The 288,358-nt window shown below is 35.8% G+C and overlaps 2 protein-coding genes across 8 annotated transcripts; both read right to left on the bottom strand.

Annotated features, from left to right (window-relative positions):
• Positions 1–7,264: 7,264 nt before the first annotated feature.
• On the bottom strand, positions 7,265–63,299 carry LOC149779783 (uncharacterized). 2 transcript variants are annotated; one of them, XM_089938681.1, is made up of 11 exons: positions 63,232–63,299; positions 53,740–54,057; positions 51,266–51,503; positions 45,312–45,400; positions 43,577–43,685; positions 33,843–34,029; positions 27,899–28,094; positions 21,772–21,908; positions 17,169–17,238; positions 15,260–15,384; positions 7,265–8,388 (listed from the first exon to the last, which is right to left on the bottom strand). In XM_089938681.1, the coding sequence occupies exons 2-10, from the start codon at positions 54,041–54,043 to the stop codon at positions 15,260–15,262; spliced, it is 1,455 nt and encodes a 484-aa protein (XP_089794807.1). In that variant the 5' UTR covers positions 54,044–54,057; positions 63,232–63,299; the 3' UTR covers positions 7,265–8,388. The 2 variants fall into 2 exon arrangements, with proteins under 2 accessions (XP_089794807.1, XP_089794808.1); XM_089938682.1 differs by lacking the exon at positions 63,232–63,299 and adding an exon at positions 63,097–63,221.
• Positions 63,300–166,671: 103,372 nt separating this feature from the next.
• On the bottom strand, positions 166,672–274,991 carry LOC149779782 (uncharacterized). 6 transcript variants are annotated; one of them, XM_089940642.1, is made up of 15 exons: positions 274,532–274,991; positions 269,571–269,871; positions 266,034–266,136; positions 249,414–249,456; positions 221,473–221,821; positions 211,453–211,599; positions 204,149–204,251; positions 198,303–198,474; positions 192,066–192,255; positions 183,587–183,705; positions 176,451–176,520; positions 170,382–170,516; positions 168,711–169,225; positions 167,314–168,653; positions 166,672–167,240 (listed from the first exon to the last, which is right to left on the bottom strand). In XM_089940642.1, the coding sequence occupies exons 2-12, from the start codon at positions 269,866–269,868 to the stop codon at positions 170,392–170,394; spliced, it is 1,719 nt and encodes a 572-aa protein (XP_089796768.1). In that variant the 5' UTR covers positions 269,869–269,871; positions 274,532–274,991; the 3' UTR covers positions 166,672–167,240; positions 167,314–168,653; positions 168,711–169,225; positions 170,382–170,391. The 6 variants fall into 6 exon arrangements, with proteins under 6 accessions (XP_089796768.1, XP_089796767.1, XP_089796769.1 ...); XM_089940641.1 differs by having other exon boundaries at positions 167,314–169,225; XM_089940643.1 differs by having other exon boundaries at positions 167,314–169,225; positions 221,521–221,821.
• Positions 274,992–288,358: the final 13,367 nt, after the last annotated feature.

Genomic DNA, 288,358 nt, shown 5'->3' with positions numbered 1-288,358 from the left:
CGTGCGCACAATTGTGAATGTGCCACTTTTTTCTGACTGCACCGCAGCCTGCTAGTTGTTCCTGGGGAAGGGAATGGTGCCACCTCCCCATGGCTTTTATCGGTTCAAGGAACCCTGATAGTTTGGCCTCAATCTGTGGGTCCATAAAGGTCCCTTACAGTTGAATGGTTGACTGTCATTAGTGGGAAGGAGAGCTTGGGAACGGTCCTGGTTGCTTCACATCGCTGGTTTCTTGTTGCATTTGCCTGGTGTTTCTTGGGGTTTCTTTTAGTTTTTTTTTAAATGTTCTAAAAAGGGTGTGTGTGTTCTATGCTGTTTATAGAGGTTGTTAGTAGAAATCATGTATGAAGAGAGATTTTCAAGGTTATTATGGTATTCCTAGTCGAGGTGTTTAGGGTGTGCTTCCTACGTTATGTTATTTATAAGTAAGTAGATATTGCCTCTTTAAGTTATTTATTTATTAATGTTTTTAGAGATTGAATGTTATTTATACTTTATTTAGCAAGAGACTGGAGTCCTAGCCGATTACAAGGTTCGTTAAGGACATGTAGGACTGGAGTCCTAGCTGATTACTCGGTTCGTTAAGGACATCTAGGACATCTGATTTTGCGGTTTCCTTAGTGTTTGATAGGTGCTTCGTAAGTGAATTATTTATTAATGTTTTTATAAAATTGAATGATATGTTATGGGTTTTTATGTGGTGGCTTCTAAATTTATTTAGCTAGTTAGTGGGTCTTTTGGTTTTGTGGGGATAGTAATTATATTTGTTCCTAAGTCCTGCTGAGTCTATGAATTTATTTATATTTTTATATGCTGATTGTTTATTTTTTATTAGAGTCCAATAGTAACTTTGGGTATGTGTGTGGTGATCCAATCTCTTTTTGGTTTTTGATAAATATTTTCCTAGCAGGTTGATATTTTGGGCATATATTGAATATGTGGTGTAGATCTTTGGTGGTGTGGTAGTTAAAGCAGTTAATGGTTGCTGGTTTGGGTCCTATAAACCTTCCAAAACTGCTTGCTAGTTTAGTTTTTCCAGTTATTATCCTGTTTATGGTTTTCTGTTCTAAATAGGTACCCTTAGGTATATGTATGTTCCTATCTACGTTTTTTGGGGTTTCATGGTGCTTTTTACCTTTTGTGGAGGAGTTCCAAAAATCTTGACATCTTTGGTCTATATATGTTTGTGCGAAGCTTAGTGCTTCTGTAGAGCTATAGTTAAGATAGATAGAGTTTTGATCTCCTAGTTTGGTTTGTGCAGCTTTGTCTGCTGTTTCATTGCCAGAGATTCCAATGTGCAACAGTATCCACATGAGCTGACTAATTGATGTGCTGTGGTGATATCGTCAATTAACTGATGTGCCTAAAGTCTCGAATATGCAAACTTGCCAGTGTCCTGTAGTATGGTGATATGCTAACAGTCTTTTGATGTATCACAATAATATAATCCAAAAATGTTTTTGTCTTAAATCACTGTAATTCATAATGTGTGTGTGTGTGTGTGTGAGATTTGGATTTTTAATTCAGCTTTAACAATTTTTCTGTCATCTCACTATGATGTCTGCAGTGAGGCAGTTTATAGTGATATCTAGCACTGGGGCATCATGCTGCAGACATGTAGCATCATGTTCCATCCAGTCACATTATCCTAACACTAGGCTGACCAGTTCTAATGCTAACCTCTTAATGCAGCTGCTAGTACCATTTTTATTAGTCTCTAGTATGAGTCGACCGAGTCTTGAACCCGCAACGTTCCACATAGGAGGTGTACGTTCTAACCACTTAGGCCACTGGAGCGGTTGATAATTAATGTTCCAGTCCAAGAATATTATAGATGAGCACTTTGTAATTCCAGTGAACAATAATTTGAATAAATAATTCTACCCAAATTAAAATACTGAACACATCAATAAGACTGATTCTGCTTCAGATGTTAGATGCAAGAATGAAAAAATTCTCAAGTAAACAACATTATATAAAAATCTAAGACACAAATGTTGAACCAAGATGAGGGTCAAAAGTTCATTTCTAGAAAATTCTAAGTTGCCAACAAGATAAAATCTCTTAGTAAAATTTAATAAAAACATGGGAAACATAAAAAACAACAGGTTCTTCCATGTGGGGGGGGGGGGGAATTCCAGTGTCCTAGACCCAGACCCAAACAAATATAATGACCTCAACTGATAATGATCCTATTATTTAACCCACACTCATATTAACTTTGTATTATTTGTTTACAAAATAAAACTTACTGGTCAGGTACACAGTGAACTTGATTTTGGTCAAGGTCAAGACCAAAGTACAATTATACATTAACATATAATCATGAAGAAAAATATGAACACATACAAATTAAATATACATAATTGGCATGAAATTTGACCTAAATTCAACCTAAAGTGTAATTGGTCCTAAATGAAAATGGTGCTGCTTTGACATTGCTGCCACCTTGAACATTTTTTTTTATTGCTAATTCTAATGAACAATCCCAATGACATGAGGTTTTCATCACAAGACTTTATAGTTGCCGCTAAATGAAAATCTTGGACTGTTTTCTTATCACTACACCACCTGAATGAACACATTGCTAATCTGACATGTAATATGTCCACCATAGCAGCCATATTTCATTTCATTTCATCACTGCTCCTCCTAAATGGAAAGTCATCATGTTTTAAATGATGATGCTGCTTTATGGCCACAACAACAGCCATCTTGAAAATTTTGCTATGGCAGCTTTTATGAATGGAAAATCAACAGAGAATTTTTCATCAAAGACTTCTTATTGTGTCTTGATTGTATTAAATGAAATTTTGCTGATCTGACAGTCAATATAGCCACCATATTGGTAATCTTGAAGATTTTGTTATTGCTATTTCTCCTAGTTGGAAAGTCATTTCAACATTGCATTTCACAAGAAGACTTCTTAAAGTGTCTTGTATCGAAATGGTATGATATTTACAGCCAGTATAGGCCACCCAGGCAGCCATGTTGAAAATCTTGTCATTGCTACTCCTCCTAAACAAAGTCTCGTCAACATGGAGGTGTCACCAGAAAATTAATTATGATATCTAGTTTGTCTTAAATGAAAATGGTACTGATTTGATGTCAAATATGGATGTCATGGCAGCCATCTTGAAAATTTTCTCATCACTACTCCTCCTTAATGGGAAGTCATTTTTACAGTGGGTCTCACCAGAATTCTTCTTATGTTAACTATTTGGTACTAGTGAAAATGATGATGATCTGACATCCACAGTATGCCAAAGTTGTTGAAATCTTGATGCACTTTCAAATATTTGATGGTCATATGAACATAAGGTTTTCACAAAAAAGGTTTCTCATAATATCTAATTGGTCCTAAATGTAATGGTACCAAAGTTTAATAGACATGAAACTCCTCTGGCTGGTAATTTAGGGATCAGTAAGACTTATCACAAGATCTTGACTCACTTTTATTGGCCAACTATTAAATTTATAAATACTGCAGATCTTGTCACACAGGTAAAATGGTAGATAAATCCAATCAAAAGATATCTAAAGCTTATCTGCAACATATTCCTGGATTTGATGAACCATTTAGCAGATGTGTCGGTCCCTTACTTAAGACTGAGTCAGTTAACCAATACTTGTTGACCATAAAGCCTTTTACTCAGTTTGGCCTTCCCAAATCTGTCAAATCTGATCAAGGGTCAAATTTTATGTCGGGAATTTTCCAGCAAATTATGTATGAATTAGGCATCCAGCAATTCAAGTTTTCTGCCTATCACCATTAAAGCCAAGGGACTTTAGAAAGATTTCATCAAACTTTGAAAAATATAATTCAATTGTTTTGATACTGGAAAAGATTGGGATGAAGGTGTTTGTTTGCTGTTAGGGAATCAGTTCAAGAATCTTTAGGATTTAGTCCTTTTGAACTAGTTTTTGGACACACTGTCCACAGACCATTTAAGTTGTTAAAGATACAGAAATTAATCTTCTCAATTCTAATTTTAAACGTCAAATTTAAATGTCTAATTTTTAAATGTCAAAGGCTTGTGAAGCTGCAAGAACTAATCTTCACTCTATTCAGTCAAAAATGAAACTAAGGTATGATAAATACAAAGGAAAGGAGTTTTCAGCCTGGTGATAGATGTTTAGGTCTCTTTCCGATACCTCAAGGTCCTCAACAGGCTAAGGGCTATGGACTATTGTCCTTACACAGTTGAAAAGACAGACACACATAGACCTTTAATTTAAAATTTTATCATTTACATTTTTATCATGTGAATTACAAGGGATGGGCAATATTTTCATTAAGTTATTAAGTACTAATTAAAAATAATATTTTGCTTTTAAAATACCCTTGATGCAAGTAATGCAGGGTCTATTGTAGGATGCAAGTAATACAGGGTCTATTGAGGATGCAAGCAATACAGGGTTTATTGAGGATGCAAGAAATGCAGGGTCTATTGAGGATGCAAGAAATGCAAAGTCTATTGAGGATTCAAGTATTGCAGGGTCTATTGAGAATGCAAGTAATACAGGGTCTATTGAGGATGCAAGTAATACAGGGTCTATTGTAGGATGTAAGTATTACAGGATCTTTTGAGGATTCAAGTAATGCAGGTCTATTCAGGATGCAAGTAATACAGGGTCTATTGTAGGATGCAAGTAAATAAGGGCCTATTGAGGATGCAAGAAATGCAAGGTCTATTGAGGATTCAAGTAATACAGGGTCTATTGAGGATTCAAGTAATTGTATGATGCAAGTAATACAGGTCCTGGATCTTTCAAGGATTCAAGTAATCCAGGGTCTACTGAGGATGCACATATAACAGGGTCTATTGTAGGATGTACGTATTACAGGATCTTTTGAGGATTCAAGTAATGCAGGGTCTTTTGAGAATGCAAGTAATGCAGGGTCTATTGAGGATGCAAGTAATACAGGATCTGTTGACGATGCAAGTAAAACAGGGTCTATTGTAGGATGCAAGAAATGCAAGGTCTATTGAGGATTCAAGTATTGCAGGGTCTACTGAGGATGCAAGTAATACAGGGTCTATTGAGGATGCAAGAAATGCAGGGTCTATGGAGGATTCAAGTAATACAGGGTCTATTGAGGATGCAAGAAATGCAGGGTCTATTGAGGATTCAAGTAATACAGGGTCTATCGAGGATTCAAGTAATTGTATGATGCAAGTAATACAGGTCCTGGATCTTTTGAGGATTCAAGTAATGCAGGGTCTACTGAGGATGCAAGTAATACAGGGTCTATTGTAGGATGTAAGTATTACAGGATCTTTTGAGGATTCAAGTAGTGCAGGGTCTATTGAGGATGCAAGTAATACAGGGTCTGTTGACAATTCAAGTAAAACATGGTCTATTGTAGGATGCAAGAAATGCAAGGTCTATTGAGGATTCAAGTATTGCAGGGTCTATTGAGGATGCAAGAAATACAGAGTCTATTGAGGATTCAAGTAATACAGGGTCTATTGAGGATTCAAGTAATTGTATGATGCAAATAATACAGGTCCTGGATCTTTTGAGGATTCAAGTAATGCAGGGTCTATTGAGGATGCAATAAATGAAGGGTCTATTGAGGATGCAAGTAATACAGGGTCTGTTGTAGGATGTAACTATTACAGGACCTTTTGAGGATTCAAGTAATGCAGGGTCTATTGAGGATTCAAGTATTGCAGGGTCTATTTGTAGGATGCAAGTAATGCAGGGTCTATTGAGGCTGCAAGTAATACAGGGTCTGTTGACGATGCAAGTAAAACATGGTCTATTGAGGATTCAAGTAATGCAGGGTCTATTGAGGATTCAAGTAATACAGGGTCTATAGAGGATGTAAGTAATATGGGGTTTATTGTACGATACAAGTAATACAGGGTTTATTAAGGAAGCAAGTAATACAAAGTTTATTGAAGGCTGCAAGTAATACAAAGTTTATTGTAGGCTGCAAGTAATACAAAGTTTATTGAAGGCTGCAAGCAATATGGGGTCTTTTCTATGATGCATGACTGTGGGATTCATGCCAATTTCTAAAAACATCATGCCAACAAAATCAACTTAATGTGTAAAAACCAGACATTGTTTTTTCAAGTCCCACATTTATTTCTTCATTAAATCCATCCTATATTTATAAAAAATTCCCTTTTTACAAATCAAGAGGGAATTCCACCACCACTGACCATACCATATATGGGGAAATACTTTGTGTCTTGTCCAATTTGAACTGATTCTAGATTTTGAAAAATCTTTGTATTAAATTTTTTGTTTAAAATCTAAGAATAAGAATGATCTTCTATGATTTTTTTTTTCTTTCTATGGAGTCAATGTATTTTTATATGACCAGTTCATGAATATATCAATATATATAGTGATATATTTGACTCTATGGAGACAATGTATTTTTATATATGACCAGTTCATGAATATATCAATATATATAGTGATATATTTGACTCTATGGAGTCAATGTATTTTTATATATGACCAGTTCATGAATGTATCAATATATATAGTGATATATTTGACTCTATGGAGTCAGTGTATTTTTTTATATGACCAGTTCACGAATATATCAATATATATAGTGATATATTTGACTCTATGGAGTCAGTGTATTTTTTTTATATATGACCAGTTCATGAATATATCAATATATATAGTGATATATCTGACTCTATGGAGCCAATGTATTTTTATATATGACCAGTTCATGAATATATCAATATATATAGTGATATATTTGACTCTATGGAGTCAATGTATTTTTATATATGACCAGTTCATGAATATATCAATATATATAGTGATATATTTGACTCTACGGAGTCAATGTATTTCTATATGACCAATTCATGAATATATCAATATATATAGTGATATATTTGACTCTACAGAGTCAATGTATTTTTTTATATATGACCAGTTCATGAATATATCAATATATATAGTAATATATTGGACTCTATGGAGTCAATGTATTTTTATATGACCAGTTAATGAATATATCAATATATATAGTGATATATTTGACTCTATGGAGTCAATGTATTTTTATATATGACCAGTTCATGAATATATCAATATATATAGTGATATATTTGACTCTATGGAGTCAATGTATTTTTATATATGACCAGTTCATGAATATATCAATATATACAGTGATATATTTGACTCTATGGAGTCAATGTATTTTTATATATGACCAGTTCATGAATCTATCAATATATACAGTGATATATTTGACTATGGAGTCAATGTATTTTTATATGACCAGTTCATGAATGTATCAATATATATAGTGATATATTTGACTCTATGGAGTCAATGTATTTTTATATATGACCAGTTCATGAATGTATCAATATATATAGTGATATATTTGACTCTATGGAGTCAATGTATTTTTATATATGACCAGTTCATGAATGTATCAATATATATAGTGATATATTTGACTCTGTGGAGTCAATGTATTTTTATATATGACCAGTTCATGAATGTATCAATATATATAGTGATATATTTGACTCTGTGGAGTCAATGTATTTTTATATATGACCAGTTCATGAATGTATCAATATATATAGTGATATATTTGACTCTGTGGAGTCAATGTATTTTTTTATATGACCAGTTCATGAATGTATCAATATATATAGTGATATATTTGACTCTATGGAGTCAATGTATTTTTTTATATGACCAGTTCATGAATGTATCAATATATATAGTGATATATTTGACTCTATGGAGTCAATGTATTTTTTTATATGACCAGTTCATGAATGTATCAATATATATAGTGATATATTTGACTCTATGGAGTCAATGTATTTTTATATGACCAGTTCATGAATGTATCAATATATATATAGTGATATATTTGACTCTATGGAGTCAATGTATTTTTATATGACCAGTTCATGAATGTATCAATATATATAGTGATATATCTGACTCTATGGAGTCAGTGTATTTTTATATGACCAGTTCATGAATGTATCAATATATATAGTGATATATCTGACTCTATGGAGTCAGTGTATTTTTATATGACCAGTTCATGAATGTCAGGTCAATCATAAGTAAATCTGATGCACATACGGTATATGAGTTACAACAGAGAAATGAGAGAAAGATATCACAAAATAATAACAGATCATAATATGCTTATTGTTTTTCTTTTAAAGATAAAATACGTCACACAGAACATGCTGTAAACATATTAAAAATTCTATTTTAAATATACAATCCAATTTATTTTTTTATGCAAAATTATGTTCGACACTTCACTGATAATCCATTTCTATGTGTCAGCTGTTTTCATCACTTCATTCTTCTGCCAAATTTTGACCAAATGTGCACATCACTTGAAAAAACTCTTTCCTCCTGTGAAAAGAAAATCAATGAAAGGGAATATTAACAGTATTAGAGTTTAATAATAATAATAATAATAATAATAATAAAAATATAATGTAATAATAATAATAATAGTAATAATAATAAAAAGAGTTCCTCAGAAGGAATCATGCTCTACTGGCTAAAGTTCTTTTCCAGGAATCAAGATAAGACTACCATTATGTTCCTTTTAGAGTTGAAACCATCTCTGTAATACTTGATCAATAACATGATTGTTAAGATGGCCACTATGGTGGCCATATTGGATCCAAGTCCTACATGATGTTCATGTATGACCAACTTGACATCAGTCTTTTGGTGATAACTCCATTTAAATATTATCATTCATTCCATTTAGGAGAAACAGTGATAACATTTTCAAGATGGCTGCCAAAGTGTTCATACTAGATGTAAGATCAACACTAATTTCTTTTTGGACCAAATATATATAATAAAATGTCCTTTAGTGAAAACCCCATGTTAACAGAACTTTCAGTTCTGGAAAGGTAATGCTAACAAGATTTTCAAGATGGTTGTCATGGCAACATTTTCATTTACAACCAACAAAATATCATAAAATGTCTATACTTTTAAGTCAATTTAGTGAAAACCCAAGTTGACATTGTCATACATTAAGATGCAGTAGCAATAAGAAGTCTTTGAAGCTGGCCACTATGATAGCTATACTGGATATCCAGGCAGCACCATTTTCATTTAAGAATGACTAGAATGACCTTGACCCTGAAGATAGGATCCTCAGTGCAGTATGTGACACACCTTCTAATGCTATCTAAGAACAGGAGTAAAGGACTGAGAAAAAGCAATAATTGCATAAGTAGTTTGTAAATGCAACCTGATCATCTGCATATGCATACAGAGCTATCTGCAACAGGTACATACCAAAATGGTCCCCAATATTTAGTCAAACTGAAATTAAACAGAGTTAACTTACATTGTGGAAAGAAAAGTGGATGCATCTTGCAATCAAGGGCTAAGTGTGAACCAGATGAGGGCAGGAGAGAGCATAAATTTATGGTTGCTTTAAATAAAGCTTTCTATTCAACTAATTCACTCCAATCACTTGCTAAGTGATAACATAATAAACCTGTGAACATCACCTGGTGGTCTGAGTAATTATTTTTTCAGTTAGAGTAATTGTTTTTTTTTGCTGCTGTAGTTCTTGATGAAGATGGCACTCATAAGTCATATTGGGAATAGGGTCTGAAAAGGGAGATTCCAAGTACACTGGTGATTTAAAGACCTTTTCATTGAAATGAACTTATTTTTTGTTGGACACATCAATTTGTTTCATTTGAGTCCTGCATTTTTTCTTTTGTTTCACAGAAAAGTGCCAAATATTCAAGATAAGAAAACCTGGTACTTTTCAAATGAACATAAACAATACATGTATATCTGATCCATCTGAGTAATATATGTCAAACTACAAAGTGAGTCTGCACATGACACAACATGAACTCAGTTGTACGGCCAATTTTGTCTTTAAAAACTCATCAGAGAGAAAGAGAGAGTGATACGAAAAAGACTATATGAAAAATTCACAGTATTCAAAGTAGCTCTAAGATCCTTGCTTTATGTATTTAGTACATTTTGTGTAGTCAACACAGTTAGTTATAACAATATGGAAAAATGTCAATTTATGGGAAATTAAAGAAAATGATTTTAATATCAACAAATATTGGTATGTGTGATTTCAGTATAATAATGCCATTAAAGTTGAGCAATTAATTATTGGTGAGAGAAAAAAGTTGTACTTTTACGCTGTCTATAAAAGAGCAATATATCCTTGCATGTTATGACTTGTACATAATGAAGCAATTTAGTCTGTTTAACTGTATCAATGGATAATCAAAAAACAAATAAATAAACTAATGCTGACAATATGGGATTTCCAAACAAAACATCACTGTATTCTTTACAGCAACATTCATGGGTCTGAGAATTCAGCTAGTTTGATGTCCATGGGAAAAAAACATGACACTTATGAAATGGTGGTTACTAATTTCTATAACCTTATCTTAGAAACCTTTTTCAGCAACTGATGGGGAAGTCATTGGCATTTGTACTACATGCACTGCAATCATTTCATCACGTAAGTTAGCAAGAATCAAATTTAAGCAAATTTAGTTTGCAAATAGTTAACTTCACCAAAATAGTTTTTTACTGTAAACATTTTATATACTTTCACAAACAGACCAATAAGTGGGTCAGAATGATGTGCAGGAAGTAGATATGAACCTAACACCTGCGTGTCAGGACTGAGCCCAAACTGTACGAGTAGTTTGCCAGAATTTTGTGCCAAAAGACTGCCAGAACAGTATGAAGAAATCTTGCCGCAGATAGTTACAAGAAAACTATGTGCATATAAAAAACATTATGTTGTGGCAAATACTTGCCATAAGGTTAGAGCAAATAAAGCTCAAGTTTACCAGAACAGTGTGCAGGAGACACGATAGCCAGGTACCTGGCCCACTGCACTACTATTAATAGGGCCAGATAACTGGCCCACTGCACTACTGTTAATAGGGCCAGGTACCTGGCCCACTGCACTACTATCAATAGGGCCAGGTACCTGGCCCACTGCACTACTGTTAATAGGGCCAGGTAAATAAGTCATTTCTGTCTCTCCTCTTTCTAATGATAAGCCCAAAGTGCCTAAAATAAAAATGCGACAAGAAGGTGGACTTATAATCTGAGAAATACAATGTATTGACTCACTATGCATGGCACTGTCCTTTGTCCTGGTGTTAAAAGAGCATTACATGATCTGTTGGTTACCTAGTCCTTTTGACAACAGTCCAGGAATCAGAGTATCAGGCTAATAATTAAACTCATGGGAGACAATGGTTATATAAAGCTGCATTTTAATATGGAAATAACCTAAAAAGTTTTTGTTATACTACAGAAACAAATATTTAGATATCAGGTAATCAGAGGCCACAAAAACTCCACTGATTAATGACTGAATGCTGGCAATCAAACTCATTCTAGGTCTTGCGATTATCTTGTTGTTGTTGTTGTAGGGTTTAACGTCATTTTTCAGCACAAGACAGGCTACACATGGCGGTCAGTATCAATGGTGGAGGAAGAACCCAGGAAAACCCTGGAAAGAACCACCAACCCACGAGAAGCTACTGGCAAGCTTTCTCACATACCCACATCAGCCCAACCTGAGACTCGAACCCATGCAGACAGACTTGCAATTATGAAGCTGCATATAAAAGTTTTGCAGAAATCAAATCCAATGATCCTTAGAGGAGTTCTTTGTGAAAACAAACTCTTGAAAAGGCATGCAATCTGAGCCTATAACTCCACTATGTGATGACATAGTTTGTTTATAACTGAATTTGTCAGATATATTATCTATAAAGAGCAGTGTATTAAATTTGGTTTACATCCTACAACCCTTTGTAAAGTAATGCTCCTGAAATCCATGTTTCAAATGGCAGAAAACATGGGCTATAATTTCATGAAATGACCAAGGGTCCTGAAAATGAAACATCTGACATTTTACTTATATAAAGCTGCATACCAAATTTCACTGAAATCTAGCTATTCTTGGTTACAGTTATACCCCTGAAAATAAAATTGTGGATGGACAATGTAATTAGTATAAAGCCCTGCTAGACTTCACTGAGCAGGACCCTAGCAAATATGTCTCCTCTATTTCGTTTTCCAAAATAACTGTGCACAAGGTTTTATCATACATTTCAAAGCAAGATATTGAAATATATCAAGGAAAACAAATGATATAGCCATAGTGGCAATACCCCTTTTGGAAATACTGTTTCCAAATTAGGAAATATATCTGCCTTTATGTATGCTTTTCAAACCTGTATTTCCATATTTAGGCCTATTTCATTTTTCTTCTTCTGATCATTCTCCCTTTCCCTCCCTCCCTCCCTCTCTTGCTCACCACATAAGGATGTTGACTCCAAAGTGTAGATTTATGTAAACATAAATGTGTTACAAATAACAAGTAGAAGAGTTTCAACCCTTAAAGTGTGTTTACCAAATATTTGATACTGTGTGCATAAAATTGGCAGTACATTTCATTTTTACACCCAACAAGGTATATAAGAAAAATATAATTTTCAAGGCATACTTCTGCTGCTCTAAAGATATGCCCTTTGGGAACCACTGCCTTAAAGGCACATGTTCTATTGGTGTACAAATCGGACTGAATTACTGAAGTTTTCTCAACTAGTTACAAGATTCTTCCATTGTTTACAATGCTTACAGTGTGATAGTAATTCACAAGGTCTATAACTCTGTTCAAAATGAAGTAGAGGAAACAAAATACTATAGGCAAATATATATCTTGAAAGCAGTGCGCAAATCAGTTGAATGGCTCCTGATCTATGCTGGTTACAAGTAACTTCCAAAGTGAAGACAAAGTCCATAACTGTCAAAATTAAACTTGAGCCATTATGTCAAAACCATTTCACTTCTTTGAGTAACAGTGACCTTGAAGTTCTAAATTTTAACACAAAACTTATCATAATCTTCCTTAACTCAAGCGCAGGTCATCCACAATCTTTTGTGGCCGTAAAAGATTTTTTTATGTATATCTAATTTATTTTGCGTGTTTGACCTTTTTCCATGATTGAGGATAGAGTCTTGGTTCATACCTGCTCTTTGTCTTGTTAGTAAACTATAAATTGGTTGTTTACTTGGGTTTGAGTGTAAGATCAGCCTTGATTACGACCTTAGAAGAGTTTGGAATTTAATTTATTTACTGTTGGAGGTAACTTTCCATTACAATGATCAAGGTTTTCAAGAAAAGGAAATTGTGACATAGGTTTATTGGAGATGTATATAAGTTTGAGATAAGCAATATTATTTATTCCTTCTTTAATTTCAGTCTGCAGAAGTATTTACTGTTGTGTTAAAGATATAATTTGAGAGGAAAATTTATTTAAATCATTCATTGGAATTAAAAAAAATTCACTGACACTTTTGGACTAAAACACTTTTGGGATTATTGTGAATTCATTCATAGACATTGTGGATTATATCATTGTGATACATCAATACTGTTGGCACATCAGTTCATTCAAGGCTATTAGTATGTCAGCCCATTCAGGGGGCGCTCACCAATTACTATGTACTTTAGAGAGAGTGACGTATGTAAGGTGAAGTAGTTTGCATTTAAAACATGCACAATGGAGAGAATGTTGGCATACCTATATGCTACAGTAATATAATGTGGATGATATTTCTTTGGATATTGTACTTTTGGAAATTTTACATGATTTAAGCACAGTGCTAACTAAAATGACTGCTCCCTTGTGTTAAAAAATCAGACTGAATTAGTCTCAAGTACACTATACATAGCAGCTATTAAAATAGGGAAAATGAATTTTGCCAGACTAGACAATACCAGCTTCTGAAAGTGCAATGAATGAATTACCAAATATGTAAAATGTAAAAAAAGATATCAGCTCTTTTTTTTTACAATTTACCTCTGAAGTTCAGGAAGTGAAAATGACCAAGCAAAGCTAGCACTTTTTTGAAAGGTTCACATTTGAAGTAAGGCCAAGCTGTATACTCTATAATCCATAGTACACCCATCAATCATACATCAAAATAAAGGGAATTAAAGGTTCTTTTAATTATACCTAAGATATACAAGGTCTTTTTTAAATAGCCAGTATAACCAGTGAGGAAAGCCAGGGAAATTCTTTTTCTTTAAAATCTTAACCCTATGCAAAATGCGAAACTGTATAGCGCCACCTCAAGACCTGTTATTCAATTGGAATACTCTGTACTTTTGGTAGAACTGTTAAGTTTTTAAATTTTGACTTTGTATTCTAAGAAATAAATTATTTGTTGAATTTTAAACAACTTGTTGGTTTCGCTTTTTCTGTTATTTAGTTTAAAACCATAGAGTCATGACAATGATTGAAAACTAAAGTAATCATAAGAACACCATTTTTCTTCTTTCAGTTACAATGACCTTAACCTTAGACCTTTACACACTGAAAGGCATCCACAAGGTTCATAACTGTAGATCATAGAAGCCTTTGTTATTCAGAAACTGGTAACAGAAGGACAGAGAGAATGCATAACAAACTACACTCCACCTAAAAGCAGGCATATTAAAAGGAGGTGGCAACACTAGGTGTATGTGTGATTTGGAGTTTTAATGTAGCTTTAACAATTTTTTCAGTCATATTGCTATGACATGTGCAGTGTGGAATTTTACAGTGATGTCTAGCATTGGGGAATCATGCCACAGACATGTAGCATCATGTCCCTCCAGACACATTATCCTGACATCAGGCGTACCAGTCCTAACAATAATCTCTTAATGCTGAGCATCAAGCGAGCTAGCTGCTTGTACTATTTTTATAAGTCTCTGGTATGACTTAGCCAGGGTTTAAACTCACGACCTCCAACATCCAAGGTGGATGTTTTAACCACTTAGGCCACCAGCGTGGTCAGGTGACAACACCAAAGCTTTTTAAAAGGCACATATCTATGTGTAAGGCAGCTCAAATGTCTAATGAAAATGAATTCTGTCCAGAGTGTTGCTGATGGAAAGCATAATTACTTATGTCGGGCTTACAAATCTTGTTGCAGGGCATTAATCAAACAAAGTAAAAATGAATTAACCCGACTGAAAATCTAATCATATGCTCATCAAATTTAATGTATCAAACTCATCGTTTTTTTTGCAATCACGCTAAAATGGATTCAGGACAGGTGGACTGTTGTATGGACAACAACAAATAAACAATGTATGTTACTGAAGTGTGAAATGCAGCATTCAGTGTATATTTTTAAACATTTCATGCAAATGTGAATACGATGCAACAACATAGAAAACATTTGCACATACTTATCTTAAACTAGTAAATTCCATCTGCTTTCCTTTACTGATGAACCAAAGATGAAGTTCCTCAGCTTTTGGAATAGTGGGGTCAACAAACATCTGACCATTTCGACCCTTTGTCAGTGACTGACCTGCCCACAGAAATGATAATTATAATATAACATAACTAATAATTTGGATAGTGTTTATATTATTCATAAAATTAAGTTTGTCAAATGATTTTCTAACCGTTCAACTCATTAGGCTAATGTATAGTTTGGGTTAATCTATGTTCTCACTCAGCATACAAAATTACTAAAACCACACAGAATCATTTAGTGTAACAATGACTGAGAAAAAATACAGCTTTGGATGGAGGTTATAGCCTCTAGTTAAGTTCTGCGCTACCTCACTCTCAATTTTACCAAAAAGATCTTGTGTCAAGAACATTAATGATTTTATTCACCAAATGGAGATTAATCTTTCATTAGTTTTGATCCTGTGCATACCATCTTCAAAGTGCTTACTCAAGTAAAAATGACTGCTTTCATTAAAGTATAATAATAGAAATAATGGTCCCTGAATGTGGATTAGAAATACCATTAAGGTCTGTAAAGAAAAAGATTTCACATGGTTGCTGCTGGGATTAGCCACTCAGTGGTATAAAGATTGTAATAAAAGGGACAAAGAGAAAAAGAAAATGACAAAATCGTGTCACTAAAGACCATGTAGGAAACAAAAGTATTATTTTCATAAATTAATTGAAAATTACTGGAACTATCATTGTTCACCTCATCTATAATGATAAAAACAAATTAAAAACTCAACATTCATTTCAAGAAAACAAAATTTCTATGTGAATTCACACACACAAACACACATTAACCTGGCAAGTAAAAATGGGTGAGTAAAAAGTTAGCACTTTCAATCCACACAAAAAACCTATGTGCAGTTGATTTCTCTCCCTTTCCTTTCCTTAACATGCCACTGCAAATTCAGTTAATATCTGTTCCATGCCTATGACAGTGAGGACACTGAAATTTACAATAATGAAACATGACTATGCCCTTTACGAAAGAGCTGTTAACGTTATTAATCAGACAAAGTAACCAAGTTTCCTTGCCTTATTTTAAAGAGCACTGGAGTGAAAGTGCAGTAAAGGGGTGAACAAATGACTTTGACCTTCAAGATAAAACTTTATCAGGTGAAGACAATACCATCACACTAAGAAGCAAAGGCATACCATGGTTCATTTCTGAACCTCATTCAACTTGCATGACATACTGTACAGATAAAGCAGAAACCAAAGAAACCTAAAAATATTTACGTGTGACATTGACCATGAAGATAAGATTTCAAATGTGCAATATAATACATCATCTATGGACAGTATATAAGCATAGCAAGCTCCATCCATTTATCTAAAATAGCAGTGGTAAGAAACAAAAAAGAAACAACAAATTGAATGAAACCTAAAATATTGTCATGTGACCATGGCCTTGAAGATAGCGCTGTATACCTGATAAGGTGGGCAAAGTGAGAAGCCATCTTGATGGTCAGGCCTTATGAAAATTTGAATGTGTTAGATAGGGCTATCCTATGACCCTAAAGGTAGAAAGGAGGCCTTATTAGATGGTAGATCAGTTTGTTCACACTTTGGTAGGCCTTGATGTAATGTTTCTTGTAAAATTTGGTGGAGAAGCGGACAGAGAAGTGTTATGGATAATGCCTGACACTAGACCATTCCATAAGCTCACAGTCTCCAAGCCTGACACAAGACCATTCCATAAGCTCACAGTCTCCAAGCCTGGTGAGCACCCAACAAAGTTAATATAATGAATACGAACTTCAACCTTTCAGTGAAAAGAAAATGCCACTTTAATCCAAACAAAAGGTTTGTAGCTGGAGCACTGAATAAGAATTACAGAACACCTACCTGCCCATTCTGATACCTTGACTCCTTTCAATGCTAAGACTGGATTCCCTCTGCCTGAAAACCTTTCAGCCTGTAATAAAACAAACAGATTTATGTCAGTATCCGCTATAATGAAATAACTTTGAATTTTGCATAGTTAAAACACAAACAAAGAAGAAATATAACTCCAAGCTAAATGCATTATCAACCTCATGCAAGATTTTGACTATATACCTCTATATTTGAAGCTTGATCCCAAAAAATAATTTTAAAAAAAAAGAAATTATTTAAATTATATGACTTCAAGAATGGTAAAATTTGATTTAAAATTAGGGCTACAAGAATGGTAACATCAGCAAATCAGAAGAAAGATCATCTCATTACTATGCATGAGTGTTGCTCATAAATGAACTCATCCCAAATCATAGTGTAATGCTTACATACCAATCTAATAAAATTCTGATCATATATGACATCGAGAGTGTTCATAAGCTCAGTTATTGAGATGCATCATTGTCTCATCAAAATGTCACTCACAACTAACTTCTCCAAAGTCTTGATGTAATCTTACACATGAATACTAATCAAAATATGATTATAAATATGGCTTCTAGTAAGTTTACAAGATCAGCAAAGCCAATCTGAAGTAAGATCACATACTTCATATACACATAATCAGACTCGTCTAAGATCAGGATGACAACTCAGCTTAAATACCTCATATGATCAATCAAAAATGTTACTATATAATTAACATTCAGTTATCAAAGTTATGAATTGTACATATACACAACCAATGATATATATATAGTATATGCATATGTTTGTGTGTGTGTGTGTGTGTGTGTGATTTGTATTTTTAATGTAGCTTTAACAATTTTTCAGTCATATCGCTAAGATGTCTGTAGTGTGGCAGTTTATAGTGATGTCTAGCACTGGGTCATCATGCCACAGACATGTAGCACGATGTCCCACCCAATGACATTATCCTGAAACCAGCACTAACCTCTTAATGCTGAGTGCCAAGCGAGGCTGCTGTTAGTACCATTTTTTAAAGTCTTTGGTAAAACTTGGCCAGAGATCGAACCCATGACCTCCAGCATCCAAGGCGGATGCTCTAACCACTAGGCCACTGGTGCAGTCTACGATATATACAGTATAAATTAAATGGTTCAGTGTGTCCACTGTTCCAGTATTTCTACACACAGACGCACACACATTCCATAACAAGATGGCTTGTTTTTCATGAAATGTTCAGGATCAAGGGTGCAGTATATAGTGTTTGGTTACTCCTGAGACAACAAATTTGTTTCAGCCTCTACAGTCTCATTTTCCTTTGACACTTCCTTTTGAACATTTATGCTGGTGAATTGTAGTTTATATTGATTGTTACCTAATTGGCTGTACAGGTCTTCAACAAATGCCTGTTTCAATCTGGAGACGTTGAGGTTTTTGGGCACTTCTTTTGCCTTGTGATCATCTGCTAGGCTCAATCTAGATATTGAGGTGGAAGATTATAAGCCTGTGGTCAGTGCAGCATTCTGCACTTCTCATGTCCTGCCTGTCTCTTCTCCTGATGATGCAGTCAGTAAGATGACAGTGGTCGGAGCATGGGTGCATCAAACATATCTTGTTGCAGTTTGGTACAAGACTGTGTTGGAGATGAGAAGGTCATATTCAGCACATTTCCTTCATTGGAATTGTCTGCTGCTGTTGCATTTGCCAAAATCATTTTTGCCAGTGACACGTGACCATGTCTGGCTATTTGTGCCAATTCTAGCATTGATGATGAGCTTGCCTGCCTTTGGTACTACTGCAATAACGGACTCTATGTCTTCATAACATTTGCCCTTGATCTCATCTGGGTTGGTCATGGTAGGTGCAAAGATGCTACTGAAAGTTGCGTTTTTCCAGACAGTGGTAGTCTCATTTGCATGACTTCATTCATGCCCTTTAGGAGATTTGTGAGCTTCATAACTAACTGTAATTTGATGGCAAACCCAACACCAGCTTCACGCTGCTCTCTAGAAGGTGCAGTCAGTTCCTACTTCAGTGAGTTGTCCTTTCCCAGCTAGGCGAGCTTCAATCAGGGGTGCTATCTGGGTGTTGAATCTAGCCTGTTCTCTAACAACTACAGCTGTTCTTCTCTTCAGTCTATCTCCTGATGTTCTGTTCATTAGTGTGCATATATTCCAGGCACTGATGGTGAATTTTATCACCTTTGTCTTCTTGTTAGGTTTTTGACTGTTAATGTGCGATCCCCATCTTCTGCAGTATGCTAATCAGGATTAAGGTGAAGCAGGCAATGTCTTGGAGGCCTTTTCTAGCCCCTTCTTAATGCTACAGAGATGAGCAGTGTGATCCTAAATAGGGCTGGCAGGGATGGTCCTGGCTTTTAAAAAGCTGTCGCCAAAAAAATCGCCAACCTCAATATTTTGTCGCCAATTTTCAAAAAGTGTCGCCAGAACAAGTAGTGTACATTTTTTGAAGTGTTAATATAGTCTATTAATGTAACAGGCAATGAAAATTACAAAAGATGGGTTAGTTAATACTCTAATTACAATAAGCATTAACAAAATGTTACAAAGTGTTATATGAAGATCAGTCACGATTTTAGGGCTGCCAACTTGTTGAATGCAGTTTCAAAGTCTAATTTTTCACATCTGTACATGCTGATTCTCATTAAATTCTCTCGAGATGAAATGCAGAGTTTATTTCTGATGTCAGTTTTTATGAGGTTCATCTTACTGAATCCACGTTCACAGTCTACAGTGCTGACAGGTGACACCAGTAGTCTCTTGGCAGCCCCCACCCCCTCTCCCCCTTATGGCTAGCTTCACAAAGCTTGAAGTGAATTGATTCCTAAATCCCAAGAATGATCACTGAATGCTGTATAAATTTTCTCAACAAGCAAACTAGGATCTCCATTCCCACGAATGAAACTAACATGAGTCAACACCTGGCAATATTGGACCGTATATATAAGCATAAATTCACACCCAATTTAGGGATTCTTTCACTCCTGTATTTTGTTAAATAATTATTATTAATTATGCAAAACTGTTTTTTTTTTTTGCTATTTCTTGTTGCGGAGTTTAAGTCTCTGCAGCCATAACACGGATTGATGGCAAAAGGAAAAGATCAATGAGTAAAATGCTGCACTGGCGACAGATATAATTGTGATTGAGATTTTTTCCATTTGCTTTGTATTTATACGCAATAGTCGGTACTTCAAAGGTTATCAGTTTTCTATGAAGGTTCAGCAAAACTAATGCATTGGTAAAAAAAACAACAACAGAAGGGTTAGCCATTCAATTAATTGTATCTGTTCTATTCGCGTCTTCAGAAGTCGGTCAGTTGTAGGTATAGTTCGGTAGCATGATTGACTGTATCACAGCATACAGTACTCAGCCCAGATGTCAGCATAAGCAGATTATGATGTAACAATGCACTCTAAAGATGGGGTTGTCAATACGAACAAAGGATCGTTTGTGTAACAGATTGATTCCAATGCATTGCTTAGTCAAGTTTGTGGCTTCCTTTCATTCTCCTTTTAATTTATCCAGTCAAAATCCATGATTGTATATACAAATTAAATAACCAAAAAGTCTGTCGCCCAAAAAATCGCCAGATGGGATATTTGTGTCGCCAATAAGGAAAAAAAATCGCAATTTGCGACATTGGCGAAGCCCAGGACGATCCCTGGGGCTGGTCAGTTTACCAAGGAGCTCCAGAGTTCCACTGCTGAAAAGTGACCCTATGCCCTGAGCTGCAAATATGCAGTTCTGCAGCTAGAGCTCCCAGTGTATCCACACCTAGTGTTGTGCTGCTCACCCATTGCCACACATCTTGAAGGTATCTGGTGGGGGGTAGGGGAGTAATGTAAAGATTTGCATGTGAGTTGTATTTAAGTGAGGGAAAGTTGCACAGTCTTCCTCACTCTCTTGTCCAGGCCTGACTGAATCCAGTGGCACAATAATGTTAAGACATCAGAGACAAGTTCAGATGCAGTGGATGGCCATCAGTTCCTACTGCATCTGTGCTATCCACACAGCTCTAAACATTTGCCTTCACAGCCTAGGGATGTGTATCTGCTCAGCCACCTGATCCACCAAGAAGGACTTTCCTGACATCAAAAGGATGGACTTACAAGCATGCAGGCATATGGACTTAGACATGCATGGACAGATAGCAGCAAAAGAGTATGCCCCTTTATCATACTGCAGTGCAGGTAAAAAAAAATACAACCATTGTGTAAATTTGCTGACTAAATTAAACATAAAAGATCTTAAAATCTGAGCCCCAACACACTTCTAAAACAAATTACATAACATCAGATAGCATCAGAATGGATATATAGATGTACTAAGTAACAAAGTATATTCTGTATCTCTTCCCACCCCACTGAAAAAGAGGGATAAAATTTGATTGGTGTAATTTATCATAAAAAATCACGAGCAATTTGCTAACAAATGCTGAAAATGATAAATGCTGAGAAAATGTTTTAATTAAAGAGCATACAACCTATAATCAGGCAATCAAGAGTCTAGCAATAGCTCTCAAACTCTGACAAGATATAAAAGACAAATTGTATATTCCATACCAGTCTCAACAGTTTACTTACATCACTTCCCCAAATGGTCAAACCAACTTGCATTCCAGACTGATCAACAAGCTGAATCTCTCGCTTCACTGTATTTTTTCCTTTCTTGGTCTTCACAGTCTCAGACTGTCCACATTCTTTTACAACAGCTATTATATCTAAATAAATAAAATTATACAAACTTAAGTAAAGCATAGTTTACTGAGACAATTAATAAAGTGGATTAGCTGTATAATATATAATAATTAAGTGAAACTAGAAAGAATCACAAAGGACACATGATGCGGCTAAATGTACAGGCCAAAATTCTAAGTCATCAGCTGGTGGGACAACTCTGCAGAACTTTGTCAGAAAATAGTAAAGAATTAAAGCTGATCTAGGTTATCTTATGGTAAATCCTCACACCAAATTTATTACATCAATTAAGTCTTTCAAAAGTTACTCATCTATTCTGATGCAACCATAAGGCCAGAGACAATCAGGAACCACAACACCATTTAATTCTATAAGAAACAGAGAAAAGCAAATTTCACCCACTAGTAAGTCTTCTTAATATAAAGTTGTATGCCTAATTTGATCCTTTAAGTCTTTGAAATATTAATATCTATTCTGTGGAAGAAAAATTCTGATGCAATTGAAGGGCCAAGTTCTTATTCAGGCTGGGACCACAACTCTATTAAATTTAATTGGAAAATAGTGAAAAGTCAACTTGACCAAGATCTTCTTAATGTAAAGCATGATATTAATTTTGCTTTATGAACCAGTGTCGCACCTCTGTTCCCCTACCATGGTCAAGACATATAAATCTGTCAAATTTTGGGGGACACTGGCAGTTTGGGGTACAAAAATTGGTTCAGAGTGCAACACTGAATGAAATGAAAATCATGACAAACAAGAAGTTATGCGATATAATGGGATTGGCAATATTCTAAGGTAAAACTACAGTGATATTAATAACTCTGTCAATAAGGTTGGAACAAGGAATATATTCTTCAACAATCAGCTAAAGAGTCTATTACTAGAAAGTTGAAAAGTCACAAATATAATCAGGTTATCTACATATGCACAATGTTTTATACAGATCATGCAGGTCAGCTTGAGACATATCAGGGGATTTGCAATATTTGGCCCGAGTTTTACTTCAAAAGAGTGAGGATTTTCATTGACCTGATTTTAGCATGTAAATGGAAAAGAAATCATAACTGCTGAACAATTTCTAATTTTTTTAAAATATTAAATGTGCATCTCATCATATCCATCCTTTCACAGTAACTTGTTGCCATCCATATTCTCCTTATAAGTACCAAAGCAATTTTAGCATCTCTTGGGAGATCCTTGTCACGATTGTACTGGTGGCAGTCCTCAGCATTGTTGATCTTAACACTTAGGAGATGATGTATTGTTACTTGATCCATGTTTCCAGTGGAGTCAACCTGAATTTTCCACAGACTGGTTGATTTCATATCCTTGTGTGTAAAATTGCTGGGATGAATCGGAAGTCTTCAATATTGCTAAATTTTGTTTCAGATCCACTTAGATACCAATAGGTGAGATTTGGGGGGGTGGGGCTGGGGTTGGGTGCAATTGCTAGAGCATTATTACAATATAAAACACATGTTTTAAAGTGGTATCAGTAGTCTGACTTGATTTTTTAAATTAATTTCTGGAAAATGTAATGAGGAATGAAAGTTGAATTTTATTAAATACTTAATTGTGTAATACTGAGACTTACTGGGGAAATAATTTTCATATTTTGTATCATTCCTATTTTTTCTCATGTGAAAAATATATCCTTATATGTGAAAATATAAGATTTTCCATCATGCCATGCAATACTACATTGTGTGTGTCTACAACAGTTGTACCTGCAGCAATGAAAATGAGTAATTTGTGAGCTAGTGCCAATAAATCGAAAGTGTATTACATTTCAGATATGGAAATTAATCTTTGATAAGGAAATTTGACCAGATGCTGTTCACGTCTCTCTAAAGCTATTTCCCTTTATTTCCTTGACAATAAAGACAAACATACTGTGAAGTATTGCTGAATCAGACTTGCACTGTATTCAGATAGGGTCAAAATTTAATAAAATAACAAGTATTTAATTTACAGTAGTAGGTTCGGACAATCCAACCCTGCCACTTGCTTAAGTCACATTTACTTATATGATCAGGCTATGAAAGTCAGGTGAATTCAGGAAAAGAGGGGTGAGTGTGTTGAGCCCAAGAGTGAGATTCATCTTCTAAACTTCAATATAGGAGCAAGTACAAAAAAAGAAAATTTTCTTTCCCTACATTATTACCAGATATATTTCATCTTGTGGTTCTCAAAACAATATATTTCTTCTCATGGCTTTTCCACTTGTTAAAATATCATGTTTTTGGTATCACACAATGAAATATATCCCATATTAACATAGGAACAGAATTCATTTTTCTTTTTGTCTATCCACATAAGAAAAGAAGTGATTTTTATCTTCCAATTTTAACTGGTTTGAAAATGTAAATACAATTTTTTCCTTAATTTATATCTGAATTATTTCTCCAGCAATGAATAACTAGTCTGCAATTGGTATGTATTACATGATAAATTAAGTGGTGATATTTTAGCTCTTTGACATTGATTGAATGAATAAACTAAAAAATGACAAACATGCTGATAAACTGTTCTAATTGGAAAGGAATATGTATTTTATTAGATATTCCGTCAGGATTTGAAGATAAACACTCTCTTGACTCTTGGAAAACTTGTCCTTAGCAATCCACTTTATTAAGATTCCGGTAGTTTTGAACCTTTTTGTACATGCAATAATAATTTGATGTTACATTTTTCCACTGACTGTGAAAGGTCATTCTTTGTAATAAACAGAATCAAGAGCGTGTTAAAGGACAGGTTAAAAGAAGTTGCTGAATTACCTTATGGCAATTAACAATTAAGGACTTTGTCTAAAAGATTTAAATTTTAATATCACAATCAAAATATATGGGGAGGTAAAGAAATGCAGGATATAATGTATTTAAACTCAAAGACAAACGAGGCTGACATTATTTAAATCATGTTAAAACTAAGGGAAATAAAGAATACTATTTTTATATTTCAATAATATTAATTTTTTCACTTTTATGACAACATATTTTAAAAAACATTTCATGATGCCAACCTGTACTTACTTTCAAGCTATCAAACATTTCTAAAATCACTAAAATAATGCATGGATCGAGAGGATACTCTCTCAATTAAAATGGAAAATTGTAATAATTTGCAAAAAAGTGTATTTAAACATGTAAATGAAGGCAAATTTCTGAAAACACACAACTTGTCTGGGGAAAAAGTAGATCTCCTATATGAGCTGATGATGTGGTAGTTAGACTGGTTCTTGGTTTACTGTTCTGGATTTCTAGAATGTACCATTTAATGCGATGTTGGAATTATAAGCTCAGATCAGAGGGCTCTTGTCCTGGAAGATGTAAGCAAGGTAATAGTGACACTTTATTTATTACTGCTTTCAAATTAAAATTATCATTTAAAAACCAATCTTATTCTTGACTTTTGACCAAAAAACTGATAGGCTTATTTCTTACTCAACATGTAAGTCATCCAAAATCTTTGGTGAAGACACATGGTCATAAAGAAAATATTTGTGCAGAAACAATTTTACTCTTTTCAGATGGTGACCTGAACCTTTGACCACCAAATCGAATGGTTTCTTCCTTACTCCATGTGCAAGACAACCACAAAGTCAAGTCAATTCTTGTAGTGTATCATGTGGAAGTAACTGTTCTTCTTTCACTCATTGTGACATTGAACTTTGACCTACTAACCATGTAATCATTACACTTCTTCATCCAAAGTGCTGGTCATTGAACTTTGACCTACTAACCATGAAATCATTATGCTTCTTCATCCAAAGTGCTGGTCATTCAAAAAGTTTGATAAGGCAGATGGTGGAAAAGCAAATTTTTAAGTGTTTGTTTTTCTTAATGATTATATGTTATGTTCATCTGGATTTTGTGCTTAAATTTATCTAAAATTAAGTTAATGGTGTACCTGACCAGTAAAATTTATTTTGTAAACAACATAATACATAACTAATATTTCTCTATGAGTGTGGGTTAGACATTCAGATTAATGGTAAACATGTTTATAGTCTTGATTCTGACCTTAGAAACTTCTAGAATGGAATTTTCCATTAAGTTGACAGAGTATTTCCAGAAAATGGTAACTGTGACCTAGGTCAACCAGAGGGTATATCATTTTGTTTACCTCAGAATTACTCATTTTTGCATTAACATATGAAACAGAATCATTCTTATTGTTGTGTTCAATTTTTGATTTTGGTGATTTTTTTTTTTAAATAATATTCACTGGAATTACAAAGTGCTCAATAATATTCTTGGACTGGAACATTAATTTGGAATTATAGTGAATTGAGACAAGAACATTTTGGATTATATTATTGTCATACATCAAACGACTGTTAGCACATCTTCACACTCCATGTTACTGGCATATTCAAGACTTTAAGCACATAAGAACATTCAATATTGAATTTAATTGAAATACAACTGGGATTCAGTTCAAACTTCATACATTTAATTTGATTTGGGTTTTAATTAACAATACTGTAAGTTCTTTTTAAATTTTCACTTAAATAATCATTTTTGAATTTTTCACTAAACTTCTTGGTTTTCACTCTTTTCTATTACTTAAAGACAATGGATTTGTATCAACACGGCCATGGCACTTTACATGTTTATGACAGATATGATGATTTTCTCTGGTTACATCTGATGGTAACATTTTTTGTTGGGTCAAGACGATGCCTGAATTCTACACAAAGCCTGGTTGAGTCAAGACGACACCTGAATTCTACACAAAGCCTGGTTGGGTCAAGACGACGCCTGAATTCTACACAAAGCCTGGTTGGGTCAAGACGACGCCTGAATTCTACACAAGGCCTGGTTGGGTCAAGACAACACCTGAATTCTACACAAAGCCTGGTTGGGTCAAGATGATCACTGAATTTTGACACCAATAATGGCATGGATTATTGGGAGGTATCACATACAAAGCAGACAGTACGGAAGTGAAGCTTAAAAACCAGTGACATTTGGTATCAGCAGGGAAAGGCATAGGGCCTATATGACATAGACATTAACGATGAATTTTAGTCTTTGTAGAAGGCTGGATTTGGGAGGTAGGTGCATTATATCCCTAACATTAATGTGATGGGGGAATGTATTTTAAATAGAAACTTGGTTATCATGCAAAAATAAAAACACTACTTTGAAGGGACTTTTGTTTTTCTGGTTGGAAACAATTTCCCGGAATTCACAACAGGGCCAGCTCTTCTTTATAACTACTCAGTGTTAAAACCATCTCTAATATTTTTTAACAACAACAAGATTTTCAAAATAGCAGCTGTGGTGGTTGTAATGGATGTAAGATAGGAACCATCTTCATTTAGGGCCAACAAGACATCACAAGAAATTTTCCAGTGGAAACCCCATACTGATATGACTTTCCATTTCGCAGGCATAAAGATTTTCAACATGTCTTTAAAAAGTATGCTGGTGAAACCCTTGTGTCATTCAGGAGTAGTGATAACAAGATTTTTAAGATTGCTACTGTGGGAGCCATATTGGATGTTGAATTGGCGCCATTTCTAGACATCATAAGAAGTTTTCTGGTGAAAACTCAATGTCAATATGAATTTCTGTTTCCGAGGAGAAGCGATAATATAATTTTAAAGATGGCTGCTGTGGCAGATATATTGTACATCCGATTGGCATCATTTTCATCTAGGATCAACTAGGAAGAATGTGTATCTAAAGTATCATGGCAATACTCTTAAGTTGAGGATCAGTGATAACATGCTGGTACCAATGGAAGGATAGAGGGTGGATAATAGACAACAAACCATCCCATAAGCTCTTCTGTTCTTTGACCATTAGAGCTAAAAAGGGAACATATGGATGGACACCATAACATAATACAATCTGGTCTTATGTTAGGTGAATAAAAAGTGGACTACTTCTTAATCGCATGCTCTCACCCATCCCTGCCGCTGGTCCTGCAAAAGTGACTTTACCCAAGAAACAACTAAATAGTAAATGTTTCTCTAAATTACATGGCCTTGTTCATTTACCAACTAGTTCTCCCTGTCTTGAATCTTTAAGTTTGTCAATTGTTGTAAAATCAAATTCCCCATATGGAGAAATATCTCCTGTATCCTGGCATGGCTTAATGCATGCATCCTTATTTAGTACAACATGATAGTCATGCATTGTTGAGTTGTACATCTTATTGGCTTCCTCAAGAGTTGCTCCACTTATGCAATACACCTGCAAAAGAAAAATATGTCAAGGTTTAATTGCAATGGTATGGACAGAAATTGAACAAGGTTAGTGGTTGAACTGTGTCAATCACAAAGTTGTAACAAAAGCTCACTACATGTATTCTAACAGAGAATAGATAATACTGTGCATGCAGACAATTTTTTGGGATTTGTGGGGAAAACATTCTGAATCTTAATATTTCTGTATCTTCATTATTTTAATGAGAGTGGTCATCATACCCAAATCATTAAAAAAATTACAAGTTTTGATCAACTACTTATCAGTGTATGCAGCATTTCTATGAAGTTATTAGTGTAAAAAAAAAAAAACCCAGACCAATCATGAGAGCTTGTAAATATAAAGTGATAAACAAAATTATGTTACAATAACATGGAATGAAAAAAGCTAAGACAGAAAACATGATATTCAAATTACCGATGACAGAATCCTAATAAATATAGTAACATGGATGAGTCTGCATATTATCCAGATTCATATAAGGCTTGGGAAAAGAGACCACATTCCTTACTTGATGAAAGACACCACATTCCTTACTTGATGAAAGACACCACATTCCTTACTTGATAAAAGACACCACATTCTTTACTTGATAAAAGACACCACATTCCTTACTTGATAAAAGACACCACATTCTTTACTTGACAAAACTATAATCAATGTTGGAAAAGAAAATAAGTGTTCATTCCAGAAATGAAAAACAACAACATGGGGCCCAAAAGCACTACTAGGTCAAAAAGTGGGGTCATTTAGAAAAAGAAATAAACAGGGGTTGCAAATATCTTTGCCTGTCTCTTGTTCATTCAGGAAATTCAAACATACATGCATATTATTATCACAGGTACTCATATCATGAATTTATTAATTTTGGCAAAAAAGTATTCACTTTTCTAGCACTATATGGTTTGACACATCTGATATTGTAGTCAATCCAAAGATTTCTATTGTTCAGGAAATAGTTATTTTAGTGGATAAGGCAATTGTAGCAACTAGTATTACAGTCCAACGTGACAATGACAGATTCAAAATACATAATGCTAGAAAATCTATTATTGATTGCAGAAATTAATAAATCCATTACCCAAGTGCCTGTAATGGCCCTCCCCTATCATAAATCCATTACCCGAGTGCCTGTAATGGCTTCCCTCCCCTATCATAAATCCATTACCCAAGTGCCTGTAATGGCTTCCCTCCCCTATCATAAATCCATTACCCAAGTGCCTGTAATGGCTTCCCTCCCCTATCATAAGCCTTCTATACTTGAATTTTATGTACTCATACTTGAGTTACCATTCTGGCCTGGAATGTATTTTGGACATTTGAATCTACATTTTTCCTCAATGTACGCTACTCTTGAAATAAATGCAGCAATGTTTATGCTAAAGATATCATCTGCTCTTCTCTACATTTTCTATCAGTGATCATTGACCATGTGCTCTCTAATGGTGTCCAACTTATTGAAATTCAGTTAGAGATTTCTGTCAACCAATAAAATTGATTGTATTATTCTTCTTTGGCAACCACTGTACTCTTTTCAGTAAGCTTGGGATTCAGTCAGTTTAAAATCAAGTGTAACAATCTTTCTCTGTAATTTTCTTCAGTCCTTTTTACATACCATACTGAATTTTTCCATTTTATTTTACACTTTGGTTCCAGTGCAGTATATCTACAAAAAAAAACTGCCGGTGATCACATGACTGTGAACTGGCTTAAATAGGGTAAGACAATGTAGTTGCTAATTTCACCCTTTGATCCTGTCGGCATGGTCGGCTGGCTTCATTGTTGAGGTGGATTAAACTTTGTGTGAGAAGAAATAATCCTGATTTGATTAAAGATGTTAATTGTTTATGGTTGGGTTGCTAAATAGCTCAATTAGCATAACTGTTGTTGTTGTTGTTGTAGGGTTTAACGCCATTTTTCAGCACACGATAGGCTATACATGGCAGCCAGTATTAATGGTCGAGGAAGAACCCAGGAAAACCCCGGAAAGAACCACCAACCCACGAGAAGCTACTGGCAAGCTTTCTCACATACCCAAATTGGCTGAATCCGAGACTCGAACCCACGCCGACAGAGGTGAGATGGCAGTGATCTGTAACGGAAAGCGCTTTAGACCACTCGGCCACTCAGGGCCCCCTCAATTAGCATAAAACAATAGACATAACTTTTATTCTCTCTGCACAGGTATGTTCTGCTTCAGTGCTTAAAGTTGTCAAGATGGTTTAGAGTCTACTATATATGATCAAAAATCATTAAAGATTGCAACTTATTATGGCTGGATTACTCAGAGGAAACTTGAACTAAACATACTCTCATGTTTCTCGTAGCAAAGCATCCAGTTAAAATAATGTCTCTGGCTCAAAAATATGCAAAAGTTCTCATGCAAATGGACAAAAAGTACTCCCATAGTGACTATTTGATAAGATATCATAATCTTAATTTATTATAAAACATAATGTTGGGAGTGACCATCTGCAGAACACAACCAATGACCACGATGTTTTATTTGGCAAAATATGAGGTTAACACTTCAGTATGAATGACTATCACAAAAACTGATATAAACAACTTTGACCTTGAAACAATCCTTTGTAAACATGAATGTAAACCAAACTAACTGCCATTGTAGTCTGTAATACCTAGGATGAATGGGGTCTTTTCATTTGTCTATAATACTAGTAAGTGATAAAATCAATTTCCAGATTTGATTTTCCTTATTAAAGAGTGTTGATAGTGATGATAACTGTGACAACAAAGGTACCTTCAAATTAAAATTAGGATTAAAGTCACAAAGGTCATGATGGTATAATGTATGTGTTTGCGCTTCATGTGAAGAATCTTACTGACATTAAAGCAACATCGGACTCACACAGTACCAATCAGGAGCACTCCTGGCAGTCAGTCAGCAATCTGAATCTACTAACATGCAGGAAATAATTTAAACCATTTGATGGACTGAGCAGAGTTGTTGACAACATTGCCACATTCCAATGCAGTCACTAAGAAAGACATTTTCAATTCTGAGAAAACTTCTAGTTGACTCCAGAGGAAACCCAAACCCAGTAAAATAAACATCATTTCTTAAGTGTTAATATCAACAATGATGAGGACTGCCACCAACATAATTAAGCAGTGGTAGATATACCAAGAGTATGAATGGCAATAAATTATTGTGAAAGGACTGTTTTTATGAGACGATGTGCATATTTTAATATTTAAAAAATGTAAATTTCTTCAACAGTTGTAATTGTTGCCCATTTGCATGCTAAAATCAGGTCAAAGAAAATCCTCCCTTTTGAGGTAAAAACTCATTTTATACCAATTTTTTTAAAAAATCTGATCTGTCCTGACCATACCTGTCTTTTCTGTCAAATGCATTTTCATTCCTAAATCTCAAATGGCCTCAAAGTTATGGAGTGGAAACAAAAGCATGACAGTCAGAAGGAGGAAGAATGAAAACGTAAATACAATATCAAACGCCTTTTGCAAAAGAGAACAAAAATGTGCCACACTCTAAATGTCTAACTAGTATATCCTGTGTAACCGTTATGCTGTAAATGACGTGTTTAGGTACAGAGAGTACATTCAAATTATGCATCAAATAATTTCCAAATACACAGCTACGTGCTAGTTGGCAATGTGTTTGATCTCTTTCCCTCACCGTAAGCATTATACTTTCAAGACAGATCATAGCCCACAGAACACTAGAGTTAGTCTGGTCTGCAAAAAAAAGGACAAATGAACACCATAAGTCATCAATACCTTGTATCTTTGAAATGCTGCTTATGCAGATATACCAGTATGTTTGTCTATCTTCTGTCAATGTGTCACTCAGATCACTTTGCAACCTGGATTGTGGGAGGGTGATCCTATTTGATATGATGCATCAACAGGATGAGTAGATGACAAAGTCTGGATCTTCAATGTGGCCCCCAAGGGGAGTCCCGGGACCATAAAAAAATCACATTTTCAAAAGTAATATCGACTATTCAAGACAATAATGAAAGCTTTTTGATCTTGGATGGAGTTACAAGAAGAAGAAGAGACAGTTTTAAAAACAACATTGAATATTCTTTGTAATGTGAACCCAAGACTTTCTGATCAGTGGAGTAGCATTAACTAGATTTTCAAGATGGCAGTCAAAACTGACATCAGATCAGGACCAATTTCATTTAGGACCAACTAGACACTATAGGAAGTAATAAGCCTTTGGTCTAGACATTATAGGAAGAAATATGCCTTTGGTCTAGACACTATAGGAAGTAATGAACCTTTAGTCTAGACACTATAGGAAGTAATATGCCTTTGGTCTAGACACTATAGGAAGTAATAAACCTTTGGCTTAGACACTATAGGAAGTCATATGCCTTTGGTCTAGACACTATAGGAAGTCATATGCCTTTGGTCTAGACACTATAGGAAGTCATATGCCTTTGGTCTAGACACTATAGGAAGTCATATGCCTTTGGTCTAGGCACTATAGGAAGTCATATGCCTTTGGTCTAGGCACTATAGGAAGTCATATGCCTTTGGTCTAGGCACTATAGGAAGTCATATGTCAAAACTTCAGGTTGATTTGATTTTCCATTCAGAAGGTGCAGCAATAACAAGAATTACAAAATGGCTGCCAGATGGTCATCATGGATATCAGATCAGCATGATTTTCAGTTAAGGACCAATTAGATATCATAAGAAGTCTTTCAGTGAAAAACATGTTAATATGACCATTCACTCAGGATGAGTAAGAATAATTAGATTTTCAAGATGGCAACTTTGGTCCAAGCAGAACCAGTTTTATTTAGGACCAACTAGACTCTCAGATGAATGTGTGGAAAGTTTGATGGCAATCCTCGAGAAGGTATAGCAATAACAAACTTGTGTAACAGATGGACATACAATGGACATCAGACAATGAACAAGACACCATCTTATAGCTCTTCTGGTCTATAACCAGTAAAGTTAAAAAATTGGTCAGATAAAAAAAGAAAAAGTGTTGTTTGAAAATTTCAGGTAAAGATGGTATGTTTCATTAAGATAACCGAAACAGCTCAGGAGATGTGAATGGCATTTGAAAATGTGGTGGAGTAAACAGAGTTTTTTAAAATGGGAGACATCTATGAAAGTATACGACATTGCTAGTCATGACACATCAAGTTCAATAATGAAATCTATAAGGTGAAAAAGACCTAGGCATCACACACGTGTGACAGATGGATGAAATCTATAAGGTGAAAAAGACCTAGGCATCACACACGTGTGACAGATGGATGAAATATATAAGGTAAAAAAGACATGGTCATCACACATATGTGACAGATGGATGAAATCTATAAGGTGAAAAAGACCTGGGCATCACACATATGTGACAGATGGATGAAATCTATAAGGTGAAAAAGACCTGGGCATCACACATATGTGACAGATGGATGAAATCTATAAGGTGAAAAAGACCTGGGCATCACACATATGTGACAGATGGATGAAATCTATAAGGTGAAAAAGACCTGGGCATCACAAACGTGTGACAGATGGACGAAATCTATAAGGTGAAAAAGACCTGAGCATCACACATGTGTGACAGATGGATAGATAGAAAGATTGATGGATGGAAAGACTCCAGCATACCAAGCACAAAATTTGGAAGTGAGGATGGTGGGTGTTCGTGTGGGGTTTTAAAAGAATGTCTAATCAGATGGATATAATATAAAAGGATTCTAGATGTATTTAAATACTTACTTTGCCCATTTTTAAAATATTGTAGAACTTGTCTGCTGCATCATTGAATGCAACTCCTTCAATCTCTCCACTTTCATCAGCTACTTTGAAATGGAAATATTTTGTTGTATTATATCTTCCTGCATTATTTTTTTTCCTTTTAGTTGCTTTTTCACTCTTCATGGTAACACGTGCCTGTAATTTCCAACTGAAATAGTGCAAATGAACAAGTTGTTAACCATGAATGTAGTCTGATAAATCAGCCTCAAAATCAAATAATTATTCTGTTTTATGAATAGGTGAGATCACATCCCAAACCACACAAATTACCAATACAAGTTTGGGGGCCGATTTGTCAGACTACAGTGAATATTATGTAAATGACAAAACCGGCATATCTGAATTATATTTTTTTAAGAAGCAAGAGGCTTAGGAGGTCCTAATATGGCTCACCTGGCTCAAGATACTGCAGTGGACCATGGAACAAGTAATTTGTGACAGAAAAATACTTTCTGGCAAATTAAGTCATATTCTCTTGAGTGGCTGTAGTGAAGTCGGTTAAAAGTATTTATACACACCATATTTCACTGAATTAGCATTGCTTTTACAATATTAAATGGCCCTGATGCCAGAATGCTGCTGCAGATGAACTATTAAACTGAACTTGATTCTTTGAAAGTATGAATGGCAAACTTGTCAGCCTATTTCACGGAACTCAAAATCCAATTATTCAGATTGCTAATGCAGTTTCAACAGTGTTGAAATTACCTGCACTTTCACATCAAATTGCTGATGCCACTCCAATAGGACATTTCTTTAACAAGTTAATTTCAACAAATAATCATTAGAAAATCACTGAAACAATATTTGATGGTGCATATATTATTGGTGGAAAACATTTAAAAACAACTGGACGACAAATATATAGCTGCATTAAGTCAATCTGTTCATTTTGCTTTTGGTAATTGCTACATGTTTTATAGAATCTTGCTGAATGGTGTTTTATATCACAGTATGAAGTATAATAGCTATTCAAGGAATTCACGCACAATTGCTTGTAAGGTACATGATATTTATTATTGTGGACAAATTATGTTCTATGTGAAATTAGATCCAATTTGTCGTTTTGAAGTAACTGCGTGCAAATGCGCTGCTGTATTTCTTGCTGTTGTACAGAAAATTAGACAAGATAAGAAATGTGCATTTTTAGAAGACAACACAGATTTGGTGTATGCAAAGCTAGCACACATTTATACAGGCACAATAACAGATGAATATATGGCAGTTTCAACAGAAGACATAATTGGGCTGGGAATATGTGTAAGCATTTCTGATGAAAAATGTGTATCTCACTTAGGCCAAATACTGTAGAAAGTGACTGAACAACTTAATTGAAGTTGTAGATGAATACGAAATATGCAAACTAACAATTAATGTACAAGTAAACACAGTTTGTGCATTTATTCTGAAACTTTGAAATATAGCTAACACACGCTTGCCCAGTCGTAGTACCATGATATTAAATAATGTATTGACAGTGAAACTTGTTCAATAACTGAAATTAATTTTGTTTTTATTAATGCCATGAGTTGTGGGCAGATTTCATAAAATTTATCAGTTTTATTGTTATTATAAAAGTGATCAATTGCATTACAATGCAAACAAAAACCATACTAAATTCTAACATTGTCATGATACGTTTTTGTTCACTTCAATGTTTTTATTCAAATTATACGAATCTGATGTCAGAATGTTTTGTTAACTTTATAAATGCAACATTTCCAAACATAACTGTAAGGCAAAGGTTAATAGTAATATCTGAATGAATCTATTTATTCTTGGTGTCGTGAGATTATAAACTTATTTTTGTACTGGTGTGAATAAATTTAACATCTACAAACTAGTTTATTCATTTTCTTATTGTAATACAGTTGTGATACTGTTATGTATTGTATATAAATATATTTCTGTGTACATGTTTTGTATAATAAAGTCTTTCAGAAAATTTTATACGTCTTTTTTGTGGAATAACAAAGTTAAATTAAGACTTACTAATGCTGAGAAGGATAAATGTTCCTTGACCTACCTGCATATTTAATGATTAAATAATGTAATCTTATAGTTGCAATGCAGTGGAAAACAAATCTGTTCAGCCAAAACATTAAATTTAATTCCATTGTTGAAGTTTATTCATTCACTGCAAGCTTACCCAAGGTTGCAGAAGCTTTATGTGTTCCCATAGGAGCAAGCGTGTGCATGATAGTTGGATACATGATCTCAAATTTTCACAAGCAATGGATATATATATATATATGAAGAAACTTGTTGCAAGCTAGTTTAAATTTACTTTCTGAAACATACAAGAAAGCTAGTTTTACTTCCCAAAACATAACAGAAAGCTAGTTTTACTTTCTGAAGCAAACAAGAAAGCTTGTGCAAGGTTGCGGTTATATCCAGCTATCTTGCCTAAGCCTGCACTTGCTTGTACAAGCTTGCGCCAGCATCCATGTTAGCTTATAAACATCAAACTAGCTTATCGTAAGCTTACCGCAAGCTTGCCACAAGCTTTTGGCAAGGATGCATTTTGGTTTGAGAATGTCTGGTTCATATGTTTTCTTCACTTATTAAGACAAATGGTAGGTGACATAATACTAATGGAAAAATTCCAGTACTTTTATTCTCAATTTTTTTATTAATGAATGGAAAATTTAGAAAAAAGGGAACTCCCAATTCCCTGAAAATTCACAAACCTTTCAACAAAAGGTCACTTTTCCTTAACTTTCATGACCACGAAACAGCCACCTGAAATTTCACAAACTTTCATGGTCTCTGCAGACCCTGTTAAAAGGTCTCCGTGTCAATATGCTTTCTGTATAATTCAGTAAAAACTCAACACCAATAACATGAACCTTATGGAATCTGATTATCACGAAAGAAAGATCGAAGCTGAGTCAATCTATTCCACCAAGAAATTGTGGCTACTGAGATATCAGAAAAACCCTTGTATGGGATAAAAAAAATTAGTTTCTGACCATTCCTTTCACCTTTAAGCTGATTCTTAAGCCATAGAGTCTGACTGGCACAAAACAGAGATAGCAAACTGTAGTTGCCATTGAAAACAAAGGCAACTCTTTTTCACCAAGAAGACAAGAATTTCACTCCAACTCTATGACAATGAGAAATGGAAGACCATATTTAACATAAGAGTCTTGAAAGAAGCCTTACTCAAGAGTTTCATAATTTTTTTTAAAGATTTAAACCAAAGAACACAAGAAAGGTTTCACCCAGGCATTAATGTGAAACAGGTCTCTGTTGCTCAAACTACTGGACAACTTTTGAGAGATGCGGGAAAATCCAATGGAGAAGCCCAACAAAAACTTCTAAATATTAGAAAGGGTCACTCTAGCCCTTATTGGTGAAAACTGAGCAATCTTTATCTTTGAAAAAAATGGGGAAGAAAATTTGTAATCGCAGTCAAAAGGGGGCAGATCAGACCATTGCTCAGCCCACCTGCAACAATTATAGAAGACCCTCAGCTTGGTGTCATAAACTTTGGAGGTCAACTGCCTCCTAACCAGAGTGATGTTCTCTGCAACCTTGCTTGAAAATTGATCATGGCAGATAGAATGTTTGCTATGTGTCTGGTGTGATGGTGGAGCATCCACTGATTATTGTCCAGGATAGACAATGCTGCAAGATCAGACCCCTTATTACTACTAAATACAGGAGTCACCAAACTCTTAGTCAGTCTAGTCATGGAAAACAAGAAGTTCAAGCAATGCACCTGAACCCCCCACTTATTAAAATCAACAACATAGTTAAAGACAGATCTCTTCTCATACGATCATCAATAATCAAAGGAGTAAGAACAAGAGGGTTATATAAAACTGACATAAAAACTCATAGAGGTGCAACTATTAACACTATTAGAGACAAAATATTGGAAATGGATATGTCACCATATCATACTGTAATTCTTCTCATTGGTGGCAATGATTTCAGTAATGGCCAATCTTTGAAGGGCACTGAGGATGATTATGAAAGCTTGTTGTATGCCATCAGGTCCAAAAATGCAGAGTGTAAAATAATCATCTCAGGTCTACCGCCAAGAAGGGATGCACTTATGAACATTCTCATGTGTCCACTACATGTGGTCATGGTACAACAGATGGATCTTGTATGTTATCTTCTTCATGTGTTTATGTAAATAATGAAGGCAATGTAAAGAAATCTGTCAAGTCTAAAAACAATACATTGCATACTGCCTTGTCTGAAAATCAAATCTCTGATCAAAATTGTCATGTATTTGGCCTCCTCAAAAGAGGTCTGCAAGTAATCAACCTAAATATTCAACACATCCTCCCTAAACTGAATGAGATGAAGTTAATATTATAGCAAACTAGATCAGTCAATATTCTAGGTCTATGTTAAACCTTTCTTTCCAATGATACTGATGATTTGGCTCTCCAAATATAGGTGTTCAACTTTGAAAGAAAAGATAGAGAATCCATGGGGGGTGAGGGTATTCTTCTCTATGTAGACAGTTCCATTAGTTATAACAGACGTGTTGATCTAGAGACTATTGGGGTAGAGAGTATCTGGATCGAAGTAACCCTTGCCCAATCAAAGCCAATACTCTTATGTTCGGTTTACAGGCCACCTAGTTCCACAGCTGATTGGATTGATAGATTTGAGGTTCAAATTCAAAAAGCATTACTTAAGGAAGATTTAGAAATTATCATATTAGGTGATTTTAACATTGACTATATGAAAACTCCACCATTAACATGGATAAGTAGCTTTGAAACTTACAACTTTACTCAATTAATTAACACCCCAACTAGAGTAACGGATAAAAGTGCTACTATCATTGATCATATCTATACTAATAAACCTGAAAATGTAAGTGAAATGGTTCACAATATACAACAGGATAGATTTTCACAAGGCAGTTCTTTTATATAAATGTCTACATGGAACTGCACCAGCGTATCTTCAGGACTTATTCAACACAATACCAGTTGAGATCAATATCACATGGAAACCTTCTAATACCAAAACCAAGAACAGAGCAATTTAAAAAGAGTTTTCAATACTCTGGTACAGTTCTGTGGAATAAGCTTCCACTACATGTAAAATCTGCTGAAAATATTAGAGTATTTAAGAAGAGATATCATGAGCATGTATGTGCTTGTAATAGATAATGGAATTTAGTATTTTAATACTGAACATGTTAAAATAAACACTAATTATTGCTATCTCATATAATGTGCATTGTCTCACTGTCCTTAAGAGGGCTTCAAGGGAGAATAGTCCTTGACTAATGAGTCACCCTCTATAAATAAAGCATTATTATTATTACTATTAAATGCATCTTCCTGGGGATGTCAGCCTCACTGAATTCACCTAGACTAATAACAAAACTCTCTGTGATTGATTAGTACAGAAACCATTCTGTGAGGACTATATGTCTCTGCCTTGATAGGCTGTTCACAAAAGTGTTTCTCATGCCTGGAATGCATTGGACTCTGACAGTACTGTACAACTTTCTTGTACAGGAAAGTGCCATAGATCTCTCCCGAGATCAGCTTGACAGTGATTTTCTCATACTGTGAAATGCCCCTCAGAGGTCTCGCTAGGATTTTAAAACTAGGAGTCCAGGACTCCCATTTGGTAAAAATAGGAGTCCCACCAATCAAAAGTTGCAGTCCCTTTCCTTCTAAATCAACACAGATGTAAGTGCATCTATTTTTAGATGAGAGGTTTTTGTAATGTAATCACTCACTATAATATACCTTCATTACAACAGTAAACAGCCAAAGCAACAAAATTCTGGATCAAAATTGTTACTTGTAACAGGTTATATCTACACTAACACAGTACCCACATGGGGATAAATTTTTGGTAGCACTGCTTATCTATCAAGTGCTCAACATAAGATACAAATTCAACAAACAGACAAATGGGGACATGATAAAATAAATTAAATGATATTAGGTATATTTAATTTGCATTATTTGTTAGTTGTTTTTTATATTAAGTTTTTTTATTTCATTTTATGCCATGGGTAATGAAACAGTATATCAAGTGGCTGACCTTGTTCAAAATCAGTGACAGTTTTGGCAAACAACTTTTTTCTTTCTTCTCACTAGTGAGAATTATTATATTAAGCTGAATCAAGGATACTGTATTTTTTATAGCCAGACTACTGATAACTGTCATAAGTTTATGGTGTTTTTGGTGAGGGATTTTCTACCTATAACAAAGATTTTATTTTGTAAATACAGAGAAGTTTCTAGAAGTTTATTTTCCATTAGGTAATGAAGTTTTATTTTTAGAAAATGTTAATTGTGACAAGGGACAAATATAAGACTAATAATACTGTTAATTAATTAATTATTAATTAATTATTCATTCCTGCTGGCAGAGTCAAATTGTATCATTGTTGCAGTGTTTTGATTTGGGAAAAGTTAATTCAAAATATTCTTCCCTGGAAATATAAAGTGCTGAAAACTAATATTATTGGACAGAGAGTCTTGGATTTATAGTGAAATACAAACAAAAGGATGTATTCTATGATTGTATTATTGTGATCCAAAAGAAGGCTGTTGGCACATCATCATTATGCAAGCTATCACAGACACATCAACGGTTTCAGTGTTGGACTTAAACTAGATTACTACTGAAGTTTATTCAGAACTTTAAATTATTAGGACATGTGTTTTGTAATTCTAGGATTATTTTGGGATTTAATTTGCAATACTAAAAGTTCTTTTTTTCCATTTTCACTTTGTATTCTAGGGAAATAAATTATTTGTTGAATTTTACAAAGCTTGCTTCTTTGCACTCTTTTCTGTTACTTATTTTAAGAGCATAGGCTCGTACCAATGCAAGGATTGGTTATAAAATTCAACTAACATTTAAAACTGGATACAATTAAACCTCACATAAATAAAATAATGCAAAAAAATCATTGGACTGGTGACAATCTTGAGCACACAAATACATGTTTTGCCACATGAATCCACTAAAATGATGGGTATTCAGAATGAATAAATTGGATCTGGGTCAGTGTTATTTTTGTGTACATCCAATTACTAACTGAAGGAGAAACTTTTCAAACGGAGTGTAATAGTAACATGTGTTACTGCTATAGAAATTATGTTTATCTTATGGCAAATCAGCATCATTCATATTTAGGCCTGAATCTGAAGTTCTTGAAAAGCCATTTCTTTTCTTTAGTCAAGACTACCATATTTTACATTAGATAACAGAATTTTCTTGAGTAATTAGAATGGGGCCTGAGGATCCATCATTTTGGGAACACTTTGATCAATTATAAATAAAACTTTTCAGGAGTAAATATATCACATTGTATTTGGGGCCCATTTACATGACGATCAAGCCTCACAAGTGAGGGTTAGTTGCTTTCCATCAAAGACCCATAAAAGTCTGCATTCTCTTTGCCAAGTCTTTCAACAACTGTTGATGGACAGACACTACACACAGGATGATATCATACCCTCATTTGGCCTTACTAAAAAATAGCAAAAACTAGAAAACAAAACCCATAAAAGATAGGCAAAGTTTATCTGTAACATCTCAGAGAGCCGGAAAAAAAATCTCTCTTAACTTTTGGCAGTTTGTTTCACTTGTCATGAATGATTTTAAAATGAAAAGAGTTTCCTAATGCTAAAGATTTCTTAACAAAAGACTAGTAAATTTATAGTATTCATGTCCGTGCTTACCATTATAAAGATCATCAACTTACCTGTAACAAAAGCTATAAACTTTATGTACAAGCGAAGCACAGGACCTATGAATGAGGAGCACAGTTCCTGGATTACATATAATTAGCACTGATTTGGTTTTAATGAATACTCTGCTGACCCTTGCTCATGCTTTTACTGTGCTGACCCTTGCTCATGCTTTTACTGTGCTGACCCTTGCTCATGCTTATACTGTGCTGACCCTTGCTCATGCTTATACTATGCTGACCCTTGCTCATGCTTTTACTGCTGTGATGTAACAATGGTTAAATATATTGATCAGTATACAGTGTGCAGAAATCAGTCCAGGTCATCCATATATGGAACAAGGAGAAATTAAATATGATAATGCTTTGGTAAATTCGATGTTGGCAATGAACATAAAATACGAAGCATTGAGGAAAGAAAAGGGACATTTCAACCTTCATGAAAAGAGACTCATAAATGGGGCTGTTACGATAAGAGTCGTTATAATGTTTTGTTTGAACTTTGAGACTTTGAGAACAAAATGTGATTGTCATGGGAACTGATAGATTAGGTAGACCCAGTCAAGTCACAGTGGTATTACTTATATAAGAGCCAAATACAGATCCAGTTTTTCATGAAACTTGAGGTATAGGCTGATATCAAGATTTTGGATGGGTTCGATAAGTGGTGAAATTTATGGATACTAAGAAGGTGATCTTGCATCTGATTAGGTACCTCGTTAGCGTAATGGAGGCAATAATTTTGATCTATGATTCCTTTTTATTGATGGAAGTATAGATGGCTCATTCATCTTCTTAAGACTTTAAATCAGTTATATGGACCAATCTGTCTTCACTGCTATCATGCTTGTATCTAATGTACATTCAGCTCATTCAGAGACACATCTGTGCTGTTGTAAGCAATAACAGTTATGGATTTATTGTTATTACCTTTCTTTCTTGCCATTACAAATTCTTGCATCCATGCTGCCAGTAAATTCATTTGCCATTTTATCATTATTTTTCTCCATATTCAAGCAATTTAATTCCTGCAGTCTGTTCAGTGAAACTAGATTCTTCTTCTTTCTTTTCCTACTTTTTTCCTTACTTATTTGTCAGACTCTGTTTTTACCTACATTTCCAAAATAGCCTTACTATTCCAACTTTTTGTCAATTTTATGTTGACCTCTGATAAAAATTACCTTTTTCTAACCATACATTGAAAAGCTTCTATTTTGCCTTTTATGATATCAAAACTAATTTGCCCACACAAAATATAGTAACATTGTTTTAATAAAAACAACAATGATAAGCTAAAATGTGAATATATGACAATGATGTTGTTGTTTTTATGGTTTAATGCCATTTTTCAGCATACGATAGGCTATACATGGCAGCCAGTATTAATGGTGGAAGAAGAACCCGGGAAAACCCTGGAAAGAACCACCAACCCACGAGAAGCTACTGAATATATGACAATGATGCCCCAACAAAAATGGTGCAAGTGAAGATAAGAGACAGCTTTTATGTGAGTTACATTTTTTTTAAACGTTAGGAATAATGTTGGGAAATATATAGTTTATTTAGAAAAATATAGTATGAAATTTATATAAACTACTGAAAAAAAATACAAACTTCACTTGACTTAACCTGAAAAGAGAAACTCCTCCAAGCTGCTCTAATGTTGATTACTGATTCAAAAATTCTTGAAGATGGTTTATGAGGTTTATGAGAAAGTTTGCTAATTACAAGATTGGAAGTAGTTTTTGAAGTATTCATGGGATTTGGCATCAGTCTCTTGTATCAAGTGGAGATCAGCCTGTCTGACAGCCACTAATGAGGGCAAACAACTTTTAGCCATCTGAACTAAAACTTTTAGCTTTGGAGTGCTGGATTTGTGAGGTAGTTGTAGTACTCCTTAGGTATTATGATTGGGTAAGTATTTGAAGAAGACAATAATAAATGTCCCTTATGAACAGCTACATGAAGTTGGCCGTTAATGCATGTTTGCTGGGATTACCTTGTTAGGCTGGGTGTGAGACTTGCAATTTTTTGGTATGTTTCCTTCTGCTGTACCTTTGGGGGTGACAGAGACTTGGAGACAGAGGTAACTTTGGTGTCACAACTATCTGTAATTTTCGAAAAAAAAGCAACAACTTGAAATGATAATGTCTGAATGCCAGACTAGGGTACTGCAGTCATGTCCTATCTGGAAAAATGTAAAACAGGGAGGCTGTATAGCAAAACTGTATTGTGCTTTGTTTCATGGGGGGAAATCTAACATGATCTCTCCTTTATGTAACTGTGCTCCATGACAAAGTTGTTTGTTTCTGCCAACTTGAAACAAAACATAAAGTTCTGTGTATAGGGTGTACAAGAATTTCTGCTAAATCAACAGATAAAGCTACATTCATTTCACAGAATCTGCTGCTGCTGCCACTCCCAATGCAAAAGATACCATGGTCTCTCCATCAAAGGCTAGAAAAGAAAACTATAAATAAAATGTTGGGGCAAAAAAGTCATTGTGATCTAAATTTGTCCATAAGGCCTAGTACTCCTTAAGGAATGAATGAGCTCATCAGATGCAATAATAGTGTCAGAGTGTTCTCCGCAAACCAAAAAACCATACTTGTGCAAACTGTTGATATTGATGTGGTATGCATGTATATGCCAACCCCAAGAGAGGCATAAGCACAGTTTTTGCCATGTGACACAAAAGTGTAATCTGAGCATAAAAACTGTGTTCTATACATTACTAGTACTAGTACCTCTACTTCACTGAGGCTACAACATCGTAGCTAATATATTACATGTCATAATTACAGTATACTATAAGAAACATTTACATTTATTTCCGCTACCAACCTGGATCTGCAGGTCAAAATACTCTGCAAAAATGAGCAAAATCAATATGGATTATAACCAGAATACAAACATAAAGCATACTAAAAAATTATTTATATTTGACACTCACTTTAACTAGTCTACATATGTCCAACTTTTGCAGAATCAATGTGAAGTCTACAAATTATGCATGACAAAGTGTTCAAACCAGGTGATGTATTGTATCGTTCTCATATTCTTTTGTACAAATTTGTAAAGAGGTGTTGATATGTCCTTTTAAAAAGACTCATCTGCTCTAAGAAGTTTCTGCCACAAGTCAAACCACAAAAGCCCCTTCATTTAACATCTGACACCATTTTCTTTAAAAGCACAGACTTGTCCACTACCTAGCTTGAATATCAAGATAATGATTCTGCAAGACATAGTTCCAGATTAAAGAAACCCATCTATTTTCTTGGAAATGGGTCATTTACAGTTGCTATATATAGAAAATTAGGAAATTACATGTAGGTCTATGCTTGACAAATTAGCTCTTACACTATTCTCATGCAGCAGTCTTTCTTTCCAGAATATTCTCAGAAGTAAAAATGAGTGGAATTAAAAAGATGTTAACTTAAATGACAAATACAAAAAATATTGCATTATTTTTATTTTTATTGTACTAGAAAAGCACAATTCATACACAGCAAGCATAAGACATAATTTGGTGAAGAAAAGTGTAATAATTAGGCCAAAAGCATAATGGTTGGCATTATGTAAATGGATGGTGTACTATCACAAAGTACTAAACCAAAAGCCCAGATGGTCTTATGTTAAGGTGAATTAATAATAACAAAAGTGACAATAATAATAACAATGTTATGGTTTGCCATATCTAGTTTTTGTTTGTGCTTTTGTTTAATTTCACATACCTTGTTTAGTATTAACTTCCAGTGATGGCAACTGTACAGTTGTCTCTTCATTTTTTCTCTGTATTCCAAGAATGTATTTAGCCACTGAACTGAAATTTCGGAAAAATACATGAAATGAACTCAGATTTTGAAAAACATTTAACTTTACCACATAGAAAGAGAATCTGGCATATGTCTAGATGACAATACCCATCATATATGGCTTAAATGTAATATAGATGGGGGTGGGGACAAACAATTATGTAATATCTGCTATTACTGCAAAGCTTTATCTCACCCAGGTGCTGGTCCCCAGTCCAAGGATATTTTATCCTCATCCACTTAGTAACTGAAGGTAGAATAAAAGACAATCTGATAACTTTGTCCACTTTATACAATTTGCAATGTTTCCCTTCTTAAAATTGGACTAAAACTGAAGGGCATCTGAGCTGGAATGTAGGAGAGAATTGTGCAATTCTTGCATAAATATTGCATAAAATTAGAATTATTTCTACACACCGAAAGCTACATTTCAATAGCAGTAAAACATGAACTGCTATAATTGCATTACAGAATATTCTAGCCCAAAGGGAGGCTGATGTCTTACCATTTTTCTACAGCTTCTCATACGAGAGTTCTTTGATATTCTTTCCCTGGAGAAAGGGAATGGCAAGAGTGGTAGTTCACCTCCACTTCCCTCAACAGTAAGAATGGTGGAGACCGAGAAAATCTAGGGTATACCCTGTCAACCCAGACAGCAAAATTAGGAAAAGTCTATGCCAGTTTTGTCACACCTACACAGATGGATGTTTAGCTAGGAGAATGATCAGCCAAGCTGTCGGATGTGCAGAGGTCGAACTGGGCAGCTTCCGCACCAGTAATGCTGGATGAATGGATGGATTTCCCACTGTTGTCTGCCTGTGTAACCACAACCTTGACTATCTTAACAGATCTTGCACTAAGATTCCCATCCTTTAAAATATACGCAGACATATGTCTGGCAAAGTGGTTGATCTATCACTAAGATCCCCCCAAAACAGTATGAATTGAGATGACTGGGCCACCTAGATTTACAGTACAGCTCCAGGTACTACATGCTGGATCCACTGAATCCTAAAAATACCCCATTTGTCCGGTCTTACAGCCAAAGGCATAGCTTAATGTACATGCAGAGGGGGACTTGCATCCACTGATCTGCCTAAAATGGGGGGAACATTCCCCCACTGTATCCACATTATCTGCCAAAGATAGAGAGGTCAGATTCAGCCTACAGTCACGAACTGTGTCACCATCTGATGTACCAGTCAATGTACATGTATCCAACTAAAACTGCAACATATCTGCATTCATCTCCTCCAAATCTGCTGATGTCATAGTGCTGGAATTTAGGTGGGGGGGGACAAAATAGCCTCCCCCATAAGGCTCACGAATTATTATACAGATGTATTCTTAGTATATCCATACTTTTATTTGCCTTTTGTTCAGTTTAGCAGCACAGCCACCCCTGCATTTTAATGAGTAGTCCAATACCGTTACATGATCTTCCTGCATCATGACAGCTAAATGCCAAACATCACCAATCTCGTGAGCAACACATAATTATTATACACAAAGGTTTAAATGAATCTTGCCAACAATGTCAGACAACATACAAAAGACAGGAAGATCTCAGAAAATATGAGAACAAACATCACAGTTCAATGGATGTCTTCTCTTGAACCCCAAAATCAAATTGCTGGGGATACAGATACAGTTTGTGATCCATTCTGATTACTTCATACTGTGTCTAATATTTCAGACACTATGGAAATTAACTTTCATGAAGGACTTATATGCTAGGAAGTGCTGAAAATTCCCCCCTCAAAAATGTCCCTTTAGTGGAATCAGGCAACTTCTCTACATCAAGAAGTGCTGTCCCTGAAACATGGAAATTTCTCTACACCAGGAAGTGCTATAGTCCTTATTGGGAACAGAGGACTCCTCTTGAGGAGAAGAGGAAGAAGCATCATTCTTCTTTCTGGCCTATAGGCCTAGCAACCTTTATCAAGTCCCAAGCCTCATTACAAACAACATAAGGAGCAATGAGTAAACATGTAGTGTGATTATATCATGCTGCCATTTTATGACCACATTTGCCAGTACCTGAAGGCATAATTCAATGATGAAAAAATACACAGTATCAGACTGAGATCATGTGACATTAATTCTTGACCTCATATTACCAACTGAAGGGAATAATATCCTTAGCTAAGGACTGGCACAAGGAAGTGATATAGCAATGGAATAATAGGTAATTTATTACTTCTATTAAATTAAAAAATTTAGTTCAAGAGTCTACCCAGCCATGACTCAATGAAATTTTGAGAGGAGAAAGTTGAAAAGCAATTTTGACTGAGGTTAGATTGATAACAATATTTAAACCTAAGCTTGTTGAGTTTGATGCAGTTCTTCTAAATTAATACCACTAAAATACCAACAGGAAAATTGTCGATCAAACTTTACATCAATCTTCTTGATCAGCCTGCCTCCATTAAATTTTTGGTTTCAACTGATGTCATTAGAGACAGAGCATAAAGAATATTCATGCAGTAAAAAAATTTTTTCAAGCCAACTGGTGGCCATTTTTTCAACCACATTCTGACAATAATGTTAAAGGTCATTGTGACTTTATGCTTAACTTTTTACTACCTACAATTTTTGCACCTACAGAAAGAGAAAAAAAATAACTTGAAAAATCTATTTCTACTTAATGCTTTTATTTGACAAGTTAATTCAATTACAAAGGATAGTCAATCTAATAAAATCTACAACCAGCCCTCCTACAAAAAAAGCATCCTATTAGAGATTTTACCTAAATAGGGTTCATAGTAGACTAAATATTTGGGAGTAGAGAGTTCTCTCCTCCACATGACTCAGGTCAAGTGAAATTTTTAAAATATATAATGTTTACAAGGGTCACTAAATCTTTAAGTCACATGATATAAAAACATGGAAATACTGATCAAGTTATTTGACAATATCAAATTAGTTTCATTCTGAAGAACTGATACATAACTTTGTTATTGCAAAATATTGTCAAAAATAAGTCATTGTCAAAATCAGGTGAATATCATGGTACATTACTATTTTACTTTTACGAGGTGTAATACAAAATGAATTTGTTTACTTTTACTAGTGAACCTCCACAATGCTCATTAAACAGAAGAAAGACACAAGAGTTCATATTTTATGTAGACAAGTATCAATGGCCTGAACAAAGGTAGAGGAAAAAAAGGCCAAATCATCATGGCTTTTTCCATGAATTTAAATAAATTGACCAGCACTGAAATGGTAAGGCAAAAACTGAGGTATCCAGCTTCCCACTGACAATATAATAGTTGTACCCTAGTCCACACTGTGTGTTAACAGTCAGTACATGTATGTATAATGGATTAATCTACATGCTAAACAGCATGTCTCACAATGAAGGAATACTCTGCACTTTGTAATCATGCAGGTAATTTTAGTAGTAAATTTAACAAGTTTTACAAAAGATTTGCTGTGTACAGTTTTTATCACTGATATGACAAATTTAGCACTCACAGAACCTGAAATCACACTTTGCAAGTATACAAGTATTACATTCAAGCTCTGTAGTGTATGATTATAATTATTTAGTTATTGGTCTGATGTATTAATTCCCCATTTGTATTGGGTAAAAAGATTATAAATGTTAAATTGGGTCTCCATATTTTCTTATCTTCAGTCAAACTTGCACCTCCTGTACTTCTAATCAACAAATTGACGTACAGCTGTATCAATGAAAGCCTGAATGTTCTGTAGCTAAATTACAATAAGTTTTATTCTTGATTCTTTTTTATTGTCACAATTCTTTTCAACATGAGAGCTCACTTTTTGCACCATTTTCTTTTTGGTACTGACTCATTAGATTTCATCAAAAGTTTCTTCTAGACAAGATTTCCTGAATGAAATATCTGAAATAGCATTTCAATATCAAGTACAAAAGTGGGGTAATTTAGAAAATAAAAAAATCACTTCCCTGGCTTGCATAACTTAACAGTTGACAATTTCAATAAAATAGCTTGTGTAGTAGTGTCAATAAACTTATGATCTCCTAAACTTTACATCATGTTCATTTTATTTACTTTACTATAATCTGATAAAAATTCTTTCTAAAGATGAAGGTATAAATGATATACAATATTTTGCTCATAAATGAATTTGCATGAGATCTTGATATAGAAAATGGCTCCAAGAGGCTCAGTCAATCAGAAGCAAGATCACTTCTTAATATGCATCAATCTCACTCATTAATAGTCTATAACAGTCTATCCTGATGACAGAAGCATATTTTCCAACTTCAATTAAAATCAGGTTGCAAATATGGCTTTGAAGGTGGTAGAAGGATCAGCCAATCAGATGCAAGATTACATCATTAATATGCACAGGTTTCATTAATATCAAACCCATCCATGATTCTGATGTTATGAGATTATATTTCAAATTTGATCACAACTGGACCAAAGTGGTAACAATCTGATGCAAGATCAACTCATTAATATGTGTGTATCTCATTCTTTATCAAACTTGTACAAGATTTTAATGATACAAGCAAATATTCCAAATGTGATCAAAGATCAAAGTCAGATCAGAAATATGACCTCTAGATCGGCAACAAGCTTGACAAATCAGATGCTAAATATCACATCATTAATATATGCATGGATCTCACTCATTATCAAATGCATCAAAGATCTTGATGATATATTAAGCCATAAATTACAAGTTTGATGAAAATCAGATCAGAAATCTGGCCTCTTACGTGGTTACAAGATCTGTCATCAATCAAAGCAAGATAATGGTGGAGTGGAAATAAGCTCAACCTATCATATGTTCAATATATTATGTGTGGATCTCACTCGTTATCAATCCCAACCAAGATTTTGACAATATAAGTTTGTGTTTCACGTTTGATCGAAACAGAATTAGAAACATGTCTACCAAAGAGGTAACATGGTTAGCCAATCAAAGATCAATTCATTTTTATGTTTGGATCTCACACAGTACTGAACTTGTCTAAGATCTTAACAATATAACAATATATTCCACATCTGATCAGAAATAGGGGTAACAAGCTCTGCCAAATGTAAGTAAGGTTATCTCGTTAATATATGTGGCTGATGCTCAATCCATCCAAGATCTTCATGATATAAATCCATATACCCAGCCAATCAAATCCATATACAGAGCCAATCAAATTATTATACCAAGCCAATCACATGCAAGATCTTGATGATATAAATCCATGTACCCAGCCAATCAAATGCAATCAAATCCGTATACCCAGCCAATCCAATGGAAGATCTTGCTGATATAAATCCATATACCCAGCCAATCAAATGTAAGATCTTCGAGATATAAATACATTTACCCAGCCAATCAAATGCAATCAAATCCATATACCCAGCCAATCAAATGCAATCAAATCCATGTATCCAGCCAATCAAATGCAATCAAATCCATAAACCCAGCCAATCAAATGCAATATCAACTCATTTGTATGCATGCATCTCACTCAATATCAATCTTGTACAACATTTTGATAACATAAGTAGTATATGTTCAGTGTAAACAATCTGAATGTAGAGTCAAATCTGGATAATGAGTTTAATCAGTCATGATGTTGAGTTTAATCTTGATACAGAGTCTAATCAGTCTTGATTCTGAGACAAATTAATTTACTTAAGCAAAATACTGATTTTGCAAACGTGAACATGTCATTTTACATGTGCAAAAGTGACAAAACTATTGTACATGCAAGAGCTTCTGAGAAATGCAAAAACTATTAATGTTAACATTTACTGGAATAATGACAATTAGAAAGCCATCTGAGTCTTGAAAAGTGATACTTATCTCTTGGTTATGCTCTGCAGACAAGGCGAAATTACGGGGGGAGAAAAAAAATGACCTCATACCATGATTTACTTCCACTTGGCATTTCTTTTAATTGGGAGGATGGAAAAACCTGCTTGACAATATTCTCCAATGATGTCATCATAATTACATCATAACCAAAGTACTCTCCATGAGCTTTAAATGAAATCTGAACCGCATTGACGAGTTTTTCAAAATGAACTTGTCCTCCAGACTTTGCTTCAAAATTTTCTTCCAGAGCCTCTTTAATGAGCTGCTGCATGGTGGCAGATGTACTGCCTGCAAAGAAAATAGTGATATTTTTCATAGCAATTTAATTTATTCATTTTACATTAATTGTACACTTGGTCACAATCTGTGACAAATGACCCATCATGTGTCTATAGATAACAACATAATTTACCCAGACTGGCAAAGCTACTTTTTGGGTACTTAGACAATGGAAATCCAGTACTGAAAACAGTGGCCTCTATTCTGAAAAACAAAATAAACAGTGACTTTTATCTCTAGTTTCTTAAACTTTATGCACTGGTGTTTTCATGCTATGTTAAATAATAAAAGTGGTAATCATAAACCATTATGAAAGGTTGAGAACTGAATTCCACAATTTTGCTGTGATGTTTCCCAGGAAAATATCAATTAACTTTTTAATTTTGCAGGACATTCTGTTAGCCTAGTTCTGGGTCTTGTAAAGATTTAAACATTTTTTTTAATGGAGTAGCAGGTGGCAGGAGAAGTAGTTCAGGTAATCTATCTGAAGCAGGAATATTCTTTTCATGTTGAGCAGGTGTGCTCATGTCTCAAGAAAATCAAGCTGCATGCATGTACTTGATGACTATGCAGATAGTAAAAATATATCTAATTCTTTTTTAAATAAATTTTCTATGTACATGTATATGGTAGAGTGGTAACAACATTTATCATTAAAATAAAGAAACAGAGCAAAGTCTAACATATGGCATGCATAAATGGGATAAAAATGCATGTCACCAAGTCTGCTGGCTGGGGAACATTTGAATTGAAAATGTGTGGGCTTCTAAAGAGGTTGCAGTATTTCTTTCACTAGCTTTGAAATAGTTTTGGTTTCAAGATTAATGCTGCCTCAGATCATTGGCAAGGTTGACTGACACTTTGTGCCAGAAAAATGTTGGTTGGTTTCTAACGGCACTTTCAGCGCTTGATATGGCCATATCATGCTAGGATAATGGTAGCGTAAGGACACACCAAAGCTGTTAACACAGGCTGGCCTCGGCAAGTATCAAATCCAAAACTCTTGACACGCAAGTCATGCTCAACCTGACAAGCCAATGCAGCTCCCAGTAAAAGAGATTGTGCAGTTGTCAGCAAGTGAAGCACAACTCAAGTTATGTATTATTGCAGCTTATTGCTGAAAGGTACTTCAGATCCTATTTTCTTTATTGCATCATATTTTTTCTGACACAACTACAATATTTCTTGTTCACCATCTAGGCATGTTATATGTAGTTTTTAAACAAACTTCTGGCACATTTAGAGTAAATAGGTTGCTCTTTTAATATGTGGTAAATTGAACCGAAAGTTTATTTTGAAAATATGTGTAAATATATTTTATTGTAGATAAGACATTAATATTTAACTCCAAGAATTTAATTTGCAGATAATTCTGCTTCAAAAAGACATAGGTGTTGGTAAGAAATTTGATTATGCCTTTTTAAATTTATTTATATTTTTATATAGCAACTATGTAAAAAAAAAAATCCCCAGCCAGTATCCAGTACTTTTCATATAGTTTTTGCAGAACAGTTATTATGAAAACTGTCTTTAGCAACTGTGAGCACAGCTGTAAATTGTTTTAATATCAAATGAATTCAGTATTTCTGTGTATTTAATTTTTTATTAGATGTACAGCTGAGAATAAAATCATGAGCTGTTTATCTTACACTTTCACTGAATTAAGACCACATGCACTCACTCCTTTAACACCCAAAGTTCAATAAACTTAATTAATTCATGACAACCATACAAAAACTAATGTAATAATGACATCGTTACAGTTAATTATGGGGAGAAGAAGAATTGCTGATTTGTTCAGTTTTTGTTACTGATAAATCAGTCAGACAAACAGTGATACTTATGGTTGCCATTTCTCAGCTTCTGATCTGCAAAGAACATTAGTGATCAGTGACTATAAATGATTTACTAATCAATATTATACATTTATTACACATGATGTGTGACATCTATTCTATATAGTTTAAAATTGTTAGTACATTTTGCTGGGTTTTCCCCTAAATTCAGATTAATCAAACTGCAAATTTATTAGTACAATTCGCTGGTTTTTAACGTAAAAATGTAACAGTTCAGATTAACGAAACAATTATTTTAAATTCTGATTGTGAGAAATAAGTTTCAATGCATGCTAAAAATATAACATTTTTCACAATAACTTTCCACATCTAAATTTCAAAAGGATTAGAATTTTAAGAGATTTTAATGTATTCAACATTAATTACAGTTTTTTGGCACTAAAACTCACCAAGTTCTAAAGAGTCCTGTGGGACCTCTGCTTCTCTAATGGCATCTGCAATTTTTCCATATTCATTCTCATTCGCATCCAAAGCAGCCAGAAAATTGTTATAATGCTGGTCATCTTTATACTTCAAAATTTCAAGGAGTCTCCTTGCCTTCTTACTTTCAGTCTCTTGTTTTGATATGGCTTCATATTCATCAAAATTTATCACCAATTTTCCCATCAGACTGTCAAGAACAGTGGAAACATGGACGTCACTGATAATAGTGCTCCACTGGGATTGAATTTTCAACCACAGATGTGACTTCATTTTCTGAAAATATTCTGAAAACAAAAAATATGTCAAGAATGTAATGACGAAACATACAGCTAGTCTCTAATACCGGTAATTATTAAGCAGATTCCAGCAGCCATTGTAAACGAGACTATAAAAAAGCCAACTATATTGACCTATTACAAAAGGTCCAAAAATGTAGGCACTCAATCAATTTCTGTCACCAAGAATTAAAACTTTTTAAAATTGTGACTTTTGAGTCTGTATGAAATGTGCAAGGATTTGATAGAGCTCAATGTATTCTAATAAAAACTATCATTTGTAAAATAAAATGTTCTGAAAGGTAAACCTCATCATAACAAGTGCATGCCAAAGATATCATAAACAAAGTCTGTATAGGTTAGCTAGAACTCTTTATAAGTTTTTGGAGTACTCCAATTTGGAGGTGCATTTTCTCTTCCAATATTATCACTCTGCAAAAGCACGTGTGAGGCCTAGTTGTGAGACTAATGTGACCAACAAAATGATGCAAAATAATAAGACACTGGTCTTACACAGGTTTTAGATCACAGACAAACCAATAATTTACAAGCTACTGTATGGAACCAGCTCATATGTGGTGGGATATTAAATGCTGTAATAAAAAGAATAAATGCTCTGATTTGGCTCAAAAGAATTACTGAAAAAATGTGCAATTTTTTAATTTAATTATGAGTAAATTTTAATCTAAACCCATTTTTCCCCTCATATATGCATTGCTGCTAGCATGCAGCTACTACCAGACATAAATAAAGACGTCACCAGACTGGATTTTGATAGTGATCAAGAACCTACAGTACTCAAAGTTTTATAACATCATAAATCAAAAATATGGTCTCCAGAGTGATTAAAAGCTCAGGCAAATAGATGTAAGAATATCTCATTAATATGCACAACTTTAACTCATTAAAACTCTTCTGAGATACTGATGATAAAAACCATTACTCCATCATTGTTAGATAGAAAAAAAAACAACCCCCAGAGCAGCAAGAAACAAATGTTGACAGAAAAATGTTGGGTTCAGGACCATGTCATAAGCTCACCTGGCCCTATGTCAAGGCAAGTTAAACCGCTGCAAAAAATATTTTGTGGCATGCGTGCATTTATGCGCAATGCATCATTTAGTACAACTCAACCCAAAAACTCCAGCTTATCCCAAAATGCTGTTTGTTTACATTTTTTGAACTTAAATAGTTTTTGGAGTGTTAGGATTGGCAAGTGTGGGTGGAAAAACCTTCCAGTAGGTTCCTGTGGGTTGGAGGCTCTTATCAGAGTTTTAACCAGGTTCTTCTTCCACCACTTATAATGGCTGCCATTTATAGTCTGTCTTGTGCTGAGAAATGGCATTAAACCCAAAACAATATACTGGCAAAATTACATAAAACTCAAACTGAAAACTCATCATCATTAGTCTCATGACCTAGTGTGGTCGTTCAGGCACCGTGCTGCTGAACATCTGACCAGTTCCCTCCACTTGTCTCGATCATGTGCCAATGCCTGTGTCTCCGCAAAACATTTCCTTGTCCATTCTGTGATGTTGTCAGTCCACTTTTTTCTCTGTCTACCTCTCCTTTTGCCACCCTGGACGCTGCTCTGCAGGACTGTTGTGGATAGACTGTTGGCTCTAGTGACATGGCCATACCATTTCAGCTCTCTCTTTTTGATGGTGGTGAGGAGGTCCTCATATTGGCCTATTTCGCGCCTGATGGTGTTACACACTTCTTCATTTGTGATGTGGTCCATGTAAGAGATGCCAAGGATGGTTCTGAAGCATCTCATTCCAAGTGACTGGATTCTTCATTGTAATTCTGCTGTCAGGGTCCATGCCTCACATGAGTACAAAAAGACTGAGATGACTAGAGCTCGCAATAGTCTGATTTTAGTTTTCAGACAGATATTCTTGTCTCTCCAGATGGGTCTTAGCTTTGACATAGCTGCCATTGTTTGTGCTGCTCTTGACAAAATTTCTGCTCTTGATCCCTCTTCAGTGATTATGGAACCAAGATATTTGAACTGGCTCACTGTTTCCAGTTCATGTTCTCTGACTTTAATCTTGGCTGAGGTTTGTTTGCCACTATTTGTCATCAATTTTGTCTTCTCAGCACTTATATCCATGTAAAATCTGGAAGATGTTTCATCCAGGTTCTTCACTAAGTTGGCAAGCTCATCTTCACTGTCTGCCAGCCCATCAATGTCATCTGCAAAGCGGAGGTTGGTGATGTTATGCCCTCCAATGCTGACTGTCCCACAGTGGTCTTCCAGGGCTAAGCTCATGATGCGCTCTAAGTAGATGTTGAAAAGCGTGGGTGACAGGAGACAGCCTTGACGCACTCCCACTGTTGTCTGGAACCAGTCCACCACAGCACCCTGGGCAATTATTGCACTGGTAGCCTTGGCATACAGCTGCTTGATGGTATTGGTTAACTTTTGACCCATGCTATACTTCTTCATTGTGGCCCACAATGCCTCATGCCACACTCTGCCAAAGGCCTTTTTGAAATCTATGAACACATGATAGATGTCTTGTTGGTGTTGCGAGTACTTTTCGCACAGAACCCTGAGATTGAATATTTGTTCTGTTGTGCTTCTTCCACTCCGAAACCTGGCCTGTTCTTCAGCCATTATTTCTTCTGGTTGTGGTTTCAGTCTGTTCAAGATAATCTTCAGCATTACCTTACTAGCATGGCTGATCAAACTGATAGTTCTGTAATTTTGGCACAGCTGGAGATTGCCTTTTTTGGGAAGTGTTATAATCAGTGACTGGGTCCATTGTGCTGGCCATTCACCTGTCTGCCAGATCTTGTTGCAAATTTTTGTTAGTAGCTCTTTCACTAATTCTCCCCCATTCTTGATAAGTTCAGCTGGGATGTTGTCTACTCCAGCTGCCTTCCCATTCTTCAGTACTCTTATTGCTGACTCCACCTCTTCTTTGAGAATGGGGAAGTCATCATCATTTGAGGAGTTTGGAACTTCAAGCACCTCTGGGTCTCCTGTGGGCTGATGGTTGTAGAATTCTTTGCAATATTCAGTCCATCTTTCTGCAATGTCACTCGCTTCTGTGAGGCATTTTCCATTTTTGTCTTGAATGGTACTGACTCTTGGTTGTTTCTGTCTGGTGAGGTCTTTTGCAATTTGGAATGTCTTTTTGCTGTTATTCTTTATCAGACTTTTCTCCATTTCTGTGCACTTTTGTCCAATCCAATTTTCTTTTGTTTGCTCAAGTTTTTTCTGATATTCTTGTTTATTTCTCGGTACTTCAATGCCCCTGTTGTGTGTCTGGTGTTTTTTAGTTCTCTTCGGGCATCACACAACTTCGAAATCTCTTCTGTAACCCAGGGTTTTTTCTTCGGGCGATGGAGGTCAATGATGTCCTTGGCAGCTGCTGTCATGACTGTTCTGAAGGTGTCTGTCATCTCGTTGACATCACCATCCATCACAAGGAGTGGAGCAAATTTTCCTCCAATTGTGGGTTGGAATGACTTGCAGATGTTAGGGTCCTTCAGTTGTTCAAGGTTGAATTTGAGCCTGATGTTATTTGGCTTGTTAATTTTCTTCAGCCTCACTCGGAAGTTCATAATCACAAGGTCGTGATCACTCCCAACATCAGTACCTGGGAATGTCCTTGTTTTTGCTCTATTGATGCCAGATCGGTAACAGTTTTGAACCAGTATGTAGTCGATCTGGTTGTGATGGGTTCCATTTGCTGAGTGCCATGTCCAGCATCGTGAAGCTTTATGTTGTCCCAGGTTGTTGGCTAGTACCAAGTTGTTGTAGCTTGCGAACTCGAGCAGCCGTCTCTCTCTCTCATTGGTAAGCTCATTGCTAGAAGGTCCACAATGTACTTCCCAGTCTTTTAGAGCATCTTTGCCAACTTTGGCATTCCAGTCTCCTTGGACGATGAGGATATCTTTCTTACTGACCATGTTTAAAATACCCTGTAATTTGTTGTAAAACTCCTCTATTTCTTCATCATCATGATCGGTAGTTGGAGCATAGACTTGGATAATTGTGATGTTAAAGGGAGATGCTTTCAGACGAATGGAAATGATTTTGCTAGATATGGGGCAGCATTCAAGCACAGATCCCTTGATGGCTTTGTTTACAAGGAAACCTACTCCATTTATGGACTTGTCACACTCTCCACTATAGTATAATATATGCCCATCTTCGGTTTGGTGTTCTCCTAGGGATTTCCATCTAACTTCACAGAGTCCCAGAATGTGCCATGTGTAGTGTTCCAGCTCATGTGTCAACTCTTGGAGTCTTCCAATCTGCGCCAGAGTTCTATTGTTCCAGGTGGCGATGGCAATGTTGTCTCTCACTCTGATTGTATGCATAGTACCAGTAGCACACTTGTCACCTGAAAACTACTGTTCTCCTAAAGAAAGTTCAGATTATTTGCAGTCTTTAAAAGAAATACACTTACTGAACATATTAACATATCCTAGGAAATCACTAAACGATGAAGTTTCTTAAAAATTATTTTTTTTCTCCAAAAGTTGGATTTGGCCCGAATATCTACCATACAAATATAAAACCATATTCCATTGGTGTAAGCTTCCATAATTTGGAACGTATAGTCATTATTACATGATTTTGCTGTTAAATTGTTGAGGGAATAAATTTAAACAAATTTTGACGATTTGTGTCAGCTTAAATGTAAAATCCAAGAAATTTGTAGTATCTGTAAATAATGACAAACAAGAAAACCACATTCTTCTTTATTTTAAATGATAGACACATCCTAAATAAGAGTTATGGGGGACTGCAACAGTTTTTCAGTTATGTAAAACTGATCAGGCATAAAAAAATGCTTTTATTTAACAAAGTTGTATAACAAAAATAACACAATAAAAAAATAAAAATATTTTTATCAGGTTAAAGTATGCATGTCAATAAAAGAGATTACTCCTGTACATTTAATAACATTTTGAACTCTTGAGCAAAGATATTACTACATGTAACTGTATAAAAAACAAAAATTCAAATTTGGTCTAAGTAACCAGTTATAACTGCTTATCAGCTGGTTAAGTGTAACTGATTATCAATTGTGAAATTCTCACCAACTCCATCACTAAATGAATGATTCAGGCACGTTTCAAATGTATTTAATCCTCAAAGACATGTCAACAATGTTGATAATGAATATGACTGATATATATATATATATATATATATATATATATATATATATATATATATATATATATATATATATATATATATTGTAACTCCTGGTACATAGTTTTATCCAATTGTTGTCTTTTTTATTCATGATTGTAAATTGTAGTAATTTCTCATTATCTTTTTTTTAGATTTTGCCTACATGGCTAGGTTTGTTAAGAGCATAACATTACACAGGAACTATAAATAGATGTTTACGATGATAATTCCTAATAATAATGTTACTAAAAAGAATTATGATTTTGGGTTAATTTCTCATTAATTAGCTGTTAGGGTTTAAACGGTTGTAGAAGAAGTCAGTAACTTCCCAGTGGTCGGGTTAGGTCACATGAATGGGCTATTTCGAGATAAATTATTGAGTAGTAAGGTCCGTCACATGGAGTATGTTGTGAAATAGTCGTAACAGAAGGTGTATATAAAGAGAGAACTGAGCAATCAGATTCATTCCTATTTTGGAGTCATTCTTATTTCTTATGTGCCAATTGTAAGTCTGTAGATGTGTTTTATGTTGTACTGTACTTTGATATTATTTGAGAGGAAAAAACATTTGTTTGGACTGTTCAGTGGAAATAGAAAGTGCTCATTATCGGACTATAATATTATTCTGGAACTATTGCGAATTATTCAAAATAGTTATGGACAATGTCATCTTGGCAACGCCATGATTCTTGGTGGACCAGTACATTTCCGGTTTTTAAATGTATACAGAATGCTTCGTTCTTTTGGACTTTCATAGAACTTTGTCAAGATTATTTTGAATTCACTTCATAATACTTTAAGTTCCTCTCAAAGTTTCATTTATAACTTTGATAATTAAATTATTTGTTAAGTATTACAAAACTTGTTGATTTTGCTTTCTTCTATTACTTAGTTCATGACCATAGAGTCATAACAATGGCACTCATGATATAGTTGCATATCAACTTGTTGAACCTATCACTAAAAAAGAACTGATAATTTAAAAGAAGGTAAATCACCAGGAATAGCTGATTCCAGATGAATTTTTAAGAGATAATTTTATAAAATACTTACTGCTGTGTTTAACATTATATTTGAAACAGATTATTTCATGCCGACCAGTCCTAACACTAACCTGTTAATGCTGAGCACCAAGTGAGGCAGCTGTTAGTACCATTTTTTAAATTCTTTGGTATGACTCAACCGGGGATCTAACCCATGACCTCCCGCATTTGAGGCAGACGCAGCAGTTAGTAACATCTATTCACTTATTAAGCTGTAGTGCACAATTTTTATTTTGTTTTGGTGTGGATTAAAACCTTATGATTGCGTATATCATTCCTGTGTTTCCTCTTAGATCCACTATACATCATTTAAAGTTAATTGAACAAATGGTGTTGAAAGTTACAATTTCTTTAATTTTCTTTTAAATGGAGAATTAATAAGGCATAACATTCACTAACATTTGACAGTTCACAGTAAAATCCTAATCACTGTTCAGGTCCTATTGTGTGCTTCTAATAGGTTTTCATTTTATTTCCAAGTTAATGTATTATAGGAAGAGATGATGGTGTGATTTTATTGTAGTGTGAATTCAGAAAACCACATGCTTTTTTAATACATGCCAGTACTGTACATGATGCTACTCAACCTTTCCAGTGGCCTAGTGGTTTAGTGTCCACTTCAGATGCGGGACGTCACGGGTTTAAAGCTTGGCCAAATCATACCAAAGACTTATAAAAATGGTACTAACAGCTGCCTCACTAGGCATTCAGCATTAAGAGATAAGTGTTAGGACTGGTCGGCCTGGTGTCAGGATATTGTGACTGGTGGGACATGATGCCACATGCGTGTGGCATGATGCTCCAATGCTAGACATCACTATAATCTGCCACACTGCAGACATCATAGTGATATTACTGAAAAATTGTTAAAGCTATGTTAAAAATCCAAATCACACACACACACACCATGCTACATCAACACAATGCCTTCTCTAACAGGTGACTTACTTGTTATTCAATAACTATAGAGATAGAATGGTGAATATTTCTAGAGCATATGATGAATGAGGAAATCTACATTGTATATTAACCAAAACACTGATAAGTTTGAATGTGTCCAAGGAGACCCAATCCCATTTTGCAGTGTAATGCCAGGTGTTTATTCATGTTAGTTTCTTGATGGGAATGGAGATGGTTTTCCACTTGCAGTAAATACTACTGGATTTTCTAAGAGATCATTTTTGGAACTGAACTTATTGTTGATTATATCATATTGTGCTTTATTTTTTGTTGTTTGTGTTCTTAATGTAGGGGTAAATATGTTTCTAATAAATTTAAATGTACTGTACAATATCTAAGCTTTTTCAACATTTGATTCCCTGAAAAATATTTTCATTTCAGTGCGATATGGCTAGGAATTCAATAAAGACGTAATAAAGTATTGAATATCTGCTTTTTCATTTTCTTTTCTATCCTTTTGAATGCAAGGGACTTCCGAGTGAAAGCTATTGACTCTCAGAAACATGCTGGGGACTCATGAGTTTCAAGAGTGAAGAGTTCAGGACTCCTCATCCTGAAACTCTATCGAGGGCCCTGGAGTGTTTTGTTTGTTTGTAACATGTGCCTAGTAAATACAAATAGCAAGTACCATGCCATTTAAATTTGTTAGACCTAGTGTTAAACAGCCAGTGTTCATTTGAGAAATGGGAAAAGTGGGTACCAATGGCCCCTATCAGATCAAAATGTGAATCAATTTCGGAAAAACTGGGGCGGCAGATATACTCACCTCTATCTTGGTTATTCAACAAAGTCATGTATATATCATTATGACTGGCACTCACATTTCACATTTTTTATTAATCTTATTTTCCTGCACTGCATCTTTCCATTAAGTCAGACATGGTTTATACAATTTCCTTGTCAGCTAAAATAAACATTTCCACTTTCTGTTCATGGTTATTCTAGGGAAAGACTATTAATGTATTATTGTTTGTATGAATCAGAGTAAGAATAGTTTTTCAAGCTATTTAAAGCCCTGAATGTTTTATTTTTTTCCAACCCCCGCCTCCTCATTTCCCGCCCCCAAGAATTTAAGGGTTGGTCCCTTCGACTAGTTAATGTACTTGCCGAGAACAGGTTCTTGCACAGGCACTTTATTCAGGGGAACTGCTATGATAACACACTTCCCAATGAATTAATTGACTTTGAACAGGGGTCTCAAACTCAAACCGTCCTGAGTGCCGCATGTCGGCATTTTCGATGGCCCAAGGCCCGGGCCGCATCATCTTTGTTACCTGTCATGACACCTTGTGACGCCAATCATATTGTGGGCCACATGATACGGCTTGGCGGGCCGCATGCGGCCCGCGTGTTTCACACCCCTGACTTAGAAGGTAAAAAACCCTTTTCGCGAAAAGGAGTCCATTTTGTATGGTATATCCACCAGTCATACGTGTATTATATAATACTTTTTAAATAGGCCGCGCGAGAAGAGAGATGTGTTATCTCTCGTATTTTTATATAGTTCATGTATGACAGTTAAATGGTATGCAACGATACGAGCCCCTGTGGGACTAATTGGGCGTGGAAGAGTGTTATCATCAGTTTTTTTCCTTAGTACTACAGTATCAAAAGTATCATAATATCATGTGATACGTCTTACGTTGTAGGGCTAAGTTTTCCGGCAGAGTCAAGGGCACAATGTGGGTTCGTGCAACACGTCCAGTTGTCCTCAATGGGGTAATATCTCTCGAACAGACGCCGATTTTTACGTTATGCTTACTTTTAAATGCTCATTTTGTGATATAGTTGTACAGGTATGCATAACAAGTAATTACGAACTCTACTCAATACAGTACTGTACTGTAATATACTGAAATCTTAAGTTAACATACATTACTTTACCTGCTACCAAATAACTTTTGATTGCTTGCAATTAAATTTCTTGAATTACTCGCTTGCATTATTTTTCCAACAGAGCAGAACAGATTTTTACTTATTACAATTATTGATATTGTCAAATGGTGATATAACACTCACAAAATGGAGACATAAATTACTCCTCAACTTCCCGTATTCCGTTTAATACATCTTAAAAAGAGCGCCGCATTACGTCATTATATCCGGTTCTCCAACGTAATATTAAATAACCACAATAACTGAACCAATTGGAACCACGGGTCCCGGTAAACGAAGAAGCACAAAGAGGCTCTACGTGCTAACATTAGGCATCAAGAACATAGTGAAGCATTAAAATACCCCCAAAACATAAATGGCACTTAAATAAATCGACAAAAGTGTGGTCGCAACAGACAGACGAAACTGGATGATTCGGACCATGGCTGATTCACAGCACTGGGGCTCGTATCGTTGCTTATAATTGACCTGTCATACATATCTGACCTTAATCAACGCTACTCTAGGTAGAGACAGATACAGTAGATATGTAGACATAGACATATATAACACATAGAAATAGATTGATGAACATCAATCTATCACACCTAAAATATAAAATCCACTAAAAAAATTTTTAGTCGAGACAGTATATGTTTTTGGAGGCAAAGATAAAATATAAAATATAAAATCGATTAAAACTATTTTTTAGTCAAGAAAGCAAATATTTTCGAGGCAATGGAGTGGCCCTGAAAAAAGCCTTTGGTATTTTTGTTAACATCATTCCATTAACATAGAGGGCACCGTATAGGTCTTCTTCTCTTCCTCAAACGTTTTCTGACTTCTGGACCGTAGATGAGGACTCTCTTCAGACAGCCTTGTCTCTCCACATAGATCCTTCTTTTCCAAACGCTCGTATCGGTGATCTCGATTATTGTCCATGATGATTTGACATACATGGTTAAGTCCGTGCGGAACAACATCGACGGTACGAGGGTAGATGATTCAACGTTAGTCCAGATCTTGTGACGAGAACAGGTGAAGGGAATGAAGTGAAGCATGGTTGTTTATAGTGGAAGATCGAAACGGACTGAGTTTTTTTTTTTTTTTTTTTTTTTCACCAATCCTAACGCGTTACAAAATTCAGTCACAGTAGTAGTGAATGGGGTGAGGTTAGCGACAATGGGAATTAGCATTAAAAACACCCCCTGGGTAAGATTAGCGACAATGGAAATTTAACATTAACCACCCTGGGTAAGATTAGCGACAATGGAAATTTAACATGGGCAAAAATCCCTGGGTAAGATTAGCGACAATGGAATTTAACATTGGAGAAAGGAAAAAAAAAGGAAATATCCATTCTAGCGACAAAGGCATTCGAACAATGGAAAAAAAATATCGATTCTAGGGACAAAGGCAATTGAACATGGAGAATAGAGTTTGGGTCTGTCTAGGGACAAGGGGAATTGAACATGGGAATAGAGTTTGGGTTTGTCTAGGGACAAAGGGGAATTGAACATGTTAGAAAAAAAAACTACTTTAGGGACAAGGGGAATTGAACATGGGATTTTAAAAAAAAAAAAAAAATTAAAAAAGGGGTAGGCAATGGAAAGTCAGTCTCTTTTCGAGAAATGTGGGTGGCCCTGAAAAGGGCCTTTGGTTTTATGTTAATATTAACATAGACGGCATCTGTCACATCTTCTTTTTCTTAAACTCCTTCTAACTGCAGGTCCATACACAAGTACCCTCTTGAGGCATCCTTGTCTTTCTATGTAAACTCTTCTCATCCATAGACTAGTATCTGTCCTATCGACAACAGTCCACTTGGATCGGACATACATGGGTATGTCCGTCCTGAACATCATTGTTGACACAAGGGTGGAAGATTGAACGTCGGTCCACATCTTGAGGCTCCGAGAACAGGTGAGTGATTGCACTGAACTGCGTTTATTTATAGGGAGAGGAAGGATTGAAACGGATTGAGTTCATTGACCAATCCAAACACGCGTGACAAAATTCAGTCAGCCCGCATCCAATCCGAAGAGAGCAGTCTGTGACGTCACGTGGTCTATATAGATTCGCTAGCGCCTGTGTGCAGTCAATCGATGCGAGACAGTGATTCAACATGACGGAAACTCAGAAAACGATTCACTGGGGTGCACCAGCAGTGGAGACCGCCCAAGGAAACCCGGACTTACTTTCAGAAGAGGTACATTGGGATTTTGTGGATTTTCTTACCTCGCAAGAATTTGTTCCGGAACCTTCGTCTCATTCTTCATTACCGCAAGTGGAGAATTTTAGACAGAGACAGAAAGAAGAATTGGAGAAATTTATGCAACGACAAAAGGAAGCGGAACAAGCTTTTCTCCTACAGCAACAGCAACAGCAACAAGAAGAGGTAAGAAAAAAACAACAAGAAGAAGAAGTAGCAGCAAAGAAACAAGAGGGTGAAAATCAAACGGCCACGGTACTGTTAGACATTTTAGCGGAGTTAAGAAGTCTGAAACAAATGTATCAGACTTCTTTATCACGACCGAAGAGAATATGACCTTCCCGAGCTAAACACGCCAACCCTGTGACTAAGCCTATCGTACCACCCTTAGTGATTTCAACCCAATCATCATCAGAAGTAGGCCTCGGCCGTGGCAAAGGCTTAAGGCAGTTAAAGTTGATTGCTTAAACTCACCCCTACACCAAAAAGGCCCTTTTCAGGGCCACCCACTTCTCTCGAAAAGAGATAGCCTTTCAATTTGCCAATAACTCAAAAATCAACAAAAAAAAAAAAATTTACCCTTATAGTACGTGTCTGTGTATGAGTGCTTGAGTGTAGCTTCTTATTTAAAATCAAAACTCAAAGACACTTACCTTATATAATTAATGTATTCTTTTCTCCATAGTTACAATCCAATTCACAATTCACAACAGAACACTTTATAAGTTACATTCACTTCTTCTGTTTCTTTTTTTTTTACTCTCTCTTTTTTTCAATTTCTTCACCGTCACAGTCTTTCCCTCCTCTTCCTCCTCACTTTCTTCCCTTCTTCTTTTCTTCTCCTGTTTCTTTTTCTTCACCTGGCTGCTTTCTTCCTCTGAAGAATCTCTCTCTTCTTCTGAAGAATCCCTCTTTTCTTCTGACTCCTCTTGTTTCTTTTTTGGGCAATCTGGAGACCAATGTCCTTTTTCTTGACAATAATAACAGGTATCTTGACTTTTGTCTTTTCTAGCCCCTGTTTTTTTTTTTCTTTTTTGACGGTCTGGACACTCTGAAGACCAATGCCCTTTCTTCTGACAGATATAGCAAGTATCTTGACCTTTATCTTGAAAGGAAGGAGAGTAGTTCGTCGGCTGGTCTGAAGAGAATTTTCTAATGACCCCTCGCAAAGCTCTGATGAAACGTTCCATCTGGGTAGTCTCTTCCATCGTTGTGCTCGGTCTGAGAGTGAAATGAATAGTGAAAGGACAAGACACACACCCTTTTATATACGCTGGTTTGCCATGACTATAAATTAGTCTATGGTGTTTAAACTTTAGTCATTTGACGTTTTGCACTCAAAATGAAACGATCCTATTCATTCGAGAAGAAAGAAGAAGAAAGTAAGAGGCAGAAACGTGATCTATCGCCTCGTACCAGAGCTGAAGTCTTGGCACAAATTCATGCCAGTGATTTTGAAGAGGACATGAGTGAACCAGAATCCGAACCCTCTAAACAAAGTTCACCACCCTTAGTCAACCCTGAAAAGTACTATTCCATTCGAGAGACGGAAAAGCGCTCCTCTAGAAAATTTAGAACCACGGCTTACACCTACACAGTGAAGTTTAAAGATTTCAAGTCCGACATACCATTGGAGAAAGCAGAAGGGTTTATCACCGAGATGTGGGATTATTTGCTCACCGCACTCAAGCGACAATGTCAACTCAAAGAAGACGATCGCTTGACACTATCCATAGATCACGACAGCTTGAAATCCCCTGTTTGGATCGAGTTTAGCAGACCCGCAGAACTAACCCCTTCCAAAGTCATGGACAAGATTCAACACGTACAACAATCTAATGACCAGTTTGACATCACCGATGGTAAAGCCACACTGAAAATGGCCCACGTCTCTCTTCCTCAAGGGACCGGACAACGCAATAAGGTGTTATTGGTGAACGACCTTCACAACACCAAAAAGTGTCTCATCCAAATTCACAATTCTCAAGACCAGATGTGTTTAGCCCGAGCCATCGTTGTGGGACGAACCTATGCCAACAAGAACGACACGGTAGAATGGAAAAGAGTCTGGAAAACTATTCAACGATCCGACCGAGCCAAACAACGAAACGAAGCAGAACTCCTGTTACAACAAGCCGGACTGTCCAAAGACACACCCTGTGACATTCCTGAGATGCAGAAATTGCAAGATGTCCTAGCTCCACTCTACACATTGAAAGTGCACCCTCAAGAAATGCGCGGACCTCTGTTGTTTCGAGGGAAAGACTTTAAGGACGGAAAATACATTCATGTCTATTATCATGATGACCATTTCGATACCATTACCACTGTCACTGGATTCCTGGGATACAGTTATTAGTGTGAGAAATGTGACTATGGCTATAACAATCGAGAGCAACACAAACATTGCAGATGGAAATGCCCAGGATGTTTGGCCTCTCCACCCTGTCTGAGCGAAGGACAAGAAAGAGTACATTGTCCTGCTTGTCTGCGCACGTTTGTCAGCCCTGCCTGTTACCAACAACATCTGAAGACGCAAGGTTCACAGCAGAAATGTGCTTGTCAACTGCTGAGATTGTGCCCTACGTGTCGACAAGGCCTACGTACCAACAGTACCAAGACACACGTATGTTCAGGAAAAAAAAATGTCACATTTGTCACCACATCGTGGACCTGCAACACGAATGCTACGTGCAAAAATACCAACCCCCACCAGAGAAAGAGGACGGTCACAAGAAGAAAGGCAATTTCATCTTTTTCGATTTTGAATGCATGCAAGAGACTGGCATTCACATTCCTAATTTCTGCGTGGCTCATCGAGCGTGCGAGAAGTGCATTCAAGAACCTATCTTCAGTCATTGCCCTCACTGCAGCAAAATTCCCGAAGGGCGTGAAAAAATCTTTCGGGGACCGAACACGCTAGCCGATTTTGCCCAATGGGTCTTAGATCCCATCGACAAGACGTGGAGCCAAGAGGACATCGAACGTTGTGGAGATTGTCATCGTCATGCCACAGTGACGGCTCACAATTTCTCCGAATACGATGGACAGTTTCTTCTCAGATAATATACGGAACAAGGCACCGAACGTCCTAAAGTCACTTTGAACGGAGCCAAAATCATTTTCATGCAAGTGGGACAAGTGCAGTTTAAAGATTCGATGAGCTATTTGGCCATGCCTTTGAGTCGAATGCCTAAAACGTTTGGAATGACAGAAATGGCTAAAGGGTACTTTCCACACTTTTTCAATACGGAAGCCAATCAACACGCCGTTCTACCCCATTTGCCTGAGGCTCACTATTACGACCCCGACAACATGCGTACCGAACAACGAGAAGCTTTCTACGCTTGGTACCAGACTCACGCCTCGGACCCTTTCGACTTTCAGGAAGAAATGCTAAAGTATTGTCGTTCCGACGTGGACATTTTACGGCGTTGCTGTGGAAAATTTCGAGAACTGTTCATGGAACACGGAGGGGTCGATCCTTTGAAAGAAGCTTGCACCATTGCCAAAGCGTGTTCCTTAGTGTATCGACAACGATTCATGCCTGAAAAGACCGTAGCTGTCATCAGTCCTCAAACGACCCACTATGTCAAACGTCAATAATCGGTCAAAGCCCTACGTTGGTTACATTACTTGTGCGACAAGGAAGACAAAAGGATTCAGCATGCCCCCAACGGAGGAGGCGAAAAGACCATCGGAACGCATTCGATCGATGGCTGGGACTTAGAAAACCCCAAGATCGTGTACGAGTTTAACGGTTGCTTATTTCACGGATGTCCCGTCTGTTACCCTGATCGTAGCACTAAAAATCAGTTTTTACAACGAACCATGGAAGACTTGTACCAGGACACTTGTCAGCGACGCCTAAAGTTAGAACAGCAAGGATACCAAGTGGTGGAAATGTGGGAACACGAGTGCGATCACCGTATGAAAACCGATCCCGAGTTTAAACGTGCCGTGGAAAGTTACAAGCTGATGGACCCCCTAAACCCGAGGGATAGTTTGTACGGAGGAAGGACCAATGCCACCTGTTTGCTGTACCAAGCCGACGAAGAGAAAGGAGAAGAAATCAAATACTTGGACGTGTGTTCGCTGTATCCCTACGTGTGCAAATATTGTCGCTTTCCTGTAGGGCATCCGCAATTGCTGACGGAACACATCGACCTGAAAAACATTCGACAATACGAAGGCTTGATCAAGTGTAAAGTTTTGCCTCCCACGAACCTATACCATCCCGTCTTACCTCACCATTGCCAAGGCAAACTGATGTTTCCTTTGTGCCGTACTTGTGCCGAAACGTGCAACCAAGACCAACCTTGTCAGCACACCCAGGAAGAACGGGCCTTGACGGGAACCTGGGTCAGCGTAGAATTGTTCAAAGCTCTGGACATGGGATACCAACTGTTAGAAGTGTACGAAATTTGCCACTTTCCCAAGACACAACAATACCACAAGGGTGACCCCAGTCAGAAAGGCATTTTCGCCGACTACGTGGATGCCTTTTTGAAACTAAAGCAAGAAGCCAGCGGCTATCCTTCCTGGTGTCACACTTCCGAAGACGAAAAGGCATTCAAAGAGAAATACTATGAACAAGAAGGCATCTCTTTAGGCCACATCGAGAAAAACGAAGGCAGGCGATCGTTTGCCAAAGTGATGTTAAATTGCTTGTGGGGTAAAATGGCACAACGACCGTGTTTACCCAAGACGGAATATTTGACAGAACCTTCCCGCTACTTTCAGATGATTCACGACAAAACCAAATACATGAAACACGTGGACGTCGTTCGCGAGGATTTGATCTTCGTCAATTACGAAGAAGATCTGGACTTTGTACAAGACGACCCCTTTGGAAATGTCATCATTGCGGCTTACGTGACAGCTCATGCTCCCTTAAAATTGTATGAAGCTTTAGAACTGTTAGGGGAACGTGTCCTGTACTTTGACACGGACAGTTGCATTTGCATCCATCACCCGAGTCAACAGCACCCTGACATCGAAGGAGACCGTTTAGGAGCCTGGACAGACGAACATCCCGACGACAAGATTCTAAGTTTCGTCAGTGGTGGTCCCAAAAATTACGGCTACGAATACCGGGACCCACAAGGAGAATTGCACACGACGTGTAAAGTGAAAGGATTGACTCTGAATTATCGTACCAGTCGTGTGGTGAACTTTGGGGTATTGAAAGAAGCCTTGCAATCGGGAGAGGATGGAAACTTTAAAGTGACCACCTATCAACCGAACAAGATTGTACGTTTACCCACTCACCACATCGTCAGTCGACCCTTGGAAAAAGTCTATCAAATCGTGTACCAGAAGCGAGTGCGACTTTCCAATCATTTCACCTTACCGTATGGACACGTCGGTATTGGTCTGTATATAAAAAAGAACCCTAGGCAAGATCAATAGTTCATTGTGACTACCAAGACCGAGCGAACAAGATGAATACTTTCAGAGAAACACAAAACAAGTTTAGACAGGCACAATTCAAGTGTGGGGCTTCTGAAGTGGAATGCGATTGTGAGCCTTGCGACTTTTCAACCTGTGTTAGTGACGGTGCCAGAAGAACCCGTCATCCAGGACAGGACAGTCGTGGACAGGCCTGAAAGACCCTTTCGGGAGGACACTTGTGTGACCTTACCCCCTATAGAACTGGTCAGAACATTACCAAAAACATGTTGTACAGACTCTTGTGTTTATTCCACGTTGATGGTTATCATGTGCCTTTTATCCTTGTACTTAAGCCTTTGGCTTTTATGTATTTTTTTGTCTTTCGTATTCATGTTTGAAACATTCAATAAACGTGTTCTGAAAAAAGTATATAAACTCTCGTCTTGTTTGTTTTCGTGTCACAAGTGACATTCCAGACACTATGGCTACCTCTGCTGTCTCTGCTCCCTCTTCCTCTACTGTCAAAGTCATCGACGAACACTTAGATCGTGCCAGTTGGGAGGCTTTGTATCTTCGCCGTCCCTTTAACATGCTCATTGCAGGACCTAGCGGTTCAGGCAAAACCGAATTCGTCAAACGTTTGATCGAACATAAACATCATTTCATCGATCGACCTCCTCAGCGGATCGTGTGGTGTTACAAAGAGTGGCAATCGGCGTACAGCCTCTTGCGAGAAAGTCAAGGCGATTCCATCGTGTTTGTGGAAGGCATTCCTAAAGAGGACGACGGCATCGTCTCTGACTCCCGTCAAATCCATTTGGTCATTTTTGACGACATGTTAGGAGAAGACGAAGAAGAAATTAAACTGTGGTTCACGCGCAAAGGGCATCACCGTAATGCCAGTGTCGTTTACATCACCCAAAATTTGTTTCAACAAAGTAAAGCCCATCGCACCATCAGTCTCAATGCGCATTACGTGGTCATGTTTAAAAGCCCTCGAGATAAATCGCAAGTGCAAGTCTTAGCCAAACAGTTAGGGACACCTTGGCTGACTCAGGCGTACGACGATGCCACTCAAACTCCACAAGCCTATTTACTCGTCGATTTGAAACCTACGACCCCCGAGGATTTGCGATTTCGTACCCACTTGTTTCACCACTGGTGCCAAGACGGAGGGCCTGTCCTGTACACGTCTCCGTCCTCGACTTGATTTCACTCCACAAAAAAATCTATAAAGACATCAGACCCTTTTCGTCTGTCTCACACACATTTTGAACATGACGTCCCTTCAGTCGCATCTTCCCGTCAAATTGATTCGTGCCTTGTATAGCATCAGTCGAGAAAAAATCCACAAACACGAGCTTGTGTCTTAGAAGCTAGTCTCAAAGAAGTCTTACGATGGTTCACGGTGACGGCACGTAAATTACTCCAAGGAATCATTCAGATTCCTCATCAAACCAAACGCTTTTTTGATCGAAACAAAGTCGCTTTGACCCAACTGGCCGATCCCCGCATCGACACTCAAACCAAAAAACAAATCATTTTGAAACCTGGAGGGAGCGGTACTCTAGGAGGGGTCATCATTCGCTCTCTCTTAAGATGGGATCCTAATGCCCCCAAACTTCTCCCCAAGAAAAAAGTCAAACGACGCTCCAAGAAGAAGAAAAAGATCAGGTCCCCAAGGAGAACTTCTACAGTGGCGGGACCCTCCTCTTACCAGACGCCACCCCGGAAAAAGAAAAGAAGCCCCCAGAAAAAGAAAAGTCCACAGAAGAAAACTAGTCGCAAGAGAGGCACTTCGGCCAGGACGCAACTTTACACTCGCAAACCACGACCTGCCACGGTTGTGACTGCGTCTCCGGCAGCCTCACGTTCATCCACTTCTCCGTTGATGACACCAAGAACTGAAGAGTACTTGGAGACGTTGATCACACCAAGAACATCTCCGTTGATGACCCCAAAAAGAACTTCCCCAGTGAAAGGACCCTCCAATTTAGTGGCAGTGGCTGCTGCTCACAAAGTACCTTCTCCCAAAATCAAAGTCCAAGAAAGATCGGGTATGTTACAAAGTTTACTGGATTTGTCCAAGCAAGAACTGGTTCGATTTAGTCCGTTACGTACCCCTGCACGACGTGTCATGCCTGTCCTCAAACTGATACGACGTAAAGACAATCAGTGGCGACGCGTTCCAGTATAAAAAAGGTCTGTGACCAAGTAGGGGTATCAGTGTATTTGGTGCTGAAGACTCAAAGATGTCACCCTCCAGAAAACATCCCTCTTCTAAACAGCCCCAAGGAAAGAAAAGAAAAGGTCTGCCTCCTCGTTTAGTTAAACATGGGGACATGTTATCTGTCCTGTCCAAAGCTTCTCCACCCCTACAAAAAAAAACTCATTCAATCGGCCTCCAAAGAGGTCATCGATACCGTGTGCGAATGCTGTTTGAACGTCTTGAAAGGCACGATCCCTTTGTCCAAACACCAGAAACAATGCTTAGGTAAACATCGTCACGTTCTTTGCCAAATGGTTCAAAAGAAAATTCCCATTCGTCAAAAGAAGAAGATGTTGGTCCAACGTGGAGGCATTTTACCCCTCTTGTTAGGTCCCTTACTGAAAGGAGTCTTGGGAACCATGTTGGGAGGACTGGTGGGAGCAAGATAAAAAGGCCCTCGGAAGTCCCAAGATCTCAGAATTGACCCCTGACAACCCCATGGAAGGACGAAAACTAGCTTTAGTGCCTTACAAACGATGGATGGAATACCATCGTTGGCAAGAACAACGCACCCCACATATACCTCCCAATCCCAATTTGAGCGAGATGTCCCAGTTACAACACGAATTGCAGTCCTTGATGGATCGCCAAGATATGTCCGAAACAGAAAAATCGCAAAAGTACGGTCAATTCTTGCAACGACTGCAACTCTTTAACCAGAAAGCTTTAGACGAAACAGCTCTACCCACTCTGAAAGATTTTAAGACCTTGATGAAAAATCCAGCACCATCACCAGTACCAGTACCAGTACCACCACTACCAGTGACCAAGACAGAAAAAGGAGAAGAAGAAGAAGGGTTTCAAACTCCACCAGAAAAAGTACGCAAGTTAACAACACCACCTACCTCCAGAATTGGATGGATTAAAAAGATGATGGCCACCCCTTCTTCATCACAAGAGAAAAAGAAAGTGAAGACAGAAGTGAAGACAGAAGTGAAACAAGAACCGATATCCCCCGCTCAGACATCCTCCTCTCCAACACCTATTGCCGGTCGCACACGCAAAGTATTGCAATCCAAGAAAGTACCCCAAGAGAAAAAGAGTAGCATCCTCCAAGAGTGGGTGTCTTATTAACACAGAAACACACAAAAAAAATGGAAAAAGTCTTAGCCAGCATTTACTACGATCCCTCCCATTCTGCAGGTTACGCAGGAGTTCAAAAATTGTATCGTGCTGCCAAAACTCGATTGAAAAGTCTCCGTTTACCTCAAGTGCAACGATGGTTACAAGAACAAGCTACCTACATTTTACACAAACCCATTCGACGCAAGTTTGCCAGAAGTCGCACCCGAGTGGAAGGCATCGATCATCAATGGCAAGCCGATTTAGCCGATGTCTCTCATTTGGCCAGCTACAATCGTGGCTACAAATATTTGTTTTGTGTCATCTACATCTTTTCCAAATTTGCCTGGGTCGTGCCCTTGACTTCCAAATCGAGCAGGGAGTTAGTGCAAGCCCTGCAACGAGTGTTGAAACAAAGCGGTCGTCACCCTCTTCGATGGCAAACGGACAAATGTACCGAATTTCTGAACCAAGCTTTCCAAAAAGAATTAAAGAAACGTGACATTCATTTTTTTACCACCGAGAATCCCGAAACCAAAGCCAGCATCGTGGAACGTTTTCAACGCACTTTGAAAGAACGCATGTGGAAATATTTTACGCATCACCACACTCTGAAGTACATCGACATCTTACCGCACCTGGTGCAAGCGTACAACCAATCTTACCATCGAAGCATTGGACGTGCCCCGCAAGAAGTGACTCCCGACAACGAAGTGTTGGTGTTTGAGCGCCTGTTTGGTACGTCCCCGACGAGGGCTGTCCCCAAGAAAAGTGGAGAGTTGGCCGTAGGAGATTGGGTGCGCATTGGCAAAACCAAATGCACTTTCGACAAAGGTTACTTACCTAACTGGACGACCGAATTGTTTCGTGTCACTGGACGAGTGCATGGTCGTCATCCTGCCGTCTATAAATTGCAAGACATGAACGGAGAAGTGCTCAAAGGAACGTTTTATTTGCCCGAGTTACAACGTGTCACCAAAAAAGAAGACGACGTGTACGACATCGAACGCATTCTCGAACGCAGAACCCGTAAAGTAGGCAAACGACGTGTCAAAGAAGTCAAAGTACGTTGGAAAGGATATCCACCCAGTTTTGATTCTTGGATCGACGCTTCGCAAGTCATCGACTATAAAAAGAAGTGATCATCATGCCCTTTCACACAGACGCAGCTACGTCGACCACTCCTTCACCCAGTTTTTCTGTGCAAGATTTACAAAAACAACCCTTGTGGGTGTGGTGCGGAGAACGACTGCCTAAAACGCAAATCGTCTTTTTCTGCCAAATCTTCGTGGTGTATTGTGTCATCGGGGCAGCCATTGCCAATTTGAGTTTGCAACAAGGAGACAAACAATTGTGGACCATTTTATTGAGCAGTTGCATTGGTTACCTGCTTCCTAATCCCTCCCTGAAATTCTCTTCGAACGGGAACCACGGGAACCTTGTGTCCAGTGCCAGTGCCAGTCACCACTCCAACAACAACCACAACCAGAACCCCATTTTGGGCGGAGACACGCCTCTGACGTCCAGTAACCCCTCGGACAGCCACAGAACTCTGGAATTATGAGTCACCCAAACCAATTTTACTTAACCTTACCCAGTGACAGTTCCATGGAGGTGTTTCCCAAGAACACGTTGTGCTGTTACACGGCCAAATTACCTCAGACCATCCCTATAGATCACGAAGCCCATTGGGAAGTGGCTTTAGTAGAAATCATTCACCCGACCCAAGTCCTCAATGTCCTTCCCAATCAAAATTTTTTTGATGTAGAAGTTCATGACGAACAATTGCAACAGTACTTGGATACCTATGGCATATATGACAAGAAAACCCTTGGCACAAAAAAATCAAAAGTACACCACCTATCACTTGTTCATTCCTCCAGGCTATTATTTTAGTGGTCAACATTTGGTGAGCACCATAGCCTCCAGATTTAATGTCATGTTTCTGAAAGCTTTGGAGAGTGTAAAAAAAAGTGTCACCATGGAATACCACAAAGCAACTCCTCGCTTCTTGATGAAATTTGACGGGAGTAAAATCCTGTCCATTTTATTTTGTCCTGAATTGTTTGACATGTTGGGCGGAGACATGGACATGAGAATGGCCATGCTCAAGAAAAACGAATTACCAATCGTTTACGACAACGAGTCTTTTAGCAAGTTATTTCGTGCCCCGGTAGAACTGAACCAAGGACTGAATTTGATGTTTGTGTACTCCAACGTGGTGGGACACACCTCCGCACCCTTACTGCGTGTCATTCCTTTCAAAGTGGATTCTGCCACGGTCACTGACGAGGAAGGTGGAAACACTTATCACGTTCACCGCGAATTTGTCCATCCTCACTATTTGCCTGTCAGCAAGTCGTATTTGGACACGGTCAACATTGCTATAAAAGGAGATCTGGGACAAAATATTCCATTCACCAAAGAAAAAGTCACGGTGAAACTCCATTTTCGAAAACGGTTCTATCACGACTCGTAAGTCATGTATCCAGTGTACCGAGGGGTTGCTCGACAGCGAGGACACGGTTTAGGAGATATGTTAAAATCGGCCTTTCGTTCGGTGGCCCCGGTGTTGAAACCGATGGTGACACGCGGATTGCACGCCTTGAAAGATGCGGCACTGACACAAGGCAAAGAATTTCTCCAAAATGTCATCATCGACAAACAAAACCCTAAAGAAGCCTTCATGAGGGCAGGCAAAAATGTCTTGCTGCAAATGGGCAAAGACCTTTTGGACCGACGCGAAACACATATAAATGCCGTGCACGCTACCGAGTCAAGCATTCAGCAAGGACAAGGCAGAAAGAGACGACGAAGAAAACACCCTTTCACCAGACTTCACACGACTAAAGCGAGAAAGACAAAGAAAAGAAGAACCGTTCGAGACTTAGATTTTTTCGATTATTGAGACACAGAACAAAATGATGCACCGAGAGTCTTGTGCTTGTTCCAAGTCGGAACTGGATCTCTTTGCCATGCCCCCTACCATGATGACGATGCAAGAATCCCAATGTGTGGAATTTCATCCCGTCTCCTCTTTGACGGATTCCGCTCCCATCGAGTTTGAAATCAAAGGACAACCCGAAGATTACATCGATCTGAATAGCAGTGACCTGTATTTGAAAGTGAAAGTGATCAAAACGGACAACACCAATCCAGGAGGCGATGCTAGAGTAGCTCCTGTCAACAATTTCATGCATTCCTTGTTCAGCGAAGTGGACTTGTACTTGAATAACAAACTGGTCAGCAGCAGCAAGGATACTTACCCATATCGTGCCTACTTGGAAAATCTCTTGACGTACGGAAAAGAAGCCAAGAATACTCATCTGGATGCTTGCGTAGTATGGAAACCTGACACGGCAGGTGTAGGCACGTTTAGCGACACAGTCCTGACAGAAGATGACAATCCTCACAATGTGGGGTTTAACGACCGTCGTAAGAAAATTCTGCAAGGGCGAAGTTTAGAACTGATGGATCGTTTGCATTTGGACATGTGGTTACAAGAAAAGTATTTGCTGAACGGGGTGGATATCCGTCTGAGACTGAATCGTAGCAGTGCCGCTTTCCATTTGATGGCCCATGCCAACGAATACAAAACTATCATTCAGGAAGCCCGACTTTACGTGCGTCGTGTGGAAGTGTTACCTAAAGTGGGAAACGATGTCAGTCAGACGTTGAGCAGAACGACCGCCAAGTATCCGATACGACGCGTAGAAGTGAAAACGTTCACCATTCCCGCTGGACAGCGATCTATGATCGAAGATCATCTGTTCCAAGGACAGTTACCCAAGCGTTTGATTGTTGGTATCGTCAGGAATTCAGCCTTCAACGGAACCCACGATCAAAATCCTTTTGAGTTTCAACATTACAATGTGTCCAAGATCGAAGTCAGTCGCGACGACAAGACTTTGTGTACCCGACCCTTTGAGCCCAACTTTGGTGTCGCAAAGAATTATTTGAGATCGTACTTGTCCCTGTACGAAGCCACGGGACAGTTAGGAACCAACACCAGTCACGGTATTTCGTACGACGATTATGCAGGAGGCTATGCTTTGTGGGGTTTTGATTTCACTCCAGACCAAGGCAGCGACGAGGGACATTTCCACCGTATAAAATCGGGCCAGATTCGTGTGGAACTTCAGTTTGCAAATCCACCTCCAGATCATACAGTGAACGTCCTCCCGTATGCAGAATTCGACAATACCATAGAAATCAACAGTTTGAGAGAAGTCATTCTAGACTATTAGAAGCCATGGAAAACTGTTATCCCTCTTTGCCTAGTGGAGAAACTTTAGACATGAAATGTGAGGAGACCGTGGAAGGAGAATCCCAAGACAAAGACGAAAAGGACATCATGATCAAGTCGAGATGTCCAGAACAAGAACAGTAATTGGTCTCCTACTGTGCTACATACCTGGCAGACACAGTTAAGATATGGATGAAGCATGATTACTATGAATGACAAAACATCAGTCAAGAAGAAAAATTCAACGAATATCTGGACGAAGCTTGGAGTCTGTTTAAAAAAGACGTGTTACGTTGGTGGTATAAAGACTTGCGTGAACATTTCTGTCCTCCATTAACGACTCAAGAAATCCATTACATCAAAGCCCTCTTTGACAAATTCAAAGAGAAAGTCGAGATCGAAATTGATCACTTATTATCAGCAAAAGAACATTAAGTGATTTATTTTGATCATAATTTTTCTAGAAACGATGAGAAAGTAAATCGTTGATTTTGTGACTAGTATGCTTATTTTGTTGTCTTCAGCTAGGAAATGTAGTGTCCATCCATGACTCAATGACTTGCAACAGTGGAAATCACAATTTCATTCACAACGTTGCCAACCCTGTTTAAAGTAGAGTGTAAATTGAAAAAAATGTTTGTCATTTGAAAAAAATGTTTGATGTTATATTGTTGGATTATTGTTAAAAAATGTTAGAGTTCTTGGTTAATGTTAAGTGATTTTGAATAAAAAATGTTGTGTTTTGAAAAAAATGCCTTTGTCTTTTGTTTGGCTATAAGAATGTTGATTCATGCTCTTTGACTTCTTACTATCCCTCTCATGACACTGATTGAACGTTGCGGCTCGAAAACCGTGGAGGGATGTTTTCCTTCACGTCCGCGCTTTGACTTTAAGAACCGGGGGGAGTTTCCAGTCTAACCATCCATTGTCGACTCATCCTCCTACGAAGATGTGCTCCAAACTAGCTAAGCTAAACGAAGCCTACGTGAATTTGCATAGGGTCAGATACAGTCTGATACAGAAGCCAGAAGAGATAGAGAATGTGAGAATGCTAAAAGTCACTGAAGACTTGATAGAAGAGCTCTTCAGAGAAGAAGTGAACAGGGAGAAAGAAGAATGGACAGAGAAGTACAGACTTCAGAGACAGCAGCAACAACAACAACAACAGCAGCAGGAACCTGAACCTGAGAGAGGCTTTGTCGATTGTCGTATCGACACCAAAGAGTTCTTCTTCTCTTTCCGAAGAAGCAGACCTATCGTCAGAAAGTCTATCCTCAGAGGACGTCGCATTCTTAGAAACTAAAAGATTTCGATAGCAAACAAAAAAAAAACAAAAAAAAAACAGCCCTTTTCAGGGCTACCCCAATACTCTAGAAAAGAAATGACAATCGATTTGCCAATGTGTGTAGGTAGAGTAGTGTGAATATAAACACTGACTCTTTTTTATAGTGTGAGGGTATGTGTTTGTGTATAGGATTGTGCGTTTGTATATGCTCACGTACGTTGGTGTGGATAGTAGATTAAGATCATGTTTTTTGGGCTGTTTGACGTGTGGGGAGAGTAGATTTGGGGTTTGATTGCTTTGCGTATGTGGATAGTATATTGAAGTGATTAATGAAAAATTTTTTTAGAATAGAAATGGGTAGTATAAAAAGGTGAGTGAGTGTTTCTTTTAGGTCCGCGCGTTGTTTGGTCATGATCTAGGTAAGATCAATTATATGTTTTTAGGGGAATGTTTTCCTTCACGTCCACGCTTTCACTAAAAATTGAAACTCGCTGGACAGTCTAGCTACCCTTGTTGATTGATCAACAATAAAAATGAGTAGCAGACTTGAAAAACTTTTTGAACTCCAGATGCACCTGGAATATGCCAGATGCCTCCTGAACGAGCTGGCTGCGGCGGCCCTTGTGGAAGAAGCCAGGATAGAACAGGAGGAGGGAGAGAGAAAAATGAAAGAAGAGGAGGAAAGAAAGAGAGAGATCAGGTGTCACCCTATGATGAACCCTGTGTGCAAGGTGACACCTAAGGCAAGAACATCTCCCCAACCTGTAGCTACACCACATTTACAACAGGAGGTAAGGATGCCAATTCATCCTAGAATAAGAAATAGAAGAAGAGAAAGGAAAGCCTTCACTATTCCAGAGACAGAAGATTGGAATAGTGAAGCCACTCAACCCGCCTCTGCGCTTACAGCAACAAGGGTGAATTGGCAAGGAGACTGGAGTCGAAGATGTGTGTGTGGTGCCACACCAGGAAGGTGCCAGCATTAGATAGGTGCATCTGGAGTTAAAAAACAGCCCTTTTCAGGGCTACCCCAATCTCTAGAAAAGATATAACAATCGATTTGCCAATGTGTGTAGGTAGAGTAGTGTGAATATAAACACTGACTCTTTTTTTTTCTTGTGTGTGTGTGTGTGTGTGTGTGTGTGTGTTTGTTTGTAAGCGCTCACATATGTTTGTGTGGATAGTAGATTTGGGTTTGTTTATTGTTTCTTAGCGTATGTGGAGAGTATAGTTTGGGTTTTGTAACCGCTCACATACGATTGTGTGGATAGTAGATTATGGATTTTGTTTATTGTTTCTTAGCGTATGTGGAGAGTATAGTTTGGGTTTTGTAACCGCTCACGTACGATTGTGTGGATAGTAGATTATGGATTTTGTTTTAATGATTTGCGTGTGTAAATAGTAGATTTGGGGTTTGTTTATTGTTTCTTAGCGTATGTGGAGAGTATAGTTTGGGTTTTGTAACCGCTCACGTACGATTGTGTGGATAGTAGATTTGGGTTTAGTTTATTGCTGATTCACTTATGTCAATAGTATATTATATGAAATGAGAAAGTAGGGGGATGTTTTCCTTCACGTCCGCGCTTTCACTATAAGAACCCACAGTATTCGTCGTTCAAACCATTCTACAAAGAATAAAAAAAGAAGATGGCTTCGAACCAGGTCGATAAAATGAAAACATTGCAAGACGTCCTGGACAATTTAGGTATGATGGAGCAAATGTTAGTGAGGTTAAACGAGGATCACTATTCTTATAGCCCACATAGAGTGAAGATGTAGATTAACAACTTAAGAAAAGTAAAGGAAATGATAAGTGCTGTGATGAAAGAAATAAAGGAGGAGAAGAAGGATGAAGAGGAAAGGAGAAGGATGAGAGTATGGAACGAGAAAATTGAAAAGGAAGAAGAAAATGAGAAGAGGAAGAAAGAAGAGGAGGAGAAGCAGAAAGAAGAGAAAAAGAAAGAAGAAAAGAAAGAAAAGAAGAGAAAGAGTGTAGGAGAGAAAATAAGAAGTTGGTGGAGAAATAGAAGAAATTAGAAAAAGAAGAAACCCAAAGGCCCTTTTCAGGGCCACCCACATTTCTCGAAAAGAGACTGACTTTCCATTGCCTACCCCTTTTTTAATTTTTTTTAAAAAAAAATCCCATGTTCAATTCCCCTTGTCCCTAAAGTAGTTTTTTTTTCTAACATGTTCAATTCCCCTTTGTCCCTAGACAAATCCAAACTCTATTCCCATGTTCAATTCCCCTTGTCCCTAGACAGACCCAAACTCTATTCCCCATGTTCAATTGACTTTGTCCCTAGAATCGATATTTTTTTTCCATTGTTCGAATGCCTTTGTCGCTAGAATGGATATTTCCTTTTTTTTCCTTTCTCCAATGTTAAATTCCATTGTCGCTAATCTTATCCAGGGTTTTTTGCCCATGTTAAATTTCCATTGTCGCCAATCTTACCCAGGGTGGTTAATGTTAAATTTCCATTGTCGCTAATCTTACCCAGGGGGTGTTTTTAATGCTAATTCCCATTGTCGCTAATCTCACCCCATTCACTACTCACAGTGCGGAGTCTGTCTTCCAATCCGAAGAGACCTACCTGTGACGCCACATTCCCTATATAGGTGCGCTAGCGTCTGTGCGCAGTGAATCAATGCAACAGAGTTTTCAAACATAACGGAAACTAAGAAGACGATGAATTGGATGCACCGGCCGTGGAGACGAGAAGCGATGACATAGCAGCGGATACCAACGTCAACACAGTCCTACTTCCAGAAGAGACCGATTTTAATTGGGATTTAGTGGATTTTCTCTCTTCTTCGCAAGAATTTGTTCCGGTATCAGCACCTTCGCCATCTTCTCCTTCCTTACCACACATCGAGGATTTTAAACAGAGACAGCAAGAAGAATTGGAGAAATTTTTACAGCAGCAGAAAGAAACAGAACATATTTTTTCCCTTCAAAAGCAACAGCCAGAAGAAGAATAGGCAAGAAGAAAGAAACGACAGGAAGAAGAAGCAGCAGAGAAGAAACAAGGTCTAGGAGAGAAGGAGGACAGTGAAAGTCAAACATTGACGATACTATTAAAGATTTTGGCAGAGTTAAGGAGTCTGAAACAAATGTCTCAGACTTTTTTAATACGACCCAAGAGAAAAAGAACTTCCCGAGCCAACCAGCCCAACCCTGTTATTACGCCTGAGATACCCACCCTAGTGATTTCTACCAAATCAACGAGAGGAGCAAGTCCAGAAGTAGGCCTTTGCCGTAGCAAAGGCATATGGTCGTTAAAGGTGACTACGTCCTGTTCCTGTGTTATTTTTTTAAAGAAAAAAACAAACACCCAAACGGTCCTTTTCAGGGCCACCCACTTCTCTCGAAAAGAGATAGTATTTCAATTGCCAGAATAAATTAAAACTCAAAATCCCTTTTTTCTTTTGCCCCATGATGAACTTGTGTGACTGTATGAGTGTAGGTCCTTATTCTAAAAAATCAAAACCAAGAGACACTTACTTTTTCTATCTGGTCTATTATAATACAAATTTTACAATCCAATTCAAAACACAACACTTTAAAAAGTTCATAGACTTATTCTTTACTTTTTGTTCACCCTCTCTGTTTTATTAATGTCTTCACTTTCACAGATTTTTCCTCCTCTTCTTCCTCAGTTTCGTCTCGTCTTCCTTTCTTCTCTTTCTGGACCTTTCTGGGTTCTTCCTATTCAGAGGGTACCTCTTCTTCCTGTTCGCAACCCCTCTCTTCCACTTGCTCCTGCTGTTTCTTAGCGCATTCTGAAGACCAATGTCATTTCTCTTGAAAATGTCTCTTCTGACACATGTCTTGCGATTTTGTCGGTCTGTACATTCTGCAGCCAAATGCCCTTTCTTCTGAAAGATAAACAAGTATCTTGACTTTTATATCGAAAAAAAGGTAAATATTCCGTAGGCTTGTGTGAAGAAAACTTTCGTATGACACCTCGCAAAGCTCTGTTCAGAAGTTCGATATGTGTGGGCTCTTCCATTTTTTTCCTGTCGGTTTGAGAGTGAAACGGATACTGGGAGCGAAAACACTGACCCTTTATATAGGGAAGACACTGGCCTCACATTGATATAGGGACCCATAGCATTCAAAATGTAGTCATTCGACTTTCTGCGGTCAAGATGAAACGATCGCATCATTTCGTGGACAAGAAAGTAAGAGGAAGAAACTTGACCTATCCCCTCACACAGTCATGCCAGCGATTTTGAAGATGACATGAAACAGCCAGAATTCAGACCCAAAAAGTCTACAACAAACCAAAGTTCACCACCACTAGTAAACCCTAAAATGTACTACTACATTCGAGAGACGGAAAAGCGCTTCTCTAGAAAATTTAGAACTATGGCTTACACTTACTCAATGAAGTTTAAAGATTTCAAGTCCGACGTACCGCTGGAGAAAGCAGAGTGATTCATCACCAATGTATGGGATTCTTTGTTAACCACACTGAAACGACAATTTGAAGCGAAAGAAGATGATCGCTTGAGACTTTCCATCCATCACGACAGTTTGAAGTCACCTGTTTGGATTGAATTTAGCAGCCGGCAGAATCGACACCTTCCAAAGTCATTGATAGGATTTAACACGTGCAACAATTCATCGATAACTTTCACATCACCGATAGAAAACCGACACTGTTCATGACCCACGTTGTTCTTCCCAAAGGGACCGGACGAGGCAGAAAAGTGATTTTGGTGGACGACCTTCGTAGCACCAAGCATAGCGTCGTCTATATTAACAATCCTCAAGACCAGATGTGCTTAGTCAGTTCAATCGTGGTGGGACGAACGTATGCCGACAAGAATGACACGGCAGAATGGAAAAGAGCCTGGCAAACTATTCGACAATCGGACCTAGCCAAACAACGATGAGAAAACGAAGTCATGCTACAGCAGGCGGGGATATCCAAAGCCACACCCTGTGGCACTCCTGAAATGCAAAAATTGCAAGACCTTTTGGCTCATCCCTATATGTTGAAAGTGCACAACAAGAAGTGCGTGGTGAACTGTTGTTTCGAGGTACATAACTCAAAGACAGAAAATACATTCACGTCTATCATCACGATGAACATTTCGATGCCTTTACCAGTATCAACGCATTCCTGAGATACGATTATTATTGTGAGAAATGTGACTATGGCTTTAACAATCGAGAGCAACACAAGTATTGTGGATCATAATGTGAGAGATGTTTGGCCACTAAACCCCGCCTGGACGAAGGACAAGAACAAGTGCATTGCCCTGCTTGCCAGCGCACTTATGTCAGCCCTACTTGTTACGAACATCTGAAGACGCAAGGTTCACAGCAGAAAAGCTCTTGTGATCTCCTGAGATTGTGCTCTACTTGTGGACAAGGCATACGTACCAATAATGCCATGGCACACGCATGTTCAGGAACAAAGCGATGTCACATTTGTCACCAAATCGTGGACTTGGAACACCAATGCTACATTCAAAAGTACCATTCCAAACATGAAGGGGAAGATGACCAGAAGAAAGGCAATTTGTTTTTGTTTTTTTATTATTTCGAATGCATGCACCTGTGTGACTGTGCCCATTATAGAGACTATAAGAGCATTACACACTGTTCCTAGGACACATTTGTTACCAAAAACATGTTGTACAGTCACTTGTTTATATTCCACTTTGATTGATGTGATGTGTATTTTATCGCTGTACTTAACCATTTGACTCTTATGCATTTTCGTCTTTCGTGTTGCTCCATTTTAAAAAAAATCAATAAAAGTATCCTGAAAACGTCTTGTCTTGTCTGTGTTCGTGTCAAAATTGACATACTACTACGCTACTATGGCTAGCTCAGCACTCTCTTCCTCCACTTTCAAAGTCACCGACCAAAAACTTAGGTCATCCCAGTTGAGAGGCCTTGTATCTTCGTCATCCCTTGAACAGTAATTGCTGGACCCAGCGGTTCAGAAAAAACTGAATTTGTCAAACGTTTGATCGAACATAAACATCATTTGATCGATCGTCCACCGAAATGATCGTGACGTGTTACAAACAGTGGCAATCAGCGTACAGTCTCTTGCGAGAAAGTCAATGCGATTCCATTGTGTTTGTGGAAGGCATTGCTGGCAAAGAAGACGGGATCGTGTCTGACACCAGTCAAACCCATCTGGTTATCTTCGACAACATGTTCGGTGAAGACGAAGAAAAAATAAAACAGTGGTTTACGAGCAAAGGGCATCATCGTAATGCCATTGCCATTTACATCGCTCGAAATTTGTTTCAACAAAGTAAAGCCGATCGCACCATCAGTCTCAATGCTCAATACGTGGTCTTGTTTCAAAGCCCTAGAGATAAATCGCAAGTGCAAGTCTTAGCCAAACAGTTAGGAACGCCTTGGCTGACTCATGCGTACGACGATACCACTCAAACCCCACACACCTATTTATTCGTGGATTTAAAACCCATCCACCCCGAATTGTTGCGATTTCGTACCCATCTGTTTCATGCATGGGTTCGAGTCTCGGATTCGGCCAATGTGGGTATGTGAGAAAGCTTGCCAGTAGCTTCTCGAGGGTCGGTGGTTCTTTCTGGGGATTTCTCGGGTTATTCCTCCACCATTAATACTGGCCGCCATGTATAGTCTATCGTGTGCTGAAAATGGCGCTAAACGCTACAGCAACAACAACAACCCATCTGTTTCACCAATGGTGCCAAGACGGAGGGCCTTTCGTGTACACGTCCCCGTCGTCGACTTATCAACAGCAACAAAAAATTTTATAAAACCTCGATCACTTTGGGTCTGTCTCACACAGCGTCAGCATGAAGTCCCTTCAGTCTCATTTTCCCATCAAATTGATTCGTGCATTGTATGGCAACAGTCACAAAAATATCAACAGATACGTAATCGTGTCTTAGAAGCTAGTCTCAAAGAAGTCTTACGATGGTTTATGGTGACAGCACGTCAATTACTGCAAGGCATCATTCACATTCCACATCAAACCAAACGCTTTTTCGACAGAAACAAAGTAGCCTTGACGCAACTGGCCAATCCTCTCATCGACACTTAAACCAAATAGCAAATAATTTTTAAACCTGGAGGTAGAGGTTATCTAGGGGGTGTGACCATTCATTCCCTCTTAAAATGGGATCCCAGCGCCTTCATAGTTCTCCCCATGAAAAAAGCCACTTCCAAAAAGAGCCAAACGTACCCAGAAGAAAGCGAGCAGTGGTGTCAACACCAGGTTACAGTAAAATAAAAAGAAAATCCCTAAGAAAAAAAAAACAAAAGCCCCCAAAAGACCCCACAAAACAGCTTCTTACAACAAGAGGCTACGACCTTCTCCAGCGGTGACCGCGTTTCTAGTAGCCTCAGGTTCTTCCACTACTCCGTTGCTGGTGATGCCAACCAAGCCCAATTTGACACCCGTTCTTCCTCATTTGATGAAACAATGGAAACGCGCGTCTCCAAGAACTTCTCCTTCAGCAATCACACCCTCCTCCTCTTTAACTACAGTATCAGCTGCTTACAAAGTACCTGCCCCCAAAATCAAAGTCCAAGAGAGATCCGGGATGTTACAGAGTTTACAGGATTTGTCCATCGAAAGAACTGTCTCGATTTAGTCCGTTGCGAATCCCTCCATGACGTGTAATGCCTGTCACCAAGTTGATACGATGTAAAGACAATCAGTGGCGACGCATTCCATTATAAAAAAGACCTGTGGTAAAGGATGGGTCAGGCATCTCTGCTTCCCTGATGCCACAGCAAGGACAAGGTAGAAAGAGGCACTCTTCCAGAGGACTTCACACACACAGAGCTAGAAAAACTAAGTAAAGAAAAACTGTCCGAGACTTAGACGTTTTTGATTATTTTAAAAAATCACAGAGAGAATGAAAGAGAGAAAATGATGCACTGAGAGTATTGCGCCTGTTCCAAGTCGGTACTGGATCTGTTTACCATGTCACCCACTATGATGACGATGCAAGAATCCCAATGGGTGGAAATTATTTCATCCCATCTCCTCTTTGACGGCCTCAGCCCCCACTGAGTTTGAAATTAAAGGATAGATAACATCGATCTGAACAGCAGTTACTTGTACCTGAAAGTCAAAGTGAACGAAACGGATGGTAGCGATCTAGATACCAGTGAGACAGTAGCCCCCGTCAATAATTTCATGCATCCTTTGTTCAACAAGGTAGATTTGTACTTGAATAACAGACCGATCAGCAGCAGCATTAATACTTACCCTTATTGAACTTAACCTGGAAGATCTCTTGACGTACGGAAAAGAAGCCAGAAACACCCATCTGGATGCCTGCGTGGTATGGAAACCTGACACAGCGGGCAAGTTCGGTGAAGTGGCAAATAAATATTGCACCAATAAGAGATTCGACCAACGTCAAAAGAATATTCCTGGAAACTGAAATTTAGAACTGATGGACCGCTTGCATTTGTACATGTGATTACAAGAGAAGTATTTGCTGAACGGTGTGGATTTTTGCTTGAGACTGAATCTCAAGCAGTACCGTTTTCCATTTGATGGATGGTGCTGTCGATTACAAAACCATCATCAGGGAAGCCAGACTCTACGTTTGACGCGTGGAAGTGTTACCTAAAGTGGAAAACGACATCATTCACACTTTGAGTAGAACGATACGACACGTGGAAGTGAAAACCTTCACCACTGACATTGGACTCTGATCCAAGATCGAAGATCATCTGTTCCAAGGACAGTTACCTAAGCGATTAATCATTGGCATCGCTAGCAATGCAGCCTTTAACAGAGCCCCCAATAAAAATCCTTTCGAGTTTCTGCACTACAACGTGTCTAAGATGGAAGTCAGTCGCGTTGGTAAGACCTTGTGTACCAGACCCTTCGATCCTGATTTTAGTTTCAAGATGAATTACTTGAGGTTGTACTTATCCCTGTACGAAGCCACTGGATAGCCAAGGCATCACGTACGTAGATTATTCAGCAGGCTACACGTTGTGGGCTTTTGATTTCATTACAGACGAAGTCATCGATGAGGAACATTTCCACCCTATAAAATCCTGCCAGATTCGTGTGGATCTTCAGTTTTCTAAAGCTTTACCTGTATGCCGTATTTGATAATAAGATAGACTATTGTAAGCAATTAAAGAATATAATCACTCTTTGAATAATGGAGAATATTTTGAATCAGATTGGGAGGAAGAATCTCAAGATAAAGACGAAAAGTACGTAGTGATGATGTCCAGAACAAGAACAACATGTAGTACCCTGCGGATACAATTACGCATTTGATCAAGAAAGATTGCTATGGATGTCAAAATGATCATCCCAGTCAAATTCAACTCGAAAAATATTTGATGCTGAGTCGAGAAAAAAGTTTGCACTAGTATCTGGACGACGATTGGAGTCTCATATCAGACGAAGCAGTGTTGCATCAGTGGTATAAAGACTTGCGTGATCATTGCTTTCCTCCACTGACTGCTCTAAAGATCCCTCACATCGAAGCTCTCTTAGCTCAGAGTGCGGAGACGAACGAAGAAACGGTTACTTGTCAGAGATTTTTAAGTAAAAAGTTCGAATTGAATTGATGATTTATCTTTACATGTGAAAATAAAAGCAAGAAAAAAAACCCACAAAAAATGGATACCTGGGAATTTTATTACATTTTGAACAATTCGTATACCTCTTCTTGGCATCCTGACGCGTGTGCTAAATATGTACTGCCTCGTCGCATACCTCAAGACTATCAAGCTTATTTCATCAACATGGACGACAGTCATCTCCCAGGAACCCACTGGGTAGACGTCTACTTTTCCCATGATGGTTGTGTGGAGTATTTTGATTCTATTCGATTGCCAACTTTGGAAGAAGACATCATCGACTGTTACAGAAGAAATTCCCAGACGACACGATACAATAATGTGAAATTACAAGGCACAGATTCCATGGTGTGTTGACAATATTGTGTGTATTTTCTTCATCAACGCAGTCTTGGATATTCTTTAGAACATTTAGTGACTTATTTTGATAACTATGACAAAGTAGATTGATTGTATTGAATGGCGATCTATTGTCTTTAGCTAGAAAACGTAGAGTACATCATATGGCCCAATGACTTCTATCAGTAGAAGTCTAGCTTGACGTCACAACGTTGTTAACCTTGTCAAAAATAATTTGTTTGTTTTATTGTTTATTGATCGTTGTTTGTTGTTTGAATAAAAATGTTGCCTATGAAAAAAACGTGTCTGTCGTTTGTTTTCAAATTTTATTAATATGCATGCTCTTTGACTTCTCTATATCCCTCACCCTGAAATAAACTATCATAGCGTTCCGACCGAACAAAAATCGTAGGGATGTTTTCTATCGCGTCCGTACTTGAATAATATAAAGCGAATCAGTCTCCTGTCTGACCATTCATTGTCGACTCGTCAACCTATTAAGATGCTTTCTAATTTAGCTAAACTAAACAAAACTACGTGCATTTACATCGTGTCCGGCAAAGCCTGATACCCAAGCCTGAAGATATAGAGAATGTCAGAATGTTGAAAGTGGCCAAAGACCCGATAGAAGAGGTCTTCAGAGAGGAAATCAAGAAGTAAACAGAAGAATGGACGGAGAAGTACAGGTTTCAGAAGAAGAAGAAGAAGAAGAAGAAGAAGAAGAAGAGAGAGAGAGAGAGAGAGAGAACAGCAGCAGCAGCAGTAACAACAGCAGGAACCAGACAGAGGTGTTTGTCGACTGCCGTGTAGAAGCAGAAGAAGCAGGCCCAATCATGAGGGAAAGCGTGCCACCAGACGGGGATGCAATCTTAGACCATAAAATATTACCATAACTCCCCGTCCAAAAACTCTAGAAAAGAGATACTAATCCAGTTGCCAAAATTTGTATATTTGTATTTGTTTGTACGTTAAAAAATATAAGTGGGTTTATGAGCACTTCGTTTCCGTAGCTTTTCAAATGTGTGTTTTTGTTTGTAGTTAGTGATTGTAGGTAAAAAGTGAATGCTTCTTTTAGAACCGCGCGTTCCATGTCTTTTTGTGATAATATGGGTCTTGTGAGTTTTGGTATAAGGGGGATATTTTCATTCACGTCCACACTTCACACATAAAAAGGGAAGCGTTCGTCAGTCTGGCTACCCATCGTTGATTCATCAACTTGAAGAAAAAATAGCAGAACTGCAAAATTGATAGAACTTCAGATGCACATTGATTATGCCAGGCGGCTCCTGGATGAGCTGGCCATGGAGGCAATACGAGAGGAAGCCAAGCACAAGGAAGAGGAAGAGAAGAGAAAGAAGATAGAGAAGGAAGAAAGGATTCTACTTCACCTCATGCTTAGACCTCTGTGTGAGGTCACGCCTGAGGTGAGGACGCCTCCACAACTATTAGCACCACCACAGCAACGTCAGCCACAGCCGCAGCCACAACAACCAGTACAGCATCCAAAGGAGGCAAGGAGACAGAGGGAACAACAACAAGTGTTCACTATACCTGAAACGGAGGAGTGTGACAGTGAAGCAGATCAACTTCCCTCTGCGCTCACAACCAGAATTAAGCTGGTGCATCTGGAGTTATAAAAACGTCTTTTTGGGGGGCTAACCAGATCTCTTGAAAAGAGACTATTCAAATTGCCAATTGGTCTATTTGTGGAGTAGTGTTATTATAAACACTCACTCCTTACCTGACGTGTGTTGTATGCGCGCGCGTACGTTATGTGTGTGGATAGTATATCTTGGGTTTGTTTTGTCTTCTTCCCTCGTATGGATAGTATATTTGGGGTTTGTATGCATGCGCGTACGTTGTGCGGATGGTAAATTTTGTGGTTTTTTATTCCCCTTCCCTTCTGTGTGGATAGTAGATAATATGTGAAATCACTGTAAGGGATGTTTTCGTTCACGTCTATGCTTGACAAATATAAACTCGAGCATTAGTAATTCGCGGTATTCAACATTTAATAATCAAAAACGGCAACTAACCACATTAAAAAGATGCAGAAGTTGCAAGATGTTCTCGACAATTTGGGAATGATAAAGGAAATGTTAATAAAACTGGATGATGATTATTTCGACTGCAAGAACAAACTTAAAGACCTAATAATGTTTCCTACCTTATATATTTTCAGCATGTTTTTTGTTTTCTAATTTCATGGTGTTTTTGTTTGTAATCATATCATTATATATGTTTTTATCTTATCAGTGTTGTCTAATGTTGTAAAGGGCTTAGAGCTTCTAAAGATTAGGCGCTATACAAAGTCCTTATTATTATTATTATTATTATTAGTACAGTCCCGGTCGAGTTAAGATGGAGATAAAGAAAACTTGAAGTGTAAGGCTCGGCGAAGACATCTTCTTAAAGAAGAAAAGGAGGAGAAGGAGGATGAAGAAGACAAAAAAGAGGATGAGAAAATAGAATATGAAAATGGAAGCGAAAGAAGAAAATGAAAGGAAGAAAAAGGAAGTGGGGAAAGGAAAACAAGAGGATGACGAATATGAAAAAAGGAAGAAAACGACGATAACAGAACTAAGAAGATGGTGGAGGAAAAGAAGAATCTAGAAGAAGAAGAAGAAGTAGAAACCCAAAGACCCTTTTCAGGGCCACTCCGTTGCCTCGAAAAGATCTTCTTTCTTGCTTAAAATTTATTTTAGTCGATTTTATATTTTATATTTTATCTTTGCCTCCAAAAATATTTACTCTTTTGCCTAAACATTTTTAGTCGATTTTATATTTTAAGATTGATGTTCAACAATCTGTGTCTATATGTTATATATATGTATATGTCTATATCTATACTGTATTTGTCTCTACCAAGAGTAGCGTGTATTCATTTCAGACCCTTGCAACATTGTTGCCAAAGTCCAGTACCGTGACGTCACCCACCTGTTCCATTCCTCCTGTCCCTATACAAAACCCAACCTTTTCCCATTGAGGCTGTATCGTCCCAGGGTGTGCTTAAAAGGTTGAGGCTATATAGTCCGGGTGGGGTGGGTGTGTCTGTAATATATTTTCCAATTGAGGAATTTTTGTCCCCCTTCATTACTTCAATTACCCCGCATCATTTGCCAGATACAAATTGTTCATCAACAAGTCTACTATTTAACAACACATGCAAGAAGAAAATGGAGACTTCATTTTCTTTAAAATATATAAATATAAATTATTTACTTGATGTTTCAAGAGATACTAAGAAGCACTAAAAGGTATAATTTGGTACTATTAACGTTTTAAAACAAAACACTTTAGTGAACTTAATAGCATGCGTAGTAATTGCAATTAATGATTAACTACTGTTGTCAGACTTTTGAATGTAACACTATAACGGTTTCACGATATAGCATAATATTAATTTCAGCAGCTGCAAAACCATGAATCATTTCCCGTGCCTTGAAAACCGAGTTCTTGTTGTTTCATCATATACATGTACTTGTAATGATTGTTTCGGGCCTGAGGTGACAGTCGTTTCCTACTTAAAAGGATGGTCGTTAAAAACCCGTTTATACATATGATCCAATATACTACACTGTCTCTCAAGTAAGTTGTGGTTCCTGTATTTCTTAAAAAATAAGTTGTTCCCCTGAGTTACACCAGGACTTTTTCAAGGACAAGGGGCAAGTTGCAAGCTTTGACAAAGATAAAAATAAACCACGCCTCCTGCAAGCTATTTTTGGCTTTCCAGGTGTTGTTAAAGTCATCATAATGTTCTAAAACACATAATAAAAAGAAAGCTCCATAGCCGAGCGGTTAGCGTTTCTGATTTTCACTCTCAACGATTGGAAATTAGCGTTCCAATCCCGTGACTGACAAATTTGTCGACGGTTGCAATAAATCGCATTTAATAATTGGGGGCTCCAGCCCAAAGCTTGAAATTCAACAGAAAAATGTAATGATGGCTAAAACTTTATGTACACCTCCCCACCATGTTAAACAACGTGATGGGTGCTGCTTTTGCCCTCCCTGGGGTTGATTTGTGGCGCGGTGTGCACATATTTAAAAAAGTTATCCGCATAAATCTGTAGAACGTAGACCAGCTGAAGAATTAGTTGGAATGTATAGAACACAGATTGTTCCGCCATGAAGTGGAAAAACAGAAGCTCACCACCTCATGGTAACAACAGAGTGAATGTTAAATACCCTGGCTATAGCCAGTACCAACATTGACACAAAATAAACATGGAGCAGTGGCACTGTTCTGACAGTGAGTGGCTAATTGACAAAGTCAAGGGGTGTTAAATGCCAGAGGGGTAAACTCAATGAAAGAAAATAAACCACATGAAGCAGTGGCACTGTTCTGAAAATGATTGGCTAATGAGAAATTTTGCACTGTAAGTGAGTGTTCCCTGACATAAACATAGACATAGTTCTGGTGTAAAACACCTGGAATTGCATTCCCGCAAAACTTAAGGAATGTTAGAATTAAGTATATGTATTGTGCCATCCATACATTCCCACAAAAAATAAATTAAGACAGAATTAAGTATGTGCATTGTGCCGTCCACGCATTCCCACAGAAATTAAATTAAGATAGAATTAAGTATGTGTATTGTGCCAGCCATACATTCCCGCAAAAATTAGGAATGCAAATATTTTCTTAAATATTAAAAAGATATTTACTATATACTTTATTCTGAAAATATTAATGTGATTATCCTTGAGTTTAAAAAATTACGTGACCCAACCTCCGCCGGTGGTAAGGGTATACAACTTTCTGTTCAACTTGATTATATCAGGGACAATTGTTGGCGGCGTCTACAGTATTTTTTTGGGTCGGAAAATCTTTTTTTTTTGGTTGGGTAGTTACCCCGACGAGTTTTAATTTTCGGACAACCCATAAAGTATTTCCTGTAACCAGGACCGTTTAAGGCAAGAATGTGCGTAATTCAGAATTTTATCCCTATCACATACAGCTGTAAGTGTTCCTGCGTTAAAAAAATTCTCATTGCCATAATCATCAACTCTGAAATGTTCTATGTGGTGAAGTGTCAAGATGGTTTTGACATCATTTTCGAGTTCCGCTTTGATGTATACAAAAACTCTCATGTGTTGGTATATTATATAATACAAAACAAAATAACAAAATAATTTATTTTTTCATTATATTTGTAAGGTTCCATGGGCTAATGAAACCTTAGTCCGATTTTGGCATTGACGAAGAACCCGGGAAAACCCCCGGAAAGAACCACCGACCCATGAGAAGCTAAATATAGCAGGATACTTTTTATTCCTTGACTCTGTTAAGGCACACTAGTCTCCCTGACTATTGTCAGGATCTCAAATACAAAGATACATCTCATACCTCAAGAAGGTGTTCGTACTGGTCATTAAGTCAGAAATGTATCCGTGACAACATCGAAGTATGACACCGCAGATGAACTGGATTAACAGGTACTGACTGTCACAATTAAATATCCAAGTTGAACTTCAGGAGTAAATGAGTATATGATATATCCCCGCTGTGCCTGCCTAGATCTTTCAAGATACCTTGGTAGATGCCACAATATCAGCACACACCAGATTGACTGCAATCGTTGATGCGATAATGACAACACCTGGCGATATGTGACTACCACCACCGTCTGGATCATTGTCATGTTTGAGAATACTCAGAGGAGGGGGATATAGCTTTCCATGCTTCAGTGATCTTAGGAAAATATTCATCGATGATGTCGCTAACGTTTTTCTTCATTTCGTCGGCATTAGATCCGGGAAGTTTAAACGTTGGCAGATCTGCCTCAGTGATCGAATATTCTTTCAGGAAGACTTGTTAATATGAATGCATAGTGCCATTATGCGTAGTACTTTTACCTCTGGCATAATACTTTGATGAGCAGTTTCAACGTCCGATGCAACGTAGTTCAGACGCCATATTTGCCTGATGATTTCCTCCCTTCCGTTCATAGAGGGGGGATACTCGTTTATATAGTGGGGGAATGACAGGCGTAGTTTGTCGCTCATTCGTCTGTGATCGTGACTAATTTCATGGAATAATACTTCAATATCATCTTTGATATATAGCGTATCAGAGTAATGATTTATCACTCAAGAAACACTGAATATACCAGCAATAACGAAGCGTTTGGTTTCTATTGATATCCACAGATGAGACATCTGATAATCTGGAGTACTTCCCCAATATTCTTGCTTGTCTGAGACATAATCAGATCGTTAATGGTGCGGTGATGCTGGTGGTGGCACTTCTATCGATCCTAACACAGTTCGGACAGACGACTGATATATATCGACGCTGTAATCAGGCGTAGATATTTCTAACGCGGCAGATAACGTTGCCTCATGAACCATGATCACAATCTTGGATTCTTTTCCTGTCATAGATTTGATTATGTACTGGAACTCATTGTTGATCTGTTCGATTTAATAATGTCCGTAGGTATGCCCACAACATTCCAGTCTGGTGTTCCATCAGGTTTATTTTTTATATGCAAATACCAGTGAAGTATTTGCTTGCAACCCGCCGAATGACTTTGCCCTAATATTTTTCCAGCTGTAATATTCTTGCATTTGTGCTAGAGCTAGTTCCTTGGTTGGAATTGACGTTGTAAAACTAACATCAGAATCAGGTTTGGGTGACTTTGCTGATATCATCGTAATTGTTGGTGGTGTATTAGCGACGATTTGTTCTAGTAATCGCTCTCGTGTCATCAGGGATTAATCGTGCAACATTATTATTTAAATCAGGGATCTAAATACCTGTCTTTGTCGGAGACGACGGCGTCTGCCCCTGAGATTATAAATCGTTGACAGTGTACTTGGCTTTAGACAAAGGGGATTGGTTTCCAGTTTCTTCATAGTAAACCATAATTATTTCTGCGCATTCCAGATCTGATATCATTTCATCATTGAGACCTGATGATATCAGCGATGATAACTTGGCGTGTGCTTGTGATACCACTGACAGCAACGTTGCATATTCGTGTAATTTATCAGGGCGCATGTGGATAGCATTTTTGCGATGATATTAAAATTACTAGCGACACCGGTTACAACTGCAGCACCTATTCCTATTACTGGTGAAATTATGTACGTGGCTGATAATGCTCCGATTATAGTTACTGTTTGCTACGGCGGATGTAGAGTATACTGTTATGTCAGTAACAACGATACGTCTGCGGTATTTTTTTTACTGTACGAGCATCAATGATATTTTTCAGTTGTGTATGCCACGAACACGTTTGCTTGTAATTGAAACGTTGAACGTCAGTTGGGGTGATTGGTAATTTGTTCATTATATAGACTGCTAACATTGTAAAAAGGTGGTATATTGGCGATGAATTCAACACACCAATGGTACATGTCGAAGCCTTTTATTTCTGGTTCCACCACGAAAGTTTCCTCGAGCTTAATGTGAACTGCTATTTGATTCCCCAAAAATTTATGAATGGCTCTATTTATGTTTCTACGAAAATTTGTAAACGCGGCTACATGACTAGTATATTCAGATCAAAACTAGATCAGTTCATCATTGATTGTAATTAACGAGGTCATCGTTGGAAGGTTGCTACTGTCCACGTATTTCTTCGTTGCAGCGTCATCGTTTGATTCTGGTTCTCTCAAATTAACAATGCTATTTCCGCTCATGTCGAGATCGCCAGTCATTGTATCACCGGCTTTAGCAACATATTAACTGATCTCAGTTCTGATCGTGGCGTCATTGCTGTCCACGTATTTTTTCATTGCCACATCGTTCTCTGATTTTGTTTCTGTCACATTGGTAATTATATTTCTGCTCATGTTGAGGTCGCCATACATAATGTCTCCAATTTTTCTGATGCGCCCAGTAATCTCTCCCATGAGTGTTATAATTGATCTTTTGGAGTTTTTAATGTTACCGTTTTCAGCAAACTCCACTAAGTTATCTTCAGTCGCACACGGAACCCGCAGAATAATATCTGTAAATGGGATATTGTTCGTTTTTATCCCTCCTTGCTTATCCTGGAAAACAACAACTTCATTTTGATCCATATCTGCGAGACGCAAGAAATTAGCGAGCTCATCCTTGATGACGTCAAGGGTTGCATATTTGGATAAGTCACCTTGTGGCTTGCCATTAGCAGATCTCCCGTAAATATATACCATTGTAAATTACACTAATGCCTGTTTAAAACGTTGGACGATGATGTCGTCTGATGGTATACCCGTGCATGACTTTATGAGGCTGTACCCCTGACGATGTCCTCGATGAAATCGAGGACCTTGACACAGCGTCGAGCACAGCGGGTACTTCACGGTCACATATTGGCGGATCAGTTATTTTCTGTGTTGGTAATGTTGAATACCAGATCGGAGTCCGCCGATATATTTATAAAAATTCTTTTGGTGGCGCCAACCCGTACGAATTAAAATAAACAGCTCCACGTGGGTCAACCACATATGCAACCCAATGAGTACCTGGACCAGAACTTCTATCGAGATTATTGATGCCAGTTTCAATACGGTTTGATTGTTTTGGTAATTGATCATGCATAAAAACACAGCTGACGTTTTTTTATGTTTAATCTCTTAGCAGCATCAAGTAAATCGAAATTAGAAATGGGAAGCTCGAAACGCGTTGTGTTAAGCGAAGTGTCCGGGCAGCCTCAGACTTCGATCGTACTATGAATAAGGGGGTTCCTGGCGTTCTCAGACCCCGACCTTCTTTTGGAAGTCTTTAGTCCGTGATCTGTTGATTTCCTTAAAGCCATCCTAACGGCAATTCTAAGAGCACTAAGTGAAACTGCTTTTCAACAGCTGTGGATGCAGAATGATCAAGTCTAACACCGGTCTTTAATTGTTTGGCGTCATTGATATTCTTGAGTTGACGTTATGTCAGGGATACTTTATTTGGAGCTTGCAACGCTGCTGATTTCAGCAATATTTTTATTCCAGAATTTGTGTTAATGCTAATTGTACCTTTTTAATCTGACCAGGAGTCAGAGTATCATTAACGCGATGATATTACATTATAATATCATGGGCATTGTAATTACTGAACGTGCACTTAGGATCGCAGGCGATCCAATTATATGTTTTCCACTGGGGCATCAATGACTCTCATTCGTCCACCAACAACTTCAAGGAGCACCGTTTTGTCTGAGAGAATAACAGCGATTACAATAACAGCAGTGCACCTATTAGAGCTCGAAAATGTGTGTCAACAACTGACTGTCTACACAAATTTAGGTGTCTCAGCGAGTAGTAGATCGGTTACAAAGTTGAGAAATCCCGCTGAGATATTTGCAAACCAGAACCCACATTCAGAGCATGCCCCAGGAATGTCATCAAGCGATGATAAGCATGTGCAACGTGATTATTTTCAAAATCCAGCAACATTTCTTCAGACGGTTCTTTATGTCCATTTATCCTCAAAGAAACATCACTAACCGCAAGTTGGTCAAACACCATATGATTTCGTATTTGAAAATTCTGTCGTCGGATATCCGGAAGAGCTATAAATATATGTCGTAGTGCTGAAAATTCCTGTTGTGATGCGATCTGTCATGCAAGTGTGCCAGGAGTTGCGCTCGTAATTGAGTCTGCATTCATCGTCAGCCATATAGCGTTGATTTGCCGCTGTCCATATAAGACAGCAGCCTCTTGTTCTTCAGCGAGTGATGGTGACATTGCTGGCATCCACAACGAAAGCTTTGTCAGCGTCACGTTTCCATGAAGTGCGCGGTTGTAGCTGGATCAACTCCTTGAGCGTTACAGATAGCATCGTCGTCCGTGTCCTTTCAAACGAGAGCAACTGTGTGTTTTGCCTCGAAGACAACTTTTCTAACATTTATGCATAAACGAAAGACATGTGACAGTGGTATTGCACAGCTAAATTTCCAATGAGAATCAATTAATTTTTATGTGCTGCGATCAACATTATCATTTGTAAAGATCATCGACTTACCAGCGGACCGTGCATAATCATCGCTGTATCGGGAAAGCCACAATATCGTCGTAGCAACATCATCGTCTTGGAGGCATGCTTCGATTTCTTTACCATCAATAATATATCGTGCACTGTTAAATAATGCAATAATTCCATTATAAACAAATCAACCCTACGCATCACCATAATGATTACCATCGGTGTTTACAAGTCCACCCTGAACTTCAATGAATGCCTCGACTGGCAAGAAATACCTTGATGTATCCTGAACTAAATGTAGTTCGATTCATCTTCCACGTTAATTTGATTCTCGTGCTTCATGAGAATAATATTGATAGTTACGCACCGACTCATACTTGAGTACTGGCGAATCCATGTCAAATGCTGGATCAGATACATGCTTGAATATTATATTTATATTTGCTGCTGCCTAAAATAATGCACCATTGACGTGTAAGATTGGCAACGACGAGATAACCCACAACCCGCTACCAGATTTGCAGTTATATTCCTATCTTTTTCACCTGCGAAGTCCTTCAACCGCTTATTTGCAGCTTGGTTTATTATTTTACTAACATTTGCAGGCATACCTTTGGTGATGAGCAAATTTATTGGCTGAGGTTTTCGTCGTATTAATCGTGCTAGTATATCCTTGATTGGTGAGAATGCTTTACTAGCAACGTCACAAACAGTACCAATACCTTTATCACGAACGACGTCTATAGCTTTCATTCCCAGTTACTTTGCAATAGGTATTGCTTTTGGGGCTATCCTCCTGAATAGACCCTGAGCAACATCGCCGAGTCCATCTCCGTAGATCGCTTTATATGTTGGTAATCGCGAATGTTTCACCCTTACCATTACAGGTCCACGTTGAGCATTATGTATGATAATATTATTTTCTTGTCACTGATCTAATTGCAACCTGGTCATTGTCGGGATTAGTCGCTGTGATAATCATCGGTGATTTCGTTGATGAGGCCCCAATACACAATAATATTAATGATACCACCTGTGGATAATCGCTGACAAATAGCTACTGCTTCACTGACGATTTCTGGGAAATTATTGCTGGCTCATCTTCCACCAATGAGAATTTCTAGTTTATCAACATCTTTAAGGATGTTATTGGGACAAAGTTTATCAAGGCCACTTCCTCGAGTGACCCAATCACTGGCGCTGGGCAAACCACTTCCAATAGTTTCGTCTGTTTTTTCCTCCCTGCTCTTGAGGCTGATTCCCTTTCTGCTCTTTTTTTAAAGTTGCAACTTCATTTCTTATTCTTTTTGTTTCCTTTCCTTTTTAGATATTTTTTAAGTTACAACTTCATTTCTTCATCTTATAATTTCCTTTCTTGTTTGGCTTGTTCAATATACTCATCTACTACCTGGTTAAAAATGTTAAACTTATTAACATCTTTATCAAATCTGATCTGTGGAGTATCAGTAACTATGCGATATACATCATTAACCCAATCGACATTTTCATTGGTTTAACATATTTGGGTTTTATATACCTATCTGCATCACTATATCCAAACGCAGCAATATGAATTAATTGGCTTGAGGTCTTGATAGCGGCAATACCTTCCAGCGTAAACTTATTATAATGTTAATTCTAATTCTTGGCAGAGGTTGTGGCTAATCTTCAGGTTGTGGTTGAGGGGTTGCAAGGGTGGTGGTCGTGTTGCTTGAAGACGGCCACCAATATCAACAGGTAATGTCTCAAGAGCTTTTTGTGCTGCCCCAGTTGCAGTAACAAATGTTTTGGCTGGTTCGACAGTTGGTTTGAATATCTGTTCTGCACCTTCTGTAAATTCCACTTGAGGTTCCAGATGCGCTTGTAGTTGTTGCTTGACAGAATCACGGACGGGGAGATATTTTTTAATTGTCACTGTCGAGCTAGTTTAGCTGCGTGAGATTCCATGGTTAGCGTAGGAGTTGCGTATAAATGGTGTCAGTATCATGACTTCTACATGTGCACTGCATTGCTCCAAAGCTAATTATAAAAAGTGTGCTTGCAAATATCACTATTAACCAAGGAAAAGACAGGTAGCATGCCTGTTACATATTAATGACCATTTTCTTTATTTGTAACTTAAGTACAGAACTTAAAAAAAAAACAACTTTGATTACCTTATACACTTGCCTTTAAGTCAACGTTCAATTCATTTTACAGAGTAGGGGTCATATTATATGCACCACATACTTCCATTCTGATTTTTATTTGGAAATTCTATATGCTTTTACTACATACAAAAACTGTTAATTAAAATATTGTTCCAGAAATGCATATGTGGTATGCACTGTTTTTTTTATCTGTTTTATTACAGTGTTCATTATAAAAAATTTTTTTATCTACATTTATTTGGATTTTAATAATTTGAAAATATTCTATTAAATAATACTTACAGCAGGGTGAAGTGTCGATCAATATTGTTTATCCTTGGGTGTTTACTAGTAAGTATATTGCTTCCATTTTCGAGAACATCCGAAGAACAAGTGTTTGTTATGATTTTGTGATATGCTGTATAAAACACTTTGTTTGTTTGATGTAATAAAAGTTTTGATTTGAATTGACCTTTTTCATAAGCTAGATCTAATTCACAAGTAATATTTTTGATGTTCTCTCATTTTTTCTATCCATTTATCTATCTTTCCTAACCGGCTAGTGTCAAGGAATAAATGTACACCACTCCAACGATCTTCTCTCAAGCGACCTCCTGGACTTATTTGCAAATGTCTTCCGTGAAAAAGTACAATCCATTAGAGATAAGCTTGACAACACAATTTCACTTGATTCATTTTCACCATACAGTTGTGATATAGAATAAAAACGGCAACCTTTAACAGCATTTGAACCTGTCTCTATGATTTGGTGCATAAAATTGTGATGAAGAGCACCCAATGTCATGTGAACTCGATTCAACTTTTATGTCACTGCAGTCTGAGTGCTTATATTCAATATTGCTTCACTAACCAATGTTATCAATATACTTCTCTATCATCTGGGGAATTTTCATTATTTTTCAGAACTGCCATTGTGAAACCTCTGTTGAAGAAACCGACGATTTTCCCTAATAATTTAAAAGAATTACCACCCTGTTTCCAACCTCAAATCAATGTCAAAAATCAAAGAAAAAAATTATTTTATCCCAATTTGTATTTCATCTGAATTTAAATAGTCTTTTTAGCAGTGTACAGGCTACATATGATCCTCTCCATAGGACTGAAACTGCCTTTCTGATAGTCATTAAAACTCACCTATTTCTACTACAAGAACAGACTTAATGACCTACCATTAATAATGTTTACATTCTTAATTATTGTCAGCATGTTTTTTTGTAATTGAATTTTGTTTGTTTTTGTGTGTTATCTAATATTGTAAAGCTCTTGGAGCTTCTAAAGATTAGCCATTGTAGTCAGTCCACATTATTTTATTGTTATTATTATTATTATTATTATTGTAATTTACACACATACTGCATTGGGATGATCTGTATGTATTGCATGTAATGAGCCTCTCTACCATGTTTTGTCAGTGGTCACAAGATTTTCCCCTCACTGAGTTCAAAATAGAAAAGTAGACAAGAACAATGTGACATGCAGTGGATAAATAATTGATTGACAAGCCAAATTAAAAGTCTTCCATAATGAAGTTTAGAAAGTAGTTTCTGTCTCCAATATAAATACACATACAGTTTGAGAGTAATATGAAGTCTAATAAAATGTACTTTTCATCTTTTGTACTACCTTTAAGGTACAGTCTTTGCATTTCCTATCATGTTTTATTTGTTGGTGTACTGATATTTACCATTTTTAGTTTGAAGCGATGTGAACTTATTTTTAATTTGCAAATTACTTATCTTACTTTAAACTGGTTAATATCCAGATAAACTTCTTTTTCAAAGTTACATTTAAGTTTGAAATAAGTTTCTTGTTTACTGTGAATCCTTGCCTAAGTAAAATTTATCACGGGTATTTACCAAGCTGAACAAGACACCGTTTGAAGTGCTTTCAGGAGCTTAATTAGTTAGCCTCTCATATAAGTGCCTCCTTGCTGTTTTGGCAATTGGAGTCAAAATCAGTGAATAAATTTCCTACTGATGGACCCATTTATATGCAGTTCCATCACTCATGATGTCCCCTGCTTTCGTTACCAAGAATGGGCAATGGGTAATCCCATAATAGTAATAATTCCTGTATACTCTGGATACTTCATCTCAAAGTCATCTACAGGCCCCAGGAAAACCAAGCCTTTGCATTGAGGGACATCAAGTCTTTTTTGCCTCCAAAAGAGGGGAAGGACAATATACCAATATGGACACTTTTGTCTTGAATAAAATGGTATAGCTATTCTGCATATCGGGAATAACCCCACGCGTTGAATTTGCTTCACATAGTTACGAAGGACATCAAGTCTTTTTTTGCCTCCAAAAGAGGGGAAGGACAATATACCAATATGGACACTTTTGTCTTGAATAAAATGGTATAGCTGTTCTGCATATCGGGAATAACCCCACGCGTTGAATTTGCTTCACATAGTTACGAAGTTAGGACAGTCACCACAAACATTGCACATGAGTGAAACTGTTCTCTAACTGTAATTATCAATGCTGTGGGATGGAGATCCAAGTACACTCTCCAGTTTTTATCAGAGATCTTTCATCTTAAATGGCTTAATTCAGTCAGGAGGAGTATTTACACATAGCACAAAAGATTACTTATCCAAGTTGTCTGATGGCTTCATAAAGATGCAGCTTCACGACTTCTGCTTGATGTTGTATTGTGGGTATAATATGTTACATATGTCACTTTGGTGCAGATTAAATAATCTGGGAAAACCCCACAAAGAACCATCGACCCACGAGAAGCTTTCTCACATAACCACATTGGCCAAACCAAGACTCGAGCCCACACATATAAAAGTGAGATGTAAAGGGTAGTACCTTAAACCACTCCCCCCACTTCTGATCTGAGGTTGGGATTTACCGTTCTCACACCAGTGCAATGATAGACATTTTTCTCTCTTGTCTCACTCGGAAAAAATGTTGGATGGAAGAAAAAGATTTTCGTTTTACATTGTAAATATTGGCCAAACTTTGTGGAAGGCTTAATGCACATGGGCTAAGGTTGAACGTCAAGATAACTGGCAAAAGAAAGAAAAATGGCCTTGCATAAATACTCAAGTTATTGACTATCTTTACCGATCTTTGTAGATGGTTTATATCTCAGGTCAATAAGAATCCTGTTGATTCTGGAATTAAAAGTTTCAGGATCAAGGCCACTGTGACTGAGAAAGAAATTTGTTGTGCATAATAGCTGTAGCTTGAGATCAAATATCTTGACTTAAGGTATGCAAGAGGCCTAGTGATTTGGAAATCAAAAGGTCAAAGATCATAGCCATCCTGCCTTTAAAGAAGTTTTGCTCAGGAGGACGTTTCATGATGAAACGTTGTGAATGGTTTGCACTTAAGGTAATGAAGAAACCTGTAGATTTTAGAGGTTCAAGGTTCAAGGTCATGGTATGTCTGGTAAGAAAATAATGATTTCTGCAAAGTTAGTTTAATTCAATACCTTGAACCAAGATTTATGTCATTGAGACCCATTGGTGAGTCAACCATGCCTTACTAGTTCCAGCATAGATAACTATTAAATATGGTGCAGGTTTATAGTGTACCATTTATGGTATTTTTATTAACTATCTAAAAATGGAACTTGTACTGCCTAACATGCCAGTGCAGCCATTAACTTCAGCAAATGTGCCTCCCTTAGATAAAGATTTAGGACAAGTTAATATTACAGATATTCTTCATTGAATCTTAAGATGTAATTGTTTGACAGCTCTCTTCATTGTTGTTTTGATAATAATTACGTTTTGTTTTATCAGGTCACGTATATTTGAAGAAGTTGCCCAACACAAAGCTAAAGTTTAACCCTAAGAGACGTAAGACAGATTTGCTCCACAGGTGGTTTGAACAAGAAGGACATCATATTGAATTTGAGAGGATATAATTTAATAGCAGTTAGTATATTTTTGTATAGGTAGGTATAGCTTTCCAGATAGTTTTATATAATTTCAATGGATAATAATTGCTAAAAGATTATTCAATTTTCCGCCTGTTGTTGATTTACTATTTCAATCAAAGTTATTTGATTCCAGTGGAAAGCATGGAAAACTTCATGGTATGGTCACATGGACTGAATAGTTTTAAAAGAACATCTGGCATATATGGCAATGTTGTTCATCTGACAATTTTTTTTGTTGATATCTGTTTAATCAAAGCTAAGTAAAATGCAGTTTATATGTATTCAAGAAATGTTTGTGTAATCTGTTAGCTGCAGCATGGGAGATGCAATGGTATTACAAGTATATGCTCTGAAACATAGTAACAGAAAAGAGTTAAAAGCAAACAGCTTTGTAAATTCAACAAATAATTTTTATTTCCCTAGAATACGAAGTTCAAATAAAAGAAAAGAACTTACGGTATTGTAAATTACATCCCAGAATAATCCTAAAATTACAGACACAAGACCTAATAAGAAAAGCTCCGAATAAACTTTAGTAGAAATCCAAATTACGTCCAACGCTGAAAGTGTTGATGTGTCTTTGATGGCTCGAAAAGTGTTGATGCGCCAAAAGTCTTTTGTTGCATCACAATAATACAATCCAAGAATTAAGTCCATATTTTGAAATTTCACTGTAAATTCAAGTCTCTATTTCCAAGAACGTTGTCAGAGCACTTTTATATTTCCAGAGAAGAAATCATTTGAATAATTCCAAATCCAATGCTGTAAACAACAATAACGCGATTCTGCTTGGATGTTAAAACATCAATGAATAATCATTCCAGTAACAAGATTATATAGTCTTCTACTTGACCTCAGGTCACAATTGGCATTTTATATATAAAAAATTTACTCAGTGGAAAATAACCTTCTAGAAACTTCGTAATGTTTACAAAATAAAATGTAAGTTATAATTAGAAAGTTTGTTACGAAAATAAAAATATGTAACCTTGACCATGTCAGGCATGCCAGGGGTATCCCAAGCACGTATACCAGACCCAAATAAACTTGTTTACTTCTATTTATAATGATCCTGATTTTAAATCCATACATATAGAGAATTTTCTAGTTATTTATTAGCTATTTAGAATAAAAAAATCAATACTTCTTGTCAAGTAGAAAATAAATTGATTTTGGACAAAGTTAAATCCAACATACAATGTTACTATACAATAGCGTATGATGAAATATCGTTTAAAAAAACCTGACTAACAAGCAATGTAAATTAAATATACGTAATAAATGGTTCCTCAGACTTGCTTGTTACATATCAAGTTTTAAAAATCGAATGTGATTCAACCTGGTTATGCCTTGTTGGCCAGATTGCAAAGCAATTCTGGTTTATGGAATGATAATATTTATTAGAAGTCAATGCTTTCATTCATCCAGATGTCAAGCTCTTGTCCCAACTGAGGGTAGGGTTTGCCTTTTTGTTTTTTTCTCAGACGTGTTGTAGGATTACATGATTTTATTTGTAAAAGCTTTGTGAGGAATTCTAAAGCCATTAGTGAAAACTATGTCCTTGTGACCTATATTACACTGTTTACAATCTAGCCACACCACCATTGGAAGTTTTGATATATTTTTTTATGTCTGATAGAACTTAATATACAGTTTAAGCCAGATGAACTGAAAACCCTTGAGACCAATTTTAATTTTTTTGATTTTTGAGGTGGATTAGGTTCACTGGTGGTTTGCAGGTGTAACAAGTATATCTTTTTATAAGTACTTACATTGACTGAGAGAGAGAGAGAGTATAATTTTAGTAAGAGCGAAAGTCTGTAGATGTGCTAGAGTAAACAAAATAAAGAAAACTGTCTTGCTTGTTTGATTTTTTCTTCACATTTACTGAAAAGTTAGCTGAACAACATATATTCCATCTGAAAATCACACCCAGTCACATGAATAAATAGTTTTTTCCTCAAAATACAGTCTTCATCTCAAGAAACATTTAAGAATCAAGATACATGTATAACTGTATTATAAGTCCATTAGAATTATGAATGATAATATTGTTGAAATACTTCTTATAATTCCTGATGTTCCTGTGTCAGTGCATCTCCCGGTTCGTTCAATGTAGGTTTTGGCACATATTCATAGTCATTGATCAGATTAATTTTATCCTGTATTGATAGTTCAATCATGTGATACTTAACTAGCTATTTTGACATCGTCACATGTGAATGAAAATAAATGACAGCCATAAAATACATGTATGTAATGACTTTTCTCTGTTTAAAATCAGCTCATTGACTGACTTTTAGAAGAATTATTGTTTACTGGGTCATTCAATTCATGACACGAAAACCGCTTAATTGCTACCCTGTGAGAAACAGGAACTTAACATTAATTCACTGGCATTATTTTGAATAACTGTAATTCATGGGCATAATTTTGAATAACAGTAAGCATCTGAGAATTCAAGCATCAGTGCACGTGTAATATATTTGATAGGGCTAGAATTAGTCTCAGGCCTCCTTGGAACCTCATATTGTAAGCTCCTATTGCAAACTCATTAAGTGGAATAACTAAAACTGGAATAAAACTAGAAAAAACCTGCAGTAATTACATTTTTGTAAGCTCAGCTGTTGTTCTAATGATAACAGTTTTGGACATTTTGAGCTAAAATCTCCATCAATAAAAGTTGTAATGAAAAGCATATAATGTCCCTTATACTTTAATATTATTTCTCATTTACAGGATGAAAGATCTTGTTCATGAGTTACTTGAATTGACAGGAAGTGGAATTGAGTCCATGATGTCCAAATAAACAAGTTAATAAAGAGAAAATGAGAGTAGACGTGGATCTTAAAATTGTTGACAGGAACATGAAAATTGAATAATTTATCTAGGTCATGTATAATATACATACATCAACAATATGTTATGCAACTTTAAAAATACTGAAATAGCCTAATGAGAATATTGCTTTGATGATAATAAGAGAGAATTGTAAATGACTTAAATTAATGCATGTCTTATGTAAGAAAATACACTGGATGAATTTGTACAGATCTACTGATGTTTTCCATACAATTGCCCGATATTGATTTTGAACTTGACTGGTCATAGACCAGAAGAGCTTATGATATGGTCAAGTGTCCATTGTCTTATGCCAATCCTTCTGTTAGAGCAAGTTTCTTATTGCTTCATCTCCTCAACTACTTCGTGGATAACCATGACACTTTGTTGATCCTTAATGATGCTGCTCGGACATTCAGTATTCAGACAGCTTGAAAATCTTCATATCACTAATTAATGCATGGAAATACCAAAATGGGGAAGACTATCTATACTATCTTCTTGCTCCTAAATGATAATGGTGCTGACCTGGCATCCATTATGGGCACCATATCTTGAAAACATTGTTATCACTACTACTTCTAAGTGGAAAGTCATATCAACATGGGTTTTTCACCAGAAGACTTTGTGATGGTGTCTAGTTTGTCTTTGTAACCCGTTCCATAAGGGATAAGATTCCAGTTGTACTTTACCCTTTCATATGAAATACGTTCCCAGTTGTATGTTATCTACTTTATGACTACGATTTTGCGGAAGTGTGATAACTGTTTATTTCAAAACTGAATATAACATGAGATCAAAATGTTGGACAGTAGTGGAATGGCAAGTGATGGTAGTGATGTGGATGATGATTTGGATGTAAATATGGATAGCTTTATGGGAAAATTGATATTTTGGGCAGTGGCGTCATGGCATTAACAAGTAAAAAGAACTGAGCAGACGGTATCTAGCTAATTACTATTTTTGACTCGGATATTGATGATGATCAAGACTTCGATGGTTTTCAAGCTTAGTGGACATTCGTCAAGATCACTGTTTATGTGATTGAACACCTAGATGAAGCTTTACTTTGACAATTTTTGTATATAGGATCAAGATTTTGGGCAACATTTAGTTACAGAAACAAATCTTAGAATATGAGCACCCAGCCTCTGAATGAAATGGATGCCAAGTAATATCCCATCTATGGAGGCATTGATAGGCTTATGTTTTGCATATGTATTTTTATGTCTCTCATTCATGAATGGCTATTGAAGTCAAAAAAAATGATGTTCAATACTAATTTCAGTAACATGACTCTTGATCACTTCAATCAAATATAGAACTACCAAAATTGTACTGAACTTTACTTTCTTAAACAGATGAAAATTTTCAGTGAAAAAATAATTGATCTATAACTTTAAATAATTATTGGAAAAACATGTCCTGTTCAGCCAGTTTGACACATGTCGCAACATATTATCATGCTGGTAGACCACTCATTGAAAAATATCCAGTTCTGTGTGATTGGACTTCAGTAGGAAATGGTTTGAATAAAAATTGTTTTTATCTAATATTCATTATGGCTGCCACAGGGGCGATCTTGAAAATAGTATTGCTACTCCTCCTGGAAAGTCATATCAAGAATTGTTTTCACCAGAAGACTTCTTATGATGTCATAGTTGGTACCAAATGAAATCAGTGCCTTTATTACCACCATGGTAGTTGTTGTTGTACTACTTCTCCCGAATGCAAGGTTATAATAATAGGGTTTTTTTCATTAGAAGACGATATACAAATCACTGTACTCCTGTAATTTTTATTCGAATTATTCCACTCTTTGACTTGGAGTCTGATATAGTTTGCATGAAAAACCTTTGAAGGCAACTAGTCTCATAGTTTTCAATAGGTTGCTGTGAAACGTTGAACTTATTATTAATCATGATTTGAAAATGTGCATTTAATACATTAGTAACCTCACCCAGTTTTATTATAGTTATTCCCCTTTTCCTATGAAGCTGAATACAGTGTATAGCAGAATCTTGTGAAATCAACTAACGTTGCAGATTTTGATAACTTGCTATGATTGATTTGGTTTTCTGGGTTTAATCCCATTTTTCAGTATATGATAGGATATTAATGTAAATGGCGACCAGTATAGCTGATGGTGGAACAATATGGGAAAAATCCAGGAAGAACCACCAACCCACAGTAAGCTACTGGCAAGCTTTCTCACATACCCACATTGGTTGAGTCCAAGAATTGAATCCAAATAGACGGAGATGAGATGGCAGTGATCAGTAAAGGTGAGCACCTTAAAGGCAACTGAGTCACGCATGGTCCCTAATTTGTTAGGAAAATTGATATATAGTATACTAACCATCTAAAGATGTAGTTACCTATATAATCAGAGCATTCCTTTTAGAGTTGTTGCTTATTTTGAAATGGAACCTGATGTAGTGTTTGACAGTATAAACAAAAGCACATTGATGCTGTTAGAGTCATTGCTCGTTTTTAAAAGAAGTCTGATGTTCTGTACAAAAGAATAAAGTAAACACAATCAGTCTCGGGTTTTATTGATCATCATGACTACTTGTATATGTCATGGTAATAATCTGAAAATGTTTTTATCAGCAAAATCTCTGTTCCTAAACTTTTAGTTCTACTGGCGATAGATCAGAAGAAATTAAGGGAATAGTGTCTTGTCCATCTGTCTCTTCGAACCATTATTTTAATTTCTACTCCTCCTAAACTACTTAAAGTATTGCCATGAAACATTACATGTACATTTGTCCCATAATCTATTTGGTCCTAAATAAAAATGGCGCCAAAATGTATCCAGTATGGCCACCACAGCAGTCATCTTGAAAATGTCATCGTTACTCATCCTGAATGGAGAGGACTTCTGGTGATTTATGCTTGGTCCTAAACAAAAATTGTGCCGGTCTGGTGTCCACTATGGCCATTATTGCTACCATTTTGAAAATCTTATTATCACTACTTCTGAATGGATAGTGACATCAGCATGGGATTTTCACTAAAAGATTTGCTATGGTGTCTAGTTGGACTTAAATTTAAATGGTATGTAGGCAAATATCAGAACCTCTGAGGTTGCGTTATTGCATCTTAATGGCAAACCTCACAAACATAATCAGTGCTTTAATCTTACGTGGCTGGTATGATGTTTAATACAGTATTCAAACTTAGTTTCTATATTACATGCCTAGAATGGAATTGTTTAAGTGTTTTCCCTGATGTCCAAATGTGAGTATTCATAGTATCCCTCAATTCAGCTCACAAAAAATGGATGGTTGTTAGTTCAGTCAATAAGTTACTATACCACTTCTAAGTTATTTGTGCACCAAATTTAACTACCGGTAATCATCAAAATGATGTGATATCTTGTCCATGTTAGCCAAACTTTTATCATAAATCACAACTAATTGTGAATTTCACCCATGGTAAAGGTGATATAATTTACCATAAAAGAGGAGGTATATGTCTTTTGTTCCACGTTGGAAGATAGAAGGAAGAACTCATACATCTTCTCCTGAAATATCCACACAGCATAGCAAACTTATTCATACTTCCAACTTGGATCAAAACATGTATATTAGACATAATTTTATTTGTATATCTGCTGAACTTGATATCCAGACCAGGCCATGGGCATACATGCCATGTTTTCTGGGGCAAATCAGGGAGATTAGTGTTCACAATCAGGGAGATTAGCATAGTGATCGTTTTTGTACAGTTAATTTAAGCACGAACACGCACATTGTACCAAAAGAGAAAATACGACACAATGAATTATAGTTATTCAACTGTGTTAATTTTTGTATGCTATATTCTTAATCTCACTAAACGTAATTTAAGAACCTTCTCAAGAATCACTGTCTATGCTTAAAAAGCTTGAGACATGCTGGTACCTCAGACAGTCAAACTTATTTTATTTCAGCATGTCCTGTCTTTCAGTCTTTGAGAAAAGCTCTTTGCAGCAATACACAAATCATTTGAAGGTCAGGGTTCGGAATAATCACACTTAGAAGTTATATTACACACTATCAATGATGGCTGTTTTTCCACTTACGTTTCCTCTGTGGTCTGTCTAAATCTTCATCAGCATGCTGAAACAGTCAACAGGGATCAGCAGTCTCAGGATTCAGGTAACCAAGGGCCTTCAGGGTCTGGTCAACTTTAAGGTGTTGCCCACACCGATTACATTGACATAGTTGGCACTATGAAAAGGAACTGAAATACCAATACATGTGGTTGATTACCTACAAATTGTTATATGTTTTCTGTCAATAATATATGGAAGATAATCCATTCACTAACTAAAATGTTTGCACAGGTTAACCCATGTTCTTTAGACGATGCAGCCATGTCCAAATACAGCCTTGCAACACATGTGACCCTACAACAGAAATATCCTACGGATATTTAGTTTTTGAAAATTATATTAGAATATCACGAAGACTGGTTCCATGTTTAAATTGGCCAACAATCGCAGCAATTCTCCAATTACAAGCAGCAGATCGTGAGAAGGGATTTAGTTCACAAAACAGAACTGACACTGCTTTTAACATCTGAAACAGTGAATAAAATAATGAGTATTCAAATACAAGGGGGTCATATAGACCATTTGCCATTTTCAGATGCCTCGTGTTATAACTCCATGGTCATAAACTTAACGAACAGAAAAGAAGTAAAACCAACAAGTTTTGTAAAATTTAATGAACTATTTTATTACTAAAGTGATAAATAAAAAATGTGAGAGGAACTTTTGTAATTTACACTGTATTTTCCAAACTATAAATCAATAATTTTTAAACTGGACGTCTGGTCTTTGAATTGACCTGATATACGTATTTGGATTATACTGAAATTGCTTTAGGTACCAGTAATGCGATGATTATGAAATATAATTGGCAAAATTGAATAGTCACATAGCTGTACCAATTCACGTTCAATTTCCTTGTCAAGAAATTGTTCTAAACTATTGACTGCCTTAATATAATTTTATTTTATCATTATTTGGTATTGTTACAACTCTATGGAGACAAACTTATGGTAAGTAACAGAAAGGAAGCAAAACCAACAAGTTTTCTAAAACTTGACAAACAGTTTAATTGTTAAAGTTATAAATGGAAAGAAGCGGAACTTATTATGCAAACTAGTCTTTATAAAGGTCTGTGAAAGACCTAAATGAATAAAAGTTCGTTACAAAATTCAGTACTGGAAATATACTGGTTCTCCAAGAACCATAATGTCAAGATGACGTTGTCCAGAATTACTTTGAATAATTTATAAAAGTTTCATAAAAATAATATAGTCCAAATAAAGAGCACTTTCTATTTCCACAGAACAGTCCAAACAAATGCTTTTCCTCTCAAATAAAATGTAAGCATAACATAAAACACGTCTGCAGACTTTCAACAGGAACATAATAAATGTGAATGACTTAAATAATCGAAATGAATCTGAATGCTTAAATCTCTCTTTATACACACCGTATATTGTGACAGTATCTTGCAATAGACACCATGTGACAGCACACACTACTGATTTTGCAACGAATTGAGACTATTTAAGTGACTTAGCGCAACCAATGAGAAGTTACCAAAGTATTCTTGAAACATCAAAATCCCATCAGTCACTGAAAACCTACTCCATAGGCGCCATTTAAGTCTTATTATTAAGATAATTTTGAAAAAATTGTCAACACGTACATAAACATCTATTCATAGATCCTATGCAGCTTGCGTTCTTAACAGTGCAGGCCATGTACACAAATTAAGATTTTCTACACAGTTTACAGGCATGAATAATAATTATAAACATTAGATAAAAACATGAACCAGGAGTTAAAAAGATTATAGCTCAACAAAAAGTTTGTATGCACTTGTATTTTCCGATTTCTTGAATATGATTTAAACAATTAATGACCTCATAATTAATAGGCCATAACTAGCATACTTAAGGTCAATATGCAATAGTGTACTGTACTTTTGCAAAGGATATTGTTTGTTTTGAGAAGCAAATATTAACAGATTTTGCTTTATTCATCTTTTATTTTTATCATACCTGATTCTTCCTGATCACATTTTAGCCATAGGTCTATTGATAGATGATTTAGTATTTCATTTGATGCACTCAAGTGATTGCTTGTACATGTTTTTAATTCATTGGATATAATTGCTCCAACAAATGGATGTAATCCATATTAACTCCAGTGTTCCATGAATTAATTATAAAATGCCATAAATTAAGCACATAATTACACTGGACAACAAATTTTTACAAAAGTCATGTTACTGAAATAAAATTAGTCAATTCTTATCAATTTTTATGTGCTGAACACGAATATGACAGTCAAATTGCAAAATTGGCTCTAGTTTTTTTGTAATCTGCAAGAAATTAATGTTTACATAACGAAATGCATTCCAATAGTAAAAGGTCAACTGTAATAGCCTACCTATAAAAAATCAAGTCATTGACTACATCTTAGATTTCTTCGCCTGTCTCTTGTACAGCTGTTCGGGAGCATCTCTGAGGAGTGTCCAGCAGTAGTCAGCCAGCATTGTAGTGGACCATTTTCCCTGGTATCTTTGTTCCATTGTTGCGATATCTTGATGAAAACGTTCGCCGTGTTCATCACTAACAATACCACAGTTGCTAGGAAAGAAATCCAAATGGGAATGAAGGAAGTGAATCTTTAGAGACATATTGCAGCCAAGTTTCTTATACTTCATCAACATGTCTTCTACTAGTTCCTTATAGTTTTCTGCCCTAACATTTCCGAGGAAGTTTGTAGAAACTAGGCGAAAAGCATTCCATGCTTGTTTTGCGTCACCTTCCAGCAAGTTGTTGAACCGGTCATCTTTGAAAAGCTCTCGAATCTGAGGACCCACAAAAACTCCTGCTTTAATCTTTGCTTCGCTGAGTCGAGGGAATTTTTCATGCAGGTATCGGAATGCTGGCAAAGTCCGGTCAATGGCTTTCACGAAGTTCTTCATCAAACCTAGTTTGATGTGAAGGGGTGGTAGCAAGATTTTCTGAGCCTCAACCAGAGCTGGGTGTTGGATATTCTTCTCTCCAATGGCTACATTCTGCCTGTGAGTCCATTCCTTCCTCATGTAGTGCATTTCCCTTGCTCGGCTATCCCACTCGCATAAGAAACACATGTATTTTGTATATCCTTGCTGCAGTCCCATTAAAAGGGCAACTACCTTCAAATCACCACAGAGGTGCCAGCTGTACTTGTTATACTCAATGGAATTCAGTAGCTGCCTTAAGTTATCGTATGTCTCTTTCATGTGGACAGCATACGCTACTGGAATAGATGGAAGAATGTTTCCATTGTGCAAAAGCACAGCCTTGAGACTCAGTTTCGAAGAGTCCACAAATAGTCTCCATTCTTGTGGGTCATGAGTGATTTTTAAAGCATTCATGAGGCCCTTAATATCGGAACAGAATATCAGATTACTTTCCTTTCTGAAGAAAGGCTCCAATTGCTGGTGGCGCTTTCGATATGCAGTAATTGTGACATCTTCTTCTAGAAGATTCCATTGTTGGAGTCTTGATCCTAGCAATTCTGCCTTGTTCTTTGATAAGTCCAAATCACGAATAAGGTCATTTAGTTCTTCCTGTGTTATTCTGTGTGGGGTTGATGATGCACCACAGTGAAAATCTGGATCACTGCATGCTGATGGACCAGGAGAAGAACAGGTCGACTCACCTTTGTCTTCGTCAGATGAATCAAGAGAATATTCTGCTGGAGGTTCTGGAATAGGAAGTCCCTCACCATGTGGAACTGGTCTCAATGCAGACGGAATGTTTGGGTAGACTATTCTCGACTTCTTTCGCTTCGTTATTCCGCCGGAAAGAGGAGGAACCAAGCAGAAGTAACAGTCATTTAGGTGGTTGCTTGGCTCTCTCCACACCATTGGGACTGCAAACGGCATTGATGACCTTTTGCAATTCAACCACTGTGAAAGCTGTGTTGTACATGTAGCACAGCATATATGCGGAGCCCAAGGCTTGTCTTGGTCACCAACCTTGCATCCGAAGTAAAGATGATATGCCTTCTTCACTTGAGAATTGATACTTTTCTTCTGGTTGGCAAATGTCACTTCCCCACAAATATAGCAAAAATTGTCCGCGGTATTAACACACTTTCGAGGCATTACTGTTCTTTATTGTACGTAAATGGATAAAATAATAAGTTTTATGTAACAGTAGCTTGAACTGTCTCGCACAACGTCTAAAATATTTTAAATGCTGAACCTATCTGATTGGGCTTTATATAGTACACTGCTTACGTCAGCTTCAGCAGCCGCCTGGCATTAGTATAATAGGCCTACACATGTATAGTACACTGCTGACGTCAACTTACTTCAGCAGCCGCATGGCATTAGTATTGCATTGCATCAGAAAATGATGCAATCAACTGTGGATGATGTGAGCATGATGGTATTATGCAATGTTACATCATTATTCCGGATGTTGCTGCAGTCTTACTGGAGAAATTTACACAGTGAAACATAGAAAATGAGGTATATGAATATCTTCAAAACGAGAGCCAATACAAATTTTTCACGGTTATATTCGTGTTCGGCACACCAAAATACTACAGATTAGGGCCTTTTCAAGTCAGTAATGATTTCACTGTTGACCAGTGTTATCATATATTCACAATGCTGGTATATATTCAAGACAGGAGGCCTAAATTATAGGTCAAAATTCAGAACAGAGATAGACTATATCAATGAGCTGTTTTTTGTTGTTGCATTTCAGTCTAAAGCAGAATCTGATATCAGCACATTACTAGTAATCATTCTTAAAAAGCTGTTGTTTTAGCGTATCTGTTTCGTTATAATCGATGGATTGATCTTTGGATTTCAAAAACAAGATCCATGCCAGTTAAGTGTTAAATTTTACCCTGATATTGGTTTAGGGTATTAGGTTATGCCTGTACCCCTTTTGTTCTCTGTCATTAATCTGCAGCAATTATTGGTTTAATGTCTTCACGTGGAAAGAAATGAAGCCCTCTCTCATTTGTGTAAAGTCACTAAAATGTCTTATGTATATATTAGAGAATTGTTTAAAAATTATTTTCTTTTCATGTGACTTTTCCTTGCTTTTCTGTCCCTGTTTTTAATTTTCTTTACATTTCTCGTTTTCCTATGATGGCCTCATTTCTCTGTTGGTAATCACATCTGTTGAATCTTGTCCTCAAACAGGTGTCAACTGGAAAAACTTGTCCAAAGCTTTTGACATATTTAATTACCATGTAAATAACACTGAAAGGCCATGTGGTTCTTGTGACAATGGATGTTGTAATTGAAACAAGAACGAACTGTTTATTCAGATATGTCAACTGAAAAAGGAATATAGAAATGCCCTTGTACATGAGGAAAATCACAATAATCAGGTAACTGAACAATACAGATAACAATCGCCCTGATAATAATAGAGGAATAATTGCACTTGCAAACAAATGACGTCACAGCAACCATGCTATACCGCCACAGCGTTGGGAACATACACCTTTAAAGAGTTTAGAACATCAGTAATGTTGAGAAATAGGACAACTAATGGAACTATTAAGTGTGCATTATTTAATATTTTAATTCCCTTGAAACCTCATTGCCCCATCCAAACCAAAATGGGTGAAAAGCAAGTTAGCATCAGTGGATTCAGTTTCACAATTAATCTGGAATAGCATATTGATACAGTTAATATTCATGAAACTGGAATTCACTAACAAAAAAGGCAAAGACAAGATATTATTCAAGCTTTGACTTTAACTCCACATCTGGATATATATGTATAAAGGTGAAGGGTGAAACATTAAAAATTGTTTATCAAATTGGACTTGTACTCCACATTGACGTATAGACCATATAATATTGTAGCTAGGTTTTATTATGTGTTTTAGGAATAGATTGTCTTCATTTAGGTACCTAGGCTTTGTCCTTCACTCTAGAAATGGATCGTTTTAATTCATGTAGCTAGGTTTTATTATGTTTTATGAATGGATCGTCCTAATTCATGTAGCTGTGTTTTGTAATGAATTATAGATGTGGATTGTCTAAATTCATGTAGCTTGGTTTTATTATGTGTTTTAGGAATAAATTGTCTGAATTCATGTAGCTAGGATTTATTATTTGTTTTAGGAATAAATTGTCTTAATTCATGTAGGTAGGTTTTATTATTTGTTTTAGGAATAAATTGTCTTAATTCATGTAGCTAGGTTTTATTATGTTTTAGGAATGGGTTGTTCTATTTCTTGTAGTTATGTTTTATTATGTGTTTTTTTTATTATGTGTTTTAGAAATCTATTGTCTTAATTCATGTAGCTAGGTTTTATCATGTATTTTAGGAATAAATTGTCTTAATTCATGTAGCTAGGTTTTATCATGTGTTTTAGGAATAAATTGCCTTAATTTGTGTGGCTAGGTTTTACCATGTATTTTAGTAATCGATTGTGTTAATTTGTTTAGTTATCTGTTATTAAACTTTTACAATATGATTGTATACTAATGCTCATTTTTGAAGGTTGGGTAGTTCTACCTACAATATTTCATAACTTTAAGGGTTTGGTGCATTGATTATTATTAGTTGTTAGAAATATTTTTGTTTGACTATGTATAAAAACTACGCAAAACTCACAAAATTGAAAGATAAGATCATTTATTGTGGTTGATTGTTTAAAACTACACATTTTAGTTTGATAATTAAATGCAGATTTAAGTACAGTGATATGCTAACTTCTATATCTGTGATGAATTTATTATACATGATAACATCATCATTATGTTCATCAAACACTTTCATATGTCATCATTATGTTCATAAAAACGTTCATATTGCTAGTAATATAGTGATGTACATGTTGCATAACATTACATATGTTAGTACTATTCCAAATATTTGACATGTCAAAATACATGTGTTCTCATTCCATACAAGTCTTATAGACTCTCTGGAGGGTGTCAACAAAATCATGAAAATAAAACATGTTTTGATTTTAAATGTGTTAGTACACTCTTAAAATGTGTTGGGACTGTTTTAAAATGTGTAAGTACACTTTTAAAATCTGAGCATGTCATCACTATATATATGAGATTTAAGGTAGAAGTCATAATTTTTACATCCATATAAAATTCACCGATAAAATTTAAACTGATCCAGTAAAATATACAATGAAACCTCGCTGTAACACACATTGATTTAGCTTTACTGATGTGGTCTCTCTCGGACTTGCATCATAGAGGAGACCCCCTAGTGTCTAAAGTTAAAATGTTTTTATGTGTTTATGTTTTTCCCCAATGTTTTTTATTGCATCAGCTTAATAAATTTGGATTTTATTAAATTTTGTTCTAGGGTTTGTACACCTCCCTAATTAGTGTGTAGATAATCCTTGACCCTGGCTGGTCTTTGAGTTTTATTTACATAAGTGATCTGTGCCAGGAGCAGTATTGTCCGGTGTTTGCTGTGCTTTGTGGTATATTGTTTTGTATGTTAGTCGTTGTAGTTTTGTTTGGACTGACTGGCAAACATCAATTTTTTTGAGTTATTATTTAATTATACAAAATTTAAGTTTAAAGAAGCAGTTTAATGTGAGTAAAAGAGAAGGAAGTAGATGTAGTTGTTTGATACAAAGGGGAATAATGAAAATGCTTGACGCATGAGTTCAAATTATGTTCGCCATGAGAAGCATTGGAATTGCTTAGTGCATGGGTTCAACTTGCGGTCGATTAGTTAAAGCATGGACTGCACTTACGCTATGCAAGAGCATTGTTCATGCAAGTCCACGTGCTGTGGATTTATTGCTGGTTAAGTATATGTAGATATTAGTTCAGAAAATTCGAGTTATAATAAATCTAGTGAAATCAGAATAACAAATATATATAGGAGTAATTTCGAGGCAAGTCTAATGTAATTGGGGCATTTTGAGAGCAATTATTTAGTATAAATAGATTTAAAAAAATAACTATATAATGTATGTAATAGAGTGTATGTTTGTTCGGTGTTTGCATGTTTGTGATTAGCAGAGAAATAGTAAGAATTCTGGCAAATTGCCTGTTAGTGGTGTAGTCCATTTGTTTTGTATTCCGTCATCAAGAATGTCCATTTGTAGTCCGTAAATTGTAGCCAATTCGTAATCAAACGATTTTGCAATGCATTTAGTAAACGTGCGGTTTTGTAGTCCGTTAATGTAAATTTTCCACAAATTCTAGTGTAAGTATCATTTTGAATATGAAGTCCGTATTCGTTTCATTTCGTTACTACGTAAAGTATTAAGTCCGTTGTCTTAAAACAGAATTCGTATTCGCTCCTTTTAGTGAAGTGGTGGTTCATTTTATTCTGGAAATTGCCTGTTTGCGGTGTAGTCCATTTGTTTTGTACTCCGTAATAAAAAATGTCCATTTCGTGATTATATGTTATTGTCATTTTTTCATACGTTCTATGTATTTTTTTATAAATTAAAGTTCTGTAAGTATTATCTTGAATCAAAGGTCCGTATTCTTTCCGTTAAGTGAATTGGTAATACCTTTTCCTTCCGACAGGGAGGGAAGATCAGAAATTACTTTCCTTCCGATAGTGAAGGAACTTTAGGCGACCTTTGCTGCCTGTGGCTTGCTTGGGTGGCATAATTAACATTGCTTTAGAATGAATTTTGATATAGCATGATCGTGGTGCGGCTTACAAAATTTCACAATAATTTAATTGGCAACATGTTTTATATTCTTGAAGAAAAGAAAGTCTTGCTTTTTCCGAAAAAGACATTATTTCCCTAATTAGTATTCTAATAATAAGTGAAGCATCAACAACATAGTTGTTAAGTCTTCATTGTGCATCTTGCACAAATCCAGGATAACGATAGCCAGCGTTTGTTTCTCTCTCAGTTATCTGGTGTAATCATAAAGCACAAGACAATATAGAGGTTTTATAACATTTCTAACTTGAATCCTCAAATCAGTTAATGCACCCACATACTGAAGTGAGACGAAAGAACAGCAGTGCCTGCTTAATCAACCAACATACACAATTGTCAGGATCAGTTTTAGTCATCGCCACATCCACCACCCACCCCTGTCTGAGTCCTTTTTTATTTTTGAGTCAGAAATGCAAACAACAGTTCCAGTTACCCGTATCCTCAACCCACTATAATTGTAAAGTTGCATGCATATACATAGTGTTTACTGCTGCGAACCACTGACTGGGATAGTAGCATTTAAGCGGTAAAGGTGATGGATTTGCTGTTACATTAAAACATACCATTGTTCATCTGTAGTAGTGCAAAGTCACATTTATAAATAAAATGTTCAACGAATATAGCATCTATTTAATTTATTTTTGTCTGTCTTTTAGAGAATGAATCAACTGTTTTTATGGAGATCACTTTATACCCATGAAACTCAATGGTATACTCCCAGTAATATTACATAATGTTTCACTTATTAATCTAAAATGCATAATTTACTAGGTAAATGCCTTGGACCTTCTGTATAATTTTTTAGTTAAAATATTTTTCAAGACTAAATGAAACTTTCTTATTGGAAATTCCCTATGTTTGATCTATAGACTTTATTGTCAGTCAGAAATCATATGCTTTGGACATGTCGAGCAAATATGTTTCAGAAATACAGTTAACAAATTAGTACAATAGCAAGGAATGAACTATTTTTGGGATTCAAATAGATATTGCGAAAACATCAGGTAGACATTATGCTTCTATGTGCACATTTTTCATGGAATTACTATTATTGATACAGCCAGAGTAGCAGTTGGCAGGTGATGACACAATATACTATATTTAAGCAAATGTTGCTGATTTTCATGTACATTTATATGTATATACCAATTAATGGCTTTTCTGCAAAATTATTAAAATTTAAATGTGTAATTGTTTAATGTTTGCAAAAGTTTCATGTTAACTACTGTGGTGGACAATAATATGTACCTGCTGGTAGTCTATTCATGCAAATATTTGTTAAAATTCCAGTGAACATACAAAACTTGTAAACTTTAACATTCAGATAATTGGATTTCAAGTTATGTATCCTCAGAAATATGTCTTCCTCTTGAAACAGCCTAGTCAAGTATAATCATTGAAGAGGGCAAAGAAGTTATTTTTATTGAAAAAATATTGAAAGGAAATATAATGCATATTTGGTTCTGTTAATGCAACCATAGGTTTACGAATGTTGAGTCGTTACCTTAAATCAGCCTTCTTGCTGCAAGGATTGGGGTATCATCCATCGACCAAGACATCAGAATCTTATTCGAGAATATGACTGAAATTTCTTTACATTCTCAACTATAACATTAGAATGCATCAATATTATTAGCACGTAAGCGCATTGAAGGCTAAAGGTATATCTACTGGAATTCATTTGGTACATTCTTTACTTTTGAACTTGTGATAAAATGAATTATTTTGGGGGAATTCAATTCACGCTGCTACAAGTTCCTTGGGCATTTTAATTTATACTACAGGGCAGTAAGTTGTTGAATTTTATGAAACGTGTTGGTTTGACTTTTGCTGTTACTTGGTTTAAGAAAGACCACAGAGGTGTAACAATATTTTGTATGCATAGCATTAAATAAAATACAGAGGATATACGTACATACACAGACACACAATATACATATATATATATATATATATATATATATATATATATATATATATATATATATATAGAGAGAGAGAGAGAGAGAGAGAGAGAGAGAGAGATACATGCACACAAATACCCTTGCTCACATGCAGATAAACATGTACACATACATACAAACATGTACATACCTTTTATATCATCATGTAAATAAACAAATAAACACATTGCTGAGATTAGGTGGCTAGGTTACAGGGTTAATATCTATTTAGAAAAAGAGCTGGGTAACAATAGGCCAGTCCAGGGAAAATTCACATCAAATGAACATGTTTACTTAAGATATTAATGCATAGAAACGTCAATATCAACCTTACAATGGAAAGACTGGCAAGTAGAGACAACTTATTGTTGAATAAAAAAAATGCTTTGTGTATTGTTGTCATATGCGATCAAAATTGTATTATGCTCAGTTTTGTGTATGTGTAATATTTTGTATGACAGAAATTTCCTAGATTGATTTAGGAAATGAATATCTCAGACTACCCACAAGGTTTAATCTTTGGGTGTTTAAAAATTTCTTAAAGAGACTTTACTATTGAAACTTTTTAAATAACTGTACTTCTTGTGTATTGTACCATAAACCAGAGAAAGGTAAATCATTTGGAAGAAGAATTACTTGGTTTTAGAAAGTGAAAATTATAAAGAAAGATTATAAAGACAATCATCCTACTGTCAGATCTGATAGCGTTATCGGATATATGGATGTTGAAATGGTTGATGACAATTCAGAATGTCAAGAGAAAACATACTTGCCATAAAAAAAATATTTAATTGTTGACACTGATGCTAGCAGCTACTGCCAAAGTTTAGTTTTTACAGTAACAGAGAAGGAAGTTAAGAACCTCTTCTCCTGCTCATTCAGTCCGAATCGGCACATTTACTATTTGAATTGTAGCAATTGGATGCTTCAGCAGCAGAGAGGGCGAACAGACCAAAGTCGAAAATGGTCGTAAAACTAAAAATAACCCTTCCTACAAACAAAGGAAAAGAAAGCGTCGACACAAATTTAACCAAAAGCGTCGACACAAATTGAAGCAAAAATAAACCTTCCAAAAGATTTCTCAAATTCGTGTTATTTTACCTTCGTTGTCTTTTTTTTGTGTGTAGAATGGTTTATTTTACCACATGGACACTTTATTGAGGTCGCGCCCTCTCTGTTGCTATTAATTAAAAAATTGTTATATCAAAATAATGGTACATCTAGAATCTCATACTGCAAGAATAGCACAAGAGAGACTAGAAGCAATCAAAAAATTTCTCCCCGTGCGAGATTCATTTAGAAAAACTTACAGGCACAGCAAGAAGCACAAGTTGAATACGAAGAAGACACTGAAAAGTTATTTAAACCCGTCACTGCGGTTACTGGAAAAGTCTTGACCGCAATCAAGGGAAAAGCTAAGGAGGAAGGTGGAGACGATGAAGGTCTTCTTCAAGTAACTGAAAAAATAGCGAAAAGAACTAAACAAACAAAGAAAGTTTTACGAGATCTTCCATCTGGCATAGCCAGGGAAATAGCTGCAGCTCAACCCCCACCTGTCGGTGAAGAAATACCTGAATATGCTGGTAAAATTCATATTAAGGTCGCCGACGTGGGAAAAAGAGAACTTGCATATGAACTAGTAAAAGAAAATATTAATATAATTGAAAATTTAATGAAGATTTTGTCGAAGATGTCATAAATACTAAAGAAGATGATTTACCGGTAAAAATACTCCTTGGTATGCAAAATAAATCTAAAATATTAAAACCCGGCCATGAAAAAGTGCACGATAATAATTTTAAGAAATGGGCATATCGTATATATTACAACATAAAACGAGTAAAACGTAATGATCTCAGATTCGATGCACTTGATGAAGAAATAGAAAGACTTAATATAGAACAACGTTCTCGACTGCAGCAACAAAAACAACCTTCTCCATCGCAAGAGCCTTCATATCAGCTTCCTTCACCACAACAAAAAACTCGTAAAAAAATTTCTGCGCCGGTAATGACATTTACACCAGTAGATTCACCACGTGGATTTAAAAGTGATTTGCCTGGCACATCCCAGGTCACCACTAAAGCATTTTCTCCGGTAATGTAACCACCGGTATTTGAAACACCTCAAGATGAACCTAAAACAGGATCTGGTTTATGTCCTGATAATATCATTAATGATGTGTCACGGTTAGAAGTTCTCATAGGAGGAAAACGTGCCGGAAATAATTCACCAGAAATAATTAATGAAGCAGATGATATCTGCCAACGATTATTCCAAGGTGGTATTATGGATATCGGCGTTTACCGAGAACTTATCGATGAACTTGTTGATGATTAGTCACTGCGATTAGATAAATAACAAATTAAATAAGATGATCATACATAATAATCATCGTAAATCCATACCGGTCAGAGCAGTAAACTCGCGATTACCAGCCTTTAGAGCAATTTACGGAGATGGGCTTGGTGATGTTGTTCATGGGTTGTTTAGACGGTTAGCCCCCAAAGTAGCGCCTGTTGCAAAACAATTATCGATGAAGGCTATTGATGTTGTTCGTGAAAAACCTCCAGGTGCAATTATCAATGTTGCTGGTAGGGCTTTCTCGGCAATCAAAGAAAGAATAGCACGATTATTGCGACGAAAATCACAGCCACCAGTAAAATTACCAAGTACTGAAGTGACGCCCGCAGATGTCAGTAGAATAATAAATCAGGCTGCAAATCAAAAACTAGCGGCGTTAGCAGATCAAGGACTTGGTGAATCAGGGAATAATATTTCAAGCATGATATCAGGAAGCGGAGTTTCCAAACGCAGTAATCTTCGTGTTAGACGAAAATAATTATAATAAATGTTCAAGCGTATATCAGACACAGCATTTGACATGGAAGCACCTGTCCTTGAAGATGAGTCTGTGCGTGATTATCAGTTTTATTCTTATGACGCACGACTACCGAATCAACGTGGAAGAATTGAACTACAAGTTCATGATACAAGCAGATATTTTCTACCCACTGAGGCTTTTATTGAGGTAGAAGGTGAAATTATAAAAACAGATAATACTAATTACAGAGATGCAGTAAAAGTTGGTTTTGTCAACAACGGGATCATGGCATTATTTGATAGCGCCACATATATGATCGATGGAAAAAATATTGAATCAATTCAGAAAGATGTCGACGTTGCTACAACAATAATTGATCTAGCAAGATATTCTGATGATTATACAAGAACAGCAGATCCCACAATGATGTTTGTAAAAGATAATTCTGATCACCCTGAAAGCGATCAGTATAATATAAGACGACCAAGAAATGCTGACGATACCGCTGATCCTGCTGTGTGGCCGGTGGTTCATGGTCCTAATATAAATTTCAACTTGGGATTTGCAGTGCGAAGAAATATGTTGCTAGGAGCCAATAGAAGTTTTTCATGCACAATTCCAGTATCGCATATTTTTGGATTTTGTAGAAATGTTAGGAAGGTTATTTTTGGAGTTAGACACACGGTTGTTCTTGTGAGAAAAGATGATGATAACGATGCTCTGTGGAGACCTATTGGTGATGTTGGTAAAGTAATACTAAAAATACTATCGTTGTGGATGCCGGTAATGACTCCAACGATCGCAGAAGAACAAAAATTGATCTCTTTCAATGATACAGGTTGTAAATCCTTGTTGTCATAGTTAACAACAAGCACAGATAGTATACAAACTGACGTTAACGGTCAGTTTACATGGCATATAGCATCACAACAAGGTGTTTCTGCACCACGGCATATTTTTTATTGCGTTTCAGAACCACACTCGATTAGGTGATCAAACTCGCTCTCATATGATATTTGATAAACTAGGTATCACAGATATTTCTTTACGGATAAACGGACAACAAGAACCAACAGAGAACATACAACTAAATTATGATCAAAATAGTATAGGACGTGTATATCATCGATTGATGTCATTCATGGGACGTGATCAAAATGTAGATACTGGGTTGCAAATATCACAGCATGATTTCAGAACTTTGTATCCGATTTATTATTTTGCACTAGAGCATCTTGATCTATCAAAACAATCTGTCGTTGATATACATCTTAAAGCTAACACAAACACAGGTGGTGGTGTTAATTATAGAGCAATTGCGGTTATACTCAGCGATAAAGCGATGTTACTTGAAGGTGGTAGTGATCGAATGAGAGTCGTTGATGCACCAGTGGAAAATCTTTAATCGTGTTATTTAGAAAAATATATTTATATAAAAATGTCATACAGTCATGTTAATGTTGCTCTGACCCCCGGTCAGGTCAAAAAGCTTCAACCAAAAAACGCCAACAAATGCGGAACTATAATATCACTAAAACGAGATCAGATTGGTGATGGTCCAAACAAATTATCGTTGACAAATAATCAGATTAAACACCTCAATAAAGCCCTACAATCAAAAACCGGAGTTCAATTTCATCTTTCTCCGAGCGCCATCAAGGACATGGTTAAAACAGGTGGTATATTTCCACTTCTTGCGGCTATTCCAGCATTAATAGCTGCTGATGCTCCAGCTGTAGCAAAGGCAGCCGCATTAGGTGCTGTTGGAACAGCTGCTTGAATGGCTCTAAAGAAAGCAACAGGAAAGGGACATAAAAAAGGGGCGCGGCCTAAGATTACCGGGATCTCGTTGGGGAAGAGGTCTGAGGCTGCCAGGATCACTTCGTTAGACGCTTCAGCATCAAGTTTTGATTTACTTGATGCTGATAAACGATTAAAAATAAAAAAAAACTTTAGAGGTGTTTTATGCGAGATCAATTACCGAAACAACCAAACAGTGTTGAAACAGGCATTATTAATCTCGACTCGAATTCAGGACCCGGTACTCACTGGGTATCATACACGGTTGATCCACGCGGAATCGTTTATTTTGATTCATACGGGTTAGCTCCACCCATTGAATTTATCAAGTATGTTGCACCACTTCACGCGCAAGTTTGGTATTCAACGCTACCCACACAAACAATGACAGATCCGCCAATATGTGGCCGTGAGACAATTAATGTACTCGACGCTGTATCAAAATCGTCCAAACCGCCACATAAAGTCGTACATGATTATACAAGCAACCGATTCGTTTTAAACAGATCTTAAATTATAATACGGAAGATCTTCCACCAGAACTAAGAAAAAACCCGGCGACGTTGATCTGTCAAAGTACGCGACTAAAGATGAACTCGCTGATATCATGAATCTAGCTGAAGTTTACCCAGATAAATTTGTTATTTTTCAGGATCGATACAGAAAACTAAAAACGAGCAACATCAGATGGAATGATATAATTAGACGAGTACTCGGTGCGGTCGTGGACAACATTCCAGTATTTACTGACAGCGGAAGAATCAGAGACTCGAGTATATCGATTGCAACCATCATAAATGAAATTGCAAAAAGAGTTTCTGATTCGTCTGCAACCATCAGAAATGAAATTGAAAGAAGCGTCGCTGGACGTTTCAAAAACACCGGAGAAACAATGACGGGCGAACTCAGCATGAACGGGAATAAAATAGTAGTATTTAGAGATCCAACATCCGACGAAGATGCCGCAACAAAAAAATACATTGACGTCGTTGATGGTAAATTATCTACGTTGCAGGCCGAGTATGATGTTCACGCAAACGCGTTTTTGAATCTCCGTAGAAATTTTAGAAAACTCAACGATATCGCAAATGAGTTCTTTGGTGATCCGTTGACTGTTGATGTAAAACTCTCTAATATCAGGACGAACTTTGATACGATCAACGTGAAATTTTCTGATACCGAAAAAACATTAGACACGATCAAAAAAACACTCGAAGACGTTGTAGCGGGGATTCCTGAGATCGTTAATAAATTACTCTGATTAAAATTCCAGCCGGAGTAACTCCAGGGCATATTACCAACATCGTGTATACAATATCATCTGGATTCGCAACATGGTCACAGAAAAATAAAACTATTAAATATACCGCAACAATTACTGGCGTGTACAGGCTATCTGTGTTTAGTGCTGCGCGATTTGAGATATTTACAAAGTATCTATGGCGACATTCCACCGATAGGTTTTAGGTTTTCCGGCGTTGTGTCTGTTGTATTAAATAGCGGAACCGAAGAAGAATTTATGCTGGAAGCAGCCGATAAAACATTAAACGCAACATCTTACTGGTGGTGTTTGGAATTTGTAGCTGAAACACCTCAATTATTTACTGGATAAAAATATATGGACGGTGCACAATACAGATACAATCAAGCACGTGAATGGCAAACAAACTTAAAAGATCGAGTCGAACAGTATACAGTAAAAATAAAGAAATATCGACGACGGTTAGTTATCGTTGATGTGATTGTTTATTCAGAATCCGCTGTTGTTGCTGAAACAGGTGTTATATTGTCAGCAATGACAATGATGGCACCAGTATCCGTAACAATATGTATTTCAGCAGCAACAACAATTGCAGGTGTTTTCAATATCATCACAAAAAGAATATGTACTTGCACGAATGAAAAATTATCCGATTACATGATAAAATTACACAAAACGACGGTCGCATACTCAAAATTGTCTTCGTTGTTATCAGCGAGTCTCAGTGATGGAATTATATCTGATTCTGAGTTTTCAACGATGACTAAAATATATCACGAAGGTATCGGTATTAAATATACAAGTACTAATAATGGCGTCAATGGATCTACTCCAGCAGATCGTGACTAACACAACTCCGCCAAAGACAACGATGATCTCGGTAAGTTCAACTAATCCTGAATTTAGTGTTAACTTTCCTACTGCAATTCCAGTAAAGGAAATAGCACTGGCTCAATTACGGGTATATTACAGCTGGCCAAATATCAGATCAAAATCATTTAATGGTACAACAGCAAATAATTCGCTTGTATTTGCTAATAAGAATAAACCCGATGGAACACCTTACTGGATTGTTGTTGGAATACCAACTGGTAGTTATGAGATTGAAGAGATCAATGAGGAATTTCAACGTAGAATAAAATCAATAACCGGAAAAGAAGCAAAAATATCATTTAACGTTCATGAGCCGACGCTGTCCTCGACGATTGAGATACATTCTCCTGATTACGTCGTTGATATTTATTAATCATCGGTTAGAACCGTGTTAGGTTGGCCGAATGTTCCTCCAGTGCATGAAGGACCACCAGAACCAAAATTAATTGAATTTCTCACGGACGAAGCCAAGTTTATAACAACCCCCCAATTGCGAAATTTTTATCCATGGACTGGTAGGGATATTTACATTTTGAAAGATGATAAAAGATATCCTATTGCACCGTTTTCTATCATTGATTTTGATAAAAAATTTCAACTAATATTGTTTATGAAAGAGATTTTAGATCAAAGGCTAACGAAATTAAAACTGAATATACAACTACATTAACGACATTAGCATATTTATTTAAAAACTATATCCTGGAGAATCCCAATATCAATCTAAAACATCAGATCATTGCATAGATACAACATATAAATCAAATTGTATTAGATCTTAAATATTTTAATCAGACCATTATTGAGGTAATAAATGCTAATAATTATATAGATACAAGAGAAAAAAATAGTATCAAACAAGCATACATTGATTATTATAAAATAACTGAATCAGATTTATTAAATTTTACACTACCATGATTTGAAACCGGAGAATTGATAAGATCACTCAATGATCTTGTCGCGAAAAACTTTTCTGAAATACTCGATGCGTGGAGAAAAATAGCCCCACCTCCGCTTGGTCTCAGACATAATAATGATCCACACGGCGGCGGTAGACACGTATCTCCGGGAATCGTTAATATAACCAGCACGATCTCGGTCAATCTCGTTTGTGACGTAATCGATGGCAGCTATCAAATAAATCTTGGAAAATCAAATCAGGCTCAACAGGGATATATTTTATATACATTTACACCACAAGTATCCCCCGGAAGTTTAATCGTGCAAGAACCAACTAATCTTGTGTATCTGCGGTGTCACAATAATATGTTAACACGAATAAATTTTAAGCTCACAGACCACCTTGATCGCTTAATTGACCTACGTGAAGAAGAGCTGGTAATAAATCTGTATGGGGGGCCCCGAGTGGTCGAGTGGTCTAAAGCGCTCACCGTTACGGATCACTGCCATCTCACCTCTGTCTGCGTCGGTTCGAGTCTCGGATTCGGCTAATGTGGTTATGTTGGAAAGCTTGCCAGTAGCTTCTCGTGGGTCGGTGGTTCTTTCCGGGGGTTTTCCTGGTTCTTCCTCCACCATTAATACTGGCCGCTATGTATAGCCTATCTTGTGCTGAAATATGGCGTTAAGCCCTACAACAACAACAACAATTAATCTGTATGTGAAATCTTAAGGACTTTTATCGTAGATCTTTGATCTTAAGATGAAGATCTTAAAGATCCATGAATTAATCAAGTAAATATTATATAATGTACCAGCACGTAAGGGTTTTTATACATGACAAAGAAATACTTGAAAGCGCCATCAGAACAGCGTTTTCACAACCTCCAGACACAGAGCAATTTAACGTTAATTTAGTTATCGATGAATACGGTAACGAGGATTTCTTATTAACACAAGGACAGTTAGATGAGCTCCGTCGAGAACATATTGTCGCGATCATTTGTAACAGAGATCAGATTCTAAATTATGCACACTCTTATATTAAACTCGATCAACTTAAAAAAATAATATTTCAAAATAAATAAAATATTTCAAAATAAATAAAACATTTCAAAATAAATAAAAATATTTTTTATTATTGATATGGTGATTGGTACTCAGAATTATACAAATTAATCAGATTGTGTGTCTGATAGGGTGATTGGTACTTACAATCGCGTAAATTAATCAGATTGTTGATTCTGATGGGGTAAATGATACTTAAAATTATACAAATCAATCAGCTTTGTTAATAATGATTGTAATCTGAAACAATTTATTCAGAAAAGAAAAATTTTATTTATTTTAAAATATTTTATTAGTATTCTGAAACATTTTATTTTTATGAATTCGATCAGTTTGTGTCTCTGATGGGTACTTTGATACTCAGATTGATCAGTTTGTGTCTCTGATGGGTAGTTTGGTATTCAAATTGATCAGCTTTGCAAAAAATACTACAAAAAATATCTTATTATTATTCTGAAATATTTTTTTTATTCAGAAATATCTTATTATTATTCTGAAATATGTTTTTATTCAGAAATATTTTATTTTTTATGCAAATCGATCAGTTTGGGTCTCTGATGGGGTGATTGGTACTCAAATTCGTGTAAATCAATCAGTTTTGTAATTTTGATGGGGTGGTTGGTATTCAAAATTATACAAATCAATCAATCTGTTAATTCTGATGGGGTGGTTGGTACTCAAATTCGTGTAAATCAATCAGTTTTGTAATTTTGATGGGTGATTGGTACTCAAATTCGTGTAAATCAATCAGTTTTGTAATTTTTATGGGGTGGTTGGCATTCAAAATTATACAAATCAATCAATTTTCCCAAAAATACTACAAAAAGTATTTTATTATTATTCTGAAATATTTTATTATTATTCTGAAATATATTTTTTTTTATTGTTGATAGTGTGAGTGGTACTCAAAATTATACCAATCAATCAGATTGTGTCTCTGATTTGTAGATTGGTACTCAAAAGTATGCAAATCAATCAAATTTGTAATTCTAATAGGGTGATTGGTACTCAAAATTATGACAATCAACCAGATTTTATGATAAAAATAATATTTCAGAATAGTTCAGAATATTATTACTCAGGGTTGCTTTGGTAATTTGTAACTTCGTTACCTGCTGACATAATTTTTCTTAAGTATCTTATGCGGGTACTGATTGTTTTTTTCGTTTCGTACTCGTTGGATAATTCCGATCTAACTTTTTCTACTGCAACAGAAAGAGGAACAAATGTATTTACTTGATCATCATTCACCATAGCTAGTGACTGAAACATAGCTGCCTGAGTCCGCTTTATGAACTTATATTGAGATGATAGAACATACTTATTTTCATTTTTAAGTTCCTCTAAAGTTTCAAAATCAGATATTATTTTTACAGGATTTAGTTCATCAGATATATTAATTCCGTTTTCTTCCAGTTTTTTAATAGCAGAAATAATGTCTTTGATATTTTCATGGTTCATTATATAATATATAAATCTTTAAAATAAAAAACTATATCCCTATGGAACCCCTAATCGAGTGTTTTAGCGATTTCGGAGTGATGTTTCAAGGACAACACAACATATATTATGAATGAATGACGAGCCCCTAATCGAGTGTTTTAGCGAGCTCAGATTATATGCATAATGAATGATAATCTTAATTAAGGACAACACAAACATATAACTTAATTAAGGACAGTACAAACATATACGGGGCCATTCTCTACGTTCAACAGAAACACCCACCCACAATAAATCAACCCGTGGGAAATACAAAAACATGTATCTACCACGTTTGACATGGAAGGGGTTGTTCTGTTAAATTTCGGTGCCTGGCTGGGCACCAGTTTTATATATAAAACCGCAATTATGCGTAATCCACCGAAATATTTGTCAGTCGTGGGGTTCGATCCTGGGCCGGGAGCGTCACAGTCCAATACGTTAATAACGGAGCTATCGCACCTTCTTACAAACATATGATTTAGAAATTAATATATAGCTAATAATCATTGAAAGGGAACTGATTTCAAGTATTTTTGCTCAAAATACAATTCTTAACTCAAGAAATACGTTTATACAATATATTTTCACCAAACAAGTTAGATTTATAAAGTTAATATTTTTCTGGATAATAAAAATGATTAGGGAATTCCCTATTTACTATGTCGCTTATGATCCAAAACAATAGCGAAACTCGCAAATTACGAGATTCGCCATCTATGATAGAACAATCTGAGACTTATATCATGAATGGAGAAAGTATCAGAAATATATATTAGAGGAAATTACGAGATTTCCCACTCGTAAATCTGTATCCGTGAAAAACACAGTCAAAGGGAGTATTTAGTTGTAAATATTACTCGATAAAAAAAGAAAAATAAATAACCACACATACGTACACAAACACGTATTATATATATATTTCTGCACTGAACAAGGAAAATGCAAATGATTTTTAATTCCAAACACTATTATGAACGTATTTCTGTAATCGAGTCAATATATGCAGGATCCCTGCACTGTGGATCTAAAATTAATCTGCCACGATCGATACAGATTAGACGGTGAATACATGTATTAACACGCTGGTTTCTGCAAGGTAAGCTGAAATATATATGTCATACTACGCTTTTTTTTTTGTATTTTAGTTGAAATATACATGCATTTTATCTGCTGTCTTCAGTATTTATATATATAAATGTGCGCTGTTCTAAAAAAAATTAATGTTTCACGAATAGAGCAGAAAATACACGGATATGCCGTAGCAGATCTAAACATATAACTGTATATTTTGTAAGTTAGAAACTGTAGCAAGGCATCTTTGCTGACTTTGTAAACAGTTCCAAAAGCTAGCCCGTTAAGTGATAGAGGTCACACTAGGTCAGTGTATTTGTCTAATGGTGCCGTAAAATGGAGAAACGATCTGATAAGGACAGAGGCTGGCTGGTGCGTGTTCTCTAGGCAGTGATATTATTATAGGCTTCAGATATAAGGTTAATGACCTTGTGATCTTGGAAAATATTGTAATATGTCACTGTCTGGAACAGTTATAGGGAGGATGGAAAAATCTAGCAGTTAAGTTAATATAAGAGGAGTCCATTGTAAGATCTAGACCGGGTTGCATGCTATAAAACATAAATATCTTTCTACGGGTACAATTACTACGTAGATGATTAACGAACTAATTATGACCATATACCGAGAAAAGCAATATATCATAGAACTACCTCCCTTCGCTCAAGTCGAAAAATAAGTAGTATAATAATAAGAATTTCTGATAAAAAAGATAAATAATTAAATAAATAGTTAATAAATATAATTTTACGTAATTACTTGAAAGCTATTAATATCGGAAGGTGATTCTCTGTTTGTATTTTTTCGAGAAAGCAGATCTGGTTATATTTTCTGCCACAAAACATACAGAATGTGGATTAATATCAAAATATCTCGCAACAGCACGCATCGACTGAAATGTTATTTCTTCTCTAGGCCTTGTATTTGTAGACTTGACCACTCTGGGAATCTTTATGTGTTTACAGTCCTTCCCCGCGTGGAATTCCCGCTATATGTAATAGCCTGAAGGATGGATAAAGAGTTATTTTGAGGGTTTGCATCGATATGATCGATCACAAGACCATCTTTGATCAACCCTTTGTAACACTTGTACACGAAACGATGACAGTAATAACTTTTCTTCCCCCCTTCGTATGTGAACGCTAGATAACCAGTATTAATGACATGACCAACTGGTCTTTTCAGCCTACAGTGTCTAATAACACCATCACAATTTGCCTCATAGTTTGTTATGATTGGATGTCTCACAAACTCATTTTGCTCCATTATATAATAATTATTTGTTTAAATCATTATTTGTCTGAAATCTTGATATATCATCCTCCACGGATTTTATAGCGTTTTCATTGTTATTTTTTTTTTTTGATCATAATATCTCTTAAGTTCTCTGAACCGTTTTCCATCGCAATTTGCACATAACCCTGTTTTTTCTCGTACTCCGACACCACATCGGAGACACGGTATTGGTCCTAGACTCCCCCCGTATACTTTGTAAGTGCATCCAACAAAATTCACCTCTACAGGATTTGTTGCAGCGAGTTACTGAGCCGATCATGAGCCACCTGCACTGATTCATCATATATATATATATATATATATATATATATATATATATATATATATATATATATATATATATATATATATATATATATATATATATATATATATATATATATATATATATATATATATATATATATATATATATTATTTTTATTTAAATATTTGTTTTAATTATATGATCGAATTCGAGAGATTATCGCAAACTAGGCCATCTAAATATAAATTTAATCTCGACAGATTATCTCCTGACTTACCAGTACGAGATCTGGTTGATCCAAAAAATAAAAGTTTGATCTCGAAAATTGATGACGCCAAGAAAGAATTTTACACGGATGGTGCATCTCATGTATGGTCAACGTTCAAGTTTATACGCCTTGACTCTGTCAAGGACGAAGTTAGTGTTGAATCTGTCAAGGACAAAGTTGTTGATGCTACAATGAATGACAAACGAGCGGCAGCTATCATTAACTACATCGCTGAGTACGAGGGCGATCAAAAATATTTCTTCAGAGTTAAATTTATTGTGCTAACAGAAACAGATAGTTGGATAATCCGTGACAAATATGATCCTGTCCTTGGTAATAATAAAATTGCCATATTAAGTATAAATTCCAGACCGGGTCTATTGACTGGTATCGATAAACCGTACTATGAGCGAGCGTACCCTGTAACAGCAGTTATTTATGGAATCTATGAGATAAATAAAAAACCCAGTGTTGATAAACTGGCTCCCATGAAATTTTCAAGGTTAAATTGTGTAGCCGAACGAGTAATAGAACACTTTACAAACGCGATGCGTGGAAAAGGATTAACTGATTTAAGACGTGAAAAAATAAACTCGTGGGCTGATTCAGTTAAGGACACCAGTGCTACAATAAAAGATGTTGCTGAATTAGGAAAAATATTAAAATTTCCAATAAAGGTATCAACGATAGCCGGAGAAATATTATACGAATCAAAATATAAATCGAAAGGAGCTCCAATAAATATTATTGATCATAACGCGCACGCATGGACTAACAATATTTCCACGTGATCGAACTGTTAGATTTTACCGCGGAGACATGTTTGATTTTATCAACGAAATAAGGAAAAACGATCCTGTATCGGTATGTTTATTTAAGAGTAATGAGGAAGGTGGATTTGATCAGTTTGTTAAACCAAACAGTGAAATATATCGAACAGAATCTCTCCACGACGAGATGAAAAATCTCGCGGAAGTTTTCCAAGTACAAGCACGCGGAAATACTGACAAATTACTAATTGTTTTACCGTTCCATCTGTTGCGGCTCATTTTGCTAGAGAAAAAATTCATGGAAACCAACACGATTTGATTTACTCGAGGACGTACGCGCAAGTTGCGTTGAATACGGACACGGTGGATTATGGAATACCAAGTATAATTGCAATGATGTTATTTCAATTGATATGGTTGCATGTTATCCGGGAAGTTTTCTTGGATACGGAGATTGTTCTGGATATTTTGCTAGATTTGGTCACCATACAAACGAGATTACGCGAGTGGCAATTAATGGACCATTACTTGGTTTTGATCTGACTGGATTCGCTTGTGTTGAATCATTCGAGTTTAACGAAAATCTCCACCAAATTTGTTATGTTTGGTTTGGTAGACATCTTTGTGAAAAACGTTGGGCGCCTATAGTTTTATTACGATATATGCTAGATTGTGCGGTACTGACATCGTTGGTTGTCAGTGAGGCAATTATATCATATCACGCGCAGACCGAAGTTTGATTGCCCATGCCAGATTCTATCAGTCTCGATGAAGTTATTAGCGAGTTTAAGGAAAAATGTCCTGGTGTTTCTGAAGATGATATTATCAAAGAAGCTCCTAAAATTCTCGAGATTAAACTTAAAAATAACGAAAAAAACCGCAAAAGATCTCGGTAGAAGAATTATAGGTAAATTTACTCAGGGTGGTGCATATGATCATAAAAGACATCACACACGATTAATTCTAGATGATGCCGAATACGATTTTATAATCGCTGATACAACAGCGAGAGATATATTTGTAAATCGAGAAAGTGTTTATTTATCCGACGGAACAAAATTGGGTACGATCGTTAGTTACATAAATGATGTCTCCCCGCAGTATACTCATCTAAGATCTTCTATGTTGGCTTATGTTTCTATAAATTTATTATCGATGATTAATAGATTTCCTGAGACCGCAGTCAGAGTCGCAACGGATTCGTCTTATATTTCGAGTAAATATTTAGAATCTGTTATGGAATTTATAAGTAGTGATGAACGATGGAGTTCGTGGAGAATAAAAAAGGAAATATTACACAATTATACAGAATCAGCAGATGTTCCGATGAGAGATTTTTATCGTAAGTGTAATAAAATATCAAAAATGTCGAAAGTGCCGTCGGTGAGTGATCCAATAACTAGATATAAGAGTATATCCCAATGGACCTGGTCGATGCGGCAAGACGACTCGAGCAATTAATGTTTTTAGAAATTCAGATATGATCGTGCTAACACCCACACATAGACTTGCACGAGAGATGAAACAACGGCAAGTACAATCGTGCACGTATCATAGTTTCTTTCGGTGGCGCGGGGATACATGGACTCCTGAACGAATGGGAGAAAAATATATACCTAAAATAATTATTTGGGACGAGATATGCACGATGTCTTTGGATATATTAAAAACGTTTCTTGATTGGTTGTTGACGAAAAATACATCTATAATAATGTGTGGCGATCATGGTCAACCGCCGCCTTTTGTTGGACCATCTCCACATGATTGGTTAAAAAATTTCGTTGATTATTACGAAGAAATAGATGATGATCATAGAGCTCTTGATGCAAATATAAAGGAGTTTAAAAAATTAATCAGATTACAATCAAACAAAATTCAATGTGAAATAATACGCGGAGTGATCTCAGAGACCTCAATGAACGAATTTTTGAATTTATGGCTAAACGATGATTTGATAGTAGCAAGCAGGAAAATAATCAGAGATACTCTACAACGGCAGTTATTTCAGCTGCTTAAAGAAAAATACTCAGAATTGCCCGTACTGTTATGTTATACACCATCAGATACACGAAAACAGAATATTAATGTTGATATTCCAGGGCAGACTGAGAAACAAAATCTCGTATTAAATGATATTGTCGCTGTTGATATCAGTGTTGTCGAAGAAGCATTACGCGCTGCCAAATCTCCATGGGTGTTGGGATACGCTATGACGATCCACTCGTCTCAGGGATTAACTATTTCTGATACACGAGTCTGGATTGTAGACGATCGGATCGAATGGTCAAATTTAGTTTATTTAGCGGTATCAAGGGTTAGAAAAATATCTCAGTTACGGAGAATTATAATTCCTGAAATCGTTAATAAAACCAGCATTATCATCGATGGTGATATAATAAGAAAAAAATTAGCCGGATACAAACAATCTGATAAAAAAAATAAACGCGACTTTGATCTTGATGTTGAATTTATTATTGAGTTAAAACAGCAGCAGAATAATCATTGCGCAAGTTGTAAATGTATAATGCTGTGGAGGTATTCAAATAATGATTCAAGACAATTTACTGTAGACAGTAAAGATAGCAGTCGCAGTCAGACACGAGAAAATGTTATGTTGACCTGTCTCGAGTGTAATCGACGTCGAGGCGCTTGTTAAGTGATCGCGGTGGTAGTTGTGTATCCTCGGGAATCACCTGTAGTTGTTCACGTGTAAATCCACGTTGAGGAGCAGTTAAATCTAATCAGTAGATTGCAGGTCTACCTGTGGATCTTGTTATGTTAGATATTTTGTGTGTGGTAACACTCCAAATAGGATCAGTTGCTCTCGCTTTACCACCTTCAAGTTCACCAGGTTCATATAAATATCTAACTGTAACATCACCCAGTATTTTTTGTTTTTCAATATCCTTTCGTTGTATTGATATATTCTTTTTTGTAATTGCATTAATGGGTTTGATGTTGGTTGTTCGTGTGATCTCATTATTTAACGCAGTTATCACGCTTGGTAATCTTGCGACCCATTCACGAGATCTCTTGTCTTGAATAAATTCCTTCGCGTATTGATATCCAAATAACCTCTCAGCAAGTGTTCGATTAAATCGTTCAACAATTGCCTGGTCAAGGTGACTCGCAGTATGTCCTCGTCGTATTTTTACATGATGTCATTTCATCAACGATGATGCTGGACCAAGAAATTCTTTGCCAGGATCAACATGTAGCAGCTGTGGCCATCGTAGACCACCTGGTTGATAAATTCGTTCAAATGCATCAGCTACTTCAGAAGATATTTTTGTTGATAGCGGCTCTGCCTCCTTATATTTACTTGCAACATCAACGACAGTTAGCGCGTACTTGTATGTTTTTCTACGTACAGTATCATGTGGTAAAAATAAAATATCTGTTTGATGAACTTCATTAGGAGCACTAACATCAATATACGCTTACTGAATTCGTTTCGGTGGTGGTAGGTAAATTTGCCATATCGCTTGCCTGGATAACCACGCTTCAGCAGTAGAACGCGTAACATTTGCTACGTCAGCGAGTTTACTAATTGCTGCTCTGCCTCTCCAGTATCCTCTTGGACTATAATAAATTGATTCCATTATATATTACCAGCACCTAGTGCTAATTTACCTTTCATCGCAGATCTTACTAACCAGTTAGCTAATTTTTCTCTTATATTTTTATTTTTTTTATAGAATTTAATGCATGAATTAATTTCACATCTGCAATATGCCTGTCTTGTAGATTTTCACTTTTATACGCTACATCATGAACGTGACAAGCTCGATCAATATCGTTTATAGGATACTCACCTGGTTTTGGTTGATCCTGATTATCAAGTCTGATATCAAGTCGACTTCCGGGACCACAATAATTATATCCTGGTAGATGTTTTTCTCCTGGGTATTTAGCCCACGGAGGACCTGGAAACTTTGACGTCAATTTAGCAATATCACCACCGCGCATTATTAGGTAAAAACGAAAATTTCTTTCTACCGCATACAGAAAATTTTCCACCATACGCTATTTTTTTATTTTTTGTTGTAACCGTAGCTAAATCAGTAGTTGGAGTTTAAACTCTGCAGCGTAAACAATACAGATTCATGTTATAAAATATATGGATATAATTGATTTCTCAGGAACTCGGCGACGAGAGCCAGTTAAACACCATCCTGCGTTACCAAACTGCATCAAAATGATTATCATAGGACCATCTGGATCGGATAAGACGCAATTATTACTTAATTTGATAATGAGATGGTTGAAATGGGATAAATTATATAAGACTTTAACGAAAATGCAAGATTAATAAATGAAGAAAAAATGGTATTATTGATTTTATAACAGATATTGATGAAGCACCGTCCGTAGATGATCTTGATGGGTTTATTAATAATTTAGTTGTGTATGATGATGTGATGCTAGACAAACAATCAAATCCAGTCAGGATATTTTCTCCAGGAAGATATAAAAATACAGATGTGATCTATGTTACTCAGCGATATACACAAATACCAAAAGTGATCAGAGATAACTGTAATATTTTAGTTGTATTTAATGGCGTAGACACGCATACGCTGCGAAATATTCATCAAACTTGGTGTAGTGGTGACATGGATTATAATAAATTCAGAAATTTCTTTTCACGAGCTCAAGTTGCTCACGGATTTATAACGATAAATTTACATGATCCAAGAACAAGATATCGTGTGGGTCTTGATTAAATATTTGGATAAATTAATAGTAGCAGAGAGGGCGCGACCTCAATAAAGTGTTCACGTGGTAAAATAAACCATTCTACGAACAAAAAAAAGACAACGACGGTAAAGTAACACGAATTTGAGAAATCTTTTGGAAGGTTTATTTTTGCTTCAATTTGTGTCGACGCTTTTGGTTAAATTTGTGTCGACGCTTTTTTTCTTTATTCGTAGGAAGGGTTATTTTTAGTTTTTCGACCATTTTCGACTTTGATCTGTTCGCCCTCTCTGCTGCTGCTTCGCAATTATTTTGCCGTGAATGTGTTTTTTGTGATTATTCATTCGCTTTCGACACTGTCTCTAACAAAATGAGTGACACTGATCTTGCATGTCAGAAGAAAGATTACATTTTTGTCTCAATATCGTAACTTAGGACTGATTGTGTAGCTAATTCATGTTGTCGAACTTCTAAACGATTCAGTCTTGGGCACATTTTCTGCAAATTAAGAAACGCTTCTCTTTGCATGGTATGTGCCTGAATTTGTGGTCTTGTTTCCCTAGTCCGACAAATTAATCACTCAAATCTGTATTGATACTGATAGACAATATCATCACGGGTGAGGTGCTGATTTATCGGTCTAGTTTGAATGAGGTGATTATTTATCAGTCTAGTTTGAAGCTACATTGGCAAGTGCCAGATTTTCGGGTCTACGGTAAGTAACCGTAGGAACTTCTTAAAATGCAGCAGGAAGGGCGAACAGACCATTTGTTTGAAACGTTTTATGCGTAAAATAAAACCTCATACGAAAAAATTAAAAAAAACAAGGTCACTAATCGAAACCTCTAACCAACCGAGAGTCTCTCTTGGAGGATAGTTTATTTCGTTACTTTATCATCGTCGTTTATGTTTTTCTAAATTTGTTATGTGTGTTTTGTTTACCCATATGACGTCTAATTGAGGTCGTACCCCCCCCCCCCGCTGCTATTAATTTATCCAAATATTTTATCGAGACCTACACGATATCTTGTTCTGGGATCATGTAAATTTATTGTTATAAATCCATGTGGAGTAGCTTGTACTCGTGAAAAGAAATTTTTAAATTTAATTATATCCATATCACCGCCACACCAGGTTTGATGAATATTTCATAGCGTATCAGTGTCTACTCCATTAAACACAACTAAATTATTATAGTTATCTCCGACCACTTTTGGTATTTGTGTATACCGTTGAGTAACATAAATCACATCAGTGTTTTTATGTCTGCCTCGGGAAAATATTCTAGCTGGATTTGATTGTTTGTCCAGCATCACATCATCGTATAGAACCAAATTATTAATAAATCTATCTAAGTCATCTACGGACGGTGCTTCATCAATATCGGTTATAAATTCAATGACGTCGTCATCCAATAATCTTGCGTTGGTATTAAAATCTTTAAGTACATCATAACATCGTTGAACATCTACAGACGGGGCTACCAAATACAACTTATCCCATTTTAGCCATCTCATTATAGGATTAAGTAACAACTGTGTCTTACCCGATCCAGTTGGTCCTATTATTATCATTCTAATGGAATTTGGTAACGCAGGATGGTGCTTAACTGGTTCTCGTTTTCGAGTCGCTAAGAAATCAATTATATCTATATTATATAAATATATATATATATATATATATATATATATATATATATATATATATATATATATATATATATATATATATATATATATATATATATATATATATATATATATATATATATATATATATATATTGTTTACGTTGTAAAACTAAAACCCCAACTAATGAGCTATCCACGATTACAACAAAAAATGTGAAAATAGCATATGGTGGGAGATGTGTAGTATGTAACAGAAAGAAGTTTTCTTTTTTACCTAAAAAAGATGGTGGTAATATTCCTAAATTAATGTCAAAGTTTCCAGGTGCTCTCTGGGCTAAATACTCTGGAGAAAAACATCTACCAGGGTATAATTATTGGGGTCCTGTTACCAGACTTGATATCAGGCTTGATAATCAGGATCAACCAAAACCAGGTGAGTATCCGATAAATGAGATTGATAAAGCGTGTCATGTTCGTGATGTGACGTACAAGAGTAATGATCTGTAGCAGCAACATCTCGCAGATGAGAAATTAATTCACGCACTAAATTCCATTAAACATAAATCTTTCAACGAATCATTAGCTAATTGGTTAATAAGATCCGCAATGAAAGGTAAATTAGCGCTAGGGGCTGGTAATGTATAAATGGAATCGATTTATTATTCTCCAAGAGGATATTGGAAAGGTAGAGCAGCGATTAGTAAACTTGCTGATGCAGCAAAAGTCAAACGTTCTACCGCAAAAGCATGGTTATCCAAACAAGCAATATGGCAAATTTAGCTACCGCCACCTAAATGAATTCAGCACGCGTATTTCGATGTTAGCGTTCCTAATGAAGTTCATCAAGCAGATATTTTGTTTCTACCACATGATACCATTAAAATACGAAGACGTAAAATAACATACAAATACTCGCTAACCGTCGTTGATATTGCAAGTGGATATGAAGAGGCAGAACCATTATCAACAAAGACAGCATCTGAAGTAGCTTCTACGTTTGAACGAATTTACAAACGAGGTGGTCTACGATAGACACAACTATTACAGGTTGATCCTGGCAAAGAATTTCTTGGTCCAGTATCATCGTTGATGAAGCGATATAATGTCAAAATACGACGATGATACACTGCAATACACCGTGATCAGGCAATTGTTGAATGATTTAATCGAACACTTGCTGAGCGGTTATTTGGATATCAATACGCGAAGGAGTTCATTCAGGATAAAAGATATCGCGAATGGGTTGCAAGATTACCAAGTGTGATAGCCGCGTTAAATAATGAAATTACTCGAACAACCAACATGAAACCTATTAACGCAATTACAAGCGCGTATATACCAATACAACGACGTGATTTTTCAACGCATTCAGTATTAGGTAATGTTACTGTAAGATATCTATATGAACCTGGTGAACTTAAAGGTGGTATAAAAAGAGCAACTCATCCTATTTGGAATATTACGACGCACAGGATATCTGACATAACAAGATCCACGGGTAGACCGGCAATCTACAGATTAGATTCAACTGCTCCTCAACGAGGAATTACACGTTAACAATTACAAGTAATTCCCGATGATACACAATTACCACCCCGATCACTTAACTAGCACCCTGACGTCGATTACACTCAAGACAGGTCAACATCACATTTTCACGTATATGACCGCGACTACTATCTTTTCTGTCTACGGTGAATAGTCTTGGATTATTACTCGAATACTGCCACAACATTATACAATTACAACTAGCACAGTGATTATTTGCCATTGTTTCAACGTGTTGATAAATTCAATATCAAGATCAAAATCACGTTTATTTTTGTTTGTCACTTTGTTTATAACCAGCTAAATGTTTTTCTTATTATATCGTTATCAAGGTCATTATTGATCACTGACGCTTCCATGACAATTCTTCGCAGCTGAGATATTCTTTCGACTCGAGACACTGCGAGATAAACTAAATTTGACCATTCGACACGATCATCGACGATGCAAACAACTGTATCAGTAATAGTCAGTCCTTGAGATGAGTGTATCGTCATTGCGTATCCTAGCGTCCATGGAGATTTGTTTATTTTTAGTGCATCTTCAACAGCGTTGATATCAACTGTGACAATATCATTTAATACTAAATTCTGTTGCTCAGAGGATCCTGGTACATCAACGTCAATATCTTGTCGTCGTGTATCTGCTGGTTGATAACTTTGGAAACTTTTCTTTATGTAACTGAAACAACTGCTGTTGAAGTGTATCACGAACTATCTTTCTACTTGCAACTACCAAATCATTTGGTCTCTTCGTTTGCAGAAAGTCGTTCATTGAAGTTTCTGAAATTACTTCACGCATTACTTTACATTGAATTATATTCGGTTGTAGTCTGATTAATTTTTTTAAACCGTTTTAATTATTCATCAAGTGCTCTATGATCATCGGTTACTTCGTAATAATCAACAAAATCTTTTAACCAATTATGTGGAGATGGTCCAACTACAGGTGGTGGTTGACCGTGATCGTTACACATTATCACGGCATTATTTCTTGTTAATAACCAATCAAGAAATGTTTTTAATGTTTCTGATGATACTGTACATATTTCTTCCCAGATTATAATCCTTGAAATATATTTCTCTCCCATTCGATCAGGAGTCCATGCATCACCCTTGTATCGAAAAAACTGTGATAAGTACATGATTGTACACCTCGTCGTTTCATCTCTCGCGCGAGTCTGTGTGTAGGTGTTAGCACGATCATATCTGAGTTCTGAAATTGTTCGATCACTCGGGTTCTTTTACCAGAACCCCACATACACTGTCTTGTGTCTGGTTATTGGATCGTACACCGATGGTAACAACGAAGTTGTCGACGATAGCTTTAACATCTGATGTTTTTTACAATAAATATCTCTGATTTCAACATCAGCAGATTCCGAATAACCAAGTATATTTTCTTTTTTTATTCTCCATGAACCCCACGATGCATAAGTGTCGATATTTAATTTTTCCAACAATCCTGAATATTTTTTATTGATATAAAACGAATCCGTAGCGACTCTGACAGCGAATACAGAAATTCTGTTTATCATCGATAATAGATTTATCGAAACGTATGTGAGCATTGAAGATCTTAAATAAGTATACTGCGGTGTCTCACCGTCCATATAGCTCACAATTGTACCTAATTTAGTTCCATTTGGCAAGAATCTGTTTCTCGACTTAGAAACGTGTTTCTACTCGTTGTATCAACGATTATAAAATCTAACTCAGCATCGTCCATAATCAATCTTGTACAATGTCATCTATGATCATATGATCCTCCTTGGGTGAACTTGCCAATTATTTTTCTACCAAGATCCTTCGTAATTTTATTCTCATAATCGTTTTTATCGGGATTCTCATCATCGGAATATTCTTTTTGTTGTGGTAACCAAACTTCGGTTTATTTCCGATATGATATAATTGCTTCACTGATCGTCAGAGATAATATTATTTTATAATCAAGCATATATCGTAATAGTATTATTGGTACCCAGCGTTTTTCTGAAAAATGCCTACCGAACCAAACATAACAAATCGTATGGAGATCTTTAGCAAACTCGAATGACTCGACACAAGCAAATCCAGTCAGGTCAATGTCTGGTAATGGTCCATTTATCGATACTCGCGTCATTTCGTGTGTCGGATGACCAAATCTTTTAATGTATATAGAACAATGTCCGTATCCGAGAAAACTTCCTGGATAACATGCAACCATATCAACCGAAATAACATCTTTATGATCGTATTTAGTATTCCACAATCCACCGTTACCGTATTCGACACAACAAGGTATTATATCATCAAGAAAATCAAATCTAGTTGGTTTTCACGAATTTTTCTTTCTAGCAAAATGAGCCGCAACTGACGGAACAGTAAAACAGTTACTGAGTAATTAGTCAGTATCATCAGTATACTTCATTGCAAGATTTCTCATTTTTGTGTGAAGAAGATCTGTTCGATAAATAACGCCATTAGGTCGTACAAACTGATCAAATTTTTTTTCTTCCATACAAATACTTCCATCTGGTCTAATCAGTTCATCGTCGTTCTCAGAACTCTGAAATAACCATACTGACACGGGATCGTTTTTACTTATTTCGTTAATAAAATCCAAAATATCTCCTTGATAAAATTTAATAGTTCGATTTCGTGGAAACAGTTACTGCGCTAGTCCAAACGTGCGCGTTATGATCAATAATTTCGATCGAAGCTCCTTTTGATTTATATTTTGATTTATACAATATTTCTCCTGTTATCGTTCTTATGGTTATTGGAAATTTTAGTTGTTTTCCTAACTCAGCGACATCTTTGATAGAAGCCCCGGTATCTTTAACCATTTCTCCCCACTCGTTTATTATTTTACATCTTTTATCCGTTAAACCGTTTCCACGGGTCGAAACGGTAAAGTGTTCTGTTACTCGTTCGGTTACACAATTTATTTTTGAAATTTTCATTGGTTTCAGATTATCAACGCTAGGTTTCTCATTTATCGGATAGATTCCATAAATAACTGCTGTTACAGGATACGCTCGCTCATAATATGGTTTGTCAATACCAATCAATAGACCTGGTTTGGAAATTCTACTCAGTATGACAATTTTTTTTATTGGCATGGATAGGATCATATTTGTCACGGATAATCCAACTATCTGTTTCTGTTAAAATGACAAATTTTATTCTGAAAAGATATTTTCGATTGTCAATGTGGATGATAATAGCTGCTGCTCGTTTGTCATTCATCGTAGCGTTGATGATACCTCCCGTGCGTATAATCTTGAACCTTGACCATACATGAGATGCGCCATCTTTTCTAAATTCTTTCTTGGCGTCGTGAACTTTATTAATGAAATTTTTATTATTTGGATCAACTAGATCTCGCATCGGCAGGTCGGGAAATATCCTGTCGGTATTAAATTTATGTGTTTTCCAGGGCTTGATCTTGGATAATCTATCGAATTCGTTCATATTATGTTTCAAACAAGTATTTAAATTAAAATATTATGTATACAATGTCTCGATGCAAATGGTTGATAATCGGCTCATTAACTCCTTGTAATAAATTCTGTAAAAAAAAAAGAATTCTGCGGACAACACTTGCAAAGCGTTCGGGGTGAAAGTTTAGGACCAATACCGTGTTTACGATGTAGTGTCGGAGTTAGAAGTAAAACACAGTTGTGTGCACAATGTAGTGGAAAAAATACAGAGAACTCAAAAGATATTATGATAAAAAAAATAATGAAACTGACAGAGTCAATGGCTACGCCATAAAATCCGTTGAGGACTATCTAACTAGGTTTTCAGGCAAATCATGATTTAAATAAATGATATCACATATATGGATCAAATATAAACCACGGGTTTGTAAAGCATCCTATAATAAAAAACTACGAATCAAATCGTGATGGTGTAATCAGAAATTGTAGGTTGAAAAAACCGGTTGGTCATGTCGTTAATACTGGCTATCTTCAATTTAATACTGGGAGAAATAAAATGTATCTCTGTCATCGTTTCGTATACGAGTGTTTCTTCGGAATGATCAAAGGTGGTCTTGTGATCGATCATATTGACTCAAACCCTAAAAATAATAATTGATCCGATCTGAGACTTGTCACGCAAAGTCAGATTTCTGTAAGTGGTTGGACTGGTAAATATGATGAATCAGTTGCAAGGAGGGTGGTTAAATCTACAAATGTAGATACAGGTGAAGATAGAATTTTTCAATCGATGTATACAGCTCCAAAGTATTTTGATATCAACTCGCGTGCGGTAAAATACGTCGCAGAAAATATAACCAAATCTGCTTTTTGAAAAAATATAAACAAAAAATTGTTTTCAAATATTATTGTTAGGTATAAACTGTCAAGCTAGGATATATTTAGCAAGTAATTACCTCAAATTATATTTATTACCTATTTATTTAATTTTTAATGGGGGGTCAATACTTCACTCCTATACTGCTTATTTTCTCGTCTTTAGCGAAGGGAGATAATTCTGTAATATATCTTTTCTCCGTAGATTGTGATTTTTATGATCGTAATTGGTCAGTTAACCATCTACGTCGTAATTAATATCAGTAATGTAACATAATTGTACTAGCAGAAGGATATTTATGGTTTGTAATGTACAAAATAGAAGATTAAACGTATTTTACATCGTACAATATAGCAAGTTATTTTTATATCTGTTACGAGAAATGGAGGCAGAACACGCTGTTTTTTAGTGGAGATATTTACAATCTATTCAGAAACCGCTGTTATAATGCAGAAATATTTAAACCGATCTGTAGATAACTATAAACGGCGCCGTGGTAGGACATGTACATATATTTTATCAAGGCAGAACACGCTGTTTGAGTGCAAATATTTACAATCTGTTCAAAAACCGCTGTTTTAATGCAGAAATATATTTAGTTTACAGTGTGTTCAAAAACCAATCTGTAGGTAACTATAAAACGTTTGATGGTGCAGTAGTCAGAGTTCTGGTGAAAATAATTCAATTTTAGGATACTTTCGCTATTATGATAAAAGACTGTATTTTTTTCAAGGCAGAAACCACTGTTTTAGTGCAGATATATTTACAATATATTCAGAAACCGCTATTTTAATGCAGATACTATCTATTCAGAAACCGTTGTTTTAATGCAGGAATATATATAGCTTACAATCTATTCAGAAACCGATCTGTAGGTAACTATATAATAATTTCTGAAACGTATAATTGTCAGATGCTTCCGTAGCTCATTGCTAGAGTGTTGAATTACGAAACTCGCGGTCTGGGATCGAATCTCACGACTGAAAACTGTCGGTGGTTGCGCTTATTTGTGATTTTTATAATTGATTGGGGGCTCCGCTGAACGCCTCGAAACTCAACAGAAGAAAAACAACACAATCCCACCACGTCAGCAAGTGGTGGATACATGTTTTTATATCACCCACGGGCTGATTATTGGGGGATGTCAAAATCTGTTGAGTGTAGAGAAGGCCCCGTATATGTTGTGCTGTTCTTCCTGTAAATATTACAAATACTGTGTGTTGTGCTGTCCTTACTGTAAATATTATAAATACTATGTGTTGTGTTATCCTCTAAACTTGTTAGAATGGGATGGCAGGCTAGGAGTTATGAGGATTGTACTGTCTTTCCTGTAAATATGTGTTGTGTTGTCGTCTAAACTTGCTAGAATGCAGTGGCAGGCTAAGGGTTTAAATGAGGATTGTACTGTCTTTTTTGTGTATCCTCTAAACTTTCTAGAATGCGGTGGCAGGCAAGGAGTTATGAGGATTATTTTGTATATATATATATATATATATATATATATATATATATATATATATATATATATATATATATATATATATATATATATATATATATACTGTATAATGAACTATGAAAATATCATTGATATTATTTCTGCTATTAAAAAAGTTTTAATAAAAGGACTTAATATATCTGATGAACTGAATCCTGAAAAAGTTATTTCTGATTTTGAAACTTTAGAAGGACGTAAAAATCACGGAATGTACACACTATCATCTGAATACAAGTTCGTAAAACAAGTTCAGGCGGCGATGATTCAGTCACTGGCTACTGTAGAAGATGATCAGGTCAAAGAATTCGTCCCCCTCAATGTCGCAGTAAAAAGAATTAGATCGGAGTTATCTCGTGAATACTAGGCAAAGAAAACAATGCTCGTATAAGACAATTAATAAAAATTATGTCAGATCATGAAACAGTACAAAGTAATCCCGGTGAAAATGAAGATTTCGGTAATGGAGTCCCTGTTAGCGCTGAACACGTGTAATATTTTATTATTCTGAAATATCTGAAATATTTTTATTATTTTGAAATAGTTTTATTATTCTTAAATATTTTTATTATTCTTAATAACATTTTTTAGTATTTTTTTGCAAATCTGATCGATTTACACGATTCTGAGTACCAACCACCCCATCAATTTCAGATAGAAAATAAAATATTTCAGATATTTCTGATAAAAATAAAATATTTGAGACAAAAATAAAATATTTCAGATATTTCAGAATAAATAAAATATTTCAGAATAAATAAAATATTTGTGATAAAATAAAATATTTGTGATAAAATGAAATATTTCAGAATAAATAAAACATTTCAGAATAAATAAAATTTTATTGATAAAGATCATTACAGTAAAAGTCCTAGATCAAAGATCTACGATATTACATATAGATTCACAATCAATTCTTCTCCACGTAGGTCAATTAATCGTCCAAGGTGGTCTGTGAGTTTAAAATTTATTCGTGTTAACATATTATTATGACACCGTAGATAAACAGGATTAGTTGTTTCTTGCACACTTAAACTTCCATGAGGGACTTGTGGTGTAAATGTATACAAAATATATCCTTGTTGAGCCTGATTCGATTTTCCAAGATCTATTTGATAACTGCCATCAACTACGTCACAAACGAGATTAACCGCGATCGTGGAAGTTATATTAATGATTCCTGGTGAGACGTGGCGTCCACCTCCGTATGGATCGTTTTCATGTCTTAGAATATTGTCGTGCTGTGGTATTATCTTTCTCCATGCCTCGACAATTTTAGGAAAGTTTTCGTTGATATGATCGTGGAGTGATTTTGTCAAGTCGTCTATGGCAAATCCTGGTAATGTAAATGTCAGTAATTCAGCTTCAGTTAATTTATAATGATCTACATATAATTGTTTGATAGTAATTTTTCTATCTGTAACTGTATAAGTACGAACATTTATTGCCTCAACAGTATACTGATTAGCATATTTAAGGTCTGACACCATTTGATTTAAATGTTGTATCGTTGAAATGATCTGATGTTTTAGATCATCATTAGGATACTCCGGGATATAATTTTTAAACAACTGTGCTAATGTCGTTAATGTAGTTGTGTACTCGGTTCTAATCCTTTTAGCTCTCTCTCTCTCTCTCTCTCTGAAACCTTTTTCATTAACAGTCATAATTGAAGTTTTTCTATCCTCATAAATGAGGTAAAACGGTAGGAAATATCTTCCATCAGACCAATGTAAACAAAGTAATTCACCCCACCCCATGGATATTCATTCCGATATTCCGGAGTTGTTATAAATTTAGCTTTGTCTGTGAGAAAATCATTTAACTTCGGTTCTGATGTTCATGCAGGTAACGATGGCGGGATTTCTGGCCAACCTAAAGCAGTTCTGATCGATGATTGATAAATATCAACGACGTGCAATTTCTTTTACTGGAATTGCAGTTGGAAATTTTATTCTAAATTCAGGATTAGTTAAACTTACTGAGATGATCGTTGTTTTTCGTGGAGTTGTGTTTGTCACGATCTGCTGGAGTAGCTCTTGTGATGTCATTATTAATATTCGTACATTTAATACCAACGCAGTTGTATATTTTAATCATCTCTGAAAACTCAAAATTAGAAATTATTTCATCATTGAGGTTTGCTAATAACAACGAAGATAACTTGGAATATGCGACCGTCGCTGTGTATAATTTTATCATGGAATCAGATAATTTTTTATTCACACAAGTACATATTTTTTTGCGATGATATTGAGAACACCTGCAATTGTTGTTGTAGCTGAAATAAGGATTGTCACAGCTACTGGTGCCATCATTGTCATTGTTGATTATAACACACCGGTTACAGCAACAACAGCGGATACTGAATAAACAATCAAGCCGACGATAACCAATCGTCGTCTATATTTTTTACTTTTACCGTATATTTTTCGACGATATCTTTTAGCGCCGTTTGCCATTCACGTGCTCGATTATTCCTATATTGAGATGCATCGTCGATTAAGGTACTCATTATATTTTATGCAGCGACCAATTGGGGTGTTTCAGCTACAAATTCCAAACTCCACCAGTAAGATGTTGCAGTTAATTTCATATCAGCTGCTTCCAGTATAAATGTTTCTTCGGTTCCCTTGTTTAATGTGATAGTCACAACCCCGGAAAACTTTGTCGGTGGAATGTCGCCTGGGATATGTTGTGAAAATTTCAAATTTAGCGGCACTGAACACATACAGTCTATACACTCCAGTGACCGTTGCGGTATATTTGATGGTGTTGTTTTATTTTAGACCATGTTGCAAATCCAGATGATACTGTGTGTACTAAGTTGGTAATATGCCCGGGTGTAACTCCAGGTGGTATTTTAATCAAACTGGTTTTGTTAACGATCTCAGGAATCCCACTTACGATATCCTGCTGTGTTTGTTTAATCGTGTCAATGTTGGTCTTGATATCAGAAAGTTTCATGTCAACGGTGTGCGGAGTACCAAAGAATTCCTCTCCGGTTTCATAAATTTTTCTAAAACTACTAAGGAGATTTGCAAACGCGTTTACATGAACATCATACTCGTCCCGCAACGTGGATAATTTACCGTCACCGGTGTCAACATAATTTTTTGTCGCGGATCTCTTAAAACCACTATTTTGTTACCGTTCATGCTGAGTTCACCTGTCATTGTATCGCCGATCTTTTTTACGCGTTCTCCTGCAGCTTTCTGCGTATCATCTCTTAACGCCGCGATTGATATCAGCGAATCTCTGATTTTTCCGCTATCAGTGAACACAGGGATGTTACCTGGAGTAGCTCCAATAACCCTACGAATTATTTCATGCCATTTGATATCGCTGGTTTTTAGTTTTCCTTGTCGGTTCTGAAAAATAACAACCTCATTTGGGTCTATCCTGATCAGTCTTAAAAGATTGTCGATTTCATCCTTGGTCACATATTTTGATAAATCTATATTGGTGCGTTTCACTTTTCTGTTGAGAAGAGATCAACCATTATTCTTTAACGATTGTTTAAATGTATACTCGTGCACGACTTTGTGAGGTGGTTTGGTTGACGCTGATATCGCCTCGAGGACATTTAATACTTCACGAGCACATTTCGCAGGATCGGTCAGTGTTTGTGTTGGTAGCGTTGAGTACCAGACTGTGGTTGGAGTGTTTTGCACATATTTGAGGAATTCAACTGGCGGTGCTAACCCATACGAATCAAAATAGATAATTCCACGTGGATCGATCGCGTAAGCAACCCAGTGAGTTCCTGGACCATCGCTGTTATCGAGATTAATAATTCCAGTTTCTGGATTGTTTGGTTGTGCTGGTGGCTGATCTCTAATATAGACACCCTTGAAATTTTTTATATTTAATTGTTTAACAGCATCGAGCAAGTCAAAAATTTGACATAGGGGTAAAACCGTTGGTTTTCAAAACACCTTGTGTGATGTCTAGAACCGTTTTAGGTACCATGAGGGTGGAGTTCCTGGAAGTCTTAACCCGCGTCCTCTTTTGTATCCTTTTCCAGTTGCTTTCTTTAATGCCATTCAAGCAACGGTTCCAGCAGCTCCTAACGCGGCGGCTTTAGCAACAGCTCGGGCAGCAGCAGCTATCAGTGCTGGTATCGCGGCGAGAAGAGGAGATATACCACCGGTTTTAATCATGTCTTTGACGGCTGTTTGGAGCAAAACTAAGTTGAACCCCAGTTTTTGCTTGTTTTGCTTTATTGAAATGATTAAGTTGTTTTAGTCAGCGATACTTTGTTTGGACCTCCAGTAATTTGATCATTTTTTAGTGTTATCGTTGCCCCACATGTGCTCGCCTTTTTCGATTGTAATTTTTTCGCCTGACCAGAAGTCAGAGTGACATTAACGTGACTGTATGACATTTTATTTAATACGAGATTGATCTTATTGTCAACATGTTTTCCACTGGTGCATCAACGAATCTCATTCGGCCGCCAGCACCTTCAAGTAATATTGCTTTATCAGAAAGTATAACAGCCATTGCTCTGTAATTAGCTATAGCTCTTCTTGTCACATTAGCCAGAAAGTGCACATCAACGACAGAATGTCTAGTTAAATCCAGATGCTCTAGTGAGAAGTAATAGATTGGATAATGAGATATAAAATCCAATTGTGATATTTGCAAACCAGTATCAATATTTAGATCACGCACTAGATATTTCGTCAAGCGTTGATATGCACGTGCAACATGATTATTATCAAAATTTAACAGTATGTTCTCAGACGGTTCTTGATGTCCGTTTATTCTCAAAGAAACGTCAGTGATACCAAGTTGATCAAATATCATGTGACTCCGTGTTTGTGAGTTTGTTCGTGTAACATCTTGAAGAGCAATGAAAATATGTCGCGGTGCAGAAACTCCCTGCTGTGATGCTATATGCCATGTACATAAACCATTATTATGACTCTGAATAATATCTATGGTTGTTGTAAGCCACGATAACAACAATTTACCACCTTGATCCATAAAAGAAAGCAGTCGCTGTTCTTCAGGAATTGCCGGAGTCATTACCGGCATCCACAGTGATAGTTTTTTTATTTCTACTTTACCAGCGTCACCCAAAGGTCGTCATAAAGCATCATTATCGTCATTTTTTCTAACAAGCACAACCGTATGTTTTACTCCAAAAATTACCTTTCTGACATCTCTACAAAATCCATAGATATGCGACAGCGGAATGGCACATGAAAAATTTATACGATCCCCGTTCAACATTAATCTACGTGTATGAAGACCTAAATTAAATTCTGTATTAGCGCTAATGATCATGTCTTCCACGTCGATATCAGCAGGATTAGGAGTAGCGTGGTTTTTTGGTCGTCTAATAATAAACTGATCACTGTTAAGACGATCAAACGTGTCTTTGGCAAACATCAATGATGGACCAGCTGATCTTGTATAATCATCAGAATATCTCCCTAGACCAATTATTGTTCTAGCAACATCGACATCATTCTGAATCGATTCGATATTTTTTCCATCAATCATATATATGGCGCTACTAAACAATGCTATAATTTCGTTATTGACAAAACCGATTTTAACATCATTCCCGTATACTGTATCATCTGTTTTTATAATTTCACCTTCTACTTCAATAATTATCAGCTGCTTCCAGAATAAATGTTTCTTCAGTTCCTTTATTTAATATGATAGACACAACTCCAGAAAATTTGTCAGTTGAATGCCGCCATGGATACGTTGTAAATATTTCGAATTTTGCAGCACTGAACACAGACAGCCTGTACACACCAGTGACTGTTGCGGTATACTTGATAGTATTATTTTGCTTTGATCATGTTGAAAATCCCGATGATACTGTGTATACTATGTTGGTAATATGCCCCGGAGTTACTCCAGGTTTGATTTTAAAAAAACTAATTTTGTTGACGATCTCAGGAATCCCACTCACGATATCTTCGAGTGTTTTATTAATCGTATCTAATGTTTTTCTGATATCAGAGTTTTGCGGTAACCGTCAACGGATCACCAAAAATTTCATTTGCGATTTCGTTAAGTTTTCTAAAATTTCTACGGAGATTTGTGAACGCACTTACGGGAACTTCATATTCAGCCCGCAACGTGGATAATTTACCGTCTACGATGTCAACGTATTTTTTGTTGCGGCACCTTCGTCAGATGTTGGATCTCTCAAAACCACTATCTTATTCTCGTTCATACTGAGTTCGCCCGTCATTGTGTCGCCAGTGTTTCTCAAACGATTAGCAACGCTTAGTGTAATCTCATTGTTGATGGTTGCAAATGATATACTTGAGGCTTTGATTTTTCCGCTGTCGGTAAATACTAGAATGTTATCCATGACCGCACCGAGTACTCGTCGAACTATATCATTCCATCTGATATTGCTAGTTTTTAGCTTGCCATATCGATCCTGAAAAATAACAACCTCATCTGGGTCAACTCTAACTAGGTTCATAATATCAGCGAGTTCACCTTTAGTCGCGTACTTTGACAGATCAATGTCGCCGGATTTTTTCTTAGTACTGGTAGAAGATCTTCTGTAAATATCAACCATTATATAAGATCCTTTGGATCTAAAATCTAAGATCTGTTTAAAACACCTTGCGCGCAACGAAATTGTTACTCATATAATCACACACGACTTTATGTGGCGGTTTGGATGATTTTGATACAGCGTCAAGAACATTAATTGCTTCACGGCCGCATATTGGCGGATCTGTCATTGTTTGAGTGGGTAGTGTTGAATACCAAACTCGCGCGTGAAGTGGCGCGACATATTTGATAAACTCACGCGGTGGAGCTAACCCGTACGAATCGAAATAAACTATTCCACCGCGTATTATACCCAATGAGTACCGGGTCCTGAATTTGATTCGAGATTAATAATACCAGTTTCGAGTCTGTTCGGTTGTTCCGGTAATTGATCTCGCATAAAAACACCTCTTAAATTTTTTATTTTTAGTTGTTTAGCAGCATCAAGTAAATCAAAATTTGATGCTGGAACAGCTAACGAAGTGATCATGGAAGCCTCAGGCCTCTTTCTCAACGAGATCCCAGTAATCTTAGACCCTTTCACTTTTTTAATATCCTTTCCTGTTGTTTTCTTCAGTGCCAATCCAGCAGCGGTTCCAACAACACCTAACGCAGCTGATTTTGCTACGGCTGGAGCAGCAGTAGCTAATAACGCTGGTATTGCTGCAAGAAGTGGAAATATACCACCTGTTTTAACCATATCTTTAATGGCACTCGGAGAAGGATGAAGTTGAACTCCGGTTTTTGATTTCAGTGCTTTATTGAAGTGTTTTACTTGATTCTTGGTTAGTGACAGTTTATTTGGACCACCACTAGAAATCTGATCTTGTTTCAACGATATTTTTGTTTCTGCAGTTTTTTGTTGAATTTGACTTAAGTTTCCTGACCTGACTGGGAGTCAGAGTTACGTTAACATGACTGTACGACATTTCATGATAAATACTTACCACGCTCCAAATAATGATTAAAGATTCTCCACTGGTGCATCAACGACTCTCATTCTACCGCTACCACCTTCAAGTAACATTGCTTTGTCGCTCAGTATAACAGCGATTACTCTGTAAGGACCATGAACAATTGGTGGACCAGGATCGGTAACCGGCGGTTCATTAACTTTAGCTTTAAAATGTATATCAACGACAGATTGTTTTGACAAATCAAGATGTTCCAGCGAAAAGTAATAAATCGGATAGAAATTTCTAAAATCTAGCTGTGATATTTGTAGACCATATATATATATATATTGATCACGTCCCATAAATGACATCAAACGATGATATGCGCGTGCTACATGATTATGTGTATGTATAATCCAGTACTACATCATCGGATGGTTCTTGTTGTCCGTTTATTCATAACAAAACCTCGCTAACGCCTAAATTGTCAAATATCATATGAGAGTGAAATATGTCGCGGTGCAGAAACACCTTGTTGTGATGCTATATGCCAAGTAAATATACCCGGAGTATTAGTACCTTGAATAGAATACGTGGTTACTGTCAACCATGATAACAATGATTTACCGCCTACATCCATAAATGACAATAATTTCTACTCCTCCGTGAATGACGGAGTTAATACCGGCATCCACAATGAAAGTTTTGATATATTTACTTTGCCATTAGCAATACCATCACTTCGTCAGATTGCATCATTATCATCACCTTTTCTTACGAGCACAACTGTGTGTTTAGCTCTAAAAATGAATTTTCTAATATTTCTGCAAAATCCAAAGATGTGAGATAATGGAATTGCACACGAAAAATCTCTATCATTTCCTAACAACATTGATTGACGTGTTGCAAATCCTATGTTGTAATTTGGGCTAAGACTTTTTATAATATCAAATGCAGCACCTGGTCTAGCTATATGTTCAAAATCATCTGGCTGTGGATCAACTGCAGTGCCTTGTGGTGTTCGTACTTTAATAAATTGAGCATGATTAGCGTTGTCAGTAACATCTTTAGCAAACATTATTGTTGGACCGGCTGATCTTGTGTAATCATCGGAATATCTTGCTAAGCCTATTATTGTTGTGGCAACATCAACATCCTTCTGAATTGATTCAATATTTTTTCCATCGATCAAATATGTAGCGCTATCAAACAGTGCCATAATTCCGTTATTAACAAAACCAACTTGTAAATTGGCGCCGTATGGCGTATTAGCTACAATGTCCATCAGAAGTCTACCTTCTACTTCAATAAATGCCTCAGGGGGTAAAAAATATCTACTTGTATCCTGAACTTGGAGTTCTATACGTTCCCGTTGATTTGGTTGTCTTGCATCATTGGAATAAAATTGATAATCACGTACTAATTCATCCTTGAGGACCGGTGCATCTGTATCAAGTGCTGGGTCGGGTACGCGTTTAAACATTTTATTATATACTTTCAATTTAAATCAACTTACCGACGAGTATGAAATCTACTTCCTGCTATCAAATTTGCAGTAATATTTCTTTGTTCTTCATCAGATTCGGATGGTAAAATCATCTCCTCTAGTTTTTGATTTGCAGCTTGATTTATTATTTTACTTACATCTGCGGGCATATCTTCAGTGCTTGCTAGCTTTACTGGTTGTGATTTTCGTTTTATTAATCGTGGTAGTCTATCTTTGATCGCCGAGAACGCCTTACCAGCAACATTGATAATTGTACCATGAGCCTTTTCACGAACAACATCAATAGCTTTCATCGATAATTGTTTTGCAACAGGGGCTACTTTTGGGGCTAACCATCTAAATAACCCCTGAATAACATCACCAAGTCCATCTCCGTAAATTACTCTGTAAATTGGTAATCGTGAGTGTACTGCTCTAACCAGTACAGATCTACGATGATTATTGTGTACAATCATCTTATTTTATTTACCATTTATCTAATCATACTGACTTTTAGTCACTGTCAACAAGTTCATCGATAAGTTCTCGATAAACACCGATATCCATAATATCACCTTGGAATAATCGCCGACAAATATCAGTTGCTTCATTAATTATTTCTGGTGAGTTATTTCCGGCTCATTTTCCTCCTATAAGAACTTCTAGTCATGATACATCATTAATGATATTATCAAGACATAAACCGGATCCTGTTTTAGGTTCATCTTGAGGCGTTTCAAATACCGGTGGTTGCATTACCGGAGAAAGTACTTCAGTGATGACCTGGGGTGTACCAGGTGAATCACTTTGAGATCCAAATGGTGAATCTATCGGTGTAAATGTCATTACCGCCGCATGATTTTCTTTTAAGAATTTTTTTCTGTTGTGGTGGTGGAGGTTGTTGTTCACTGAGCTCCCTATCAATTCTTTTTATTTTTTTCAACAAGTGCGTCGAATTTAACATCATTACCTCTGACTTGTTTTTTGTTGTAATATATACGATATACCCATTTAATAAAATTGTGATTATTTACGGTTTCATGGCCAGGTTTTAGTATTTTAGATTTATTAGGTATACCAAATAGTATTTTTTCGGGTAAATCATCTTCTTTAGCAGTTTTAATATATTCTATAAACTCTTTCTCAAATTCAATTCAGTGTTTTCTTTTATTGGTTTAGTTTTAGGTACAAGTTCTTTTTACACATCGGCGACCTTAGCACGAATTCTACCAATATCTTCAAGTATTTCTTCACCGTCAGGGGAGGTGGAGCTCCAGCTATATCAGTTGGAAGATCTCGTAAAATTTTCTTTGTTTGCTTAGTTCTTCTTGCTATTTTTTCAGTTTGTCCGGCAGTTCGTTTTAATACCTGAAGAAGACCCTCTTTTTTCTCTTCTTCATCTTTAATATCTCCATATACAACTTTTTCAGTAACTGCTGTAATGGGTTCAAATAACTTTTTAGTACCTTCTTCATATTCAACTTGTCTTCGTTGTTGTGCCTGTAGGTTTTTTCTAAATGAGTCTCTGACAGGAAGAAAATTTTCGATTGCTTTTAATCGTTCTCGAGCTATTCTTGCAGTATATGATTCTTGGTGAACCATTTTATTTTGATATAACATAATGATTTAATTACAGCAGTGGGGGGGGGGGCACCTTAATTAGATGTCATATGGATAAACAAAACACACATAACAAATTTAGAAAAACATAAATGACGATGATAAAGTAACGAAATAAACTAACCCCCAAGAGAGACTCTTGGTTGGTTAGAGGTTTCAGTTTAGTGTTAGTAAACGTTTCAAACAAATGGTCTGTTCGCCCTTCCTGCTGCTTAAAATATACCTCTCCAATTTTTGGATGATTTTAATATGGTACCAATGGTTCCGGACAATCTTTTGTGGGTGTTGGGAGGGGGTGCGGAAGGTTCCTCAAAAGGAATACATAAAGTGGGAATAGAGCGTGTGCATATATAGTGGGGATAGAGCATTCAAACTCCAACAAGAAATTGGTCACGATAGTTCAATAAATTCTAGTGGTGATGTTAATCTGACCTCTTAGAAATCCGAGCTAATAGCAGATCATTATGCAGTAAGACCGTTGCTTTGCCAAAGCAAATTCCCTGCAGATGTTGAGGCACTCGGTTAATATTGCCGTGGACGGTGACAAGGTATACCTCACTGTCTTGGCAACTGCCTTCAGTAAGAGCTGCAGATTCTCCCTTCAACAAACACTACCGGCAAAAACAAAATCGGCATGTGACATGGGTACGAGCCTTAAGGTCCAGTGCTTCCATCATCTTAATTGGAACGTTAGTCCATGTCCCATCCAAAATCTCCAATTGCAATGCCCCAGTATAAGAGGGCAGAGGGGGAGGTTTAAGAGTCCAAGCACGAGAGTGAAACTTGTAGTTGCACACTTAGACCAGTGGCTGTGGCATCAGCATGTGGTAACCAACCACTCCTTATCTTGCCTGGCGAATTCATAGCCACTCGAAAACTATTTTGGAAACCTCCCTTTCCAACTGGAGGAGTTTCTTGTCTTCCAAGCCCCGAGGTTCGGGACACAAATCTGGCAGGGAGGGGACGCAATACAATATGTTTACCAACTAATCAAAAGACCAGATTCTTCCTCTTCGAGCCAACAAGTGGGAAGAGGCACTGACCGTCTTAGCTGTGTTACGTATATTTGATTAATTTATATTTAATTCTTTGTTAGTTTTAAATTTTGCTTAATCCATTACATGCTATTGTAATTTTATTTTCTGGATTTGACATTTTCCAGAAATTATGTTCAGTTTTTCGTAAACCTAATATTAGAAACTTTGTATCTAATGCTGACCTAGTTCCTGACCTTGATTCATGAGTTGAAGTAAACAACTTTTTTTAAGAAACAATTTTTTTAAAAAAAAGATTCCTTCTTAGAGTAGATTAATAAAGTGAAATCGAGGCCGTACTTGAAGTACATGACAAGTAAAATGTACAATTATTTTAAATTCTGGTTTTACCGGAAGATTAACTCGCATCAGTGCATCTGTTTTGCACAGTAGCCAGATTTAATATTGATGTATTGGGAAGTAATTTTATTCTGACCTTAACACTTGACACGTGCATGTGTTTTGTTGTGACCAGTTTGAATTTAATCTTTATTTTTTTTCTTCCAATTATTTGCATTTTAATAGATTATTTTCCCCTGGAAATACTTTTGTGCTCTAAATTAATTCTTGGACAAAGACAATTATCAAAATTTACAGAATTCAAACACTGGAATATTATTTTCTGTGATTCAACAAAGAACTGTTGACACATCAGTACTAAACTGACTTTTTCGATTTCATTCTGATTCGAACATAATTTTATAAGGACATTTTATTACTAGGACTTCTACTTTTTAATTCTTGGATTATTTTTGGATTCGATTCATAAAACCCTAAGTTTATTTTCCCATTTTTACCTGTTTTTTCTAGGGAAATAAATTATTTGATAACTTTTACAAAGCTTGTTGTCTTCACCTTTTTCTTGTTATTGTTTGAAAGACCCTAAACATGTAATAACTGGTTGCTCCATGAACTTATTTGAGCCTACCAAAACTGTCAGCCAAAGACTTGCCAGATGATTCTGGTCTGATGGAGGTGCCCTCATCAGAACATGATTGCTGCTCTCCCTTTCAATGAGACATGATCTGCTTGTTGCTTAATGAGGGCCATGAGCCTTGCACCTCCTTGACCCATTCTAAATCCGAATTTGTTCTTCCTAAGAAGAGGCCTTGGATCAAACCATTTTCAGCACTACGTCTATACAACCTTGAGGGATTTTTAGGTCAAATTATGTTTTCTGGAACAAAGAGAAAGATCCCATACCTTCCTAGGAACAAGTGAGGTTTTGATTTATGTTTCACTAGATCAGTTCTTAAACAAAAATTTAAGTTTTATTTGCGAATTTTATATGTATGTAAAAATTATGACATCTACCTTAACTGACACATATAGAAATGAAAAAGGTTTAATTTAAAAAAGTGTACTAACACAGTTTAAAAATTAAAATATTTTCTATTTTATGACTGTATTGAAATGATTCAGAAAGTTGACAAACCTTTCATGAAATGAGAATAAATGTACTTTGAGATATCATATGAGTAGAAAAGTTCTAGCATATCTAATGTAAAACCTAGCAACATGAATTTAGACAATCCATTCCTAAAACATATAGTAAATCCTTACTACATGAATTAAAGCAATCCATTTCTAAAACACATAATAAATCCTTACTTCATGAATCAAAGCAATCCATTTCTAAAATACATAATAAATCCTTACAACATGGATCAAAGCAATCCATTTCTAAAATACATAATAAATCCTTACTACATGAATCAAAGCAATCCATTTCTAAAATACATAATAAATCCTTACTACATGAATCAAAGCAATCCATTTCTAAAACACATAATAAATCCTTACTTCATGAATCAAAGCAATCCATTTCTAAAACACATAATAAATCCTTACAACATGGATCAAAGCAATCCATTTCTAAAATACATAATAAATCCTTACTTCATGAATCAAAGCAATCCATTTCTAAAACACATAATAAATCCTTACAACATGGATCAAAGCAATCCATTTCTAAAACACATAATAAATCCTTACAACATGGATCAAAGCAATCCATTTCTAAAACACATAATAAATCCTTACTACATGAATCAAAGCAATCCATTTCTAAAATACATAATAAATCCTTACAACATGGATCAAAGCAATCCATTTCTAAAATACATAATAAATCCTTACTTCATGAATCAAAGCAATCCATTTCTAAAATACATAATAAATCCTTACTTCATGGATCAAAGCAATCCATTTCTAAAATACATAATAAATCCTTACTTCATGAATCAAAGCAATCCATTTCTAAAACACATAATAAATCCTTACAACATGGATCAAAGCAATCCATTTCTAAAACACATAATAAATCCTTACTTCATGAATCAAAGCAATCCATTTCTAAAATACATAATAAATCCTTACAACATGGATCAAAGCAATCCATTTCTAAAATACATAATAAATCCTTACAACATGGATCAAAGCAATCCATTTCTAAAATACATAATAAATCCTTACAACATGGATCAAAGCAATCCATTTCTAAAATACATAATAAATCCTTACAACATGGATCAAAGCAATCCATTTCTAAAATACATAATAAATCCTTACTTCATGAATCAAAGCAATCCATTTCTAAAATACATAATAAATCCTTACTTCATGGATCAAAGCAATCCATTTCTAAAATACATAATAAATCCTTACTTCATGAATCAAAGCAATCCATTTCTAAAACACATAATAAATCCTTACAACATGGATCAAAGCAATCCATTTCTAAAATACATAATAAATCCTTACAACATGGATCAAAGCAATCCATTTCTAAAATACATAATAAATCCTTACAACATGGATCAAAGCAATCCAATTCTAAAATACATAATAAATCCTTACAACATGGATCAAAGCAATCCATTTCTAAAATACATAATAAATCCTTACAACATGGATCAAAGCAATCCATTTCTAAAATACATAATAAATCCTTACAACATGGATCAAAGCAATCCATTTCTAAAATACATAATAAATCCTTACTTCATGAATCAAAGCAATCCATTTCTAAAATACATAATAAATCCTTACAACATGGATCAAAGCAATCCATTTCTAAAATACATAATAAATCCTTACTACATGAATCAAAGCAATCCATTTCTAAAACACATAATAAATCCTTACAACATGGATCAAAGCAATCCATTTCTAAAACACATAATAAATCCTTACAACATGGATCAAAGCAATCCATTTCTAAAACACATAATAAATCCTTACAACATGGATCAAAGCAATCCATTTCTAAAACACATAATAAATCCTTACTTCATGAATCAAAGCAATCCATTTCTAAAACACATAATAAATCCTTACAACATGGATCAAAGCAATCCATTTCTAAAATACATAATAAATCCTTACAACATGGATCAAAGCAATCCATTTCTAAAATACATAATAAATCCTTACAACATGGATCAAAGCAATCCATTTCTAAAATACATAATAAATCCTTACAACATGGATCAAAGCAATCCATTTCTAAAATACATAATAAATCCTTACAACATGGATCAAAGCAATCCATTTCTAAAATACATAATAAATCCTTACAACATGGATCAAAGCAATCCATTTCTAAAATACATAATAAATCCTTACAACATGGATCAAAGCAATCCATTTCTAAAATACATAATAAATCCTTACAACATGGATCAAAGCAATCCATTTCTAAAATACATAATAAATCCTTACTTCATGAATCAAAGCAATCCATTTCTAAAACACATAATAAATCCTTACTACATGAATCAAAGCAATCCATTTCTAAAACACATAATAAATCCTTACAACATGGATCAAAGCAATCCATTTCTAAAATACATAATAAATCCTTACTTCATGAATCAAAGCAATCCATTTCTAAAATACATAATAAATCCTTACAACATGGATCAAAGCAATCCATTTCTAAAATACATAATAAATCCTTACAACATGGATCAAAGCAATCCATTTCTAAAATACATAATAAATCCTTACAACATGGATCAAAGCAATCCATTTCTAAAATACATAATAAATCCTTACAACATGGATCAAAGCAATCCATTTCTAAAATACATAATAAATCCTTACTACATGGATCAAAGCAATCCATTTCTAAAATAAATAAAAAATCCTTACTACATGAATCAAAGCAATCCATTTCTAAAACACATAATAAATCCTTACTTCATGAATCAAAGCAATCCATTTCTAAAATACATAATAAATCCTTACTACATGAATCAAAGCAATCCATTTCTAAAACACATAATAAATCCTTACTTCATGAATCAAAGCAATCCATTTCTAAAACACATAATAAATCCTTACAACATGGATCAAAGCAATCCATTTCTAAAATACATAATAAATCCTTACAACATGGATCAAAGCAATCCATTTCTAAAATACATAATAAATCCTTACAACATGGATCAAAGCAATCCATTTCTAAAATACATAATAAATCCTTACAACATGGATCAAAGCAATCCATTTCTAAAATACATAATAAATCCTTACTACATGAATCAAAGCAATCCATTTCTAAAACACATAATAAATCCTTACTTCATGAAGTAAAACAATCCATTTCTAAAATACATAATAAATCCTTACTTCATGAAGTAAAACAATCCATTTCTAAAATACATAATAAATCCTTACTACATGAATCAAAGCAATCCATTTCTAAAATACATAATAAATCCTTACTTCATGAAGTAAAACAATCCATCCCATAATGAAACATATTTTCCAGCCTATAATTCAATATGGAGTTAAGTTGAATTCGCTAATTTTGTAAATTTGTCATCCTTCTATAAATTGATGTAGAGTATAAGAAAAATCTAGATCAACATCTTGGCTTTGTCATTTTCATCTCTAATTTTTGATTTCATATATATTAAAGGTATCACTACACTATTTCAGATTGACTGGAAAGCTGCAGGATGAAAGATCAGCACTATTTTCATTTAGGAATAACAAGGTATCATAATTAGTCTTCAGTTAAACCTCATGTTGTTATTACCATCCATCCAACAAGCTATCAAAATTAATCTTCAGTTAAACTTCATGTTGTTATTACCATCCATCCAACAAGGTATCAAAATTAACCTTCAGCTAAACTTCATGTTGTTATTACCATCCATCCAACAAGATATCAAAATTAATCTTCAGTTAAACCTCATGTTGTTATTACCATCCATCCAACAAGCTATCATAATCAGTCACCAAATGAATTAGTCTTCAGTTAAACGTCATGTTGTTATTACCATCCATCCAACAAGATATCATAATTAGTCTTCAGTTAAACGTCATGTTGTTATTACCATCCATCCAACAAGATATCATAATTAGTCTTCAGTTAAACTTCATGTTGTTATTACCATGCATCCAACAAGATATCATAATTAGTCTTCAGTTAAACTTCATGTTGTTATTACCATGCATCCAATAGTATATCATAATTAATCTTCAGTTAAACCTCATGTTGTTATTACCATCCATCCAACAAGATATCATAATTAGTCTTCAGTTAAACTTCATGTTATTACCATGCATCCAATAGTATATCATAATTAGTCTTCAGTTAAACTTCATGTTGTTATTACCATCCATCCAACAAGATATCATAATTAGTCTTCAGTTAAACTTCATGTTGTTATTACCATCCATCCAACAAGGTATCAAAATTAACCTTCAGCTAAACTTCATGTTGTTATTACCATCCATCCAACAAGATATCATAATTAGTCTTCAGTTAAACCTCATGTTGTTATCAACATGCATCCAACAAGGTATCAAAATTAATCTTCAGTTAAACTTCATGTTGTTATTACCATCCATCCAACAAGATATCAAAATTAATCTTCAGTTAAACCTCATGTTGTTATTACCATCCATCCAACAAGATATCATAATTAGTCTTCAGTTAAACTTCATGTTGTTATTACCATCCATCCAACAAGGTATCAAAATTAACCTTCAGCTAAACTTCATGTTGTTATTACCATCCATCCAACAAGGTATCAAAATTAACCTTCAGCTAAACTTCATGTTGTTATTACCATCCATCCAACAAGATATCAAAATTAATCTTCAGTTAAACCTCATGTTGTTATTACCATCCATCCAACAAGGTATCATAATTAGTCACCAACTGAATTAGTCTTCAGTTAAACGTCATGTTGTTATTACCATCCATCCAACAAGCTATCAAAATTAATCTTCAGTTAAACTTCATGTTGTTATTACCATCCATCCAACAAGATATCAAAATTAATCTTCAGTTAAACCTCATGTTGTTATTACCATCCATCCAACAAGATATCATAATTAGTCTTCAGTTAAACTTCATGTTGTTATTACCATCCATCCAACAAGGTATCAAAATTAACCTTCAGCTAAACTTCATGTTGTTATTACCATCCATCCAACAAGATATCAAAATTAATCTTCAGTTAAACCTCATGTTGTTATTACCATCCATCCAACAAGGTATCATAATTAGTCACCAACTGAATTAGTCTTCAGTTAAACATCATGTTGTTATTACCATCCATCCAACAAGATATCATAATTAGTCTTCAGTTAAACCTCATGTTGTTATTACCATGCATCCAACAAGATATCATAATTAGTCTTCAGTCAAACCTCATGTTGTTATTACCATCCATCCAACAAGCAATAAGAAATTTGTGCATCAAATAATGGACACTATCACCAGTAAAGCTCAAAGCCAGTCTTGGGGAAATGTATGGAACACATCGGCAGATCTGTACAAATTCATCCACTGTATTTTCTTACATAAGACATGCATTTATTTAAGTCATTTACAATTCTCTCTTATTATCATCAAAGCAATATTCTCATCAGGCAAAAACTATTTCATTTATTTTAAAATGTGCACAGCATATTATTGATAAATGTATATTATACATAAACAAACAATTTCATTTTTCTGTCAACAATTGAAAGATCCATGTCTGCTCTTATTTTCTCTTTATTGTTTATCTGATGACCATGAACACAATTCAACATCCTGTCACAATTCAACATCCTGTCACCTGTCACAATTCAACATCCTGTGACAACCTGTCACAATTCACCATCCTGTCACAATTCAACATCCTGTCACTAGAAGTAACTCTTGATCAAGATCTTTCATCCTGTAAATGGAAAAAAATTCAAATAAAATGATCATTGTATGCTTTTCATTACAACTTTTATTTATAAAGATTTCAGCTCAAAATTTCCAAAACTTTCATAATTAGAAAATATTGTTGAGCTGTGTTAGGCACAGGAACATTATGAATTGTAAGGATTATAATTCATAATTCTAATGGACTTAAAGGAATAGTTATACAAGTACTTCAAACTTTAAATGTTTCTTGAGATAAGGACAATATTTCTGTGTGAAAAAATATTTATTCATGTGACTGGGTGTGATTTTCAGATGGAACATATGTTGTTCAGCCAATGTTTTATTAAATGTGAGAAAAACCGAAAACAATACAGATGTTCTCTCATAATTACATTCTCTCTCTGCCTCTCCCTCTCTCGTCACACAATTACTTATAAGACTAAATGTTTCTGTCACGTCTGCAAAACCCTCCGTAAACTAAATCAATCTCAAAACCAAATAGTAAATTTGGTCTCAAGGTATTTTAGTTTCACTGCATACCAAATTTTGCCAGAAAAATAATGAAAGAGATTAAAACTTCCAATGGCAGTGTGGCAAGATTATAAACAATGAAATATAGGTCATAATGACATAGTTTTCACTAATGACTTTACTATTCCTCATAAAGCTTTTATAAATCAAGTCATGTGACTCTACAAGCAACAGCATCTAAGATAATGACAAAAGGTAAAACCCTAACCTCATTTGTGTCATCTGATGGACAGAAGGACAAATGAAAGCATCAACTTCAGGACAAGCATCATCAATCCATAAACCAGAATAGCTTTGCAATCTGGGAAAATGTGAAAATGTGATCATCAGGCAGAATCACGTTGGAATTTTAAAACCTGGTATGTATGAAGCAAATATGAGAAGCCAGTTCACCCCTGCCCCCCCCCCCTTCCTGCTGCTAACAGATTATAGAAAAAATTCTGGAGAACATAGTAGAAACTGTGCATGATCCCTAAGTTTTGACAGCATAGCTCCAAGGGAATGAAAAGACTGACTGACGTACATCCTACCCATTTCCAATGGAGGTGACAACAGGTGAAAGAAAGATGTTTTAACAATCTTTCACCTAATATTATCCATTGAAAAACTACTTGCACAACTATTCCTACTTATATAAAATTTATACTAACTATTCTTGAATTATATCTTCTCAAATTCAGTTTGATGTCCTTCCCTTGCAAACCACCTTAGGAGCAAATCTGTCTCACGTCTCTCAGGGTTAATTTTTATTTTGGTGTTTGGCATCTTCTTCAAGTATATGTGACCTGCCAAAAAAATGCATGTAATTATTATTATCAAAACAACAATGAAGAAAAGGATTACATATCAAGATTATTCAATGAAGAAATTCTATTACATGAACTTGCTCTAAATCTGTAGGGGGGGGGGGGCATAAATGCTCAAGTCAATGGCAGTTTTGACATGTTAGGCAGCAGTACAAACTCCCATTTTAAAAAGTTAAAAAACATCCTAACTGGTACATTATACACTGCCTTAACTTTAACTGTTCAATAGTCATCTATATTGGGACTAGTACAGCATGGTTGTCTCTGGAGATGATTGACCAATGAATTTCAGTGACTTCAATCTTTGGTTAAGGTACTGAACTAAACTTTCTTTGCAGAAAGCATCAGAATTTCCCATGACCTTGAACCATGAAACTTTAAAATATACAGGTTTCTTCACTACCTTAAGTGCAAACTATTCACAAAGTTTAATCATGAAACTTCCTCTAGAGCAAGACTTATTTTAAAGTCAAGATGGCCTTGATCTTTGCCCTTTTGACTTTAACATCACTAGCCATTTTGAATATTTTAAGTGCATGCCCCCCCCCCAACATCTGTTGAGATATGTGACATAGAACTTAAGTTACTATGCAAAAACAATTTTTCATTCACAGAGTGCCCTTGACCTCTTGACTCTAACATTAACAGGATTGTTTTCTTACCTAAAGTATATAAGCTATCCCCAAAAATTGTTAAAGGTATATAGTTGAGAACTTAATTTTCGTGCAATGGTAATTTTTCATTTTTTAGCCACAGTGACTCTAACTTTGACCCAATTTTAATATGTTAACTTGCGCAATAAGTCTTCCACAAAGTTTGGTCCATATTTACAAAAATTACTAAAATCTTGTATTCCCCACCATTATTAGTTTGTTTGAACAGTATTCAAGATAACATTTTCATGTCTCATATATAACAACATAATCCATATGAGGATTCAGTAGAAAGCTGGAAGCATGTTGAAAACTGTCTCCCCTATTATAGAGTAACTTTAACAATCAATAGTTGTCTAATGACTTAAAGTAGATAAATCATATACAAATCTTATACAAATTGTATACTTGAACATTTCTAATATATGTAATTATTTCAAATATCATTTAATTGTTAAAAGTAAGGATGGAATACACTTGAGAGGTTGTGATCTGTGTGTTAAATTAAAATTGATCTGATAATTTTATTAAGGTTTGCACTGCCATCAATAAATTGCATACTGATTTCAGTGGTATATTGGACTGCCAAATAATAATGTCTTAATTGTAAGTTGGGTCGGTAATGTGAAAAGCACAATGTCTGAGAGTTGTATATTTCTGACATTCTGACAAAACGTGTTCAGCTGTTTCTACATGTAAAATACTTATTATCAGAAATATGATTTAGAAATAAATCTTTATTTAAACTACTGCATTTGTTTCTCAAGCATGTATGCTGAACTTGATAGATTAATCCGATCATCAACAAAATAATATGAAGGAATTTTATGTTTGTCCTAATTCAGATAAGTTTAAAATTTGCAATGGACGGGTTATTAATTATGTCAAGCAACAACACATTCCACAATTGAATTGTGAAAGGCAGAAATGAATTCTGATAAAGTGTTTTTTGGCACAAAGGAGTTTGAACAGTATTTGATGATCGAGTGGTGTAGGTATCATTATTAACAACAACAGGCTGAATTATATCTTGTAAGTAATTTGGAGCCAAGCCATGTACATTTTAAACAACTGAATTAATTTATGCTTTAGCATCAATGACTCGGGTTATCCCACCCAGTTTCTTCATATAATAATGCCCAAGCCACACTCTTGGTTTACCTTTTCAAGTGATTATATTTTTATTGCAAATTAAAATTATCACAGATACAATTAGCATTGTTAAACACAGGAAGTAAATAAGACGTATACATCCTTTAAAAGGACAAGTGATCCAATCAATATTTCAAATTTTTAAAAATATTTACTTTCTCCTGGGCCTTTTCAGACAAATGCATGGCATAAGCCTGCAATGTAGCATCACAAGACAATATCTAAGTGTTCATGTTTGAGTTCTTCTTGAATATCTTTATTGGACATCTGCAGTTTAGGATGGTTATTTGAGTTTTGCTTTCATATTATGAGCACTGACTATGTTTTGTCTTGGTTGAAGATCACTAGCCAAAGACAGGACTAGTCCTGTAATTTCTGAATGTCTGAGTTTGGGATTCAACTAGCCTCATTTGGATTTTCAATGATTATATTTATTGTAGTATCATCAGTGAATAATCCAAGAAATAAACTGGAGTTGGATCTTAGTCGTTTTCCATAAAATCTATCTGACAGCTTATAGTGCTATGACATACCTTGGTAAATAGTGACAGCATATTGATGATGTCATAATGCAATGATCTTTTTGAAATAATCAGGACTGCATGTACAGGTGCACTTCAGCATGCACCCATATGCTTTACTGAGTAACATGTAAATATTTTAAATGAAATCAACTTGGATCAGGCATAGCGTAACTATTACTTATAAACATACATTTGTTGTATCTACATCAGGCAGAGATTCACCAGGTCCAGTGTTCAGTGACCAGTGTGTTCAGATTGCATGACGTGGGGGATTCTGTGTCTAATTTGTATAGGTAAAATACATTAAGTGGAACCCAAATTGTTTGAAGTTAGGCAAATCAAAGAGATGCATGCTGAAGAACAAAACATATTGCACGTCAATGCACTGAATGAGGCTGTCACCCTCTTTATTAAAGACTCCTGGCAAATTCAATACATTGAATGAGAATGTCTCCCTCTTCATTAAAGACTCCTGGCAAGTCCAATGCATTCAGTGAGAATGTCACCCTCTTTATTAAAGACTCCTGGCAAGTCCAATACATTGAATGAGAATGTCACCCTCTTTATTAAAGACTCCTGGCAAGTTTAATGCATTGAATGAGAATGTCTCCCTCTTCATTAAAGACTCCAGGCAAGTTCAATGCATTGAATGAGAATGTCACCCTCTTTATTAAAGACTCCTGGCATGTTCAATGCATTTAGTGAGAATGCCAGCCTCTTTATTAAAGACTCCTGGCAAGTTCATAATTTGCAGCAACATTTCGTTGAAGTAGGTTTTTACTCCTTATATAAAATGAAAGCCAAGATTTTATTGGCAGCCAAAACAGCAGACAAGATTCTATTGGCAGCCAAAACAGCAGACAAGATTCTATTGGCAGCCAAAACAGCAGACAAGATTCTATTGGTAGTCAAAACAGCAGACAAGATTTTATTGGCAGCCAAAACAGCAGACAAGATTTTATTGGCAGCCAAAACAGCAGACAAGATTCTATTGGTAGTCAAAACAGCATACCACTATGAATCATTTCTGAAGGCAAAATGTCAAGATGCAGCTGCAGTTCAAGGTAGGATGAGCCATATGTGAAGTGAGCAAAGCCCAGCAAAACTAAATTTCAGCACATCTGGTTGACAGAGTTTGAGTTTGTGAAGCAAAGCAGAAAGTGTGTGCATTTTATTCTTTGTACATACTGAAAACACCATACTGACATAAGACATTCTGGAGTGTATGACATCCATGATTGACATACCAACACCACCTAGCACCAGGACAATGCAGGCATGCAGAGCTCAGTCTCAAAGGTAACTAACATGTTTAAACAATCATTGACAGACCATGTCACAAGAGATGAAATACCTTTCTGCAATTTCATTGCTGAGCACAATCAGCCATTTGTAGCTGCAGGTATTTTGTCTTCAGATCTCCATGTCTGATTTTCCTCCACAGTAATGCAGATACAGAGAGATCTTTTTCTATGCTGAGAACAATTTAACAAAATCTTCAGAGAAGTTTGATCAACACTACCATCTAGTCTCTAATGAGTGCAAAGACTGAACACAAATGACACTTGCATTACCTTTGAACTACTAAATTAATGAAAAGGCTGCATCTAATTAAGACTATTCCACTTTCAGATTAGTCTTACATCAAGTGTTTAGGCTTTAATAAACAGTAACACAAGAAAGAGTGATAACAAGAAGCTTTGAAAAAAATACAATAATTTATTTCCCTGGAAAAATTCTGTAAAAATTAAAAAAAATCTGAACTTACGGTTTTATAGAATCAAATCCAAAAATAATCCAAGAATAAAATTTTAGCAGTCCTAATAACAAAATGTTCCTCTGATTTCAAGTTCGAATCCCAATGAAGAATTCCAGATTGAAGACGATGATGTATGCTGAAATCTGTAGTGTTGAATTCTACAATTCCTTGTAGAAACAAGAATTATCACTCCGGTTTTGGAAATCTAAATAACTTTCTTATAAGAACTGTGTTTGATTAAGAATTTCACACGAGCACATGTTGTTGTTGTTGTTGTTCTAGGGTTTAACACCATTTTTCAGCACAAGATAGGCTATACATGGTGGCCAGTATAACTGGTGGAGGAAGAACCCTGGAAAACCCAGGGAAAAACCAACTGACCCACAAGATGCTACTGGCAGGCTTTCCCATGTACCCACACTAGCCGAGCATGAGACTCAAACCCACGCAGGCAGAGGTGAGATGGCAGTGATCTGGAATGGTAAGCACATGTATTTTCCAGAAGAAAAAAACAGAATTAATCCTTTTGAATCAAAGTAATTTGAAACAACTCCAATCCAAGTCATTTGAAATAACTCCAAACAGAACAATATTCAACTTCCAGTTTAACAGCCCAACTTCTACTGAGAATAATTCTCTAAAGCATAAAAAGGGGGTCACATGATCATGTTCTTGAAGCTCAAAGAAATTAGGTACTTGTTAAAGATCAAGTCCACCCAGTGTGGCTCTGACGAAAACGAATCATTTTGCTCTAAGAAATAAACAAAAATTTGTTTACATCTTAAACACGTAGTCCCATCATGACCTCGACAACAACCAATCATTTAAAAATAAAAATATAGCATATTTACATGGTTCCTACTAATTTTGAGTCAAGGTCAGGATCTAGATCAACACCTCGTGTTTATAAAACGATCAGTCAAGGTCAAAGTATTTTCTGAAAAAGTATCATCTCTAATGAATAAATTTACTTTACAATAGCATGTAATGAAAAAAAAACAAAAAAACAAAATGACAAACAATTAAATTGAAATAAATATATATTAAATCAAATATACATAACACTAGTCCTATAATGTGTGACATCAACCCTGGTATTTATATTTTGGGGATCAAGGTCTTACTGTCTGAATAACCCCTGTTTAGCATGTTCTGATATTGACTTATATCAGAACCAGCAGTCAAATTTTCAGGCATATATCATACTCTTGGCAGCCCATATCAAAACTTTTTCTACAAATTAAAGTCATAATGTTTTAGTCAGACTTTACTTACTATGATGTCTTTTTTCTAATAAATTCATATTTTCACACAAGCAACTCAATGTACTTTCAAGTTATGTTGGCCTACATTTCATTTGAATGGAATGTGAAGGAAGTCAGGAATGCTGAAATTTGTTAAAATGATTATAAGTATCTTGTATAAAATGAAACTGACTCAACACATTCTTCAATATTAATATATTTTTATTCATTTCATGAAAGAAGCATACTTCAACTTAATCGGATTCTGGCATTCCTGGATTATATCGCATTTCAGCTAAATGAAACTAAACATTCAGTACGAGGAGCAATAACATTTTCAAGATGGCTGCTCTGGTGGCCATACTGAATATTTCAGCAGCACTATATTCATTTAGGACAAACTAGAACTTGGGATGAATGCATGTGCAAAGTTTCGCCACATTTCTGTAAGTAGCTTAGGAAGAGCTGAAATAACAAATTTGTGTTACTGGATGGAAGGATGAAAGACATCAGCCATCCCACAAGATCTTCTGGTATATAACCAAAAACATGTGGATAATTATTCTGATAATGATACTTACCATTTGAATTTTTCAGCCATGCTCCTTTGACTGCAATCACTGGGTTTCCACTCAAGTCAAGATTCTCTACCTTTGAATCAAAAAAAAAATTTTATACTACAAATCTGCACCAGAAAGCAGTCATCCTGTACAGGCAAAAACATGATATACCTTTGTATAAAAAGGAGTTCAATTACCCCCCCTCAAACCCTCACATTTATTCAGAGAAAATATCCTTGTCATCACTTTGCTCAACACAGTACAGTTATCACTACACTACTTACAGTCTTACTAAAAAAACAATGACACCTGATTCCAGACTGATACTATAATACAACAGTTTCATAAAATATCCCTGTGATTTTGTGAAGTACCAAAAGTTTTCGTGAAATAAGGATATTTTAGTCTCATTTTTACTAGGGACAGATGTAAAAATATATGACTTAGGCACGGGATAAATTAGAATATGCAGAGAAATGCCTTTTAAGTTTGTGGCAAACTTTCCAGGCCTATATTCAGCATAACATATGACAGTGAACATGTGTGTGTGATTTGGATTTTTAATTTAGCTTTAAAAAAGTTATATTTCTATGATGTCTGCAGTATGGCAGTTTATAGTGATGTCTAGCACTGGGGCATCATGCCGGAGACAATTAGCATGCATGATGTCCCACCCAGTCACATTATTCTGACACCAGGCTGACCAGTCCTAACACTAACTTCTTAATGCTGAGCACCTAGCAAGGCTGTTGTTAGTACCATTTTTATAAAACGTTGTTGGCATGACTCGGCTGGGTTTCAAATCCGCAACTTCCTGCATCCAAGGCAGATGCTCTAACCGACAATTAACATATATCAGCTCATTCCTAGCAAACAGTCCACTTTTTGCAAACAATGTTCCATCTTTAGAGATTTAAATGGATTTGTTATTCAACATATTCATAGATCCATAAGAATGGAAATACAAATAATAAATGCTATCAGAATGATCTCATTATAACCATTTTTAGCAGTTGCTTTACTGTTAGTGGAAACTGCAAAAAAATAAACAGCAAGATACTTGTAAATCTAAAAACTGCCAAATTTTCCCTTAACAGTTACTTGCAACTGCTAAATAACTGCTAAGACAGTTATGGAATTACTCCTGGAGGTACTGCTAAGAATAATAAACTGGTTAGGAGTGTTAAAATATTGTCTAAAAATTAAGAACTGAATAACTGCCACCTAGTTACTGCTTAATTGAGCGTTAATCACTGTGACTTGGGTACCCAAGTTAGAAGCAGCCAAAAAGACTGGAAAGTCCTAACTGGGCAGTCTCAGAATGATAACTTGATCATCCCAGCACAGATACTGAGACTGGGGATCTTGACAGGGAGTGAAGCTACTGAAAGAATCTGGTTTTTTTGACATATTTTTATTCCTACAAAAGAAAAGTTCCTGAAACAGAAAGCAATAAAAAAATATTGATGATGATAATGAATGGTGTGTGACCTTCACAAGACTATTGATGATAATGAATGGTGTGTGACCTTCATAAGACTATTGATGATAATGAATGCTGTGTGACCTCCACAAGACTGTTGATGATAATGAATGGTGTGTGACCTTCACAAGACTATTGATGATAATAAATGCTATGTGACCTCCACAAGACTATTGATGAGAATGAATGGTGTGTGACCTCCACAAGACTATTGATGAGAATGAATGGTGTGTGACCTTCACAAGACTATTGATGATAATAAATGCTATGTGACCTCCACAAGACTGTTGATGAGAATGAATGGTGTGTGACCTCCACAAGACTAATGATGAGAATGAATGGTGTGTGACCTCCACAAGACTAATGATGAGAATGAATGGTGTGTGACCTTCACAAGACTATTGATGATAATAAATGCTATGTGACCTCCACAAAACTGTTGATGAGAATGAATGGTGTGTGACCTCCACAAGACTAATGATGAGAATGAATGGTGTGTGACCTTCACAAGACTATTGATGATAATGAATGGTGTGTGACCTTCACAAGACTATTGATGAGAATGAATGGTGTGTGACCTCCACGAGACTAATGATGAGAATGAATGGTGTGTGACCTCCACAAGACTAATTGATGATAATGAATGGTGTGTGACTTTCACAAGACTATTGATGAGAATGAATGGTGTGTGACCTCTACAAGACTATTAATGATAATGAATGGTGTGAGAGCTCAGAAGAGTGTCTTATATATTCAATCCTATGAAATAATGCAATTAAGCATGTTCTTTTATTTAATATAGATATGGAGGCCACAAAAATTCTGGATGTGAAGCAATTTGTAAATAATACCTGCCTTAAAACTCTGGAAACTCACAAAATAAATTATACTGATGATATGGGGTACTAAAATTGGATGCATATAGGAGTTACTATTACCTACCTATTATCAAAGAAATGGAAGGATATAATATAATTTGAGCAATTTATACCAAAGTCTTATAAAAATCGTATCAACAGATAAAATGGCACAACATATAGCTCAAATCTAACAATAACATTTATTCAAACACTCAATTTACAATGTATTGAGAGTATTTTTACTAGAATAATACATGTATGAACAAACAGATCTAAATGCCAGAATGCATCATGGGACATGAGAAAAGGCAGTTTGTCCATAAACAAAAATGAACACATCCAATGTGAACAATGACATTTAAGAAAGAAAGCTTTAGAGCATGTGTATATGATATTATCATAAACTGACTGGGTCATGTTCTTTCTGCTCATGATTGTCTTTGAACTTTCAATCAAATAGAACGATGGAATTTTCTGATTTGAAAAATGTTATTTATAGTCCAAAAAAGGTAAAGAAAGTAATAGTGACAATTGATGTTAAAAACAAGATTTTCAAGATGGTTGTTGTTGTTGTTATGGGGTTTAACGCCATTTTTCAGCACAAGATAGGCTATGCATGGCAGCCAGTATTAATGGTGGAGGAAGAACCCGGGAAAACCCCGGGAAGAACCACCAACCCACGAGAAGCTACTGGCAAGCTTTCTCACATACCCACATTGGCCAAATCCTAGACTCGAACCCACGCAGACAGAGGTGAGATGGCAGTGATCTGTAACGGAAAGCGCTTTAGATTTTCAAGATGGCTGCTGACTGGCAGCAATATTAGATATTAGAGCAGCACCATTCTCATTTAGGACCATGGGATGAATCAGACTGCAAATATTCATGCCAATCCTCTAAGCAGCTTAGGAGTAGTAATGTCTGATCATAACAAACTTGTGCTAATGGGAAGACCAAGAATTACCAAACCATCCCATAAATTCTTCTGGTCTATGATAATCTGAGCTAAAAAAAAACACCAAATACTTGAAAAGCTGACACAAATTGTTTAAATGACACAAAAGTAAAAAACTTTTGACCTAATCACATGAACATGAATGACATTCTGCATATGATCCTTTGACTTTTGACCTAATCACATGAACATGAATGACATTCTGCATATGATCCTTTAACTTTTGACCTAAGCACATGAACATAAATGACATTCTGCATATAATCCTTTAACCTCTGACCTAAGCACATGAACATAAATGACATTCTGCATATGATCCTTGAACTTCTGACCTAATCACATGAATGACATTCTGCATATGATCCTTTAACTTTTGACCTAAGCACATGAACATAAATGACATTCTGCATATGATCCTTTAGCCTTTAGCCCGAGTACATGAACATGAATGACATTCTGCATATGATCCTTTAACTTTTGACCCTAGCACATGAACATGAATGACATTCTGCATATGATCTTTTAACCTTTGACCCAAGCACATGAACATAAATGACATTCTGCATATGATCCTTTAACCTTTGACCCAAGCACATGAACATGAATGACATTCTGCATATGACCCTTTAATCTTGGACCCAAGAACATGAACATGAATGACATTCTGCATATGATCTTTTAACCTTTGACCCAAGCACATGAACATAAATGACATTCTGCATATGATCCTTTAACCTTTGACCCAAGCACATGAACATGAATGACATTCTGTAAATGATCCCTGAACTTTTGACCTAAGCACATGAAAATGAATGACATTCTGCAAATGATCCTTGAACTTTTGACCTAAGCACACGAACATGAATGACATTCTGCATATGATCCTTTAACCTTTGACCCAAGCACATGAACATGATTGACATTCTGCATATGAGCCTTTAACTTTTGACCTTAGCACATGAATGACATTCTACATATGATCCTTTAACTTTTGACCTAATCACATGAATGACATTCTGCACATGATCCTTTAACTTTTGACCAAAGCACATGAACATAAATGACATTATGCATATGATCCTTCGACTTTTGACCCAAGCACATGAATGACATTCTACATATTATCCTTTAACTTTTGACCTAATCACATCAATGACATTCTGCATATAATCCTTTAACTTTTGACCTAATCACATGAACATAAATGACATTCTTCATATGATGCTTGAACTTTTGACCTAAGCACATGAAAATGAATGACATTCTGCAAATGATCTTTGAACTTTTGACTTAAGCACACGAACATGAATGACATTCTGCATATGATCCTTTAACCTTTGACCCAAGCACATGAACATGATTGACATTCTGCATATGATCCTTTAACTTTTGACCTTAGCACATGAATGACGTTCTACATATGATCCTTTAACTTTTGACCTAATCACATGAACATAAATGACATTCTGCATATGATCCTTTAGCCTTTAGCCCGAGTACATGAACATGAATGACATTCTGCATATGATCCTTTAACTTTTGACCTAAGCACATGAACATAAATGACATTCTGCATATGATCCTTTAGCCTTTAGCCCGAGTACATGAACATGAATGACATTCTGCATATGATCCTTTAACTTTTGACCCTAGCACATGAACATGAATGACATTCTGCATATGATCCTTTAACTTTTGACCTAATCACATGAACATAAATGACATTCTGCATATGATCCTTGAACTTCTGACCTAATCACATGAATGACATTCTGCATATGATCCTTAGACTTTTGACCCAAGCACATGAACATGATTGACATTCTGCATATGATCCTTTAACTTTTGACCTTAGCACATGAATGACATTCTGCATACGATCCTTGAACTTTTGACCTAATCACATGAATGACATTCTGCACATGATCCTTTAACTTTTGACCTAAGCACATGAACATAAATGACATTCTGCATATGATCCTTTAGCCTTTAGCCCGAGTACATGAACATGAATGACATTCTGCATATGATCCTTTAACTTTTGACCTAAGCACATGAACATAAATGACATTCTGCATATGATCCTTTAGCCTTTAGCCCGAGTACATGAACATGAATGACATTCTGCATATGATCCTTTAACTTTTGACCCTAGCACATGAACATGAATGACATTCTGCATATGATCCTTTAACTTTTGACCTAATCACATGAACATAAATGACATTCTGCATATGATCCTTGAACTTCTGACCTAATCACATGAATGACATTCTGCATATGATCCTTAGACTTTTGACCCAAGCACATGAACATGATTGACATTCTGCATATGATCCTTTAACTTTTGACCTTAGCACATGAATGACATTCTGCATACGATCCTTGAACTTTTGACCTAATCACATGAATGACATTCTGCATATGATCCTTAGACTTTTGACCCAAGCACATGAACATGATTGACATTCTGCATATGATCCTTTATGTTTTGACCTTAGCACATGAATGACATTCTGCATATGATCCTTGAACTTTTGACGTAATCACATGAATTACATTCTGTATATGTTCCTTTGACTTTTGACCCAAGCACATGAATGACATTCTGCATATGATCCTTGAACTTTTGACCTAATCACATGAATGACATTCTGCATACGATCCTTTAACTTTTGACCAAAGCACATGAACATAAATGACATTCTGCATATGATCCTTTGACTTTTGACCCAAGCATCCTTTGACGTTTGACCCAAGCACATGAACATGATTGACATTCTGCATATGATCCTTTAACTTTTGACCTTAGCATATGAATGACATTCTGCATATGATCCTTTAACTTTTGACCCTAGCACATGAACATGAATGACATTCTGCATATGATCTTTTAACCTTTGATCCAAGCACATGAACATAAATGACATTCTGCATATGATCCTTTAACCTTTGACCCAAGCACATGAACATGAATGACATTCTGCATATGATCCTTTAACCTTTGACCCAAGAACATGAACATGAATGACATTCTGCATATGATCCTTTAACTTTTGACCTAAGCACACGAACATGAATGACATTCTGCATATGATCCTTTAACCTTTGACCCAAGAACATGAACATGAATGACATTCTGCATATGATCCTTTAACTTTTGACCTTAGCACATGAATGACATTCTGCATATGATCCTTTAACTTTTGACCCTAGCACATGAACATGAATGACATTCTGCAAATGATCCCTGAACTTTTGACCTAAGCACATGAACATGAATAAAACATTCTGCAAATGATCCTTAAACTTTTGACCCAAGCACATGAACATGAATGACATTCTGCATATGATCCTTTAACCTTTGACCCAAGAACATGAACATGAATGACATTCTGCCTATGATCTTTTAACCTTTGACCCAAGCACATGAACATAAATGACATTCTGCATCTGATCCTTTAACTTTTATTGCCATAAAATAAACTCACCCCCACCCCCTGCCAAATTAAAGAAAATGACATTTGCTTTTATGTCATCTACAGAGTCATATACATAAGCCTAAAAAATTACCTTTGTTTATATCAAATGGTTCTTTGGGTAATCATTCTAATGTATTCAAATAAAAATGATCCAAGCCCCCCCCCCAAAATAAATATAAAAAATGCAAAATAAAAGCAGGAAAATCTACTCAAGTCATCTACATAAGCATAGAATGATGCTGATAAAATTTCAGTTGTCTAAGTGCTTTTGCATAACAGTGCAAATAAACTTTCTATGACAGACAGACAGATGGCTGGAGAATATAAATAAGATGTCCCTACTTCTATCGGTGGGAACATGAAAAAAAATCACTTACATCTTTCATACTTAATGTCAGTGGTACCATATTTTTGGACTGATCGACAATCTGAACTTCTATTCTGCTCCATTTTCCAATTGTCTTAACCTGGTGGTCCTTGACAACACCAATAACATCTATAAGGTAAGCATAATTCCATTATTAGTCATCATCAACAATATGCCAAGTTAATTTACTTTGTAAACTCACTGAGCTTGAACAAGCCATAACACAAGTCAATGGCTGCATAGGCTTTGAAATTTACACTTGTATAAACTGACTGGCAGTGCTCTACTTAGTGTCCCCTCCCCCATTTCTTTTTCCCATTAAATTTTACATACCTGTCATATTGTCCAACAGTGTTGGGGTTCTTTTAGACTCAGAAAGTGTGTTTGGATGTCCTCAGTGCACATTACCAAAAAAAGCAATGTCACCTAATTGAGAATAAGCTATCTTTTCATAAAAATATGGGTAATTCAAATCTGAAAAAAAGAAAAGAACTTGTCTGTTTTTTTTATAAAGTATTTAATACAATACAAAGAAAAAATGGTAGACTTGGCACTGTCAATCATAACCTAACCTATTAGCAAATTATAAAAGTAATTTTGACCACAAGCTAACAATCTACATAATTCTCTACATACTACTCAAATATGCCTGTAAATGAACACTACAAAGGTAATTCTACGCACTAAATGATCCTAGTAATTAAGTATACATACTAAACATAATTGCAATTAAAATGCCATAAAATTCTGCAAAATCGAGCAAATAACTTACTGTTCTTTATAAAGCTTCAAAGCTTTCTCTTTCCTTAGAATCTCCTCTCTAAGGTTTACCACCAAATTACAAGTGGCTTCCTTGGAGTAACCCTATATTCCTCTGCAATCTTTCTAGGCAAGACTAAATTTTTGCTTGCTAGTTAAAAGTTATAATTCGGATTGAAATTGTTATCACAATTCTGATTGGGTGTCACTTTGACCCAATCCAATCAAATTTAGCGGACAATCTCCTTTCACTGTCTGTCCATGGGGGGATGAATTTAGAACACGCCCTATTCCCTCAAGGGTTTCTCTGATCTTAGGACTAAGCTGTAATACATAGGTGGGAAGTCACTCAAACTATCGCCTGTGCCAATCCAAGATGCCGGGTCTTCTCTCTGGACAAGGTAACCTTGCACAAGAGATTAACTCTAGGGTGTGGCAATGTTTAGACATCAAACCATGGCTTGTAAAATAATGCCTTAGTTTATAGATGACTTACTAGCTGGGGCTGAGCAAACATGACAAACACAACTCACTATTAAATTCAGTTTTGCAATATCATAGTAGATTACACGATCCACTTTGATTCTATCCTAACAACTACATACATTAATCTTGAATACTAATCTTTTGCTATACACTAGTTTACAACATGTAGATAATTCATCTGTACATAGAAGATTAAATTTCTACTAAATTAAATGCACATAATTACGTATATATCTTACAACACCTAGTTAGGAAAGAGAGACAGATTTGGGTGAAGAAATTTTTCCTCAAAAGGCTTTGTTCCAAATTTCATCTGAGTTTCCTTGAACTCCTTTTTCCCTCTCTATTTTACGAGTGAACAATTTGCTCTTCGAGTAACGTGATGTTTCTTTATTCATGTCAAAACCTGTACTGATTCTTCCAAAATGAATGTAACAAGATAATGTCTGGCTGCACAAGAAACCTGCCCACTATTTGACTATCTTAGTTCTGATTGGATACCGGTGGTCTCTTTGAAAACTGGGGTAGTAGCACTGGTATGTTATAATGTTGGGTTTTCTGGTCTCTAAGGCTAAGCCGACCAGTGATATCAATGGCTGATTGCAAAACATAGTTTCTTACCACTGTAGCAAGGTTCTCTTTGAATCAACTGCGAACTTGACTGTGATGCAAAGGCTAAGTCACAGACTAGTTTCTTTGTTTCAGAGTCAGTCTAAAGTCTTAATATTATATAACATGTATTGACATTACCCAAAGTACTTTGAGTTACAAATTCTGTCAGAAGACACATGTAAACATGAGACAGGAGTTGTTGGCAAATTTTCTCACACAACGTGATTAAACTATGTAATTTTTACGCCCTTAAAATTCCTGAAACAGACGTTACTCACATTGGAAAATCCAGCTTAAAAGAATCACTGCAATTTACAGCCATGAAAAAAGAATCACAATACTTTGATAAAATCATGCACCAGGAGTTACAAAAAATATAGATATACATAACATTTAAAAAATTAGGCACTAAATACAGTAGTCACCATTTTGCACTAGAAAATACTATGCTTCTGCAAGTAATGATGAAGAGGAACAAGACATTTTAATGGAAAAACAGGTTCAAACAATACAGAAGCTAAATGATCTGTTCGAGAAACAATTTGATCAGATGGAGAAAAGTGATGATGGGCCTGCGGCCATGTGAAAGAGTTTCAGTGAGGGTCATTCATCGCCATTGGTGGGATCCAAAAGTGGTGGGAAGCTCTCTTTAATGATTCCTGTTCTAGAGTGCAAACTGTCTATGTTGACAGTTTACAGAGTTTTGTTATGATATATAATTAATGTTCATGTTTGCATATGTGCCAGTTGCTAATGGAGAATTTAACAAAACTCAACAACACACTGTACTCCTGTTCTAGTCAAGAGGAACAACTCCCCCTTATATGCTGAAGCAAGATTTAAAAAAGTTTCAGACATGTTAAGAATATTTGAAACAAAAATCAAGTAAATGATACTAAAATCTCTTATGGGTATTTATTTGAATATTCAAAATATTCTGGAAATTTACTGATAGAATTTCAAAGGCCTAAAGAAATAGGCCACAATCAACTCTTTCTCAGAGGTGACTTAAGGGTTATGTCCCTTTGCAGTAATTATGGAAAAACAATGCATTGCACTTAATTCAGATAAATCAAGAAATTTACAAATACACAAATTATGAATTAATTTGGTCTGATTTAACAGATGCTCATAAAGTTTGGTTTAATTATAAAGATTATTCAATTGAAATATTTGGAAATTTGACCTTTGCAAGTTAAGTGAATTAGCCCTGTGATTGTCTTTATTTGATTTCAGCTTTATTTCTTAGCATTTGTTCCATTCAAATACAAGTTTTTGGCCAGCCAAAGGAGCACCTTGCTTTTAACACAGATGAAAAGTTTGTAGTTTTTTTTCTGCTATTAATCTCACTATCATATTTTTTAAATAATATATGGAATGCTGAAAGCCATTTACTTCGACACAACAATTACTTTGTAATAAATGTACATACAAAATATTACAAAGTCTCTATGTATTTATGAATTATTTAGCAGTATATGTGTATACAGAAACATGAAAATTAGGTCATTAACTTTTATAAAAATTTCAAAAAAAAGACATTTCACTATCAAAATATGACCCTTAGATCTTAACTTACCATGCTGCATGAACTCGTAAGCTGCAAGGTAGGTGTGAAAATGCAGATCTGCAGAACATTTTGAATGTGCTTATTTACAGAACATTTTATATGTGCTTATTTACAGAACCTTTCGCATGTGCTTGTTTACAGAACATTTTGTATGTGCTTGTTTACAGAACATTTTGTATTTGCTAATTATAGAACATTTTGTATGTGCTTGTTTATAGAACATTTTGCATGTGCTAATTACAGAACATTTTGCATGTGCTAATTACAGAATATTTTTAATGTGCTTATTTACAGAACATAAAGTATGTGCTTGTTTACAGATTATTTTGTAAATGTGCTAATTACAGAATATTTTGCATGTGCTTGTTTACAGAACATTTTGCATGTGCTAATTACAGAACATTTTGTATGTGCTAATTACAGAACATTTTGTATGTGCTAATTACAGAACATTTTGCATGTGCTAATTACAGAACATTTTGTATGTGCTAATTACAGAACATTTTGTATGTGCTTGTTTACATAACATTTTAAATGTGCTTGTTTACATAACATTTTGAATGTGCTTATTTACAGAACATTTTGCATGTGCTTATTTAGAGAAAATTTTGCATGTGCTTATATACAAAAACATTTTGCATGTGCTGATTTACAGAACATTTTGTATGAGCTTGTTTACAGAACATTTTGTATGTGCTTGTTTACAGAACATTTTGCATGTGCTTGTTTACAGAACATTTTGCATTTGTTAATTTACAAAATATTTTCTATGTGCTTATTTACAGAACATTTTACATGTGCTAATTTACAAAACATTTTGTATGTGCTTATTTACAAAACATTTTGCATGTGCTTATTTACAGAACATTTTGCATGTGCTTATTTGCAGAACATTCTGTAGGTGCTTGTTTACAGAACATTCTGCACATACTTCTTTACAGAACATTTTGCATGTGCTTATTTGCAGAACATTTTGTAGGTGCTTGTTTACAGAACATTCTGCACATACTTCTTTACAGAACATTTTGCATGTGCTTATTTACAGAACATTTTGCATGTGCTTATTTACAAAACATTTTGCATGTGCTGATTTACAGAACATTTTAAATGTGCTTATTTACAGAACATTTTGTATGTGCTTATTTACAAAACATTTTGCATGTGCTGATTTACAGAACATTTTAAATGTGCTTATTTACAGAACATTTTGTATGTGTTTATTTACAGAACATTTTGCATGTGCTTATTTACAAAACATTTTGCATGTGCTGATTTACAGAACATTTTAAATGTGCTTATTTACAGAACATTTTGTATGTGTTTATTTACAGAACTTTCTGCATGTGGTTATTTACAGAACATTTTGCAAGTGCTGATTTACAGAACATTTTGCATGTGCCTATTTGCAAAACATTTTGCATGTGCTGATTTACAGAACATTTTGTATGTGCTTATTTACAGAACATTTTGCATGTGCTTATTTACAGAACATTTTCTATGTGTTTATTTACAGAACTTTTTGCATGTGCTTGTTTACAGAACATTTTGTATGTGCTTGTTTACAGAACATTTTGCATGTGCTTATTTACAGAACATTTTTCATGTGCTTCTTTACAGAACCATACTATCAATCATTGTTTGAAAATAAAAAGAGCAACACAAATTCCATTTGGAAAGTTTTCAATGAACTCACTAGAGGAACATACAAAGATCAGACAAATTAAATTCACTCACTTCTGGTAATGACACCAGTCACTGTTGACACTGACATTGCAAATGTTTTCAATGATTTTTTCACCAACATTACCACAAAGTTAAAAGAACCAGTGATAGAAAACAAATTTAATAACCAGAAAAAAGTTCTGCAACAGCAAAATCTCTAAGGAGGTATGTTTCTCTATCCCACCAGTATCAAAAAACTTTGTTAAAAAATGTCTCAGTGAACTTGATACCAAGAAAGCTACAGGACTTGATCAGATTGGTCCATGATGCATTGAATCTTCTGCGTCTGCTATTTCTGATATCATAACATTCATAATCAATTTAAGTATTGCAACCTCATCTGTTCCCAGAATATGAAAAAAAAACTGCAAAAGTAGCTCCTATTCACAAAGCTGGTTCTAAGGATGATGCTGATAACTACTGGCCAATCTCCATACTACCAAGCTTGTCAAAATTTATTCAAAAACATGTCCATGACTCATTCGTGTCATATTTGAAAAAACATTCACTGTTACACCCTAATCAATTAGGCTTTAGACAGAAACATTCCTGTGAGACTGCCTTGATCTCCCTAACTGATAAATGGCTTCAAGCACTTGACCAAGGTAGAATAATAGGATCTGTATTTTTAGATTTCAGTGAAGCTTTTGACATGGTGGGTCATGATATCCTTTTAAAGAAACCGAAAATCTACCAATGTGATGAAAGCACAATTAGATGGTTTTCTTCATATTGAAGTGAGAGAACACAACATGTTTATATAAATAATGTTCTGTCTGAACCTGGAACAATTAGATATGGAGTACCACAAGGCTCAATTCTAGGTCCATTACTATTCATTTTATTTATTAATGACCTACCACTGTTACTAAGGGACTCAATATCATCTACAGATCTCTATGCAGATGACACGATGTTGTCAGACATCCAAAACACAAAGCATGAACTCAAATTTTTTTTACAGGATGCCCTAAACAAACTGGACAACTGGTGCACATCCAATGGCACGGTGGTAAATACTGGTAAAACTAAAATATTACTTAATATCTCAACACTGCAATAAAATTACAAATCATGATAGTGATGAACTGTGTCTGACATGGAAGGATAAAAGTTTGCAAATGGTCTGTCATGATAGACTACTTGGTGTTTTGGTAGATAATAACCTGTCATGGACTGAACATATCAAACATATGAGTAAAAAAGTCAATTCAAGTTATGGCTTCTCAGTAGGATAAGCCATTTTCTCCCTGAAAGGAATAGAAAACAACTTTATAACAGTTACATACAACCCTATTTCGACTACTGTAATACAGTATGGGGTAATTCAAATGATAAAAACATGGCAAAGCTGGCACATCTTCAAAAAAGAGCATTTGGCCTAATATCAGTCCAGAAAGAAAGCAAGGAAAATTTAGCTGGTGAGTTAAAAATTTTATCTATTAAAGACTGAATCCATTTGAGTAAAGCCAAATTAATGTACAGGATATCCAATAATAGTGCTCCTGAATATTTACAATCACTATTCCAGTATAGACTACCTGGCAATACTCCCCATCTGAGATCCATGTCTACCAAACAGTATAAAATTCCCAAACCAAATAAGGAATTATTTTAAAAAAGTTTCCAGTACTCTGGAGCTTTGCTCTGGAATAGTATTCCAGCTGGGATTAGATATGACCACTCTATTTCCCTATTCAAAACCCAATATATCCAGCGGCTTCAGAGAAGCAGCTAAAAAAAAAAAATTCCTCTGTATGAGGGCCTCAAGGCAGATTAGTTCTTAGCTAATTGTGTTATGCTCTTTTGGTAAATTCATTATTATTATTATTATTACCTACAAAACTATATAACACATGAAATAGATATTTTTGAGGGCTAAACCCCTCCACTAATCTATGAAGATGTGTATTTTGCAAGTCTTATATGCATTTTGTTGTAATTACATAATCTGGGTCTAAAACTTCAGACCAGCAGCACTGATAGCTTGTTATTAAGACATGAAACAAATATTAACTTTCTTGCTCTGATCTTAAGTGTTTGACTTAAGCAGCACATTTTGTTTGGAGCTGGAATTGTTAAAAGCTCATTTCAGGAGTATGAAGTTGTTCTGAGACTGTGATACACTCTAGCGGGAATTGTTAGAAACTCATTTCAGGTGAATTAAGTTGTTCTGTGACTGTGATACACTCTTGACGGAAATGTTAGAAACTCATTTCAGGTGCATTAAGTTGCTCTGTGAGAGTGCTACACTGTAGCTTAAAGATTTAACATGTACTGTAATAGTAAAAAAATTTAAAGCAATTTTCAAAACAGAAGATCAACAATAATTAATATTTCTTGTTCTTTATCAGCAAGGAAAAAGAAGTCACTATTTGCATTTTTGAGCATATGTCAGCATCTGAAAGTCTGCCACCTTATCTCATTTATCACAAATTTCTCAAATTGTACCCCAATATGGGATTAATGATAAGTTTACCCCAATTTGGGATTAATGATAAGTTTACCCCAATTTGGGATTAATGATAAGTTTACCCCAATTTGGGATTAATGATAAGTTTACCCCAATTTGGGATTAATGATAAGTTTACCCCAATTTGGGATTAATGATAAGTTTACCCCAATTTGGGATTAATGATAAGTTTACCCCAATTTGGGATTAATGATAAGTTTACCCCAATTTGGGATTAATGATAAGTTTACCCCAATTTGGGATTAATGATAAGTTTACCCCAATTTGGGATTAATGATAAGTTTACCCCAATTTGGGATTAATGATAAGTTTACCCCAATTTGGGATTAATGATAAGTTTACCCCAATTTGGGATTAATGATAAGTTTACCCCAATTTGGGATTAATGATAAGTTTACCCCAATTTGGGATTAATGATAAGTTTACCCCAATTTGGGATTAATGATAAGTTTACCCCAATTTGGGATTAATGATAAGTTTACCCCAATTTGGGATTAATGATAAGTTTACCCCAATTTGGGATTAATGATAAGTTTACCCCAATTTGGGATTAATGATAAGTTTACCCCAATTTGGGATTAATGATAAGTTTACCCCAATTTGGGATTAATGATAAGTTTACCCCAATTTGGGATTAATGATAAGTTTACCCCAATTTGGGATTAATGATAAGTTTACCCCAATTTGGGATTAATGATAAGTTTACCCCAATTTGGGATTAATGATAAGTTTACCCCAATTTGGGATTAATGATAAGTTTACCCCAATTTGGGATTAATGATAAGTTTACCCCAATTTGGGATTAATGATAAGTTGCTTGCACAGACATTTGAAACTCTAGGATACTTTCTCACTTATTAGACTTACCATATGATCTTCCAGGTTCAAGTTTATCAATCCCCACAAAATTATAACTGATCTCTGTGGGCAGATCCAATTTGTCTTCTTCCACACACAGCTCTATGTTCGTGTCATTTTCCAGTATCAAATCACAGGCATTTCCTTGTGAAAATTTACTGTTGGCCTTCTTAATTGTAGCCCCACTGATGTAATAAACCTGTCAAAATAATACCAATGGTCAGTTAAATAAAGAATTTCTAAAGAAATAGCTTCAGCCATAAATAGTGGTAATGACTGTTATAATGGGCAGGAAGATAAAAATACTTTTAAGGAGAAGTCACACATCTTCATTGTCAAGGTAAACCTTTAATATATTTCCAGTACATAAAGAAATGGTGAAAGTCTGAATTAAATCATTTATCTAAAAGAAAATATGACATACACAACTCTGCTCCTCTGAGGTACAACAAGAGAAGAATTTTTTTTTAGAATGAAAAACTATGAGAAATGAAAACAGACAAAATCTATTTACAGCACAGTACCATCTCTACTAATTTTTATATAAACTTTAACAAATAATTCTGGATTTAAATAGTGTCAATTTAAATGTATCCTCATTTAAAGCACACTCTTGCTGAGTGCTGAAAAAGAAACTGAACCTTTTGTATTATAAGTCTTTATCTCCACACAAAATGGGTTCCATTAATAACACCAACAAATGGCACATCACCGAATGCATGCCGAGCTACAATGATTGTACAGAAAGACAACAGATCATTCAAAATTGGGTTATAAAGCATATACATAATCATATAAATCAAGACAAAGATTTATTTTTATATAGCATGCAAAAGACAAAATCCATCTGCATAAGAAAGGTTTACCTCCTTAATCCATGTAATTAATGACATTTTCGTGATACTAAAATTCAGCTATGACTACTCTATAAGGCAATAAAGAAATGTATATTGCCATGCAAATCGTTCTAACTATCACCAGCAATCAAGGAAATGTATCTACTGTTGTGAACAATGACATAATGTGCAATCATACACACATTATCAATATACATAACATAGCAGTGTGCTGAGGGTGTGGGGAGCAAACCAAGTATTTTACCCCAATAAGACTTCCTGTTTAATTTTTTCTGGTGTAAATGGCATGAATGGGGGAACCACACTGGATTGGAAAACATGCTTATATTTGTTTGGGGTTGGGGGCAAACAAAACAAGTATTGCAACACAAGGAGCTTTAAAACAGTTAATTTTTCGACCAGCCAGTCGATCACATTCCATTAAACTACTGATCATTAAAGGTAAACATGATTACTATGAGTAGTGACACAGTTATTTACCATGTAAGCTGCCATGCATTGTATTTACACACTATTTAATTTAGGCTGCCATATCCATGCATTGTATTTACACACTATTTAATTTAGGCTGCCATATCCATGCATTGTATTTACACACTATTTAATTTAGGCTGCCATATCCATGCATTGTATTTACACACTATTTAATTTAGGCTGCCATATCCATGCATTGTATTTACACACTGTTTAATTTAGGCTGCCATATCCATGTATTGTATTTACACACTATTTAATTTAGGCTGTCTGGTCAATAATAAAAAATACAGCAAATATTTGAATACTTTTGTGTGCTAAAATTTAAAAAACAACATGCAGGTGTTTAAAAGATTTTTGTTAAATCACAGGACATGTGGAAATCACCTGACACCATTTACACATAAATGCACACAATCTAGAGAGAGAGAGAGAGAGACGGAGAGAGAGAGAGAGAGAGAGAGATATTTTAAACAAGAATGGAAACAAATGTATTTGAACTGCATGCATACTATGTGGTTGAATATGTATGGGTGAGTGCTGTGTAGGGGAGTGAAAGGAAAGAAAGTGAACATATTGTTCATTATATGCATGCTGCTATGTGTATTTATGCATGTGAATGTATGTGTACATAGGTTTGTATATTATATATAAATATGTTCCTTTGGTAGATTAGTTCTTCAGATAATTGTGCCACCATCTTTAAATTAAGTCATTATGAAAATTAATTTATAAGGAAGTAAAGACTATACCATCTTAGCACTGTCTGTATCATTCTGCTCTAAACTAAAAAGGTAGTTTCCATTTATATTATAGTCTCATTGTGCATTTCTCAAAGAGATTTTGACTGGAAGTGGGACATTCCCCCAACTGCAAAGGAAGTGGGACCTTACCCCAACTGTAAAGGAAATCAGACCTTCCCCCAACTGTAAAGGAAGTCGGACCTTCCCCCAACACAACACTGGTAATCTGACCTATCTGAGGCATACAGTCTACTGCATTGTCCAGCAGATATCCAGGCTTAAGTCTACTGCATTCTCCAGCAGATATCCAGACTTAAGTCTACTGTATTGTCCCGCAGATATCCAGACTTAAGTCTACTGCATTGTCCAGCACGTGTCCAGACTTTAGTCCTTTTTTAATTAACTAGAGACAGTCACACCAGTTAGTTTCTCTTAATTTGTGTATATATATATATATATATATATATATATATATATATATATATATATATATATACACAAGTTTTCAGTCATAACACTATGATGTCTGCAGTGTGACAGTTTATAGTGATGTCTAGCACTGGGGCATCATGCCGCAGACACATAGCATGATGTCCCACCCAGGCACATTATTCTGACACTAGGCCGACCAGTCCTAACACTAACCTCTTAATGCTGAGTGCCAAGCGAGGCAGCTGTTAGTACCATTTTTGTAAGTCTTTGGTATGACTCGACCAGGGTTCAAATCTGCAACCTGCCACATCCAAGGCAATGCTTTAACCACTAGGCCAACCCTCAATTACTGACCAAGGTAATACACACATTATCAATATACATAACATAGCAGTGTGCTGAGGGTGTGGGGAGCAAACCAAGTATTTTACCCCAATAAGACTTCCTGTTTAATTTTTTCTGGTGTGAATGGCATGAATTGGGGAACCACACTGAGTTGGAAAACATGCTTATATTTGGGGTTGGGGGCAAACAAAACAAGTATTGCAACAAAAGGAGCTTTAAAACAGTTAATTTTTCGACCAGCCAGATGACCACATTCCATTAAACTACTGATCATTAAAGGTAAACATGACTACTATGAGTAGTGACCCAGTTATTAACCATGTAAGCTGCCATGCATTGTATTTACACACTGTTTAATTTAGGCTGCCATATCCATGCATTGTATTTACACACTGTTTAATTTAGGCTGCCACATCCATGCATTGTATTTAAACACTATTTAATTTTGGCTGCCATATCCATGCATTGTATTTACACACTGTTTAATTTAGGCTGCCATATCCATGCATTGTATTTACACACTATTTAATTTAGGCTGCCATATCCATGCATTGTATTTACACACTATTTAATTTAGGCTGCCATATCCATGCATTGTATTTACACACTATTTAATTTAGGCTGCCATATCCATGCATTGTATTTACACACTGTTTAATTGAGGCTGCCATATCCATGCATTGTATTTACACACTATTTAATTTAGGCTGCCATATCCATGCATTGTATTTACACACTATTTAATTTAGGCTGCCATATCCATGCATTGTATTTACACACTGTTTAATTGAGGCTGACATATCCCTGTATTGTATTTACACACTATTTAATTTAGGCTGCCTGGTCAATAATAAAAAATACAGCAAATATTTGAATACTTTTGTGTGTTAAAATTTAAAAAACAACATGCAGGAGTTTAAAAGATTTTTGATTGAATCACAGGACATGTGGAAATCATCTGACACCATTTACACATAACTGCACACAAGAGAGAGAGAGAGAGAGAGAGAGAGAGAGAGATTTTAAGCAAGAATGGAAACAACTGTATTTGAATTGCATGCATACTGACTATGTGGTTGAATATGTATGGGTGAGTTCTGTGTAGGGGAGTGAAAGAAAAGAAATTGAATATATAGTTGACTATATGCATGCTGCTATGTGCATTTATGCATATGAATGTATGTACATATGTTTGTGTATTATATATAAATATGTTCCTTTGGTAGATTAGTTCTTCAGATAATTGTGCCACCATCTTTAAGTTAAGTCATTATGAAAATTAATTTATAAGGAAGTAAAGACTATACCATCTTAGCACTGTCTCTATCATTCTGCTCTAAAAAGGTAGTTTCCATTTATAGTATAGTCTCATTATGCATTTCTCAGAGAGATTTGGCTGGAAGTCGGAACTTCCCCCAACTGTAAAGGAAGTGGGACCTTCCCCCCAACTGTAAAGGAAGTGGGGCCTTCCCCCCAACTATAAAGGAAGTGGGACTTCCCCCAACTGTAAAGGAAGTGGGACCTTCCCCCAACTGTAAAGGTAGTCAGACCTTTCCCCAACTGTAAAGGAAGTGGGACCTTCCCCCAACTGAAAAGGAAGTCGGACCTTACCCCAACTGTAAAGGAAGTCAGACCTTCCCCCAACTGTAAAGGAAGTCAGACCTTCCCCAAACTGTAAAGGAAGTCGGACCTTCCCCCAACACTGGAAATCTGACTTATCTGAGGCATACAGTCTACTGCATTGTCCAGCAGATGTCCAGACTTTAATCTACTGCACTGTCCAGCAGATATCCAGACTTAAGTCTACATCATTGTCCAGCAGATATCCAGACTTTAGTCTACTGCATTGCCCAGATGTCCAGACTTTAGTCTACTGCATTGTCCAGCAGATGTCCAGACTTTTGTCTCTACTGCATTGTCCAGCAGATATCCAGACTTTAGTCTACTGCATTGTCCAGCAGATGTCCAGACTTTAGTCTACTGCATTGTTCAGCAGATGTCCAGACTTTAGTCTACTGCATTGTCCAGCAGGTGTCCAGACTTAAGTCCTTTTTTAATTAACTAGAGACAGTCATACCAGTTAGTTTCTCTTAATTTATTCCCTAATATGAATGTTAACTCTGTTGTGCTCATCAGTCAAATCTGATTACATATACATACAAGCAGATACCATGCACTTTATCATCTTGGGGGAGTTTTCATGCAGATTTTTAATTACTTCCAAAATTCTTACCATTTCAATTCATTCAAGGAACTCTATGGGGGATGAATTTATACACATGTAAATAATCAGTGGAAGTAACAATCTGCACAATTAACTATAAGAAAAGGAATGAATTCTGTCCAGGACATTAACGGGAGTGCATTAACGGGAGGAGGACTCTTCATTTTAATTTTGATCTTTTATTATCTAATTTTACTGGTACTTAATTAGAAGTGCTGTAGGATACACACTGGTTCAAAATGTATACTGGCTGCTTTCTTATTGATGCCTTCATACTACAGGCAGCTTTGACCATGGCAGTCTTGTTTGTGGTTGGTTTAGGAATGTATGCAGCAAAGCTGGTACATTGGAATGAAATAACAATGGTATTGCTAGTTCATGAGCTTCTATTGCTGACATGCTGGTCATACTCAGAAATGGTGATAGTATGCAAGGCCTCTACCATTCTTTGAAATTCGCCAAAACAGGATGAGCCCTTTTCTTGAGAAGCTGGAGAAAACTGTTCCTGTGACACTGAATTTTAGACAGGCATACAAATGTTGTATTTTATTTTATTTAAAGATGATCTAACAAACCTGTGTGAAATTTAATAAAAAATATTCCTCACTATTCCAAAGTTATACTATAGACACCAAAAAAATTATAGAAATGCTAAGATAAATTATATTCAATTTTGCTATGACCTTGATCTTTAATCCAGCAATCTGGGTACAAAAATTAAATGCACTGTAAAAAAAACCTGAATATTTAATTAAAAAGCAGCATACAAACTTTGAACATGGTAATGTTATTTCAAAGTTTAAGTTGAATACAGTGACCAGTGTAAACATTAAGTAAAAACTTTATCTTGACAATGAAGGAAAAGGTGATACCTATGTCATGTCATTCAAAACGAAAACCTGTCTTCCAACCCATTATCAAAACTTCTGCATCAGGGGGACAGCAAATTGTGATTTTGATCCTCAAGCCAGACAAATGAATGCAGTATGTAGCACATTAACTTGTTACAATTTACACTCAGGTATAATGTTATATTAAAATATCTCTTTCTAAATTTTATGGGAGGACAATAAAGGTTAACAGATGGAGGCAGAGAAGGATGGATGGAAACTCTATGACACTATATGCCAAAGTTTTAATGAAACCCAAATAAAATGGCTTTATTACTTACTTTTTGCTCTTCTAATAATTCATAAAATTTGTCAACTGCCTCTCCAAATGCTACAGCTTCAATTGATCCACTGTCATCAGCAAAACTCACATTGAAACGCTGATCCCATCCACCATATATTTTATACTTAGAAATCCTGTTCTTATTGGTTACGCGAGCACAAATTCTCCATCTGAAAAACATTAATAACATGTTAAATCTCAAGTTCTATAACAAAGCTGGCTATTGTATTTTCAAAATATCTGGTATCTTACTTACAGGTTTTCCTTCCTTTACTTATAATCATTAAAATACAAGGATATATAATTATTCTCAGATATTTACATATGAAGAAGCTATGAATGTGAACTAATGACTTCTTTGTTTAAGTGTACTCGTATTTAAATGGAAAAGGTCTGCAAAATACAGAAATCAGTGTTCTGTGTATACTGCTCAATACATTTTATCTCCTTTATCTCTGTGTTTTAATATCACATCCGAAATAATAATAACAATAATAATAATTTTTCCCATGGACAAGGAAATGTACAAGAGAAAACTAATATTGATGACTTTCTTCACTCTGGGTCGGCAATGCAAAATTTTAGCAGTCATAATTTTCCTTAAAACTGTGCCAATCAACAAAGAATCTTAAGATATAATTTCCAAACGGCCTCATTTTATGAGTTCAAAATTCGTTTTTATCACATTTGGCCATAACCCCAAAGCAGATTATCCTCCTTATACCTTACATTAGTACATGCTTTTAATAAGCATAATGTTTATGATTTCACTACCTCTCACATACGTTGTCTACATGGGATTAAATCTTTGTGGTGAAAACTGCCCATTACTGGACTTTTTCATCTCTTATGACCCCAAACTAAATTTTCTGTCTGTCTATCTGATTGGTTTAGCATCCCAAACAAAATTCTCTGTCTATCTGATTGGTTTAGCATCCCAAACAAACTTCTCTGTCTATCTGATTGGTTTAGCATCCCAAACAAAATTCTCTGTCTGTCTATCTGATTGGTTTAGCATCCCAAACAAAATTCTCTGTCTGTCTATCGGATTGGTTTAGCATCCCAAACAAAATTCTCTGTCTGTCTATCGGATTGGTTTAGCATCCCAAACAAAATTCTCTGTCTATCTGATTGGTTTAGCATCCTAAACAAAATTCTCTGTCTATCTGATTGGTTTAGCATCCCAAACAAAATTCTCTGTCTATCTGATTGGTTTAGCATCCCAAACAAAATTCTCTGTCTATCTGATTGGTTTAGCATAATTTGAAGACAAAACCATTTCAAATCCATTTAAATCTAGATTGTGAACTAGCAAACCAAGCTTCCAAAATAGTTTATATTTCAGTAGTTTTTCCTTGTCTTTGTTTTCACAAAAGAATTTTTCTATATTAACACTCATATGGAGATTTAAGTGTAGCTGTCTACCTGAACTTGTCTTTCTTTCAACTAAATTTGAAGAAATATGACTTGCTAAACCTTTTTTCATCTCAAATATTTGGAACACATTACTGCATTTTCAAACTCACTCTGAGGACATAATTTCACAGTTTAGCCTTATGTTACTCAACAAGACAGTATCTGGTACATGCTGAATGATCAAACAAAACTGATTCAAATGAACACAAGCGTTCAAGGATTTTACATTAAATAGATCATGATCTCAAATATGGTCAAATGCTTGGATTCACTTTTGATTTTTATTTAAAACTTGTGAAACAAAAACTCTGGGAGGAAACAAAGGTTCACATGAATAGGAATAATAGTTTTTAGTTTAGCTTTATTAGTTACGACCATGGTTGCCTGTGCTGTTTATTTGATCTCAGACCAACAGTATGTTCAGTTTCAAATCATAAGGAATAGGTGATACCCGAGAACTCAGTTTAGTTTCCACACCCAAATTTGTAACTCCCAGGCTGCAGATAAAAAAAATTGCACTGGACCTTAGCTTACAAGTCCCCACCATCAGGATAGGACCCTAGAGAGCTAAGGTAACCTTGCTTAATTAACAGAAATGTTATGCATAAAATACCTCAGTATAAGGTTACCTTCCTTAATTAATAGAAATGTTATGCATAAAATACCTCAGTGTAAGGTTACCTTGCCTTTAGGTAGGTCAACTTGTATGGTTCTCATGAAAATTTTATAATGAGCAAGTACTGTACATGCATTAATCACTAAAACTTTTAATTGGTTCATTGTCCAAGTCAGCTTACTTTTGCTGTATATTTTTGGGGGGAGTAAAATAGCAGCAGTCAAAGGCAACTCTACTGTATCTAAAATTATTTTTTTGTATTATAACAAAAGAAAGAATGTTTGACATTTTTACTTCAACCTTTCATTTCCTCCCAGGACGATATTTATAACTTATACTACAAGTGTGTTTACTGCAGTACATAACATTGTAAATCAACGCTCACAAACCTAAATCCCTGCCCCCAGTATCATCTGATTTGGTTTGTTTAAGTTTTGGGGAAATTATTGTGGTGTGGTCTAAAAGCAGCATCATCTACAACTGGAATTTTCTGAAAGTCTCAGTACAGCACAACAATTAATAGTTGATAAAAATAATCTGAGAAAATTGGTATGTTCCTGGTGTGCCACAAAAACATGCCACAAAGAAACGCCACAAGACATGCAACAATGACATGCCACAAAGATATGCCACAAAGACATACCACAATGACATGCCACAAAGAGTCTCATGCCACAATTAAATATGGTAACTGACAAACATCTAAAAGTATGGAGGTTTTGTACCAAACAGATGTCGTTACAATCGAACACTGTGATGCAGAAATAGGCAAAAGTGTGAACAGTGTTCTGTTATTATTTAGCATCAGATCTAAAAATAGTCAGCTTGATGTCAAACATTCAATGAAAATTATATTGGCTAAACAAATAAACCAGCTTGAAGACAGTACAAAAATGAACTCCACTGAAAAACAGGTAAGAAATTCTTTTTCTGAAACATAAAGTCCTTTTTTTGTTGTCACTCTATACCATGCATGTCTGGGTCATAAATAGTCAAGTTTGCAAAAGGTAGATATTTTTGATTTGCTTCATTTAATACCTGTGGTTAATTTAATTTTCATATTAACATTGTTTCTTCCTGGCCTTGCTTATCACCAATGGATGGGTTTGCATGAATAATTAATAGTATTGTTTTGTTTTTACACTTTATTCTGGGAAAAATCTTTTATTACTAAATAGCATTTAAGTAATCAAAGCCCAGAAAAGAAAGAGAAACTATGGCTTTCTCTTCTATTGCACTATTCAATAAAGGGAATGAGTAAAACTGCTTTACCTTTCTTGTTTTTACATTCCATTTACAGTGTCATCCCATTCAAAATCTATTTTAGCATTTCAAATAATTTGTAGTTACAATTTTAAAAAACCAAACAACTTTTATCTTCTTTATAGCAATCATGTAAATGGTAAGAATTCAGCATTAGACACCTTTTCAGATGTAACTGCACTGAAAAGCATTCTCTGTGACAAGAGAGTAAGTACCCTATGTTCCATATATCTATAAATCCAAGTATGCATAAATATACAATTATCAGCTTTAAATCTGATGGGTTTTGTTGCTTTGTTATTTTCTTCTACAGAATGACTTAAGTGTTGTATGTTCCTTTTTCACTGTGTGTGTAACTTTGTAAGTAAATGTGCTTCCTATAAAGGGCTACAGGGAGAATTATTTTAATGCAGTCAGCTGTGTCATCCCAAATGAAATAAAGTCATTATTATTATTATTTATCTCTCCATCAAATGGTCCATCCATCCCTCTCTGTCTCCCTTAAAACAACATGGAGAGTCTATTTGTAAGAGGGCAGAGCCCATACCTAATATAACTTCATAAAAAAGGGCAAATAAGCAATACAATCAAGAATTTGGCAATGCTCAAACACTAACTGGGAAGTATTATGTACCTGTATAATCTGAAAGATATAAATTTTGATGAAAGTATAAAATCCTATTGAGATCTCTTTCTTTTGTTCTCAAAGGAATGATGAAGCAGGCAATATAATAGAGAAAAAAAATGAAAAATGAAAATTAAATGAAAAGATATAAAAGGTGGGGGAACATTTATCAAAGAGGAGGACTGAAAGCATGTTACCTGATCTGTTAATTTGGAATGTACCTTCTCTCTCTCTCTCCTTTGCAATACTGATGCATATAGTACAAAACAGCTAAGTGGTTATCATGGCAAACTGGCAATTGAAAAGGAAAGCAGGCTGGAATCCTACCCTCATATCTACCAACTTGAAGGTGAGTTCTTGGGCAAAGAACTTCACTCTAATTGCCTGGACACTAAATAATCTACCTGTGTGGTTGTCCTCACCAAAATAACAAACAAACAAACATATTTGTTTAGTCACATATTGAAAGCCAAAACTGTGTTCTAAACAATAGCATGTGAGTCATCCATGTATATTAATCCCCTGTGTCTCCTCTCCCTCAATTATCAGCTTTGTAACCTTGGTGAAAGTTCCCAGAACTGTTGAAAGGTCAAAGATTAAGCACCAGAATTTGTATATTTCCAAAGTGCTGTTTGTACTGGAATGCTGAAACATGCATCTCTGCAGTCAATGAAGGTGACCTAGTCACTTGGTTTAATAAGACTATGGCCTACTGAACATTTATATCTTGAAATGAGTTTGTGCATTTAATGGTCCAAGGAACAGGAATTAATAATGGGGTGGATATATCGTCTTCTTTGCTACCAGGAATGAAAACTGAAATTTCAAACACTGATGATCCACTAGTTTGATGGCATCTTTCTGAATACGACTTTCTATTTCCAAACAGAAAATGTTCAATTTTCACACCATCCTGCTTGCATGTAGGTGCAACACAGTGCTGCTGATTATGAAAGGGTTTCTTAAGCAATTCCAGTTTGTATCCCTAGATTGTTTCCAAAATCTAATAAAGTCCATTGGTGATAAAAATTCTACAAACAGCTGGCCATCTGATAACTAGTTCTTTTACCGTTTTCCTCTTGATTGTTGTCATAGTGTTTGTTCTTGCTGGAGTTGAGATTTCAATAGCACACTTTTTATTCTTGCACTAGAAATTCCAATTGTATCAAAATTTACTTGGCTAATATTTAATATCATGTAATTTGCCATCACTGGAATAGAAAGGATGTTTGTAGGTAGTCCTATAGGGATTTGTATCAAATAATTTATATGAGAGATATGATGTATCACTCAAATCTTGACACATTTTAGATAAATCATCCCACAACTGCTGGTCTGAAATAGGATGAGATATTTCCATCACAAGCCTTTAAAGTCACATAGAAAAATGTTCGGTATGGCCTCTCATCATCTGAGAAAGATTAGCAATGATAAATACTCTATCAAAAATAGTCATCTTGTACACTATTTGTCAGCTACACCAGGATGGCACCACCAGGTTCAGGGCAAGCAGTGGGATCAAATAAATCCTACCTCTTGAAGAAACACACAATAATCAATTAGAACATAATGTCCTTTCATCATCATCCTCACCATCATCAGTTTCTTCATCTTTGGTTTACTAACGAAAGAAAATTTAAGGGCATGCATACTAAACTCACAAATGAAACATTGAAAATAACGTGACCTTGATTCCACAGTCAAAGGGTTGGGTTGATCTGTTGCAAAATGAATTATCTTTGCTTCATAATGATTTCTCCAAGTATGTGAAAAATCTATAAAGGAATTTCATAAGAATAATCAAATGAAAATACTTTCACCAAGTGGCAGATAATGTCAAGAAAATGCATATTTTTATCTCTTTATTTTCCGTGAATATATAAGTGCTAAAAAAATTTAAGAAAACATCATGCATTACAATTACCCTTTCTGACATGGTCTCAGACTGGAAATAGTATTTACAGGCACATTATGTGGTTTCCTAGTGTTGTATGAACTGCTAGTACTTGCTGTAGCCCCACTGTAAGCTATGAAAAAAAAAAAACATACAAACTAGAGCAGTGTTTGCCAAACAAAATGTATGACTCTTTGCAGACCAAAAAATGTAAGAAAAAAAGAACTTAAGATTAGAAAAATTGCTACAATGCCATGAAAATCTAATCAGGTCATTTACATATTTATAAATTTCGTTTTTCTACCTGAAGTGGTTTTTGCTTAATCACATGTAAAAAGTTCTATAAAACAAAAATAAATAAAGTTTAAAAATATGTAACACACTTGGCAGCTTTGTTATGATGACCTGAAAATCTAATCAGGTCATCTACATATGCACACAAACATACCTACCAAATTTTCAATTGCCCACTTCATGTAAAAAATTTCAAACATCTGTAAAACAATTTTCTTTACCTTGAAATCCAGTTGTATTTCTGACCAATAATTAGAATTGGGATAATTAGAAAAACACATACACCAAAAATTCTGTGCAACTAGTTTCGTATTTATGCTTCTTCAGGCAAGAAATGTTTTGAAAGAAAACGGATCCATCTTTTATGACGAAAACTGTCTTTTTTTATTTTCTGCCTCTTTAGTTTTAGTTAGAAAATCTTGCAAATTCTTGGGTCTTCTATAAGTGAGAATTGGTTTATTTTTGTTAAGTGATTTTCCACTGGTTTTATTTGATAAATTTAGGAGATTATAATATTTATTAATTATATGGCCTATATTAGCTAATGAAGGACTATACTGTATTGGGAAAGGAATTATATTTTTCTCTGTTTTACACTCTGCTGTGTTTAAAGCCTCATGCTGAGTAAGACTCTGGACTCTGACCCAGCGCAGAATCAATTATATGTGTAGGATATTTTCTATTTTGGAAATGTTTGTAATTTATTCAACGAATTTTGTAATTGACAATCATCAGAAATAATGCATCAGTATCTTTTGGCTTGGCTATATGGTATACCGTTTTTACATGACATGGGATGACATGAAGACTATTCCACATGGCCTGGCTATATGGTATACCGTTTTTACATGACATGGGATGACATGAAGAATATTCCACATGTTGGTGGATAATAGTTTCCTTGATATGAATATTTGTAGAGATAGCGTTATCAATATTTTTTATTATATTTACATCTAAAAATGAAACATGTGTACTAGATGCAGTATAAGTAAATTTAATCGTTGGGTGAAGATGATTTAGGCGATCAATAAATTTTGTCAGTTCTTCAGTAGAATGGTTCCAGATCATATATATGTCGTCTAAAAATCTGACCCAAACAGATGGATTAAAATTTTCATTTTGAAGAAAATCTTTTTCTAATTTACCCATCAGGTAATTTACCCGTCAGGTATTAGAGTTAATTTTGTCATGAGTACATCACAAACATGCTTTACATCAAGATTTTGAACAATGCTGTCCCACTGTTATTGTATTTTTTTTAAATAGGGAGGGCTGCATTTTCTGAAAGTACATAATATAAAAAAATTAAAGTTTATTAAGATAATGCATTACTTTGCAGAATAAAATTCAATGCAGACCCTCCATGCACAAAGTGGATTGGTCACATTACATTTGGACTTAAGAAGAGTGTTGTTGTTGTAGGGTTTAACTTTTAAAACTGCAGGTATTATTTGCCCAAACTTTAAAATTAATCAAAGCAAATTATACTGAATAAAATGAACAGTCTGTTAATCTAAAGGCATACAGGCAGCTCATAATGTCATTGAAAGAAGATAACTGTAACATACATAATGATAGCAACCCATTTCATTTAAAGGAAAGTAAAGATTATTTCTCTAAGTAGCATCCCATTTGTTTTCAAAACTGTATCAAGGAAATAAATGATACAATCACCTATTTAGAAAAATATAGAATTTCAGTGAATTTAAAAATAAGTCCAGGTAAAACTGCTATCTCAAGTATTAGCAAGTTCAGAAATAGGAACACATCTGGACTGGACAATATCTTGAATGCAATGACTACAGGTGAACAGTCTACTTTGCTATCATGTATTGTTCAATATTGTTTTACATTAGGCATATATCTTGACAGACGGGCTTCAGGTTATATCAGACCTATATTTAAGGCAGGAGACATTGGGGTTACATAATGCAGTATATTTTTTACCAGATCCCCCACGTTCTTCCTCCACCAGTTATACTGGCCGCCATGTATAGCCTATCATGTGCTGAAAAATGGCGTTAAACCCTAGAACAACTACTAGAAAACCAAAAACAAACACAATAAAAATACAAAACAAAAACATGTTGACAATAATTAAGAATGTAAACATTATTAATGGCAAGTGATTAACTATGTTCTTGTAGTGAAAATACAGTATTTACTGTTTATATTGGGAAACGATAAAATAACTATTTTTCATCCTGTCCCAGGACTTATGGTGAAACTCTTTTTCACCTTGGTCATATTTCCCAAGACTTAAGAAATGAAATAAATTTGTATTGCATTTGTTCTCCCAAGTGCATGTTGCAATAAAATAGATAAATAAAATGCTTATTTGATAATAAAAAGAAAAGAAACTAACCTTGTATTGTTGTCATTTATTCCTTTTTTTCAACATGAGCATTAAAGAATAAAATATATCCATGAAATCTGTGTATGTAGCGTAGCCTTCCATACTGTAGTGTGTATCACCTATGTCCAATAACACATGCCACATTGTTCATTAACATGAACATTGAGAAACAAACTGTGTTTGGTTGTGCTCAACGATTTGAATATGTTATCTGACTGAAAACTGGATCCAACAATATTGCAAATAACAGGGAAATTATCAACCCATATCTTAAAGACAAATGTCATTCACGCATGACATGGTGTTAGGTGCAAAAAAATCAAGACTGAATTATATCCATGTCCACTGTATGACTATCTCGCAAATTAAAATCATTATTTGAAAACACATTCACTTGAGTGTAAGTGACAATCTTTTCGCCAGCACAGGTTGCAAAAGTATCATTACCATTTACCCACAGACATCAATGCTCCTTTGTATTAACTGTAACTAAAGATGCCAAGCACATAGAAGCCCGGACGGTGAATAAACACAACTGGCAACAAGCAGTAAACTCCTTCTTTGAACCTACCAACAGGACAACAAAGACAAAGGTTATTTTTATTACAAAGCAAACTGACCTCAGAAGCCAACTCTGGTTACTTTTTTTCTTGGGTAAAGGACATAAATACAAAGTTTATTTTTTTGCAAAGCAATCCAACATCAGAAGCTGGCTATGGAGTGTTTTAAGTGAGCTGATTTTTCTTGTGGGGAATATACAAAGACGACTGAGATATGGAAGCAAACTTTGGTTCCTTTTCACTATTATTCACGGGAATTTCTAAATAAGTTAAAAGAATGGAAAAATTTTAAAGTGACATAATATAGTGCTTTGTGCACTGATACATTGAAGACAACTGTCATTTACGCATGACATGGTGTTAGGTACAAAATAACAAAGACTGCATTATATCCAGGTCTACTGCATGACAGTATCTCACAAATCAATGCTCCTTTGTATTAATTATAACTACAGATGCCAATTACATAGAAGCCCAAGTGATGAATAAACACAACTGGCAGCAAGCAGTAAACTCCTTCTTTAAATTTACTGACAGGACAACAAAGATTTTTATTACAAAGCAAGCCGACTTTGGACACTCTGAAGCCATTTTTTTAAAAAAAGGATATTAATACAAAGGTATTTTATTGCAAAGCAAGCTGACCTTGGAAGTCGATTATGGGTTCTTTTAAGTGTGCCAATTTTTTTTTAATACACAAAGATAGCCAAGATATGGAAGTGAACTTTGGTAGCTTTTCACCGGTATTCACGGGAATTTTAAAAATAAATTGAAACAATGGAGCAATTTTCAAAGTGTCAATATAGTGCTTCATGCAATGACATCGATGACCCAGCGTCGCCCAGAAGATCTGAAGAAAATAAAATCATGAGATGAATTCGTGAAGGCCAAAAAAGAAGAATATGACTGCACCAATAATATGATCCTTAACATAGATGAAATTCTAGTGTACTTTGATAGCATTCCTGGACAGACTGACGACAAGATGGGAGTCAAAAGTGTGAGAATTAGCAAGACTGGTGCAGACTTGAAAAACATCTGACTTTAGTCCTTGCAGTTTCCGCTTCAGGTGATGTGTTGGTCAAATTATACTGTGTCAATATTGAGAAGAAGTTATTTTGTGTGTGTGTATGTGTGTGTGCGTGTGATATAGATTTTTAACACAGCTTTAACAATTTTTCAGTCATATCGCTATGATGTCTGCAGTGTGGCAGTTTACAGTGATGTCTAGCACCAAGGCCATCATGCTGCAGACATGTAGCATCATGTCCAACCCAGTCACATTATCCTAACACCAGGCCAACCAGTCCTAACATTAACCTCTTAATGCTGAGCAGCTAGCGAGGCAGCTGTTAGTAGTCTTTGGTATGACTTGGCCAGGGTTCGAACACGCAACCTCCTGCATCTGAGGCAGACACTCTAACCACCAGGCCACTTGAGTGCTAAAAGTTATTTTGAAGAGCTTTCTATTTTGCAACTTTTACATCAAATTTGTCAAAAATTGTCAAAATCTGATAAGGAGTTTCTTGAAAGAAGTTGCTGAAAGTTTGATTTTTTTAGTACTGGTCACCATATCTGATAGCGAAATGATATCATTTGTATAAAATTGGAATGTTTTTAAGCCAGGGTGCTTTCTGTTACATTTTGTCGTGTTCTATTTAAAGCTTTTGAGAAGAAGTCACTGAAGATTTTTTCAATTTTAGTAATAGTGACCATATTTAATGGCAGCTTGGCATTATTTATACAAATTCAAAAGCCGTCTATGCCAGGATGCATGCTATTGAGCAGTCATTTAAAGGTTTCCCTATATTGCTTTTTGAACAGTTTGGTGAAATGCTGTTGGATATATTCTGACATGTCATTTTTAGGTTTTTCTATTTGTATTAATGGCTGCTATATTTTTTGGTAGATTGCCATCTTTTATACAATAGTGAAAGCCAACTATGCTCTCTGTTAAATCTGGTCAAATTATACTGTGTCAATATTGAGAAGTTATTTTGTGTGTGTGTGTGTTTGTGTGTGATATGGATTTTTAACATAGCTTTAACAATTTTTCAGTCATATCGCTACAATGTCTGCAGTGTGGCAGTTTACACTGATGTCTAGCAGTGGGGCATCATGCTGCAGACATGTAGCATCATGTCCAACCCAGTTACATTATCCTAACACCAGACCAACCAGTCCTAACACTAACCTCTTAATGCTGAGCAGCTAGCAAGGCAGCTGTTAGTATCATTTTTATAAGTCTTTGGTATGACTTGGCCAGGGTTCGAGCATGCACCCTCTTGCATCTGAGGCAGACACTATAACTACCAGGCCACTGGAGTGCTAAAAGTTATTTTGAAGAGCTTTCTATTTTCAGTGCTGGCAGCCATGCCTCTGAAGTTTTTATACAGAAACCAGCTAACTTTCTTCAGTTACATTTACAGTAACATTGACACTTGACCTTTAGACCCAAAGATTGACCTAACTGCATGAGATCCACAAAGTTTGGTCCAGATCTATTTTGTTGAACTAATATAACTGTGTGGAACCCATTTTTCTTCTTTTAGGCAATGACCATCTTTGACCTTGGGAATTTTAAATTGATATGGTTTTCTGTTTCCAAAATACAAGCCATCCACAAAATTTGATAACTTTAGGTGGTGGAGAACTTGGGTTATATATAATGATTTTTCTTCTTTCAGTTACAGTGACCTTGACATTTGACCTTTTCAACCCAAAATTAATAGGGTTCTTCATTATCCCCAGTGCAAGCTATCCAAGAAGTTCGGTAAGTCTTGTTTGTGAAATATTATTGGGTGGAATGTATTTTTCACCTTCCAGTCATGGAGACAGTGACAATTAAGCTTTTAACACCCAACTCAATACGGTTCTTCCTTGCTTCATGTGCAAACCATCAATAAAGTTTGGTTACTGTAAATGGTGGATGACCAAAGTTAGTGTGTGAAAGTCAATTTGGTAACAGATAAACAATTGGACATCATAGCATAATTCACTCTGCCTTGTGGCAGGCATATACAAACTGAGTACAAAATTTACTCCCCTAAATTGCCTAATGGCATTTAAGTGATTATAAATCTTAGCACCAATTTACATAAAGATATGTTAAATTGTTCCTGAGCTATAACGTTTATAAGAACTTCCACTGATGAGATGTACTACCTATACGATGCCACTGGAGGCAAAGTTCCAAGTCAAGTAAGAGCAACAAGTATGCTAAATTTGATCACAAAATGGAGAAAATGAAACTTGATCTATGTACTACAAAAACTGTTTAGCACAAATGAAATTCATAATGGTGGACCAACCTTGTTTGGGCAAACAAATCTGCTTCAAAAGAAATTGGTGCAATAATGTATCAGTATCTTTTCAAACAAAAAGTTTTCTACTATTGACAAGTTGATGATTAAAGTAAACTTCAACGGGGAAGGCAGACAAACCTGCTTAACCTTATAGATGTCTATCAATAGTTACCTGATGTCCAATCCTGATTGTAGCCACCAATGCTGGTTACAAGAAACTGGTTACACAAAGATTTAGGACTGCTCATAAAAGGGCTGTAGCTGTTTTATTTTCCTAAATCAGTACATAACCTCTCATGATATTCGTATTTCTAAACCAAATTTAGTGGTCTTTTGTAATATCAAAAGAAATTATTTTATTTGTGGGAAAAACTGCAACCCTTTTCATCTTTGCATTAGGAACAGAACATGACCCATATATTTGTGAAATATTTTGCAGAAATGTATGCTGAAATCATACCCGCAAACAGTTTTTGACAAATATGAAAATGCATTCAAATCCCTTACAGGTAAAATGAAATTTACCTTGAATGTATTTGTGCAAATACTATTGTGAACAGAAGATGGTACAGCTGACTTTAGGGTGAAGCATGTTTTTGTCTTTTAAATTACAATAAGTCATAACACGTCTTCACTGTATAACCTATATTGACCAGTCAGTACCAAATCACCATGTTGCAGTAGTAACAAACTAAAAATAACTGCACGAAATGCATGCAATGTTTGTTTTTGTTCTTGCTGTTTCATGGACTTAACAACTGTCTTTTCATTACTGTAATATCAGTGTTTCTGCTTTATCTGGGATAACCAACTTACTCGTGCCAGGGTCCTTGGAAATAGATTTTTTCTTCACTGTTCCTTTTAGGGGTGCTTTCCCTTTACTTCTCCTTTTATTAGGAGATGGCTTTTCTGATTTTTTGAGCTTTGTATAGACTGCTTTCTCCTTCGTCTTTTTTACCCTAGCTGAAACAAATGTATATAAACAAATGTATATTCACAGTGAATTTACAATGAAGCCATCTAAAGCCAATTTTCATGTGATATGGAAACAATGAAACAAACAAATTTTGATTTGATTAAATATGTATATAAAAACTAAATTGGTTTCATTTATTTTTGTGGATTCCAATGTTTTTGGCTTTGTATAAGAAAACATTTTTGTGGGTACTTAAATCTGCATATTTGCCAGACAAGACATTCATAGTTATTTATTTTCTCTTGAAAAAATACAAAAGAAGAAATCTATCCAAAGAACAAAGGGTTATTACTTGAACTGTTTAAACAATACTACCACCAGTATGAGTACAAATCAAATACATGGCTGCCTAGATTGATCCCTTACACTGTTTTTCTTCAAAGTGTTCAACATCAAATAGGTTGTTGTGCAACAACTTGGAATAAAGCTATAATTTGGAATCTCAAAATTAATGTGCTCTTTCCTGAGAAATTGTGTGGATGTACAAAGCTATATTAATAGACAAAGCACCTGGTCTTGTATCAGTTCCATGATTGTGTTGACAACGGAGAAAGTTAACATGGGAGATTTTTTAATCATTTTGCATGAACAAATGAGCAAACAATAAAACAACTAATAAATCAGTGACTCTGAATTAAGTGAACAGTGTATTTTCTTGGTGGGAGACCTGAAAATGTTTCTGTCACAATTCTGTGGTCAAACTATTGAAATTAAAATTAAAAACACAAGGCAAGTATTTATTTTACAATTCATCAGTGTTATATATGAATTTTAAGATAAATAATAATTCATTCTAATAAATAATAACACCAAAATATTTGTAAGATATGAATAATGAAAAATATGTATATTGCAAACTTTAATTAAGACAAGATATCAATGACGATATTTGTAACAGAGTCCCATCAGTACCTTTTTAATCATGATAGTAATTATCAAAACGTGGAACCTTTTTATCATAAATTTTGAAACAAATTTTCACAAATTTATTTTGATTTCCACAAATAAATAAAAATGTTTAGAATATTATTGAATTATTTTTCCAGACACATTGTATAATTAAGATAATGATATTAAAAACATCACCCATGATTTTATCTATTAAATGCATTATACTTTTGTTTTTAATGAACATGATGAATAAATTATACTGATGTGTATTGGACGTTTGGTAAAGTTAGAAAAATCAAGTGCTGAGAATGTTACAGAAGTAAAGTGTAAAGATGATTATAACAAAGCTGAAGAGTATAAAAGTAGCCCAAAGAAATTATGGCAACAGTAAAAGTCAGTCTGTTTCATTTATAAAGCAAATGAGAGTGCTAATATTGTACTGACTGTTAAAATGGTAGCAACTGTCATAGTCCACATGATATTGCATATAACCTTCATTAATGTAGTAACTGTCATAGTCCACATGATATTGCATATAACCTCCATTAATGTAGTAACTGTCATAGTCCACACCATATTGCATATAACCTCCATTAATGTAGTAACTGTCATAGTCCACACCATATTGCATATAACCTCCATTAATGTAGTAACTGTCATAGTCCACACCATATTGCATATAACCTTCATTAATGTAGTATCTACTCTTTTGGAGACATTACCATAATCTTCAAAAGTATGACTCAACAATTTTTAAAGACTTTACACAGCAAGAAACTGAGGGACGTGATAATAACACTGTTTACTGAAGCCATACAATTAGTCTGTGTTATAAGTGAAAGGGCTTTGTACTGAGGGATGTTCTGAAGAGGCTATTCATGGGAGCCATACAACTCACCTGTGTTATAAAAGGGTTTTATACTGAGGGATGCTCTGATAATACTATTCATGGGAGTCATACAAGTGGCCTGTGTTATAAGTGAGTGGGTCTTATACTGAGGGATGTTCTGGTACTGATGTTCATATAAATCATACATGTGACCAGTGTTATAAGTGAAAGGGCCTTGTACTGAGGGATGTTCTGAGATGGATATTCATGGGATCCATACTACTTGCCTGTGTTATAAAAGGGCTTTATACTGAGGGATGTTCTGATAATCTTGTTCACTGGTGCCATACAACTGGCTTGTGTTACAAGTTTGGCATGTTTTGCTAATGTATTAAACACAAAGACTGAGTATTTGATGACATGAAATAACTTTTCAATTCGCTTTCATAGGTCAAGAAGCAAAATTGCATTTTAATTAACTTTCATAGGCCAAGAAGTAAAATTACATTTTAATTAGCTTTCATATGCCAAGAAGTAAAATTACATTTTAATTAGCTTTCATATGCCAAGAAGTAAAAGTACTTTTTAATTAGCTTTCATTTTTAAAATTTCTTCTTATGTACTCTGAAGTTTTGGGGTCTAAAACTATAGCGCCTTTTTCAAACTGAACGGAGCAAACAATTTTTTTATCTTTAATTGTTTAAAGTGAAAACTTGTAGAAAATAATCTGAGCATGAAGAATGTTGCTGTTGTTGTATGGTTTAACGCCATTTTTCAGCACAAGATAGGCTATACATGGCGGCCAGTATTAATGTTGGAGGAAGAACCCGGAAAACCCCCGGAAAGAACCACCGACCCACGAGAAGCTACTGGCAAGCTTTCCCACATAAACACATTAGCCGAATCCGAGACTCGAACCGCCGCAGACAGAGGTGAGATGGCAGTGATCCGTAACGGTGAGCGCTTTAGACCACTCGGCCACTCGGGTCCGCTCATGAAGAATGAGACAGCTGGACTGCGAGTCTCCACCAATGACCAACAGACTGACTCTGGCTTCTGGCATGACTATTCCAAATGAAAATTTGAGTCTGCATATGGTAATTCATAAACATACAACAATGACTGCATTGGAATGAGATAATGGCTATTACCTATTATCAAGTCAACAACCTTATTGACTGTTCATTGATCAGAATTGGAAAAATACATTTCATCAACAGTTCATGACTTTCACTCCTTTTCATTTTTTATTAATTCTGAACTCAAGCAAAAAAATGTAATGACAAGCTAAATGAACTTAATGACCTTATTCCCCATATTCTTCATGAGCAGACACTGGCATGGTATTTGGCATCCACTTGCAGGGTACCAACAGCACTTACAGTGGATAATAATTTTTTGATTTTGGTGAAAATTGTCATGGTATTCATCTTTGAAGAGTATTCATGGTCACTGTTGATGCTGTGCATATAAGCATGTTTGTGTACATCTACATGAGCCAGATCAACCCATATGAACTTGCCTATGGGCATCAGTTGCAACATTGTGAACACATACAAGTTGTTGTCGTCTAAGTACATGATCAACATTTTGTGAGGGTGGGGTTATATTTGTCCATGTGTCAGTTGTTTGTGAGCAATGGTGACTTACCATGGAAATTCTGCCATGAATACTGCTTTTAATAAACAAATCTTGGCCAACATTAGTAAATACAAAATCTTCAGTGCAAGGGATTCTGGCCATAAACAGCAAATGGCTGCTGGTCAGGGGTCAGTCCAAGTGAGGAATCATTATTATACATGTCATATATCCAGCATTTGCATGAGTCTCCAGAATTTTTGTTTGACCTATTCTTGACCTTTCTCCAGCAATTTATACATTGTTACAAATCTGGAAAATTAAACCACACTTGCCCAATTGAAATTTAAACAAAATATCATTGAACCTGTAGAACCCTTTGAGATCCACAAGATGACAGATCCCTAACAGTACTTACAGGTACAATAAAAATATAATCCAACTTCAATCTGGCAAGTTTTGTTTTATTGTCAAATTGCATCAAACTCTTTTGCATCTTATTGCACCCCACAAGACTTTTAAAGTATTTATTCCACGACAGATGGAGACTAGAGAAAAATAAAGTCAAATAGAAGGTATTGTAAAATTTCATTTGAACAAAAAGTAACTATGGACTTCAGTTTGAATGTAGCATAAGGGTCATCTAGAATTTCACCCTTAACAAAAAATTTCACACCAAGTTCAGTAAACAATTCAGGATTTAATACAAGTCTTATGTGTTTAGGCTCTAATAACAGCAACAAAAGAAAGAGTGAAAACAACAAGTTTTGAAAAATTTAAGAAATAATTTATTTCCCAGGAAAAAACACCATAAAAAATGAAAAAAAATAAGAACTTACGGTTTTAAGAATCAACTCCAAAAAATATTCCACAAATTATATTTTAGAAGTCCTAGTAATGAAATGTTCTAATGAATTCAAGTTCAAGTCCCGATGAAAATCCAAAATGGAAGGCAATGACGTATACTGTAGCTAGCTTTGTGCTGTTATGTCTATTATTCCGTTGTTTGAATTTCTGAATAAAATTTAAATAAATATCTTTGTCCAAGAATTCTGTATGAGCACTCAAATATTTCCAGGAAAAAGAATTAATCTTTTAGAATCCAAATAATCTGAATAATAATTATAACTTCAAACTGTCACACAAAATGACATCTTTACTGCAACTGTGCTAATAACTTCCAACCAGAGCATAAAATACCATTAACTGTGGTATGTTTCTATTTTAAATAGTGTAATGATAATTGAGAGTCTTCAGGAAGTTCATTTCCACCACCTTCTGCAAAGAGGCCTTCTAATTCATTCCCTGTTACTGCTGGAGTGATCAAGTCATAATCACTGCCAACAGCAGTGATTCCTTATCTGTCGTCAAGTTTGCCTGTTTGAAATGCTTGTGTGCATTTTAGACAATGTAACTGCCAACATCTGGCTCTTTAGCAATGCCGTATAAGTTGCTAACTTTAGTACAAAAATCAGCATTTTGCTGCTATAACTGTCCACACTGGCTATTTATCTTGCATGTAGGTGACCATGTTTGTGTCAAGTTATACACTTACATAGAGAGAAATCCTATGTCTGGAAAGCCGATCATAACAGCTGTTCCCCAGCCATAACATGATCATACACAACATACTCTTTGTCATCAACCATACGAGTTCTTGATATGGCTTCAGTAGGTTACCAACCTAAACAATTCCATGTGTTGAAGATTGTTGGTTCATGTGTAACCATACATGGCTGGCAATGCTTCTTGCAAAGTCACAGTACAACAGATGACTGGCTTTCAGTGCAATAAAATATAATATAGGAAGAAATCATAGCTTAATGAATCCAACAAAAAAGTAGTTAACAGTCACAGTTCTACAGTTTTTCACAGGAGTCTATAAAACTCAAGAAAATCTTCATCAGTAGCAAAAATATGAACTGACCATTACTATGAACTTGATTATTGACCAGTCATGTGACCTATGCATCATCTTGTGGGGTACCTTAGGATGCCCAAAGTTTGATAAAAATACTGGTGGAGAGAGAAAATTTAAATACATAATATTGACTTGCTATCTGATGGGCTTGGAATATCAGAAGCATCTCCACTCATTTACTGTCCATAAACCTCTCACTTCCTTGTATGGAAACACGAATAGATATATTGAAGTTGGTTGACAATTGTTTTTGGATAATTATTAAGCATTTTTATTAACTTCCAGCATTCTGACACATGATCTCCAGCACCTTACTTCTCAGTTTACCGCATAACATACAGGTAAGTGGTCTTTCTTACCTATTGCAGGAAAAGTTATATGTATGAATAAAAGTCCCTCCATTGTTGACTTTCCTGTCTGAACAGTTTCCAGGAATTTCTTTCTATCTTCTCAATGTTGAAACCATCCTTGAAATTCTTCAGCAGTAAGTTTTTTTTTCAAATTAGCCAGTGTGGCAGCCATAAAAAATATAGCATCATTTTCATTGAGGACAAAATGGACATTATGAGAATACTTTTGATGAAAACTCCATCTTAATATGACCATCCATTCAGTGGCGTCGCTAGGGGGTTGCGGACCGCACTGGGTGACACCATCTCAGAGGGGTGACACCAAAATGCCTGTCTATAAAATTTTTGAATTTTTGTGCAGGAAGGGGGTCCATGGGGGTGACACCATGAGTTACCGCACTGGGTGACACCAACCCTAGTGACGCCACTGCATCCATTCAGGAGAATTTGTGGCAAGATTCTCAATATGTTCAATATGGCAGTCATATATCATGTTCAGTCAGCAACATTTTCATTTCTGACCAACGAAATATCATAATCTTTTAGTGAAAACCCCATGTGGATGTGACTTTCCATTTAGCAGGACAAGCTGTTATGTATATATTTATAAACAACACATTATATAGCTATTTTGTTTCTCCATGATTGTAGATTCCATTTCAAAATAATGAGCTACTCAGCCTTGATTATGCCAACTGAAGGTTCTAGAAAATGAACCTGTCCACAGTTTGGAGCAATTTCCCAATTGGATGATTGAATTATTGCAATGTAGGTCAGGTGGGGTTGTATTATGACATAGTCATTGGATGTGTATAAAGAGTTAGAAGTATACAGTTATTCATATTCCTATCTTAATATCAGTCTTTAAGTTGTGTTTAGTTATAATTGCACAGGATTTATTTACTTAAATTATTCACTAGAATTACAAAGTGCTCATTGACTTTTGGACTAAAGTATTACATTAAGATTATTATTCAATAATTCAAAAATATTCTGGATAATATATTTGTGAATCATCAATACTGCTAGCACATCACACATTCAACATTATTGGTACATCATCACATTCAAGACCTGGATTTCATTCAGAACACCAGTGAAATTCATTCAAAACTCTTGATACTTTGGACTTGGGAAAGAAGTTTAATAATTATTTTGGATTTAATTCACAATACTGTAAGTTCCTCTTATAACTTCATTTAACTCATTCAGCCCCGATCCCATCTGCAGTCGTGATCCGGTTTCTGCATTCATTGGCCGATCCGGCCTGTAGTCGTGAATTGTTTACCGCATTCAATGGCCGATCCCGTCTCCAGGTGTGATGAATGTGTGTTACACATAATGTCTCTGATTGGTTAGAAATGGTTTATTCCAAAAACAAAACAACTATTAAACCAATCAGAAATGATTTTACTTTCATCTGTGGAAATTTGAATTGTTCAGAAGCCAAGGGCTACTGTTTTTGAGAGCGGTTTAACTAAATGTGTCCCGTTCATGAAAAATCATATAAATGATGGCAGACGGAAGAGTGATTTTTTTATGAGACAAAAAATGTGGAGTTTCTTGGGTTTGATCTTGAAAATATTGAGCAAGCTGAGGAAAGATATGTTCGGCAGTTGGATATTTTGTGAGATTTAAATTCAGAAATAGATGTTTTTTAAACTGAATCGTCCGAAGATGAGGATGCTGACAGCGATGAGGACAGAGTTCTTGCGAATAAACGTTGCACATAATTTTGTAAATACTGTATAAGTAAGTTGTGAAAGACTTGAACAAATCAGGAAAAAAATACATCACTTTGTAGACAAATTCATTTGAAAAAAATGGTAAAAATTTCAAGGATTTTAATTGGATATAAGAAGAGAAATTATGGTAAGAGTGAATGCATGTGCATGACGTTTTCAAACAGGTAAAACTCTAGGGCACAAGCAGCTAGACATAGCTTTGTGCTTCTGAGGCATAGCAGCAGCGATAGTGAAAACAGTGCTGGGGCTGAATGAGTTAATAAGTTAGAGAAATAAATTATTTGTTGAATTTGATTTTGCTTTTTCTGTTATAAGGATTAAGACCATAGAGTCGTAACATAAGCAATAACATGATTTTCAAGGTGGCTGGCATGATGGCCATACTGGATGTGAGATCGACGCCATTTGCATCTAATACCAATTAGACATCATAAGAAGTCATCTGGTTGAACCCCAGTATTGTATGACTTCCATCCAGGAGGAATAGCAACATGATTTTCCCAATGGCCACTGTCTTCTGGTGAAAACGCCATGCTGATAAAACTTTCGTTCCGGAGAATCAATAACAAAATTTTTAAGATGGTTGCTGTGGTGGCCACATTAACTGTTAAATCAGCACCTTTTTTACTTAGGACCAGCCTGACATCAGAAGAAGTCTTTCAATGAACCCCCACTGTTGATATCATCATCCATTCAGAAGAAATAGCACTTAGTGCTAATATGACTTTTCATTCAGATGAAGTACTGGACATTGAATGAGGGACAATATGCCATCCTATAACCTCTCATGCTCTAGAGATAAAAATTGATATTTTTACATATCTAACGGTCCAAACAATCACTTAAAATGTATAGGCTAATGTGCATCCTCTTGTGCTACTCCTAGTTTAATATCTATTCCCAAGTACTGTAATGGTGATAACATTGCAAAGTATGGGGAAAAAGTACCCTGCATATATAAAAAGACTGAATGAGTATTCAATAAGATATTTATGAATGGTACATCATATCCTTGCCCCATATTTAATAATCTTCTATGTAGGCACTAGTAGGGTATGGCTGACTTTTGACATTATTGGTAAAAAGGTTTCAGTGATCCTGACCTTTAGTCAAGGTATGCTGTCTTAAACTAAACTTAATGCATAGTCTTATCAGACACATCCATAACTTTGAACTCTGAGCTTTCGACCTGAGAGTATTCTTTATTTCCTCATATGTAATGCATCCACAAACTATGATCGAAAAACTTACTCTAGAACAAAGCTATTCTGCAGAACCAATTTTCTTTTGAGCTATAACAACCTCGACTCTAACCAGATCAATTGGCTTCATCCATACCTTAAGTGTAAGCCCTCCACAAGCATTGGTCAAGGTAGATGGTCTAGAACATGAAGTTATTATGCAGACACATTTTTCTGCAATCAGTCACATTGACCATGACCTTTGAATTTTTTTATCTTTATATCCTCAAATGCATGCCATCCATAAAGTTTGGTAACTATATGACGGAGAACTCTAGTTACTGTGCAGAATATTTTTCTTTTTTCAGCAAGTGACCCTGACCTTTTACCATTTAATCTCAAAATCCATGGTCTTCTTCCAGACCCCATGTGCAAGCATTCCACAAGGTCTGATAACTGTTGGTGGTGGTGAACTGTTACTTGCAAAAAACATTTTTCTTCTTTAAATCACAGTGATGTTTCAACTCCAAAATCAATAGCGTCCCTCCTTATGCAAGCCATCCACAAAGTCTAGTAAATGTAGATAGTGGACAACTAGAGTTAATATGAAGGAAAAAAATTGTAAGAGGAGGATTGATATACAACATCAAAATGTAAGATGGTGAATATATAATAGTTCATAAAATTTGCACATGCTGAAAATCAAAGACTAATTTCATCAAGCACACAAAGAAAAAAAATAGTCTTATTGAAAAAATTATTAAAATCCCAATCTGCAACAGAGAGCCAGTGCTGCTGATTTATGTTACATCATCAATCATGAAAGATTTTCCAAGATCTCATATACTGTTTGCTGAATTTATCATTTCCTTTAAAAGGGCTGTTATTGCAGATATCAAATGTGTACAAGAACTTTCTTTTATCATTATTTAAAGTCAGAAGTCAAAATCATTTAATTCTATATTCAATTTCACCCAGTGTTCACTGCATTATAATGCACCTAGGTAAAAGGTGATGTCATAATGTAATGATCATGTCAGAAAGCATCAATTATATGAAAGTAGGTTACCTTAAGCAAACAGCACAGACCTTGATCTGCTAGAGCATCATGTAATAGAAGATCTAGATCTACAGTGTGAAAACCAAACAGCAAAGACCTTGATCTGTCAGTGCATCATCTGACAGCAGATGTGGGTGTAAACTGCAGTAAGCAAACAGTACAGACCTTGCTCTGTCAGTGCAACAAATGACATCAGATCTAAGTCTACAATTCAGTAAGGAAACAGAACAGAAATCGAGTAAACAAACAGAATAGAACATGCATTGTTTGCAACTGGGTTAATATTATACAAGAAAATGTACTACCCTGACTAGAATGGAAGCTTTCATGAATTGACATGTGAGCAACCATACCTTGCCTATGAATGCTGTTTTGCATGATATTTTGGATCTCTATATCTGTTGCTTTGATATCATCAATCCCTATTCCAATCCCAGCACTTTCCATTAACTCTATCAATATGTCGTATTTCCCTACAGCCAACACCCCTTTCACTTCAAGGAGATGCAGCAATTTATTCATGGTATCTGCTTTATCTACCAGTTTTCGGTCAATATAAGTCAATGCCATTCTTTTTATACTCTCAATAGAGTCTTTTGTAATCAGTCCATCCAACTTAATACAGAGTGAATTGTGTTTCTTCTTTGCCTCAGTCTGAAAGAAAAATAGATAAATAATTATCGAACACTGTCTTCACTTTAGAAAAGCAAACAAATCTGGAAATACCTTCAACAAAACACTGCTGAATAAAGATAATTATATTTTCAATTCCCTTCCATTTTTATCTAATATGATTTTTTTTAAAGTTTTCATATTATACCTTACAAAATATGTACCATCTCCTCAAGGTAAATTTAGGGATGGTTCTGAAATAATTGTAAAAATAGAGAAAAAAGTGTACGTACATTTTATGTCAAACATGAAATTGTGATAGAAATAAATGTTTTTTTAATATTCTTGTGTTATACCATGAAAATATGTTCCACTATATTATGGAATGATTTAGAAATAACTGTTACAATTAAAGGTCAGTTTATGTCAAGGATGAACTTGCAAGGGAGATGTAATCAAACCTGTCAAACCGGTGTATAAAGGTCATTTGGGATGGAAGGAAGGAGAACCAAAAGCAGTCATGGCCAAGCAGCAGACCAGGGCTCAATTATATTTAAATGAAATTAACTGAACTATAATCTGCCTAAATGGACACCAACAATTGTTATCCGATTTTGTCCCTAGAGAGGCAGTTTTCAAGCCCACATATTAAATTTCAATAAAAGTCAAAATATTTGGTTATATTTTGCACAAACAACTCCAAACATGCAGTGTTATGTATATTTAATTTATACTGTCTGTTGGACTTTTGTCTGTAATTGTGGCCTACCTATGTCCATGTAGTTTTTGCCTACCTGATCTCAGTCATGTTGTTTACTGATATTTGAGTTCAAGGTCTAGCCTTGTTTATGAGCTTAGAAGGTTCTTGAAGCAAACTTGTTTATGAGCTTAGAAGGTTCTTGAAGCAAACTTGTTGACAAACTGATGACATTTTCCATTAGAAATGACTCACATATAGGGAATCAGAACAATTTATTATGTTGCAGGTCAAGTGAAATTTGTATATAAATCATGCGAGATAAACACGTATTTTCATTCCTGTTTTATGATCAGTCTCTGGAATCATTTATAGTTGTGTTCAGAAATAATCTTAGAGGAATTATTTATCCAAATTATTGGCACTCCTGAAATGCTCAATGACTTTGGATTAACACAATACTTAGGGGTTTATATAAAGGACATCTTGGACTGCATCACTGGTATATAAATATATTGAATACTTGACATATTAGAACAGTCAAGACTACTGTGGTATGTCAGGGCATTCAAAACTATTTTATATTCTTGTATATGCTTTATAGGCCATTTAGAATTATAACAGAAGAAATTACTATCTATTTTAAACTTAGATAAACTATTTTTAAAATATTTTGTTTTTCTATTGGGAATTCTGTCAACTTTTAAACAAAATTTACACTAGATTACAAGGGAGTACTAGACCTATAACTGAACATACATTTTTTTGTAGCTCAGTCGAATGGATGTAGAATCACCTCATTAAATTGCATACATCTGCCCTTTATAAAATTCATCTGAGATCTTTATGATGATAAATTCATCTCACTCATGATCAAACTTGTCCAATCATGGTGACTTCAGTCTATATTCCATGTTTGACCAATATCAGATAAAAAAATATTGCCTCTGGAGTGGTTACAAGCTTGGCCAATCAGACCCAATATACAAAGCTCTCAATCATTATCAAACTCAAGTCCGTAGGATGAGCACACTTACTGGCTGGTTTTAACAGGCCACAAGCAGCTGCAAGGGAGCAATGTTGTTGGTCTCTTGGGTTTGGAAATGCGATGGAAGAATGAGACCTCCAAAGAGAGTCTCTGCCTCCAAGGGAGCAGTTATATACTATGATCCAGCAAAACCTTCAATATGCCCTGAGTACCTGTAACCTCCTTGAGGAGGTGGAGTATCTCTGCCAGTAGTGCTTTGGATACTGGCAAATCATGCCTCAATATTTAGGCAGCCACCTCCAGCACAGACCTGCCAACCCTGATGAATCCGTCTCAGTAAGGCAGTTGATTTTTTTCCATAAGAATGACCAGTTTTCAGTAAGGTGTAACAAAATATCAATAACTGCTATTGTAAAGCTGGAAAATGTAATTAAAAGTTTGATGCATCGACGATAAACATTTTCTGAAAAGTCTGTAAAGTACATGTAGACTTTATTTACCAGTAGTACAGTTGCACAAACTCTAGTTCCAAACCCTATGCAGCTCAATGGCTTGTTGCTATCTCTCAACTTGACATAATTCTTGGAAATACTTTACCATTTCACATAATGACGGCAATCATATTTCCCACCATGAGGCATACTCAAATTGATGTCTCATAAACGTAATTGTGTCCTTTCCAGCTTTTATTCACAAAAATCTGAATACCCCTTTTTACTCTTCTGTGTTGACTATTAACACTTTTCTAGAAGCTTATTTTCCCTTTCGTTTTAAACATGCATCACCTTCTCAATGCCATTTTAAAAAAATTCTATAATCAACAGTTTGATCATGCAAATGCTTCGCATGAACAAATAGGTGCAGTTTAAAGTGTCTGGGGTGCTGCTGTAAAGTTAGTCTGGTTCCCTAACTGATTTCACTAATTCTAAGATGAAACCCGGATCCAAATAAAACATGGATGAACCAATTATCCGGATATTTCAGCAATGATCATTTTTCTGTAGTTTTTGCTAGCATGCCATAAGTCTGTATTTTAAGGATAATTTTTGTAAGACTTATGGCAAAATCATAAGAGTTGGCAGGTCTGCCAGCAAGCAGTGCAGAAGACTGAAAAAAAGCTGGCCAAAAAATATCAGCTTGTGAAGTTATGATGATAAGACTATGAGCCAAGACATCTAGTGCCTCCAGCATCTAAAATGGAAGGCAAGACCAGGTTTCCATCAAAATTCCCACTTGTGACACCCCACTTTTTAGGAGGATAGGAAACGCTTCTGGTCCCACCTACAGGAGTATCCTTGTTGTTTAACTGCTCACTGGCAGTAAAGGAACTGCCCTTACTTGCAGACTTCTTGGGGACAGGAACATTTCTACTTCCTCCTAGACTATCTGGAAAGAGAGGACCCCCACCCTCCACATGAGCTGATGATTTAGGTCTACAACCTGTGACATTTTAAATGTATTGAGACAAAGGCATGGGCATCCTTGGTGCCATGAAGGGAAAGGAAGATTCACATCCTACATCATGCGGGGATTTAAAGAAAACAGAAAAGTGGGCGAATGGCAAACCAATCATCTTCCATGGTCAGACAAGAATATGCTGACTCCCTATCCACAACAGAATCATTGATAAAATGGAAAATGGGGGTGTTGCAGCTCTATCATCTTAAACTAACAGAAAGAAGCGAAACCAACCAGTTTTGCAAAATTCAACAAACAACATAATTCCCCTGACTTTAAAGTGAACATTTAAAACGAACTTAAAGTACTGTTAATTAAATCCCAAATTATCCTAAATGTTCTATCACAAGTCCAAAAGTATAGAATGTTTTAAATGAATTCCAAGTTTGAATGTGCTGATGTACAAGCAGTCTTGATGTATCACAATGATATAATCCAGAATGTCTTTAAATGAATTCATAATAATCTCCAAAGAGTGTTTTAGTCTAAAAGTCAGCGCATACTTTGTAATTCCAATGACTAATTTAAATAATTCCTTTCAAATTAAATCTTAACACAACTGTAAATAATTCCACAGCCTAAACGTAAAGTTGGAATGAATAATTTTGCTTACCAGAAACTTATATACAAAAAATTAAGACAATAAAAGGACCAAGATGTGCCTCAAATGTTCTCTTCTAAGTTATGTGTAAATGAGGCTAGACCTTTAACTCAGTACACAGCTTATTTTTATCTTACAAACATGGACAAAAGTAAGCTGTCTAAACTTTTTGTTTATGATTGATCAGTACCTTAAAGTACAAACTACAATAATGGATACAACTGAAGCACACACTATAAATTAAGTATTCATAATAGGGTGTCAACCCAAACCCTGTCCCTGTATTGCTGATGGGACCCCACTGACTGGCACTTAAGACCAGTGATCAGTGCCCAGCACCCAGTGAACAATCACCAACCAAAGACCCTTCAGGTGACTCTGATCTGATGCAGGAATCTTCTACAGCACTTATATAGTGTTATTACTCATCTTACTTTCCAAGAGGGCCTGATGTGCTTGTTGCCTTCACTGAGCTAAGGGTCATGAGACAGTGCTGCTCCTTCCTATCTGGATGGGTTGGGTGGTGTGGGGTGGGGGGATAGGTGTTACATATTTTTGCAGGCCTTAAAAAGGGGCTGCTCCCCATGGGGTTAGGGGCATGACTCAATGACTCATTCTTAACTCTAATTCTCCCTTGGTGAAGACCCTGGATCCAAACTTTTCAACACTACATTGATAAAACCTTCAGTGACCCTTGGGCCTTATAATTAATTTTTATTATTATTCTCTATGCCATCCTGGGATTGAGCAGTACATTTGTGAGTCCCAAAAGACACAGAGAAGGAGCATGTACTCTCCTGGGATCAAAGAAGGGCACTTTTTCCTCATTAATAAGTGCACTGACTCAGTAAGGTCCCAAACAATGAAGTGTCATAGACAACAAAACAGAAAAATGCCCATATGAATCCACTAGCTACAAGTTTTACATGTGGGTGAGTGTCCCACTGGGCCTTCTTTTGCAGGCATTTCCTGACATTTAGCAACATTTCTGAAAAGAAAAGTATTATGGCTCAAGCTAGTACTCTCTTGAGTGAAACTATATGAATGTCAATAAATATACTGCTGAATCTGTGCAATAAAGTTATTTAATGCAACAATTTAAACTTGTATGGTCAAAGCAAGTACTTATTCTAAAACACAGTAATGAAACAGTACATTAAAATTGTTGAATGCAACCATTAAGCACACTGCCTAACAAGTACTTATTAATTCCTCAATTCTGCAATCAATGAACAAAGCGAATTAAGATTCCAGAACCACAATTTGCTAGTGACACTTATCCTATTCAAAACAAAACCACAAAATAATAAAGTACTGCTGAAATGAGTACTCAAACTCCAGGACTAAATATCAGAGGCATTACTCACCATCAGATGGGGCAAGGGATAAGGAAGGAAAGGACACCGCTAATTATACATGGTGCAATAAAGTCTCCTAAGCTAAGAAGATGGCTAATATCACACATTTGCAAGGACTGAGGGGATAATCACTAAAGTAAAATGGACTATATTAATAATTTCCCGAAAAACAGCCCTCAAAAAAACATGAAATGAAAGAAGATTTTCAGAGAGTGAATTCAACATATCTTAGCATTATAGTATAAACATTCAATGAGAAATGGTACAATATCCTGGGTTTTCTCTGTTCCAGATTTCTATACCATTCCATCTAATGGGAATTTGGAATTATTAACTGGGTTTAGGAGACTCTCATCACAGAAAAGTAAGGAAGGCAACAATCATATGTATTATATTACTGCTGTTAAATATTCATTTTAATCCATAAGGTGTATTATTGTGCTAAGTTTTATCAACTGTTCTACCAAAATGTATGCATCTGGTATCATAGACATTTATTTTTGTTTAATTTCTGGTATGTAGGTTTTTTTTGTGGGGGGCGGTAAAACTAATTCTAATTATGCAATACTTGTAAGTTGCTACTGCGCAGCTTTACCTTTCTTGTGTCAAAAAAGATGATTGTCCATTTGATGTGAATACATCCTCCCAGAGTGGAGAATTGACAGTATGATGCAATCCACTCATGCACAAGGCATGATAAAGGCTTACATTGGTCATCTTTTTCATACATGATAATTCTGACAGAACATCAGAGCATGGTGGGAGTAGAACATTCAGCAACATTAATGGATAAATAGCTCATGATTGAAATTAAATTTGACTCCAAATTACATCTGAATAGCAGTAGTAACTTACCCATTGCTACTGAATTTGTCAGTTAGGTGGGTAGGCTGATGCTCTTGTTATGACCCATCAAAAACTAAGAAAATGGAGGAGAAGGTACACCACTCCCTTGATAACTCACACCCTCATAACTCGCGAACCCACTTATAATGTGGGGTCAGGCATGGATCCCATTTTTTAAACCAGAAAATATCCCCAAAATAGATCCCTATTTGTTGAACTTGAAGAAAATCACAATCAAAATTATTAACGGAAACTCTGATGTATCACTCATTTTATCATCGAAAACAGTAGATAGGATCTGGAAATTTTAATCAACATTATGAAATATCCAATTTAAAAATAGGTCATAACATTTTTACATTTTCTTTCCAAATGGCATTCCTTGTACACCCCAATTAATGATATGTAAGGAAATTTCGATCAATGAAAATGTCACTCAGGCCAAGTGGAGGCAGTACTTTAATAAATAAATACAAATTAAATAATTTTTTATCAATTGAAATGTGTGTTCTAGTTCTATCTTTTAGTTCCTTATAAGTGTAACTGTCATAAATGCAATGTGTCCTCTTGTAATTAAATGTAAAATAGCAGCAGGGAGGGCGAGCCCACCAAGGTTTTAGCCAAAAATAAGGCTTCCACAAAGTAAAAAAATGAGGGAAGCGAGTTGACCTCGCCCTCCCTGCTGCTATTATTCAAAATTCCCGCCCTCGCTGCTGCTGCGTTGAATTAAAAAATTATTATATCAATAATAGCCAACATCAGACAAGCACATAGTGTTAGATTAGCTCGAGAAAAACTAGAAGCAATAAAAAAATATCTTCCTGTGAGAGATTCTGTAAAGCAAAAACTACAACATCGACAAGAAGCACAAGTTGAATTTGCTATGGGTGCAGAACATTTATTTAAACCCGTGACAGCCGCTACTGAAAAAGCTGCGGCGGTCACTGAAAGAGTTTTATTGGGAGATATTATGGAAGAGGAAAAAAGAAAAGGTATTCTTCCAGTATTAAAACAAACCGCTGAGCAAACTGGAAAAATTGCGAGAAGAACTAAACAAACAAAAAAGATTTTACGAGATCTTCCAGTGATATAGCTGCAGTTCAGCCTCCTGTTGGTGAAGAAATACTTAAAGGGGTCAGTGAAATTCGTACTGAAGTTGCTGGAGTAAAAGAAAAACTTACACCTAAACAAATAAAAGAGAACGTTGCATTGATTAAAAAATTTAAGGAAGAGTTTGTCGAAGATATCAAAAATACTAAAAGTGAAAAACTACCTGAAAAAATATTAATTAGTATATTTAATAAATCCAGTATTTTAAAGCCTGGTTTTGAAAAAGTAACCGACGATAGTCTTATCAAATGGATATATCGTATATATAAAAATAAAAATAAAAGCCAGAGATGATGATTTAGAATACAGAGGGCCTTTTAAAGAAGTACGAAGACTTTATGAAGAGCAAATAAAACAAGCAGAACAACGACTATCCACCCAGTTACCTCTGCCATCAGTAGAAAGACAACTACCACCTTCACTTCAGCGTATTCCACCTCTGTCGCCTTTATATCAGCTTGATACACCTCCACCGTCTTCATATCAACTTACTACACCTCGGCCATCGATATAAAAACGATGGCGGGAGTTAGCTAAAGAATTTGAAGGGGAACCTCCTGGTGCTACAGGTAGTGGTTTAGGAAGTCACATTACTTGTCCTGATAGTGTTATCAATGATGTATCGTGGTTAGAAGTTCTCATAGGAGGCAGACGAGCTGGCAATAACTCACCAGAAATAATTAATGAAGCAGCTGGTATTTGCCAATGATTATTTCAGGGTGGCATCATGGATGTTCATGCCTATCGGGAACTTATTGATGAAATTATTGACAGTGACTAGAAGTTAGATAAAACAATAATAAATAAAATGATTATACATAACGCTCACCGTGGATCTACCAACGTCAGGGTAACAAATTCGTGACTACCGGTTTATAAAGCAATTTACGGAGATGGACTTGGTGATGTTGTTCAGGGTTTATTCATAAGGTTAGCTCCCAAGGCAGCGCCGATTGCAAAACATTTATCAATGAAAGCTATTGACGTTGTTCGTGATAAAGCTCCTGGTGTTATTGGTAACACTGCCATTAAAGCATTTACTGCAATCAAGGAAAGATTAGCATGATTATGCAGGCCAAAAACACCAGTGAAACTGGCAAGCACTGCGGAGATGCCTGCAGATGTCAGCAAAGTAATAAATCAAGCCGCAAATCAAAAACTGGCAGAGATAATGAATCAACCAATAAATACAAGTATGATATCTGGAAGTGGTCTTCGTTTTAGACAATAATCAATTACTATAAAATGTTTAAACGCGTGTCTGATTCAGCGTTCGATATCGATGCGCCAGTACTCAAAGACGAGCCTGTGCGCGATTATCAATTTTATTCTTATGAAGCAACAAATCCAAATCAACGGGGACGAACTGAATTGCGAGTTCAGGATACAAGCAGATATTTCTTGCCTGCTGAAGCATTTATTGAAGTTACGGGTGAACTTGTAACAAATGTTGTCGCTAATACAGAATATGGAGCTAATGTTAGAGTTGGTTTTGTTAATAATGGTATCATGGCGTTATTTAAAAGTGCTATATACATGATTGATGGAAAAGAAATTGAGACAATTCAAGATAATGTTGATGTTGCTACGACGATTATTGGCCTAGCAAGATATTCAGATGATTATACTAGATCATCTGGTCTGATGATGTTTGCCAAATTCAAACCATCCTGATGGAAGACCTGATATTGTAAAACAACCAAGAAACTTTGCCGATAATGCTGACGCTGATATATGGCCGGTGGTTCACAGCAACCCAAATTACAACTTAGGATTTAGAACGCGTCAAGTAATGCTAAAAGGTAATCATAGAAGATTTTCATGTGCGATTCCACTGTCCCATGTCTTTGGATTTTGCAAAAATGTCAGAAAGGTCATATTTGGAGCCAAACATACAATTGCTCTTCATCGAAAAGGTGATGATAATGATGCTATCTGGCGAGAAGATACCGCTGGTGTTGTTGATGGTAAAGTAATATTATTCAGGCTCGCACTGTGGATGCCAGTAATGACTCCATCACTCGCTGAAGAACAGCTGTTACTTTCTTTTATGGATCAAGGCGGTAAATCAACACTGGCATGGTTAACAAAAACCACAGATATTAATCAAAATCCTGTTAATGGTTTATTCACGTGGCATATATCATCACAGCAAGGTGTTTCTGCACCAAGACATGTCTCGTTGCTCTTCAACTTGCTAATCAATTAAATAATCAAGAAAACAATCCAATGATATTCGACCAACTTGGTGTCACTGCGGTATCTTTAAGAATAAACGGACATCAAGAACCGTCCGAGGATATAATATTAGATTTCGATAATAATAATGTAGCGCGTGTATATCATCGTTTAATGACATTTATGGGACGTGATCAAAATATTGATAATAGTTTGCAAATATCACAGTTGGATTTTACGAGTCTGTATCCGATTTATTACTTTTTGCTGGAACATCTTGATTTAGTTAAGCAATCTGTCGTTGATTTACACTTCAGAGCCATCGTAAACTCAGCTGACGCTTACAGAGCAATCGCAGTCATACTCTCCGATAAAACAGTGCTACTTGAAGGTGTTGGCGGACGAATGAAAGTCGTTGATGCCCCAGTGGAAAACATGTAACAATGTGTAACAATTAGATCAATTGCGTTTATTATAAAAATGTCATATAGTCACGTTAATGTCACTCTGACTCCAGGTCAGGCCAAGAAGCTTCAGTCAAAAAACGCGAGCACATGTGGAGCATCAATAAAGCTAAGAAAGAACAAATGACTGGCGGTCCAAATAAATTGTCAATAACTAAAACTCAACTTAATCAATACAATAAAGCAATAAAAGCCAAAAAGGGCATTCAATTTGATTTTGCTCCAGCAGCCGTCAAAGATATGGTTAAAACAGGTGGTATATTTCCACTTCTTGCGGCTATACCAGCACTGATAGCTGCTGCTGCCCCCGCCGTAGCAAAAGCCGCTGCATTAGGAGCTGTTGGATCAGCTGCTGGAATGGCGCTAAAGAAAGCAACTGGGAAAGGATTTTAAAAAAAAGGATGCGGGCTAAGACTTCCAGGAACTCCACCTTCATGGTACCCAAAACGGTTCTAGACATCACACTGATGTCAAATTTTGATTTACTCAGTGCTGTTAAACAATTAAATATAAAAAATTTCAGAGGCGTCTTTATGCGAGACCAATTACCAACGCGACCGAATAATCCGGAAACTGGTATCATCAATCTTGATAACAAAAACGGTCCTGGAACTCACTGGGTTGCTTACGCAATTGACCCACGTGGAATTATTTATTTTGATTCGTATGGGTTAGCACTGCCAGTTGAATTTCTAAAGTATGTCAGCACAGTACAAACTGCACCTTCAACTCCAACCTGGTACTCAACACTACCAACACAAACACTAACTGATCTGCCGATATGTGGTCGTGAAGTATTAAATGTTTTCACCGCGATATCAGCGTCAACTAAACCACCTCATAAAGTCATACATGAATATACCTCAAATTTAAACAGTCAGTTCTTAAATAAATAATGGTTGATATTTACGGAAGAACTATCAAAACCAAGGCAAAAAAAACAAAATATTAATTTATCAAAATATGCAACCAAAGATGACATCGACAATCTTTTAAATTTATCCGGGATAGACCCAGATGAGGTTGTTATTTTTCAGGATAGACAAGGCAAGTTAAAAACCAGCAACATTAAATGGAATGACATAATTCGTAGGGTTCTTGGAGCTACCACGGACAATATTCCAGTGTTTACTGACAGTGGCAGAATCAAAGATTCAAGTATATCATTTGCAACCATCAACGATCAAATAAAAAAAAGTGTTGCTGATCGCTTAAAAACCACCGGTGACACAATGACAGGTGAACTCAACATGAACAGAAATAAAATAAGAGCGTTTGCGGATCCAGCATCATCAGAAGATGCCACTAACAAACAATATGTTGATGCACAGTTTGCAGTCCTCGCAGATTTGCTGACTACTCGTGTAAAGAAGTCCGGTGACAGAATGACAGGTGAACTCAAAATGAACGGAAGCCACATAGTGGTTCTGAGAGATCCAGCATAGGCGGAAGATGCCGCAAATAAAAAATATGTTGATGTGGCGACCAACACCGTAGACACTAAATTAGCCGTGTTGCAGGCTGAGTATGATGATCATGTAAAAAATTTTGTAGGTTTTCGTAAAAAAAAACTCAGATCGCCATCAACATAAAACTTTCTGAGATCAAAACTAACATTGACACGATTAGACAAACACAGCAAGATATCGTAAGTGGGATTCCTGACATAGTTAACAAAACTAGTCTGATTAAAATTCCAGCCGGAGTAACTCCAGGGCATATTACCAACATCGTGTATACAGTATCATCAGGATTCGCAACATGGTCACAGAAAAATAAAACTATTAAATATACCGCAACGGTCACTGGTGTGTACAGGCTGTCTGTGTTCAGTGCTGCGCGATTTGAGATATTTACAAAGTATCTATGGCGACATTCCACCGATAGGTTTTCCAGGGTTGTGTCTGTTGTATCAAACAGCGGAACCGAAGAAGAATTTATGCTGGAAGCAGACGATAAGACATTAAATGCAGCATCTTACTGGTGGTGCCCAGAATTTGTAGCTGAAATACCTCAATTGTTTACTGCGTAAAATAATAAAATGGCGTTAAAAAATAAGTCAGCATCAACGACAACACTGGATGCTCAGCAATATAGATATGATCCAGTACGCAAATGGTAGTCAGAGTTAAAAAAATACTATTAACCAAATGCACAATAAAAGTAAAAAAATACAAGTGGCGTGTAATCATCCTAGACACAACAGTGTATTCAGTGTCTGCGTTAGTTGCATCCACAGGAGTATTATTATCAGTGCTAACACCAGTGACAACTGCAATCGCGGTCACAATTACAGTTTCAACATCAACGACAATTGCAGGAGTTGCTAATATTATCGCGAAAAAAATATCCTCATGCGCGCTAACAAAATTACATGAATATGAAAAGTTAAACAATGCAGCCACGAGCACCTACTCGAAATTGTCGTCGCCGATATCAAGTCTCGACGATACAACAATATCAGATTCCGAATTCGCGCAAATGGCAAAGATGTATGAAGACTACACCAGTCATTTAAAGCGACAAAAGATAAATAACAACAATGACGGAATTGCTTCAACAGATAGTCGGAAATACAAGCCTGAAACGAACTTCTTTAATAACAGTAACCTCAACTAAACCAGAATTCAGTATTAATTTTCCAACTGCTATTCCAGTAAATGAGATCGCGTTAGCACAATTACGAGTATATCACAGTTGGCCCAATATCAGATCAAAATCGTTTGGTGGATTGCCAGCAAATAATTTGTTTGTGTTCGCGTGGAAAAATAAACCAGACGGTACTCCTGACTGGGATGTCATTGGGCTACCAACTGGGTCTTATCAAATCGAAGAAATCAATGAGGAACTGCAACGTCGAATAAAAAATATATTACTGGAAAAGAATCCAAGATAGCAATAACTGCTCATGAACCCACACTGTCGTCCGCGATCAAAATAAGCACTCCTGACTACGCCGTGGACATCTATCAAAGTTCGATTAGGTCAATATTGGGCTGGCCTGAAAATCCACCACCGGCACCACCAGCTCCACCTGAACCTAAAAAGTCTGATTATGCCACAGACAATAAGTCATATCATGGAATTTTACCATTATACGAGGAAAATTTAACTCAGTTAAAAAGCGCAACGTTGGGTAGCGTATTTGAATTTCGCAGTAGCGATAATATCATATGGTTTTTTTTTTACTTATGAGCGAAATCTTCAAAACAGAACAGTTAAGTACATGACTATACGCCAAGATGAGATCAATGATTACTTCAAATTCATTGATCACGAGCATAAAAGACAACTATGGCAACTTTTCCAAGAACATATTTTTGATATAACATTACGTAGTAAAATTATTAAACAAACTGAAATATTAAATCAACTCACATACGATATGGAATATTTTAACCAGCGACTGATTCAGGTGATAGACGATCATGTTGACGGTGCAACCAAACATAAGGAACAATTTTTAAACTTCTTTAGAATACCAGAAGCGAATCTACCGAACTTTAAACTTCCTTGGTATAATGCAGCTGAGCTAAGAAAATCCGTCAGTGATGTCATCGATGAGTTCTTTCCTGATATACTCGCAGAATGGAGAAAAACACTACCACTGCCAACTATTCTCCGACACAACAATAACCCCAAAGGGACAGGTCGACATGTATCTCCGGAAATCATAAATATAACAAATGTGGTCGCGGTCAATCTTGTGTGTGATGTCATTGATGGCAGTTATGCCACAGACACAACAGTATCAAATCAAGCCCAGCAAGGATTTGTTCTTTATTCATTTACTCCGAAAGATGTACCACCTGGATTTCTGATTGTGCAAGAAGTGATCAATCCAGTCCATCTATGATGTCATAATCCGTGGCTGACCAAAATAAATTTTAAACTAACAGACCAGAGCGGTCGCCTTCTTGATTTTCGAGGTGAAACACTACATATTAATTTACTTGTGAAATGGTAGAAATCAAAGACTTCTACGATTTTCGGTCTTACAGTAAAAATATTTTATTTTATATATATTTTGTACACACGGACCAATTTCTCAATTTTGATAGGGTAATAACTAGTAAAAATCACAGAAATCGACCGATTTGCTAATTTGGAAAGGTAATTAACTAGTAAAAATCACAGAAATCGACCGATTTGCTAATTTTGATAGGGTAATTACTAGTAAAAATCATGCGAATTTAGTAAAAGCAAAAAATATTTATTTTTTACTGAACAATCGTTTACGATTTCACAATTAATCAAGCAAGTATTATATAATGTACCACCGCGTGAAATGTTTCATACATAACAAAGAACTTCTTGATAAAGCTATCAGTACCGGAAAAGTTACCCCGAAGAAAATAATTGTTGATGAATACGGCGCTGACGATTTTATACTGACTGATATGCAACTACAGCAACTAAAAAAAGATCATATTGTGATTGCGCATTGCAGTATACCTCAAATTTTAGAGTATATACGCGTATTTAGATCTTAGATTAATGAATATGTACCGCCACATAAATGTTTTCGTGTATGATAAACAAGCGCTCGAGCAAGCAGTTAGGGCTGCATTTACACAAGAAGAAATTAACGTTAAATTCATTATTGACGAGTACAGAGACAAAGATTTCTTACTAACACAGCAACAATTAGATAGTCTCAGACGTGAGCATATTATTTCAATTGTATGCGACAAGATCAAATTCTCAATTATGTGCAATCTTGCATTAAATCCAACCGACTGAGGAAAATATTATCTAACTCAGACTGATGCAAGTATCAAGGAAGTAGAAAAAAAGATATATTTTTTTTTTAGTTTCAATTTCATTTCCAAGTACTTGAGGTGAGGTATTTATTTCATCATCATCCTTGACTTTGTCAAGGGACATGCAATTTTTAAGCTTTCTTACACGAGTATTTATTATCTTCCTTGTTTCATATTCTTGAGCTAATTCCAACCTAATCTTTTCAATTGCACGAGACAATGAAACAAATTCATTCATTGTGCTTCTTCTACTGTAGCCAGCGATTTATATAAATTTGTTTGGATCCTCTTTATAAATTGGAATTGAGCAGGCAGAATATAACGCCCTGCGCATTTAGCTTAATGTAGTGATTCAAAATCAGATATAATTGTTTCAGGATTTAGTTTATCGGATATATTAAATCCACGCTCTTCTAATTTTTTAATAGCAACAATCACATCATTGATATTTTCGTAATTCATATATATATAAATATTATATATTTAAAAGAAAAAAATTATACACCAATATGTGAACTCCTAGGTTGCTCTTATAACATCCTAGCAAGTCCAGAATGGTGTGTTCTATTTACACTATTTACACTAAGGACATATATCCATTATGTGAACTCCTAGGTTGCTTTATAACATCCTAGCAAGTCCAGAATGGTGTTTACACTACAACCCATGAGTATCTAGAGTGCCATTGACATCCTACCAAGCTCCGGGAGCGGAAACACAACCCCCTGTTGTGAACCCCTAACCTGTCAAACAACAGTCTAGAGGTCCAAGAGGGTATGTTTGCGAAGGACAAAGCACAAACAGATAGTATTTACACTATTTACAAGATATATTTACACTAAGGACATATATCCATTATGTGAACTCCTAGGCTGCTTTACAACTTCCTAGCAAGTCCAGAATGGTTTACAAGATATATTTCTTAACTAAGGACAGCACAAACAGATAGTATTTACACTATTTACAAGAACTAAGGACAGCACAAAAAGATAGTATTTACACTATTTACAAGATATATTTCTTAATTAAGGACAGCACAAACAGATGCGGGGGTTTGCAATCCCTCCCCCCGAAATCAAATCCTGGGTGAAAAATGTCAACTCACGATTGACGTGAGGGAGAGGGATGTACATGACGACCCATTGGTCCCCCCAATTATATAAAAGTAGACAAATGGGCACCATCGACAATATGTCCGTTACGAGATTCGAACATGGCATATTGGTAAAGTCGGGGACGAAATCTGACGACTTTACCACTACACCACGGTCTCATCTAATGATATAGGATTTAAAAGGTATTATATACTTGACTACCGAGTGAGTCAGTGATCTACCTGTGTAGACCCTATTGTGAAATTACTGAGTTGCAGTACAGAAAATTGATCTTAAAACAGCATAGGAGAATAATTTACCTGTAAAAATTTATACAGGTAGACAGACGGACAATGGGCCCGGTTTACAGGTAAAAAAAATGCACCTCAAAATATTATCCCGGAAATTCTATCTTCAAGGTAACTCTGCTAACCAACCTGACAGTCGCACGCGAGTGGTCTCCCTTCGCAATTTTCTCTCTAACAATAATAAAAAGTAATCCTTTCCTTATTTTTTCTGGAGATGGCGGATCTGCATACATTTTCTGCGACTCTTCATACTGAAGGCATACAAATATCAAAATACTTGCCAGCTGCATTTATCGAATGAAATATTATTTTCTCATTTGTGTTTAGATTCATGGAAACAACCTTCCTGGCGTATTTACTATGACAAAAAGTGTTTCCGAATTGACAGTTCTCGCGCTGTGTGACAACTCTCACATTGGATAATTTATTATTAAGTTTATTGTTATCTTTGTGATCGATCACAAGACCATCTTCGATCTCTCCACAGCAAACCTCAAATACAAATCTGTGATTGTAATACCTCTTACCCCCAGCAGTAAATCTAAGATAACCAGTATTATTAACAACACCAACTGGTTTTTTCAACCTACAATTTCTGACTATTCCATCACGATTTGCTTCGTAATTCTTAATAGTAGGATGTGGAACAAACTCTTGATTCATTATACAATAGTAATGTCATTTGTCTAATTTATAGTTTGTCTAAAAATTGAGTTATATAATCGCGCTCACATTTTAGCGTATCCCCATTATTTTCTTTTATTGTAATACCGTTTAAGTTCACAGTATCACTTTCCTCCACAACTTGCACATAGCTGTGTTTTACCTCTAACACCAATACCACATCACAGGCATGGGATTGGTACTGTGCTTCCTCGTTTGATGCTTTGTAGGTGTCACCGCAGAATTCTTTTCTGCAGGACTTATTACAAACTGTTACAGATCCAACTTTTAACCACTTGCAATGATTCATTTTATATATAATATTTATTATTTAAATGTTTGTTTTAAATATAATATGGAGGAGTTTAAAAGATTATCTGCCACTGACACCGGGAAGGCTTCTAGATTCGATCTTGACAGACTAACCCCTGACTCACAGAGGCGGGATCTAACAGATCTGATTGATGTCATCAGGAATGCCAAAAAAGAATTTCGTAGCGATGGAGCATCTCATTTAAAATTGTATCCGACAAAGGTGTCACTGATGCTACAATGAGCAATACACAAGCGAAAATGATTATCGATTACCTTCATCAGCGTCGCAAATATTTTTTCAGAGTAAAATTTATTATCAACACCATAGAAAATAATTGGATTATCCGTGACATAAATGACCCCGTCCTTGCCGCACGAAGGATTGTCATCATGAGTAAAGATTCCAAACCAGGAGCGCTGACTGGGATTGACAGACCATATTACACTCGAGCGTATCCTGCAACAGCAGTCATTTATGGAATTTATCCGATAAAAAAACCTAACAAGAATGATCTTGCCCCAATGAGAGAGTCCTTGACAAAGCTGAATTGTATAGCCAAACGAGCAATAGAACATTTTAGAAACGTAAAGTGTGGAAATGGTTTAACCGATCTGTGATGTGAAAAAATAGCGAAGTGGGCTGAACAAGTTAAGGATCCTGGGGCAACAATAAATGATGTCAGTGAATTATCAAGTAAATTAAAATTTCCAATAATAGTAAAAATGCTAACCGGGGAAATATTATATAATTCAAATCATTATAAAAGATCAGGAACACCAATTGAAATTATTGACCACAACATGCACGCGTGGACTAGCGCAATAACAATATTTCCACGAGATCGTATTGTAAAATTTTATTCGTCTGATGGAAATATATTTGATGCTATTTACCAGGTGAGTAAAAACGATCCTGTGTCAGTGTGGTTGTTTAAAAGTTCCGAAGATGGCGAGCATGATCAATTTGTTTGACCCAACGGTGAAATAAACCGTCAGGAATCTCTATATGGCGCGATGAGAAAACTCGCTTGTATATATTCAACAGATATTGACCGATTACTAACTAATTGTTTCACTGTTCCATCAGTTGCTGCCCACGCTGCCAGAGAAAGAAATTCATAGGCGCCCACACAGCTCGAATTTCTTGAAGATGTGCAAGCGTCTTGTGTCGAATATGGCCATGGCGGATTACAGAACACGAAATACGATTACCGCGATATGATATCAGTGGATATGATCGCGTGTTATCCAGGAAGTTTTCTTGGATGCAGAGAATGTTCTAAGTACTTTAAAAGATTCAGACATCCCACAAGCGCAATGACACGAATGGCAATTAATGGTCCATTACCCGACTTTGATTTAACAGGATTCGCTCATGTGGCATCATTCGAATTTGCCAAAGGTCTTCATCCTGTATGTTATGTTTGGTTTGGCAGACACTTTTCGGAAAAGCATTGGGTGTCAATAGTGCTGTTACGATATATGCTTGATTGCCGAATACTGATATCGCTGACGGTCAACGAGGCAATTATATCATATCAGACACAGACCAAGGTTTGGTTACCAACGCCTGAAACTGTCACTGTGGATGATGTTATTAAGGAATATGCACAAGAATGTCCCAATACTCCCAGGGATGTCATCGTTGATAATGCTCCTAATATTCTTAAAATTAAACTCAACAACAGTGAAAAAACTGCAAAGGACCTTGGCAGAAAAATAATCGGTAAATTTACTCAGGGAGGGGTATATGATCACCAACAGCATCATGCAAGATTGATTATGGATCCCGCCGAATATGATTTTATGATAGCCGATGCAACATTGAAAGATACACTTTGTAATCGAGAAGACGCATATTTATCCGACGGGAAAAAATTAGAACAGTTGTTAGTTTTATTAGCGGAGAATCCCCTCAATATACTCATTTAAGATCCTCAATGCTAGCTTATGTTTCTATAAATTTGCTATCGATGATAAATAGATTTCCTGACACTACAGTTAGAGTTGCAACAGATTCGTTTTATATCAACAAGAAATACTTAGAATCATTGACTCGTTTTACAACCAATGATGCATCATGGAGTTCGTGGAGAATAAAACAAGAAACATTATATAATTATTGTGAATCAGCAGATGCTACGATCAAAGATAAATACCGCGGTGACTAGATATCGACGTCAGTGATGAAATCACCATTGCCGTCTGTGTACGATCCAGTATCAAGACATAAAACCGTTTATTTAAACAGACCGGGAGGTTCTGGTAAGACGACTCGGGTGATCGAATTATTTCGAAATTCAGATATGATCGTGTTAACACCAACACACAGACTCGCACGAGAGATGAAACAACGAAGAGTTAACTCGTGTACTTATCACAGCTTTTTCAAATACGGTGGTGGTGTGTGGACTCCTGACCGAATGGGAGAGAAATACATTCCAAGGATTATAATTTGGGATGAAGTGTGTACGGTACCATTAGAAACACTTAAAGAATTCCTCGATTGGCTGTTAACGAAAAATACCGCAGTGATAGCATGCGGTGATCACGGCCAACAGCCACCTTTTGTTGGACCATCTCCACATTCGTGGCTAAAGAATTCCGTGGACTACTACGAAGAGATAACTAATGATTATAGAGCGCTTGATGCAGAATTAAATGAGTTCAAGAAATTAATCAGATTACAACTGAATAAAATTCAATGTGAGATAATGCGTGAAATAATTTCAGAGACTTCAATGAGAGACTTTCTGCAAGTGTGGAAACCCAACGACTTAATAGTGGCAAGCAGAAAGATAGTCATAGACACACTCCAGCAGCAGTTGTTTCAGTTACACTGAGAGAAGTTTCCAACGCTGCCAGTGCCGTTGTGTTATAGACCAGCCGATACACGACCACAAAATATTGATGTTGATATACCAGGGCAGACTGAAAAGCAGAATTTAGTATTAAATGATGTTGTCGCAGTTGATATCAACGCTGTTGAAGATGCACTGAAACCCCCGTGGACGCTAGGATACGCGATGACAATTCATTCATCCCAGGGATTAACTATTTCTGATACAGTTGTTTGGATTGTTGATGACCGTATCGAGTGGTCAAATTTAGTTTAACTTGCAGTCAGAAGAATATCTCAGCTGCGAAGGATTGTTTTGGATGAGTCGGAAATTAATAATGAAACCAGCACTGGTGATTTCATCACTGACGATATAATAAGAAAAAATTAGCTGGTTACAAACAGAATGACAAAAAAAATAAACGCGATTTTGATCTTGATGTTGACTTAGTCAGCGCATTAAAACAGCAACAGAATAATCACTGTGCGAGTTGTAATTGTATAATGTTATGACAGTATTCGAGTAACAATTCAAGACAATTTACCGTGGATAGGAAAGATAACAACGCTGGTCATACACGAGACAATGTGATGTTGACTTGTCTTGAGTGCAATCGACGTTGAGGCAATAGCGCCTTGGGTGCTAGTTAAGTGATCGCGGTGGTAATTGTGTATCCTCTGGAATTGTTCACGTGTAAATCCATGTTGAGGAGCGACTGAATCCAGTCTGTAGATTGCGGGTCTGCCTGTGGATCTTACAATGCTAGATATCTTGTGTGTAGTGATACTCCAGATAGGATCAGTCGCTCTTTTTTTCCCGCCTTCAAGTTCACCGGGTTCATATAAATATCTCACAGTGACATTGCCCAATATTGGTTGCGGTGAAAAATCATGTCGTTGTACGGGTATAATTTTTTTGGTAATTGCGTTAATAGGTTTCATATTGGTTGTTCGAGTTATTTCATTATTTAATGCGGTTATCACACCTGATAATCTTGCAACCCATTCACGAGATCTCTTGTCTTGAATGAATTCCTTGGCGTACTGATATCCAAATAACCGCTCAGCAAGTGTTCGATTAAATTGCTCAACAATTGCCTGATCACGATGAATTGCAGTATGTCCTCGTCGTATTTTGACATAATGTTGCTTCATCAGCGATGACACTGGACCAAGAAATTCCTTGCCAGGATCAACCTGTAACAGCTGTGGCCAGTGTAGAGGTCCTCATTGATAAATTCGTTTAAACGCATCAGCTACTTCAGATGCTGTTTTAGTCATTAAGGGTTCTGCCTCTTTGTATCTAATAGCAACATCAACTACAGTTAGCGCATACTTGTATGTAATTTGACGTCTTTCTATTTTAACGGTATCATGTGGCAGAAATAATATATCAGCCTGATGAACTTCATCAGGAACACTTACATTAAAATGTGCAAAGTTGATTTGTTTAGTCGGTGGTAGGTAAATTTGCCATATTGCCTGTCGGGATAACCAGTTTTTAGCAGTAACACGTGTAACTTTTGCTGCTTCGGCGAGTTTACTAATTGCTGTGCTACCTCTCCAGTATCCTCTTGGGGAATAATAAATCGCTTCCATTATAATTAATTACCTAACACTAAATTACCTTTCATCGTGGATCTTACTAACCAGTTAGCTAATGACTCTCTGAAATTTTTATTTGTAATAGAATTTAGCGTGTGAATTAATTTCACATCTGCGATATGTCTGTGCTGCAAATCTTTTACTCGATAAGCTACATCATGAATGTGACATGCCTTATCAATGGCGTTTATCAGATATTCGCCTGGTTTTGGCTGATCCTGATCATCAAGTCTGATATCAAGTCTGGTTCCAGGGCCACAATAATTATATACTGGAAGATGTTTTTCTCCTGGGTATTTAGCCCACAGAGTTCCTGGTAGTTTTGTTAGTTTTGCGGCAATATCACCTCCTTTTTTTTTTGACTTTTACCTGAGGAAATAAATTTAAATTTCTTTGTACCACATCGTTCACATTTACTGGTTAATGCCTGTCGATTGTTTTTAGTTGTAGTAGTTGTTATGTCTGCTGTTGGGGTGCGTGACCTACATTTCACACAATATAGATCCATATTTTATATATATTACTTTAAAAATAATCACTGACTTTTCTGCTACAAAATGACGAGAGCCGGTTAAGCACCATGCGGCACTACCAAATTCTGTTCGTATGATTATTATAGGTCCATCTGGATCGGGTAAAGCACAGTTGTTGTTGAATTTGATAATGAAATGGATGAAGGGGGATAAGTTGTATCTGATAGCGCCATCTGTGGACGATCAACGGTGCTACGAAGTGTTAAAGGATTTTAATGAAAGTGTAGTGTCGATAAGCGATGACGATGTTGTTGAATTTATCACTGACATCAATGATGCACCATCTGTAGAAGATATTGATGGAAGTTTCAACAATTTAGTTGTTTATGATGATGTGATGCTGGATAAGCAAACAAACTCTGCCAGGATATTTTCCAAAGGCAGACACAAAAACACTGATGTAATTTATGTAACCCAGCCGAAAGTGATCAGAGATAACTGTAATATTCTTGCCGTGTTTAATGGAGTTGATACTTAAACGTTATGAAATATTCATCAGACCTGGTGTGGCGGCAACATGGACATAAATAAATGTAAAAACTTCTTTAGTCGTGCTCAGTCAACTCCACACGGATTCATTACAATAAATTTACACGATCCCAGAACAACATATCGAGTCGGGTTGGATAAATTTTTTTAATTCAATGATGCAGCAACGAGGGCGGGAATTTTGAATAATTATAGCAGCAGGGAGGGCGAAGTCAACTCGCTTCCCTCATTTTTTACCCTTCATGGAAGCCTTATTTTTGGCTAAAACCTTGGTGGGCTCGCCCTCCCTGCTCCTAAAATGCATCAATCTACTGTAACAGCTATGTCGCGAGCATTTCTCTGAGAATCTAATTAAGTGCTAACCATGTTTTGATAACTGACTTCCGGAAGTATTTGTTGTATTGTTGCACTGAATTAAAAGCTGGCCTCCTTTGCATTATTATGTTAACTATGTCTTTTGAATCAAATAATGGCTGTGTAATAAAAGAAAAGTTAAAAGGCACAAAAATCCTACAAACTTAATATCTAGTGGTCACGGTCATATGAACGCACTTCATTTGATTAATTGAGCACTTTTAAATGTTATTGTGTATGTAACATAAACTACCTTAAATTAACCAACTCTTTCATTACTGTGATCAAAGATTATAACAAGGCAGCAAAGCGAAATGAAAACTTTGTAAAATGAAGAGTTTGATTTCACAGATACGGACAATTGTGGGCAAGCAAGCTTCAGAGAAATCTTGAAATGGCACTTAGAGATATACTCAAGGATGATAAGAAGTTTCATTATTAATTCCAATTACTTAATTCAAGACATCAAATATTGTACTAATTAAGCAACACAAAAAGTTTCAAAGTAGACGATTGTCTCACAAAATAAATGTTGCATGTTTTTGAGGAAAAAAAGGAATCGTGTTTGGTGGTGTATCAACAGTTAGTCTAGTTCCCTGCTCTTGGACTCCCGATTTGGCAGCTTAATTTTAAACACCACTACAGGAACCAGATTAATCAAGATATAAAAAGTAGTGGCGTAATACACAGATTTTTATGCATCCATGTGTTGGTTGTTGAAACCAGTTGGAATGATCCTTCACATGTTGGACTTTTTGAAAATAAATGTAATTTAAACAGAATAACGAACAACTTCATTAGAAAAAGCACGTTATTAAAAATTACTATTGACGTAATTGTAAAATGAGGATTCAGTCAATAAACAGCCCAGTTCCTTAATGCTGCCCCCCCCCCCCCCCCCCCCGGTTTTCTCGATGTCAAAGCAATTTTTTTTTTAAGTTTTGGAGGTCCCTTGGTAACTTGCACCTCGCTTATAGTGCAGTTTATGTTTGTGGACCCTGATGTGCGCAAGTTACGAAGGGAGGTGTAGTATGGGAATGCCAAAATGCTGCCTTCATGGCATCCTCTAAGGAGGACGTGACGTTTGAGGAGACCATAATACAATAATCCCTTACTCTGTTGATGTACCCTAAAAATACAAAAGATACTGCTTTCAGTTCTAGGTTGTTGATGTGGAGGGTCAATCTGGTTGGAGTCCAAAGACACTGGAGAATTACACCATCTGGCTCTAAATGAGTGCCTCAATTAGACTCTGATGCATTGACAAACATGTGCGGGGGTATGGTGCATGCATAGGGATCCCAGTTAGGAATCTGTCCTTATTCATCCACAAGCACACATGGTGATCAACTACACTAGCTCTAGAGTGATTGGGGCTAATAGAGAAACCCTGTGTGGTTTCTGCATTGTGAATAGAGGTCCTAGGTCAACCAAGTCCTCAGTGACATTCAAGGTTCACAAAAAGGATAGGTGAATGCAAGCAGACAACAATGTTTTGTTCATTAGTGCCTCCAACAGTGTCATTTTTCAATCTCACTGACCGGTGGAACCCATATTAAGATCTGGTATGTGAAGAAATTCATTATTATGTAAATGAAGCCATGTGATGGAAAAGGTCTTTGATAGAAGGGGTTGTTCCAGAAAATGGAGTTGGTAACCCCTGTTCATAATGGAAAGAATCCACCCATCATCCATGATACTTGACCAAGGCTCTGAAAAGTGGCCTATGCAAGCACCTATGGTAACTTTTGGGAGAGGGATATATGGCAGGTGAGGATTTTGGCTAAGGGTGTCTCCTCTGTCCTTTGCAGGAAAGGTAGGGGGTTAGAGAACCTCCTCCTTTCGGACTCTGCAGTCTACTTGTGCATCATAAACCTGAAAGAAGAGATCTAGCTTGAGACTGCATATTGGACTGGGACTGCAAAAACTTGGCAGATGTGGCCCTAAGGGCAATTCACATTAGCATGGCTCCTAGCTAACTGCAATGCAGACCACCTCCTCCTCAGCCAACTGACAAAAAGGAGTAAGCTTAATATGGGGTATCATTGGATCTGCTTCTACCTCAAACTCACTGGAGCTGATGAGAGGGCATCATCATCATCATCTAGTATAGCCCAAACTGGAGAGTGACTGGGCATCACAATCTCCCTCAGCTGAGAAGGGGGTCATAGGAGCATTCTGCGCCATGGCCCATAATTCAGCATGGTAAGTAAAGGCTATAGTGTTATGAACTGTAGACAAGATCATCTGTCCACTCAAGATGATGTGATGCCTCTAGCCTTCCTAGTTGATCTCACCTGTTGAGGAGATAATGTCATGACACAAGCCACATCATCAGCTCTACTGTGGGGGCAAGGTCTAGTAGCCCATGGGTGCATAAAGGACCAAGGTCTCAGAATTTGAGGGTCCCACATCCTGTAAGGATTGATTAGATAATATGGAAGGGAGGATTCCAATCCTATCCCCTTCTCTAGTCTGAGCCCAGTAGCTAGACTCAATCCTGCACAGGATGGGACAGTAGATGGGGGGAGTAGGGGGAACTTGGTCCATACCCTATCCTCATACTATGAGGCCACTGAGTGAAAATCGGAGAATACCTAATCCTGAACTGATTCATCACTCAGAAAGGTGTGGTGCTTATCCTTCCCATCAGGTGGAAGGGGGCACAACACGTGCTACCTTTGGAGTGTTGGAAGTGGTGCACAACTTCCAGCGTGGAGGAAGCAACACACTTCCCTAGACATGGGATATGTGGTGCACTACCTCCCTAAGAGGAGGGAGTAACTTGCTGCAACGGGCATCAGGTGTGCAGTGCACCACCTCTCTCGCTGCCCTTTTATGTTTAATGCCCATACAGCATGATGTCTTGAAAAAGATGGCCATTCTAAGCATGTACATGTACCATGCCCAGTTCAAGAGTGGACAGTATCATACTGACACCCGACCCCCATGAGAAGATGTATTTACATCAATTAGACGGTGGTTGTTTTGGCATGAAAAAGAACAGGTGCACAATAACAATGGGTATGCTATTGCTGCTAATTAATTCACAATTTTCGCAAAGGAATGAAGCCATTGACCTAAACATATGATTCTCAATTGTGAATATGATGGGTTATTTCCCCTGCTTTAATTTACAGAAGAAAAAAGCATGTATTGTAAAAGCAAAGACATAATTGCTCAATATAAACAAGCTGAGACCTATTTCCAACTTTGCAGAATTTCATTAACACAAGTGCTAACAAGTGCAGCCAATCAGATGCTCATTACTGAAATTTTTTGTATCTCCAATCTTGTAAGTCCTGTTCTCTTTTTATCCATCAATATAATTATATACTGAATCATATTCCCACACCTCCTTCTCTTACATCCAGCATATGATTGTCTATTCCTTACTCAATGAAGGAGAGCCACCCACACAGATAATATTATAATAAGTGATGAAACAGTTGCAAAGATTTGTCATGATGCTGACCCATTTACAAAGATTTGTCATGATGCTGACCCATTTACAAAGATTTGTCATAGCCTTCCTGAATCCCAGAAACTTGACCTGATATTGATTTGTTTTCCAAATTCTCACACTCAACTTACTGCAAGTTAGAAACCTGATACTGGTGCTGCTATTATGTTATTTCCCACCCATTCAAGCTTGTATATTTTAACTTTTTCCCATGTTAAAAATCCCTTTGGTCACACCTCCATAATGGTAACAAGGTTAGCAAATCAGACACAAGATCACCTCATTAACAGAACAGATTTTGCTCATTATCAAACTCATGCAAGATTTTGCTCATGTAAACCCATATTTGAAATCTGATCAGAAATATATGACTGGACTCAAGAGTAGTTATAAGTAATTGTTGATTGATAGACAATGAACAAGGGCAAATGACCATTAAACAATGTCAGAACTATTTCTAATCAGCAGAATTTCATTACTATGAGCAGATCTTCAACACAGGGCAAAGATAGTCCCTAAAGTGCTAACAAGTTCAGTCAATCAGATGCAAGATTACCTGATTAAAGTATAGATCTTGCCAATTATTGAACTCTTCCAAGAGTTAAAGATTTTAGCCCATATTCTAAGTTTAATTAAAATTTACTTCAGAATTATATCTTTTAGAAGGAAACAAGCTCTGCAAAATTGACGTAAGATGACCTTTTTTATATGCACGCATCTAGCTCATTATCAAACTTTTGATAAAATATGTATATATTCCAAGTCTGATCAAAACTGGAACAGAAATATGGACCTCTGAGTTGTAACCAGCAAAGTCAATCAGATGCAAGATAACCCTAACAGGTGAGGATCTCATTCATTACAGAAATTGTTTGATGATATAAGCATACATTATAAGTCTGATCAAAACAAAGATCATAAATATATACAATTAATATGCATATATCTTAAGGATATAAACCAGTATTTCATGTTTGATCTAAATCAGATCAAAATTTTCGCTTCCAACAAGTTGACAATTTCATCTAATCAAATGCAAGATTACCTCATAAGGATGCATGGACCTCACTTGTTTTTTTTCTAAGATATTAATGACATAAACATATATTCCAAGTTTAATTATATCGTGTCAAAAATAAGGCCTCAAAAATATTAACAAGGTTAGCCAATCAGAAGCAAGATCACCTCCTTAATATGTATGAATTTCACTCATTATAGAGCACATCAGAGATTAATAATGTTAACCCATTCTACAAGTTTGACTGAAATCAGATCAAAATCAAATCAGAATTATGGACTTCAGAGTGGTAATAAGTAACTGTATATAGATGGACAATGCACAATGGACAACATATGACACACAATGGCCATAGGGACATAAAAGTACTTGTCTTTACATCCAGGTGAGCTAAATAAGTCACGGGGCTCCAAGATCGACTGTCATAACAAGGGATTTCTTTTAAACTAATGGAAGAATAATATTCAGATGAAGTTTCTTATTTACTTACTGGTATATGTTTTCCTGCCATGGTCAGCTCAGTGCAGTCCTTCCTTGAAATGTGCAATAAAAGACTGAATTATTAAAGCAAACCAGAAATGTAATTTCAAGAATGAAAAAATATTAAATTCAATCTTTAAACAAATTTATGCTATTTGTCAAGTACAAAATCTGTTACTGATAAATCCCACATCTTAGGAGAATCTAGGATTAAGACGGGTGTTTTATATTTGTATAACAATATTATAGTGAATAAAAGTATATATGCTCTGAATTCATACAGAAAAGTCATTCTCAAACTAATAACATATGGCCTGTGGACAGATAGGAAGATGATGAAAAAACAAAGTATGTGTATCAATGATTACAATTTTGTTATATAAAACTAAATTAACTTTATATATATATATATATATATATATATATATATATATATATATATATATATATATATATATATATATATATATATATTATCTATCTATCTTTATATATATATATAGAGAGAGAGAGAGAGAGAGAAAGAGAGAGAGACACACACACACACACAAACATACATTTATTTGTCACTGAAAACTGCAAGGGAATTCATTTTACATAGTCAGAATAGGTTCCTGGGTCCATCCTACCATAATGGGATCATAATTTGGAAACCACTGAGATTCTCATGCTGGGAAGAGATTGGTACTTGGAAATTAAGGCACTGAACTCATGACTAGAACAGTCCAGATTTGATTCCCACCATCAAATCAACCTCATTTGGCTACCAATTATCACAGGATTTTTGTTTCAGGCCTTGGGTTTATATTTCTCTTAGTAATTAAATTTGGAAATATTTCAAGACAAAAACATTATTTCAAGACAAAAACATATTATTTTTCCATTTAAAGATAAAAATAGAAAAGATATGAAAAAAATTTGTGACTAATGACTTTCAATGCATCAAATGCCACCCAATAATGCAAATACATGCAATGAGATAAAAACGACACATATTTGAAGCATTTTAATACAGCAATACTATTGCAACGTTTTTAGTGGCTTGGTTAATTTTTGTTTTTGTAATGAAAGTAGAGTGTCTTGTTGAAGAATATAATAAAACAAATTTAAAAAAAACAAGAAAAATGATTGAGTGGTATTTGGATTAGTCACTGACTGTCAGTTACTGCCATGATCAAACACTCCATTGTTTTCCAAACCCATCTTACCTATAATATAATTGACTTGGAGAGTTATTTGTTCTATTTTTATTTTATATTCTTTCTTCAACTTTAAGTTACAGATTATTCAGTTCAATCCCCAAAGTGTATTCTTTTCCTAATTAATATTACTTGGATTTTTTAAATTTATCTATCCTGTATTCTAAAATTATTTTTGTAAATCTGTTTCAAATTTTTCCTTCAAGAAGAAAAGTCAATAAAATCGGAAAATATGAATTTGAAAAGGTCTCATCACAAGTCAATTCCCTTGCTTTAATAGGCAAACTGGCAAGCACATGATGTTTTGTAACTCTGCTGATTTCTTTTTCCGAAGACATTTAAAGATTTTTCAACTTTTAGTAATGGTAACCATATCTGATGGCAGACCAGCATCTTTAAGTCTTCATACATGTACAGTACCAGGATGCTTTCTGTCAAACTTGGTCAAACTCTGTTCAGCTGTTAAGGAGAAGTCATTTAAAGGTGGGGTTGTTTAATAAGAACAATAGACATATATCATGGCAAATATTCATCATTATAATACTCTGAAAGGTTTTTATGCCATGATGCTTTCTGCCAACTTTGGTCAAATTCTATTCAGCAATTCCAAGCAACAAATTGATTAAAGGTTTTTCTATTTTTGGTAAGGCTAAACAACAAAAATATATGTTTCCAGTTGGCTGACTGTCCCTGTTTTAACAAAAATTATATGCTTGTATTTCCTAAACTCCTTGATAGAATTTCTTCATACCTGCGACAAATCATCATGAAGCTAAGCCAATTCATTCTGCAACATGTGCTATAGACTCTTTAATCTTGGGTCATGGTCATAGAAGTATGCATTAAAGTATGGGTTAATGTTGCTTTCCATTTCCTTATATTACATAACCCCTTCATCTATGCAGATGATACTACACTGTCTGAGATGGGTAAAACCAAAACAGTACATGAAAATAACTTACAAGATATTCTCAAAAGACTTCAAGTATGGTGCAAGGAAAACAGTATGATTTTAAATACAGAAAAAACGAAAACCCTACTAGTTACAACAAAACAAAAATAAGCAAGGCTAGATAGCGAAAAACTCTAAGTTCTGTTTGACAAAGCCTTAATATGACCTCTCATGATAGAATTCTTGGTGTATTCATGGATAACAATCTTACTTGGTCTATTCACACTAAACATGTTTCAAAAAAGGTTAATTCTTATCTTTGTCTACTGAGATAAATCAAAGCATACATTCCTCTTCAGTATAGGGTCATCTTTTTATAAAAGTTATATTCAGCCATATCTGGACTACTGCAATGTAATTTGGGGTAATACCTCTAATTCAAACATAACAACACTTTTAAGACTCCAAAAGAGGGCTTGCCATTTAATTCTAGATCAATGTATAGACAATTTTCAGGATGCAATGATTAATATAGAGGTTTTAACAATACATGAAAGAACGTTTCTTAATAAGGCCAAATTGATGTATAAGGTATCCAGAAAAGCCATTCCTGTCTTTCTAAGCAATATATTTAACCAAAGAGATGCTGACGGTACTCCAAAATTTAAGGTCCATAAGAAGTAAAAATTACATTATACCAAGGCCAAAGAAGGAATTGTTTAAAAAAAGTTCTCAATATACTGGTCCACTGGTATGGAACACATTCCCAGTGACATAAGGCAGGCTCCTAGCATTTCTTCTTTTCATAATCAATGTCTTAAATGGATGAAATCTTTAGAAAACTTAACAGTTCTAGTACAAAAAATACCTCCTGCTTTTCTGTAATTTTGCATCATTTTCAAAGATGAATTTTTCAATGCAGGACGATATTTTATGTTTTATATATGTTTTCACAGATGTCTGTGCATGTGTTCCATGTCTGATACTTTGAATTTTAAAATTACTTAATTATTTAGTGTCAAGCCAGATTCTTCACATTATGTTGTATATACTGTATATATTGTACATAACAGACAGAAGGCCTCAAGGTAGATTAGTTCTGTAACTAATTGAGTTACCTTCTCTAAATAAAGTCTTTATTATTATTATTATTATTATTATTATTATTATTGATCTTTTCATACAAATGTTGAATCAATATGAGGCAAAGACAATTCATTCTACAACATTACCCTTATCATGGGTTTGACACGCAAGCCCTAGCCATATCGTCAGTTCTAATGGTTGCACACTGGATTCAATTATGATATAGTAGTGTGCAAGCTATCTGGGGTTATTGCTATTAGTCTGATACTTCTTGGCATACAATCATCCAGATATCAAATGGGTAAAAGGGCGCTCTTCAGATATCTAACATTGCTGTTATCTGGCTATCTTGAAATCCTTGTTATCAAAACCCCTTCTGGATGGATTGGTTTTACATTTTGGTCCTTGATAAAACTCTGATTTCCATCATGGTCAACATAGCGACTACCTTGAACATTTTACCAGTCTTCCTTCTGAACAGATGCAGTGTTCCCACCACTTTCTCCACATGAGGATTTCAGCTAAGACCCAAAAATTGGGGATCCACATTGTGAAGAAAGTAAAATAGTATTATTCTACTGGGGTATAAAAAAATATAAAATAAAAAAATTATAAATGATAAAAATTCCAACACTTGTTTATACTTGTCACTTTAGTAAAAACTACTAATAATGTTGTTGTTGGTGTTGGGTTTAACGCCATTTTTCAGAACACGATAGGCTATACATGGTGGCCAGTATTAATGGTGGAGGAAGAACCCAGGAAAACCCTGGAAAGAACCATCGACCCACGAGAAGCTACTGGCAAGCTTTCACACATACCCACATTGGTTGAATCCGAGACCTGAACCGGCACAGACAGAGGTGAGATGGCAGTGATCCGTAACGGGGAGCGCTTTAGACCACTCGGGGCCACTCTACTACTAATAATGTACATATTGATTCAATAGTAAGTTATGTAACTGCTTCATATATCTGAAAGTTTCCATGTTTCATGAAAATCCTAAGGAATACCAAATGCTTCCATTCACGTGAAAGTTAGGAATTCTTATTTTGTCATCACCATATTGTTTTTTCCAGCTCTATACTGTGCACTACATGTATAACAGTGCTGCAGATACAAAGAACCAGTCAACCTGTCGTTAACAATTTGTTAATGTCTACAGAGTTACACAAGTCAGCCATGTTTGATTCAGTTTTTTGTGTTATCATTGAGAAATCAGTATAATTTTGAAAAACTGATGGACAGGTACAAAAAAACAGCTAATGACACCATACACCAGGCTTCAATTTCTGCAAGTGAACTGAACACATCAGACCAATTGTTTTGCATGCGCCTTGTGCTGTTAATTCATAATTCACATACATTTTTATGTAAACAGGAACTTTAAAATGGTCATAACAATGTGAAGCTTTAACCTATCAAAAGGCTTGTAATGATACATAGTTGGTTCCAAATGAAAATAGTATTGATCTAACTTCTAATATCATCACCATGGTGTCCATCATAAAAATTCTACTTTGTTTGAATGGAATATTTCAACATTCAGTCTTCATTTAAAAACCGACTCATATTTTAGTTGTTAATGAAGACAGTGCTAATATTACCTCTGCAAATACACTTATCACCACCATATTTAGAATCCTGACAGTCTTGTTCTTGTTAGTACTCCCAAATAGATGGGTCATAATGACACAGACTTTTCCCTACAAATGTTATAACATGGACTTTTCCCTACAAATGTTATAACATGGACTTTTCCCTACAAATGTTATAACATGGACTTTTTCCTACAAATGTTATAACATGGACTTTTCCCTACAAATGTTATAACATGGACTTGTCTCTAAATATTGTGCAAGAAATAAAGCGTGGCCAATTCGCTGGACACTTTCCTTTTCTTTTACCGTTTAATTTAGCTCCTTCCAATGTTTTCGTTTCTAATCAGTGGCTGGTTATATGACTGCGGACACGGATACTCAGTACAGGTGAGGACTACAGTTCAAATGCTGATTCGGGAGCCCGGTTTTTGTGGTTGATACCACCCAGAGGTCCATTTGGTAATACATAAAAACAGAGGCTTGCTTTTACTTTAAGTACAATTATTTTTTTAAGATAGATATACTGGCTGTCTATCATGGGTCCACACATTATTATGTCTAATGTCCCTTGCGGATGCACTGACTGGGCTCAGCATTTGCTCATAACAGATATTATGCTTTGTAATTTAATTAGTGCCCCAACATTTGAAAACAACAAATGTCTATTGAGGATTTAACTTGGAATACTTTTATTATCCATTCTGAGTAAAACCTCGGTACACTCAATGGACCTGACAAATGTGGTCCTGTTCCAAGGGTGTTCTTAGGAAGGAAGTCTGCATGGCTTGTGGAATTTATGTCACTAATGTTATGACATTATAGTCCGTGTGACACAGAGCCAATGAGAAGGCTTACGCTGCACTGGAGATTAAAAATAGAAGGTCTTGTGTTGAGAATATGGCAACGTTAACGGTTGCAGATATTCTTTTGATGGTTCACCTGAGGAATCTCCAGTAAAATTCAGTTTAGGACAGTAAAACAAGTATGAAATTCCTAAAATCCTCTAAGCCTAATTCAAGACTGCTCCCCCATTAATTTCAAAACACTTGGACAGCTTGTGATCGTTTATTATGACAAAGTTGTTAAAATAACTTGTCCATGAAAACGATGGAAACGTCACTTGTTAGTTTGAAAATAAATGTACAGTCCGATTTTACCAGTTCTAGGATTGTGTTAAAAGTAATTATGCATTTATTGACTGTTAATGTGTTTAATATCAAATGAAAGCGAATTAAATTATTGGCTGGGGACATGGCCGATGTCAGCATGGGTACTCTCTTTTCTATGTCACACTATATCGAATATATCGCTTTGAAAGTATCAAATCAACTTGTATAGTCATGTGATAATTCCGATAGGTTTCTTGACTTCTCAGATATAATTTTAATACCCACAAAGTCATGTTATAGCTACCTTATGTGCCCTGTCATCAGTAAAAATAAAATAAGCTTTTGGTGGACACTTTGTAATATAAACCCAAAACAAAGGGAATATTGCATAAACGAAAGAAGAAAAAAAAGAAGGTCCATCTGGCCCAGTTTTAATTTTGTTCTATTAAAATACCATATCACATGAGCAGGGGTGCCTGGCAGAATTATTTTCGGGGTGGGGATGGAGTGGGGCAGTTATTAAGTTTTATGGATGTAGGCCAAAACATATTAGAGGTGAATGGGGAGGGGGAAAGGGGTACTACCCACTTTGCCCCTATGTGTGGGCGCCCATGTATACGGTCTCCAAATCTCACCATATCTTCGATTTTAATCTTGATTGTTTTATCATATTTTTAAGTCAGAATAATTTTAAACCCACTTAAATCCATACTGTGAACTAGAGAACCAAACTTCCATAAAATAGAGTATATTCAGTATATTTGCCCTATCCCTGTTTTTAAAAATCTTCCTAACACTACACTGGATATTTAAGTGTACCTGTGCCTTTCTTTAGACAAAATTTGAAGAAATATGACTTGGTAAACCTTTTCTAAACATGAATGCATTTTGAAACTGGGCATAAACACTGAGGGCATAATTTCACAATCTAGCCTTAATGGTAATCATGCTTAACTAGATATCCACAGTATCTAGTACATACTGAATGATCAAATAAAACTGATTGAAACGAATGTAAGAATTCTAGCATTCTACTTTAAATAACACACAGTCTTACATATAATCAAATGTGGGATTCACTTTTTATTTAAAACTTCAACCATGTGCAAAAGAAAAACTTGTTTCTCATCAATAGGAATAAAAATTTTCATTTTAATTTTATTAAATGATAATTTATATAGTACAAATATTTGCTGACCTTATGACTAATGCTTGGGATAGGTCTCATATCAATTACATCACTGTGACCTTCGTAGATGTGTGTGTGTGATTTGGATTTTTATTGAAGCTTTAACAATTCTGCAATCATATCACTATGGTGCCTAGAGTGTGGCAGTTTATAGTTATGTCTAGCACTGGGGCATCATGCCACAGACATGTTGTAGCACAATGTCCTACGTAGTCACATTATCCTGACACTAGGCCAACCAGTCCTAACACTAACCTCTTAATGCTGAGTGCCTAACGAAGCAGCTGTTAAAACCATTTTTATAAGTCTTTGGTATGACTTGGCTGGAGTTCAAACACTTGACCTCCCGCAACCGAGGCAGATGCTCTAACTACTAGGCCACCGAAGCGGACCCTTTGTAGACTGGTTTCCTTTACTGGTTTCCAACACTTATTACTTTAACAGCAATGAAACAGAACCTGTCTAGGACCTTTGTTTAAATTTGTTTCAACTAATTCTTGAGCTAGTTTTGAGCTGTTTCATTCATTTATGCAATACATGCAAATATTTATGATAATCTTCTCTGCTAAATCAAATATGGATTGAGCAGGGTTTCTTCTGAAGGCATTTAAAAACAAGTCTAGAAGAGTGTGAAAATTAAGTTGACATAATTTTAAAACAAGCTCTAAAACTGTATGGGACAGAGAATTTTTCTTGCCATCCCTTGTGATAAAACTGATGCTGTGTGCAACTTGCAAATACTGATATTTAATTGGCTCAATTAGATGCACAAATCAATTTCTGGAATTTTTTTTGGTTGAAATTTTTAATTTTTTAAAAAAAATTTGTTTACCCTGTTGGGAAAAAAGTACTAGGGTCGGCAACAAAAACTAGGGATGGTCAGCGAACCAGAAAAACACATTATTTTTTGGCCTAACAAAATCCACCTAGATCATCCATTCTGGTTTGTTGATGTGGTCTAAAAAATAGGAAATCACGATGATGTGGTCTAAAAACAGGAAATCACTGTGATGTATATTAAAAGCAGCATTATCTACAACTGGAATTTTTCTGAAAACCTCAGTACAGTGAGATAATTAATAGTTGATAAAAATAATCAGAGAAAATTAGTATGTAACTGGTCTTCCATTGACATGCCACAATGAAATATTGAAATTGACAAACATATGCAAGTATGGAGGTTTCTCACCAAACATATGTCATTGCTATTCAATACTGTGAAGTATATATATGAAAAATTGTGAAAAGTGTTATGTTATTATTCAGTATCAAATCTAGATACACTCAGCATGATGCCAAACAAATATACCAGTTTCAATAAAGTGCAAACATTACCTCCAACTGAAAATCACCTGGTGAAAAATTCTTTTTGCAACATGAAGTCCTTCTTTTGTTGCCAATTCATATTATTCATATCTGGATCATAACTAATCAAGTTTGCAAAAGGTATATATTTCTGATTTGCTTCGTTTAATACTTTTTTTTTTTTTTTGTTTCTTCTTGACCATGCTAATAACCAACAGGTTGGTCTGCACGAATAATTGATAATATTGTTTTGTTTTTACACTGTATTGCAATGATTATGTTAAGAATCTTTTATTACTAATCTGCATTACAGAAAGCAAAGTCCAGAAGAGAAAGACAAACTATCTATGATTTTCTCTTCTCTTCCTCTATTCCACAAAAGAAATCAATAAAACTGATTTTTTATTTCTCAGGGGTGGGGTGGGGGAGTTTCGACTGCTCCAGTTGCCTAAGTGGTTAGAATGTCTGCTTTGGATATGGGAGATCACAGCTTTATATCAAGACGTATAAAAATGGTACTATCAGCTGCCTCACTTGGCACTCAGTATTAAGAAGTTAGTGTTAAGACTGGTTGGCCTGGCGTCTGGATAACATGTCTGCGGCATGATGCCCCAGTGCTAGACAACATGATAAACTGCAACCATACAAACATTGTAGCGATGTGACTGGAAAATTGTTAAAGCTACATTAAAAATCCAAATCACACACATATATTTCTTGTTTTCACATTCCATCTACAGTGTCATCGCATTCAAAATGTTTTTAAGAATTAAAATAATTTGTAGTTACAATTTTTTAAAAAAGCAATTTTTATTTTATTTTTAACAATCATGTAAATGGGGAGAATTTGGCAGTATACACCTTTCTCACAAAAAAAATGCAGAGAAGAAAGTTCTCATTGATAAGAAAAAGTATTCTATTCTCCATGTATGTATATATCCATGCGCACATAAATTTACCATGATCAGCTTCAAATCCCATGTTTATTTTGTTTTCTACAGAATGACTTTATGTGTTGCACGTTCTTTCTTTTAGCGTGTCATAGATTCTATTACACCACTATTTACTGATAAAATTTGTCCTGTCCTCATACAGGTAAAAAAATCAGACTGATGGTATTCATGTACCAGCAAACTGCAAAATGTGTTGTAAATCTTGAATACTGTCAAAATCATAATACCTTTGGAGAACTACTACTAACTTGCAAATAAAGCCCTCCAAGTTTAAAAACTTTTAGCCAAAAAGATAAAAGTTATCTGCCCACCTAGGTGGCAGTCAGGTAGTGTGGTCTCCACTTGGTTCATGCATTGGCATCAAATAATAATAATAATAATAATTGTTGTTGTTGTTGTTGTTGTTGTAGGGTTTAACGCCATTTTTCAGCACATGATAGGCTATACTTGGCGGCCAGTATTAATGGTGGAGGAAGAACCCGGAAAAACCCGGAAAGAACCACCGACCCACGAGAAGCTACCGGCAAGCTTTCTCACATATCCACATTAGCCAAATCCGAGACTCGAACTCACGCAGACAGAGGTGAGAATAATAATAATAATAATACTTTATTTTATAGAGGGTGACTAGTCAAGGACTAATGAGGCCCTCTTAAGGAGAGCGTAACAATGTGCATTATATGAAAGAAAGTAGTAACTGCTGTTTATTTTAACGTGTTTAGTATTAAAATACTAAATTCCTTTATAATCTATTAGAAAAACATGATATCTCTTCTTAAATACTGTAACATTTTCAGCGGATTTTACATGTAGTGGATGCTTGTTCCCCAGAACTGTACCACAGTACTGGAAGCTTTTTCTAAATTGTTCTGTTCTTAGTTTTGGTGCATGAAGGATTCCATGTGATATTGATCTCAACTGGTACAGTGTTGAAATAGACCTGAATAAATCCTTAAGATATTCTGGTACAGCTCCATGTAGATATTTTATATGCAAGAACTGCCGTGTGAAAATCCACCCTTTCATATATTGTGAACCATTTTATTTTTTGTAAACAACGATTTTGTGGGATATCAATAGATGCATCTAAAATTATGTGATGCCCCTTTCTAAGTTTATAAATTCTGTCAAGCTGAGGTTTGGCACAGTTTCCCCATAGCTGAACAATAATCCATTGTTGGAAGAATATACGACTTGTAGAACAGATTGCGAGTTTTCGAATCTGCTGAGTACAACAATTTTGGATATCAGTGTTTTACAAAACCTGTCAATATGTTCATCCCACTGTACATTATTATCTACAGAAAAACCTGAAAGCTTTTCATGTTTTCTAACGGATGATTATTTAATGTAAGAGATAGTTCTGGGTTCCTAAAATCCCATCAATAGATCAGTAGCTACTGAAGTGGGAGGCACGCTCTCTATCGGATGTAACTGCAGTAAGGCTTAGATAGCATATGTGTATTATGACTGTACAAGTATTCACAAAGAAACATTAATTCAAAATAATTAGTTTCTTCTTTATATATGTTACTCAATCATAATACCTTAGGAGAATAGGTAAGAGGTGGTGGGAGGTAGGTCTTCTTAACCTGGAGATACCATATTCAGTCCCCTAAGGTATGTGAAACAGGTTCTAGGTAACTGAATGGAGTGACTCCTTCTGTCTGTCAGGGAAGCAGCTTCCAAAAACGGAAAATTTGTCCTCCCGCAAATCAAGCAGAAGTTGCGTCTTAACAAGCTGTTGAATACCTGGAAAATTGGACCTGTTGTGCCATGGCTATAGGTTCCATCAGATCCAGTTGGGATGAAAGATCTCTTTGGTAAAAGAGCTGGAGAATGTGGACTTTGATTTTCATCCCACAGCAGAAATAATATCAGTTACAGAACAGTTACGGCCAAAGACTATGCTTGTGGCAAAAACTCTAGCATGGTGAGCCAAAATGCATAACAAATCATTGAGCTGGAGTTTTTTCTTGATATGAAGAGCAAATAATCCACTTAATCCAGGATGAAATGTTCAGTGCTGTTACACCCTCCTGTTCATTTGCAAGGTAAGAATGAGCGTGTTCTCCCTTGACACAACAGTTCTGATATTTTAAGATATCACTTCAAATCTCATACTGGATCTTGTAGGTGGCCTTGAGCTTAAGTGTCCAGAGTAGACAATGATTTCATTACAATCATCTGGTTACCCATGGACGGGAGCCTGTTCTTGGCAATGAAAGAGGGTACTGTCATGAATGAAACTGACCTGTCTTCTTGTAATTCAGCCCACTGATAAGGCATCTATTTTGCTGATTCTGCCTGTCATTGTTAATGCAATGGAAAAAACAGGTCTTGTATAAAAGACGAGTCATTGATGCCCTTGTAAGGGGGGGGGGGGGGCTTCATGAGCAATACTGATACATCATGTTGGAACTGTAAGTAGATGGGTCCACCAAGAAATGTATTACTGATTTTGCCAAAGTAGTGATGAGGCAGGACTTGCACGATAGGTGAACTAGTTAAGCTCTTGAGAGCAGTTCATTTGGTTTCTTGTTCAGTCAGGTTTATCCCCATGAAAAGTCCACTTGGGCGAGAGTCCAGTGCCATCGGCCAGGTAAAATCCAAATGAATAGAAGATCAGACAGGTCTTTGATTCATTATAATCTCTTTTCCATGACAGCACAGTGAGCTAGTAATGATGGAACAGCAAGTTTAACCCTGATGGGTGCCAACTGTTTCTCCTCAGAGAGCCTAGAAAGCAAACTACTGTGGTATGGATGTCTCCACTAAAATAAAGTATGAACCACTGTGATTATATTCCACTGCCTTCCTATACTGACCCAGATGGTCCTGTATTCCCTATTTTAGTAGAGTAAACACTTAGATACTTTTAGTCAATGTATCACGTTCAGAATCAAGGTGTTCAGATGTTCAGCCATTCCAATGTATAGTGAGCAGCAATTATACTAGCCCTTGGATCCAGGATTGGTGTGAAAAAGTTTGGGACTGCTGGCATTCCACCTTGTCACTAATGTCCATCATAGGTCGATCCCATTGAGCATGCATCATATGAAACTGAGGGATGAAAAGGTCATTCTGTTTGAGTTCCTGCTTGCAGTCCACCAAAACTGAAGCTAGCCTACAATATGTCGAAGTGAAACCTGGATTGTCACTGAAGACACCACTAGAGAAAACCCCAAACAAGAAAACAAAGGTCAGAGTATTTGTTCTGCTTTGCTGTTTGAAATAAGGCACCACAGTGAAGTTATCGACAGAATGAGAACCCAATTACTGTGTACAGAAATGACAGGCTTTCAAAAACAGCATCCACTTTGATGATAATGATCCTGAGAGGGTCACACTCCTATGTCAGTTACAAAAATAAAAGAAGACTTGCTCCGCCCAGCCTTGACTTTGCAGGAAAATGTTCTTTTGCACCAAAGAAAGTCCCAAAATGTCTTTGTGATGCAACCTAGAATGGTTGCCAACAGTGAGCTGGTCTAATTGTCAAAGTTTGGTCTCCACTTGAACCACATAATCATTGCTATGAGAGCCCAATGAAGTGGTCAAGACAAAGAGATCCGCTGCTGTATTAACCAGTGAATGAATACTCTAGCAGTTGAATCGCATACAACTTACCACTGCATGAATTAAAGTCCCTTTTCCTGGGGAACACATTCTTCTTATATGAACAGAGTCCAGGCCTAGTTTTGTAAGGGTACAAGGTCTAAGATGTTCTCACTGACAAGAGATTGAGCATGAAAGCAAAGTAACACACAAAATCATGTCTTGTTCCAAAACATAACAAGTCTGTTGTTTGCAGCCTGTTGTAGGCAAAACACAGAACTTCTGAAAGCTGTTTGAGTGGGGTGTGAAATCATGTCTCTTGCAAGTCCACAATGATTGTGCATCCTTCACAACTGACAGCATTAGGACCTGTTGTTGTATTCAATCACAAACCCAAAAGCATAAAAGAGTTGACTGAATACATGTAGGATGAGGATCAACTGATGAGAGCTGCATTGTAGCTGAAAGACCTGTGGCCATAGGCTTAGTATGTATTCTTAATATGATACCTAGTCCCAGGAACCACAGTTGGATCCTCAGGTCACCATGGTAAATCTTCTCCAACCAGCCATGAGAGATTGGATTCTTCTTCCTACCAGGACCTGAGATAAGGGTAGAATGTGGGGCCTGTATGTATGTCATTCAGATTGGGATGATTTTGTGGAACCAATGGACCTCCCTCTGACTCTTCCACTTACTTCAGGAGTTGTAGGAATGTTTCCCAGTGGCATGTGCTCTAGGAACATCCTAGCGACCTTGTTTGTTGCCTTCCAAATCTTTCCGCTACAACTGAGATTGAAAGGGATAGTGGTTTGTAGCAAATTCTAGTCAACCAAATCATTAAGGTGCGAGAGGTATGGAGGTTGTGAGCATACCTTGGGCTAAGATGGATCTGTAATTTGGGGGACTGAGAGCATTGAATCTCTTCCACCTGAGGTAATTTCTATTATGGCTAAAGGATGTTGTACCTCTGTTATGAAGTGGACACTCCTATGAATATACACCCACTCAATGAGATTTATGGTGGAAGGATATAAGCTGTGGTCTGCATACTGAACATTGTCAAATTATTGGATACAAGGTTGATCCCACGGTCATTACAATGTGAACCAACTCAGGAGTAATCAACTGGAACACTGGAGGCATTTGTGACATAATACACCCATTGATGCCTGATGATGTACTCAGTTACAAAATGCCAATAACTGTTCAGATTGTGAAAGCATTTGAAAGTAGAATCTTCTGTCGATAATTCTCACCTAACGTCAGAAATGTAGACCCAGCAGTGATGTAGATAAATGAGGATAGAACTCATCTTAGTAAGATCTAACAATGATGAGGAAACTTGAATGACACAATCCAGTTCTTGAGGTTGGAATGGGTAATGTGATGTTTGATCCACATATCCAGTCCATAATTCTGATAAGTGAGACTGTAACTGATGCTTCTAGCTGCTCTCCATCTCAGGAATGATATGGTATGAACCCTTAGGTGCAAGCAATGTGTTTGTCCCTCAAGCTATGACTGACTCTGTCCATAATAGGCAAGTCCAATGCTGAGTGGTTGTCAGATCAGTTTCGCCCATGTTCCAAATGTGCAAGACAAAAGAGATTATATCCTATATACATTTTGAGAAGTGGCTGTTCTGCTTTGAACTTACATGAAACTATGCAGGGTTACCCACTATGACAAAGACAAACACAAACACCTGTAGAGGGGTGCATGTGACCTGTACAGGTACAAAAATATCATCAGTATTAATAATTAGAAGCAGATGCCAAATAAACAATTTGAGTCACAAACGACCTGTAGGCATGTGAATTTGACTGCCTGTCCAGGTAGAATCACTTGAGTATCACTTATAGTACTTACATGTACCAACTGGAAAGCAAAAAACCAATTCTAAAGACAGCTTACCCATAGAAAGGCCAATTATATAGATGAATATGCAGATAAAAATCACTCAAGGATCACTTATTTTTGCCCTGCATGAGCTTGACACTACTGAGTAAACCTATGTATAGAAAACTGACCTGTACTTATCTGACCTGAGAGGAAACTATACAGTAATACAAACAAGTCTACTATATTACACACAAAAGCCTGCACACAAAAAAGGAACTGAAGCACCACAAAACATAGGAGCTACAATATCTATCATAAGACAATTTACCTATAGGAATAGGCTCATGACATTCTGTAAAGGAAAATTAATAAAGCGCTAGTAGATGGCCTAATAAAGGCAATGAAGCATCAATATATAATATCAATTCACAATATTACCTGTAGTAAGGTTCTTAATGATGACCTCTACAGGCAAATCAGTGAAGCTTGGTGCCCAGATGCTAAATGCATTGGTATAGAAAACTTACCTGTATGTATCTGGTCATAGCGGAAATTATACCAATGTTAAGAGTTTTCTATAGCAACCTACAGACCTGCTCACACATATAAATTAAAACTATAGCCAGAACTATTGTGAAGTCACATAGGCTGCCACTGCAAGTACAAAGATACCAGCAAATGATGGCAAAGTGTTTTAATGTCAAGGCAGAACTTTGTCATCATAGGAAGAAAGAAAAGATGGAAATATAAAGTGAGTATACTTCCCTCTGAAATAAAGACTCAAAAAATTTTTGAGTGTAGGACTTCCAAAAACTTGGTGGGATTTTAGCAAGATTCCTCTTGACACCTGGCACAAGCAGAAGTAGTAACTGATATATTTTTGGGATTTGGAGCCAATTCCTGTACAAAGAGAAGCCCACTCTGCCTGACCATTACCTAGGTGGGCAGATAACCTTTAACTTTTTAACCTGAAAGGGCTGGATTTGCCAGGTGGTAGTTGTTTTCCTAAGGTATTATGATTGGGTAATTTATTTAAAGAAGAAAATGTTCAATTTTCACACCATCCTTGCTTGGGTGTGGAGCAACAGTGATGATTATGAAAGTGTTTCTGATGAAATTCCAGTTTGTATCCCAATATTGTTTCCAGTAAAGTCCATTGGTGATGAAAATTCTAAAAATACCTGGCCTTCTGATAACTAGCTCTTTTACTGTTTTCCTTTAGATTGTTGTCATAGCAGTGGTTGTTGTAGCTGTCCTTGCTTCAAAATTGTTATGATGGTTGTTGTTGCTGGAGTTGAGATTTCATAGTACACATTTTGTCCTTGCAGTAAACATTCCAATTTCATCAAAATTTACTTGGCTACAATTTAATGTCATGTAATTTGGCAGCACTGGAATGGAGTGAATGTTTGAAAGTAGCCCTGTAGGACTTTGTATCATCAGGGTCGGGGCAAGTAGTGGGATCAAATAAACCCTTCCTCTTGAAGAAACACACAATAATCATTTACGACATAATGTCCTTTCATCATCATCATCATCATCATCATCACCAAAGCCAACTTCTTCATCTTCAGTTTACTTTATTCCACTCCTAAAGAAAAATTTAAGGGCAAAAAATATTGAACTCACAATTGCAACACTGCAGCAACACATGTGACCTTGACTCCATAGTCAAAGGGTTTTGATGTGTTGCAAAATGAATTATTTTTACTTCAAAATGATTCCTCCAAGTATGAGCAAAATCTATAATGGGATTTCAGAAAAACTAATCCAGTAAAAATACTTTAACCAAAGTGGCAGATGATGCCATGAAAATTCATACTTTTATATTTTTATTTTCCAAAAAATATACAAGTCCTACAACAAATTTAAGAAAACATCATGCATTACAATTACCCTTTCTGACATGGTCGCAGACTGGAAATAGTATTTACAGGCACATTATGTGGTTTCCTAGTGTTGTATGAACTGCTAGTACTTGCTGTGGCCCCACTGTAAGCTATGAAAAAAAAAAAAACATACAAACTAGATCAGTGTTTGCCAAAAAAAATGTATGACTCTTTGCAGACCAAAAAATGTAAGAAAAAAAGAAATTAAGATTAGAAAAATTGCTACAATGCCATGAAAATCTAATCAGGTCATTTACATATTTATAAATTTCGTTTTTCTACCTGAAGTGGTTTTTTTGCTTAATCACATGTAAAAAGTTCTATAAAACAAAGTAAATAAAGTTTAAAAATATGTAACACACTTGGAAGCTTTGTTATGATGACCTGAAAATCTAATCAGGTCATCTACATATGCACACAAACATGCCTACCAAATTTTAAATTGCCCAGTTCATGTAAAAAATTTCAAACATTGGTAAAACAATTTTCTTTACCTTTAAATCCCGTTATATTTCTGACCAATAATTAGAATTGGGATAATAATAATAAAAAAAAAAAACGCCGAAAATTCTCTGCAACTAGTTTCGCATTTATGCTTCTTCAGGCACGAAATGTTTTGAAAGAAAATGGATGACATCTTTTATTTTAAAATAACAATTACATTGGTGTCTGTTACATTTAGATGACAAAAACTGTCTTTTTTATTTTCTGCCTCTTTAGTTTTAGTTAGAAAATCATGCAAATTCTTGGGTCTTCTGTAAGCGAGAATTGGTTTATTTTTGTAAAGTAATTTTACACTGGTTTTATTTGATAAATTTAGGAATTATAATATTTATTAATTATATGGCCTATATTAGGTAATGAAGGACTATACTGTATTGTGAAAGGAATTATATTTTTCTCTATTTTACACTCTGCTGTGTTTAAAGCCTCATGTTGAGTAAGATTCTGGGCTTTGTTCAGCGCAGAATCAATTATATGTGTAGGTTGTTTTCTATTTTGGAAATGTTTGTAATTTATTCAATGAATTTTGTAATTGACAATCATCAGAAATAATGTGTCGGTATCTTTTGGCTTGGCTATATAGTATACCGTTTTTACATGACATGGGATGACATGAAGAATATTCTACATATTGGTGGATATTAGTTTCCTTGATATGAATATTTGTAGAGATAGTGTTATCAATATTTTTATTATTATTTACATCTAAAAATGAAACATGCATACTTGTTGCAGTATAAGTAAATTTAATTGTCGGGTGAAGATGATTTAGGCGATCAATAAATTTTGTCAGTTCTTCAGTAGAATGGTTCCAGATCATAAATATGTCATCTAAAATCTGAACCAAACATATGGATTAAACTTTTCATTTTGAAGAAAATCCTTTTCTAGTTTACCTATGAAAGGGAAGCATATGAAGGAGCCTTAGGACTACCCTTTGCTGTACCCATTATTTGGATGTAATTCATATTATTCAATTGAAAATAATTATTTCCCAATATAAGCTTTATTATTTTACAAATATCCTCACTAGATAGTGTGTTATTATTAGGATTTTTATCAAGAAAATAGACTTCAACTTTTTAATGAAATCAGAAGTATCTTTAATGTACGAAGGAAGTGATTTCATTAAAGTTTGTAAAACACTGTCAATAAATTTGAATAGGTTTTCAGTATATGAATTACAACCTGATATAATGGGTCATCGTGGATAATTTAAAGGTAAATTATAGTCAGGATTTTTATGAGTTTTGGGTAATATGTAGAATTGAGGTGTACGTATGTTAAGAGGTAAGTATCAAATTCCTCATATACAGAATTATTATTTTTAGAGATCTCATTAATGCATGTTGAAATTTTTTATTTAATTTCTACTGATGGGTCTTCGTTAATGTGTTTGTAATATGAACATAATTTACCTTTAAATTATCCAGGATGACCCATTATATCTGGCTGAAATGAAATCAGTTCCTTCATACATTAAAGATACTACTGATTTCATTAAAAAGTTGAAGTCTATTCCACAGCTATCTGATAACTCAATCCTGGTAGTATTAGACGTAACATCACTATATACCAAAATTCTGCATGCAGATGGTATTGAAGCATGTAAATATTTTCTTGATAACAATCCTAATAATAGCACACTATCTAGTGGAGATATTTGTAAAATAATAAAGCTTATATTGGGAAATAATTATTTTCAATTTAATAATATGAATTAAACCCAAATACATGTAATGGGTACAGCAATGGGTAGTCCTCTGGCTCCCTCATATGCTTCCCTTTTCATGGGTAAATTAGAAAAAGATTTTCTTCAAAACAAAAAGTTTAATCTGTTTAGTTCAGATTTTAGATGACATATTTATGATCTGGAACCATTCTACTTAAGAACTGACAAAATTTATTGATCGCCTAAATCATCTTCACCCAATAATTAAATTTACTTATACTGCATCAAGTACGCATGTTTCATTTTTAGATGTAAGTATAATAAAAAATATTGATAACACTATCTCTACAAATATTCATATCAAGGAAACTAATATCCACCAATAAGTGGAATATTCTTCATGTTATCCCATGTCATGTAAAAACAGTATACGATATAGTCAAGCCAAAAGATTCCAACACATTATTTCTGATGATTGTCAATTACAAAATTCATTAAATAAATTACAAACATATTTCCAAAATAGAAATTATCCTACACATATAATTGATTCTGCGCTGAACAAAGTCCATAATCTTACTCAACATGAGGCTTTAGACACAGCAGAGTGTAAAATAGAGAAAAATAAAATTCCTTTCACGATACAATATAATCCTTCATTAGCTAATGTAGGTCGTGTAATTAATAAATATTATAGTCTCCTAAATTTATAAAATAAAACCAGCGTGGAATCACTTTACAAAAATAAACCAATTTTTGCTTATAGAAGACCCAAGAATTTGCAAGATTTTCTAACTAGAACTAAAGAGACAGAAAATATAAAAAGACAACTTTGGTCATCTAAATGTGACAGACACCGGTGCTCTCAATGTGCAAACATAAGAGAAAGTACTTATTTCAGTAGCACTAATACAAAAGTATTTTCTCTATCAACTGCATATCAACTGATGTGATTTATCTGATAACCTGAAAAAATGTAGCATGCACTATGTTGGACAAACACTTCAGCAAGTTTCTAAGAGAATGAATAATCATCGTTTTCATTAAAAAAATTAGAGAGATCATCAGTTTTCCTCTAGCATTCCAACACACTTAACACCAATAATCATGCTCTACTCGATTTTTCTTCCAATAGATATTGTGCAAGGTAACATGAATAGACTCATAAAAGAAACTTATTGGATTCATTAAGTTAGATACTTGTATCCTAATGGCCTTAATGTCAATGCACTATATAAAATTGTATAATTTTTTTATTTTTTTTTCAAACTGATATATTGTATATCCTTTATAACAGTATAATTATATGTATGACTGTTTGTCTCTATTTTATTCAATAATTTTTTTGACCAATACTCAGAAACTCACCAAGTTCCATGTAATCATCGGGAACCTCTGCTTGTCTTATAGCGTCTGCAATGTACTTGTGGTCTGTTCCATCAAGTGCAGCAAGGAAATTCTCAAAATGTTTATCTTCTTTAACTTTTAAAATTTCAAGCAACTCCCATGCTTTATCATTTTGAGTCACCTGGCTCTTTATTCTCAGTAGGTCGTCAGGTATTAGAGTTAATTTTGTCATGAGTATATCACAAACACGCTTCACATCAAGATTTTGAACAATGCTGTCCCACTGTGATTGTATTTTTCCAAATAGGGAGGGCTTCATTTTCTGAAAGTACACAATATAAAAAATTAAAGTTTATAAAGATAATGCATTACTTTGCAGAATAAAATTCAATGCAGACCCTCCATGCACAAAGTGGATTGGTCACATTACATTTGGACTTGAGAACAGTGCTGTTGTTGCTGTAGGGTTTAATGCCATTTTTCAGCACATGAAAGGCTATAAATGGCGGCCAGTATTAATGATGGAGGAAGAACCCGGGAAAACCCCAGAAAGAACCACGACCCACGAGAAGCTACTGGCAAGCTTTCTCTCATACCCATATTGGCTGAATCCGAGACTCAAACCCACACAGACAGAGGTGAGATGGCAGTGATCTGTAACGGAGAGCGCTTTAGACCACTCGGCCCCCTGAGAAGAGTGCAGCTGAGTGCATTAAAAATGCACGTACTAGTGTAATCTTCTGACAAGCTCTATTTCTCTCACCAGCTGTATGTTGTCACTCAGCTCCACACACACGAATGGAGTCTACCTGGCCAATTTATGGATGAACATGAACATTCCATTATATTCTTAAAGTAGAACTTGAACATTCAATTATATTCTTAAAGTACTTATGGCAGGTGGCAACTTTATGATTCATAATGATAAATCAACCATTCTAACATCCCAGAGCACAATATAGCCTTAGTCCAACTCCAAACTAATACAATTATTATGAAGTGTAGCAGGGTGTAAATAAGTGGCAAAAACAGAAGCACGAGTGGAAAATGATCATTACATTTTGTACATACCATATTTCCTCTACTGATTTCCTAGTATTTAGCACTCAATTTATTTCCATTATAATACTGACATTATGTATTCAAGGTAAGACTCAGTGATAAATTTACAATTAAGTCATTATTAAATTAACATATGCTTCATCAACCTTACTTTTCAAGCTTTTTCATTATATATTTTCACAGTGAAATTTTAAACAAGGAAATAATTTGTCCGAAGATAGTTTATCTTGTCTTTTCATATAATAAAAGTTACATGATAAAGACAAGTCAGATTGCAGATGTAGGTCACAATGGCCTTTCTTCAGTGTGATGGTACAGTACTCCTCTTAAGATGTTTACAGCACATATTTTGTCAACCTTACTGCTTGACTCTTTCATCACTAACTCCTTTAAATTTACCGACAGGACATCAAAGACAAAGGTTATTTTTATTACAAAGCAAGCCAACTTTGGACAATCCGAAGCCATTTTTTAATAAAAAGGATATCAATACAAAGGTATTTTATTGCAAAGCCAGCTGACCATGGAAGCCAATTATGGATTCTTTTAAGTGTGCCATTTTTTTTTTAATATACAAAGATAAGCAAGATATGGAAGCTAACATTGGTAGCTTTTCACTGGTATTCACGGAAATTTTAAAAATAAATTGAAACAATGGAACAATTTTCAGTGACAATATAGTGCTTCGTGCACGGACATTGATGACCCAGTGTCGCCCAGAAGATCTGAAGAAAATAAAATCATGAGATGAATTCGTGAAGGCCAAAAGAGAAGAATATGATTGCACCAATAATATGATCCTTAACATGGATGAAATTCTAGTGTACTTTTATAGCATTCCTGGACAGACTGACGATAAGATGGGAGTCAAAAGTGTGAGCATTAGCAAGATTGGTGCAGACTTGAAAAAAAATCTGACTTTAGTCCTTGCAGTTTCTGCTTCTGGTGATGTTGCCTCTAACAATTTTTCATGGTATGAGAAAGCTAAAAAAAAAAAAATGTTAACAAATGAATGGTTTGTACATGTGCAGGAGAAGGGTTGTGTTGATGAGATGCTGCTGCAGTGGATTAAAGAGTTTTATCTTTAGTACAAAGTTTTATATTTGATAAATAAAAGTAAATTTGGAGTGCATTTTCCAACATGTAATTTTCAAATGATTTAAAAGGTGTCCCACAACTTACGACTCGAATAAAACAATGTGTCCCAGAATATACAGTGCACAAAAAAATTGCTTTTAAAATTAGTTTATGGTGGTCCAACAAATTGGGTGTCCCAACATATATGGTAAATATGGGGGGGTGAGCTTTAAAAGCACTTTTGAATGAGATCAGTGTCTTTGCATCTAAGATCAGTGGGCAATTCGTTCCACGTACCTGGTCCCTGGTATGCAAAAGAACATTGCCTGTATGACTTAGTTTTCATAGTGGGAATAATAAGAATACGAGTGTTGGAAGAGGAGTGTAAGTTTCTAGATGGGGTTTATACATGGCTGAGGTCAGATAGGTATATTGGACTGGAACTAGCCAACGAAATGTAACATAGTTAACAGATACTGTGTTCGATTCTGGATCAAACGGGTAGCCAGTGCAGGTTACAGAACAGCAGGGAGGTGTGCTCAGTTCATATTCAAAGGATAATCTGAGTTTCCGTAGTAGATGCCGAGACAAACCAAACAGAAGTAAATTACAATAGTCCAGTCTTGAAAGTACTAAGGAACACACAAATGCTTTAGTTGCATGAACAGAAAAAAAATTGCAAATGGAGCTAATTAATCTCAGGTCCAGACATGCAGCCTTGCATATGCTCATTACATGTTTGTATAATGAGAAAGTACAGAGAGTGACACACACGTTTTCTACCAAGTGTGTGAATTTAATGTTGGTATAATTGATATTGTCTGAGGCATAAGGATGTGAATGAGGTCTTTCATCATTCATCTGCAGCTTGTTACACGTCATCCATAACTTCGTATCAGAATTGCACCTCTTTAAGCCTTGGATGGTAGCCTCAACTTCAGATGAGCAACTAGATTTGTATATTTGAGTGTCATCAGCTTACAATTATTGATACAACAGATGTCAATCTATGACAATGACAACTGAGAGTGGCTGAGCATATAGAATGAAGATAATCAAGACTTGTGGAATACCAAAACATAGATCAACTGGGGTGGAAATTTTTTGTCATTTACGGACACAGTTTGTGTCCTGTTAACTAAGTGTGACTTGAATCATAGTAAGGCTGTATCATGAATACCAAATAGATGCTGGAAATGGAGCAGTATTATATCATGGTCTATTGTATTAGATGATTCAGACAAGTCAAGAAGTGTGACGACTGTAATCTTTCCATTATCCAGAGTGGAATGGGTCATTAACAACTCTCAGAAGGGCAGTTTCAGTACTATGGTGAGGCCTGTACACCGCTGAAAAGACTATTAGAATTCAGATGAAATACAAATTGAGATCCAGAGCACATATTGCAAGAAAACTGGAGGCCAGTGAGCTTTGACTCTTTTTACCAATAATTAGAATTTCGCAAAGATCACAGCAATGAACTTGGTGAAAGATATGATATTTACAACATCATGTAATCATTGCTCAGAAACAAATGTTGCTATAAGTTACAATTTGGATTTAGGTGTATTATTGCTGGTAAGTAATCATATTTTTCCAGTTCAGCTGATCTGATTAATGTAAACATTTACAGAAATAAGTGGATTTTAATGCTGCTAAATATTTTGTATTACTCATTACAATCGCTAGAACATTACTATTGATGATTCAAACTGATCTGCTGCATAGATTATCTATAGTCAAAGTTGACCAAATTATCATGATTTACTCTATTATACTTTTATATTTGGTGGGTGATCTGCAAATAATATAATTTATTTTGCAATAAATTGCAGGCATCAGTTAAATTTGGGTATGGTAATGTTTTGACTTTATTAATACATTTTGACTAGAGTACGTTTTGGCATTCATAGGTATGTTTTGACATGGCTACGTTTTGGCATACATAGGTACGTTTTGACTTGGGTATGTCTCAGCATTCATGGGTACATTTTGCCCTTAACTCTTGGACAGTACTTTAGTATAGTAAAAATCACACAGGTCATGTATGTGCATTTACTCGTTTTAAATTAAATATAAATTGTTCTTTTAAAATTTAACACTAATTTTCTTTAACCAAAGTCTATTTAATCCTGATTATTGAATGCTCAGCACTGTCACCAAGAAACTTCTGGGCGAAAATTATCTATCACTATGTACTTTTACAGTGGTGGCCAATTGTACTAAACTTGGGTCAAAATAAGAGCATGTCAAGTGAAATTGTAAAAATCGAAGGTAATATGAATTTATCAATACAAGTAGTCCTACATGTAAGACCTCTGCGCTGATATTTATGTTGTGGGCGTCAGGATCATAGCACTAAAACAAAATAAGATGTGATATGTCTTACATTGTAGGACTACAATATGCGTAGCTTTCTTTGTGACATCGCAGTGTGCGACATTCATTCCAGATTGTACTGGGTCACACCTTATGGCTCATTTCGTCCAAAACGTCTACGTACTTCAACACTGATTTTGACACATGTACCTCTCAAGGCATCTAAATAATGACATTCCAAAGAAATATCGATGTATACGAATCCAAATGAAGTGAATACTTGCCGAGTAAACGTAAGCAGAATCAAATTCTAAGAAATTACACTTATTGCTGAAATAGTCGGTGTTGAACACAGGGGCTCGTATCGTTACAATAATGCACGTATGACAGGTAAAATGTAAGCAACGATACAAGCCCGTGCTAAATGCCTACCGTTTACATGACCCGCGTGACTTGTACAATATATTTAATTGCCGCCCAATTACTTTTCATTTGTTTGCAATTCAGTTTCTTGAATGACTTACATTGTGTTTCCAACAGAACCGAACAAATTTTAACTTGTTAAAATGTATTTTGTCAAATGGCGCTATAACATTCAAAACATGGTGAAATTGCTTATGAAAGTCCACTACGCAGCTTATATACAGTTGATCTTAAAAAGAGCGCGAAATTATATCATTACATCCGGTTCTGCGACACGTTATGTAATCATGAAATGTTAACAATAGCTTAAACAATAGGAACCAGACAGAGAGCAAATTTTCAGAAATTTTAAAAAATTGAGACCGATGTTAATTTTTTTTTTCAACTGCCAAATAAGCAAGTCAAATCACTTATTTGGAACATTATTGATTAAACGACACAGCTTTAAACATGGATGATTTTTCGTTTTAAGTTGGATCATCCAAATAATTGCTTGCAACAAAAATATATAATTTTGTATGACTAAAATCACAGGTGCTCGATGCGAGCTTGATGTTAAAAAACAAAAATAATATTATTTTTTTCTTCTCAACATCAAGCTTGCGTCGAGCACACGTGACTAAAAATGAAACGCAAAGGAAATAGGCCTAAAACAAAATACGAAAATGGGAAAATGGAACGCACCGGAAATAGAGATGCAATGGAAATTAATTACCTATTTTTATTTTTTAATTATATAAAAATTCCAAACAAGTTTTTGATCATCAGATGTATACATATATATTTATTTTTGCGAAATTGAAAATGGAATTAATTTTCAAAACTGACGCTAATAATTGTATGAACCCAGCGTATTTGAGTACTGATTAAAACACACAAAGCAGTCATCAAGCATGGTTCAGATCAGTTGGTAGAATTTTCTCCACGGGAAAACACAACATAAATATATTCAAACGATACTTCTGAACATAAATATGTATTTCTTAATGTGCGTTGGAGCTACATTATAAGATAAAATAGTTCCATTGCGTCTGCCGATTTCCTTTGCTCAACAGGCCGGTCACTGTTACATGAAACTCAACACACTAAAATTATGTCAGCGAGTATGGGTGATGTTTTAATTTGGGTACGTTTTGACTTAGGTACGTTTTGACTTTAGTGCTTTTTGACTCGGGTACGTTGTAGTCTGGTACGTTTGGACTTAGTTACGCTTCGGTTTGGGTACGTTTTGACTTGGTTAAGTTTCGGTTTGGGTACGTTTTGTCCTGTTCCCAATGGAGACACCTGTGACCTCTGCTGTTATATATATATATATATATATATATATATATATATATATATATATATATATATATATATATATATATCGTGTTCTTAACTTGTATCCAAGATCTTAGGTTGTACTTTAAGTTAATGGTCATTTTTAAACATGTTTAACTAGCTCAGGCTTTTGTCCCTGTTTGTAAGTTATAAATCGGATGTTTACTAATATCTAAGTTCACGGTCTAACCTTATTTATAAAAACTCATAATGTTCTGGAAGAGAATTTTTGACCCATATCCTGGTTATTTGATTTTGTTTTAGGTTTTTGCATAAGACTGAGAGAAAAAAATTTAGTCATTCCTATTTTAATACCAGAATGTGGAATCATTTTTAGTTGTGCTCATATATAATTCAAGAGGAAGTATTTAAAACATTCACTGGAATTACTGCAGTACTAAATGACTGGATTAACAAGAGTTTGGGATTACTGTGAATTCATTCAAAGACATTCTGTATTATATCCTGGTCTTTGAATGAATTCACAATAAACCCAAACACATCAAAACTCCTAGATTCCATTAATGTTTTCAACCTCAAACAGTCAGTTAACCAACCCACCAATAAACATGGTCACATTTTAGACTGGATTCTTCATAGACCTGATGATAACATTCTACGGTCCTCTCTGGTATCCCATGAACTTGCCTCAGATCACCTCTGCATTATATGCCATCTTGACGTTTCAGTCCCTAACCCTCCACCTTTATCTGCTGCTAAGAGAAACCTCTGTATGATAAACAGAACCAAACTAATGCATGACATCCAAGCAAACCTAACAACTTGCTTACCTCCCACAGCAGAACAACTCGATAACTGCCTGCGTTCATTGCTCGACAAACATGCCCCAGCTACCAAGTGCAGAGTATCAATTCAAAAGTGTTCTCCATGGTATAGCAGTGTTAGGGACCAGCTTCGCACTGCTAAAAGAGACCGCCGTAAAGCTGAAAGGCTTTGGCTTTCCACCAGACTCACTATTCATAAGCAAATCTATAAAGCCGCTAAGAAGAATGTCACAAATATAGTCCATGCAGCGAAATCAGCCCACTACACTACTAAGACCATGGAAAGTTCCAGCTGCAACAAGCTAATGTCAAGGAACAAATCTACACCACTTCCAACTACCTTCTCTCCAGTCGACCTTCCGGACATGTTTGCAAATTTTTTCCGTGACAAAGTACTAACCATTAGGGATAAGCCTGACACCACAATTTCAATTGACTCATCTTCACCATACAGTTGGGATACAGAATTTGAGCGGCAACTAACAAGCTAATGTCAAGGAACAAATCAAGGAACAAGGAACACTTCCAACTACCTTCTCTCCAGTCGACCTTCCGGACATGTTTGCAAATTTTCTCCGTGACAAAGTACAAACCATCAGTGATAAGCCTTACACCACAATTTCAATTGACTCGTCATCACCATACAGTTGGAATAGAAAATTTGAACGGCAACCATAAGCAGCATTTGAACCTGTCTCTATGGATTTCGTTATGACAATCATGATGAAGAGTGTACCAAACTCATGTGAACTTGATCCAATTCCAATATCACTGCTACCTGAGTGCTTAGATCCAGTATTGCCATCACTAACTGATGTTATTAATACTTCTCTCTCATCAGGGGAATTCCCAACATTTTTCAAAACTGCCATTGTAAAGCCTCTGCTGAAGAAACCAACACTAGACCATAACGATTTAAAGAACTATCGCCCGGTTTCTAATCCCCCATTCATATCAAAAATCTTAAAAAAGGTTGTTCTATCCCATCTTGTATCTCATCTGAATTCAAACAGTCTTTTTAGCAATGTACAATCTGCATATCGCCCTGGCCACAGTACTGAAACTACTCTTCTAAAAGTAGTTAATGACATTCTCTCTGCTTTGGATAGCGGAAAGATTACAGTCCTCACCCTCCTTGATTTGTTTGCAGCATTAGCAGCAGAGAGGGCGAACAGACCATATGATTCCGACAAACAAATAAAACAAACAAAAAATAAAATCTGTAGAAGGGTCCAGATTTTTACAAATAAACGTTTCCTTGAGATGATTTTATTTTTTGTTGAAACCAACCCCATCAATAAAACCTTAGTTCGAAAAGGTAGCTGAAAAATAAAGTACTCTACGTGTTTATTTATTTTTTTGTTTAATTACTGGACGACCAACGTTGGTAGGCGCCCTCTCTGCTGCTATTAATTAAAAGATTTTATCAAGACCCACACGATATCTTGTTCTTGGATCATGTAAATTTATTGTTATAAATCCATGCGGAGTAGCTTGCGCTCGTGAGAAGAAATTTCTGAATTTAATTATATCCATGTCACCACCACACCAAGTTTGATGAATATTTCGCAGCGTGTGTGTGTCTACACCATTAAATACAACTAAAATATTGCAGTTGTCCCTGATCACTTTTGGTATTTGTGTATATCGTTGAGTAACATAGATCACATCTGTATTTTTATGTCTACCTCGGGAAAATATTCTAGCTGGATTTGATTGTTTATCTAGCATCACATCGTCGTATACAACTAAATTATTGATAAATCCGTCTAAAACATCTACGGATGGTGCTTCATCAATATCGGTTATAAACTCTATAACATCATTACCTTCATCCAGTAATCGCGCGTTTTCACTGAAATCTTTAAGTACATCATAACATCGTTGATCATCAGCGGATGGTGCTACTAAATACAATTTATCCCATTTCAACCATCTCATTATTAAATTAAGTAATAACTGCGTCTTACCCGATCCAGATGGTCCTATGATAATCATTCTGATGGAATTCGGTAGCGCAGGATGATGCTTAACTGGCTCTCGTTTTCTTGTTGCTGAGAAATCAATTATATCCATATATATTATATCATGAATTTATCTTGTTTACGCTGTAGAGTTAAAACTCCAACTGTTGATTTAGCTACGGTTACAACAAAAAATAAAAAAATAGCGTATGGTGGAAAATGTTCTGTGTGCGGTAGGAAGAAATTTTCGTTTTTACCTAATAGGCGCGGTGGTGATATTGCTAATTTGATGTCAAAGTTTCCAGGTACTCCATGGGCTAAATACAGCGGAGAAAAACATCTACCAGGATATAATTATTGCGGTACTGGTACCAGACTTGATATCAGGCTCGATAATCAAGATCAACCAAAACCAGGCGAGGAACCAATAAACGCTATTGATCGAGCTTGTCACGCTCATGATGTTGCGTATAAAAGTAAAAATCTACAAGATAGACATATTGCAGATGTGAAATTAATTCACGCGCTAGATTCTATAAAAAATAAAAATATCAAAGAAAAATTAGCTAATTGGTTAGTAAGATCCGCGATGAAAAGTAAATTAGCGCTTGGGGCTGGTAATATATAAATGGAATTAATTTATTATTCACCAAGAGGATACTGGAGAGGCAAAGCAGCAGTTGGTAAACTTGCTGATGCAGCAGCGGTTAAACATTCTACTGCTAAAGCGTGGTTATCCAAACAAGCAATATGGCAAATTTATCTACCACGTCCTAAACAAATTCAGTACGCGTATTTCGATGTCAGTGTTCCTAATGAAGTTCATCAAGCAGATATTCTGTTTTTACCGCATGATACTGTGCGTAGAAAACATACAAGTACGCGTTAACCGTAGTTGATGTTGCAAGTAGATATAAAGAAGGAGAACCGTTATCGACGAAAACATCATCTGAAGTAGCCGATGCGTTTGAACGAATTTATCAACGAGGTGGTCTGCGATGGCCACAGCTACTACAGGTTGATCCTGGTAAGGAATTTCTTGGCCCAGTATCATCGTTGATGAAACAACATAATACCAAAATACGACGAGGGCATACTGCAACCGTGATCAGGCAATTGTTGAGCGATTTAATCGAACACTTGCTGAGCGGTTATTTGGATATCAATACGCGAAGGAATTTATTCAAGATAAAAGATCTCGCGAATGGGTTGCAAGATTACCAAGCGTGATATCTGCATTAAATAATGAGATTACACGAACAACCAACATGAAACCCATTAATGCAGTCACAAAAAAAAAACATACCAACACAACGAAAAGATGTTGAAAAACAGAAAATATTGGGTGATGTCACAGTCAGATATTTATATGAGCCTGGTGAACTTGAAGGTGGTAAAGCGAGAGCGACTGATCCTATTTGGAGTGTTACCAAACACAAAATGTCCACCGTGACAAGATTCTCAGGTAGACCTGCAATCTACAGATTAGATTCGGCTGCTCCTCAACGTGGATTTGTACGTGAACAACTACAAATAATCCCCACGGATACAGAATTACCACCGCGATCACTTAACTAGCACTAGCGCCGCGACGCCGATTACACTCAAGACAGGTCAGCATGGTATTTTCTCGTGTATGACCGCGACTATTATCTTTTCTATCTACGGTAAATTGTCTTGAATCATTACTCGAATACCGCCATAACATTATACAATTGCAACTTGTGCAATGATTATTCTGCTGCTGTTTTAACTCAATAATAAATTCAACATCAAGATCAAAGTCGCGTTTATTTTTTTATCAGATTGTTTATATCCGATTAATTTTTTTCTTATTATATCATCATCGATGATGTTACATTTATCAACGATTTCAGGAATTATAATTCTACGTAATTGAGATATCTTTCTGACCCTAGATACCGCTAAATAAACTAAATTTGACCACTCGATACGATCGTCTACAATCCAGACTCGTGTATCAGAAATAGTTAATCCCTGAGACGAGTGGATCCTCATAGCGTATCCCAACACCCATGGAGATTTGTTAGCGTGTAGTGCATCTTCGACTACACTGATATCAACGGCGACAATATCATTTAATACGAGATTCTGTTTCCTTGACTCTGTCAAGGGTCCTGGAATATCAACATTAATATTCTGTTTTCGTGTATCTGATGGTCTATAACACAACGGTACGGGTAATTCTGAATATTTTTCTTTATGTAGTTGAAATAACTGCTGTTGTAAATCGTCTCTGATTATTTTTCTGCTTGCTACTATCAAATCGGTGGGTCTCCATAAATTTAAAAAATCACCTACTGAGGTCTCTGAGATTACTCCGCGTATTATTTCACACTGAATTTTGTTTGATTGTAATCTGATTAATTTTTTAAACTGCTTTAAATTTGCATCGAGAGCTCTATGATCATCATCTATTTCTTCGTAATAATCAACGAAATATTTTAACCAATCATGTGGAGATCGTCCAACAAAAGGCGGCGGTTGACCATGATCGCCACACACCACCACAGCGGTATTTTTCATCAACAACCAATCAAGAAACGTTTTTAATGTATCCAATGACACCGTACATATCTCATCCCAAATAATTATTTTAGGTATATATTTTTCTCCCATTCGTTCAGGAGTCCATGTATCCCCGCGCCACCGAAAGAAACTATGATACGTGCACGATTGTACTTGCCGCTGTTTCATCTCGCGTGCAAGTCTATGTGTTGGTGTCAGCACGATCATATCTGAATTTCTAAAAACATTAATTGCTCGAGTCGTTTTTCCGCATCCACCAGGTCCATTGAGATATACTGTCTTATATCTGGTTATTGGATCACTCACCGGCGGTGCTTTCAACATTTCTGATATTTTATTACCCTTACGATAAAAATCTCTCATCGGAACATCTGCTGATTCTGTGTAATTGTGTAATATTTCTTTTTTTATCCGCCACGAACCCCATCGTTCATCATTACTTGTAAATTTCATAACGGATTCTAAATATTTACTCGAAATATAAAACGAATCTGTTGCGACTCTGACTGTGGTCTTGGGAAATCTATTAATCATCGATAATAAATTTATGGAAACATAAGCCAACATGGAAGATCTTAGATGAGTATACTGTGGGGAGACGTCATTTATGTAACTAACGATCGTACCCAATTTTGTTCCGTCGGATAAACAAACACTTTCTCGATTTACAAATATATTTCTCGCTGTTGTATCAGCGATTATAAAATCATACTCGGCATCATCTAAAATTAATCGTGCGTGATGTCTTTTATGATCATATGCACCACCCTGAGTAAATTTACCTATAATTTTTCTGCCGAGATCTTTTGCGGTTTTGAGTTTAATCTCGAGAATTTTAGGAGCTTCTTTGATAATATCATCTTCGGAAACATCAGGACATTTTTCCTTAAACTCGCTAATAACTTCATCGGCGCTGATATAATCTGGCATGGGCAACCAAACTTCGATCTGTGCATGATATGATATAATTGCCTCACTGACCACCAACGATGTCAGTATCGCACAATCTAGCATATATCGTAACAAACCTATAGGTGCCCAACGTTTTTCACAAAAATGTCTGCCAAACCAAACATAACAAATCTTGTGAAGATTTTCGTTAAGCTCGAATGATTCAATACAAGTAAATCCAGTCAGATCAAAATCAGGTAATGGTCCATTAATTGCCACTCGCGTCATCTCGTTTGTGGGGTGACCGAATCTTTTAAAGTATACAGAACAATCTCCGTATCCTAGGAAACTTCCTGGATAACATGCAACCATATCAACCGAAATAACATCGTTGTAATTATATTTGGTATTCCACAATCCGCCGTGTCCGTAATCGACGCAACTTGCTCATACATCCTCGAGTAAATCAAATCGTGTTGGTTTCCATGAATTTCGTTCTCTGGCGAAATGAGCCGCAACAGATGGAACGGTAAAACAATTAGTTAGTAATTTATCGGTATTTTCCGCGAAAAACCTATCCGCGAGATTTTTCATCTCGTCATGGAGAGATTCTGTTCGATATATTTCACCATTTGGTCTAACAAACTGATCAAATCCACCTTCGTCATCACTTTTAAATAACCATACCGATACAGGATCGTTTTTACTTATTTCGTTGATAAAATCAAACATGTCTGAGGGGTAAAATCTAACAATTCGATCACGTGGAAATATTGTTACTGCGCTAGTCCATGCATGCGCGTTGTGATCAATAATATTTATTGAAGCTCCTTTCGATTTATATTTCGATTCGTACAGTACCTCTCCCGTTATCGTTGATACTGCTATTGGAAATTTTAATATTTTTCCTAACTCAGCAACATCTTTTATTGTAGCACCGGTATCCTTAACTGAATCAGCCCATGAGTTTATTTTTTTACGTCTTAAATCAGTTAATCCGTTTCCACGCATCGCGTTTGTAAAGTGTTCTATTACTCGTTCGGCTACACAATTTAACCTTGAAAATTTCATGGGTGCCAGTTTATCAACGTTGGGTTTTTTATTTATCTCATAAATTCCATAAATAACCGCTGTTACAGGATACGCTCGCTCATAATACGGTTTGTCGATACCCGTCAGTAGACCCGGTCTGGAATTTTTACTTAATATGACAATTTTATTATTACCAAGAACAGGATCATATTTGTCACGGATAATCCAACTACCAGTTTCTGTTAATACAATAAATTTTACTTTGAAGAAATATTTTTGATTGCCCTCGTATTCAGTGATGTAGTTAATGATAGTTGCCGCTCGCTTGTCATTCATTGTGGAGTCCTTGACAGTATTGCGAATAATCTTGAACGTTGACCATGTATGAGATGCACCATCTGTCTAAAATTCCTTCTTGGCGTCGTGAATTTTCGAGATCAGACTTTTATTTTTCGGATCAACCAGATCTCGTACTGGCAAGTCAGAAGATAATCTGTCGAGGTTGAATTTATACTTAACAGGCCTAGTTTGGGATAATTTCTCAAACTCGTTCATATAATTAAAACAAATATTTAAATAAGAAATATTATATATACAATGTCTCAATGCAGATGGTTGATGATCGGTTCAGTAAATCGATGCAACAAATCCTGCAGAGGTGAATTTTGTTGGATGCACTTACAGGGCATACGGCGAGGAAGTCTAGGACCAATACCATGTCTGCGGTGTGGTATTGGAGTGCGAGGCAAAACAAAATTATGTGGAAAGTGCGGGGGAAAACGGTTCAGAGAGCTTAAAAGATATTATGACAAAAAATATAATAATGGTGAAAACGCTATAAAATCCGTGGAGGATTATATATCAAGATTTCAGACAAACAATGATTTAAACAAATAATATTGTTATAATGGAGCAAAATATATTTATCCCACATCCTGTCGTAACAAATTACGAATCAGATCGTAATGGTGTCATCAGAAATTGTATGCTTAAAAGACCGGTTGGTTTTCTCATTAATACTGGTTATCTAATGTTTACTGCTGGAAGGAAAAATTATCTCTGTCATAGATTTATTTTCGAGTGTCACAACGGATTGATCGAAGATGGTTTTGTTATTGATCATATTGACGGGGATCCTCAGAACAACTCCTTATCCAACCTTCGTGTTGTCACGCAAAGCGTGAACTCTGCACGTGGTAATACTGGAAGATGTAAGACAGTTTCTAGAAGGGTGATCAAGGCTACAAGCACAGAAACTGGCAAAGAAATTATATTTCAGTCTATGAACGCGGCTGCGAAATATTTTGATATTAACTCGCGTGTGGTAAAATACGTCGCAGAAAATATAACCAAATCTACTTTCTCAAGGAAATATAAGCAGAAAATCATCTTTCAGTATCAATAATTATCATCACCACATTGAATTAATTTTTTTAATTTATGTCACAGTATGTCCTCCATAGACTACTGAATTTTTGATTATATAAGGGGGAGATTACTTTGTAATATATAGTTTTCTTCGTAGATTTTTTATTTTTTATGATCGTAATTAGTCAGTTTAACTAATTACGTCGTAATTAATTACTCGTAGAAGCATATTTATGGTTTTTAAATATTTCCCATCATACAACATTACGAGAAATCAGGGCAATTTTACAACCGCTGTTATTGATCCGCAGGTAGCTGTATACAATCAGCTTAGAAACCGTTGTTATGGTGTACAGGTGTATTTCACAATCCGTTATTGATTTCGCAGGTTTTGCAGTCTGCATAATACAGATATATTCAGAAACCGCTGTTATAATTCAGAAACCGTTGTTATAATTCAAAAACCGTTATTTTAATGCAGGGTAGTTATTTAAGTGTAGAAATTATTATTATTCAGAAACCGCTATTTCAGTGTAAATATATTTGAAATTAGTTCCTTAGTTATATATTAACTTCCGAAACATATGTTTGTAATAAGATTTGATAGCTCAGTCAGTATCGTATTGGACTGTGACGCTCGCGGTCCAGGATCGAATCCCATGACTGACAATTGGTCGGGTGGTTACGCATATTAGCGATTTTTATAATTAATTGGGGCACCGCCAGCCCCTCTCCGCTGTCAGAACACCATCCTATCATGTCAAACGTGGTAGATACATGTTTTTGTATTTCCCACGGGTGATTATTTGGTGGGCGGGTGTTCTGTTGAGCGGAGAAAATGGCATCATTTCATTCATTACATCTCATTTCATTCATTCATTCATTACATCTCATTACATCTCATTATATATATCTTTCATTTCATTGCATCTCATTTCATTCATTCATTCAATGCATCTCATTACATCTCATTATATATATTTCATTTCATTGCATCTCATTACATACTTAATGAACCTGCTAAAAGACTCGAATAGAGGTTCCATTTCATAATATATGTTTGTGCCGTCATTCATTCATTCATTGCATACTTAAACCTGCTAAAAGACTCGAATAGAGGTTCCATTTCATAATATATGTTTGTGCCGTCCATGCATAATCTGAGCTCGCTAAAGACTCGATAGGGGCTCTTCATTCATTAAATGTTCTGTGTACCTGGTGAACTTGGTAGAATGCGATGGCAATCTGCGAGTTCTTGGCTGCACTGTCCATGCATAGTCTGAGCTCGCTAAAGACTCGATAGGGGCTCTTCATTCATTAAATGTTCTGTGTGCCTGGTGAACTTGGTAGAATGCGATGGCAATCTGCGAGTTTAATGAGGCTGTAAATATGTAAATACTATGTGTTGTGTTCTGTGTATATCCTCTAAGCTTAGTAGAATACGGTGGTAATCTGCGAGTTTAATGAGGCTGTAAATATGTAAATACTATGTGTTGTGTTCTGTGTATATCCTCTAAACTTAGTAGAATACGGTGGTAATCTGCGAGTTTAATGAGGCTGTAAATATGTAAATACTATGTGTTGTGTTCTGTGTATATCCTCTAAACTTAGTAGAATACGGTGGTAATCTGCGAGTTTAATGAGGATTGTGTGTCTTCACCAAACATACCTTCTTGGGCCTCTAGACCGTTGTTTGACGGGTTAGAGGCTCTCATAGGGGGTAGTGTTTCGTGTATCCTCTAAACTTAGTAGAATACGGTGGTAATCTGCGAGTTTAATGAGGATAAATATGTTGTGCCGTCCTTGAAACATCCCGAAGAACTCGCTAAAGACTCGATAGGGGTTCTGTAGGGATAATTGTTTTTTATTTTAAAGATTTATATATTATATAATGAACCATGAAAATATCGAAGATATTATTTCTGCTATCAAAAAACTAGAAGAAAACGGAATTAATATATCTGATGAACTAAATCCTGAAAAAATAATATCTGATTTTGAAAAATTAGAAGAGCTTAAGAATGAAAATAAGTACGTTCTATCATCTCAATATAAGTTCATAAAGCGGATTCAGGCAGCTATGCTTCAGTCACTGGCTATGGTGAGCGATGATCAAGTAAATAAATTTGTTCCTCTTTCTGTCGCAGTAGAAAAGGTCAGATCAGGATTATCCAGCGAGTATCAAACGAAAAAGACAATCAGTACCCGCATAAGATACTTAAGAAAAATTATGTCAGCGGGTAATGACCAAAGCAACTCTGTCTGAATTATTATTTATTTATTCTGAGATTATATTTATTCTGAAATATTATATTTATTCTGAGATCATATTTATTCTGAGATTATATTTATTCTGAAATATTATATTTATTCTGAGATTATATTCTGAAATATTATATTTATTCTGAAATATTATATTTATTCTGAGATTATATTTATTCTGAAATATTATATTTATTCTGAGATTATATTCTGAAATATTATATTTATTCTGAAATATTATATTTATTCTGAGATTATATTTATTCTGAAATATTATATTTATTCTGAAATTATATTCTGAAATATTATATTTATTCTGAAATATTATATTTATTCTGAGATTATATTTATTCTGAAATATTTATTTTTTTCTGAAATTGATATGTTAGTTGGTACTCAGATTTATGTAAAATGATCAAATTTGCAATTTTGATGGGTTAGTTGGTACTCAGATTTATGTAAAATGATCAATTTCGTAATTTTGATGGGTTAGTTGGTACTCAGATTTATTATTTATTTTATTTTCTGAATTATACATCAGATCGTAGGGGTAAGTTGCTTGATTCTCTAATTGATTTCAATTGAATAAAATACCAAAACCAACAAAAATTAGAAAAAATCAGCTCAAATATCAGTAAAATTAGCTCAAATATCAGTAAAATTAGCTCAAATATCAGTAAAATTAGCTCAAATATCAGTAAAATTATCTCAAAAAATATGTAATTTTTTACTGATTTACTTGTTTTTACTGGTTTTGATATTTTATTCAATTGAAATCAATTAGAGAATCAAGCAACTTACCCCTACGATCTAATGGACAAAATCACCCAAAATGGGTAAAATACCCATCAAAAACACGAAATTTGTTGATTTTTCACTGAAATTCAGAAAAAAAAATATTTCTGATAAAATAAAATATTTCTAATAAAATAAAATAAAATAAAATAAAATATTTCTGATAAAATAAAAATAAAATAAAATAAAATATTTCTGATAAAATAAAAATAAAATAAAATATTTCTTAATCCGCTCCTTATTTTATTCATTCTGGAATATTATTTTTTTAAGTTGATCGACTTTAATGCAGGAATGTGCATAATTTAGAATCTGATCTCTGCTACAAATGATCTCGATAATACGTTTTTGACGGAGCTCATCTAACTGTTCTTGTGTTAATAAGAAATCCTCACTTCCGTATTCATCAATAACTAAATTAACGTTAAATTGCTCCATGTTTTGTGAAAACGCTGTTCTGATGGCGTTTTCAAATACTTCTTTGTCGTGTATAAAAACCGTCACGTGCTGGTACATTATATAATATTTACTTGATTAATTAAGATTTCACATACAGATTTATCACAAGTTCTTCTCCACGTATGTCATTTAAGCGATTGAGGTGGTCTGTGAACTTAAAATTTATTCGTGTTAACATATTATTGTGACACCGCAGATAAACAGGATTAGTTGGTTCTTGCACGATTAAACTTCCGGGGGAAACTTGTGGTGTAAATGTATATAAAATATATCCTTGTTGAGCCTGATTTGATCTTCCGAGATCTATTTGATAGCTGCAATCGACTACGTCACAAACTAGATTAACCACGATCGTGCTGGTCATATTAACGATTCCTGGAGAAACGTGTCTGCCGCCGCCATGTGGATCATTATTATATCTTAAAACAGTTGGAGGTAGTGCTAGTTTTTTCCACGCATCGAGTATTTTAGGAAAATATTCATTAATGACATCATTGACAGA

The sequence above is a fragment of the Sinohyriopsis cumingii genome, chromosome 17, assembly GCF_028554795.1.
Source record: "Sinohyriopsis cumingii isolate HCF-2022 chromosome 17, ASM2855479v2, whole genome shotgun sequence".
NCBI lineage: Eukaryota > Metazoa > Mollusca > Bivalvia > Unionida > Unionidae > Sinohyriopsis > Sinohyriopsis cumingii.
The sequence above is the reverse complement of the archived record's forward strand: the minus strand, read 5'-3'. Positions and strand labels throughout refer to the sequence as shown.

Excerpts from the sequence above, each read along its gene's own strand:
- LOC149779783 (XM_089938681.1), bottom strand. The coding sequence starts at position 54,043 with ATGAAGTCACATCTGTGGTTGAAAATTCAATCCCAGTGGAGCACTATT. Across the intron at positions 28,095-33,842 it reads ATATTTTAAAAATGGGCAAA|GTGTATTGCATAAGTGGAGC; the intron begins GTAAGTATTTAA and ends TTTCTTTTGCAG. Across the intron at positions 21,909-27,898 it reads AAGACAGGGAGAACTAGTTG|ATATAATAGCTGTTGTAAAA; the intron begins GTAAATGAACAA and ends TTATTTATTTAG.
- LOC149779782 (XM_089940641.1), bottom strand. The coding sequence starts at position 269,868 with ATGAAGCCCTCCCTATTTGGAAAAATACAATCACAGTGGGACAGCATT. Across the intron at positions 249,457-266,033 it reads CTGCGACCATGTCAGAAAGG|GAAGGACTGCACTGAGCTGA; the intron begins GTAATTGTAATG and ends GCACATTTCAAG. Across the intron at positions 176,521-183,586 it reads TGACATTAAGTATGAAAGAT|GTAGAGAATCTTGACTTGAG; the intron begins GTAAGTGATTTT and ends TTTGATTCAAAG.